The following is a 248,624-nucleotide window of genomic DNA, read 5'->3' as shown; positions in this document are numbered from 1 at the left end:
AGACTACCTGCTGTAAGGGTTTTAGACTACCTGCTGTAAGGGTTTTAGACTACCTGCTATAACAGGTTCTATACTACCTGCTGTAAGGGTTTTAGACTACCTGCTGTAAGGGTTTTAGACTACCTGCTGTAAGGGTTTTAGACTACCTGCTGTAACAGGTTCTAGACCCCCTGCTGTAAGGGTTTTAGACTACCTGCTGTAAGGGTTTTAGACTACCTGCTGTAAGGGTTTTAGACTACCTGCTGTAAGGGTTTTAGACTACCTGCTGTAAGGGTTTTAGACTACCTGCTGTAAGGGTTTTAGACTACCTGCTGTAACAGGTTCTAGACCCCTTGCTGTAAGGGTTTTATACTACCTGCTGTAACAGGTTCTAGACTACCTGCTGTAAGGGTTTTAGACTACCTGCTGTAAGGGTTTTAGACTACCTGCTGTAAGGGTTTTAGACTACCTGCTGTAAGGGTTTTAGACTACCTGCTATAACAGGTTTTAGACTACCTGCTATAACAGGTTTTAGACTACCTGCTGTAAGGGTTTTAGACTACCTGCTGTAAGGGTTTTAGACTACCTGCTATAACAGGTTTTAGACTACCTGCTGTAAGGGTTTTAGACTACCTGCTATAACAGGTTCTATACTACCTGCTGTAAGGGTTTTAGACTACCTGCTGTAACAGGTTTTAGACTACCTGCTGTAAGGGTTTTAGACTACCTGCTGTAAGGGTTTTAGACTACCTGCTGTAACAGGTTCTAGACTACCTGCTGTAAGGGTTTTAGACTACCTGCTGTAAGGGTTTTAGACTACCTGCTGTAAGGGTTTTAGACTACCTGCTGTAACAGGTTCTAGACTACCTGCTGTAAGGGTTTTAGACTACCTGCTGTAAGGGTTTTAGACTACCTGCTGTAAAGATTCTAGACTACCTGCTATAACAGGTTTTAGACTACCTGCTGTAAGGGTTTTAGACTACCTGCTGTAAGGGTTTTAGACTACCTGCTGTAAGGGTTTTAGACTACCTGCTGTAAGGGTTTTATACTACTTGCTGTAACAGGTTCTATACTACCTGCTGTAAGGGTTTTAGACTACTTGCTGTAACAGGTTCTATACAACCTGCTATAAGGGTTTTAGACTACTTGCTGTAACAGGTTCTATACTACCTGCTGTAAGGGTTTTAGACTACCTGCTGTAAGGGTTTTAGACTACTTGCTGTAACAGGTTCTATACTACCTGCTGTAAGGGTTTTAGACTACCTGCTGTAAGGGTTTTAGACTACCTGCTGTAAGGGTTTTAGACTGCCTGCTGTAAGGGTTTTAGACTACCTGCTGTAAGGGTTTTAGACTACCTGCTGTAAGGGTTTTAGACTACTTGCTGTAACAGGTTATATACTACCTGCTGTAAGGGTTTTAGACTACCTGCTGTAAGGGTTTTAGACTACCTGCTATAACAGGTTTTATACTACCTGCTATAACAGGTTTTAGACTACCTGCTGTAAGGGTTTTAGACTACCTGCTATAACAGGTTCTATACTACCTGCTGTAAGGGTTCTAGACTACCTGCTGTAAGGGTTTTAGACTACCTGCTGTAAGGGTTTTAGACTACCTGCTGTAACAGGTTCTAGACTACCTGCTGTAAGGGTTTTAGACTACCTGCTGTAAGGGTTTTAGACTACCTGCTGTAAGGGTTTTAGACTACCTGCTGTAAGGGTTTTAGACTACCTGCTGTAAGGGTTTTAGACTACCTGCTGTAACAGGTTCTATACTACCTGCTGTAAGGGTTTTAGACTACCTGCTATAACAGGTTTTAGACTACCTGCTGTAAGGGTTTTAGACTACCTGCTATAACAGGTTCTATACTACCTGCTGTAAGGGTTGTAGACTACCTGCTGTAAGGGTTTTAGACTACCTGCTGTAAGGGTTTTAGACTACCTGCTGTAAAGGTTATAGACCACCTGCTATAGCAGGTTTTAGACTACCTGCTGTAAGCGTTTTAGACTACCTGCTGTAAAGGTTTCTAGACTACCTGCTATATGGGTTCTAGAAAAGTGCCTTTTGTATTGGTTCTAGACTACCTGCTGTATGTGTTCTAGACCACCTGCTCTATGGGTTCTTGAAAACTGCCTGCTATATTGGTTTTAGATTTCCTACTGTTAAGGTTCTAGACTACCTGCAGTACAGGTTCTAGACTACCTGCAGTACAGGTTATAGACTACCTGCTGTAGGGTTCTAGACTACCTGCAGTACAGGTTCTAGACTATCTGCGGTAAAGTTTCTCGACTAACTGCTGTATGGGTTTTTCAGCAGCATGGTCTGGGAGACTAGTCAGGATTGAGGCAAAGATGAACGGAGCAAAATACAGAGAGATCCTTGATGAAAACCTGCTCCAGAGCGCTCAGGACCTCAGACTGGGACAAAGATTCACCTTCCAACAGGACAACGATCCTATGTAAACAGCCAAGTCAAAGCAGGCGTGGCTTCGGGACAAGTCTCTGAATTTCCTTGAGTGGCCCAGCCAGAGCTCGGACTTGAACCAGATCGAACATCTCTGGAGAGACCTGAAAATAGCTGTGCAAAGACGCTCCCCATCGAACCTGACAGAGCTTGAGAGGATCTGCAGAAAGGAATGGGAGAAACTCCCCAAATACAGCTGCGCCAAGCTTGTAGCGTGATAGCCAATAAGATTTGGCACTGTAATCGCTGCCAAAGGTGCTTCAACAAGGTACTGAGTAAAGGGTCTGAATACTTTTGCAAATGTGATATTTCAGTTTTTACGTTTTTATAAATAAGCAAAAACAAATACTGTTTTATCAAGATTTCATTCAGATATTTCATTCAGAGACTTGTCCCGAAGCCACGCCTGCTTTGACTTGGCTGTTTACATAGGATCGTTGTCCTGTTGGAAGGTGAATCTTTGCCCCAGTCTGAGGTCCCGAGCGCTCTGGAGCAGGTTTTCATCAAGGATCTCTCTGTATTTTGCTCCGTTCATCTTTGCCTCAATCCTGACTAGTCTCCCAGACCCTGCTGCTGAAAAACCCAAATACTGTTTTTGCTTTGTCATTATGAGGTATTGTGTGTAGATTGATGAGGGGAAAAAACAATATAATCAATTTTAGAATAAGGCTGTAACATAACAAAATGTGGAAAAAGTGAAGGGGCATGAATACTTTCCGAATGCACTGTACCATAGTGAGAATATGACTGATACAAAGTATAGTAAGTTACTACCAGAATATATTATGAGCATATCATTTGATGCAATTTATCATCATAATGACATTACTTATGAAGTCATTAACATAACACTGCACACGACAATAATAGCCTATTGTACCATGGGTTTAAAGAACAGAGTATTAATACCAACAAATGTTTTTCTTTTTTTTTTAAAGGTGAAATCTTGATATGAGCCTCAGAAAAGATCTGGTCTCAGTCATAAATTGAGTTGCTTAGCACGCTTCTCTTTCCAGAGTCCACCACGACCCCATCCTGAGAGTAGGCTACTTTGATTTGATCATATGTGACAAGAGTTCTTCTCCATTATGTTCATTAAACCCTCAGGAGGAGCAATAGATAAGTTATTAACTTACTGCAAATTGTGCCAGGAATCTAATTTACCTCCTTGCCTTTAACAGCTGTATGTATGGGATTAGAGAAAGAAACGCTCGTATCTATCTCTAAAGGATTGATTGCAAATTGAGCATGTTGTTTTCACATTCCTGGTTGGTCTCTATTTTTCTTAGACTGCCAACATATCCTCTCTATCCCCCCTTTTATTTTTTACATAGCCCATTTCTTGAACAGCTTGAAAGACAGATGGATTAGGTAACCACAGTTTATCATTCTCCAACTGTCACTCAGTGACCAGCCCAGTGGATGTGCACTCATACAGCATGTGAGATCATTGCAGAGAGTCTGACATAGGCAACAATTGGAGTTAGGGCCAACTTCTGTGCTCTCTCTGAACACGCTTTTGCCATATCTGTTACAATTATGTTCTCCAGCGTTTGGTTTTGAGAAATGCCAATGGTTGACCAAATGACCGACTACGGCTGTTCGCCATCTGTAGGCTATGCAAGATCATGACCTATCAACAGTGTCACGTGGCAGAAGGGACAGCGAGAGAGAGAGGATATGATGAGTAATTATTCTGATGTACAATAAGAATACAAGTTTTACCTTGGTTATTGTCTATAACTGGGCCTCTGAGATTTTTCAGCTCAGATCGCATGATCAGAAAAAACTCAAGGCCCTAACGATTACTGAAAACTAAAACTAGAGGTCCCCTGCCCTATGCACAGTGTTACAGCGGCTTTACACATGACCCAACGTGCTCCTCGCTCCAGGGTCCCTCGTTAGTGAAGCTCTGTCCTGTCACTGTCATCAGTCACCCTAACTCTGCTCTGCTGCACACACACACACACACACACACACACACACACACACACACACACACACACACACACACACACACACACATAGGCATGTGGGATTATGACAAAGAGAGATGACTGAAGCAAGGCCTGATATCCACAGAGACCTCTGTAGAGACAACCCATTTATTTAGGATGAATCTCAGTGGGACAGAGAGTCGAGGGTTGGAGGTGATTTGATTCATAGTTTTGTTGTGCTTTGATACTAGTCATTGTTCATTGCCATTTTTTAATTATTGCGAGTTGGGGTAGGCTGGTGTTGCAACCCATGAGTTCTTGGTTTTCAGACAAAAAGAGGTACAAAAATATGTATAAAAAACGTCAAAACCTTAGCATTTAGATGATATCCTGCATTTATAGATGAGTACATTTCCTACGTACTATTATTTATTACGTTTAAAAAGCTCTCGTCATGCTAGAAATGAGGATATTGGGCCATTTTCAGTACGAAAACATTTTGGAATGTAGCAGATAGAAATGACTAGAGCCGGCGTTATTCTTTATTCTACATGTCAGAGGCATGTTTGTTGTACATACAGTATGTAACAAAATGTCCTGCTGAATGCCCTCTGGGTTAACAATTAGATTCTAGGGCCCTCTGGGGGTGGAAAGGGAGAGCTGCATGTAAACTGACTATCCAATGATCCAGAAGTCAATGACTAGACTGTAAGGATGGTCACAGACAGGAGAGAAAAATGTACAAAATGAGTAAAAAAACGGCTAAATGTGAATATCACTATGATTACCCCATCCATCGCTCCCAACCCCTCTTCTCCATATCTTTTTCCCAGATTAGTACATCAGCTGTTAGTTTATTTTAATTGAACCTTTATTTAACTAGTTAACTACCATTCCCACGTGATAGGGGACCATTCCCACGTGATAGGGGACCATTCCCACATGATAGGGGACCATTCCCACGTGATAGGGGACCATTCCCACGTGATAGGGGACCATTCCCACGTGATAGGGGACCATTCCCACGTGATAGGAGACCATTCCCACGTGATAGGAGACCATTCCCACGTGATAGGGGACCATTCCCACGTGATAGGGGACCATTCCCACGTGATAGGGGACCATTCCCACATGATAGGGGACCATTCCCATGTGATAGGGGACCATTCCCACGTGATAGGGGACCATTCCCACGTGATAGGGGACCATTCCCACGTGATAGGAGACCATTCCCACGTGATAGGGGACCATTCCCACGTGATAGGGGACCATCCCCACGTGATAGGGGACCATCCCCACGTGATAGGGGACCATTCCCACGTGATAGGGGACCATTGCCACGTGATAGGGGACCATTCCCGTGACCCATCTAAGAGGTTTAAGCATATTTTTCCCAGGACCATCATGCTAATCAATAGACATGCTCTGGTCAATGAATAGTGCTGCAGTCGCTGATCAGTGGATAAACATGATCACTGCAAACCACAAAATACATCTCTTAACATATTTATGTATTATAGGTCCACTGGAACAGGTGGTCATCCTGTTGAGTATTTGTATTTCTTAAAGATCCCCATTAGTTCCTGCCAAGGCATAAGCTACTCTTCCTGGGGTCCTAACACATTAAGACACTTATATAACACATAAAACAAAAGATAAAACAGTATATCATATAACACTGTCACACCACCACATATCTACAATTCAAAATGTATAATACCACAATATTACAATGTACAGTACCGGTCAAAAGTTTGGACACCTACTCATTTGAGGGTTTTTCTTTATTTGTACTATTTTCTACATTGTAGAATAATAACGAAGACATCAAAACTATGAAATACACATACGGAATCATGTAGTAATATTTTATATTTGAGATTCTTCAAAGTAGCCACCCTTTGCCTTGATGACAGTTTTGCACACTCTTGGCATTCTCTCAACCAGCTTCATGAGGTAGTCACCTGGAATGCATTTCAATTAACAGATATGCCTTGTTAAAAGTTCATTTGTGGAATTTCTTTCCTTCTTAATGTGTTTGAGCCAAGCAGTTGTGTTGTGACAAGGTAGGGGTAGTATACAGAAGATAGCCCTATTTGGCAAAATACCAAGTCCATATTATGGCAAGAACAGCTCAAATAAGCAAAGAGAAACGACAGTCCGTCATTACTTTAAGACATGAAGGTCAGTCAATATGGAACATTTCAATAATTTTGAAAGTTTCTTCAAGTGCAGTCGCAAAAACCATCAAGCGCGATGATGAAACTGACTCTCATGAGGACCGCCACAGGAAAGGAAGACCCAGAGTTACCTCTGCTGCAGAAGATAAGTTCATTAGAGTTAACTGCACCTCAGAAATTCCAGCCCAAATGAATGCTTCACAGATTTCAAGTAACAGACACATCTCAACATCAACAGTTCAGAGGAGATTGTGTGAATCAGGCTTTCATGGTAAAATTGCTGCAAAGAAACCACTACTAAAGACACCAATAAGAAGAGACTTGCCAAGAAACATGAGCAATGGACATTAGATTGGTGGAAAGCATGAAGCATGGAGGAGGAGGTGTGATGGTGTGGGGATGCTTTGCTGGTGACACTGTCAGTGATTTATTTAGATTTAAAGGCACACTTAACCAGCATGGCTACCACAGCATTCTGCAGCGATATGCCATCCCATCTGGTTCGCCTTAGTGGGACTATCATTTTTTCAACAGGACAATCAATGACCCAAAACACACCTCCAGGCAGTGTAAGGGCTTTTTGACCAAGAAGTAGAGTGATGGAGTGCAGCATCAGATGACTTGGCCTCCATAATCACCCGACCTCAACCACATTGAGATGGTTTGGGATGAGTTGGACCGGAGAGTGAAGGAAAAGCAGCTAACAAGTGCTTAGCATATGTGGGAACTCCTTCAAGACTGTTGGAAAAGCATTCCAGGTGAAGCAGCTTGAGAGAATGTCAAGAGTGTGCAAAGCTCTCATCAAGGCAAAGGGTGGCTACTTTGAAGAATCTCAATATAAAATACATTTTTATTTGTTTATCACTTTTTGGTTACTACATGATTCCATATGTGTTATTTCATAGTTTTGATGTCTTCACTATTATTCTACAATGTAGAAAATAGTAAAAATAAATGAAAACCCTTAAATGAGTAGGTTTGTCCAAACTTTTGGCTGGTACTATATGCGTATGTAGAGTGCGTATGCTAGCGTTTGTGTGTGTACGCTTGTGTCTGTACCTGTGTGTATCTCTTCACTTTCCCCACTGTTCTATAAGGTGTATTTTTACCTGTTTAAAAACAAATCTGATTCTACTGCTGCATCATTTACCTGATGTGGAATAGAGTTCCATGTAGTCATGGCTCTATGTAGTAATGTGCGCCTCCCATAGTCTGTTCTGAACTTGGGGACTGTGAAGAGACCTCTGGTGGCGTGTCTTGTGGGGTATACATGGGTGTCTGAGCTGTGTGCTAGTAGCACACAACACCTCTTACAAAAACATGTAATGATGAAGTCAATCTCTCCTCCACTTTGAGCCATGAGAGATTGACATGCATATAATTAATGTTAGATCTCCATGTACATTTAAGGGCCAGCCACGCTGCCCTGCTCTAAACCAATTGCAATTTTCTCTTTGTGGCATCTGACCACACGACTGAACAGTAGTCCAGGTGCGACAAAGAACTAAAGGCTATCATTTGAATTTCCCATCTGGTAGACTCTGTCTATCATATAGAGTTCTAGATATTACTGAGGAGTGATCTGGGACACTGTGTGCTGCTAATAGTGCGATTCTTAACATGTGCACTAACATCTGAGTTTTCGTGATCTGATTAACATGATCCAATCACTATCTGATCAAGGTTTGTCACGTACACACTGTTTTAAAATGTGTCTCTTATCCATCCACTGTGTCCACATTGTAATCAGATTAGCTGGTGCCTCCCTGTATGCAAATTATTTGACATATATTATTTCAATATAATATTAATTCATTTGTTTTAACATAACTACTGATGCCATAAGTCCTTGATGCTACCTGTCAATGATTTTAGAGGCCAGTATAATGATGATTTAATGTATTGACTATCCAGATCTGTTTACACTCGATTGATATCCAGACACCCATCTGTGCTTGACTATCTACATTTTTATACACCTAAAAATGTGGGTACAATCAGAATGTGGAAAAAAATCAGGACGAAGGTGCACCAGGTATAAACAGGGCTTTAGATTTGATATTAAACCAAAATCCAGACTCTATATAGACATTGGGGCCCTTTTCCCAGAGCCAGAATCTGGACTAAACCACTCTTTCAATAGAGATTATCTATGGCCCAATTACACTAATTGCAAGAACCTGTCTTTTTTGGCCCACTTGATTTTAGCATATATTATTTTTATTTTTTTAAATGCAGATCCATGAAATCCATCCATTTGTCTAATGTCAGATTATACGTAAGTAGTAGCTTTAACAGTTGCATCACATACAGGTATGCTCTAACTACACTAAACCATGTTTTTAAAAATCCAGTAGTAGTGAGTTTTCATTCAAATAAATGAGTCGTTTTCTCTGAAAATCCACATTTTGGCCCGTCACACGTCGTGTGTTTCTGACTTCTAGGAAGATTCATAACCCACTTACCCCTCACATTTCCCAAAGTTTTCATTGTATAGCCCAGTTATTTTGTTGCTTTGTCAAAGTCATTACAGAAGATGATAATTTAATTCATTTTAAAGTCCACCCGGTTATGCGAACTGAACTCTCATTTTAATATGGTGAAACTATTCCTTTTTAAATGTAGTCATAGTGTGAGAGCAGATGAGGTGGCTCTACGCTTTTTAGCCATTTTCCGATGTTGTGGTAGAAAACTGAGAGTGTCAAGCATAACATGTCAACCCTGTTACATACATGTAGATAGATGGGATAGAAATGTTTTACCAAGTTGAAATGTTTTGTGAAGCTTGCATTCAATTTCCCCTCCCTGTTGCACACAACAAGCTTCCATTTCCCCTCTCTGTTGCACACAAAAAGCTTCCATTTCCCCTCCCTGTTGCACACAACAAGCTTCCATTTCCCCTCCCTGTTGCACACAAAAAGCTTCCATTTCCCCTCTCTGTTGCACACAAAAAGCTTCCATTTCCCCTCCCTGTTGCACACAACAAGCTTCCATTTCCCCTCCCTGTTGCACACAACAAGCTTCCATTTCCCCTCCCTGTTGCACACAAAAAGCTTCCATTTCCCCTCTCTGTTGCACACAAAAAGCTTCCATTTCCCCTCCCTGTTGCACACAACAAGCTTCCATTTCCCCTCCCTGTTGCACACAACAAGCTTCCATTTCCCCTCCCTGTTGCACACAACAAGCTTCCATTTCCCCTCCCTGTTGCACACAACAAGCTTCCATTTCCCCTCCCTGTTGCACACAACAAGCTTCCATTTCCCCTGTCACGAGGAGTTATGGCTGATTTAAGACATCGTCAACCCTGTTATGGTCAACCCTGTTACTTTAATTGGCACTTTACTTAATTTAACCTCTTGAGGAAAATTATTTTTATGAAGTGGACACATGCTCTGTATGACAGAATATAACATTTAGGTGAAATAAGTAGTTATTCATGACAGAATTACACTACTCAAGGGTTACTCTTTTCATGGTACGATCATAGATGACTCATATTTGTATCTGAACCATTATGGCGTCTGTGAGAGCACGGGCAATGCCATCTCCATTTTAAAGTAGTCACATTTCTTTTTTTATTTGAAAAATGTATGCATTTCTTATATTGGTGATTTACCGCCAGGAGTCCTGAACCAAATCCGGTGTGTCATTCATTTATTGTGGCCACTAGATGGCAATGATACAGCTTCAAGCCCTTTAAATCAGGTAACTAAATTTGAAGAAGCCAATTCTGTGATCATTGGCTGATCCCTCCAGACCCATAGGAACCCCACCCAGTTGACTAAGATTAAGATAACTTTATTGGTCAATTGCACACAAGGTCCAACCTATTATAGCCTACTAGATAGCTTTATTGGTCGATTATGGCAGCCCCCAGCACCTCTCTGATTCAAAGGGATTGGGTTAAATGCAGTAGACACTTTTCAGTTGAAGGCATTCAGTTGAACAACTAGTTGTACAACTGACTAGCTATACCTTACTATAGCGCTTCTGCTCCATCCAGTATAGGGGAGTTTACACAGCAACAACATAGCCTCAAGGATGGGGTCAGCATTTACACAGCAACAACATAGCCTCATGGATGGGGTCAGGATTTACACAGCAACAACATAGGCTCAAGGATGGGGTCAGCATTTACACAGCAGCAACATAGCCTCAAGGATGGGGTCAGCATTTACACAGCAGCAACATAGCCTCATGGATGGGGTCAGCATTTACACAGCAGCAACATAGCCTCATGGATGGGGTCAGCATTTACACAGCAGCAACATAGGCTCAAGGATGGAGTCAGCATTTACACAGCAGCAACATAGGCTCAAGGATGGAGTCAGCATTTACACAGCAGCAACATAGGCTCAAGGATGGGGTCAGCATTTACACAGCAGCAACATAGCCTCATGGATGGGGTCAGCATTTACACAGTAGCAACATAGGCTCAAGGATGGGGTCAGCATTTACACAGCAGCAACATAGGCTCAAGGATGGGGTCAGCATTTACACAGCAGCAACATAGCCTCATGGATGGGGTCAGCATTTACACAGCAGCAACATAGGCTCAAGGATGGGGTCAGCATTTACACAGCAGCAACATAGCCTCAAGGATGGGGTCAGCATTTACACAGCAGCAACATAGCCTCAAGGATGGGGTCAGCATTTACACAGCAGCAACATAGCCTCAAGGATGGGGTCAGCATTTACACAGCAGCAACATAGCCTCAAGGATGGGGTCAGCATTTACACAGCAGCAACATAGCCTCAAGGATGGGGTCAGCATTTACACAGCAACAACATAGGCTCAAGGATGGAGTCAGCATTTACATAGCAGCAACATAGCCTCATGGATGGGGTCAGCATGTACACAGCAGCAACATAGCCTCATGGATGGGGTCAGCATTTACACAGCAACAACATAGGCTCAAGGATGGAGTCAGCATTTACACAGCAGCAACACAGGCTCAAGGATGGGGTCAGCATTTACACAGCAGCAACATAGCCTCAAGGATGGAGTCAGGCTGCAGTTCCAACAGAAGTATGTAACTTTATTATTGTCATAATTAATTCTTACAACAAGCCATCATAAACCCATCAGCTCGTGACATCAGGCATTGGTCTAATGACCAATCAGTCTCAACTTTATTCCATACAACTCTTATACTATTGCTTTAAGTTACTCCCTTTGATGTATCAAGTAGGTTGTGCACATAAAACATTTTTAGATACGTGAACAATGCATGATGGGTGAATACCTAAACTGTCCCAAAATCAGGAAGTCACACCCTGGCTCCTGGTAGGACTAATTCATGCTGTGTTGCTCCCTTCATTAGACCGACCTCACATGACAAGCCTAGGCCATCTGGAGTAAAAGATCTTTAACAAAACTGGGAAAGATCAAGCAAAACCTTCCCAATACCAAGACATCATTCATGCCATTGTCTTACAAATCCATGTTGCGAGTATCTATTTTATGTTACACATGACAAGCCTACTGTGTTGAAGTTTGGGAAACATCCTCTGTAAAGCCTGTGTTTGCACTGCTTTGGCACACACAGACACACTTCCCAAAAAGCCAGAAAACAGCAACTACTGATGAGAATGCCAAACCAACTCCATCATGTATGTGAAAACTTTACTCCTATCATCTGCTGTGATGTCAACTGCTGCACCCATCCATACATTCTGCAATGTGGTCTGATAAAGTCTACCTGATCTCTGATTCCTTTCAATTAACAGTTCATTCATTGTATGTTAGTCTGTCTCTGTCATAGTTGCATCTTGAGTAATTTGGAATGATGTTAATTAACATGAGGATGATGATGCTTTTGGGAAATTAATAAAAAACTAACAGTACAGTAAGTAGATTTAACACATAACATGCCTAATAAATATAGTCACATTACTGCAGCAATTGTATGTCTATCTACAGTATACACTGAGTGTACAAAACATTAGGAACACCTTCCTAATATTGAGTTGCACCCCCTTTTGCACACAAAACAGCCTCAATTCATCGGGGCATGGACTACAAGGCATTGAAAGCGTTACACAGGGATGCTGGCCCATGTTGACTCCAATGCTTCCCACAGTTGTGTCAAGTTGGTTGGATGTCCTTTGGGTGGTGGACCATTCTTGATACACATGGGAAACTGTTGAGTGAGAAAAATCCAGCAGCATTGCAATTCTTGACATAAAATGATGCGCCTGGCACCTACTACCATACCCTGTTCAAAGGCACTTCAATCTTTTGTCTTGCTTATTCACCCTCTGAATGGCACAAATACACAATCCATGTCTCAATTGTCTCAAGGCTTCACATCTACACTGATTTAAGTGGATTTAACAGGTGACATCAATAAGGGATCATAGCTTTCACCTGATCAGTGTATATCATGAAAATAGCAGTTTGTACACTCACAGGGAAAGCATGTTTTTGACTGCACAGGACCTTTAATCTATCCTCCAGAATTATCGCTCACAATTCCACAACTTAAATTGAAACAATTTAAAACAGTATAGCATTACAAGTAATTGAATAAACACTAGTCTTTCTGACATCAGCCTCTCCAGTAAAGATAACAGTCAACCACGTCTCCAGATTACCTCCATGTCCTCTATCCAGATGACTATGGACTGCCGGATGTCGGTAAATCAGACATTTCCAATGTGTATCAAAAAATAGTGCATCATCCCAGAAATTTCCTAGCCCAGTATTTTCATACGATAGTATCGCAGAGCCATGCTGTGAAAGACTAAATACATATGTATATATGTGTATATATATATATATACAGTGCCTTGCGAAAGTATTCGGCCCCCTTGAACTTTGCGACCTTTTGACATAATTCAGGCTTCAAACATAAAGATATAAAACTGTATTTTTTTGTGAAGAATCAACAACAAGTGGGACACAATCATGAAGTGGAACGACATTTATTGGATATTTCAAACTTTTTTAACAAATCAAAAACTGAAAAATTGGGCGTGCAAAATTATTCAGCCCCTTTACTTTCAGTGCAGCAAACTCTCTCCAGAAGTTCAGTGAGGATCTCTGAATGATCCAATGTTGACCTAAATGACTAATGATGATAAATACAATCCACCTGTGTGTAATCAAGTCTCCGTATAAATGCACCTGCACTGTGATAGTCTCAGAGGTCCGTTAAAAGCGCAGAGAGCATCATGAAGAACAAGGAACACACCAGGCAGGTCCGAGATACTGTTGTGAAGAAGTTTAAAGCCGGATTTGGATACAAAAAGATTTCCCAAGCTTTAAACATCCCAAGGAGCACTGTGATAGCGATAATATTGAAATGGAAGGAGTATCAGACCACTGCAAATCTACCAAGACCTGGCCGTCCCTCTAAACTTTCAGCTCATACAAGGAGAAGACTGATCAGAGATGCAGCCAAGAGGCCCATGATCACTCTGGATGAACTGCAGAGATCTACAGCTGAGGTGGGAGACTCTGTCCATAGGACAACAATCAGTCGTATATTGCACAAATCTGGCCTTTATGGAAGAGTGGCAAGAAGAAAGCCATTTCTTAAAGATATCCATAAAAAGTGTAGTTTAAAGTTTGCCACAAGCCACCTGGGAGACACACCAAACATGTGGAAGAAGGTGCTCTGGTCAGATGAAACCAAAATTGAACTTTTTGGCAACAATGCAAAACGTCATGTTTGGCGTAAAAGCAACACAGCTGAACACACCATCCCCACTGTCAAACATGGTGGTGGCAGCATCATGGTTTGGGCCTGCTTTTCTTCAGCAGGGACAGGGAAGATGGTTAAAATTGATGGGAAGATGGATGGAGCCAAATACAGGACCATTCTGGAAGAAAACCTGATGGAGTCTGCAAAAGACCTGAGACTGGGACGGAGATTTGTCTTCAAACAAGACAATGATCCAAAACATAAAGCAAAATCTACAATGGAATGGTTCAAAAATAAACATATCCAGGTGTTAGAATGGCCAAGTCAAAGTCCAGACCTGAATCCAATCGAGAATCTGTGGAAAGAACTGAAAACTGCTGTTCACAAATGCTCTCCATCCAACCTCACTGAGCTCGAGCTGTTTTGCAAGGAGGAATGGGGAAAAAATTCAGTCTCTCGATGTGCAAAACTGATAACGTACCTCAACCGACTTACAGCTGTAATCGCAGCAAAAGGTGGCGCTACAAAGTATTAACTTAAGGGGGCTGAATAATTTTGCACGCCCAATTTTTCAGTTTTTGATTTGTTAAAAAAGTTTGAAATATCCAATAAATGTCGTTCCACTTCATGATTGTGTCCCACTTGTTGTTGATTCTTCACAAAAAAATACACTTTTATATCTTTATGTTTGAAGCCTGAAATGTGGCAAAAGGTCGCAAAGTTCAAGGGGGCCGAATACTTTCGCAAGGCACTGTATATTGCAAACCATATGAATACAATGTACTGTATACAGTGGGGCAAAAAAGTATTTAGTCAGCCACCAATTGTGCAGGTTCTCCCACTTAAAAAGATGAGAGAGGCCTGTACTTTTCATCATAGATACACTTCAACTATGACAGACAAAATGAGGGAAAAAAATCCAGAAAATCACATTGTAGGATTTGTAATTAATTTATTTGCAAATGATGATGGAAAATAAGTATTTGGTCACCTACAAACAAGCAAGATTTCTGGCTCTCACAGACCTGTAACTTCTTCTTTAAGAGGCTCCTCTGTCCTCCACTCGTTACCTGTATTAATGGCACCTGTTTGAACTTGTTATCAGTATAAAAGACACCTGTCCACAACCTCAAACAGTCACACTCCAAACTCCACTATGGCCAAGACCAAAGAGCTGTCAAAGGACACCAGAAACAAAATTGTAGACCTGCACCAGGCTGGGAAGACTGAATCTGCAATAGGTTAGCAGCTTGGTTTGAAGAAATCAACTGTGGGAGCAATTATTAGGAAATGGAAGACATACAAGACCATTGATCATCTCCCTCGATCAAGATCTCACCCCGTGGGGTCAAAATGATCACAAGAATGGTGAGCAAAAATCCCAGAACCACACGGGGGGACCTAGTGAATGACCTGCAGACAGCTGGGACCAAAGTAACAAAGCCTACCATCAGTAACACACTACGCCGCCAGGGATTCAAATCCTGCAGTGCCAGACGTGTTCCCCTGCTTAAGCCAGTAAATGTCCAGGCCCATCTGAAGTTTGCTAGAGAGCATTTGGATGATCCAGAAGAAGATTGGGATAATGTCATGTGGTCAGATGAAACCAAAATATAACTTTTTGGTAAAAACTCAACTCGTCGTGTTTGGAGGACAAAGAATGCTGAGTTGCATTCAAAGAACACCATACCTACTGTGAAGCATGGGGGTGGAAACATCATGCTTTGGGGCTGTTTTTCTGCAAAGGGACCAGGACGACTGATCCGTGTAAAGGAAAGAAAGAATGGGGCCATGTATCGTGAGATTTTGAGTGAAAACCTCCTTCCATCAGCAAGGGCATTGAAGATGAAACTTGGCTGGGTCTTTCAGCATGACAATTATCCCAAACACACCGCCCGGGCAACGAAGGAGTGGCTTCATAAGAAGCATTTCAAGGTCCCGGAGTGGCCTAGCCAGTCTCCAGATCTCAGCCCCATAGAAAATCTTTGGAGGGAGTTGAAAGTCCGTGTTGCCCAGCAACAGCCCCAAAACATCACTGCTCTAGAGGAGATCTGCATGGAGGAATGGCCCAAAATACCAGCAACAGTGTGTGAAAACCTTGTTTTCACACACTTACAGTGTGACTTACAGAAAGACTTACAGAAAACTTTTGACCTCTGTCATTGCCAACAAAGGGTATATAACAAAGTATTGAGATTAACTTTTGTTATTGACCAAATACTTATTTTCCACCATAATTTGCAAATAAATTCATTAAACATCCTACAATGTGATTTTCTGGATTTTTTTCTCTCATTTTGTCTGTCATAGTTGAAGTGTACCTATGATGAAAATTACAGGCCTCTCTCATCTTTTTAAGTGGGAGAACTTGCACAATTGGTGGCTGACTAAATACTTTTTTTTGCCCCACTGTATTTCTACTTATCAATTATTTAAAAAATATATAATTATTTACTCAACTTGACCATTCCCACTATGAAATCTCAAAGGAGAGTCTCTCAGATTATATTGTGTCTTGTATTTCATGGTCCCCAAGTAGGCTACCTATGTAACTACTTTACCTTGGTCAGGGAACTCTGTAACTATTCCAATAGAAGGAGTGAAACAGCCATTGTTCCTTTCAGATTTAAGAGTGGTACAGGGAAATAAACTTTTTTGTACTCAGCTGCCATTCTTTTTAAGAGTGGTACAGGGAAAGAAACCTTTTTGTACTCAACTGCCATTATGTTTAAGAGTGGTACAGGGAAAGAAACCTTTTTGTACTCAACTGCCATTCTTTTTAAGAGTGGTACAGGGAAAGAAACCTTGTTGTACTCAACTGCCATTATTTTAAAGAGTGGTACAGGGAAAGAAACCTTTTTGTACTCAGCTGGCATTATTTGGAATAGTCTTCCAAAGAAGTTCATGGTCGGTTTCAAGTTCTCACTGAAAGAATGACTAAACAGTAGCATGTCTCAACACTGAGCTGTAAGACTACAGTACGTGGACGAGAAGAACATGCACAGTTTAGCATATGGGCTGACTTTTGGTGCCTATTGTGTGTTATATTGTGATTGTCTTTTATATATTAGGGATTGATTGTTGTATATATATTAAGGGTACGTGAGACAAGGGTGATGTACCTTTTCAGTGTTGTTTTCTATGTAACTTTACAATTAGCTCATTTAGTGAAAACTCTCAGCATTGTATCGAATGCTGTGTAATGGCCTCTGCCCACTTCCATTAATGGCACTCCAAATGATCCCTAATGGCTTAACAGCATGTGTCAAAGCAGAAGAGAGAGAGGCACTCAAGAGGCTGGTGAAGATAACACTTATCAACTTCCAGACCGACAGACAAAGCTGGCAACCATGCCAGGCAGTTTTAACCTCTAATGCTCCTGATTTTTATAACGTTTCCTTTTGTCCTTCGTGAAGAAGATCTCAGGTTATTTGACTATAAGTGATAGTGCTTGGCTTGTTTTGGCATTGATGCTGTTCCTTTGTTCACACTAATGGAATTCTCTGTGCAGGCTTCAATGGCAAAGTCTTTTATTAAACATCCTATTCATCCTTTTGATTTTGCCCTTTTCAAATGTTCTCTTTTGAGCTCCCTGCTTTCAAACATTGTATTTCATTTCATCATCATTTCTGTTGATACTACTAATACTGTATTTTATTGTATGATAACTTAGAAATATAATTTTCTTAGATTTAATCACTTAAAATGAAAATAACATTTACAATAATGATGTGACTCTACTGTACAATGCCAAAAACAACCAACAAAAAAACAAGCACGAGGATGACCAAACACGGCACTGCTTTTTAAAATCCATTTTATTGACAGACTTTATCTTGCCCTCAGAACAATGCAACGAGATTAAGGTGCTGATGAGCACAGAGGAATAAATACACCAATAAATACAGTATTGACTGAACTAGCCTGACTGGCTCTGCTTCAGAGTTGGGTTCTATTTCAATTTAATTCAGTCCATTCAGGAAGTACACTGACTTCCAAATTCTCGTTGATGAAAATTGGAATTTAAATTTCAGCATACTTCAGGAATTGACATGGACTTGACCCCAACCCTGCCATGCTTTCAAACCTGTCTTTCAGACCCTCACCACAAGCACACTTACCATTAAGACATGTAGGACAACATGGAAGGCAGGCAAGCTTTCTTCTTCCAGCTGAAATCATATGAGAATGCAATAACAACAGAAACTGCATTTTTGAAGAGAGTAAAGATATCTCTTTGGCAGAGACGTTCTAATGTGAACATAATATTTAATGGCCTGCAAATGAGGAGAGGACTGGGGAGCAGAACATTTAACATGGTTTAGAAAAAAAGTATGTCTCTGCCATGTAAATCAAATACAAAACTACAATTACCATCAGTACTTTAATTCATGAATAGCAATTCGTTATGACCCTTTTAAACAATCCATGGAGAACAACAATGAGAAATTAACTGAGGTTGTTAACATGTTATTACACATTAGTCTTATGGTTTGATAATGATTTTGAAGGGTTAAGATATATTATTGATATAGCTGTTGATATAGAGTTCAACATCCTGATTTCATAAGTGACCATATCCTTTTTAAGTAAAAAAAAAAAATGTTTTACCAAAAAACGTGGCAAACTCAATCCCTAAAAATGCTAATACATGTTTTCACATTCACCGGGAATCTCACATACTGAGTCATTTCACACGTCGAGAGGAACGTGATATAACAGAGCTCTACAGTGCGACCATTTTACTCGCATATACGCCTAAATATTTGGCTGTGCGACCTGGAATTTTAATTGAGGAGCACCAGTGCACCTAGAAACAAATCACCCAGATGATGATTGTTGCAATGATTACTTCACTGTACCACAGGCCCTGAGTGCCATGGAGAACACACTGAGACCAGATTCATGACCATCATGCTTGCATCATTACTAAAAAGAAAACGGCTTCATATTTTTTATTGCGCTCCTAAATGTCTTTGTGTGCTCCTAAATGTCTTTGTGTGCTCCTAAATGTCTTTGTGTGCTCCTAAATGTCTTTGTGTGCTCCTAAATGTCTTTGTGTGCTCTTAAATGTATTTGTGCGCCCCTAAATTGTTTAACTGCTGCTGCTTCCCTTAGACCACAGACATTGTCAATTTGGTACTGGCACTTACCCTGTATATAGCGTCCTCTCTTATTTCTCACATTTTTTTATTTATTGTATTTTTTATTAGTTATACTATTTTGATATTAAATACTGCACTGTTGGGTAGGGCTTGCAATTTATGCATTTCACTGTACTTGTGCATGTGACAAATAAAACGTGAAACTTGACAGAGAGCAGACCAGAACACACCAGACCAGAGCACACCAGACCAGAGCAGAGCACACCAGACCAGACCAGAACACACCAGACCAGACCAGAGCACACCAGACCAGAGCAGAGCACACCAGACCAGAGCAGAGCACACCAGACCAGACCAGAGCACACTAGAGCAGAGCAGAGCACACTAGAGCAGAGCACACCAGACCAGACCAGACAGATGGTCACAGGCATATATGGAAAAGACATGGTCAAAGAAAACGTGAGTGTGATGAAATGTCACAATGATGCTAGATCCATGGATTAGAATTAAACATCCCAACAAAGAATCCAGAGTCATAATCCTTTCTGGGAAAGGAAGATAGGTCAAAGGTCATATTTGGTTTGGGTATCAGACAGTCCACCTCACAAGTACTAATCTTTTAAAGATAATTCAATCAAAAAGCACAGAGTCTGGGCAAACTTTACTAGGACACGAAAATAAAAAGTAGTAGCCTATTACTAAATGGTCCACTGTACTGTAGTTAGTAAGGGCTTGTTAGGGGCGTGCAGAGACAGAGATAGACATAGGTCCCACACAACTTTCCTCTTTCTCCAATAACTACTGAGTGTACACAAAGATAGTCTAGAGTTAAAGCAAATGCCTCTCAGTTGGAATTGGCAGCCACAGTCCCTCAGTGTTGAATGAGAGGGCTAGCTTCACTCCACCTTGCATGTCACAAAGAGGGCAAAGCACTGTTTTGACCATGTTAGGAGGACTCCTCTACTGTACTGTATATACTGTCCATCCACAGAAGGGCTTTAGTTCAACAACTACAGAACAATAGGAGTTTGATAACTCTTCCCTACAGTGCCTAGTGGGAGTTCCATACACTTCTACAGTTCCAGTCCCCTCTCTGGTTTAGATCAGACCCACTCCTGCATGGAGCGCTTGCAGTACAGTATGTGTCTCTGCGTGCTCTTCCTCCTGAACTGGAAGACGGTGTAGAGTAGGACCATCATGCACAGCGCCAGGATACAGGGGATGGCGATAGCCACGGCCTTCTCCGTGCCCCCCGTGCTGTCCAGCTTGATGATGATGTCCACGTCACCACTGCTGCTGTCGTAGTGGCGCTCCTCCACCTCCGGAGGGCTCCAGTCCCAGTCGGGGTCAGCTGGTAGGCCGTCACAGCCCATGAAGTCCCTCAGGATTGAGCGGGGGTAGCCCGGCTCCACACGCAACCGCTGGTTGTTGAACTTCCAATACTCCTTCCCCTTGTAGAAGTAGGTGAATCCTGTTCAAAGGAGGAGGAAAAAAACTCAACATTTAAACATTCATACAAGCTAATAGTTTCTCCTTAACTTTGGTTTGCTAGTTTTATAACCCAATCTTTACTTTCTGTACTGAGAAGCAAGGCATAAGTAGACTATATAAAGAGAAAATAGGCCTATTTTAGTCATTATAAAGAGATGTGATGCAGAAATGAAGGATGATATAGAGCAGGGGTATTCAGCTCTTACCCTACGAGATCCAGAGTCTGCTGGTTTTCTGTCCTACCTGATAATTAATTTCACCCACCTGGTCTCCCAGGTCTAAATTAGACCCTGATTAGAGAGGAACAATGAAAAAAATGCTATGGAACTGGCTTTGAAGTCTGGAGTTGAGTTTGAGGGGTATAGAGGGAGGAACGGATGGCCTACCGTTGGCCTTGTCCACAAACGCTCCCTGAGGAGAGTCAGGGATGCCCTTCCACACTGTGATGGGTTTGGGGTAACCAGGGTCCATGTTTCTCATGTCTTCATTGTACCTCCAATATCTAATGCCAGGTAGGAAAGAAACACTGCGGTCAATATCCAGAAAGACTACACACACAAACACACAGTCACATGCACCAACATTATAATCTCATGATCCTATACATACACACAACTGTTTAGGATCAAGATAATTGAATTATGTCAAACCCAGAGGGATGAAGTCATGTTTATATGCAACAGTTTGCTACAGAATAATGACAAAGCATTTTATCTTCTCTCACAACAGGGTTAGGACCTCATATGATTTCATCTATCATGACAGATCCACCAAATGTTTGAGTCACGTTAGTATACAGTAAATCATGTACTAATTATAGCATCTCACAGTGAGCTTTATATCAGCTAGCCTTTTTTCACAGTCAGTGGTGTACCACAGTTTAGAGAAAAATTAGAAGTTTCATTGCCGTGGAAAGAAGTGGACCACAGTACGGCGTGGTGAGCGTACATTTTCCTTTTATTTCAAATGCCGCCAACAAAACAACAAACAACCGTGAAGCTTACAGGGCTATAGTGCCACTAACAAAAGTCAACTACCCACACTGATTCCCAATCAGAGACAACGATAGACAGCTGACCTTGATTGAGAACCATACCCGGTCAAAACATAGAAATAAAGAAACCTAGAAAACAAAACATAGAATGTCCACCCCACATCACACCCTGACCTAACCAAATAGAGAAATAAAACGTCTCTCTAAGGTCAGGGCGTGACAGTACCCCCCCCCCCCCAAAGGTGCTGACTCTGGCCGCAAAACCTGAACCTATAGGGGAGGGTCCAGGTGGGCATCTAGCTGGGGTGGCGGCTCTGGTGCGGGACGTAGACCCCGTTCCACCTCTGGCTCACCCCACTTTGGTGGCGCCTCTGGTGTGGGGACCCTCGCCGCCGACCCTGGACTGTGGACTCTCTCTGCGGGCCCCGGACTGGGGACCCTCGGACTGGGCACCCTCGCCGCGGGCCCCGGACTGGGCACCCTCGCCGCGGGCCCCGGACTGGGCACCCTCGCCACGGGCCCCGGACTGGGCACCCTTGTTGCGGGCCCCGGACTGGGGGCCATCGCTGGAGGCTTCGTGCCATGAGTCCTCACTGGAGGCTTCATGCCTTGGATCATCACTGGAGGCTTCGTCCCATGGATCATCACTGGAGGTTTCGTGCCATGGATCATCACTGGAGGCTTCTTGCCATGTATCATTACTGGAGGCGTTGTGCCATGGATCATCACTGGAGGCTTCGTGCCATGGATCCTCACTGGAGGCTTCTTGCCATGGATCATCACTGGGGGCTTCGTGCCATGGATCATCACTGGACCGGAGAGACACACAGGAGGCCTGGCTCTGGGAGCAGGCACAGGACTAACCAGGCTGGGAAGACATACAGGAGGCCTTGTTCTGGGAGCGGGGACAGGATACACTGGGCCGTGAAGGCGCACTGGAGGTCTCGAGCGTAGAGCCTGCACAACCCGTCCTGGCCGGATGGTTACTTTGGCCCGGCACATGCGGGGCGCAGGCACAGGACGCACTGGGCTGTGCAGATGCACCGGAGACACAGTGCGCAGAGCCGGCGCAGGATATCCTTGGCCGTAGAGACGTACTGGCGGCCAGATGCGCTGAGCCAGCACCCTCCGACCTGGCTGGATGCCCACTCTAGCCCGGCCGATTCAGGGAGCTGGAAGGTAGAGCACCGGGCTGTGAACGCGCACTGGAGACACCGTGCGCTCCACCACATAACACGGTGCCTGACCAGTACGATGCTCGCCACGGTAAGCACAGGGAGTTGGCTCAGGTCTATAACCCAACTCCGCCAATCTCCCCGTGTGCCTCCTACCAAACATTTTTTGGGGCTGCCTCTTGTGCATGCCTTGTTGAGCCAACTCCTCGTAGCGTAGCTGTTCCGCCTTTGCTGCCTCCAGCTCCTCCTTGGGATGACAATATTCCCCAGCCTGCCTCCAGGGTCCTTTACTGTCCAGGATTTCCTCCCAAGTCCATGAGTCCCCCTTACTACGCTGCTTGGCCCTTTTGTGGTGGGTAGTTCTGTCACGGCCGTCGAAAGAAGTGGACCAAAGTTCATACATTTTCCCTTTATTTCAAATGTCGCCACCAAAACAACAAACAAAGAAACAGGGCTATAGTGCCACTAACAAAAGTCAAATACCTACACTGAAAGGAGGGAAAAAGGGCTACCTAAGTATGATTCCAAATCAGAGACAACGATAGACAGCTGTCCCTGATTGAGAACCATACCCGGCCAAAACATAGAAATAAAGAAACATAGAATACAAAACATAGAAGGCCCACCCCACATCACACCCTGACCTAACCAAATAGAGAAATAAAACAGCTCTCTAAGGTCAGGGCGTGACATTCATAGCTAATCTCATAGATAACATTTTGCCATGAGGCTGAGATTATAATTATTTTCAGATTTAAAGCTAATTTCCTGTAATTCTAAAAATGTTGCTATGCTTATGACGTGTTCCTATGCTATCTGGGGAGGGGGCACAACCTCCAGGGGGACCCCAGAGCTCGTGGGCCCCCCCACATTGCCGGGGCTGCGGGGGTGAGTGATACGCCAGTGATCATTGTCATTGACAAAACTAATACAGTATCATGTATAACCTATAATTCACAATCTAACCAATTTAATGCAACAGATAGATGGAAAATTCTAGAATCAGCTACACTTTTGGATAAAATCAATGTATCGTAATGGATAAATGAAAAGGTCAAACAGACCTGTCTCCCTTGAAGAAATATGTCTTGGCTACGTCCTCCCACCATACAGCAGTCTCTATACTCTGGGTGGGCATCCCACTCCCAAACAGAGAGATGTCCTGAGGGTAGGTGGGCTGCAAAGTAGTGTCCTTGAACACCCAGAACCGGTTTCCTAAAACAAACACAGTCACAAATGGATCAGTGATCATATTTGTCCAGTAATCACAAACAGAGCCTGGGTCCAAGCATTATGTTTTATACTTTTGCTAGGAAATAGCCCTTGCTTTTTGCAGTAACATGATGAGCATTATTGCCGTATAGCTGCTTAATTCAGTCTAATAATAAGGCCTTATTAGCATCGTTCAGACAGATGTAAAGAGCTACTATAGTGTTGTGAGTATATTAAAGCTACTATAGTGTTCTGAGTATATTAGAGCTAAGATAGCATTGTGAGTATATTAGACCTAAGATAGCATTGTGAGTATATTAGACCTAAGATAGCATTGTGAGTATATTAGAGCTAAGATAGCATTGTGAGTATATTAGAGCTAAGATAGCATTGTGATTATATTAGAGCTAAGATAGCATTGTGAGTATATTAAAGCGAAGATAGTGTTCTGAGGTTCTGCATTGGAGATGACCCGATACCAACGGTGTCTGAGCAACCCATCAAGAGCCTGGGTAGATGGTACAACGAAAGCCTCCGGGATAAAGATCAAGTGCAGCAAGTAAGGCAGGACATCGCCGACGGTCTTGAGAACATCAACAAGACCCTACTGCCTGGGAGGCTCAAGCTTTGGTGCCTACAGTTTGGACTTCTCCCCCGGGTAATGTGGCCAGTCACCGTCTATGAGGTCCCAATAACAACAGTGGAGAAGATGGAGCGAACCATTACCTCATACGTGAAGAAATGGCTGGGTGTCCCACGATGCTTGAGTAACATCGGCCTCTATGGCAAAGGGGTCCTTGAACTACCTCTTACAAGTCTAACGGAGGAGTACAAGTGCTCTAAAGTAAGACTTCAGATGACATTGAAGGACTCTAAAGACCAGACCATTAGCAAGGCTGCACCTCCCCTACAAACTGGACGGAAATGGACATCATCCAAGGCTGTGCAGCAAGCAACATCAGCCCTGAGACACCAAGACATTGTGGGGAATATCCAGCATGGAAGAGGAGGCTTTGGCCTGGCAGCAAGCAAACCAACGTTCCATAAGGCAACAACATCTGAACGCAGGAAGCTGGTGGTCGAGGAGGTGCGCAGACAGGAGGAGACTGCAAGAAGTGCAAAGGCTGTCTCTCTTGCTAAACAAGGGCAATGGACGCGGTGGGAAGGCCTGGAGAGGAGAAAGATCAACTGGAGTGAGCTTTGGCAAATGGAGGCAAGCAACATCAGCTTCATCATAAGAGCTGTTTATGATGTGTTTCCATCACCAAAAAAATCTACATCAATGGTATGGCGAGGACTCGACCTGCCCCCTCTGCCCAGCTCCAGCGACTCTCAGGCATATAATGACAGGTTGCAAGACCAGCCTCTCACAAGGCCGCTACACCTGGAGGCACAAACAGGTCCTCGAGAGCCTGGCTGCAGCACTTGAGACCAAGAGGAGTGCAACCAATTCATTACCTCCAAAAACAAGCAATCCTGTCAAAACAACAACATTCATCCGGGAGGGACAGAAAAGGCCCAAGTATCCTCCTACAAAGCCAGAAACTGGACACCTAGCCATGGCCCGGGACTGGAAGATGCTTGTCGATATTGGCCAGCAACTAATTTTTCCACCTGAGATTGCTTCTACCAACCTTAGGCCAGACATGGTACTCTGGTCCCCTTCACGAAAGGCTGTGTACATCATAGAGCTCACAGTCCCGTGGGAAAACTCTGTTGAAGAGGCCTACGAGCGTAAGAAACTGCGTTACACAGAGTTGGCAGCAGACGCAACTCAGCGTGGCTGGAATGCAAAAGTCTGGCCAGTTGAAGTGGGATGCAGAGGATTCGTGGCTTCTTCCACCATCAGGTTGCTGAAAGAACTTGGAATCCATGGACAGGCTCTGCGGCAGACCGTCAGAGCAGTTTCTCAAGCAGCTGAAAGAGGCAGCCAGTGGATCTGGATTAAACGGAAGGACCCTTGCTGGGCTATAACTTCATGACCCCCCACCCCCACCTGAGAACTCAATTCAGATCCCTCCAACTTGAGGAGGGCATATGAGGTATGCGGTCAGCTGTCGGACTGGCTCAGGGAAGAGGACGCCCCTGCCTTGCATAGTCCCGTGGGACATCTTAATTGGGCATGGGACACAAGCTAAGGCTTGATCACCCTTTAGCTGGCCACCTTTGATGAGAGTGTTTAGTGATTAAAGGCCGAAACACCCACTGATTCGAAGGCACACTACTGAGGATGTGTCCCAAAATTGACATCTTAACCCAGTCTAAGAAATAAACCTCCCATGCCACTCTGTCAACATCACGGCAAATCTCATGCGAGTGCATTCCATCTATTGGCACAATGGACAGTTTTTAACATCTCGTCCCGTGTTTTATGATTCTGTTGTGAGCATATTAGAGCTAAGATACTGTATTGTTGTGAGTATAAATAAAATAAAATAAAATAGTGTCTGTCACATGCGCTGAATACAACACTTACCATGAATGGTTTACTTACAAGCCCTTAACCAACAATGCAGTTTTAAGAATCTTAGCTAAGATACTGTTGGAGTATATTAGAGCTAAAATAGTGTTGTGAGTATATTAGAGCTAAGATAGTGTTGGAGTATATTAGATCTAAAATAGTGTTGTGAGTATATTAAAGCTAAGAGAGTGTTGTGAGTATATTACAGCTAGGGCAGTGTTGTGAGTATATTAAAGCTAAGATAGTGCTGCGAGTATATTAGAGCTAAGATAGTGTTGTGAGTATATTAAAGCTAGGATAGTGTTGTGAGTATATTAGAGCTAAGATAGTGTTGTGAGTATATTAAAGCTAAGATAGTGTTGTGAGTATATTAAAGCTACTATAGTGTTGTGAGTATATTAGAGCTAAGATAGTGTTGTGAGTATATTAGAGCTAAGATAGTGTTGTGAGTATTTTAATTGAACCTTTATTTAACTAGGCAAGCCAGTTAAGAATGAATTCTTATTTAGAATGACGGCCTACCCCGGCCAAACCTGGAAGACATTGGGCCAATTGTGCACCACCCTATTGGACTCCCAATCACAGCCAGATGTGTTGCAGCCTGGATTCAAACCAGGTACTGCAGTGACGCCTCTTACACTGAGATGCAGCGTCTTAGACCACTGCACCACTTACAACTAAGATAGTGTTGGAGTATATTACAGCTAAGATAGTGTTGGAGTATATTACAGCTAAGATAGTGTTGGAGTATATTACAGCTAAGATAGTGTTAGAGTATTTTACAGCTAAGATAGTGTTGGAGTATATTACAGCTAAGATAGTGTTGGAGTTTATTACAGCTAAGATAGTGTTGGAGTATATTACAGCTAAGATAGTGTTGGAGTATATTACAGCTAAGATAGTGTTAGAGTATTTTACAGCTAAGATAGTGTTGGAGTATATTACAGCTAAGATAGTGTTAGAGTATTTTAAAGTATTTTAAAGAGCTAATAATAGTCTTATGCGTGTATTAAAGAGCTACTCTACAGTAGTTTTATTATAGTGGATACGGAAAGGGGCAACTATAGCATTGTGAGTAAGTCCAGTCCAGCAAGTAGCTCCTCCATCAGGGAATAAATAAAGCATGAGACTCTTTGTGATCCTGCAGGAGGACAGATGTCATGTTAATCTGCCTGATGGAGGGGGGGCTGAAGGGATGGAGGAGGGGCTGAACTCTCACCCGTTATTATACAGTACAGTATCATAAATAACAAAATGGATGCTATTTAGAACATACAAGCAATATTTCTACTAATTGAAGTGGCATTCTCTTGTATACTTATTAATACAATATAAATTAAAAATAAATAAAAAAATACACACAAATCTAGTTGTTTCAATTAACTGGTTATTTTTTTTGTTTACTCAACTTTTTGGTCTAAGTTTAACCTGAATGTTAGGTTGCCCAACATGAGAAAACACACACAAAAATTCGGTCCACTTTAAATTGTGTGTTTGCTCAATTTGTCTCATATGTTCATTCAACTAGAAAAATTTATATTTTTGGCATCTTACAAAAAAAATATGTGGAACTAGTTACACAGCGCTTTTAACATACAATGTTTTCAATTTACATATTTGACACACGTTGACATACATGATTACATTTTGGATGTTCATTTATACAGTACTTGACATGACATGTTCAACAATGACATGTTGAATACGACTTACTGTATAAATGAACATGCACAATGTAATCATGTTTGTCAACGTGTGTTAAAAATTAAAAGCACTGTGTGTGTAACTAGTTCCAAAGCATTTTCTGGCATTTCTGCCAAAATAAATCATTTCTAGTTGGATGACACAAAAACTAAGTTGACTTCAATTTTGTCAACGTTATCTCATGTTGGAACTAAACATGTTAAATTCTGGTAACACTTTGACCAAAAAGCTGAGTAAACAAAACAAACATTTGTATTTCTTTTACAGTTATGACACTGTGATGACCACAAACAAAATACTTTGCTCTGTCTTTCTTTCTAAATTTCTCTCCTCTAACTAACCTTCAAACCTAATGCTACTTTCTGTTGATACAAGAGTAAAATAAGCTCCATTTCATCTCCTCCATCTCTCTTTCTCTCCCCTCTCGCTCTCATTCTCTTCTCTCACCTTTGAAGAAGACAAACTTCCCCTCGCTGTTTTCGTAGACGGCGTCGATCTTGGCGGGCAGGCCTCTCCAGAAGAAGTTGATCTCCATAGGGTAGCCAGGGACCACCGAGTTGTCCCTCACTCTCCAGAACCACTGGTCCTACACACATGTAGACAAAAACACATGATCTGTTTCATCATTTTCATCCCCTTCTCTCTACTGTAGAATTACCTAAACTCTGAAACCTGCTTCGCTGTCTAACACCAGGAGTGATGGATTCCACTGAAACCCTTCAGCGCCCATCTCTACCTCCTCATGCAAACCAACCTTTTTAACACTGTGTTCATGAGATTATATAGGTTAGACAAGGGTACATCATACAGTATCTGTACATGCCAACCTACCTTGAATACGAACAGCTCCTGTCTGAGGATGGCCAGGGTGTTGAAGCCTCCGTCACAGATGTTGGGATTGGCGTTGGGGTTGGAGGGTTTTGCGCCCTGAGGAGGGCGGTGGGGCCGGACCTGGCGGTCGTGCTTACGGGGTTCCGAGGGGGGGTGGAAGCGTGGGGGAGGGGCCGTGGGTGGGGCTCTGGTGGGCTGGGAGGACCTGTCTGGCGGACCTGGAGATGAATGGGACACATTAGCCTAGCCAGCTAACTAGCTAAGGGCATCACAAAATAACATTATCATTGTAATTATTTTGTCATTGAACATTTTAATTTAACTTTATCATTTAACATTTGTTCCTTCAATGAAAACAATGAAACTCATTTAAAAAAACATGTAGACTAGACAAATATTAACATACTACTTGGTTTAGTGTAATGAACAGATATTGAGGGCATGCTTATAATAAAATAAAATGTAGGAAATTCAGTACCATAGATAGACACAGTACCATAGATTTTCTGGATGCCCTGAAGGTCATCGTGAGGTAGTTTAAAGTTCTCTGTGTCCATGTACTGATAGAAGGGAGCCATAATGGCTGTGGGGTCATTGGAGTGCTCTAGGCCAAGGGCATGACCCAGCTCATGGACTGCCACCAGGAACAGGTCATTACCTGGGAAGGGCGATAGAGACTATGGATTAGAAACACACACGCACGCACACACCACAGGAGGCTGGTAGCACCTTACTTGGTGGAGGACAGGCACGTGGTAATGACTGGAGTGGAATAGGTGGAATGGTATCAAATACAGTGCCTTGCGAAAGTATTCGGCCCCCTTGAACTTTGCGACCTTTTGCCACATTTCAGGCTTCAAACATAAAGATATAAAACTGTATTTTTTTGTGAAGAATCAACAACAAGTGGGACACAATCATGAAGTGGAACGACATTTATTGGATATTTCAAACTTTTTTAACAAATCAAAAACTGAAAAATTGGGCGTGCAAAATTATTCAGCCCCCTTAAGTTAATACTTTGTTAAAATGCTGAGTTGCATCCAAAGAACACCATACCTACTGTGAAGCATGGGGGTGGAAACATCATGCTTTGGGGCTGTTTTTCTGCAAAGGGACCAGGACGACTGATCCGTGTAAAGGAAAGAATGTATCGTGAGATTTTGAGTGAAAACCTCCTACCATCAGCAAGGGCATTGAAGATGAAATGTGGCTGGGTCTTTCAGCATGACAATGATCCCAAACACACCGCCCGGGCAACGAAGGAGTGGCTTCGTAAGAAGCATTTCAAGGTCCTGGAGTGGCCTAGCCAGTCTCCAGATCTCAACCCCATAGAAAATCTTTGGAGGGAGTTGAAAGTCCGTGTTGCCCAGCAACAGCCCCAAAACATCACTGCTCTACAGGAGATCTGCATGGAGGAATGGGCCAAAATACCAGCAACAGTGTGTGAAAACCTTGTGAAGACTTACAGAAAACGTTTGACCTCTGTCATTGCCAACAAAGGGTATATAACAAAGTATTGAGATAAACTTTTGTTATTGACCAAATACTTATTTTCCACCATAATAATTTCGCTCATCAGATGGGAGCCCCCACCACTGAGAGGTGCAAGGTTGCCATGGTTATTTCCCTGCTGACTGGACGGGCATTGGAGTGGGCTACGGCCATCTGGGAGAGAGGAGAAGAGGAGCTGGTTTCATATGAGGGGTTCTTGGCTCTGTTCAGGGGGGTCTTCGACCATCCACTAGAGCGCAGAGATTGAGATGAGCACTTACTCCACCTACGGCAGGAAGGCCTGACAGCTGCAGAGTACGTCCTCACCTTCAGGACAGTGGCAGCATCCAACGGATGGAATGCACCCTATTCTGAAGAGGATTGCGCGAGGAGATCCAGATGGAGTTGGCGTGCCGAGATGACACCCTCTTCTTGGACGCACTTATCGTGATGTCCATCTGTCTGGATAACCTTCTGCGGGAGCGTCGGAACCACCATCACCTCTCTCCCTCCTTTGTTGACCAATCTGAGTCAGAGCCTGAACTCATGGAGATAGGGGCCAGGCGCCTCCCTGCGGCTGAGCGACACCGCCATAGACAGCTGGGGCTCTGTCCCTATTGTGGACAGGAGGGGCACCAGCTTCAGCAGTGTCCGATATGTCCCAACCCAGGGTCCACAAGAGCAGAGGGACGGAAGGTCCCATGATCATCCGTCTCCTAGGCTTGGCGCAACTATTCCACCATCCTCACTTTCCACCAAACCCTTTCTAGTGTCTATCACTAGCTGGCTGTCCCTCATATGCTGTATCTACTGCTCTAGTGGACTGCTGTGCTGCAGGGAATTTCAATGACGAATCCCTTGCCGTCTCACTGAACATCAAATCGAATCAAAAATCAAATCAAACTTTATTTTCCACATGCGCCGAATACAACAAGTGTAGACTTTACCATGAAATGTTTACTTACAAGTCCTTAACCAACAGTGCAGTTCAAGAAGAAGAAAATATTTACCAAGTAGGCTAAAATAAAAAGTAATAATAAAAAGTAACACAATAAGAATAACAATGACGAGGCTATATACAGGGGGCACCGGTACCGAGACAGTGTGCAGGGGTACAGGCTAGTTGAGGTAATCGTAGGTGGGGGTGAAGTGACTATGCATAGGTAACAAACAAACAGCGAGTAGCAGCAGTGTGCAAGAGGGGTGGGGTGGGATGGGAGGGAGGGGTCAATGTAAATTGTCCGGTGGCGGATTTTATGAATTGTTCAGCAGTCTAATGGTTTGGGGGTAGAAGCTGTTGAGGAGCCTTTTGGTCCTAGACTTGGCGTTCCGGTACCGCTTGCTGTGCGGTAGCAGAGAAAATAGTCTAAAACTTGGCTGACTGGAGTCTCTGGCAATTTTATGGGCTTTCCTCTGACACCGCCTATTATATAGGTCCTGAATGGCAGGAAGCTTGGCCCCAGTGATGTGCTGGGCCGTTCGCACTACCCTCTGTAGCGCCTTATGGTCAGATGCCGAGCAGTTGCCATACCAGGCGGAGATGCAACAGGTCAGGATGCTCTCGATGGTGCAGCTGTAGAACCTTTTGAGGATCTGGGGACCCATACCAAATCTTTTCAGTCTCTTGAGGGGAAAAGGTTTTATCGTGCCCTCTTCACGACTGTCTTGGTATGTTTGGACCATGATTGTTTGTTGATGATGTGGACACCAAGGAATTTGAAACTCTCGACCCGGTCCACTACAGCCCCATCGATGGTAATGGGCGCATGTTCGGCCCGCCTTTTCCTGTAGTCCACGATCAGCTCCTTTGTCTTGCTCACATTAAGGGAGAGGTTGTTGTCCTGGCACCACACTGCCAGTTCTCTGACCTCCTCCCTATAGGCCATCTCATCGTTGTTGGTGATCAGGCCTAACACTGTTGTGTCGTCAGCAAACGTAATGATGGTGTTGGAGTCGTGTTTGGCCACGCAGTCGTGGGTGAACAGGGAATACAGGTGGGGACTAACTGTGGGGCCCCAGTATTAAGGATCAGCGTGGCAGACGGGTTGTTGCCTACTCTTACCATCTGGGAGCGGCCTGTCAGGAAGTCCAGGATCCAGTTGCAGAGGGAGGTGTTTAGTCCCAGAGTCCTTAGCTTAGTGATGAGCTTCGTGGGCACTATGGTGTTGAACGCTGAGCTGTAGTCAATGAACAGCATTCTCACATAGGTGTTCCTTTTGTCCAGGTGAGAAAGGGCAGTGTGGAGTGCGATTGAGATTGTGTCATCTGTGGATCTGCGAATTGGGGTGCGTTTAGGGTGTCCGGGAGGATGCTGTTGATGTAAGCCATGAACAGCCTTTCAAAGCACTTCATGGCTACCGACATGAGTGCCACGTGGCGGTAATCATTTAGGCAGATTACCTTAGCTTCCTTGGGCACAGGGACTATGGTGGTCTGCTTGAAACATGTAGGTATTTCAGCCTCGGTCAGGGAGATGTTGAAAATGTTAGTGAAGACACTTTACAGTTCGCCACGCAACTTTGAGTACACGTCCTGGTAATCCGTCTGGCCCAGGGGCTTTGTGAATGTTGACCTGTTTGAAGGTTTTGTTCACATCGGCTACCAAGAGAGTTATCACACAGTCATCCAAAACAGCTGGTGCTCTCATGCATGCTTCAGTGTTGCTTGCCTCGAAGCGAACATAAAAGGCATTTAGCTCGACTGGTAGGCTCGCGTCACTGGGCAGCTCGCGTCTGGGTTTCCCTTTGTAACATTCCCTCATGCTCTCTTTCCTCTCCATTTCTGGTTCAAGCGTTGGCTGGACGACCTCTGGGATACGGGAATGTCACACATCACAGCACCACTCACTCTCACTGTGGGACATATGCATCAGGAAAGCCTTTCTTCCTCATCAACGGCTGTCACGTTTACTCCTGCTCCTCCCCTCTGGTGTTCGATGTCGCCGGTTTACTAAACACCAGTCCTGGCAACCCTTCATTATGCACACCTGCACCTCATCATCAGGCACACCTGGACCTTATCACTTCCCTGATTACTCCCCCTATATATAGCACTTAGTTGTTATTTCCCATCAGGCATTATTGTCTGTTACAAGTTCAGACGCATTCCTTGTTTTTTTATAGTTACATGTTCATTAATACTAAACTCTCAAACTGCACCTGCTTCCTGACTCCCTGCATCTACATTACAGATTGTCCCTCTTTATATACAGCAGCCTATTCTCCTATAAAGTGTGTTTATGATAGGCCTTTTAATGTGTATTTTAGTTTTGTTAAAGCCTAGTAAGGCTGAATTTAAGTAATTCAATTATTATACATTTTGTCAAACCTTTTTTATTAGAAAAAACACATAGGATATTGTAAAATATTATACACATGCTAATAATGCTGTTATTGATGTTAATCAGAGATATTCAGAATAAAGAAACTGCCACAAGATATGCGGCCCATTGCGTTTAATTTCTCATGATTATAACTAACATTGTAACATTGCATTCTTTTCCAAAATAACACAGGTAGGATTTCCTAGCATAGGTTTTCGTTTGGAATAATATAACTCTTGGAAGCCCACATTCAGCCTAGCGCTTGCACAGTTGTGTTGGAAAATGTGGCAAAGTACTCATTTATTAATTCTCCGCTATTTATAAAAAACCTTGGTGTCAAATTTTGTTTTATGGAAGGGGGGTTGCTTGCCTCACTTTTCTAGAAACAAATTCTGTTAAACAGTAAATCAACTTTGTCCATCCTAAACTGAAATTGAGCAAATAGCGTAGAATTCTAGCAACCAGGAAATTACAAAGCGATTTACACTAGTTAACTCAGCCACAAAGTCAGATCCGCTTTCCCATTTTGACAACAGATGCCACTATGGCGGGAGAAATCAGTAGATGAATATCACAGCGTATCACAACACTGGCTGCTAAGTAATACTGTGAAACACTATCATTCCACTATTAGCGTCAGATACAGGTACAGTACCAGTCAAAAGTTTGGACACACCGACTCAAGGGTTTTTCTTTTTACTATTTTCTATCAAAACTATGAAATAACACATATGGAATCATCTAGTAACCAAAAACATGTTTAACTCCCGAGTTGTGCAGCAGTCTTAGGCACTGCATCTCATTGCTAGATGCGTCACTACAGACAACCTGGTTCGAATCCAGGCTGTATCACAACCGGCCGTGATTGGGAGTCCAATAGGGCGGTGCACAATTGGCCCAGCGTCGTCAAGGTTTGGCCGGTGTAGGCTGTCATTGTATATACGAATTTCTTCATAACTGACTTGCCTAAAGGTAAAAATGTATTTGTATTTTTTAAACAAATCAAAATACACTGCTCAAAAAAATAAAGGGAACACTTAAACAACACAATGTAACTCCAAGTCAATCACACTTCTGTGAAATCAAACTGTCCGCTTAGGAAGCAACACTGATTGACAATACATTTCACATGCTGTTGTGCAAATGGAATAGACAACAGGTGGAAATTATAGGCAATTAGCAAGACACCCCCAATAAAGGAGTGGTTCTGCAGGTGGGGACCACAGACCACTTCTCAGTTCCTATGTTTCCTGGCTGATGTTCTGGTCACTTTTGAATGCTGACGGTGCTTTCACTCTAGTGGTAGCATGAGACGGAGTCTACAACCCATACAAGTGGCTCAGGTAGTGCAGCTCATCCAGGATGACACATCAATGCGAGCTGTGGCAAGAAGGTTTGCTGTGTCTTTCAGCGTAGTGTCCAGAGCATGGAGGCGCTACCAGGAGACAGGCCAGTACAGGAGACGTGGAGGAGGCCGTAGGAGGGAAACAACCCAGCAGCAGGACTGCTACCTCCGCATTTGTGCAAGGAGGAGCAGGAGGAGCACTGCCAGAGCCCTGCAAAATGACCTCCAGCAGCATGTGTCTGCTCAAACGGCCAGAAACAGACTCCATGAGGGTGGTATATGAGGGCCCGACGTCCACAGGTGGGGGTTGTGCTTACAGCCCAACACCGTGCAGGACGTTTTTCATTTGCCAGAGAACACCAAGATTGGCAAAATCGCCACTGGCACCCTGTGCTCTTCATAGATGAAAGCAGGTTCACACTGAGCACATGTGACAGACGTGACAGTCTGGAGACGCCGTGGAGAATGTTCTGCTGCCTGCAACATCCTCCAGCATGACCGGTTTGGCGGTGGGTCAGTCATGGTGTAGGGTGGCATTTTTGGGGGGGCCTCGATGTGCTTGCCAGAGGTAGCCTGACTGCCATTAGGTACCGAGATGAGATCCTCAGACCCCTTGTGAGACCATATGCTGGTGAGGTTGGCCCTGGGTTCCTCCTTTCCTCCTAATGCAAGACAATGCTAGACCTCATATGGCTGGAGTGTGTCAACAGTTCCTGCAAGAGGAAGGCATTGATGCTATGGACTGGCCCGCCCGTTCCCCAGACCTGAATCCAATTGAGCACTTCTGGGACATCATGTCTCGCTCCATCCACCAACAGACTGTCCAGGAGTTGGCGGATGCTTTAGTCCAGGTCTGGGAGGAGATCCCTCAGGAGACCACCCGCCACCTCATCAGGAGCATGCCCAGGCGTTGTAGGGAGGTCATACAGGCACGTGGAGGCCACACACACTACTGAGCCTCATTTTGAATTGTTTTAAGGACATTACATCAAAGTTGGATCAGCCTGTAGTGTGGTTTTCCACTTTAATTTTGAGTGTGACTCCAAATCCAGACCTCCATGGGTTGATACATTTGAATTCCATTGATCATATTTGTGTGATTTTGTTGTCGGCACATTCAACTATGTAAAGAAAAAAGTATTTAATAAGAATATTTCATTCATTCAGATCTAGGATGTGTTATTTTAGTGTTCCCTTTATTTTTTTGAGCAGTGTATATTTTATATTTGAGATTCTTCAAAGTAGCCACCCTTTGCCTTGATGACAGCTTTGCACATTCTTGGCATTCTCTCAACCAGCTTCATGAGGTAGTCACCTGGAAAACATTTCAATTAACAGGTGTGTCTTGTTAACAGTTCATTTGTGGAATTCCTTTCCTTCTTAATGAGCTTGAGTCAATCAGTTGTGTTGTGACAAGGTAGGGGTGGTATACAGAAGATAGCCCTATTTGTGAAAAGTGCATATTATGGCAAGAACATCTCGAATAAGCAAAGAGAAATGACAGTCCATCATTACTTTAAGACATGAAGGTCAGTCAATTCGGAACATTTCAAGAAAATGAAAGTTTCTTCAAGTGCGTTAGCAAAAACCATCAAGCACTATGATGAAACTGGCTCTCATGATGACCGCCAGAGGAAATGAAGACCCAGAGTTACCTCTGCTGCAGAGGATAAATTCATCAGAGTTACCAGCCTCAGAAATTGCAACCCAAATAAATGCTTAACAGAGTTCAAGTAACAGACACATCTCAACATCAACTGTTCAGAGGAGACTGCGTAAATCAGGCCTTCTGTCACGCCCTGATCTGTTTCACCTGTCCTTGTGCTTATGACCACCCCCTCCAGGTGTTGCTTATTATCCCCGGTGTATTTATCCCTGTGTTTCCTTTCCCTCTGTGCCAGTTCGTCTTGTTTGTCAAATCAACCAGCGTTTTTGTGTCTCAGCTCCTGCTTTTTCCAGTCTCTCTTTTCTCGCCCTCCTGGTTTTGACCCTTGCCTGTCCTGACTCTGAGCCTGCCTTCCTGACCACGAGCCTGCCTATCGTCTTGTACCTTTTGGACTTTGACCTGGTTACTGAACCCCTGCTGGCCCTGACCTCGAGCTTGCCTATCGTCTTGTACCGTTTGGACTCTAACCTGGTTTAGAAACTCTCGCTTGTACCCAACCTGCCTTTTGCCTACCCCTTTTGCTATAATAAATAACTCAGCTCAACCATCTGCCTCCTGTGTCTGCATTTGGGTCTCGCCTTGTGCCCTTATTCCTTCGTGGTCAACTTGCTGCAAAGATACCACTACTAAAGGACACCAATAATAAGAAGAGACTTGCTTGGGTAAAGAAACATGAGCAATGGACATTAGGCTGGTGCAAATCTGTCTTATGGTCTGAGTTCAAATTTGAGATTTTTAGATCCAACCACAGTGTCTTCGTGAGACGCAGAGTAGGTTAACGGATGATCTCCGCTTGTGTGGTTCCCACCGTGAAGCATGGAGGAGGTGTGATGATGTGGGGGTCCTTTGCTGGTGACACTGTCTATGATTTATTTAGACTTCAAGGCACACTTAACCAGCTTGGCTACCACAGCATTCTGCAGCGATACGCCATCCCATCTGGTTTGGGCTTACTGGGACTATCATTTGATTTTCCACAGGAAAATGACCCAACACACTTCCAGGCTGTGTAAGGTTTATTTGACCGAGATGGCGAGTGATGGAGTGCTGCAACAGATGACCTGGCCTCTACAATCACCTGACCTCAACCCAATTGAGATGGTTTGGCATGACTTGGATTGCAGAGTGATGGAAAAGCAGCTAACAAGTGCTCAGCATATGTGAGAACTCCTTCACTGTTGTAAAAGCATTCCAGGTGAAGCTGGTTTTGAGAATGCCAAGAGTGTGCAATGCTGTCATCAAGGCAAAAGGTGGCTACTTTGAATTATCTAAAATATATTTTTATTTGTTGAACACTTTTTTGGTTACTACATGATTCCATATGTGTTATTTCCTAGTCTTGATTGCTTCACTATTATTCTACAATATAGAAAATAGTAAAAATAAAGAAAAACCCTTGAATGAGTAGGTGTCCAAACTTTTGGCTGGTACTGTATATTATTGACGTTTGCTGAAATTACAATGCAAAACAATGTGTAGCACCTTTTAAGAAGACATTTCTTAACGTTTTGTGAATCTGGGCCCTTGTGCTGTGCAATACAGCATGATCAAATATGCAGACTGTGTATATTTGTTTTCTTCTATGGCATTAGTCTTTGAGATGATTCTCTCACAACCATATTCCTTTTTCCATCTGTTCCTCTGTTCCTGTTCCTCTCTCTCTCGCTCTCTCTCTCTCTCTCTCTCTCTCTCTCTAACCCCCACACCTCCATCTCTCACCGTCATGGTTGGGGTTCCCTAAGGTCCAGGGTTCGTCTGAGTCGAAGTGGGTGTCCCCTCCAATCCCAGGGCCCGGGAAGTAGGCGTGGGCTAGGAACCCCCCCTCGCCGTCGAAGGGTGAGCTGTCACCGTGGAAACCTGAGGTGAGATCAATTTATTTTAACTTCAAAGTTTACACTAGGAAAACAGAATTAGGGCAACAGACATACACTGAGTACCCAAAACATTAGGAACACCTGCTCTTTCCATGACATAGACTGATCAGGTGAATCCAGGTGAAAGCTATGTTCCCTTATTAATGTCACTTGCTAAATCCACTTCAATCAGTCTTGATGAAGGAAAGGAGACAGGTTAAATAAGGATTTTTAAGCCTTGAGACATTTGAGACATTGTGTATGTGTGCCATTCAGAGGGTGAATGGGCAAGACAAAAGGTTTAAGTGCTTTTGAACGGGGTATGGTGGTAGGTTCCAGGCGCACCAGTTTGAGTGTGTCAATAACCGCAACGCTGTTGGAATTTTAACGCTCAACAGTTTTCTGTGTGTATCAAGAATGGGAAGCATTGTAGGAAGAATTGGAATCAACATGGGCCAACATCCCTGTGGAACACTTTCGACACCTTGTAAAGTCCACATCCCGATGAATTGAGGCTGTTCGGAGGGCAAAAGGGGGTGCAACTCAATATTAGGAACGTGTTCCTAATGTTTTGTACACACAGTGTAGTTTCAGATACAGTTTCCTCTCCCCAGAACCATTCCATACAATTCTCACCTGAGGCGAAGATGATGGTGATGTCCACGTCCCGACGGCCGCTCTCCAGGGCGCTGTAAGGGACAGCCTCGAAGCGGAGCGGCGTCACCCCTTGCCACACATCAAACGCACGCCGGATGGCATCGTGGGTCTCCCTGGCGCCCACTTTGGGAGTGACGTTCTTTATGCTGAGGGAGGAAGAGGGGGTGAGTCAATTAAGAACATCTTTGTATTTACATCGACAGCATGTTTTTACAATAAAGGCCTCGGCCCCGATTCACAAAACACTTCTTATGCAACAATTAAGAAACTTCTTAAGAAAAAAAAAAAAGAAGTTCATGGGATAATTTGTAAGTGCAATTCCTCAACAATATCTTAAGATTTAATGATTTTCTTATGAACTTCTCAAATATCGACTTACCCCCCCCCCCCATATTCTGAAATTGCATTTCCCCCACAGTTTTATCATTGGACTGTGATACAAAACAAGGAAACGGTGTGCTTTAGGACCATGCGGATGCCTCCGAGTGGTCGGGTAGGCTGTTTGGAGTGTTTATCCATCTAGATAAAAAATGATGTCCCCACCACTTCTAAAAGTTGTGCCCCTGCTTCTTAAGATGTTTGTTGCTAGGCAACCAATTTAGCTAGCTATGAAGCTAGAAATGGCAATCATGTTAGCATATTTCCTACTGGGATTACTGTTCTAAAACAATCTGGGTTTAAAATAATCAATACTGAAATAGTGATACTTATCAAACAAATCCCCCCCCCCCCCCCCCCCAAAAAAAAAAATGTAAAGAATCAAATTTTTGCTTCACTTTTCGCTTTAGGGAAAACATAAGAAATAGCGCAAGAACATTTCCAATAACATTTTTGAGGAATAGCACCTGCTTAACTTGATAAGTCTAAACTTAAGGAAAAAATAGCAGTAAAGAAGAAGTGCCTTCTTAGGTTTTGTGAATCTGGGTCCTGATGTTAAGAGACAAAATATAAAAGAGTGGAAAACAGATTGTGTGATCCATCCTGGGTGGGGTGGGAGGGGGGAGGGGGATTGTAGAGTTGGATGGTACCACCAGTTAGACAAGAGCCATTGTGCACTGGTAAGACAATATAAGACATTGACAATAATTGGAAGAAAATATTTAACACCTTGCTACATTTCACATCATTAAGATGAAGCTTTAGCACAAAGCAGGCCCCAACAAAAACAGCATTTTAAATATAGAAAAACAGACAGAAGCACATATCTGCCCAAATTCAAACCACCTCTCCCACTATTGCCTGGGGAGAATATTCTCTAAAATGGATGATGAGGCACTCTAAAAGTTTCACTTTTAAACTATTCCAACAAGCCCAGCAGCTTTCACTGCACTTTTAACATAGCTGTCGTTATCAGTCGTTTGCAGACGGTGAGAGCGAGAGAAATCTTCTTCCCCTCGTTTTCTCTCCCCAACTCATTTTTACAGAGCGAGTGCAGCCAGACAGCACAGCCAAGCAGACTGACATTCCATTAGAAGAGGTGCCTCATCAATTCACATGCAAGAAGGAAGGAAGGATTTGAATACATTTACAGAGTTATCGTCTATGCCGGCTGTAAACTGTCAATTTCCCACTGCGCCGAGGAGGACCCGTTATCCTGCTCTCTCAGACCCCATTAGCAATCACGCGTGATAAGATGGGGAATTTGAATATTTTGGTAAGATTATTGGATGATTTACATAGAGAATCTTAGAGAATTGGACAAGAGAAAAGTTGTCCTCGATCATCCTTGCTATTAAAATGAAGTAGTTTGTCTGCTGGTATTCTTAAAATGCAAACAAAAGTTAACTGCAAAGGAATGCAAAGAAGAGGTTGTTCTCTGACTTGACTTCTATTTACACACAAAATGTTAATCTGTGTAAATCAATTTCTGTGTGTGCCCATATGTGCTGTATCCAAGGAAATGCAGAGAGCATATGAGACCAAGGAGAAAGAGAGTGGAAGAGAGAGTGAGAACACAAATTAATAGCTACACTGACAAACATGGAACCCTATAATAATAGTTGACTAACGTCGCTCACCTTTAGGTGATGTGTGTACGTGCATGTGCCGGCCTACGTCTCTCACCTTTAGGTGATGTGTGTGCATGCATGTGCCGGCCTACGTCTCTCACCTTTAGGTGATGTGTGTACGTGCATGTGCCGGCCTACGTCTCTCACCTTTAGGTGATGTGTGTGCATGCATGTGCCGGCCTACGTCTCTCACCTTTAGGTGATGTGTGTGCATGCATGTGCCGGCCTACGTCGCTCACCTTTAGGTGATGTGTGTACGTGCATGTGCCGGCCTACGTCTCTCACCTTTAGGTGATGTGTGTACGTGCATGTGCCGGCCTACGTCGCTCACCTTTAGGTGATGTGTGTACGTGCATGTGCCGGCCTACGCCGCTCACCTTTAGGTGATGTGTGTACGTGCATGTGCCGGCCTACGCCTCTCACCTTTAGGTGATGTGTGTACGTGCATGTGCCGGCCTACGTCGCTCACCTTTAGGTGATGTGTGTGCATGCATGTGCCGGCCTACGTCTCTCACCTTTAGGTGATGTGTGTACGTGCATGTGCCGGCCTACGCCTCTCACCTTTAGGTGATGTGTGTACGTGCATGTGCCGGCCTACGTCGCTCACCTTTAGGTGATGTGTGTACGTGCATGTGCCGGCCTATGTCTCTCACCTTTAGGTGATGTGTGTACGTGCATGTGCCGGCCTACGTCGCTCACCTTTAGGTGATGTGTGTACGTGCATGTGCCGGCCTACGTCGCTCACCTTTAGGTGATGTGTGTACGTGCATGTGCCGGCCTACGTCTCTCACCTTTAGGTGATGTGTGTACGTGCATGTGCCGGCCTACGTCTCTCACCTTTAGGTGATGTGTGTACGTGCATGTGCCGGCCTACGTCTCTCACCTTTAGGTGATGTGTGTACGTGCATGTGCCGGCCTACGTCGCTCACCTTTAGGTGATGTGTGTACGTGCATGTGCCGGCCTACGTCTCTCACCTTTAGGTGATGTGTGTACGTGCATGTGCCGGCCTACGTCTCTCACCTTTAGGTGATGTGTGTACGTGCATGTGCCGGCCTACGTCGCTCACCTTTAGGTGATGTGTGTGCATGCATGTGCCGGCCTACGTCTCTCACCTTTAGGTGATGTGTGTACGTGCATGTGCCGGCCTACGCCTCTCACCTTTAGGTGATGTGTGTACGTGCATGTGCCGGCCTACGTCGCTCACCTTTAGGTGATGTGTGTGCATGCATGTGCCGGCCTACGTCGCTCACCTTTAGGTGATGTGTGTACGTGCATGTGCCGGCCTACGTCTCTCACCTTTAGGTGATGTGTGTACGTGCATGTGCCGGCCTACGTCTCTCACCTTTAGGTGATGTGTGTACGTGCATGTGCCGGCCTACGTCGCTCACCTTTAGGTGATGTGTGTACGTGCATGTGCCGGCCTACGTCGCTCACCTTTAGGTGATGTGTGTACGTGCATGTGCCGGCCTACGTCTCTCACCTGTAAGTGATATGTGTTCGTTGCCACTTCTGCCCCGTCAGTGCATACCTCCGCTTCCGCGACCTCGAGTTGCCTTTTAGTTTGTCTGGGTTCCCACACCTTGGCCTTTTCATCCAACTAAGGAGGGAGGAAGTGGAGGTTGGAGAGAAGGAAAAAGAAGGGATGGGGACGACAAGAGTTGGTTAGATAAGTACAAGAATCTGGTGACAGATATACCTACAGGATGTTTAACTGGTTATATTTGATGCCACAACAAGCACTACTCTGAACTAGAATACCCTACATAATGCCTTACATACTGCGGTTCAGTGGACAATGGGACAAGTGGTTCCCACTGTAAAATAGAGCTGCTTCCTACTACCCCTAATAACTACATACTGTACAGTATGTACCTTTTTCAAATGTATATTTCAGAATCATCAACAAGATTCAGCCGTGGGCTGATTTCTTTTTTCTTTTTTTCTCTCTTTTTTTTGTCTGGAGAAGATGGTCAGGGGGCCGGAACATACAGTAGACTGCAAAATGCAAACTGATCGCAAGAAGCCAAAACAGATATAATATTTGTCAAAGATCACATATAAACCAAATTTTATTAGTCACATGTGCCAAATACAACAGGTGTAGTAGACCTTACAGTGAAATGCTTACTTATGAGCCCCTAACCAACAATGCAGTTTAAAACACACACACACACACACACACACACACACACACACACACACACACACACACACACACACACACACACACACACACACACACATACATATATATATATATATATATATATATATATATATATATATATGAATAAAAGTAACAAGTAATTAAAGAGCAGCAGTAAAATAACAATAGGGAGACTAAATGCAAGGGGGTACTGGTACAGAGTCAATGTGCGGGGGCACTGGTTAGTCGAAGTAATCTCTCTATGCGTGGGAATACTTTGGAACAGATTTACAAAATGTAAATGCCTTGGAGCTGGTTTTCTGGGGGTTTTATTGTCCAACAATAAGACAAATCAAAAAAATGACCTATCAAAACATTGGGGGCAAATAAAATCCCCTGTGGGCCGCTATTTGGGGAACTGGTATATATATTACATTTTTAGTGCCAAACAAAAACATATGAAGAGTTTCATTCCAAAACGCGATATATGCATTTTCAGACATATTTTGAGATAGAGATCATGTTTCATCTTACCATAACCTGGGCTAGTGAAAAGACACATGATTTTATTTGAAATATATGCAAGGTAATTTTATTTTAGAGAGACAAATAATCATGTTTTGTGGTAAACGCTATAAACCCACCCCAAACAACAGAACTCCAATATAAAAATGATCCTGATTGGGTTTTAGACAGTATTGATACATAAATAAATATTAAAATACTACATTTGTTTCAACTATACTGTGCAAATATCACATAGCCAGTTTATTGTATCCAGAGGGTGAACAGTCTATACAATGTGTGTTTTCTTTTTGGACATTTAAGCAACTTTACGCAACAATTTTATGGGGGTTTTATGGGTTTTTCGATTAGGATAAATAAAGGGAAGCTTTTTCAGTTTGCTTATATACACTTTAGGGAAGGATTTAAGGAATAATAAAGACATTGAAAGTTCATTTGCCGGTGAAAGATGGATTGATTCTTATTGTCGGAGTGACACAGCGCGCTGTTTGCAGCCTCTGTATGTTTGCAGACAGTAGCCTATTGTTCCCCATTAGTGGATCTTGGCTCTCTCCATTTGTTTAGAAAGTTTCTATGGGCCAACAGGAATAGATATCACAGGCTTCAAACTGTCAAAGGGATCCATAACAAAAAAGTCCACAACACTCAAGAGCTCAAAGCTTACGTAACGCTAGGTAGCACGGGAACAGCTGAGAGTGACAGCGGTCTATGCATCTGGCTGACTAAGCCACGGGTTAGCCTAAATGAATAAGATACGTTTCTGATTCTATTCCTAAGTGTGGCAAAAATATTTAGGGAAACCTAAACCTATGGGATCGGTGTCCCCCCCATGGGATGGTTGAGCTAACGTAGGCTAATGTGATTAGCATGAGATTGTAAGTAACAAGATCATTTCCCAAGACATAGACATATCTGATATAGGCAGAAAGCTTAAATTCTCATTAATCTAACTGCACTGTTCAATTTACAGTAGCTATTACAGTGAAAGAATACCATGCTATTGTTTGAGGAGAGTGCACAGTTATGAACTTGAAAATATATTAATAAACCAATTAGGCACATTTGGGCAGTCTTGAGACAACATTTTGAACAGAAATGCAATGGTTCATTGAACCAGTATAAAACGTTGCACGTACAATGCTGCCATCTAGTGGCCAAGATCTAAATTGCCCCTAACCTGGAATAGTACATTATGGCCTTTCTCATTGCATTTCAAAGATGATGGGGGGGGGGGGGGGGGGGGGGGGGGGGGGGGGGGACATGTTTTTTTCTTTGTATTATATTTTTTACCAGATCTAATGTGTTATATTCTCTTACATTCATTTCACATTTCCACAAACTTCAAAGTATTTCCTTTCAATTGGTATCCAGAATATGCATATCATTGCTTTAGGTCCTGAGCTAGAGGCAGTTAGATTTGGGTATGTCATTTTAGCCCTTTAGCCTTTTTTTAAGGGTCCAATCCTTAAGAGGGTAACTCAACAGACAAATACAGTATAATGGACATGATTTGCTAAATGACTGACTTTTGTGCCAGCAACAAAACCCAGGACAGTGGATACAGATAGAAGCATTTTTAAAATATTGTTCTAATTGTAGATGATCAGTTACATAGCCTTTTTTTAATATTCCCCATGTAATGTTAATGGTTTCTAACATGGCTGCCATATAATTTAGAATTATCATGTAAATGCATCATAATGCTAATTCTGTTCAAGGGAGCTAACATAGCTGCCATATAATGTTGTATGTAGTGTTATGTCAATGTATCCTACTGAAGAAACCTCAATGTCCCATCTCTCTAAACACATGGCTCTGGTATGAAACATTCAATTCAGATGAAAAAATGCAAATGTACATTTTTTTCATTTATCACGTTTTGAAAATAAACACTTTTCAAATTATAGTACGCCACAAAAGTGAATGTATTACCACCAAAATGTGACATCTAGCTGAATTAAATGGTTCTTTCCATTCTGAGAAAAAAGTGGTGAGACTGAGTGCTGGCCAGGCTAGAGCTTCAATGACTGATCTATTTCCATTCAAACCCATGCAACACATGGAATACTGTGCTCACACATAACATGTCAAATATAGAGCCTCACCTTAGTGTGATATCACTTCATCAATTAAGCAAGAAGGGGAAGAATGAAAAGAGTTCAAATCTCACTTGGCACTGGGCTGCTGGTTAGAGGTCAAATCAAAACAAATGTTATTTGTCACATACACATGGTTAGCAGATGTTAATGTAGGTGGAGTAAAATGCTTGTGCTTCTAGTTCCGACAGTGGTGTTGGAGCTAATTCGGGTTAATCAGTGCAGGCTACAGATATTTATCATTGGTGATCATTACTTTTTTTGTTTCCTATTTTCCAGTGGTGTAAAAAGTACCCAATTGTTATACTTGAGTAAAAGTAAAGATACCTTAATATAAAATGACTCAAGTAAAAGTGGAAGTCACCCAATAAAATACTTCTTAAGAAAAATATTTGGGTTTTAAAGGTAAATGTAATTAGTAAATATAGTAAAACAAGTTTACTTTTTTATTTAACAAGAAAGTTTGATACTGTAAAAGTAAAAGTATAAATCATTTAAAATTCCTTATATTAAGCAAACCGGATGGCACAATTTTCATGTTTTTATTTTATTTACGGATAGCTAGGGGCACACTCCAACATTCAGACATAATTTAAAAACAAAGCATTTGTGTTTAGTGAGTCCGCCAGATCAGAGGCAGTAGATATGACCAGGGATGTTCTCTTGATAAAAGTGTGTGAATTGCATTCAAAATGTAATGAGTACTTTTGAGTGTCAGGGAAAATGTGTTGAGTAAAAAGTACAATATTTTCTTTAGGATCAAATCATCAAATCAAAGTGTATTTGTCACGTGTGCCGAATACAACCTTACAGTAAAATGCTTACTTACAGGCTCTAACCAATAGTGCGAGAAAAAAAGGTGTGTGTGTGTGTGTGTGTGTGTGCGTGTGTGTGTGTGTGTGTGTGTGTGTGTGTGAGTAAGTAAATAAATAAAACAACAGTAAGAGGGGTTGGGGGGAGGCACACAATGCAAATAGTCTGGGTAACCATATGGTTACCTTATTCAGGAGTCTTATGGCTTGGGAGTAAAAACTGTTGAGAAGCCGTTTTGTCCTAGACTTGGCACTCCAGTACCGCTTGCCATGCGGTAGTAGAGAGAACAGTCTTTGACTGGGGTGGCTGGGGTCTTTGACAATTTTCAGGGTCTTCCTCTGACACCGGCTGGTGTGGAGGTCCTGGATGGCAGGCACCTTTGCCCCAGTGATTTACTGGGCCGTACGCACTACCCTCTGAAGTGCCTTGTGGTCGGAGGCCGAGCAATTGCCGTACCAGGCAGTGATGCCTCGATGTTGCAGCTGTAGAACCTTTTGAGGATCTCAGGACCCATGCCAAATCTTTTTAGTTTCCTGAGGGGGAATAGGCTTTGTCGTGCCCTCTTTACGACTGTATTGGTGTGTTTGGACCATTCTAGTTTGTTGTTGATGTGGACACCAAGGAATTTGAAGCTCTCAACCTGCTCCACTACAGTCCCGTCGATGAGAATGGGGACATGCTCGGTGCTCCTTTTCCTGTAGTCCACAATCATCTCCTTAGTCTTGGTTACGGTGAGGGATAGGTTGTTATTTTGGCACCACCCGGCCAGGTCTCTGACCTCCTCCCTATAGGCTGTCTCGTCGTTGTCGGTGATCAGGCATACCACTGTTTTGTCGTCAGCAAACTTAATGATGGTGTTGGAGTCGTGCCTGGCCATGCAGTCATGGGTGAATAGGGAGTACAGGAGAGGACTGAGCTGAAGTAAAAGTTGTCAAAAAGATAAATAGTAAAGTATAGTATTTTTACTGAAGTAATTTACACCACTGCTATTTTCACTGATATATTCAGTCCCATTCTGTTTTTAAGTAATGAAAAATTGTTTATTGTGATTTAGATGACTCAATGGTCCTCAATGTGAGTGTACTGTAGATGTGTTAATATGTGAATGTGTCCGTGTAACTCAGTAACCCAATGGCGCCGACAGAGATGCCTCTCTTCGCGTTCTTAGGAAATTATGCAGTATTTTTTTTATTTATTAATTATTTCTTACACTGTTAACACAGGAAATCTTAAGTCTTATTGCATACAGCCGGGAAGAACTATTGGATATAAGAGCAACGTCAACTTACCAACATTACGACCAGGAATACGACTTTCCCGAAGTGGATCCTCTGTTCGGACCAACACCCAGGACAATGGATCTGATCCCAGTAGGCGGTCCAAAACAACGGCGCCGCAGAAGGGGCAGACGGAGCGGCCTTCTGGTCAGGCTCCGTAGACGTGCACATCGCTGACCGCTCCCGAGTATACTACTCACCAATGTCCAGTCTCTTGACAACAAGGTAGACGAAATTCAAGCAAAGGGTTGCCTTCCACAGAGACATCAGAGGTTGCAACATTCTCTGTTTCACCGAAACATATGTTGTCGGAATCGGTTCAGCCACCGGGCTTCTCCATGCATCGCGCCGACAGAGATGAACACCTCTCTATGAAGAGGAAGGGCGGGTGTGTATGCTTTATGTTTAATGACTCATGGTGTAATCATAACAACATACAGGAACTCAAGTCCTTCTGCTCACCCGACCGAATTCCTTACAATCAAATGCTGGCCATTTTACCTACCAAGAGAATTCTCGTCAGTTACAGTCACAGCTGTGTACATTCCCCCTCGAATGAACACCAAGACGGCCCTCAAGGAACTTCATTGGACTCTTATGTAAACTGGAAACCATACATCCGGAGGCTGCATTTATTTTAGCTTGGGATTTTAACAAAGTAAATTTGAGAACAAGGCTACCTAAATGCTATCAACATATTGATTGCACGACTTGCAGGGATAATACTCTTAATCACTGCTACTCTAACTTCCGCAATGCATACAAAGCCCTCCCCCGCCCTCCCTTTGGCAAATCCGACCACGATGCCATCTTGCTCATTCCGTCTTATTGGCAGAACCTCAAAGGGGATGTACCAGTGGCGAGAACCATTCAATGCTGGTCTGACCAATCGAAAGCCACACTTTAAGATTGTTTTGATCACGCAGACTGGAATATGTTCTGGTCAGCCTCAGAGAACAACATTGACCTATATGCTGACTCAATAAGTGTGTTTATTAAGAAGTCCATAGGAGATGTTGTACCCACTGTGACTATTAAAACCTTCCTTAACCAGAAACCGTGTATGTATGGCGGCATTTGTGCAAAACTGAAAGCGCGATCCACCGCATTTAACCATGGAAAGAGGTCTGGAAATATGGCTGAATTTAAACAGTGTAGTTATTCCCTCCACAAGTCAATCAAACAAGCGAAATGCCAGAACAGGGACAAGGTGGAGTCGCAATTCAATGGCTCAATATCGATACGTATGTGGCATGGTCTACAGGAAATCACAGACTACAAAAACAAAAACAGCCACGTCACGGACGTCGACATCAGGCTTCCAGACAATCTAAAACACCTTCTTTTCCCGCTTTGAGGCTAATACAGTGCCACCGTCGCGACTCACTAACAAAGACTGTGTCCCCCCTCTCCTTCTCCATGGCTGACGTGAGTAAAACATTTAAACTTGTTAACCCTCCCAAGGCTGGTGGCCCAGATGGCATCCCTAGCCGCGTCCTCAGAGCATGCGCAGACCAGCTGGCTGTTATGTTTTACGGACATATTCAATCGCTCCCAATCAAATCTATCCCAGTCTGTTGTCCCCACATGCTTCAAGATGGTTACCATTGTTCCTGTACCCAAGAAGGCAAAGATAACTGAACTAAATGACTACCTACCGGTAGCACTTACTTCTGCCATCATGAAGTGCTTTGAGAGGCTAGTCAAGGATCATATCACCGCCACCTTAGACCCACTTCAGTTTGCATACCGCCCCAACAGGTCCAAAGATGATGCACTCACCATCAAACTGCAAACTGCCCTATCCCATCTGGACAAAAATAATACCTATGTAAGAATGCTGCTCATTGTCTACAGCTCAGCATTCAAACCCATAGTAACCTCCAAGCTCATCAAGCTGGAGCCCCTGGGTCTCAACCCCGCCCTGTGCAACTGGGTCATGGACTTTCTGATGGGCCGCCCCCAGGTGGTGAAGGTAGGAAACAACATCTCCACTTCACTGACCCTCAACACTGGGGCCCCACAAGAGTGTGTGCTCAGTCCTCTCCTGTACTCCCTGTTCACCCACGACTGCGTGGCCATGCACGCCTCCAACTCAATCATCAAGTTTTCAGACGACACAACAGTAGTGGGCCTGATCACCAACAACGACGAGACAGCCTATAGGGAGGAGGTGAGGGCACTTGGAGTGTGATGTCAGGAAACCAACCTCTCACTTAACGTCAACAAAACAAAGGAGATGATCGTGGACTTCAGGAAACAGCAGAGAGAGCACCCCCCGATCCACATCGAAGGGACAGCAGTGGAGAAGGTGGAAAGTTTTACGTTCCTGGGCGTACTCATCACAGACAAACTGAAAGGGTCCACTCACACAGACAGTGTGGTGAAGAAGGCAGAAGGCAACAGCGCCTCTTCAACCTCAGGAGGCTGAAGAAATTTGGCTTGTAATCCAAAACCCTGACAAACATTTACAGATGCACAATCGAGAGCATTCTGTCGAGTATCAAAGCCTGGCACGGCGAATGCAGCGCCCTCAACCGCAAGGCTCTCCAAAGGGTGGTGCTGTCTGCACAACGCATCCCTGGGAGCAAACTACCTGCCCTCCATGACACCTACAGCACCGCTGTCACAGGAAGACCAAAAATATCATTAAGGACAATAACCACCCAAGCCATTGCCTGTGCCTGTTCACACCGCTATCATCCAGAAGGCGAGATCAGTACAGGTGCATCAAAGCTGGGACCGAGAGACTGAAAAACAGCTTCTATCTCAAGGCCATCAGACTGTTACACAGCAATCACTAACTCAGAGAGGCTGCTACCTACATTGAGACCCAATCCCTGGGCACTTTAATAAATGGATCATTAGTCATTTTAAACAATGCCACTTTAAATAATGCCACTTTAATAATGTTTACATATCTTACATTACTCATATCACATGTATATACTGGGTTTTATACCATCTATTGCCTATGCCGCTCGGCCATCGCTCATCCATATATTTATATGTACATATTCTTATTCATCCCTTTACATTTGTGTGTATTAGGTAGTTGTTGGGGAATTGTTAGATTACTTCTTAGATATTACTGCACTGTCGGAACTATAAGCACAAGTATTTCCCTACACTCACATTAACATCTGCTAACCATGTGTATGTGACCAGTAAAATTTGATTTGGTGTGTGTGTGTCCGTGTGTATGTGTGTCTACTCACTCTGTGGTCCTCTCATCCAGTGTCCCTGTAACATTGAGGCCGTAGATGCGCTGCATGGCTGCGATGGCTTGTTGCATGGTCTGGGCTGAACGCAGGATAGCCATTCTGGGGTCTGTGTGGGGAAGGTAGCCATACTTCTGTAGCCATCCCTACAGGAGAAAGGGAGAGAGGAGAGAGGGAGAGATTTATGCATTACTGTCCTTATTCATATATGAAAGAAAGCTGACAAATGATGAAATTACATCGCTATTACATGAGTTATAACAAAGCTACATTTTGGTAATCGTAACCGAGAGAAATGATAGGGAGAAAGGTCTGTCCTTGTTCATAAAGTCTCTAGCATGAGTCAAACTGATCTCTGCATCAAATACATTTTTATTTGTCACATGCGCCGAATACAACAGGTGTAGACTTTACTGTGAAATGCTGAATACAACAGGTGTAGACTTTACTGTGAAATGCCGAATACAACAGGTGTAGACTTTACTGTGAAATGTCGAATACAACAGGTGTAGACTTTACTGTGAAATGCTGAATACAACAGGTGTAGACTTTACTGTGAAATGCCGAATACAACAGGTGTAGACTTTACTGTGAAATGCTGAATACAACAGGTGTAGACTTTACTGTGAAATGCTGAATACAACAGGTGTAGACTTTACTGTGAAATGCTGAATACAACAGGTGTAGACTTTACTGTGAAATGCCGAATACAACAGGTGTAGACTTTACTGTGAAATGCCGAATACAACAGGTGTAGACTTTACTGTGAAATGCCGAATACAACAGGTGTAGACTTTACTGTGAAATGCCGAATACAACAGGTGTAGACTTTACTGTGAAATGCTGAATACAACAGGTGTAGACTTTACTGTGAAATGCTTACTTACGAGTCCTTTCCCAACAATGCAGAGTTAAAAGGTTTTTAAAAAACATAATAAAAAGGAAATGGTAACACAATAAAATATTTAATAACGGAAAAGCGGTAGCGAGTCAATGTGCAGGGGTGCAAAACAGTGGAGGTAATTGAGGTAGTATGTGCATGTGTGTGTTTTGTGTGTGTGCTGGTGTCAGTGTGGTATGTGTGTGGGGGTAGAGTCTAGTGAGTGTGCATAGACCCAGTGCTAGAGAGAAGTTTTTTAACTGGGGTCAATGCAAATAGTCCGGCTGTCTATTTGATGAACTGTTCAACAGTCTTATGGCTTGGGGGTAGAAGCTGTTCAGTAGCCTATCATACAGAGAATCTCTGCATCATACAGTTCAGGTTCATAATTGATGGAGAACTCTTTGGATAGAAGTACCTCTGTTCCAACCTGAACATTGTTAGCCACATTCAACAGTATCCAGAGTTACAGTAACACTTGTTTTCTATAACCACCACACACACAGTGACACTGACAGAGAAGGGGCATAGTTCAGGTTCATATTTTCAAGGATGAACATTGTAACCCATATGGCTATGCCCAGTTACCCACATCCTTTCCAGTAACATTCACTCAGTGTTTTTGCCTATAACCAACACAGCTCAAAGCAGCCGCCCACACAGAGTGACACTGACACTCCTTCATTCAGTAGAGATTGAGTGTAGACCAGGGGTCATTGTTAGATCCTATCCCCGTTGATGGGATTCGAGAGCCACGGGGCAGCGAGGCAGGCGGCCACGCTCCACCACAGCTGTCCACACGCCAACCAGCTGCTGTTGCCTCGCTATCACCATCATTACCAATCCTATGAGATGCTCCCGCTAATCCTCCATATATCTCTCCCTCCCTCCCTCAATCCCTGTATCTCTATCTCTCCCTCTCCGCTTCTCATTGAGCCAAACGCCTTGTTGTTGTTTGTCCATCTTTCCACCATCCCTTAATCATATGTAGCCAATGGTTGGTTGGTTGGTTAGTTGTTTGTTGCTAAGTCTGTGTATAGCTAAGGCCCAGGTTCTGGTTCCCAGGACTGAATAAGGAATTTGATTGTGCCATTTGACTTGGGATGGGATGAGAGAGAATAGTCTATGGTAGGCTAGGCCTATGCAGAGAATATGACAGCAGCAATTAATATGGTACAAGATATTCAACCCTATCCCATTACGCAACTTGGATCACATCTTAATCTGCACAGCCATAAACCCACCAAATTTCCCTCGACAAAGAATAATAGTTCATAGCATAGTAGTCCCTTGCAAAAGTATTCAGACCCTTTGGATTTCTTCACATTTTATTGTGTTACATGGTGGGATTCAAATTGATTTAGTTGTCATTTTGTTCTCAACAATCTACACAAAATAACATTACAAAAATGTAATAACTAAAATGTAGTCGTTGCAAAAGTTTTGAGTCAATATGTGTTAGAAACACCTTTTGGCATCAATTACAGCTTAGAGTCTTCTTGGGTAAGTCCAGTGGTGTAGCAGAGGGTATAAGCAGGTATAAGCCATATACCCACTTTTTTGTGGGCATTGCCTATACTCACTTATTAATCCCCACAATGCGTATCAAAGTAGTATAGTGGAGATATGAGACATATCAATTAATAAGGCTGATGGAACAGATCAGAATGTTTAGCTTAAAAATGTTGATAAACTATTATTCCTTCACATTTTAAGTGCCGCAATCTGCACACGGCAGTAGGCCTGTGTGCAAATGTTCCAAAATACTATTTGTGGGGGGAAAACTTTCTAAAATGCGCAACACACATGCTAGAGGTTTCATGGACAGAGATTGAAATATCCATTAGAAAGTTAGAAAGACAGGACATCTAAAGATGTTATAAGGATCCTGGGTTGCTAATATGACTAGGAAAATGACTTTTGCTGCTAGACAATGAAAAGTTGATTTGAGTATTTACTAAATAATTGCTTCCACCTTTCTATGGTGGAATTTTGTCTATAGGCGACTTTGAAGCAAGGTAAGACATGAAGTAAAAGGAAAAATATAGCGATGCTAATGATAGGCCTAACCGTCTTCTGGTAAATGGAAAGTCTTTCCCAAAAACCTTCTCAATTAAATGTAAACTAGCTACAAAGTAGCCTATGCCTACCTGGCAGAAATATATCGTGATTATATGCATCAATCCAGTGGCCATTTTTTTTTCAAACTCCATCTCATGTGAGTTATAGAAAGAACCAAACAACAGTGCTTGGTGCCTGAACAGTTGAATTTAAAGGGAGACTCTTTAGATCTTATTTTTCCCAGACCTAAAAAGTGTTCTTCTGATGTGGTTTAATTAAGCATTGTTGTGGACTTAGAAATACAACAAAAGTGGATGTTCTATATAAAAAAATATATACTTTGAGTGTAAAAAAATCTGAAACCTGTGAATTTCTGAATCAGTTGACATCCTAATTTATCTATTTCAATAGTAGGCTGGCACGCCCTGATCTGTTTCACCTGTCTTTGTGATTGTCTCCACCCCCCTCCAGGTGTCGCCCATCTTCACCATTATCCCCTGTGTTGTTATACCTGTGTTCTCTATTTGTCTGTTGCCAATTCGTTTTGTTTGTCAAGCTTAACAGTATTTGTCCTGTCAGCTCCTTTCTTTTCCCAGCCTCTCTTTTTCTCGCCCTCCTGGTTTTTGACCCTTGCCTGTCTTGACCTTGAACCTGCCCGCCCTGACCACTCTGCCTGCCCCTGACCCTGAGCCTGCCTGCCATCCTGTACCTTCGCCTCTGTTGCTGTCATAAATATTGTTACTTCGACATGGTCTTCATCTGGGTCTTACCGTATCCTGTTAGCAAGAACTGGCCATGACTGACCAAGCAGACCCGGGCCAGCTGCGCGACGCCATCTCCTCCCAAGGAGCCTCTATCGGGAGGCACGAGGAACTACTTCGTGGCCTTATGGAGGGGGTCCAAACTTTGGTTGATCGCCATGACCGGGCATTGGACGGTTTGCCCGGAGCTATTCCGCGGGTTGTCTGGGAGGCAGCCTAGCACGGTGGTAACCCCACAGCCCCTCAGTAACCCCACTGCTAACAGTGCCGTTTCATCCGTGACTCCACCTTCTCGGTGGAGAGTCGAGCACCTGTCGGGCGTTTCTAGCTCAGTGTTCCCTCATTTTCGAGCTTCAGCCCTCCTCCTTCCCCTCGGATCGCCTATCTCATCACGCTGATGTCTGGGAGGGTTCTCACCTGGGCTACTGCTGTATGGGAACAGCAGCCGGCCATATGTGTTAGTCTGGAGGGATTCAGACTAACCGTTCTCCGGGAGAGAAGCTGCCCGGAGGCTAATCCAGCTTTGGCAAGGCTTCTACAGTGTAGTTTACTATACGTGGATTTCAGCACGTTGGCAGCGGAGAGTGTTTGGAACCAGGAAGCATGTTTGATATGTTCCTGCACGCGTCTCGGAGGAGGTCAAGGACGAGCTTGCTAATCGGGAGTTACCTATGGATCTCAATTCCCTTATCGCTTTGACCATCCGAATCGATGGGCGACTACGGGAACGATGAAGGGAGAGATTAGATTTTGATCGCACGCCCAAGGACCCCACCTTGCCTCCTAGTCAACTTGGAAGCTCCCGGTGGTCTCGTTGCCAAGAGGACCAAGGATTCCCGACCTGCCCCGAGAGCTGCCCGAAGATGGCCGACTCACTGCTTCCTGAGCCTATGCCACTAGGCAGAGCTGGGCTGTCGCCAGCGGAATGGAAATAAAGGATCAACAGGAAGAGTTGTCTGTATTGCGGGACTCTTGGTCATTTTTTGTCCTCTTGTCCTCTAAAGAAGCCAGGCTTACCGGTAGGAGCAAGGACTCTGGTGGGCCATATGTAGAACATTCCTGCTTCCCCTGCTCACACCCCTTTTCATGCCATTCTACTGTGGGGAGACCAATCCAAATCTCTCCGGGTTCTCATTGACTCTGGGGCCGACGAGAGTTTTTTGGACAGTACCCTGCCATTCCCATGGACGTTAGAGAGCTAGACGGGCACTCTATAGGCCGAGTCACCCACAACACCACTCCCATCCACCTACGGGTGTCAGGGAACCACAGTGAGGTTATCCAGTTTCCTTCTCATCAAGTCCCCTCTGATTCCCGTGGTATTGGGAATTCACCTGGCTCCAACCACACAATCCCCTCATTAACTGGTCGACTGGTGCCTTCGTGGACTGGAGCCCGTTCTGCCACACTTATTGACTGAAGTCAGCACAACCTGCCCCGGTACGTCTTCCTGGGGGCTCTGAACGTGCCTCGTGCCTCGGACCTCTCCGCCAGTCCCGCAGAGTACCAGGACCTCCAGGATGTGTTCAGCAAGGCCCGGGCGACGTTGCCTCCACCGCATCGACCCTATGACTGCGGGATTGACATTCTCCCTAGCACCACGCTTCCCCCGAGGACGTCTGTACTCTGTCGGGACCGGAGACCAAGGCTATGGATACCTACAATGGGGACTCCCTAGCTGCTGGATTTATCCAACCCTCTTCCTCTCCCTCTGGCGCAGGCTTCTTCTTCATGGAGAGAAAGGACAAGACCTTGCGCCTGTGTATTGACTACCGGAGACTCAACGACATTACGGTTAAGAACCGTTACCTGCTACCGCTCATCTCCTCGGCCTTCGAGCCGCTCCCGGGGGACACTGTGTTTTCCAAGCTGGATCTACGGAGCGCCTACCACCTGGTGCGGATATGAGAGGGGGATGAGTGGAAGACCGCTTTCAACACAGCCAGTGGCCACTACGATTATCTGGTCATGCCCTTCGGCCTCACCATGCTCCTGCTGTGTTCCAGGCTCTGGTGAATGATGTTCTCCGCGACATGTTGAACCAGTTCATCTTCGTCTACATTGATGACATCCTCGTCTTCTCCCACTCGCCTCAAGAATACGTGCGCCACGTCCGGCAGGTCCTTCAACGCCTTCTGGAGAATCAGCTGTTTGTGAAGGCAGAGAAGTGCGAGTTCCATCGCTCCACCACCCCCTTTCTGGGTTACATCATCTCTGCTGGGAGTGTCCAGATGGATCCCGGGAAGGTGAGAGCAGTGAAGGATTGGCCTCAGTCTACGACCAGGGTGCAGCTGCAACGTTTTCTGGGATTAGCCAATTTCTATCGCCGCGGTTACAGCACCCTGGCTTCCCCCCTGTCAGCACTCACCTCGCCCAAGGTTCTGTTCATGTGGTCCCCAGCTGCTGACCGGGCATTCTGGGACCTCAAACATTGCTTCACCACTGCGCTCATCCTGGTTCATCCAGACACATCTCGTCAGTTCGTGGTGGAGGCCATGCTTCGGACGGTGGAGTAGGGGCTGTCCTGTCCCAGGGTTCTGCCCTTGACCTCAAGCTACATCCCTGCGCCTTCTTCTCCCATCGCCTCAACGGCAAGGAAAGGAACTACGATACCTCCAGGTATCGACGACAAGCGGATTGCCATCGGACCCCGGCTCCCCGGTATCGTCCCAGGCAGAAGGTATGGCTCTGCCCCTCCAGGTGGAGTCTCGCAAACTGTCCCCCCGGTTTATCGGCCCTTACCCAATCTCCAAGGTCATTAGCCCCTCTGATGTTCGTCTTCTGTTGCCCCGTACCCTTCATATACACCCCACCTTTCATGTGTCCCGTATCACAAGCCTGTGTCTCACAGTCCCTTGTCTTCCATTTCCAGGCCCACCCCTCCTCCCTGTGTCACCGATGGCCATCCGGCATACACGGTGAGACACCTCCTGAGGTTTTGACCATGGGGCAGGGGTTTCCAGTACCTGGTTGACTGGGAGGGTTATGGCCCGGAGGAGAGGTGCTGAGTCCCCGCTAAAAGACATCCTGGACCCAGCCCTCATCGCCGACTACCACCTCCGGCGCCCCGGTCAACCAGGTAGGGCACCAGGTGGCACCCCTAGAGGGGGGGGGGGGGGGGTGGACTGTCACGCCCTGGTCTGTTTCACCTATCTCTGTGATTGTCTCCACCCCCCTCCAGGTGTTGCCCATCTTCCCTATTATCCCCTGTGTATTTATACCTGTGTTCTCTGTTTGTTGCCAGTTCATCTTGTTTGTCAAGCTTACCAGTATTTGTCCTGTCAGCTCCTGTCTTTTCCCAGCCTCTCTTTTTCTCTCCCTCCTGGTTTTTGACCCTTGCCTGTCTTGACCTTGAACCCACTCGCCTGACCACTCTGCCTGCCCCTGAGCCTGTCTGCCGTCCTGTACCTTTGCCCCTATCTGGATTTCTGACCTCTGCCTGACTTGACCCTGCCTGCCGTCCTGTACCTTTGCTTCTGTTGCTGTAATTAACATTGTTACTTCCACACGATCTTCATCTGGTTCTTACCTTATCCTGATATTTGGCCTATTATTAGCCTACTTGTACAGTACAGCTTGGGTTGGCCTGACTGTGAAATACCAATATAGGATTCATCAATTTAGGAGCATAGCTTATGTCACTGTTTGTCATAGAATTTTTCAAACAGGGCGCCTTTCCCGTTTGGGAAATGTTTGTCAAGAGTGTTAGAGTTGTTAGAGTATGCCCACTTCCACAATTACAGTATACCTACTTCTCCAGGCACCACTAAACCATTGGTAAGTCTATAAGAATTTTGCACACATGGATTGTACCATATTTGCCCATTATTCTTTAAAAAAAATATTCAAGCTCTGTCAAGAGGTTGGGGATCATGGCTAGACAGCAATTTTTAAGTCTTGTCATAGATTTTCAAGCAGATTTAAGTCCAAACTGTAACTTGGTCACTCTGGAACATTCACTGTCTTCTTGGTAAACAACTTCAGTGTAGATTTGGCCTTGTGTTGTAGGCTATTGTCCTACAGAAAAGTGAATTCCTTTCCCAGTCTCTGGTGTAAAGCAGACTGATGCAGGTTTTCCTCTTGGATTTTGCCTGTATTTAGCTCCATCCCATTACTTTTTATCCTTAAACTCACCAGTATTTGCAGATATTAACCATATACTCGTACCATGATGCAGCCACCACCTTGCTTGAAAATTTCAATCTGTGCTTGAAATGTAATACTTGAATGAATTACTTTACAGTTGTTGTATGAAGGGTTAGTCCACTTAACTTATGTGATTTGTTAAACCACATTTTACTCTTGAAATAATGTAGGCTTACCTAAACAAAGGGGATGAATATATAACGACTGTATTTTGGTTCAGAATGTTTTACTTATGGTAATAAAATGTATATATATCCCACTTTGACACTACAGACTATTTTGTGTAGAATGTTGACAAAATATGACAAATGAATGCATTTTAATCCCAGTATAAAATGTGAAGAAATCCATGGGGTCCGCACACGCAAGGCACTGTATTATGATAACACATATTGCAGTGACATCGAATGAGAGGATGGGCGCTGGACCATCTCGTTCATGGTCGCCCATCCTCCCTCTCACCCGCTGCCCAAAGCAATAGCATAGGATGTTGTTCTTCTGACTTGTAAAAAAATATTGAACGGATAATAATTTCGACGTTCCATGCATCTTGAAACATGAATAAAATACAATGTTGCTATGTCATCTGGTCATGTTTATGTGATAATGTAGCCAGATAAATAACAGCAACCCTCGTCCACACGCAATGTTCTGCCACTCGAGCACAAGAGAGTGCATTGTCATTTATTATGAGCCACCGCGAAGCAATAGCAGGCCATGTATCTTACTTACCTCAACGCTGAACTGACGAATCTCTTCTCCGGACGCGGCGCATAAAATCCACAGCAAGAAATGCAAGCAGAACGCTGTTGCGTAAAGGCAATCCAATGGTTTTCTTTTAGAGGGGGATACTAAGGTCATAATGACCCGTTTTTCCCAAATGGGTTATTAGGAAAAACCGCCCGTCGTCTGATTTTTATTTGTGCGTCAAATGAAGAAAACCATCGGGCGAGCTGTCAAAGCCAAATTCCGAGACGTGCATAAAAGGACGGCCGCGGTGGTTTTTTCAACCGGATAAAGTAAACCCAGATGACATGTATTATTTTCTCATGTTAGGCTGTGATAGAATTCGGCATGTTAGCTCCACCGCCCCAGTCACTATTATTTACATAGCTGATTTAGTTTATCCAGCGGCATCAATGGCCATGTACAGTAAGCATACCCCCCGAGTCTACGCCTGCGCTATGATGTCTCCAGCAGCGCAACACTCCACTTGACGGCGTAAAGATCAACGTCATGTAATGTACCCTGGTACAAAATTCTTTATGTACTGTGAGAATAGAAATAGCCCGAGACAGATGGAGCAATCATCCTTCAATATCCCCGATATCATTCAAGTATAGACTATTAAACGGTTATAACAATGTCATGTAATAACGGGCATATTAACAGTATCATGAAGATAAACATATTATATTATATGAGAAGAATGTCCCTTGCGGGTGTCGAAACATATGATATTATATGAGAAGAATGTCCCTTGCGGGTGTCGAACCCTTGTCTCCCAGCTAAAGACGTGGGTCATAACATGCCTACTTAGGCAAGGCTCATTACAGTATCCCCTCCGGTTGGGAGAGCGTGTCCCCACGTTGCACTATACCAAGTACTTCACGATTCACTATACCTAGTACCTCGCGTGTGCACTCCTCTCCGATGGCCCCCAAGGCACCATCCCACACCTGCCACCAACGTAGCGATCGTTGCGAACAGCGACAGTATAACGCCCATTGCAAGTCTCAAACACGGGTCTCCTAGCCCGTAGACCTTAAGGGTTAACCCATTTGGGGGGGATCGTAATTCGTAACAGGCCTAGCTAGTCAATGTTCGTTACAGGCCTACCCTAACCCTGCTGTTGACTAAAGAAGACTACACCACTCTAGGAAATACTCTATTTGCAGGTTCATGGTGATTGGTGAATTAATGCATGGAGACAAGAAACCTCAGCTGAGTACCAAGGTCAGGATTCTGCACGAGACAGAGACTGTACTTTAACCACAAGGTGGCAGTGTTCTATTGAGAAACAGGTTCCCAACTACTACTCAAATGGGGTCAAGACAAATACACTGAGACAAGCCAAACATATCTTAATTAAATCATTATATGGCGTACAATATCCCCACCCTACTCATTAGATATTAACGATTAAAGAGGCCTTTAATCCAATAGGAATCCCTTTCAAAAGTGGTACGTTAGTCATGTCCTGTTTCAACCCTTAAAAGGAAAATACTGCACAGTACAAGATGTCCATTAAATAGTACATACAGTTAAAGGCGTAAGTTTACATATACTTAGGTTGGAGTCATTGAAACTCGTTTTTCAACCACTCCACAAATTTCTTGTTAACAAACTATAGTTTTGGCATGTCGGTTAGGACATCTACTTTGTGCATGACACAAGTCATTTTTCCAACAATTGTTTACAGACAGATTGTTTCACTTATAATTCACTAAATCACAATTCCAGTGGGTCAGAAGTTTACATATACTAAGTTGACTGTGCCTTTAAACAGCTTGGAAAAGTCCAGAAAATGAAGTCATGGCTTTAGAAGCTTCTCAAAGGCTAATTGACATCATTTGAGTCAATTGAAGGTGTACCTGTGGATGTATCTCAAGGCCTACCTTCAAACTCAGTGCCTCTTTGCTTAATATCCTGGGAAAATCAAAAGAAACCAGCCAAGACCTCTGTCACGTTCTGACCTTAGTTCCTTTTTTATGTCTCTGTTTTAGTTTGGTCAGGGTGTGAGTTGGGGTGGGCATTCTATGTTTTGTATTCTAGGTTTTGTGTTTTTGTTCTGGTATGGTTCCCAATCAGAGGCAGCTGTCATTCGTTGTCTCTGATTGAGAACCATACTTAGGCAGCCTGTTTTCCCACTATGATTTGTGGGTAGTTGTTTTCTGTGTCTGTGTTTTCCATACAGAACTGTTTCGGTTTTCATTTATTTATCTTGTTTTTTTGTATTCTGTGTTCAGTGTAATAAATACATTATGGACACACACGCTGCGCATTGGTCCGATATTTCATACTCCTAGTCAAAGGAAGAAAAAAATCGTTGCAACCTCAGAAAAAAATTGTAGACCTCCACAAGTCTAGTTCATCCTTGGGAACAATTTCCAAATGCCTGAAGGTAGCACATTCATCTGTACAAACAATAGTACGCAGGTATAAACACCATGGGACCATGCAGCTGTCATACCGCTCAGGAAGGAGACGCGTTCTGCCTCCTAGAGATGTACATACTTTGGTGCGAAAAGTGCAAATCAATCCAATAAAAACAGCAAAGGACATTGTGAAGATGCTGGAGGAAACAGGTACAGAATCAGTACAGGTACAGGTACAGTATCTATATCCACAGTAAAACGAGTCCTATATCGACATAACCTGAAAGGCCGCTCGGCAAGGAAGAAGACACTGCTCCAAAACCGCCAATAAAAATACACTACGGTTTGCAACTGCACATGGGGACAAAGATTGTACTTTTTGGAGAAATATCCTCTGGTCTGATGAAACAAAAATATAACTATTTGGCCATAATGACCCTCAATATGTTTGGAGGAAAAGGGGAGGCTTGCAAGCCAAAGAACACCATCCCAACCGTGAAGCACGGGGGTGGCAGCATCATGTTGTGGGGGAGCCTTGCTGCAGGAGGGACTGGTGCACTTCACAAAATAGATGGCATCATGAGGCAGGAAAATTATGTGGATATATTGAAGCAACATCTCAAAACATCAGTCAGGAAGTTTAAAGCTTGGTCACAAATGGGTCTTCCAAATGGAAAATGACCCCAAGCATATTTCCAAAGTGACAAAATGGCTTAAGGACAACAAAGTCAAGGTATTGGAATGGCCATCACAAGGCTCTGACCTCAATCCTATAGAACATTTGTGGGCAGGACTGAAAAAGCGTGTGCGAACAAGGAGGCCTACAAACCTGATTCAGTTACACCAGCTCTGGCAAGAGGAATGGGACAAAATTCACCCAACTTATGTGGGAAGCTTGTGGAAGGCTACCTGAAACATTTGACCCAAGTTATACAATTTAAAGGCAATGCTACCAAATACTAATTGAGTGTATGTAAACTTCTGACCCACTGGGAATGTGATGAAATAAATAAAAGCTGAAATTAATCATTCTCTCTACTATTATTCTGACATTTCACATTCTTAAAATAAAGTGGTGATCCTGACTGACCTAGACAGGACATTTTTACTAGGATTACATGTCAGGAATTGTGAAAAACTCAGTTTAAATGTGTTTGGCTAAGGTGTATGTAAACTTCCGACTTCAACTATATTTCTCTCTCGCTGTCTCTCTCTCTGGCCTACACACAAACACTTCGTAGGTTCCGTATATATTAAAAGGTAAATGAAGCCATAGAAAAAGACAAATAAACAGACTCTGTTTAGATGCTTCCTAGTGTTTATTAAACCTTGCTGATGGTGGTCGGGTGAATGTTTCGATACTCCAATACGAGTCTATTTTAAACCAACACACTCCATGGAACATCTCCCCAAATCTTTTACACCTTTTCATGATGAAATGCGATTGATTACTCACAATACTATATGATTCTGTACTATTTTCATTTTAAGGGTTGATACAGGACATGACTAGCGTACCACTTTTGAAAGGGATTCCTATTGGATTATAGTTAGCAGGTTCATTCATTTACTCTGAAAGTTTATTGTATAACCCAATGGGCTGCTATGGAGACCACATGCTCTAACAAGAGCTGCATTGGCCAGGAGAGATCGTTGGGAAAGGGTAAAACCACCACCATACAATGGAACATGTACAGTACTGTGCAAGTCTAGTTTCACCGTGTCAGCACAAAAGTGTGCACACGCCAGAGTACCTGCATATTCTATCCCATTAACTATCCACCACAAAACAGTGTTGTTGCCATTAACAGTAGCGGAATCTACCAGTAAAATATTGCTCATCTTGTGAAATAAGTCCCCATTGCACATTCAAATATTAGCTAGTCTTAGCTGTGTGAACACAATGGAAACGCCTTGAGGAAAGCAGACGCTTTAGAGATATCAGGTGGTGCACTGTAATCTCTGCAGCTCTGCTAATTACCTCTTCATTCATTGGCATTAGGCTGTTTGTTCACTGTGCCTGGAGCCATCTTATATCACTGTATTGTTGCCATAGCCTGGTTAAACCAGACTGAATGATGCGCTCAGCATTTGTGAATGAACCATTTGAGTATTCAGTCTGGCTTCACCAGGCTACCACTGGCAACAGGATTCAGTTAACACTTTCAGCACTTCAAGTCTGCTGTGTTTGCACACTACATTTTAGTGTGATCCTACAGTTCTGAAAAGAAAAGGGCCCAAGGCTGGAACAACAAAACCTAAAGGTCGGAACAATAAAACCTAGAGGTAGGAACAAGAACTGCCATCTTCTTGTAATGCTCATACCAACCCAAATCCATAACAATACCTCTCTTAAAGTAAATGTCCAGTGTCCAGATTAACAGGGTAACCTAGTGGTTAGAGCGTTGGACTAGTAATCAGAGGATTACAAGTTCAAACCCCCGAGCTGACAAGGTACGAATCTGTCGTTCTGCCCCTGAACAGGAAGTTAACCCACTGTTCCTAGGCCGTCATTGAAAATAAGAATTTGTTCTTAACTGACTTGCCTAGTTAAATAAAGATAAAATTACAATACGAGTTAAATAGTTTTCCTTCAAAAATGTTAAGCAGCTTTTATGTGTTGGAATGCTATGGGCGTAACCCAAAGTACCTCTCCCCCTATATACTGGTCGTAAAAAATATTCACGCAGGTAGACAGCTGATTGGCCAGCTCATCCTCCTCTAGACCACTGATTTGCCTGCTCATCCTCCTCTAGACCGCTGATTGGCCAGCTCAACCTCTAGACTGCTGATTGTCCAGGTCATCATCCTCTAGACCACTGATTGGCCAGCTCATCCTCCTATTGGCCAGCTCCTCCTCTAGGCCGCTGATTGGCCAGCTCATCCTCCTCTAGACTGCTGATTGGCCAGCTCATCCTCTAGACTGCTGATTGTCCAGGTCATCATCCTCTAGACTACTGATTGGCCAGCTCATCCTCCTCTAGACTGCTGATTGGCCAGCTCATGCTCTAGACTGCTGATTGTCCAGGTCATCATCCTCTAGACTGCTGATTGGCCAGCTCATCCTCTAGACCACTGATTGGCCAGCTCATCCTCCTATTGGCCAGCTTATCCTCTAGACTGCTGATTATCCAGGTCATCATCCTCTAGACCGCTGATTGTCCAGCTCATCCTCCTCTAGACCGCTGATTGGCCAGCTCATCCTCCTCTAGACCGCTGATTGGCCAGCTCATCCTCCTCTAGACTGTTGATTGGCCAGCTCATCATCCTCTAGACTGCTGATTGGCCAGCTCATCATCCTCTAGACTGCTGATTGTCCAGGTCATCATCCTCTAGACCACTGATTGGCCAGCTCATCCTCTAGACTGCTGATTGTCCAGGTCATCATCCTCTAGACCGCTGATTGTCCAGCTCATCCTCCTCTAGACCGCTGATTGGCCAGCTCATCATCATCTAGACCGCTGATTGGCCAGCTCATCCTCTAGACTGCTGATTGTCCAGCTCATCCTCCTCTAGACTGCTGATTGGCCAGCTCATCATCCTTTAGACTGCTGATTGTCCAGCTCATCCTCCTCTAAACCGCTGATTGTCCAGCACATCCTCTAGACTGCTGATGGTCCAGCTCATCATCCTCTAGACCGCTGATTGGCCAGCTCATCATCCTCTAGACTGCTGATTGTCCAGCTCATCCTCCTCTAGACCGCTGATTGGCCAGCTCATCCTCCTCTAGACTACTGATTGTCCAGCTCATCCTCTAGACTGCTGATTGTCCAGCTCATCATCCTCTAGACTGCTGATTGGCCAGCTCATCATCCTTTAGACTGCTGATTGTCCAGCTCATCCTCCTCTAAACCGCTGATTGTCCAGCACATCCTCTAGACTGCTGATGGTCCAGCTCATCATCCTCTAGACCGCTGATTGGCCAGCTCATCCTCTAGACCGCTGATTGTCCAGCTCATCCTACTCTAGACCATTGATTGGCCAGCTCATCCTCCTTTAGACCTCTGATTGGCCAGCTCATCCTCTAGACTGCTGATTGTCCAGCTCATCATCCTCTAGACTGCTGATTGTCCAGCTCATCATCCTCTAGACCGCTGATTGTCTAGCTAATCCTCCTCTAGACCGCTGATTGTCCAGCTCACCATCCTCTAGACCGCTGATTGTCCAGCTCATCCTCTAGACTGCTGATTGTCCAGCTCATCATCCTCTAGACCGCTGATTGTCCAGCTCATCCTCTAGACTGCTGATTGTCCAGCTCATCATCCTCTAGACTGCTGATGGTCCAGCTCATCATCCTCTAGACCGCTGATTGTCTAGCTAATCCTCCTCTAGACCGCTGATTGTCCAGCTCATCATCCTCTAGACTGCTGATTGTTCAGCTCATCATCCTCTAGACCGCTGATTGTCCAGCTCATCCTCCTCTAGACCATTGATTGGCAAGCTCATCCTCCTCTAGACCTCTGATTTGCAAGCTCATCCTCTAGACTGCTGATGGCATGCATTTAGTTTTACTAGCATTTAAGAGCAGTTGGAGGCCACGGAAGAAGTGTGGTATGGCATTGAAGCTCGTTTGGAGGTCTGTCAACACAGTGTCCTAAGAAGGGCCAGAACGGTATACAGAACGGTGTCGTCTGCGTAGAGGTGGATCAGAGAATCACCAGCAGCAAGAGCGACATCATTCATATATACAGAGAAAAGAGTTGGCCCGAGAATTGAACCCTGTGGCACCCCCATAGAGACTGCCAACAGTCCCTCCGATTTGACACACTGAACTCTATCTGAGAAGTAGTTGGTGAACCAGGCGAGGCAGTAATTTGAAAAACCAAGGCTGTTGAGTCTGCCGATAAGAATATGGTGATTGACAGAGTCGAATGACTTTGCCAGGTCGATGAAGACAGCTGCACAGTACTGTCTCTTATCGATGACGGTTATGATATTGTTTAGGACCTTGAGCGTGGCTGAGGTGCACCCATGTCCAGGTCGAAAGCCAGATTGCATAAGAGACAGTACGGTGGCATTCAAAATGGTCGATGATCTGTTTATTAACTTGGCTTTCGAAGACTTTAGAAAGGCAGGGCAGGATGGATATAGGTCTGTAACATTTTGGGTCTAGAGTGTCTCCCCCTTTGAAGAGGGGGATGACCACGACAGCTTTCCAATCTTTAGGGATCTCAGATGATACGAAAGAGAGTTTGAACAGGTTAGTAATTGGGGTTGCAACAATTGCGGAGGATAATTTTAGAAAGAGGATGGTCCAGATTGTCTAGTCCTGCTGATTTGTAGGGGTCCAGATTTTGCAGCTCTTTCAGAACATCAGCTATCTGGATTGGGGGGGGGGGGGGCTTGGGCAAGTTGCTGTGGGGGGTGCAGAGCTGTTGGCCGGGGTAGGGGTAGCCAGGTGGAAAGCATGGACATCCGTAGAGAAATGCTTTTTGAAATTCTCGATTATCGTAGATTTATTGGTGGTGACAGTGTTTCCTAGCCTCAGTGCAGTGGGCAGCTTATTCTCCATGGACTTTAGTGTCCCAAAACTTGTCAATACTTCTCACAAATACAAGTAGTGATGATGTCAATCTCTCCTCTACTTTGAGTCACATGCATATAATTCATGTTAGCTCTCGGTGTACATTTAAGGGCCAGCCGTGCGGCTCTGTTATGGGCCAATTGTAAATAGCCCTCTTTGTGGCACTTGACCATATGACTGGACCAGTGGAGACTGCTGAGGCTAGGACGGCTCATAGTCGCCCCATTCCAGCCATGACACTCCTTTCCAACCATTACTATGAACCGTCCTCCCTTCAGCAGCCTCCATTGGACAGGACAGTATTCCAGGTGTGACAAAACAGGGTCTGTAGGACTTATTTTGTTGATAGCGATGCCAAGAATGCAGAGCAGCACTTCATTACGGACAGACCTCTCCCCATCTTAGCTTCCGCTGCGTCAATATATTTTGACCATGTCAGTTTACAGTCCAGGGTTACACCAAGCAGTTTAGTCTCCTCAACTTGCTCAATTTCCACATTATTCATTACAAGATTTGGTTGAGGTTTAGGGTTTAGTGAATGATTTGTCCCAAATATGTTGGAGAGGCTTCCATTAAAGAACACCTGCCGTGTTCTGTTAGACAGGTAACTCTCAATCCACAATATAACAGGGATGTAAAGTCATAACACATACGTTTCTCCAGCAGCTGATTATGATCAATGATGTCAAAAGCTGCACTGAAATCTAATAAAACAGCCCCCACAATCTTCTTATTATCAATTTCTCTCAGCCAATCATCAGTCATTTGTGTAAGTGCCATACAAATTTAATGCCCTTCCCTATAAGCATGCTGAATGTCTGTTGTTCATTTGTTTACTGTGAAATAGCATTGTATCTGGTAAAAAAAAATTCTCCAAAAGTCTACTAAGGCTTGGTAACAGGATGATTGGTCGGCTGTTTGAGCCACTAAAGGGTGCTTTGCTATTCTTGGGTAGAGGAACTACTTTTGCTTCCCTCCAGGCCAGAAAGGGCACACACTTTCCTGTAGGCTGATATTGTAGTGATGGCAAGTACTGTAGGTGTGGCAATATAGTCCGCTATCATTCTCAGTAAATTTCCATCCAAGCTGTCAGACCCAGGTTGTCATTGTTGACAGACAAAAAATAAATGTTCACCTCTTCCTCCTCTTCAAAATTACAATGCTTGTCTATCCTAATTTGGTCAGTTATGCATGGATGTGTAAGTTCAGAGTTTGTTGTTGGCATGTCATGCTAATCTTGCAAATTAAAAAAAAGTAATAAAGTTGTGGCAGTATGAGTGGGTTTTGTGATGAATGAGCCATCTGATTCAATGAATGATGGAGCCGAGTTCGCCTTTTTGCCCAAAATGTAATTTAAGGTGCTCCAAAGCTCTTTTGCTATTATTCTTTATCTTTGTTTCATAGTGTAGTTTCTTCTTATTTTTGTTCAATATAGTCACATGATTAAATTTGCCAAAAGGCTGTGCAGCCAGATTTATGTACCATTATTTTTGTCTCATCCCTCTCAGCCATACATTTTTTTCTATTCCTTATCAATCCACAGGAACTTAACAGTTTTTACAGTCATTTTCTTAATGGGTGCGTGCTTATTATATAAACCTGCTCCTTAACAACTTCTCCCTTCTTTATATGAAAACATGTTGCTCCTCCAACAGGTCTTTCCCTGAGCAACAGCTCTTGAATACCTGAGGAGTGGCTGAATTGAAAGGTGATGAATGAAAGCAAGGAGGGATGACCAGAAACTACCTTCATTCAGCCATCATACTCTCTTTCAGATAAATTACCAGAACACTAGCTGGTCATTATGTTGTGTTTGTCTGGACCTTTCACAGCAACATTTTATCAATATGGCCATACATTTCTATTTGGGGCAATATCGTCATGGACCAAAATAACCTCCGATCACATACGCACCCTTCGCTCCTCCAGGTCTGTCTCCCTTCAGCAGCCCCACAGAAGACTGAAAACTATGGGTAACAGGGCTGTCAGTTGCACAGCTCTGTGGCTGTGGAACACACCTCCATACACTATTAGGGCTGCAGAGTCTATGGTCTCCTTTAAAGGCACAGACAGTGCCGTTCAGAAAAGCTTTCATGGACCTCTGTTATTTCTGTTCTGGATTGTTTTTATTAATGTAATACATATATGTAGAAAATAGTAGAAAATAAATATTACTATTTAATAAATACTATTTTCTACATTGTAGAATAATAGTGAAGACATCAAAACTACGATATAACACTTAAGGAATCATGTAGTAAACCAAAAATGTGTTAAACAAATCAAAATATGATTTATATTTCAGATTCTTCAAAGTAGCCACCCTTACCTTGATGACAGCTTTGCACACTTTTGGCATTCTCTCAACCAGCTTCATGAGGTAGTCACCTGGAATACATTTCAATTAACATGTGTTCCCTGTTAAAGGTAATTTGTGGAATTTCTTTCTTTCTTACTGCGCTTGAGCCAATCAGTTGTGTTGTAACAAGAAAGGGGTTGGTATACAGAAGGTAGTATTTTACCAAATAGGGCTAAGTCCATATAATGGCAAGAACAGCTCAAATAAGCAAAGAGTAATGACAGTCCATCATTACTTTAAGACATGAAGATCAGTCAATCTGGAAGTTTCTTCAAGTGCAGTCGCAAAAACCCTCAAAGGATAAGTTCATTATAGTTACCAGCCTCAGATACTGCAGTCCAAATAAATGCTTCACAGAGTTCAAGTAACAGACACATTTCAACATCAACTCCTCAGAGGAGACTGTGTGAATCAGGCCTTATTGGTCGAATCGCTGTAAAAAAAACACTACTAAGGACACCAATAATAAGAAGAGTATTGCTTGGGGCAAGATTTATGAGCAATGAGCATTAGACTGGTGGAAATCTTTCCATTGGTCTGATGGTTCCAAATGTGCGATTTTTGGTTCCAACCGCCATGTCTTTGTGAGATGCAGAGCAGGTGAACAGTTGATCTCCACATGTGTGGTTCCCACCGTGAAGCATGGAGGAGGAGGTGTGATGGTGCTTTGCTGGTGACAGTGTCAGTGATTTATTTTGAATTCAAGGCACACTTGACCAGCATGGCTACCACAGCATTCTGCAGAGATACGCCATCCCATCTGGTTCATGCTTAGTGGGACTATCATTTGTTTTTCAACAGGACAATGACCCAACACACCTCCAGGCTGTGCAAATGCTATTTGACCAAGGAGGAGAGTGATGGAGTGCTGCATCAGATGACCTGGTCTCCACAATCACCCAACCTCAACCCATTTGAGATGTTTTGGGATGAGTCGGACTGCAGAGTGAAGTAAAAGCAGCCAACAAGTGCTCAGCACATGCTGAAAGACGGTTGGAAAAGCATTCTTCATGAAGCTGGTTGAGTGAATGCCAAGAGTGTGCAAAGCTGTCATCATCAAGGCAAAAGGTTGCTACTTCGAAGAATAAAAAAATATACAGTGCCTTGCGAAAGTATTCGGCCCCCTTGAACTTTGCGACCTTTTGCCACATTTCAGGCTTCAAACATGAAGATATAAAACTGTATTTTTTTGTGAAGAATCAACAACAAGTGGGACACAATCATGAAGTGGAACGACATTTATTGGATATTTCAAACTTTTTTAACAAATCAAAAACTGAAAAATTGGGCGTGCAAAATTATTCAGCCTCTTTACTTTCAGTGCAGCAAACTCTCTCCAGAAGTTCAGTGAGGATCTCTGAATGATCCAATGTTGACCTAAATGACTAATTATGATAAATACAATCCACCTGTGTGTAATCAAGTCTCCGTATAAATGCACCTGCACTGTGATAGTCTCAGAGGTCCGTTAAAAGCGCAGAGAGCATCATGGAGAACAAGGAACACACCAGGCAGGTCCGAGATACTGTTGTGAAGAAGTTTCAAGCCGGATTTGGATACAAAAAGATTTCCCAAGCTTTAAACATCCCAAGGAGCACTGTGCAAGCGATAATATTGAAATAGAAGGAGTATCAGACCACTGCAAATCTACCAAGACCTGGCCGTCCCTCTAAACTTTCAGCTCATACAAGGAGAAGACTGATCAGAGATGCAGCCAAGAGGCCCATGATCACTCTGGATGAACTGCAGAGATCTACAGCTGAGGTGGGAGACTCTGTCCATAGGACAACAATCAGTCGTATATTGCACAAATCTGGCCTTTATGGAAGAGTGGCAAGAAGAAAGCCATTTCTTAAAGATATCCATAAAAAGTGTTGTTTAAAGTTTGCCACAAGCCACCTGGGAGACACACCAAACATGTGGAAGAAGGTGCCCTGGTCAGATGAAACCAAAATTGAACTTTTTGGCAACAATGCAAAACGTTATGTTTGGCGTAAAAGCAACACAGCTGAACACACCATCCCCACTGTCAAACATGGTGGTGGCAGCATCATGGTTTGGGCCTGCTTTTCTTCAGCAGGGACAGGGAAGATGGTTAAAATTGATGGGAAGATGGATGGAGCCAAATACAGGACCATTCTGGAAGAAAACCTGATGGAGTCTGCAAAAGACCTGAGACTGGGACGGAGATTTGTCTTCCAACAAGACAATGATCCAAAACATAAAGCAAAATCTACAATGGAATGGTTCAAAAATAAACATATCCAGGTGTTAGAATGGCCAAGTCAAAGTCCAGACCTGAATCCAATCGAGAATCTGTGGAAAGAACTGAAAACTGCTGTTCACAAATGCTCTCCATCCAACCTCACTGAGCTCGAGCTGTTTTGCAAGGAGGAATGGGAAAAAATGTCAGTCTCCCGATGTGCAAAACTGATAGAGACATACCCCAAGCGACTTACAGCTGTAATCGCAGCAAAAGGTGGCGCTACAAAGTATTAACTTAAGGGGGCTGAATAATTTGGCACGCCCAATTTTTCAGTTTTTGATTTGTTAAAAAAGTTTGAAATATCCAATAAATGTTGTTCCACTTCATGATTGTGTCCCACTTGTTGTTGATTCTTCAAAAAAAAATACAGTTTTATATCTTTATGTTTGAAGCCTGAAATGTGGCAAAAGGTCGCAAAGTTCAAGGGGGCTGAATACTTTCGCAAGGCACTGTATATATTTTGATTTGTTAAACACTTTTTTGGTTACTACATGATGCTTTGAATTAAAGTGGGCAGAGTACAGAAAGATATCAAGGATCTGGAAAGATTCTCTATGGAGGAATGGTCTAATATCCTTCCCAATATGTCCTCTAATCTCATAAAACATTTGAGAAAAAGGCTCAGTGTTGTTATCCTGGCATAGGAAGGGTGTTAGAGGATTGAAAACAGGAGTGACAATCATTTTGACCCCTATCTTTTTGAGAAATGTTTTTATTACTTTCTAAACAAAAAGTATTTCTCTGAGCAATTGTATTAGTACAATATATCTCATTATTTCAATGTATTATATACAGTATTTTTCGCTCATCTTTATCAAGGGTGCCAATAATTATGGACCTGACTGTATATGCACTCCCCTAAGATAAAACAGATATGTATGAAAATGCCCTCAAATAAAAGGTGACATTCTGTCATGTCGCCTCATATAAAACATTCAATATCAAACCCAAAATGAGTTTAGAGCCAAATTAAACGTTTCATCTTCACTGTCCAAATGAATACGTAAGGGAGTGTATACTCATGTCTATATGCTCATGTGATGAGTACCCTTGCCTCAGACCTGAAGACTTGTGTTGGCTCCACTTGTGTCTTTATTCCCAGATATGTGTTCCTCCAGCCAGGGGCACAACTTTGGTTTTAGAAGTGGGGGGGGGGGTCATAAACATATGTTATTTTTTATCCAGTCGGATAAACATTCGAAACCGTCTACCCAACCGCTCAGAGGTGTCAACACGGTCCTAAAGCACTCCGTTGCCTAATTTTGTATCACATTCCAATTATAAAACTGGGGGAGGACAAAAATGCAATTCCAGTAAACGTTGCGCCCCTGCCTCCAGTGTGACGTTTCTGAAGATACACAGTGCTCCAGCTGTCTGGATGTGTTCACTGAGCCAGTCTCCATTCCATCTGGACACAGCTTCTGCAACACCTGTATTAGTGAAAGCTGGGACAGCAGTGACCATTACCAACGTCCACTTTGTCTGGAGATATCAAATCAAAATCAAATTTTATTTCTCACATTCGCCAAATACAACAGGTGTAGTAGACCTTACCGTGAAATGCTTACTTACAAGGACTTAACTCGTATTTTTCTTAACTGCATTGTTGGTTAGGAAAAATATTTACTAAATAAACTAAAGTAAAAAATAAAAGAGCAACAATAAAATAACAATAATGAGGCTATATACGGGGGGTACTGGTACCGAGTCAACGTGCGGGGGTACAGGTTAGTCGAGGTAATGTAGGAAGGGGTAAAGTAACTATGCATAGATAATAAACAGCGAGTAGCAGCAGCGTAACAAAAGGGGGGATCAATGCAAATAGTCTGGGTAGCCATTTGATTAGCTGTTCAGCAGTCTTATGGCTTGTGGGTAGAAGCTGTTAAGAAGCCTTTCTGACCTAGACTTGGAGCTCCGGTACTGCTTGCCGTGCGGCAGCAGAGAGAACAGTCTATGGCAATGTTTAGAGCCTACTTCTGACACTGCATGGTATAGAGGTCCTGGGAGGCAGGAAGCTTGGCCCCAGTGGTGTAACAGGCCTGCCACACTACCGTCTGTAGCGCCTTGCGGTCGGAGGCCGAGTAGTTGCCATACCAGGCGGTGATGCAACCAGGGTGCTCTCGATGGTGCAGCTGTATAACTTTTTGAGGATCTGTTGACCTATGCCAAATCTTTTCAGTCTCCTGAGGGGGAATAGGTGTTTCCGTGTCCTCTTCACGACTGTCTTGGTGTGTTTGGACCATGAAGACAGATTCCACAGAATTCCTGAGCTATATGTCAACATAACAATCAGAGAGGCTGTTGATAACCATATAGCCCCAGGCAAAGCCCTAGTCCCAGTCTGACCTCCAGGAACTGCCCCAGCCATAGACCCAACCCCAGCCCTTGTACCAGCCATAGCCTTAGTCCCAGCCCGAGCTCCAGGCCTTGCCCCAGACATAGACCCAACCCTATTCTCAGCCATAGCCCTAGTCCCAGCTCTAAAAGTGAGTCTTAAAGACAAAACAAACCATCTGGGAGAAAGAGGTCAGTGAGTGTAAAGACAAACCATCTGGGAGAAAGAGGTCAGTGAGTGTTAAAGACAAACCATCTGGGAGAAAGAGGTCAGTTAGTGTTAAAGACAAGACAAACCATCTGGGGGAAAGAGGTCAGTGAGTGTTAAAGACAAACCATCTGGGGGAAAGAGGTCAGTGAGTGTTAAAGACAAACCATCTGGGAGAAAGAGGTCAGTGAGTGTTAAAGACAAGACAAACCATCTGGGAGAAAGAGATCAGTGAGTGTTAAAGACAAACCATCTGGGAGAAAGAGGTCAGTGAGTGTTAAAGACAAACCATCTGGGAGAAAGAGGTCAGTGAGTGTTAAAGACAAGACAAACCATCTGATAGACTGGATATATAAGGCACAACAATATAGTGGAGGCTGCTGAGGGGAGGACGGCTCATAATAATGGCTGGAGCGGAGCATATGGAATGGCATCAAACTACCACAAACCATCAAACAACGTGTTTGATGTATTTGATATCATTCCATTGATTCCGCGCCAGCCATTACCACAAGCCCCTCCTCCCAAACTAAGGTGCCACCAATCTCCTGTGCAACAATAACTACCTTCCTTTAAAACAGGCAGTTGGAGTGTAGTCCACTTGAAAGTGTATTGATGTTCCTCTCTGTCCACAGCTGAAGAATGCGAAGGCAACATCAGATCCAGGAGAAATGTAAGGTTACGGAGGTCCAACACAGCAAGGTGAGTCCTGACCTCTCATATCAGGTTCAATTGTGTTCAGGGTAGGCTGCCATAAACTACAAACCCCATATGCCATAGATCAGCCATACTCAGACGGACTGTGGTCTGGATCTGGACCCAGAACGGGGTCAATACGGACTGTATAAAAAAAATAAAAAATTAGATTCCTTTTTCCTAAGAAACAGTTGCAACACATCCACATTCTCAAAATAGCATAAAAAATCAAACCCTACTGTACCTATTTGTCTTTAGCCAAGCACTCTGTGAGAAGAGTAGAAATGGTAGTAACTTCACCGATACACATGATATCCTCTTCCTCCTCTGTTCTGCAACCAAAGACAATTTGCAGAGCCATTCGATTCCAGCATAATGAGATAACGACCGATGTGACAAATGTTTTCTATCACTCCTGTCCCCACAGAGTCTGCTCTGTGTAGAGAAACACACACACACACAGCTCTGTGTACAGCAACACAAACATCTCTGGCTCGGCGGCCATTTAGATCACTTTGACCTGGCTGACCTTCTGTCAACAATTGTCTGCACATGCTATTAATTGGCCATGAACTTGTCGAACCCTGACGGTGTTACTCTGATCACTTGTTTGTTTTAGGTCCAAAAAATAAGTGAGGAAGACTGAGGGTGACAAGATTGCAATATAATGTTGCTATGGTTTTAGTCAGAGTAACACTTCCTATCAATATCAATGCCTCTATTTAACTGAAGGCATGTAAATTGTAGTTAACTATTTACATAGTCTATCAAATTAATTAACTTTTATTTAACTAGGCAAGTCAGTTAAGAACAAATTCTTATTTTCAAAGACAGCCTAGGAAGTGGGTTAACTGCCTGTTCAGGGGCAGAATGACAGATTTGTACCTTGGGGGTTTGAACTTGCAACCTTCCGGTTACTAGTCCAACACTCTAACCACTAGGCTACCCTGCCTTCTGTATTTTCGTTAATCATGCAAATTACATTAGAATACGTAACTTCATATAGAAAAATTGAAAAGGGACCCTTTGCAATTTCTTATCTGGTGACCTGAGAGGATGCCTGAGAATTTACACCAGTGGTCCTCCCTACTGATGACGTCAGAAATCCCTTCGGTTTCTCTCGCTTTCCTTCGAACGTCTCGTACTGTTGAGAAATACAGGAGGAGAAGGAGCTGTCAAACTTACAAGTAAAGATAAGTCCTTCAGTTGACGCCACCTCACAGTTTTAATGTAAAGTTAGTTGGATTTTATGCATAATTAGTATGGACTGACACGTTTTCATGCATTCGTATTCGAGTTTAACAAATACCATGGCTACACTGTTTCAAATCTGGATCATTTTCACCTCTTTGGTCTCCTATGCGTTGCCGGAAAAGAAAGGTAAGACAAAGAAATATCATGTGCTTATATTCGCCTATTTTAGTGAACATTTTTGGAATCCTAGTTGCATTTCTTTAGATTATCAACGAAAGTTCAGGCATTTCACTACCGCGAGCGTAAAACACTTTCAAGCTTTAGAAACTCCAGAAAACCAGCATGGGAAAGAATCCAGTAACCTTAGTGAAGAGGTCTTGCTGGTTGTTACTTGTCTGGGACTATGTAGCCCACTTGTAAAAAAAAATAGTTCACTCAAGGTATATTATGATTGCCTACATTTTATAGAAAGTTCGGTGATAGACTTTCATAGTAGGTACTGTTTGAGGTGCCAAGGAACACACACACAAACATGGACCAATAGACCACTACAGCGCAACTACAGTACACATCCCATGCGAAACGAAGAATTTATGCTGCATTCATAACCAAGTGGGAAGGTGGTATTTACCAAATACGAATTGGGGAAAATCCACTTGAAAGCCCCTCCAACTGGTAATTACTAGGTCTATCATCCCTGTGCTCCGACTTCGCCCACATGCTGACATCTGACGTCACCTATTGAGGAAATGACATCAGTAACAGCATTTTCAGCAGTTAAATGCAACAAAATGATTTATAAAAAGCGATCTATTCATATCTTTATTGAACACTAATATCTTTACAAGCATGTACTTTTAGTGTATGGTTGACGCAGCTTGTTGGCCAACAAGTTCAAAGCATGTGAATGCATCCAACTGGTCTTTACAACTTGACAACTGGTAATTACCACCTTCCAGCTTGGTTAGGAATGCAGCATTAGGCAACGCACCAGAATATTCTAGCCATTGATGATTCCCTGGAAAGGGAGGAAAGTTGTTTTGCAATGACTTCCACTGTATCACATTTTACATTGTAACATATACTACATGACCAAAAGTTATGTGGGCACCTGCTTGTCGAACATCTCATTCCAAAATCATGGGTATTAATATGTAGTTACTCTCCATTGCTGCTTATAACAGCCTCCATTCTTCTGGGAAGGCTTTCCACTAGATGTTGGAACATTGCTGTGGGGACTTGCTTACATTCAATCACAAAATGCACTGATGTTGGGTGATTAGGCCTGGCTCACAGTTGGTGTTCCAATTCCTCCCAAAGGTGTTCAATGGGGTTGAGGTCAGGGCTGTGTGCAGGCCAGTCAAGTTCTTCCATACCGATCTCAACAAACCATATCTGTATGGACCTCTCTCTGTGCACGGGGGCATTGTCATGCTGAAACTATAAAGGGCCTTCTTCAAACTGTTGCCACAAAGTTGGAAGCACAGAATCGTCTAGAATGTCATTGTATGCTGTATGTAGCATTAAGAATTCCCTTCACTTGAATTAAGAGGCCTAGCCCGAACCATGAAAAACAGTCCCAGACCATTATTCCTCCTCCACCAAACTTTACAGTTGGCACTATGCATTGGTGCAGCTAGGGTTCTCCTGGCATCTGCCAAACCCATATTCGTCCGTCAGACTGCCAGATGGTAAAGCGTGATTCATCACTCCAGAGAGTGCATTTCCACTGCTCCAGAGTCCAATGGTGGCAAGCTTAACACCACTCCAGCCAACGCTAGGCTTGTGTGTGGCTGCTCGGTCATGGAAACCCGTTTCATGAAGCTCCCTAAGAACAGTTATTATGCTGCCGTTGCTTCCAGAGGCAGTTTGGAACTCGGTGGTGAGTGTTGCAACCGGGGACAGACGATTTTTACATGCTTCAGCACCCGGCGGTCCCGTTCTGTGAGCTTGTGTGGCCTACCACTACGCGGCTGAGCCGTTGCAGCTCCTAGAGGTTTCCACTTCACAATAACAGCACTTAGAGTTGACCGGGGCAGCTCTAGCAGGGCAGACATTTGACGAACTGACTTGTTGGAAAGGTGGCATCCTATGACGGTGCCACGTTTAAAGTCACTAAGCTCTTCAGTAAGACCCTTCTACTGCCAATGTTTGTCTATGGAGATTACATGGCTGTGTGCTCGACTTTGTACACCTGCCAGCAACAGCTGTGGCTGAAATAGCCAAATCCACTAATTTGAAGGGGTGTCCACATACTTTTGTATATACAGTGTATGTTGGAGAACAATTTTTTGTACATACTTAATTGACCAGTGTTTTATTTTGTTTGAGTATGCCAGTATGCCACTCACTTTACCTGCTGGATGATTTGTGTATTAGCTTTGAGAAACTCCAGGTGGTGATTGTTCTGCTTTACTTGGTCAGTTGCCATTGTCCACTCTCCTCTCCTGTTCTTTGGGACTTCACATTTTAGACTTGACGTTATCATAGGTTTCTTATCTTGGGGTGTTTTTTGCTCTCCCTACGATGTACTTTTGACACCTCAAATGCATTTAAACCAGAGTAAACCAGGAGCCAATAAGACTAACATCCAGTGAAGTACATGTTATCCCTCAGCTGACAAGAAGGCAAATTGATTACTTTGTGGTGGCAATATTGTGGAAAAAATCTTTATTGAGATCAAAACATTTATGTTTCATTTGAGTCATGTTGGGTAGCTTGCGGATGTTCTTATTTAGAGCGATTTACAATAAGTGCACTCAAACTCGGAGGCCAAAAACATGGTTCCTGACTAGCTCCAATTGCAACAGGTTTCATCAGCTGGTTCTATTAAGTTTAAGGCTGGGAATTGTCAGGAACCTGACAATTCAGGTTATTATCACGATACTTGGGTGCCGATACAATATGTTTTGCGATTCTATTTGTATTTCGATTCGATACTGTGATTAAAAAAAAATAATAATAATTGTGATTCGATGTTTTAAGCATATTGCTCACCGTATGTCTGCCTCAGAGCGACGAGAAAACAAGTTTTGATCAGTCAGGGAAATAAGTGTAAAAACAAATTGGCTCCCTATTTTAAAAGAAGATGGAGAACAAGGTATGGAGGAAAACCACTTTTTGTGCAGGTATCCCCCCCGAAAACTCATTAAGATAAGATCCTTTCCCAGTCCTAGCCGGTGTTCACAGAATCATAACAAGGCAGGCGTGTTTGTGAGCCAAAAGACAGATTTCCTAAATATTTCAGAGCAGCTAAACAAACCGGACAGAGCACATTGGCCCCCTGTTGTGAAAGGACCCTAAATAAGGCTTTTAGAGAGCCAATAAAAAGAGAGAGAAGCAAAGAAATAGTCACTGGACTGGAGAATTTGTCTTTTTAAGTTTCAGTACATAGAAAGATGGTGTTACATAGAATTTCACAGTCCTGCCATATGGTTTAAGAGGACGAAGGCAAACGTCTTTTTGTTGTTTGGCCACGGGCTGTGACAGATGTTTCTTTTACTAGCAACTTTTTCATAACACACACTCACAGTTCGCAAAATATTCAAGCCAGAATGAACATGGTGCGAAATTACAGTATGTTATAGTCTGTTAATTTGACATAATTCTCCTCATGTTGGCTGATGTCAAAACAACAATCTGAATCGTTTCAGTATGTCTTATAAAAGTAGCTGAGAGGTTCTGATTGCTGAGTGTTTGTGGTTACACATAAAGTCATGAGTTACTCAGTGAAGAGTAGATGTCAACAATGTCACAATATGTTAATGAGGTTCAGGTTGTGCCTTGTCTTTCCCATTCAACTCATCTTTTGAAAAGTACTCTAAACTAGTGGATTTTTCTAGAATTCAAGAGACTATTCTATTTCTCTCCTGGGACTAAATGTCAGTGTTGAACTGGTGTGAGAAAAACACTAACAAACCTCCTAAATTAGTGACAACAAGAGCTGAAAGTCCTGCCTGAGTTTGCACTGGGGATCTGAATATATTTATGTGGTTATCCTGTATGCATGGGGATGACATCAAGGCAAAGCAGTGGGCTACTGGGCTCCTTATCCCCTCTTTGAGATGAGTGGGAGATTTGACAATGCATTTACCAACAATTACCCATCTCCCACAGGAAGGGGGCCATGTCAATTATTTTTATTTATTTTTTATTTTATTGAACCTTTTTTAACTAGGCAAGTCAGTTAAGAACAATGACGGCCTACCCCGGCTAAACCCTCCCCTAACCAGGACGTCGCTGTGCCGATGGTGCGCTGCCCTATGGGACTCCCGATCACGGCCGGTTGTGATATAGCCCGGGATCGAACCAGGGTCTGTAGTAATGCATCTAGCATTAGAATGCTGTGCCACTCGGGAGGCCAAAGCGTTCTGCCAGTCCTAATGTGACAGCCTGGGCCCAGCACCCCATTTAGTGCTGCTGGTGGTGGGATTTAGGTAGAACTAGTGTTAAGAGATCTTCCAATGTTTATTTCTGCAAGTTGGTACTAACCTGGTCCCAGATCTGTTTGTATTGTCTTGCCAAAGCCATTGCTGTCATTGTCATGCCAAACAGACTACGTTGGCGCAGAGTTTCCCCTAGATAGTTTTTCACTGGCGGGGTCCCTAAATCAATATCCATGGACTCTAGTCAAGGGCCTGCCTACAATATTTGGTAAAAAAAAGTTAATCTGAGAGCTCATCTGATGTTTCTTCCCGCACGCCATTGGTATCAATGATGATAAACTGTTATCTTCTGAGAAGACGCTAATATAACCCAGATAATTATCCTCATCATCCACTCAGAAGCATTCACTCCAGCAATTATACATTACTGGGCTCGAATGCATTTCAGTCAATATGTCTTCCAGTGGATCTCTATTTGGAGAAGTCGGAGATGGTTGAGATGGTTCTTGTTGCTGTCACCCCAAAATTCCTGTTTTTGATAGAGATGACACATCGAATTTGCAGATAGATGGCTGACATTTCTTTCTTATTGCAGGCAGTCCTAAAAATTCCTCCCATCTTTTCGGTGTGTCATCTCATCACATCTCTCCCCATGCCAAGCTGTCAGAGAGAGAAGAGACATGGAGTAGGAAGAGGTCCTTTATATCTGTCTCTGTGGGTCCAGAGACAATAAAAGATGACCTGTGTCAGATCAGTCTAATCATAGGGACATGTTCACAGCTAAATCCTTAATCCCCATCACAACACCAGGCTGCCTGCGAAGCAAGGCCCGGCCCACGTGGACACAACTTACCAAGCCTCCTTATATCAATATGCTGCAATATTCTGCTATTCCCAGTTAATAGATGACTGGAGCTCTTGTATGATGGTAGGTCTGGGTGACTGAGAGCATGTGAGATGTGTAGGTATGTGTCCAGTGAAAGTGGCACAGCCAAACTGCTATCTTTTAATGAAGCTGTGTGAATACTATCATATATTCAGACTCATGTATCTCCCCTATTCTTGTATAAGAGAATATTACATATTGGCACAGCAGGTGCTGGAGGTCAAAGATCATGTTCAGGTCTGACCTGATGAAGACCTAAGGGATCAAATATTGTCAATAAAGCCTAGTGTGCTTCCGATCCTTTTTTACCTTTGGCCTTCTTGCACACCTTCATTATCATACCTCAGTGCCACTGTACCATACCAGAAACCTTATCTTCCTTAACACTTCATGTTCTCTGTTGGATTCCAACCAACATCTCTCTAGACTCTCTATCCGTCATCTATTGTTTTCCATATTTTCAGAAAAACATTTTATTTTCATTAAGGCCCACTCTGTAGGATCAGATTGATATTGCCGTTGTCGGGCATTAGCGAAATGTAGGTTACAATACTTCAGTAACCCTAGAATCTCAGCTTGGCTGTTCAGTAGAATCTAGGGGGTGCTTGTCTGGTTATTGTAGCCTCTCTAACAGACCGGGGTTCAAACAGTATTGGTTTTCTTTCAAATACTTTTGAGTGTTTGATTGAGCCCTGCTTAGAGTTCCAGAAGTGAGGGGATTGCACTTTTGAGACTAACCCATTGTTTCCATTGCGCCAGGGCAAGCTCAGTCAAGGGTAGGTAAAGTGTTTGAAAGAAAACAAACACTAGTTGAACCCAAGCGTGCTCTCTGACCTTCCCAGATTTCTCATCTGCTTAAGCCATTGTTGTGGATATGGCTTCTGGAGCATGGCCATGAGAGCTAACTGTGGCCTGTTGGGGGAAAACTCACTCTGTTTCTGCTACTCTCTTTGATAAACTAATCTACCTCAGAGTGGCAGAGAAAGATTACATTTGGAGTACGGTTTCACAGAGGGACAACGGTGTTTCTGTAGATTGCAGGTATCCAGGACCACCTATAGATCTGCTGAACATTGTGATCTATGGCCAACATGAGCAAGGGCACCAAGCTGTGGTTCACAATCGACAGCCTCTATGTGAAGGAGGTTTGTGTCGTGCTGCATGAGGCAAATGGTGGTCACACCAGATACTGACTGGATTTCTGATCCACACCCCTACCTTTTTTTAAAGATATCTGTGACCAACCAATGCATTTCTGTAGTCCCAGTCATAGGACATTTATAGATTGTCCTAATGAATTTATTTAAATTGTCTGATTTACTTATATGAACTGTAACTCAGTAAAATCTTTAATATGTTGCATTTATATTTCTGTTCTGTGTACAGTATGTAGAATATTGTTGGCCTGTTGGAAACTACAATTCCCTACAGTTCTGGCTTGATCTGATCTATCTCTAGAGAAACCACGCAATGTGTGCATTGAGCTCACCATAAAAAAGGAACATTGGCTGTTTAAAAAAAACAAAAAAATAACAGGATATTCGGCTAATCGCTCAGCACTATCATACGCTGAGGCTATAGGAGCCCATTGTTATTCTTCAGTTCCGTTATGTCATTAGGACACCATTAATACCAGCTTGTTATCATTAATCCGGCTTCTGTTCATGTTTGCTGTCATAGAAATGAATCAATATGTGTCATGATAAGCAGTTCTTGTGCTGTTAGACATACCAGATGGTCAGTAGTGATGGAAAGTATTGAACAGTCCCTATCTCACACAGACAGACTTACAGTTGATTATCAATAAACACACTGTTTGTATCCCTAGGTAGACTACTGTGTCATCACCAATGCAGAATCCTGAAGATATGCATGGGAAGGGGGACTTTGTCTGCATGTAGTTACTCATTGAGCTTATTTCTTTGTTTGTGGTAACAGAGTCATGGAGTTATTTTTGAGCCTTTCCATGATCCAGTTGGTCACCTGTGGCTGTGTGAGAGGCTCCAGTGGAAAGAGACGCATGAATTTAGTCTGGAAAAACTAGCTAAAGGTCCTGCTGCTATCTTACCATCTCAACAGGTGCAGCCAATCTGGTGTACCAGGAAAAAAGCCCACTGTTCACTTGAGTTCTTCGACCCCCCCCCCCCCTTCCTTATAATTACTGCATTCAAGCCATATTTAACCAATAACAAAGTTTAGCAGATAATACAGACTGTGAATTGAATGCTTTGACTGAATATGAATGTTGTCTTCCCCATAACCAAAGTCACTCCCAATATCCATTAATACAACACACAGATAACTTACAATATTTGTATATGTTGTTGCATGATTTATAAATGTAGCATATTCGGTGACAGTAGGCCTGCATCAATATACAGCAGCAAACAGCTATTCAAATATTGAACAGTAATAATGGCACAAACATTGGCAGTTGTTCCTCCGTGTTGTAAAAGAGACGAAGACCAGAGCCATAAGTGCAAAAGGGGTTGTATGTCAATAAAACCATATTAATGACGGCTAATTGAAAAAGCCACTTCCAGTTCCCTTGCTTGGTTTTTGTCTGCTTGGTTGGCTGCAAGCACTGAAATGGTTTATGCAAACAGAAGTAGTACGTAAAGATGGAAAGTGGCAAATAAATGCATTTTCTCTAGTCTCTCTCTCTCTCTCTCTGTTCCTCTCTTCTCTCTCTATCTCTCTCCTCTCTGTCACTCTCTCTCTCCTCTCTGTCTCTCTCTCTCTCTCTCCTCTCTGTCCCTCTCTCTCTCCTCTCTGTCCCTCTCTCTCTCCTCTCTGTCCCTCTCTCTCTCTCTCTCTCTCTCTCTCTCTCTCTCTCTCTCTCTCGCTCCTCTCTGTTTCTCTCTCTCTCCTCTCTGTTTTTCTCTCTCTCCTCTCTGTCTCTCTCTCCTCTCTCTCTCTCCTCTCTGTCTCTCTCTCTCTCTCTCTCCTCTGTAGTGTGGTTTTCCACTTTAATTTTGAGTGTGACTCCAAATCCAGACCTCCATGAGTTGATAAATTTGATTTCCATTGATAATTTTTGTGTGATTTTGTTGTCAGCACATTCAACTATGTAAAGAAAAAAGTATTTAATAAGAATATTTCATTCATTCAGATCTAGGATGTGTTATTTTAGTGTTCCCTTTATTTTTTTGAGCAGTGTAGTTAATTTGTCCACTTTTATATGTAAATTCAGTCTCCTATCTGTTCTGAATCTAGATTGAGATTCGGAATGTTTGTCTTCTATTTTCCCTTCCAGTTGTAGATCTAGGTTGCTGCTTGTTTTATGATATCTTGATTATGAGGAATCCCTATTCACTCTGGCCCCTATTCTGACCTGAGTTAAGCTCGCGTAAATGGAACATAATTCCCTTTTTATATGTCTTCCTCCCATACAAACTAAACAACTTCTTTGCTCGCTTTGAGGACTATACAGTGCCATCGACACAGCCCGCTACTAAAACCTGCGGGCTCTCCTTCACCGCAGCCAACGTAAGTAAAACATTTAAATGTGTTAACCCTCGCAAGGATGACGGCCCAGATGGCATCCCAAGCCGCGTCCTCAGAGCATGCGCAGACCAGCTGGCTGGTGTGTTTACGGACATATTCAATCAATCCCTATCCCAGTCTGCTGTTCCCAAATGCTTCAAGAGGGCCACCATTGTTCCTATTCCCAAGAAAGCTAAGGTAACTGAGCTAAATGATAATCACCCTGTAGCACTTGCTTCAGTCATCTTGAAGTGCTTTGAGAGACTAGTCAAGGATCATATCACCTCCACCCTACTTGACACCCTAGACCCACTCCAATTTGCTTACCGCCCCAATGGGTTAACACCATAGTACCCTCCAAACTCATCATTAAGCTCGAGACCCTGGGTCTCAACCCCGCCCTGTGCAACTGGGTCCTGGACTTTCTGCCGGGACGCCCCCAGGTGGTGAGGGTAAGAAACAACATCTACACCCCGCTGATCCTCAACACTGGGGCTCCACAAAGGTGTGTTCTCAGCCCTCTCTTGTACTCCCTGTTCACCCATGACTGTGTGGCCAGGCACCCCTCCAACTCAATCATCAAGTTTGCAGACGACACTACAGTGGTAGGCTTGATTACCAACAACGACGAGAAGGCCTACAGGGAGGAGGTGAGGGTCCTTGGAGTGTGGTGTCAGGAAAATAACCTCCCACTCAACGTCAACAAAACAAAGGAGCTGATCGTGTACTTCAGGAAACAGCAGAGGGAGCACCCCCCTATCCACATCGAAGGGACAGTAGTGGAGAAGGTGGAAAGTTTTAAGTTCCTTGGCGTACACATCACAGACAAACTGAAATGGTCCACCCACACAGACAGCGTGGTGAAGAAGGCGCAACAGCGCCAACAGCACCAGGCTGGGAAGACTGAATCTGCAATAGGTAAACAGCTTGGTTTGAAGAAATCAACTGTGGGAGCAATTATTAGGAAATGGAAGACATACAAGACCACTGATAATCTCCCTCGATCTGGGGCTCCACGCAAGATCTCACCCTGTGGGGTCAAAATGATCACAAGAACGGTGAGCAAAAATCCCAGAACCACACGGAGGGACCTAGTGAATGACCTGCAGAGAGCTGGGACCAAAGTAACAAAGCCTACCATCAGTAACACACTACGCCGCCAGGGACTCAAATCCTGCAGTGCCAGACGTGTCCCCCTGCTTAAGCCAGTACATGTCCAGGCCCGTCTGAAGTTTGCTAGCGAGCATTTGGATGATCCAGAAGAAGATTGGGAGAATTTCATATGGTCAGATGAAACCAAAATATAAATTTTTGGTAAAAACTCAACTCGTTGTGTTTGAAAGGACAAAGAATGCTGAGTTGCATCCAAAGAACACCATACCTACTGTGAAGCATGGGGATGGAAACATCATGCTTTGGGACTGTTTTTCTGCAAAGGGACCAGGACGACTGATCCGTGTAAAGGAAAGAATGAATGGGGCCATGTATCGTGAGATTTTGAGTGAAAACCTCCTTCCATCAGCAAGGGCATTGAAGATGAAACGTGGCTGCGTCTTGTGACGGCCCTGAATTATTTTGAGCCGTCTCAGTGCTTCTCCTTCCAATAGGGTGCTTTCCCTTTAATTCCCAATTAAATAGCCAGCATCAGCTGCGCAAAAGTGGCGTTTGTGATGGAGACGTGACTGAGGATGTGTTCCCGAAGCTTCTCTATTCCGGTTGTTTTGTTGCTGTTAAACGTGTGTTTTGTAGCCTGAGAGAGTTTACCCAGGATCGGATCCACTCTTTGCGTCCGTGGACTACTCCTCTCTATTCTTCGTGGCCTTTCTCCGCTGGAGATCTGTTGGCGGATTGGATTGTCTGACTGACCGACTGACTACCACCTTTTTTGTATACGGTATTTCATTTGTTTTGATATGATGTATACGGTGATGATTTATGTAGTTAGATGTAGTTGAGGAATTAGTAAGAGCAGATACGCTTTAAAGTTCTGTGGTAAAATTGTTATATTGATTGTATGATTTAATACTGGGTTTACGCTACACGGAATGAACGGACAAACATTGCGTGACAAAAGTCACTTGAGTTCACTGAACTCCTTTACCGGGCTGGACTCTTTTTCTTTTTTTTTTTTTTTTACAGGCCTCTCTCATCTTTTTAAGTGGAGAACTTGCACAATTGGTGGCTGACTAAATACTTTTTTGCCCCACTGTATATACTGTACTCGATACCATCTACTGCATCTTGCCTATGCCGTTCGGCCATCGTTCATCCATATATTTATATTTATGTATTCTTATTCATTCCTTTAAACTGTGTGTAAAAGGTAGTTGTTGTGAAATTGTTAGATTACTTGTTAGATATTACTACATGGTCGGAACTAGAAGCACAAGCATTTCGCTACACTCGCATTAACATCTGCTAACCATGTGTATGTGACTAATAAAATTTGATTTGATTAGATTTTCTCTCTACCGTATTCTGAACTTGAATTTAAGCATTAGAATGGCATGCTATTCACCAGCTATTTGTTTGGGTAAAGATTGAACAAATGAAGGTGTGGTGGAGGTGTCTACAGATACGTCTTATTCTGACCTGGACTTCATTCCCTGATAATTCCACCACCTTTAGGAAACCATGAATAAGGTTTCCTCTCCCTCTCCAACTCCTCTCCCTCTCTCCTCCCACTCCCACTCCTCTCCTCCTCCCTCTCCTATCCCACTCCTCTCCCTCTCCCACTCTCCTCCAACTCCTCTCCCACTCTTCTCCCTCTCTCCTCCCACTCCTCTCCCACTCCTCTCCTCCTCCCTCTCCTATCCCACTCCTCTCCCTCTCCCACTCTCCTCCCACTCCTCTCCCTCTCCTCTCCATGAATATGGTCTAGCGAATCTACCGGTTCCAAGTCGGAAAAGCATTTACAGTACTTTATTTTTTCAGATAGAAATGACAACATTCTCTATGCACTCTAATTAACAACTTGATAAGAGCTAGGTAAATGAGTAGTCCGAATGGATAAGGGAATTGTAAATCTAAATTACACTTGTTTTAGATATATTTTTACCTTATCACTGGAGGCAAATGTGAAACCAGTCATTTTGTAGGAAACTGAAGCATTAAAGTTTATGAAATGCTTATGCAAGATCTGTCACGCCCTGACCTTAGAGAGCCTTTTTATTGTGATTTGGGTGGGCATTCTAGTTTCTTTGTTGGCCGTGTATGGTTCCCAATCAGAGGCAGCTGTCTATCATTGTCTCTGATTGGGAATCATACTTAGGCAGCCTTTTCCCCACCTGTGTTTGTGGGTAATTATTTATTTCCTGTGAGTGTTTGTGTGCGCCATGATTGCGTCACGTTTGGTGTCTAGCTAGCTCGAGGCTAGCTGGTGCTTGCTTCGGGACAGAAGCTTTAGCTAACAGTAGCCACTCGTTTGAAGCTAGCTAGCTGCGATGATCTGGTGTAATGATGCAGAGCGGCAGGAATCCGGTGATATGGTAGAGAGAAGCAGTCCGATATGCTCTGGGCTGATATCACGCTGTGCAGACTGGCAGGTGTTGTCCGAGCTAAGGCTGGCTGATGACCGAGGAAAAAGGTGAAGACCGCTAGCTGTGGCTAACAAATACTTGTAGCTAGTTAGCTGGCTAGCTCCTGATGGAAATTCCAGTTAAAAGGAATAAAAATAGCAGATCCCTACCACATTGGATGAGGCGGGTTGCAGGAAAGCATATTTAGTTTGTAGATAAAGTGACATTAAGATATATACAAAAAAGTCTGGCTATTTACACGGGATAAGACAAATACACACGTCTTACTGCTACTCCATTGTCTGTCACCAGTGCAAATACCTTGTATGGGCCAAGGTCATTGATGACTGCCTTCAGCTCATCTGCAATATAGAGACCAGTGTGTCTGTTGTCCCTTGTGTCTGTGCTCTTATAGAATACTGGTTGAGGGGTGGAGATGATGTAGTTAATTATTCCTTGCCCACAAACATTCGACCACCCATCAGAGATGATTTGCTTGACTTTCACTTGAACTCTGTTGAACTCTGCATCCAGCAAATTAGTAGATAAAGCATGTCTGGTTGGAGGGGTGTATGGTGGGCAAAGAACATTCAGAAATCTCTTCCAATACACATTGCCTGTGATCATCAGAGCTGAACCAGTTGCATACACAGCTTTAGCTAGGCATTCATCAGCATTTCTCTGACTTCGTTACTCCATAGGGGTAAAAAAAAAAAAACTTCGGATTCCAGGAGGACCGTGAGCTGCTGCTATCGATAAGGTGTCAGATTCATCATTTTCACCTCGAATAGAAGTAGTGACTTTTGTCAGAGGTTGTGAGAGCTGAGGGAATTTTATGCACTTGGCCAGATGATTCTGCATCTTTGTTGCATTCTTCACATATGATTTGGCACTGCATTTGCAAATGTACACAGCTTTTCCTTCTACATTTGCTGCAGTCAAATGTCTCCACACATCAGATAGTACCCGTGGCATTTTCCTGTAAAGATAATACATTTTTTTTTAAAGAATATAAATAAATACAATTCCATGTACAGATAAATAGTTAAGCAGTTAAATTAAACAACTCCTTTGTAAGATAAATGTTTTAAAATTAAACGTATGGCAACAGGTGAATTAACACTCCTCAGTTAGTAGGCTCAAGCAAGCTAAAACCCACCTGTTAGCAAAAACTAACTAGCAGAAATTAAGTTAGAAATGATTTCAACACACTTTGTTGTAGGCTACTATTTACTAGTTAACAAAAAATCATGTATGTCATATAAAATATATTCACCTCACCCAGTATTTTAATCAAAACTTACCAGAAAGCATGTGGTCCTTGGCTCAGACCATGTAGTAGTGTGGGCTCAATAGCATCTCATTAGTGTGCAAGATCTTGACAATCAGCTGTACATGTGATGGAAGAGTGCACTGCACTGTGCATGCAGAGGGTTGCAATTCCATTGAATTGGGGATAGTCTAACCAAAATATGCCACAAGACCTAGAATTGCCTTATGTGTGTCCCACAAAAAAGGTTCACTGTTATAAGCTACATTTTTGGGGGTGAATTTAAGCAAAAAACCCCAAATTCCAGGGCTTAACATCCCATTTACCGGAAAGTTTCCGACCCTTGGCAGCCCTAATTTTTTGGCTACCCCGAACTCTGTCTCCGTTTTCTACCGTGTTAAATATCAGTGTCGACCTTCAGTAGGCCTAATTACCTCACACATTCATCTTCCAATTTCCCTTCAGTAGGTATAGTCTACATTATTATTCCATTTAATTACATTGTTTCATTTACCTTCATTTGTTTACCTTACTCACTCTGATTTTAAATTTCATTCAACCACTGAAAACTGTCCCACTTGCTGGCCAACAGATTTTCTTGTGGGTGTTTTCATTTAATAGGGTTTTCAGTACTTTTATCTTAAGCCATCCTTTTAAATATGGTGTTCCTTTTTTAGTTCTAATTTTATCGACAGTTCAGAATATTAGGGATAAATTAAAGAAAGCCATCTAAATGTATGCATATTAGTCTCAGTTTCAGCACCAATTAGTAGATTTGAAAATACTCTGATCTTGTAGGTAATTTAGGTTTAGATAAGTATTTATGAATCATAAAAAAACAGGTTTGGAGAGTCTTTACACACGAAAGAAAGAAAATGGTGTTTTGATTCATTCTGAAAATGGTAATGTTGGAAGATTAGTGTACATAGAATTATAATAGGGAGAAGAGTGTACAATAGTAGGCTATACCCTCCTCTATTGCTTGCACAAACCATGGAACTCTGCCAAGTATTGTGCCATGCTTCGGGTTCAAACTTTTACGGCTTCTGCTCTCCGCTTCATGACAATTGAATTAGCCTACATGTCTTTCAAAAAATATACAGTGCATTCAGAAAGTGTTCAGACCCCCTGACTTTTTCCATATTTTGTTAGGTTACAGTCTTATTCTAAGATTATTTTTTTTTCTTCTCATCAATCTACACACAATATTCAATAACGACAAAGCAAAAACTGTTTTTTAGAAATGTTTGCAAATGTATATAAAAAAACAGAATTAGCCTTATTTACATAAGTATTCAGAACCTTTGCTATGAGACTTGAAATTGAGCTCAGGTGAATCTTGTTAACATTGGTCATCCTTGATGTTTCTACAACTTGATTGGAGTCCACCTGTGGTAAATTCAATTGATTGGACATGATTTTGAAAGGCACACGCCTGTCTCTATATAAGGTCCCACAGTTGACAGTGCCTGTCAGAGCAAAAACCAAGCCATGTGGTTAAAGGAATTGTTCGTAGAGCTCCGAGACAGGATGGTGTCGAAGCACAGATATGGGGTAAGGTAACAAAACATTTCTACAGCAATGAAGTTCCCCAAGAACACAGTGGCCTCCATCATTCTTAAATGGAAGAAGTTTGGAATCACCAACACTCCTAGAGTTGGCCATCCCCGGCCAAACTGAATAATCGGGTTAGGGAGGTGACCAAGAACACGATGGTCACTCTGACAGAGGTCTAGAGTTCCTCTGTGGAGATGGGACAACCTTCCAGAAGTACAACCATTTATGGAGCACTCCACCAATCAGACGGAAGCCACTCTTCAGTTTGCCAAAAGCACCTAAAGGACTCTGACCATGAGAAACAAGATTCTCTGGTCTAAGGAAACCAAGATTGAACTCTTTGGCCTGAATGCCAAGTGACACGTCTGGAGGAAACCTGGCACCATCCCTAAGATGAAGCATGGCGGTGGCAGGATCTTGCTGTGGGGATGTTTTTCAGCGGCAGGTACTCGGAGACTAGTCAGGATTGAGGGAAAGATGAACGGAGCAAAGTACAGAGAGATCCTTGATGAAAACCTGCTCCAGAGCGCTCAGGACCTCAGATCGGGGCGAAGGTTCACCTTCCAACAGGACAAAGACCATAAGCACACAGCCGAGACAACGCAGGAGTGTCTTCGGGACAAGTCTCTGAATGTCCTTGAGTAGCCCGGCCAGCCCGGATTTGAAGCTGATCGAAAAGCTCTGGAGAGATCTGAAAATAGCTGTGCAGCGACGCTCCCCATCCAACCTGACAGAGCTTGAGAGGATCTGCGGAGAAGATTGGGAGAAACTCCCCAAATACGAGGCTGTAATTGCTTCCAAAGGTGCTTCAACAAAGTACTGAGTAAAGGGTCTGAATTAGAGATCGACCAAGTCATTGGAATGGCCGATTAATTTGGGCCGATTAATTTGGGCCGATTTCAAGTTTTCATAACAATCGGAAATCGGTATTTTGGGGCGCCGATTTGCCAATTTTTTTATATATATTTTTTTATACCTTTATTTAACTAGACAAGTCAGTTAAGAACACATTCTTATTTTCAATGACGGCCTAGGTACGGTGGGTTAACTGCCTTGTTCAGGGGCAGAAAGACAGGTTTTCACCTTGTCAGCTCGGGGATCCAATCTTGCAACATAATAGCGTTTCAAATGTCACTCGCTCTGAGCCTTCTAGTAGTTGTTCCCCTTGCTCTGCATGGGTAACGCTGCTTCGATGGTGGATGTTGTCGTTGTGTTGCTGGTTTGAGCTCAGGGAGGAGCGAGGAGAGGGACGGAAGCTATACTGTTACACTGGCAATACTAAAGGGCCTATAAGAACATCCAATAGTCAAAGGTTAATGAAATACAAATGGTATAGAGGGAAATAGTCCTGTAATTCCTATAATAACTACAACCTAAAACTTCTTACCTGTGAATATTGAAGACTCATGTTAAAAGGAATCACCAGCTTTCATATGTTCTCATGTTCTGAGCAAGGAACTGAAACGTTAGCTTTCTTACATAGCACATATTGCACTTTTACTTTCTTCTCCAACACTTTGTTTTTGATTATTTAAACCAAATTGCACATGTTTCATTATTTATTTGAGGCTAAATTGATTTTATTGATGTATTATATTAAGTTAAAATAAGTGTTCATTCAGTGTTGTTGTAATTGTCATTATTACAAATATTTGTTTTATTTTTTATTTTTTTTTAAATCGGCCAATTAATCGCTATCAGCTTTTTTGGTCCTCCAATAATCGGTATCGGTATCTGCTTCGAAAAATCATAATCGGTCGACCTCTAGTCTGAATACTTATTTAAATGTGATATTTCAGTTTTGAATTTTGAATAGATTTGCAAACATTTCAAAAAATCTGTTTTTGATTTGTAATTATGGGGTATTGTGTGTAGATTGATGAGGGGAAATAATAAAAAATACAATAAAAATTAGAATAAGGCTGTAACGTAACAAAATGTGGGGATTTTTTTTTGAAAAAGTCAAGGCGTCTGAATACTAATATGTTAATAATGATCCACAGCAACAACCACACGACTGTCACGGCATTTAAAGAGGAACCAAATTAAGATCACTACTGGCTGTAAGCGAACGAGTGATGCGCATTTGGAGCAATACTGGCTGTATCCAAGGCTCAGCCAATCGTTTACATACAACAGAATACAGCGCAGCATGCGAGTGAAGAAAGAAGAGACAACCAATTTACTAGTTACAGCATCAGCACGCGCTCTGGAAAGGCAGCGCGTCAGTTACATACAGCAGCGCATCTCCTGAACGATAACGAGGAGGTGACGTTAGGTGAGAAGCCTGACCACGGAGACCGGGTGAGAAGGTGATGAAGCGGACTTCACGTGCTGTAACTATAATAGAGCAAAAAATAGAATGCCTGTTTGTCTCATTCTATTTCTACTTTAAGATGTTTTTTTTCCAAGTGCAATATTTATGTGTGTGGTCACAAGCATTCTATTATAAAGGCTGTCATGGCTAACTGCAATATTAGTGTATTGTTTTTTTTTTCTCAAGACTTTGTCATTTGCAGTAAAGTCTAGGCAACAAATAACATTGGATTTCTTTCTTTACATTTTTTAGCTCTGAGTTAGGTTCACATGAACCACTTTTTATTTTACACACAGAGACTGATCATGTAGATCATATTCTTTGTTGTTTAATTAGTTAAAACATGCATTTCTCCCTAGCAGGGATTTTTTTTGCATGTTTCAGTCACCTTTCTGGGCCCTCAGCAGTTCGCATCCCTGCAGTTAATAAATTGTACTGCTTCAGTTTGCTGCCATATGACAGTTTTTTTCTCTCCAATGATTATAAGGTAAAATAAATCTAAAACAAGTGTCATTTATAATTCCCTTTTCCAAACAGACTAATTTACCTAGCCCTTATCAATAGCTCTTATCAAGTTCTTAATTAGAGTGCATAGAGAATGGTGTTATTTCTATCTGAAAAAAATAAAGTACTGTAAGTATTAGTCACACTTTATTTGGATAGTCTGAATAGTCCTTATGTAGATGTTCAACAGATGGTCATACAATCAACAAGCTATCTGTTGATAAGAAACTGCCCGCTAAGGTTAGGTTTAGAAAAAGAGGTAAGGTTAGTATACTGAACAAAAATATAAACGCAACATGCAACAATTTCAAAGATTTTACTGATTTACAGTTCATATAAGGAAATCAGTCAATTTAAATACATTTGTTAGGCCCTAATCCATGGATTTCTGTCTTACTATCCAGGTCTGTGCCCAAACAATTTTGAGCTTCTACTTTTAAAAATCCACCTCTCCAGAAACAAGTTTCTTACCATTGTCACTTGCTATAGACCACCCTTTGCCCCCAGCTGTGCCCTGGACACCATATGCGAATTGATTGCCCCCCATCTATCTTCAGAGCTCGTGCTGCTAGGTGACCTAAACTGGGACATGCTTAAAACCCCGGCCATCCTACAATCTAAGCTTGATCAATCTCACACAAATTATCAATGAACCCACCAGGTACAACCCCAAATCCGTAAACACGGGGACCCTCATAGATATCATCCTAACCACCCTGCCGTCCAAATACACCTCTGCTGTCTTCAACCAGGATCTCAGCATCACTGCTCATTGCCTGAGTCCATAATGGGTCTGCTGTCAAGCGACCACTGCTCATCAATGTCAAACGCTCACTAAAACACTTCAGTGAGCAGGCCTTTCTAATCAACATGGCCTGGGTATCGTGGAAGGTTATTGACCTCATTCCGTCAGTGGAGGACACCTGGTTGTTCTTTAAAAGTGCTTTCCTCACCATCTTAAATAAGCATGCCCCATTCAAAAAATGTAGAACCAGGAACAGATATAACCCTTGGTTCACTCCAGACCTGACTGCCCTTGACCATCACAAAAACATCCTGTGGCGTACTGCATTAGCATCGAATAGCCCCCGCGATATGCAACTTTTCAGGGAAGTTAGGAACCAATATACACAGGCAGTTAGGAAAGCAAAGGCTAGCTTTTTCAAACAGAAATTTGCATCCTGTAGCACTAACTCCAAAAAGTTCTGGGACACTTAAAGTCCATGGAGAATAAGAGCACCTCCTCCCAGCTGCCTACTGCACTGAGGCTAGGAAACATTGTCACCACTGATAAATCCATGATAATTGAGAATTTCAATAAGCATTTTTCTATGGCTGGCCATGCTTTCCACCTGGCTACCCTGACCCCGGTCAACATCCCTGCACCCCTCACTGCAACTTGCCCAAGCCTCCACCATTTCTCCTTCACCCAAATCCAGATAGCTGATGTTCTGAAAGAGCTGCAAAATCTGGACCCCTACAAAACAGCTGGGCTAGACAATCTGGACCCTCTCTTCCTAAAAATTATTCACAGAAATTGTTGCAACCCCTATTACTAGCTTGTTCAACCTCTCTTTCGTATTGTCTGAGATCCCCAAAGATTGGATAGCTGCCGCGGTCATCCCCCTCTTCAAAGGAGGAGACACTCTAGACCCAAACTGCTACAGACCTATATCTATCCTACCCTGTCTTTCTAAGGTCTTCGAAAGCCAAGTTAACATTTCGAATCCTACCGTACCTTCTCCGATATGTAATCTGGTTTCCGAGCTCGTCATGGGTGCACCTCAGCCATGCTCAAGGTCCTAAACGATATCATATCCCCCATCGATAAGACACAATACTGTGCAGCTGTATTCATCACCATATTCTTATTGTCAGACTCAACAGCCTTTTTTTCTCAAATGACTGCCTCACCTGGTTCACCAACTACTTCTCAGAGTTCAGTGTGTCAAATCAGAGGGCCTGTTGTCCGGACCTCTGGCAGTCTCTATAGGGGTGTCACAGGGTTCAATTCTCGGGCCGACTCTTTTCTCTGCATACATCAATGATGTCGCTCTTGCTGCTGGTGATTCTCTGATCCACCTCTATGCAGACGACACCATTCTGTATACTTCTGACCCTTCTTTGGACACTGTGTTAACTAACCTCCAGACGTGCTTCAATGCCATACAACTCTCCTTCCATGGCCTCCAACTGCTCTTAAATGCAAGCAAAACTAAATGCATGCTCTTCAACCGATCGCTGCACGCACCAACCACCCGTCCAGCATCACTACTCTGGACGGTTCTGACTTAGAATATGTGGACAACTACAAATACCTAGGTGTCTGGTTAGACTGTAAACTCTCCTTCCAGACTCACATTAAGCATCTCCAATCCAAAATTAAATCTAGAATCGGCTTCCCATTTCGCAACAAAGCATCCTTCACTCATGCTGCCAAACATACCCTCGTAAAACTGACTATCCTACCGATCCTTGACCTCGGCAATATAATTTACAAATTTGCCTCCAACACTCTACTCAGCAAATTGGATGCAGTCTATCACAGTAACATCCGTTTTGTCACCAAAGCCCCATATACTACCCACCACTGCGACCTGTATGCTCTCGTTGACTGGCCCTCGCTTCATATTCGTCGCCAAACCCACTGGCTCCAGGTCATCTATAAGTCTTTGCTAGGTAAAGCCCAGCCTTATCTCAGCTCACTGGTCACCATAGCAGCACCCACAGCCAACGCACTCCAGCAGGTATATTTCACTGGTCACCCCCAAAGCCAAATCCTTCTTCGGCCACCTTTCCTTCCAGCTCTCTGCTGCCAATGACTGGAACGAACTGCAAAAATCACTGAAGCTGGAGACTCATATCTCGCTCACTAGCTTTAAGCACCAGCTGTCAGAGCAGCTCACAGATCACTGTACCTGTACATAGCCAATCTGTAAATAGCCCATCCAACTACCTCATCACCATATTGTTATTTATTTATTTATTCATTTTTCTCCTTTGCACCCCAGTACCGCTACTTGCACACATCTTCGGCACATCTATCACCCCAGTGTTTAATTTGCCATACTGTAATAATTTAACCACTATGGCCTATTTATTGCCTTACCTCCCTTATCCTACCTCATTTGCACACACTGTATATAGACTTTCTCTATTGTATTATTGACTGTATGTTTGTTTATTCCATGTGTAACTCTGTTGTTGTTTGTGGCACACTGCTTTGCTTTATCTTGGCCAGGTCGCAGTTGTAAATGTTCTCAACTAGCCTACCTGGTTAAATAAAGGTAATATATATATATATATATATATATATATATATATATTTATATATATATATTTTAATATTCACATAACTGGGACTACAGAAATGCATCTGTTGGTCACAGATACCTTTAAAAAAAGGTAGGAGCGTGGATCAGAAAACCAGTCAGTATTTGGTGTGACCAACCATTTGCCTCATGCAGCTCGACACAAACCTCCTTCGCATAGAGCTTGATCAGGATGGCCTGTGGAATGTTGTCCCACTCTTCAATAGCTCTGCAAAGGTACTGGATATTAGCGGGAACTGGAACACACTGTCGTACACGTCGACCCAGAGCATCCCAAACTTGCTCAATGGGTGACATGTCTGGTGAGTATGCAGGCCATGATAGAACCCTGCTTCCAGGAATTGTGTACAGATCTTTGCGACATGATGCTGAGCATTTTCATGCTGCAACATGAGGCGATGGTGGCGGATGAATGGCATGATAATGCCTCAGGATCTTGTCATGTTAAATGTGTTCATTGTCTGTAGCTTATGCCTGCCCATACCATAACCCCACAGTCACCATGGGACACTGTTCACAAAGTTGACATCAGCAAACCGCTCGCCCACACAACGCCAGCTGCAGTCTGCGATTGTGAGGCCGGTTGGACGTACTGCCAAATTCTCTAAAAGGGCCTTGATGGCGGCTTATGGTAGAGAAATTAACATTCCATTCAAATTGCACATTTTTGAGTGGCCTTTTATTGTCCCCAGCACAAGGTGCACCTGTGTAATGATCATGCTGCCACGCAGTCTCCTCGTGGAGTGCAATGTAATCGGCCATAATCGGCTTCCAAAAATGCAGATTACTGATTGTTATGAAAACTTGAAATCGTACCTAATTATTGGGCCATTCCGATAAATCAGTCAACCTCTAATAAATATAGGACAAACCCACATCACGACAATCTTAGACAACACTACAAAGAGAAACCTAAGACAACAACATAGCATGGTAGCAACACATGACAACACAGCATGGTAGCAACACAACATGGTAGCAGCACAAAACATGGTACAAACATTATTGGTCACAGACAACAGCACAAAAGGCAAGAAGGTAGAGACAACAATACATCACGCAAAGGAGCCACAACTGTCAGTAAGAGTGTCCATGATCGTTCAGGTCGCTAGCTGCAGTGAACTGAAAAGAGGAGCGACCCAGGGATGTGTGTGCTTTGGGGACCTTTATCAAAATGTGATTGGCAGAGTATGTGCAGGATGAGGGCTGCAGTAGATATCTCAGATAGGGGGGAGTGAGGCCTAAGAGGGTTTTATAAATAAGCATCAACCAGTGGGTCTTGCGACGGGTATACAGAGATGAGGAGTATAGAGTGCAGTGATATGTCCTATAAGGAGCATTGGTGGCAAATCTGATGGCCGAATGGTAAAAAACATCTAGCCGCTCGAGAGCACCCTTACCTGCCGATCTATAAATTATGTCTCCGTAATCTAGGATGGGTAGGATGGTCATCTGAATCAGGGTTAGTTTGGCAGTTGGAGTGAAAAAGGAGTGATTACGATAGAGGAAACCAAGTCCAGATTTAGCTTTAGCCTGCAGCTTGTGTGCTAAGAGAAGGACAGTGTACCGTCTAGCCATACTCCCAAGTACTTGTGTGAGGTGACCACACCTGTGGGGAGAGGGGCATTCTTCTTACCAAACCACATGACCTTTGTTTTGGATGTGTTCAGAACAAGGTTAAGGGTAGAGAAAGCTTGTTGGACACAAACGTTGTTGTAGAGCATTTAACACAAAAATCTGAAAAACATGGGCCTTTGACTACATTGTGAAGTCATGCATGCTTTAGGCCTACAGACAGAGCAATGCCGATTTGTGTGTTTGTAGGCTATGTGTGTTATCCCCCTGGCTCCTGATCAACAGCCTCTTTTGACATGACTCATTCTGTGGGCTGGATTCACTAAACACACACAAGGTACCAAGAGCTTTACTCAACAGGAGCTTTACGCTGGTCTGTCTGTAACATCTACAATCTTTACTCAATGGGCCGGCTGGTCAGTCTGTAACATCTACAATCTTTACTCAATGGGCCGGCTGGTCAGTCTGTAACATCTACAATCTTTACTCAATGGGCCGGCTGGTCAGTCTGTAACATCTACAATCTTTACTCAATGGGCCGGCTGGTCAGTCTGTAACATCTACATTCTTTACTCAATGGGCCGGCTGGTCAGTCTGTAACATCTACAATCTTTACTCAATGGGCCGGCTGGTCAGTCTGTAACATCTACAATCTTTACTCAATGGGCCGGCTGGTCTGTCTGTAACATCTACAATCTTTACTCAACGGGCCGGCTGGTCAGTCTGTAACATCTACAATCTTTACTCAATGGGCCGGCTGGTCAGTCTGTAACATCTACAATCTTTACTCAATGGGCCGGCTGGTCAGTCTGTAACATCTACAATCTTTACTCAATGGGCCGGCTGGTCTGTCTGTAACATCTACAATCTTTACTCAATGGGCCGGCTGGTCTGTCTGTAACATCTACAATCTTTACTCAATGGGCCGGCTGGTCTGTCTGTAACATCTACAATCTTTACTCAATGGGCCGGCTGGTCAGTCTGTAACATCTACAATCTTTACTCAATGGGCCGGCTGGTCAGTCTGTAACATCTACAATCTTTACTCAACGGGCCGGCTGGTCAGTCTGTAACATCTACAATCTTTACTCAATGGGCCGGCTGGTCAGTCTGTAACATCTACAATCTTTACTCAACGGGCCGGCTGGTCAGTCTGTAACATCTACAATCTTTACTCAATGGGCCGGCTGGTCAGTCTGTAACATCTACAATCTTTACTCAACGGGCCGGCTGGTCAGTCTGTAACATCTACAATCTTTACTCAATGGGCCGGCTGGTCAGTCTGTAACATCTACAATCTTTACTCAACGGGCCGGCTGGTCAGTCTGTAACATCTACAGACTACAGACATCTACAGACTATAGACATCTACAGACTACAGACATCTACAGAGTGCTGTCTTGTTTGTTTGTTACAAGTTCCAATGCACTTATTATATGCTAGAGGGAGAGGGAGCAATTTAGTGAGAGAGTGAGTGCAGAGAGTAAGAGAGCGGGAGATAGAGAGAAGTGGGAGGAAAGAGAGGGAAGCTAAATGCATCTAGCCTCGGATCCATAAACACAGACAGACCCTGAATGTATAGCTCCATCTCTGTGGGAAGCACAACCCCGTTAAAAGGTTCTTTCTCCACTGCTTTGGTGTCTGCTGTGACACTGGCTTGTATACAGTATCTTCTGGGGTGTTAATGGGCTATGTAGACATCACTTTTAGACACTGGGATTTAGCCCTATGTCAACAGGGGAGAAAGGCCAGTTCCTTAACTGATATTTATGGGCACCAGAGAATGCACTTAGATGGGTCAATGTTTCAGATAATAAGGCTGAAATATCCCGATTTTACCTGATGTACCTGTCTGATAAAACATTTCGGCATAAAGCAAGCAACATTACATAGTGTCACTAAAGCTTTGTATTAACAGCCTACACTATAACTACTATATAAATACTAACTAATGTGCACGTACATGATGTTAAAACTACAATATGAGTACAACATTTGTTGGAGGGAACTGGTAAACCCTTACTTAGGTCTACTGTATGTTATTGGGGAGGAAATTACAGACATTGCACCTGATGACATAGGGCCTAGCCCTGTATGAGTTACAGACATGATTGTAGGGTAGCAGACATGATTACAGACATGATTGTAGGGTAGGTATTATTTGTTATTTCAAACTTTGCCATGAAAAGAGCAGCAGCAATGCAGAACCATCACTAGACCGGCACATTAGACGGCACACTACAAGCACAATTAATAGGCCAGATGCGCAATTAAAGGGGAATCACCCCCAAAAAATCTAAATCTTCCAGACCAATTCAGAACGTCTAATTTCGTTGTTTCTCTATGAACAGTTGTAATTTTGAGAGTGAAAAACCCTCCAAAAACTTAAACCAGGAAAAATAAAACTGAGAACGCATAATTTTGGGAAAATATAAAACATCACTTCCATGGGGTAACCATGGTAACAGTTTGCTGTTTAGGCAACCTCCAGTTCAGCCTTTACAAGCTCACATCAATGTTGTTTCCACATCATTTCAATGAACCAACAGGGAATAGGTGTTGTATTGACGTGTGTGCCCAGTGGTTGAGGCATCTCGTCTATGGAACAATGTTTTATCTTCCACAGTTGTTTACCACAGGGAGGATCTGCTTGTTGATATTTAGTGGTTATCATCGTTCACTATCAGTAGCAGAGAGATGATCTGTTATTTGTTTGTTTACCTTGAGATACTGGTATTGCATTAACTATCAATAGCATGGTGAAGTTTATCTCTTGATGTCTCTAACTTGATGTTAGAGAATAGATACCGGTCAGTGTCAATAGATATCATCTGTAGAGTAGGGCATGATTCATTTTCTCATTCCTTGACCGTACAATGCTAGGCTACTTCCAATTAAACTTTTATTTATCCAGGTTCATTTTGTTGAGATGATCAAATCTATTTGAGAGACCTGGTTTACATTAGCATATTAGGCCATGTGTATTTCATCCCATACACTGCATGACGTTATAGCATAATGAGTCCTCTAGAGCAGAGGTATTGTTGAAATATTATTGAAAAATCTGCTACCGGTCTAGTAGAAACGATTCGTTCTAGGTTTATGGTGGTTTCAATGATAGATGGAAATACCCCAGAGTGCAAGTTGGACTGATTCCAATAGGATGAGCCCAGTAGACTTCTGTTCACTGTACCGACCGTCTCACTCTGAACTGATTATGCTTGAGAGTCTCTGAATTTTTAATATGAATGTACTTGTCACGCTGGGTATTATTAAGGTATTATCCACCGTGGGCATACACAGTAATAATCACCCACACAGAATATTGCCCCAAAGATTAGAATAAGCTTAAATTGGTTTAAGGGGTCAAAGAGCAACACAGCAAGTTAGATTGCTTTCAAATAGTCAAGCATGAGGCATGTGAAGAAAGCCAAGCAGCATTCTCATTTGGCAGCGAAGCGAGAATAATATGTTGGGTCATGGGAGTTTGTGAGTCATTTTTCCCTGTTTCGTTTTCAACTCTGAGGCAAACGCTAACGTTTGTTGTTTTGCAAGCAATGGATAGTCTTTAGATCGCAGGCATTTAGAGAAAGGATGTGATGTTCTCCCATGTCAAATTACCCCTTGTTCTGTGTTGTGAAGTTTTGGCACCAACAATACCTAGAACTGGAAAGTTAGACATCCAACATTTTTAACAAGAAACATCATTGCATCTGCTGAGAGGAGTTAGATCCAATACTCCCATCTTTCAAAAAGAATGCTGTGATGCTATTGGTTGGATGCGTTTTAGCCATTTTAGCCAAACAATTGTGACATAGAACCAAGTTCCTCATATCTTCTCCCTAGCTACCCACTCTTATAATTGGTCTGTGTGTATATCTGTAGTATAGAGCATGTCTCACCCATTCTGACTGTGAGCCAGGGCCCTAGTGCTCAGAAGTGAGTGCAGTGCACCCTGATAGGAGAAGGATTTCCTGGCCGCCAAGCCCCAGACCCTTTGACTGACGCAAGACAGCCAGTGCTCAGCACTGCGGTCCTGAGGTGCCTGCCAATAGCACTGCTTTGTATCCAGTGAGATGAGGGGTCGGCTTTGAATAAACTGTCCCCAGCTCCGCTGCCATGATCACTTCAAACAGCCAATGGCATCGTTTTGGCTTCCGTTACCATCCATGTGTGATATGTCTTTTTGTCACACAGATGATCATCACACGCCACCGGATCTAACGTTAGAAGACATACGAGCTGCCGTTTCTGTAGAGCGGCTTTTCACATTAAGGAAGTGTTACGACGTTTAATGTCAGTCAGGTTTCATGTTATATTGCCCACATCATTTCCAGAGAGGGGATTGTTTTCTAAATACTCTTAAGGATTATTAACAAGCTGAAGCCCCCCCCCCCCCCCCCCAGTAGGAGGTTATAGGAGAGGACCTCAGTCTGCCTAATGCCTTAACCAGGGGAAACTGACAGTGAGTAAGAGCTGAGCAACACAATGCTACTTAAGAACTAACACCTCAGTCTCTTTTAGAAAAGGCCTATGTCTTTTTATGGGAACCCTTGTAGGGCAACTGCCTGATGTGTGAGTCCAGATCGACATAGGGTGAGTTAATAGGGAAATGACTAAGGCAGTAGCTGGGAAGTGGTTGGAATCACACAGGAGCAGTACTGGGAGAAATATAGTGGGATCCCTGATATCGCCTCCCTCCAAGCATCCCTAGTATAGACTGTTTTCATACTACTCTGTCCCATTTAAAAGTTGAGAAAGTTTAGGTTCTACTCACTACAGATGATGTAGGATCTTCATTTGATCACCCTGTTGCAGGAGACCTTTCCTGCAATGCAGGACATTTTAAAACCTCTAGTGTATTTGAGGTTTAAAAAGGCTTCAAAAGTTTGTAATTTCAGACTTGATCTTCCCTTTCGCAAAATGTATCAACCCCTACAAAACTGTACATTTTTAATTACAATCCACATAATAATTCACATTTCCTGTTGCTGCAAGATTGTTTTCCTGCTGTAGCAAACTGGCTCAAATTAAGATCCTACACCTGTAGCACTGACTGACTACCTTGACTTAACTGTAGCTTTCAGTGTAGGTTTGATAAGTGGCAACCATTGTCTTTATCTCCTGTATCCTCAGATTATGTTGAGGAAGAGCTCCGCCTCCTTCTCTGTGCTGTGTACTGCTCCACTCTGAGCCGGGACGGCTTTGGGAAGGCTACTCAGGCCAACCTATAGGGTGTCAGAAGGGGAATCCTGAATTACTGCGCCTTTTTCCTGCTGGAATGATGTGGTAAATGTGTAGTTTTTACTGCCTGTGGTTGTCATTTTCCCCCCTCCTTTAACAGGCATGGTTCTCTAAGAGCGTTGGTAAATAAAAGGAGACCTACCTCTTTGTTATGTGTGTGTGTGTGTGTGCGTGCGTGTGTGCGTGCGTGCGTGCGTCAGTGAGTTAGCAGGCAGCCGTGTGTTTGTCTTGCCGGCCTCTCTGCCAGCCGACCCACCCACTCTCTCTCCAGTCTTCCTCTAACTGACTTCCTGTGGGATTGCTGAAGAGGAGGATAGTGTTAGCAGTGGATGGGGGAGAGTAGGGGGGTGACGGGGTAAAATGTCTTGAGTTTAAAGTGGGACAATGGGGAGAATGTCTGGAGTGAAAGAAGTAGAGGAGGAAGTGGGCAGACTGTTGAATGTTTAAGGAGGCTGGTGGGTAGATTATTGGACGTTAAAGGGGACAGAGGATAGGAGGTTGGGGAATAGGAGTTTTGAGTGTTGGGTGACTGGTGGGATGCATTGAGATATAAAAACAGTCAACAGATAGTGCCAAGTATGGTTTTGTTTATGACTGGTGTGTTTAATGATTATAAGGTTTCTATAGTGCTGTTCTACTGTATATGGGACATCTGTGTGGAGTGACACTGGTGCAGATATGTATGGAAGCAAGCCAAAAGACATTGTTTTGGTGTTAAATTGACACTTTTACTTGGTTATTTTCAGATCTATAATACCTCTTTCTGTGACCACAAAAGGGCATCACTAGGAGCAGGGAATGCACCATTGATAGTTCAAATAAATGAATAACAAGTGTCTGTTGTGTGACCAGGGATCACTGTGGCAATTCAAGGGATCACCGACTTGACTGCCATGAAAAGAGTTTCTTGTATGTTCAGTCGTTACATGATTGATACATGCTTATTCAATATCAACCTGCAGCTCTGTATAAGCCAAACCTACATGTCTATTGGCAAGCTTCCCCAGTTAAGTCATAGCCAAGAGAGGCACTGACATGACTGAAACTATCTGATGTGGCATCTTTGGCAGAATGTTTGTGGGGAGTGGTGTAGATATACAATATCAGGAGCCCCTTGGTTAGTGTTGCGACTTACGAGCAACGTTGTGTGTGCTGTGTGCCGGAGTGCAGAGTGACTGGGTCTATTCCTGTGTGTTTGTAAGGAACTTACATCCAGCATTCCACCACAAGGTCACAGAATAAACACACGACTGACCCTTTTTGCTGCAGATATCTGGAGTGTCTCAGTTATGTTAGAGAACACTCTGTTAGCACAGAAACCCTCTCCAACTGGGATAAACATGAGCCTTTTGGCCTTTATTTGGTCTCTTTTCTTTCAGCTTCTAAAGGACCAAGCCGCTAAGAAGACTCCATTTTCAAAGGCGTTTACTTTCAGCTCCAACTGTTAAGAGCTCTCCCGGTGAGAAGCCATGGAGTTGTGTTCTAACGGAGGACTCGATCAACTGTTAAGAGCTCTCCCGGTGAGAAGTCATGGAGTTGTGTTCTAACGGAGGACTCGATCAACTGTTAAGAGCTCTCCCGGTGAGAAGTCATGGAGTTGTGTTCTAACAGAGGACTCGATCAACTGTTAAGAGCTCTCCCGGTGAGAAGCCATGGAGTTGTGTTCTAACAGAGGACTCGATCAACTGTTAAGAGCTCTCCCGGTGAGAAGCCATGGAGTTGTGTTCTAACGGAGGACTCGATCAACTGTTAAGAGCTCTCCCGGTGAGAAGTCATGGAGTTGTGTTCTAACAGAGGACTCGATCAACTGTTAAGAGCTCTCCCGGTGAGAAGCCATGGAGTTGTGTTCTAACAGAGGACTCGATCTGCTCTCCAGATAGACGTACGTCATTTAAACTGAACACAGTTTGGAAGGATTATCGGTCATTCACAGCAATCACTGGTGTTTGCTTGTCTTGTGCTCCACAGCTGGGCTGGTGTTTTGTCCTCTGTGCAACCCTGAGGGATACAGGCAGATATCCCGCTCTCTCATTACAGTATGAAACACAGCTTCAGGCTCAGTGGCTCTTCAACATCTGGCTGGGTTGGTTAAATCACCTTCCTTTCTCTATAGCTCAGATCTAGAACATTCTCCTGGCCCCCTTGAGCTCACATCTCAGCATAGCTCTCTCTGACGAGGCTGACCCCATGCAAAGAAGACATTTCCTGAGACAATTCAGAGGGTCCTGCTGTGTAGTTGCAGCCATCCATTGTGTGTGTGGGGGGGGTGGGGGGGTACGCACGCACGCACGCGTGTGGGAGTGCTTGCGTGTGTATGGAGGAGGGATATCCGCCCCCCTCCACTCCCCTTGTGGGCCTTTTTCTTCTGAGAGAAGTTGTTTTCTCAAAGGAATTGATGCTGCATGCATTTCTCACGTAGAGGAAAATGGCGTGTACCTCTGGCCTCACAGTAAAAAGAACAGGAGGTTAGGAGGAGGTTTTCTCCAACTGTCTTTACTCATGCACAGTAGGCCTGCGTAGGGTACTTCTCAGAATGAATGTTTTAAATGATCCCACAACTGCATTGGTAACTGGCAAACAAAATTATTATCTTTTAGAATCATATCGGGACTTATCTCTCACCCCCTCGTCAACATCAGCCAATCAGAAAGGAGGAGAGGAGGAAGTGTGTGCTCAATGCACAGGAAGTATGGAGGAAGTGCTTTATTTTTTTCCTCCCTCTCTGATAGGGGGCCTTTGTGATTATGCTTCCATTGAATCTGGGGATCTGGATGGAAACCTGAGGCAGTGCACTGCACCCGCAAGGAGCTGATACTGCACCCGCAAGGAGCTGATACTGCACCCGCAAGGAGCTGATACTGCACCCGCAAGGAGCTGATACTAAGGACATTAGTTTGGCAGTGATTTGTAATGAAGAGAGGAAGACAATGGTGGTTGGGTTATACAAAATGCTTTGCTGGGATTCTTTCTTCATGGAGGAATATAAACAAGAGTATCAATTAACATTGCCACTCCCCTTTAATGATGAGTAAAACTTAACTAATATAATTATCAGACTCTGGCTGCAGTGTAATTGAATTGCAGGTAGTAAATGAGGGGAAGGGAACAAGGTTATTGTCCCCAGTAGAATGGGCTTTCAATCATCATGACCTTTAATGAAGATAGGTTATAGATACATTAGTACAAATCAGTTGGCATAATATGAATATTGTTTACAGTTTGCTTTGGTAAAATGAGAGCAATTATTGATACAAAATTAAACGTGGACAAATCCCTCACCCTGACAGGCATACAGAGGTTCCCTGCAAACACACTAGTAACGTATTTGAATGACAATGTGATATATATGCTAACTTTTGGAGATGAAGTAGGAACCTCATTCAATTTCCTGCAGCTTAAAGATCTGATGCCTTCAGAAACAGAAACCTGTTCTCACACCCTTGAGTTCTAACACTTGTCCAGTGAGCAAACATCAAAAGCCAGATTTCTGACTGCACATTGCAAGAAGCTCAGATGACTAATGACCATTGCAATACAGGGCGCTCCAGGGAATGTTCTGTACACCTGGGTCTATGAAACAGGGTGTTACCTACCTCATTGCATCTCTCTCACACACACACACACACACACACACACACACACACACACACACACACACACGCAAACAAAAAGGTAGAGGTTGTGGAGACTTGCCAGAGCCGCCACACCCTGTATGCTTCTCCTTGGCGTCTGTACATACTTAGTGACACCACCACAGCTGGGAGAGAGGAAGTGAAGCAATCACTGAAGCGTTTTAACAATCTCACAAACTCTCCTCACACGTCCCATTGACTTACTCATCAACCACTCCCTGTGCACCTTATGTAGAGTGACAGTACTGTCTTTCTTGGTGACAGCAGGTGTGACTGAAGACATGGACTATCATGTTTGACTTGTAGTTTCCGTTGACATTTCCCTTCAGGTTTCTTGTAGATTCTTGATAAGCTATTTCGTCAATCAGTTCTCATGAAGGATTGTAATGGAATAATATCTAACTAGGGCTGTGTCCAAGGAATTTTAATGCTTCTCAGATGCGTGTACAAAAAGCACTTGCACAAAACCCATTTTTCAATGAAGGATCTGTTATTCATTATAAATGGTTGGATCGCTGTTAAATATGAGTGTGTGCGTGCCGGTTCGGTCTTGCTGTTATTCTAACCTCAGCAGCCAGGCCACTAAAAGGACTAAGGCTACGTCTGAAAGGGCATTATATTTCCGATTTCCTATTTTTGACAAGAACCCTGTAGACCCTGGTCAAAGGAAGTGCTCTATATAGGGGATAGGGTGCCATTTCAGATGCGCCTTAGTTTTTGTTTCTCCTTGTCGTGGCACAGTGTCATATCAGGTCTTTTAGAGCACCGCTGAGCCCTGGGTCTGACTGCCATAAAACTGTTGATTTAAATTAAACACAGTGTAATGTTTACAATGGCTTGTACACACACACACAAACACACACACACACATATACACATGCATACATATATAGATTACAGCCTCATTCTACAATTGTTTCAATAGCTTTTTTACCTCAATCTAAACACAATACCCCATCATGACAAGGCAAAAACATTTACATAAGTATTCAGACCCTTTACTCAGTACTTTGTTGAAGTACCTTTGACAGCAATTACAGCCTCGAGTCTTCTTGGGTATGACGCTACAAGCTTGGCACACCTGTATTTGGGGAGTTTCTCCCATTCTTCTCTGCAGATCCTCTCAAGCTCTGTCAGGTTGGATGGGGAGCGTCACCACACAGCTATTTTCAGGTCTATCCAGAGATGTTTGATCGGGATCTCTCTGTACTTTGCTCCACTAATATTTTCCTCGATCCTGACAAGTCTCCCAGTCCCTGCCACTGAAAAACATCCCCACAGCATGATGCTGCCACCACCATGCTTCACTGGATGGTGCCAGGTTTCCTCCAGATGTGACGCTTGGCATTCAGGCCGAAGAGTTCTATCTTAGTTTCATCAGACCAGAGAATCATGTTTCTTTGCCTTTTGGCAAACTCTAAGCGCCTTTTACTGGTTTCCGTCTGGACACTTCACCATAAAGGCCCGATTGGTGGAGTGCTGCAGAGATGGTTGTCCTTCTGGAAGGTTCTCCCATCTCCACAGGGGAACTCTGGAGCTCTGTCAGAGTGACCATTGGGTTCATGGTCACCTCCCTGACCAAGGCCCTTCTCCCCCGATTGCTCAGTTTGGCTGAGCAGCCAGCTCTAGGAAGAGTCTTGGTAGTTCCAAAATTCTGCAATTTAAGAATGATTGAGGCCACTGTGTTCTTGGGGACTTTCAATGGTGCATAAATGTTTTGTTACCCTTCCCCAGAGCTGTGCTTCGACACAATCCTGTCTCGGAGCTCTACGGACAATTCCTTCAACCTCATGGCTTGGTTTTTGCTCTGACATGCTCTGTCAACTGTGGGACCTTTTTATATATAGACATGTGTGGGCCTTTCCAAATCATGTCCAATCAATTGAATTTACCACAGGTGGACTCCAATCAAGTTGTAGAAACATCAAGGATGATCAATGGAAACAGGATGCACCTGAGCTCAATTTCAAGTCTCATAGCAAAGGGTCTGAATACTTATGTAAATAAGGTATCTGTTATTTATTTTTAATATGTTTGCTGGATTTTTATTTTTTTATCAATTTTAGAATAAGGCTGTAACATAACAAAATGTGGAAAAAGTCAAGGGGTCTGAATACTTTTCCGAAGGCACTGTGCAATATTATACACACACACAACACACGCACAAGCAGATACAGTACAATGTTTAACATGGCTTATTGTGCAACTGCCTTGTGTAGTGTTTTCTTCAGACTGAATGTGCCACTTTACAGCCAACCAGGCCTCAGGTGTTTTTATTGTAAACAATAACTTTTGACCTTTGCTCATATTTCATTTGAATTCTTCAATAGATCATCTCTCACTGAAAGAAAGGTTACATTGATAAGACACGGGGTCAAGTTTTAGGCCTGATTGTAGCTGAATGCTTAGTCTGATATTGTAAATATTGTAAATACTGCTTATGGTCACCTCCCTGACCAATATGTTATGTCTCCTTATGACGATATATGATGTCAAGATAATATGTTTATACAATTTCCTCTTACTGTGTATAGACAGGTTGTGATGTCATCTTTTGTTTATTCCTTTTCAGCCTTTAAGTCAGTCTTAATTGAGTTAATTAAATTAATTAAATCTCACATTATGCCTCTCCTAATTATAAAAGAAGAGCTTGCTGCAGTAGCATTGTAAGTCGGCCTCTGTTGCTAGGCGTTAGGGTGTTTAGGTTCTGCCTCTGTTGCCACGGTGTCAGTGTGTTAATTAGTGTGCGTACCAAATTACAACCTATACCCTTTATTTAGTGCACTACTTTTGACCAGATTAGTGCACTATAAAGGGAATAGGGTGCATTTTGGGTGGCATCCTTAGCCAGGCCAGTGGCGTGGATGGTAAGGGTACATTTCAGGGTGTCCCTTCAGGGACGTGTTAATGAGAACTAGAACTTAATGTCTTCACAGAAGAACACAGCTGTTCATGTCCTATACACTTTCTCTGATTGGGCCCATCTCTAGCCCAGATCTGTTTGTGCTGTCTTGCCAGCGCTTATGTTTTTGGTGAGACAATGACCAGATTAATTGGCAGGACAGCATAAACAGATCTGGTTCCAGGCTAGCCCATCTCAACTGATCACGACAGGGAGCAATAACAAACAAGTGAGGTGTACCATAAATAAGCAGACTTTGATTGTACTTTGACATTTGTGTTTCCAGTTTCATTATCAAGTTCAATGGCATCATACCCAGAATATTGTCAGTCTTTACAGCTACAACAGTATAGAATCTACTTTCACTTATTTGTTTCGTTTATTTCATCACTTATTTTGTTTTATTGTTAAATTAAAAAAACAAAGACTACCCAAAAAATGACATAAAAAATAAAATTGGAAAGAGGACAGGCGTTAAGAAAATAATCCTGATGATATGTTTATTTCTTCCATTCTTGTAAATGAAAATGTCAGTGTACGACAGCAAACTGTTGTGCTAGTAAGATGTGTTTTATGCTGAGGCTACTGCTTGAGTTGTGGAGCTGTTCTGGCTTTGCTGTCTAGACCAGGCATGTTTAGGAATGTACTGTATTCCTAGGAAAATTACAACAACAAGACTGACTGAAATAGGAGGAAAATAAATCCCCTCTTTGTCCCAAAGCTCATATTCTGACACCAGGGACAAAATCACCAGAATTTAAAGTGAGTCAGTGTCACTGTTGCTCAATAAAGACCATAGTTTTGGCAGAGAGATTTGTTAGGTATTTTATTAGGATCTCCATTAGCTGTTGCAAAAGCAGCAGCTACTCTTCCTGGGGTCCACACAAAACATGAAACATAATACAGAATGACATAATACAGAACATCAATAGACAAGAGCAGCTCAAGGACAGAACTACATACATTTAAAAAAATAGGCACACATAGCCTACATATCAATGCATACACACAAACTATCTATGTCAAATAGGAGAGAGGCGTTGTGCCGCGAGGTGTTGCTTTATCTGTTTTTTGAAACCAGGTTTGCTGTTTATTTGAGCAATATGAGATGGAAGGAAGTTCCATGCAATAAGGAATCTATATAATATTGTACGTTTTCTTGAATTTGTTCTGGATTTGGGGACTATGAAAAGACCCCTGGTGGCATAAGTGTGTGTGTCAACTATGCAAACAATTTGGGATTTTCAACACATTCATGTTTTTTATAAAAAGAAGTGATGCAGTCAGTTTCTCCTCAACTCTTAGCCAAGAGAGACTGGCATGTATAGTATTTATATCAGCCCTCTTAAGTCCCACTAAGCGCAAACCAGATGGGATGGCGTATCGCTGCAGAATGCTGTGGTAGCCATGCTGGTCAAGTGTGCCTTGAATTCTAAATAAATCATTGACAGTGTCACCAGCAAAGCACCCTCACACCATCATACCTCCTCCTCCATGCTTCACAGTGGAAACCACACATGCGGAGATCATCCGTTCACCATATTCTGCGTCTCACAAAGACACGGTGGTTGGAAGCAAAAATCTCAAATTTGGACTCATCAGACCTAAGGACAGATTTCCACCAGTCTAATGTCCATTGCTCGTGTTTCTTGGCCCAATCAAGTCTCTTTTTCTTATTGCTTTCCTTTAGCAGTGGTTTCTTTGCAGCAATTCAACCATGAAGGCCTGATTAATGCAGTCTCCTCTGAACAGTTGATGTTGAGATGTGTCTACAATTTCTGAGGCTGGTAACTCTAATGAATTCTGGGTCTTCCTTTCCTGTGGGGTTCTCATGAGAGCCAGATTCATCATAGCGCTTAATGGGTTTTGCCAGTGGTGTAAAGTACTTAAATAAAAATACTTTAAAGTACTACTTTAGTAGTTTTTTGGGGGGTCTGTACTATTTATATTTTGACTACTTTTACTTCACTACATTCCTAAAGAAAACCTTTTACTCCATACATTTTACCTGACACCCAAAAGTACTTGTTACATTTCAAATGCTTAGCAGGACAGAAAATGGTCCAATTGCCACACTTACAGTATCAAGAGAACATCCCTGGTCATCCCTACTGCCTCTGATCTGGCGGACTCACTAAACACAAATGCTTTGTTTTTAAATTATGTCTGAGTGTTGGAGTGTGACCCTGGCTATTCATTAATAAGGATTTTTTTTAAATTCTTACTTTTACTTTTTATACTTAGTTGAAGTCGTAAGTTTACATTCACCTTAGCCAAATACATTTGAACTCAGTTTTTCACAATTCCTGACTTTTAATCCTAGTTAAAATTCCCTGTCTTAGGTCAGTTAGGATCACCACTTTATTTTAAGAATGTGAAATGTCAGAATAATGGTTGAGAGAATGATTTATTTCAGCTTTTTATTTATTTTTATCACATTCCCAATGGGTCAGAAGTTTACTATACACTCAATTCGTATTTGGTAGCATTGCCTTTAAAATTGTTTAACTTGGGTCAAACGTTTCAGGTTGCCTTCCACAAGTTTCCCACAATAAGTTGGGTGAATTTTGGCCCATTCCTCCTGACAGAGCTGGGGTAACTGTCAGGTTTGTAGGCCTCCTTGCTTGCATATGCTTTTTCAGAAGCCATTTTCTACAACTATGGAAGTATGCTTGGGGTCATTGTCCATTTGGAAGACCCATTTGCGACCAAGCTTGAACTTCCTGACTGATGTCTTGAGATGTTGCTTCAAACAGTGCCATCCGTTTTGTCACCAAAGCCCCATACACTACCCACCATTGCGACCTGTACGCTCTCGTTGGTTGGCCCTCGCTTCATACACGTCGCCAAACCCACTGGCTACAGGTTATCTACAAGTCTCTGCTAGGTAAAGCCCCCACTTATTTCAGCTCACTGGTTTTTACATTTTTAACTTAACCTTTATTTAACTGGGCAAGTCAGTTAAGAACAAATTCTTATTTACAAAGCATGTGACAAATAAAATGTCATGTTCAGGGGCAGAATGACATTTTTTACCTTGTCAGCTCGGGGATTCGATCCAGAAACCTTTCGGTTACTGTCCCGACACTCTAACCACTAGGCTACCTGCCGCCCCTGTTACCTAGTGACTTTACATAACTACCTCAGCACATCGACTCGGTATTGTTACTCCCTGTACATAGCCATGTTATTTTTACTCTTTGTTGTTATTTGTTTTTCACTGTGTATTTATTCCTCATGTCACTATTTCTATTTGAAAAACATCTTCTAAATCTTTAATTCTGCATTGTTGGAAAAGGACCTCTAAGTAAGCATTTCACTGTTAGTCCACACCTGTTGTTTACAAAGCATGTGACAAATAAAATGTGATGTTCCCCTGGTTCACATTGTCAGTCACAACAACCTGTCAGACCAGCTCAAGGGACAGACAGACTGAACCTGTTTCCTCCAGATCGCCTCAGTCAGCTTCTACTACTCTGTAAAGGATCCTCTCGTCTTCCTCTGTATCTTCAATAGTGTCTCACTGCATTGGCTTAGTCAAACCCGTTTTTGTAATTGTAGATTAGAGCAGCGGTTTTCAAACTTTTCTTGCCCAGTGACCCCTGCTCAGGAAAACCTGGGACTCCCATCATATGTTAGAAAAAAATTATATTTATCACATCTCGTCTTATCAGGTGAATGATAATGGCAAGTATAAGTAGTCAACATTTGAAAATTAATAGATTTTGTAGATAGATTTGAATTATTTTGAACTGCCAACAGTTCATTGGAAGAGGAAGTGTAAACTCTAACATACCTTTTAGCTTATAGGCTATCTTGGCAGTGTAGAGAAAATGTTGCTGTTGTAAAGCTTATTAAAAAATATATATTGTTCAATATCCTTTCTGCATGCTCTCTATCTGGTTTTGGTCATTTAAGTTGACACTTAAAAACAGTTTTTCCATCCCGCCTGTACAGAAAACAAACCCTGTAATTAGCTCCAATGACTGTAATTTCTTCCATATTAAAGGTATAGTTCGATATTTTGGCCATGAAGCCATTTATCTACTTCCCCAGAGTCAGATGAACCGGAACAGCTAGCATGCTAACTGTTCCTGTAAACTTCCAGTCATTGCACTGACGCTAGTTAGTTTGGGCTTTTGAAACTACCTCTAACTTCCTTCTTACTGGATGCAGAGACATGAAAATGGTACCCACAGTGCTATTCTGTTGCAGCTAGTGATATTCCTAAAATAAATGTTGTTCACATAAAAAGTCAATTTTTTAAAATTAAAATAAATAATAATAATTTGCAGACCAACTGCAGTACCCCAGTTTGAAAACCCCTGGATTTGTCGTAGGCGTTTGTTGGAGTAGCTCGCTGAAAGGCTTAATAGCTGTTGTTGCATACACACATGCATCAACAACACTTGGAGGATCCTGAGAAGTTTGTTGATTCGTGCCAAGAATGGGAGTTATCATGCAAAATGGCTCCGGCTTTCATTTCCAGGAATTCCTTAAATAATCCCTGTTATCTAACTGGAAAACCTGTCTAAACTTCAGAAGATGCAGTATTTATGGATCGATTAACATTAATGCTGCCACTATTCTTCCTAGTGACAGGGAGATGAGTGGAATAGATAATAGACCCCATGAATAACGTGTGTGTGTGTGTGTGTGTGAATATTAACTCCAACATTTCTGCAGAGATGACATGGCGCAGAGTCGCTAGGCTTTGTTGAACTAGCCTGAATAGCAGTGGAAAGAGTCTGAGCCAAGATAAATACAGCCAGCCAGCTCAGAGCTCACTGCGACTCATGAGTAAGCACTAGCATTGTAGGGATCGAGTTCCCATTGTAGATTGAATCCAGATCAGCTATTTAATGCATCTGAATGAGCCAAATGATGACTGTGCACACTTACAAACAAATATACTAAACATGTGTGATACCTAAGAGAAGCCAAAGAGAAACAGAGTGGGAGTCCTTCGTTGTGTTGGGTATGCCAATATGAATTTGAGCAGAGACTGCATGATGATTAGCACTAGCCATGTATGTGGGCTTGGTAGCTTAGATTTTTCCTGTATACACTGAGTGTACAAAACATTAGGAATACCTTCCTAATATTGGATTGCACCCCTTTCGCCCTCAGAACAGCCTCAGTTTGCCGGGGCATGGACTCTACAAGGTGTCAAACGTTCCACAGGGATGCTGGCCCATGTTGACTCTAATGCTTCCCACAGTTATCAAGTTGGTTGGATATCCTTTGGGTGGTAGACCATTCTTGAAACACACGGAAAACTGTTGAGCGTGAAAAACCCAGCAGCGTTTCAATTCTTGACACACTCAAACTGGTACACCTGGCACCTACTACCATACCCTGTTCAAAGGCACTTAAATATTTTGTCTTTCCCATTTAGCCTCTGAATGGCACACATACACAATCCATGTCTCAATTGTCTCAAGGCTTAAAAATCCTTCTTTAACCCGTCTTCTTCCCATCACTGATTTTAAGTGGATTTAACAAGCGACATCAATAAGGGATCATAGCTTTCACCTGGATTCACCTGGTCAGTCTGTCATGGAATTCCTAATGTTTTGGACACTCAGTGTAGATCAAGGCAGCAATATTTTGACAACGGGCATATTTGTTCTGGCCACCTCACCAACTTTTTTTTATATGAGTGGGCCTACTAACTCTAAATGTTCCTTGTGAAATTCAAGTTGACGCTCTGATGTTCTCGTCTACTTTCCTGGATCATCATCTCCTCACTCTTCATCCACAGTGTGCCAGGGTGTCACTAACCGGTTCAGCCTGCTTGGGTCAAAAGAGGACCACTACCTGAACATGGTCAAGACCTACAGCAACTGCACCGTGGTCCTGGAGAACCTGGAGGTCACATACATGGAGGACGACCATGATCTGTCTTTCCTCAGGGTAAGATGAAGGAATGCTAGCCTGGTACCAGATCTGTTTGTGCGGTCTTATCAAGTCCTATGGACAATGACCATAAGAGATACCAGGCTACAGGTCAGGAACACATTTGTCTGGAGAAAGCAATACTGGATGATAAAAACATGTACATAACAGCTGCTTAAAACACCTTACAAGCTTGCTTTAACCTACAGACATTAGTGATGCACCGATATTTCATTTTTGGCTGATACCGTTATCCTATTTTCCTTGCCAATAAATAAATAAAACGAAACTGATAACCGATATTAAACATTTTTGCGGCCTTTTAAGCATTCTAGTACAGTTAAATAGTTAATACACACACACATGGACACAGCGGTCTAAGGCACTGCATCTCAGTGTAAGAGGCGTCACTGCAGTCCCTGGTTCGAATCCAGGCTGTATCACATTGGCCGTGATTGGGAGTCCCATAGGGCGGTGCACACTTTGCCCAGCGTCGTCCGGGTTTGGCTGGAGTAGGTCGTCATTATAAATAACGGACTTGCCTAGTTAAAGGTTACACAAACACACGCACGCACACTGACCAAAAAGTTATTTTGTTGCCATTTACGTATGTCCCCATTACCAGTAAAACATCATCAAAACCTAATTTTTTCACTTACTTGCTGTGCTGTTTTGTTGTTAATTTGTTCGTTTCATTCGCAACCAGGATTTCATCATACATGTGAAGTTTCAGCTCTGTCTGTCCATGGCTCCTTTCCCCGGTGCGCACTGTCACTGTTTCCCTCTGGTCCAGCTGTGTATGTAACATTTCACGTTAACCCTGTTTCTTGTTTGCATCGAAGTAGCGGTCCTTGTACATAGCATCGAGCATGGTGGTGACACAGGAGAGAGGCTCAGATAGAGTGCCACCGAATCATTCGCTTGTTCACAAGCCTCAAGTACTTTTGTAAGTTTTAACCTCACGGTCTGTGTCTGCAGTTTTGTTGACAGGCATTTCAATGCCATGACAGAGGGTATCACGTCTGCTGCAGGTGCAGTTGATGAGCTTATTTCTCCAGTCAGTTGTTTGAATGGAGCTAGCTAGCTAGTGTGTTCATGTTTCAAACATGTTGTCAAATGTCATTGAAATGGCAGCAGCTGTATGACAACCAGCACATTCATGAGCATGCAATACAGCTTTCCTCAGTAGGAAGTCCTCGTGGACCCACTGTGCTGTCAGACTCAGCATGCTCATGGGGCTGACATCGCTGGTCCAAATGTTAGTCGTGAAGCTAATAGCAGTGACAGTATTACTGTGTAACTCCGGTAGGGCAACATCTGAAAAATAGCACACTTGGTAGTGTGTACCGGTGCTCAACTAGTCGGCGAAAGCCAACATCACCGACGACAGAGAACGGTTGATTGTCAATGGTAATGAATTCTATTATCTTGGCCTTAATGGACTTCGCCTTTAAGTTGTCTTGCTGAAATGTTGTTACTCTTTCAAATGACTGCTCGATCCACACAGCAGACATTGTGGGCTAATTTAGGAATGCTGTGTAGCGCAAAATTTTATGTGGCGTCATTATGTTATTACGTTATTTAGGTATGCAGGATATATCTAGCTATGAGGATATAGACAGGCTGATGTGAAAACCAGCAGGACTGAAGCTGGACCCTGTAGGTGTGGAGTTGTTCACCACTGGCATAGCGTGTGAAGTCCAGTTAAACCTTTCCTTGTTTGCCTCCAGTCCATCCAGGAGGTGGGTGGCTACGTTCTGATCGCCCTCAACACAGCCAACAGGATTCCCCTGGACAACCTGCGCATCATCCGAGGCCACACTCTCTATGACAGTGGCTTTGCCCTGGCTGTGGTGCTGAACTATAACAAGTCCATGCGAGCAGGCACCACTGAGCTGCCTCTGACCAGCCTCACAGGTCAGTCTATAGGCCTGTCCCTGCTCTGTCCAGGCAGGTCAATACCCAGCCTCATAATGACTAGTCACTGTGGGAATTCTCACATACTAGGGCCAAACCAGGGAAACTCTAAGCCCTAGTTATAAGCTATAAAATAGGGTTAGGGTTGAGGATTAGGGTTAACCCGGGATGTGGACACAAAGCTATGGTTAGGGTTGAACCAGGATATGGATATGAAGCTGGGGTTAGGGTTGAACCAGGATATGGATATGAAGCTGGGGTTAGGGTTGAACCAGGATATGGATATGAAGCTGGGGTTAGGGTTGAACCAGGATATGGACATGAAGCTAGGGTTAGGGTTGAACCAGGATATGGACATGACTCTAGGGTTAGGGTTGAACCAGGATATGGACATGAAGCTAGGGTTAGGGTTGAACCAGGATATGGACATGAAGCTAGGGTTAGGGTTGAACCAGGATGTGGACATGAAGCTAGGTTTAGGGTTGAACCAGGATGTGGTCACGAAGTTGAGGTTCGGGTTGAAGCTAGGGTTAGGGTTGAACCAGGATGTGGACATGAGGGTTGAACCAGGATGTGGACATGAAGCTGAGGTTAGGCTTGAGGTTAGAGTTGAAGTTAGGCTTGCATCAGAATCTGAAGATTCAGTCGTTTGTTGTATTTCATCTACACAGCTTTATTACAATGATTAATTCACACCAATATTTAGCTTCCACCTGAAAATAAACAAGTCTCTCTCCAATTTCCAGAGATCCTGAAAGGAGGAGTGAAGTTCTCAGACAACCAGCTGTGTAACGTGGAGACCATCCAGTGGTTGGACATTGTAAACAGTAACAGCAAACCCAACATGCAGTTACCTGAACCCAGCAACAATCGGCTCTGTAAGGAGCTCCTGTTAGAACACAAACATTGCGTCACATAAATGTACCTACCATAATCCCATTCAAGGTTTTGTGTTTTTATACACCCTTGAGGCTAGACTGGTTCATGTTGTAAGATATTAACAGGAAGCTGCTTCAACAAGTTTGGCCAACAGTTTCGTAATGTTTCACTTTCAACTGTCAAATATTCCAACTTTATTTGATTAAACATTAAAGTAATGGTTTGGAAGTTAAGCTTTTGCTAAACTTTTATTTGTGTCTATGTTTTTGTAGGTAAAAGATGTGATCCTGGATGCTTCAATGGTTCCTGTTGGGCGCCTGGCCCAGAACACTGCCAGACGTGTAAGTCTTTCAAGTTTAAACCATACACAACTGCAAGGTGCTACAGAGGGTAGTGCATACGGTCCATTACATCACTGGGGCTGAGCTCCCTGCCATCCAGGACCTCTATACCAGGCGGTGTCAGAGGAAGGCCAGAAAAATGTTCAAAGATTCCAGCCACTCAAGTCATAGACTGTTCTCTCAGCTACCGCACGGCTAGCAGTACCGATGCACGAACTAAGGAACCAACAGCTTCTAACCCCAAAATAGTTTAGTTAAATAATTAACTAAATATCTACCCAGACTATTTTACATTTGAGTTGTTTAGCAGGCGCTCTTATCCAGAGTGACTTACAGGAGCAATTAGGGTTAAATCCCTTGCTCAAGGGCACATTGACAGACTTTTTACCTAGTTGGCTCGGGGATTCAAACCAGAAATCTTTTGACCAATAACAAATGCTTCTGCTACTGTTTATTATCTATCCTGTTGCCTAGTTACTTAATTCCTAGTTACTGTATATGTACATATTTATCTCAATTACCTCTTACTCCGGCACAAGGACTCGGGACTGGTACCTCGTGTTTATAGCAAAGTTATAATTTCTCATTGTGTATTTATTATTATTTTTACAGAATTATTATGTGTTTTACTTTTCTATTATTTTTCTATTTTCTTTCTCTTTGCATTGTTTGGAAGGGCAGTAACTCAGCATTTCACTGTTAGTCTACACCTGTTGTTTACCAAGCATGTGACAAATAAAATATGATTTGGCATTTCTAATCCCTTTATAGTGACAAAGCTGAACTGTGCCCAGCAGTGCTCTAAGAGGTGTAAGGGTCCGTCCCCCATCGACTGCTGCAACGAACACTGTGCTGCAGGCTGCACTGGACCCAGACCTACAGACTGTCTGGTGAGAGACCTTAACCATAACCCACCTTCACACTGTACTGGACCCAGACTGTCTGGTGAGAGACCCTAACCATAACCCACCTTCACACTGTACTGGACCCAGACTGTCTGGTGAGAGACCCTAACCATAACCCACCTTTACACTGTACTGGACCCAGACTGTCTGGTGAGAGACCCTAACCATAACCCACCTTCACACTGTACTGGACCCAGACTGTCTGGTGAGAGACCCTAACCATAACCCACCTTCACACTGTACTGGACCCAGACTGTCTGGTGAGAGACTGACAGAAACACCAACTTCACACACGGTACTGGACCCAGACTGTCTGGTGAGAGACCCTAACCATAACCCACCTTCACACTGTACTGGACCCAGACTGTCTGGTGAGAGACCCTAACCATAACCCACCTTTACACTCTACTGGACCCAGACTGTCTGGTGAGAGACCCTAACCGTAACCCACCTTCACACTGTACTGGACCCAGACTGTCTGTTGAGAGACTGACAGAAACACCAACTTCACACTCTACTGGACCCAGACTATCTGTTGAGAGACTGACAGAAACACCAACTTCACACACTCCACTGGACCCAGACTGTCTGGTGAGAGACTGACAGAAACACCAACTTCACACACTGTACTGGACCAGGACTGTCTGGTGAGAGACTGACAGAAACACCAACTTCACACACTGTACTGGGGTCAGGATTATTACCTCACCATGTCATGTGATTTTACCAGGAAGAGAGAGACTGAAGCCACCTTCACATATTACTGGGGTCAGAGGTTATAGGGAGAGAGGCCATGAGTGGCTCCATAAGGGAGGACACTTGCATCTCTCACAAGCTATTATGTATTATTTCAAGTTATTTCTTAACCCAATAACAGTGTCGTCACTCAAGAGTCAAGGGTTTGAGGAAACAGACCCACATTGCATTTCACACATAATTATTTCTCTCTTATGAGGCTCCCTTGTGACTTACTGGCTCACGACCAACCATACACCGACCCGTAACAGTGTTTTCTATCCACTTTATGATTGAAACCAAATTGTGTTGCTCTTGCATCCAGTGACCACTGGCTAAACGCTGCTTTTTGACAGTGCCTTGAGAAGCTAAGCCAGTCACCTATTCCTCTCTGGCTAACCTAAGGCATGAAATAGAAATGCAGTGTTATCATCTGAGTATATATGGCTCTGTTATATGGTCCTAGTGCTTTCTGGGTTGGCTGGGTTGAATTGATGATTAGGCAGTACTTGACTTGGGTAGGAGCTCACAGGAGCTGAGTACCGGCACCTCAAATGTTCTACTGTTTGAGCTCCTGTTCCTCTTCGTAGAATATTAGCTCAAAAGTATTGCGGAGCTCCTGCACCTAAATATAAACAGTACCGGCACCCAAAATGAGTACCCAAACCTATTGTCCAAGTCAAGCACTGTGATTAGGCCATTTAAAACATTTTGCAATGGAAAGTGAAAACAAGCATTTCCTATTGGACAAGTTCAGGTTGTCCCTCCCGGTGTCAGTCTGTTTTCTTCCGTTTGGTGCCTAATAAACACAACCCTCTCTGATGTCGTAGGCCTGCCGTGACTTTCAGGATGATGGGATGTGTAAAGACTCGTGTCCCCGCCTCCTGCTCTACGACCGCAACCTTCACCAATTGGTCAACAACCCAGACGGGAAGTACAACTTTGGGGCCACCTGCGTCAAGACTTGTCCTCGTAAGAAAACCCCCATAGCCCTCCGTGTCCCCCCATTACCTCCTCTATGAGGCTGCAGTATAGGATAAATTATATAAGGATTGTTTAGAACATGGCTGCCCCATCCTGGTACTGGAGGGCCGAAACACTTCTGGTTTTCATCCTCTCCTAATCACGGACTAATTCAGACCTGGGACCAGGGGAGAACGACTCCCCCGTCTCATTGAAGCCACAGAAGTTCAAAGCTGACTGTGGTACAGCAGGCATTGTTAGCAGAAAACAGGATCCCCATTATAGTGAATGGAAAATTGGCAATCTTCGTGTAAATAAATAAAATATTAGAAGACAATCATGGTACCAATAACTGCTTCTAATACACCAGATGTGTCTCCTTGAGCTTTACAATTACACACAAAATAAGTTATACAGATCATCATTTAGTTACTAATGGCAGCCTGCAGTACCCCGGTATGTCTTCAACTTGAGTTACTCAATTAGTGCAATTAACTACCAGGTAGAAACAAAAACCAGACGTGTTTTGGCCCTCCAGGACCAGGACTGGGAAGCCCTGGTTTATAAACTGTACACAGAGGGGGCTTCAACCAGGTCTACAGACAACACATACAGTACCAGTCAAAAGTTTGGACACAAGGGTTATTCTTTCTTTTTTACTATTTTCTACATTATAGAATAATAGTGATGACATCAAAACTATGAAATAACACATTTGGAATCATGTAGTAACCAAAACAGTGTTAAACAAATCAAAATATATAATTTATATTTGCGATTCTTCAAAGTATCTACCCTTTGCCTTGATGACAGCTTTGCACACTCTTGGCATTCTCTCAATCAGCTTCATGAATCCATTTCAATGAACAGGTGTGCCTTATTTAAACGTTTGTGGAATCTCTTTCCTTCTTAATGCATTTGAGCCAATCAGTTGTGGTGTGACAAGGTATGGGTGGAATACAGAAGATAGCCCTATTTGGTACAAGTCCTTATTATGACAAGAACAGCTCAAGTAAGCAAAGAAAAATGACAGTCCATCATTACTTTAAGAAATGAAGGTCAGTCAATCTGGAAAATTTCTAGAACTTTGAACGTTTCTTCAAGTGCAGTTGCAAAAAAACAGTGGTGGAAAAAGTACTCAAATCTCATACGTGAGTACATGTAAAGATATCTGCATAGAAAATGACTCAAGTGAAAGTCACCCAGTAAAATACTACTTGAGTAAAAGTCTAAAAGTATTTGGTTTTAAATATACTTAAGTATCAAAAGTAAAAGTAATTGCTAAAATATACTTATTTTACTTGGGTAGTTTACATACACTTAGGTTGGAGTCATTAAAACTTGTTTTTCAACCACTCCACAAATTTCTTGTTAACAAACTATAGTTTTGGCAAGTTGGTTAGGACATCTACTTTGTGCATGACACAAGTCATTTTTCCAACAATTGTTTACAGACAGATTATTTCATGTATCATTCACTGTATCACAATTCCAGTGGGTCCGAAGTTTACATACACTAAGCTGACTGCCTTTAAACAGCTTGGAAAATTACAGAAAATTATGTCATGGCTTTAGCAGCTTCTGATAGGCTAATTGACATCATTTGAATCAATTGGAGGTGTACCTGTGGATGTATTTCATCATGGGAACATCAAAAGAAATCAGCAAAAACATCAGGAAAAAAAGTTGTAGACCTCCACAAGTCTGGTTCATCATTGGGAGCAATTTCCAAATGCCTGACGGTACCACGTTCATCTGTACAAACAATAGTACGTAAGTATAAACACCATGGGACCACGCAGCCATCATACCGCTCAGGAAGGAGACGCGTTCTGTCTCCTAGAGATGAACATACTTTGGTGCGAAAAGTGCAAATCAATCCCAGAACAACAGCAAAGGACCTTGTGAAGATGCTGGAGGAAACAGGTACAAAATTATCTATATCCACAGTAAAACGAGTCCTATATCGACATAACCTGAAAGGACGCTAAGCAAGGAAGAAGCCACTGCTCCAAAACCGCCATAAAAAGGCCAGACTACAGTTTGCAACTGCAAATGGGGACAAAGATCGTACTTTTGGTCTGATGAAACAAAAATAGAACTGTTTGGCATCATGAGGAAGGAAAATTATGTGGATATATTGAAGCAACATCTCAAGACATCAGTCAGGAAGTTAAAGCTTGGTCACAAATGGGTCTTCCAAATGGACAATGACCCCAAGCATACTTCCAAAGTTGTAGAAAAATGGCTTCTGAAAAAGTGTGTGCGAGCAAGGAGGCCTACAAACCTGACAGTTACCCCAGCTCTGTCAGGAGGAATGGGCCAAAATTCACCCAACTTATTGTGGGAAACTTGTGGAAGGCAACCTGAAACGTTTGACCTAAGTTAAACAATTTTAAAGGCAATGCTACCAAATGCTAATTGAGTGTATGGTAAACTTCTGACCCACTGGGAATGTGATAAAATAAATAAAAGCTGAAATAAATCATTCTCTCAACCATTATTCTGACATTTCACATTCTTAAAATAAAGTGGTGATCCTAACTGACCTAAGACAGGGAATTCTTACTAGGATTAAATGTCAGGAATTGTGAAAAACTGAGTTCAAATGTATTTGGCTAAGGTGAATGTAAACTTACGACTTCAACTAAGTATAAAAAGTAAAAGTAAGAATTTAAAAAAATCCTTGAATGAATGAATAGCCAGGGTCACACTCCAACACTCAGACATAATTTAAAAACAAAGCATTTGTGTTTAGTGAGTCCGCCAGATCAGAGGCAGTAGGGATGACCAGGGATGTTCTCTTGATAAGTGTGGCAATTGGACCATTTTCTGTCCTGCTAAGCATTCGAAATGTAACAAGTAATTTTGGGTGTCAGGGAAAATGTATGGAGTAAAAAGTACATAATTTTCTTTAGGAATGTAGTGAAGTAAAAGTAGTCAAAATATAAATAGTACAGACCCCCCAAAAAACTACTAAAGTAGTACTTTAAAGTATTTTTATTGAAGTACTTTACACCACTGGCAAAACCCATTAAGCGCTATGATGAAACTGGCTCTCATGAGAACCCCACAGGAAAGGAAGACCCAGAATTCATTAGAGTTACCAGCCTCAGAAATTGCAGGCCAAATAAATGTTTCACAAAGTTCAAGTAACAGACATCTCAACATCAACTGTTCAGAGGAGACTGCGTTAATCAGGCCTTCATGGTCAAATTGCTGCAAAGAAACCACTACTAAAGGACAGCAATAAGAAAAAGAGACTTGCTTGGGCCAAGAAACACGAGCAATGGACATTAGACTGGTGGAAATCTGTCCTTTGGTCTGATGAGTCCAAATTAGAGATTTTTGTTTCCAACCGCCGTGTCTTTGTGAGACGCAGAGTAGGTGAACGGATGATTTCCGCATGTGTGGTTCCATGTGTGAGGCATGGAGTAGGAGGTGTGATGGTGTGGGGGTGCTTTGCTGGTGACACTGTCAGGAAAAGCAGCCAACATGTGCTCAGCATATGTGGGAACTCCTTCAAGACTGTTGGAAAAGCAGTCCAAATGAAGCTGGCTGAGAGAATGCCAAGAGTGTGCAAAGCTGTCATCAAGGCAATGGGTGGCTACTTTTAAGAATCTAAAAACTAAAATATATTTTCATTTGTTTAACACTAACTTCATAGTTTTGAATTGTTCACTTTTATTCTACAATGTAGAAAATAGTAAAAATAAAGAAAACCCTTGAATGAGTAGGTGTGTCTAAACTTTTGACTGGTACTGTATTAGTCTCAGTGATGTGAAATGTTCAGATCTGGTATTTTGAACAAGGGGCCACATGGTCCCTCTAGCCTGGTGTTCGTGTCAGTCAGTCTGTGTCAGACTGAGTTTAATCATAAACTGCATAAGCGAGGAAAGAAAATGTTGTAGTTTTAGGGTGTGCTAATGCAGCAGCCTCCACTTTCTGTTAGAATCAGCACTCAACCTCTGGCATGCCTAAAATACTGTCCTGCAGTATTGCATTATATAGGTTTATTATATATTTTCATAGTTTTATTCCTTTGAATAATTTTTTATTTATTTTTTCCTCCTCAGATAACTATGTGGTGACGGACCATGGAGCGTGCGTTCGGACATGCAGTGGTGACACATACGAGGTGGACGAGGGAGGGGTCAGGAAGTGCAAGAAGTGTGATGGACTGTGCCCCAAAGGTGGTTAATACTGCTACAGCTCCTACTATATATTCTGATGGCAGGGATTATGGCATTCACGATGATACTGCATGAATGTGCCTCTCTATAACATGTCAAGTTCACCCCAGTGTTATTCCCCAAAGATGCACTGCAGGGTTGTGTTCAATACCATTTTATTTCCAATATAGGATTTTCTGATTTTTGAATTTTACTTATTGAATAAAAATATATTTTAACCTGATGTACTGCACTAGTCTTCTGTTTTTGGGGGCTTTTGATTTCTCAAACTAACTTTTCTGTGTGGCAAGAAATTAGTAGCCACGTTTGTTTTTATTAATATGTTACTAATTTTCACAGTTTGCAATGGACTTGGAATGGGAACACTTTCCAATATTCTGTCAATTAATGCCACCAACATTGACACATTTAAAAACTGTACCAAAATCAATGGGAACATTGCTATTATCTACACATCTATCCATGGGTAAGTAGTGAGCGCATTAAGGTCTTTTGAAATTGTAGAAACATCATAGATCATTTCTAACCTTTGTATTGTGAAATTCACAAATATGACAGATGCATATCACAGTTGTTATTGCTATTCACAGGGACACGTTCACCAAAGCACCTAAGATGGATCCGGCCAAGCTAGAAGTTTTCAAGACAGTTAGAGAAATTACCGGTAAGAATAGAGCCATGGCAGTTCAAATCAGACAAAAATGCACTTTTCACGATTATTACAAAAACATCTATTCATCTTCCAGGGTACTTGCTGATTCAGAACTGGCCTGAGAACATGACGTCCCTCAGTCCATTTGAGAACCTGGAGATCATCCGTGGACGGACCAAGCGGTAAGATCACTGTTCCTGGTCTCTCTCTAAACCTCAGCCTCTACTACAGGGTGCCACTGACTGTGAATGAGTTGATGTGACTCATTCAATATCCCTTTAACTCCTCTCTCTCTCCCTCTCTCTGTTCTCAGTGTTCTGTTGAGCTTGGCCATAACCCAGTTAACCATCACCCACCTGGGGCTGCGTAACCTGAAGGAGATCAGTGACGGAGACGTGGTCATTGCAAAAAACCCCAACCTCTGCTACACCAAGAATCACCACTGGAAGCAGTTGTTCAAGTCCAACACTCAGACCGCCCGGCTGGAGAACAACGCCGACGCAGCCGACTGCGGTAAATCATTCAGTCATTTTTTTATGATTAACATTTTAATAGATTTTTGTGGTCACATAACAGAAAAAAAGGGAACACTAACAAACAGGAGATACACAACAAACACCAGGAGTCAACACCATAATATCAGCTCAAGCCCATGACAAATTAGCGATAACATGTTCGGGTCTTACTAAACTAATGGTTACACTGGGATATGAGTGGCTCCGAGATAATATTTACCCTCTATTGTTGTGGTAATAAAACTGTGATAGATACAGAATGCAATGATGATGGAGTGTTATTGTGGGAGAAAGGAAATTAACGCTAGCCTGTTGCTTGTGCAGGGTTGTGTGAAAAGAGAAAAGGGTTCAAACTTATTTTGTATTGATATCAAATGTTATTTGTCAAATGCTCCGAATACAACAGGTGAAATGCTTACTTATACAAGCCCTTCACCAACAATGCAGTTCAAGAAATAGAGTTAAGAAAATATTTACTAAATCAAATAAAGTAATAAAAAAAATAAAAGTAGCACAATAAAATAACAATACCGAGGCTATATACAGGGGGTACCGGTACCGAGTCAATGTGCTGGGGTAAAGGTTAGTCGAGGTAGGTAGAGGTAAAGTGACTATGCATACCGTAGATAATAAACAGCGAGTAGCAGCAGTGTAAAATCAAAGGAGCGAGTGGAGGGGTCAATGTAAATAGTCCAGGTGGCCATTTAATTAATTGTTCAGCAGTTTTATGGCTTGGGGGTAGAAGCTGTTAAGGAGCCTTTTGGACCTTGACGTGCGGTAGAAGAGAACAGTTAAGGCTTGGGTGACTGGAGTCTTTCACAATGTTTTGGGCCTATCTATAGTATGCGTCTGTATGTGTGTTTGCAGGGATGCAGAACAGCACGTGTGACAGGATGTGTACCAGAGATGGCTGCTGGGGTCCTGGACCCACCATGTGTTTCGCCTGTCAGGACTACAGCCGAGCAGGAAGCTGTGTCGACTCCTGCAACCTACTGGAGGGGTGAGAGGAGCCCCTATCTGTTCCCCATTGTAACCTACTGGAGTGGTGAGATAAGGAGCCATTGTAACCTACTGGAGGGGTGAGATAAGGAGCCATTGTAACCTACTGGAGGGGTGAGATAAGGAGCCATTGTAACCTACTGGAGGGGTGAGATAAGGAGCCATTGTAACCTACTGGAGGGGTGAGATAAGGAGCCATTGTAACCTACTGGAGGGGTGAGAGAGGAGCCATTGCAACCTACTGGAGGGGTGAGAGAGGAACCATTGTAACCTACTGGAGGGGTGAGATAAGGAACCATTGTAACCTACTGGAGGGGTGAGATAAGGAGCCATTGTAACCTACTGGAGGGGTGAGATAAGGAGCCATTGTAACCTACTGGAGGGGTGAGAGAGGAGCCATTGTAACCTACTGGAGGGGTGAGAGAGGAGCCATTGTAACCTACTGGAGGGGTGAGAGAGGAGCCATTGTAACCTACTGGAGGGGTGAGAGAGGAGCCATTGTAACCTACTGGAGGGGTGAGAGAGGAGCCATTGTAACCTACTGGAGGGGTGAGAGAGGAGCCATTGTAACCTACTGGAGGGGTGAGAGAGGAGCCATTGTAACCTACTGGAGGGGTGAGAGAGGAGCCATTGTAACCTACTGGAGGGGTGAGATAAGGAGCCATTGTAACCTACTGGAGGGGTGAGAGAGGAGCCATTGTAACCTACTGGAGGGGTGAGAGAGGAGCCATTGTAACCTACTGGAGGGGTGAGAGAGGAGCCATTGTAACATACTGGAGGGGTGAGATAAGGAGCCATTGTAACCTACTGGAGGGGTGAGAGAGGAGCCATTGTAACCTACTGGAGGGGTGAGAGAGGAGACATTGTAACCTGATTCTGTAGCTGAAGCAGGGAGGAAGAGTGAAAGTAACTTGTTGTATACTTGGCAAAGAAAAACGTGTATTTTGCAAGAAACGATGTTGCATGAAACGATATTACATGGAATTTAACAGTAAAAACAGATGGAGTATATCTAAGGAAGGTAGTAAGACAGTACTTACAGTAGAATTGTTCACTTTTGGTAATGAACTAAATTCACGTGAAGAAAGTTCTCTCAGCTGGAATGGAATCACTTAACTCATAGCTGTTTAACTTTGGGAGTCCTCTCCTCTGTCAAACATTGAGCATCAACCTTGCATACAATTTAACTACTGCTATGAGGAACGGGATCAAGTATTTCACTGCAAATGCAACTATCTGAAATTAAATGTTCAACCAATAGAAATATAGCCTGGTCCCTATCTTACCAACTCCTATGGGACAATGACTAGAGGAGTTGGCAAGATGGCACAAACCGATATGGGACCAGACTAGTGGAAATATGCTTCATGCTAACATGTGTCCTAATTGTTGCAGGGAGCCACGGGAGACTGAAGTGAATAAGACGTGTGTGGAGTGTCACCTTGAGTGTCAGCTCCTCAACGGAACCCAGACCTGCTCTGGACCAGTATGTGTGTCTCTTATATATGCTACGTCAGTGCAGTCTCTGTAATATAATATACACTACCGTTCAAAGGTTTGGGGTCACAAAGAAATGTCCTTGTTTTTGAAAGAAAAGCACATTTTTTGTCCATTAAAATAACATCAAACTGATCAGAAATACAGTGTAGACATTGTTAATGTTGTAAATGACTATTGTAGCTGGAAACTGAAGATTTTTTATGGAATATCTACATAGGCGTACAGAGGCCCATTATCAGCAACCATCACTCCTGTGATCCAATGGCATGTTGTGTTAGCTAATCCAAGTTTATCATTTTAAAAGGCTAATTGTTCATTAGAAAACCCTTTTGTAATTATGTTAGCACAGCTGAAAACGGTTGTGCTAATTAAAGAAGCAATAAAACTGGCCTTCTTTAGACTAGTTGAGTGTCTGGAGCATCAGCATTTGTGGGTTTGATTACAGGCTCAAAATAGCCAGAAACGAAGTACTTTTGTCTGAAACTCGTCAGTCTATTCTCGTTCTGAGAAATGAAGGCTATTTCATGCGAGAAATTGCCAAGAAACTGAAGATCTCATACAGCGCTGTGTACTACTCCCTTCACAGAACAGCGCAAACTGTCTCTAACCAGAATAAAAAGAGGAGTGGGAGGCCCTGGTGCACAACTGAGCAAGAGGACAAGTACATTAGAGTGTCTAGTTTGAGAAACAGACAACTCACAAGTCCTTAACTGGCAGCTTCATTAAATAGTACCCGCAAAACACCAGTGTCAACGTCAACTGGGAAGAGGCGAGTCCGGAAGACTGGACTTCTAGGCAGAGTTGCAAAGAAAAAGCCATATCTCAGACTAATAAAAAGAACATATTAAGATTGGCAAAATAATACACACTGGACAGAGGAACTCTGCCTAGAAGGCCAGCATCCTGGAGTCACTGTTGACGTTGAGACTGGTGTTTTGTGGGTACTATTTAATGAAGCTGCCAGTTGAGGCCATTTCTAAGTGAGCCCAAACTTCTGAACTGTAGTGTACTATGTAGTAGTATGTGTCACTATAATATACTATGAAGAAGTATCCCACTGGGCACAGATGTATTTTCAACATCTAGTTTTGATTTACATTTGGTTGAGTTGTTAACTAACAGGAATTCAACATGAACAAAAAATGTCAACATGTCATTGGAATTCGTTTTTTTTATTCCCTTGCGTTGATGACTTTTTGCAAATCCAATCAGTTTTCCACGTTGATTCAACATCATCACACAACATTTTGTTGTTGAACTGAGGTGGAAACAATGTTGATTCAACCAGTTTTTGTCCAGTGGGATGTCTCTCCCCCTATAATATAATATGTAGCAGTATGTGTCTCTCTCCATGCTATGTCCCAGAACAATAGGCACAATGTATTTCTCTGGCATTCTATTGCATAGTCATTTGCTTAGCCTTTAGACTGACAGCCTTTCAGACCAGGATCAGTACATCTGTAAACATATTAGCATGTGAGCACCCCGGGACACAGTTGTCGCCATCTTTGAAGTTGGTACACTGGGTACACTGCTTGTGTCTGTTAATGATTCTACATCTCAGCACAGTAGGACTGTTTCCTTAGAATGTTTCTTTAGATGTGTATGTAATACATTGTCTTGCTATCCTCCTCTCTTTCAGGGTCATGAGCAGTGTACCCGGTGTGCCAACTTCAAAGATGGAGAGAACTGTGTCCCGTGGTGCCCTAGAGGGGTGGCTGGGGGCAAGAACACCTTCATCTGGAAATACGCAGATAAGATGAAGGTGTGCCAGCTGTGCCACCAGAACTGTACCGAGGGGTAAGTAAGGGCATCTGTCACAACCGCATAAATACATGAATAATTCACAAATACACAAATGGCGCCGGAGAAGAAGGCAGACGTTTTACGTGCCCCCAGCCGATTGTTTTTTTATTTGCGTTGTTTGTAACTAATTTGTTTACTTATTTTGTATATAATGTTGCCGCTACCGTCTCTTATGACCAAAAATAACTTCTAGACATCAGGACTGCGATTACTCACCACGAACTAGCAGAATTATTTTTTTCCTTTCAATACTCTGATGAGCTCGACATGAAGGATATAATGCTTCCTCGGGAAAAGGCCCCGATCCCCGTGATCTGCGTGAAGAGGAGGCAGAGAAAGAGGGGCCAAAGGGCAGGCTGCCTTCTGAAAATTCATAGGCGATCGAATAAACCCCCACTTCCCTCCATTCTGCTAGCAAATGTGCAATCCTTGGAGAATAAAATCAACGAGATACGCAGAAGATTAAACTACTGTAACATCAAGCTGCTGTAACATCTAATGCTTCACGGAGTCATGGCTGAACAGCGACAATATCAACATTCAGCTGGCTGGTTATACGCTGTATCGGCAGAATAGAACAGCAGCGTCTGGTAAGACAAGGGGCGGCGGACTATGTATTTATGTAAATAACAGTTGGTGCACGATATCTAAGGAGGTCTCGAGCTATTGCTCGCCTTTGGTAGAGTATCTCATGATAAGCTGTAGACCACACTACCTACTGAGAGAGTTTATCTGTATTCTTCGTAGCTATTTACATACCACCACAGACTGAGGCTGGCACTAAGACAGAATTGAATTAGCTGTATTCCGCCATAAGCAAACAAGAAAACACTCACCCAGAGGTGGCGCTCCTAGTAGCAGGGGACTTTAATGCAGGGAAACATAATTACTGTTCACCAAATTTCTATCAGCATGTTAAATGTGCAACCAGAGGGAAAAAACCCCTGGACCACCTTTACTCCACACACAGAGACGCATAAAAAGCTCTGCTTCGCCCTCCATTTGGCAAATATGACCATAATTATATCCTCATGATTCCTGCTTAAAAGCAAAAATTAAAGCAGAAAGCACCAGTGACTAGATCAATAAAAAAGTGGTCAGATGAAAAAAAGATGGAGATGGAGCAGATGCTAAGCTACAGGACTGTTTTGCTGGCACAGACTGGAATATGTTCCGGGATTCCTCCAATGGCATTGTGGAGTACACCACATCAGTCATTGGCTTCATCAATAAGTGCATGACCTCGTCCCCACAGTGACCTGTACGTACATACCCCAACCAAAATTAATGGATAACAGGCAGCATCTGCACTGACCTAAAGGCTAGAGCTGCCGCTTTCAAGGAGCGGGACTCTAACCCGGAAGCTTATAACAAATCCCGCTATGCCCTCCGACGAACCATCAAACAGGCAGCGTGTCAATACAGGACCAAGATTCAAATCGTACTACACCGGCTCTGACGCTCGTCAGATATGGCAGGGCTGGCAAACCATTAAAGACTACAAAGGGAAGCACAGCCGAGATCTGCCCAGTGACACAAACCTACCAGATGAGCTAAACTACTTCTATGCTCTCTTCGAGGCAAGTAACACTGAAACATGCATAAGAGCACCAGCTGTTCTGGAAGACAGTGTGATCACGCTCTTTGCAAGCCCTTTAAAGACCTTTAAACAGGTCAACATTCACAAGGCCGCAGGGCCAGACGGATTACCAGGACGTGTACTGCGAGCATGCGCAGGCCAACTGGAAAGTGTCTTCACTGACATTTTCAACATCTCCCTGTCCGAGTCTGTAATACCAACATGTTTTAAGCAGACCACCATAGTGCCTGTGCCCAAGAACACTAAGGTAACCTGCCTAAATGACTACCGACCCATAGCACTCACGTCTGTATCCATGAAGTGCTTTGAAAGGCTGGTCATGGCTCACAACACCATCATCCCATAAACCCTAGACCCACTCCAATTTGCCCCAATGATGCAATCTCTATTGCACTCCACACTGCACACTCCCACCTGGACAAAAAGAACACCTATGTGAGAATGCTATTCATTGACTACAGCTCAGCGTTCAACATCATAGTGCTCTCTAAGCTCATCACTAAGCTAAGGACCCTGGCAACAACAAGTTTGCAGATGACAGCAGTGGTAAGCCTGATCACCGACAACGACAAGACAGCCTATAGGGAGGAGGTCAGAGATCTGGCCGTGTGGTGCCAGGACAACAATCTCTCCGTCAACATGATCAAGACAAAGGAGATGATTGTGGACTACAGGAAAAAGAGGACTGAGCACGCCGCCAATCTCATCGACGGGGCTGCAGGGGAGCAGGTTGAGAGCTTAAAGTTCCTTGGAGTCCACATCACCAACAAACTAACATGGGCCAAGCACACCAAGACAGTCATGAAGAGGGCACAACAAAACCTATTCCCCCTCAGGAGACTGAAAAGATTTGGCATAGGTTCTCAGATCCTCAAAAGGTTTTACAGCTGCACCACCGAGAGCATCCTGACTGGTTGCATCACTGCCTGGTATGGCAACTGTTTGGCCTCCGACCGCAAGGCACTACAGAGGATAGTGCGAATGGCCCAGTACATCACTGGGGCCAAGCTTCCTGCCGTCTAGGACCTCTATACCAGGCGGTGTCAGCGAAAGGCCCTAAAAATGGTCAATGCGGTACCGGCGCCAAGTCTAGGTCCAAGAGGCTTCTAAACAGATTCTACCCCCAAGCCATAAGACTCTTGAACATCTAGTCAAATGGCTACCCAGACTATTTGCATTGCCCCCCCCCCCTCCACACCACTGTTACTCTGTTGTCATCTATGCATAGTCACTTTAATAACTTTACCTACATGTACATACTGCCTCAACTAACTGGTGCCCCCTCACATTGACTCTGTACCGGTTCCTGCCTGTATATAGTCTCGCTATTGTTATTTTACTGCTGCTCTTTAATGACTTGTTACTTTTATTTCTTATTCTTATCTGTATTTTCTTTAAACTGCATTGTTGGTTAGGGGTTCGTAAGTAAGCATTTCACTGTTGTATTCGGCGCATGTGACTAATAAAATTTGATTTGATTTGAATAGAAAAAACAATAAAAGATTAAATATATGTGCTAATATGTTTACAGATGTACTGGTCCTGGTCTGAAAGGCTGTCAGTCTAAAGGGTAAGCAAGTGACTCCAATCATGAATAGTAACATACTGTTCAAATTCAACATAAACTTAAACACTAAGCTAATGAACATTTGATTATTTGTGTAAGTATTTTCCCCACATTGATTGGTTACCATCTGTTCCCCTTTCAGTAACTCTGGCCTGTCAGTGATTGCAGCTGGTGTGGTGGGCGGGATGCTGGCCTTTCTCATCATGGGCCTGTCCGTCTTCGTGTTGCTACGACGACGCCACATCAAGAAGAAGAGGACCCTGCGAAGACTCCTCCAGGAGAGAGAGGTGAGAGGCAGAAACTGAACTGCTGAGCCTCAAGGGCTTTCTAGGGCTGGAATTCAATCACCTTAGTGCATCAATGTGAACAAAGTAAACCATCCTTATATGCATCTACAGTTAGTTGAACCGCTGACCCCCAGTGGGGAGGCGCCCAACCAGGCTCTGCTCCGTATCCTGAAGGAGACCGAGTTTAAGAAGATCAAAGTTTTGGGATCAGGGGCCTTTGGCACTGTCTACAAGGTAAATACAAATGCTCACAGTATCTAGATTTAATTCTGGAAACTCCAGTTTCATGGTACTGTGGTACTGTATGTAAGGAGTTTATGGGAATGTATGTTCAGACTGAATATAAACCAACACTTTTACATACATCTACATCTGTTTTTACAACAACAGCCAGATATTTAATGCACCACATCATGCATCAATCCACACTCACCCTCCTGTCTCCCTATTAGTTATTTTACCATTCCCACATTCTACTAATGACAAAAGATTGAAAGAAATGATCAGAGTACACACACTGACACAGATGTATCCTGTTATCATGTTAAATAACCCTACGGTCTGCCCTATCCAGGGTCTGTGGGTCCCTGAAGGAGAGGATGTGAAGATCTCTGTGGCCATCAAGGTTTTAAGAGAGGCCACATCACCTAAAGCCAACAAGGAGATCTTGGACGTGAGTCATATCACTCTGTCACTTTCCTCAAAGATGTTTGTTCATGGTTCATGGGAGTTAGAATCTGTTATCCTCCAAATATAAAGAGTTTATATCTAATTCGCAGTAGAATCTGTATGGTATTATACAGTCTAAGTTAGTGCTGTTAGGCACACTCTGGTATCAGTCAGTCATTGATGGTCATCCATACCATGCACTTTCAAAAAAATATGTTTTGACATTAGTATTTTGACCTAATTTAGCTGCATAATACACTCAGTATTATTGCATGTTACTGGCCAATTTAGGTGTCACGTTTCCTCTAATAGTCTAATTCCAAGCACATGCTCTTCCATTTAGGTAGAAGCTGAAATAATGACAACATTTAGCTTGAAAATGGAGTCAGGTTTCTAGTCCGGGACCTCGATGGGGGCGTAGGAAATGGGATTAACTCATTGAGAAGCTTTGGTCCAGGGTTGGGCGTGGGAGGAGGATACTAATTCAAGGTTAAGGTGTTCTGGAAATGAATTTAGAATCTCTTCCAGTAACCGCAGTTAAAAAACACAGTCCAGACCTGGGTTGAAATAGTATTGGAAATCTTTCAAATACTTTAGCTGGGCTTGATTTAGATTTCCTGGCATTGTTGAACCAATAGAATAGTCCCAAAAGCACAAACTCCAACCACCTGGCACTCCAGGCAGGCTCAAGTATTTGAGAGATTTAAAATGCTATTTGAACCCCGGTCTGACAGTCATGAAAATTCAGTCCGACTTCATGGAGTGATGGACAGCTGAGGTTTCACAGTGATGTTGCTCTTGTCCTCTTGTAATGAGGTCAAGAGCTCTCTTAAAAGTATTCACTAAGTTGACGTATTTTTCTGACCAGTGTCGTTGTCTTCAAGCTGTCAGTTGTTATGAAATGTTAATGTTGTGTGGGTTTTATGAACTCACAGTAGAATGATGCCACCATCCCTAGCCCTAAATGCTGTATACTGCACTGTTTGTGTGTTTTTGTATAACGCCTACAATGTGATGACTAGTGTGGAGCAGAGTAGTGATGCCCTCCTTCTTGGCCAGTAGTAAATATTGGTACTGTATCTATCTGACTCTAGGAGGCCTATGTGATGGCCGGTGTGGACCACCCCCATGTTTGTCGTCTGCTGGGCATCTGCCTGACCTCTACAGTCCAGCTGGTCACCCAGCTCATGCCCTATGGCTGTCTGCTGGACTATATCAAGGAGAACAAGGACAACATCGGGTCCCAGTACCTTCTCAACTGGTGTGTACAGATAGCCAAGGTAAGACTAAGCTGCATTTAAACAGTCATCGACCGGATAGTGTTTTTTTAAATTGCAGTGATTTTCCAATACTTCCTCATCCTCCTTTTCAAACTGCTCCAACACCAATGGAACTTGACAGCTCCCACTACTAAGGACACATCCAACTTACTGATGAATGGCACCCAGACTATGATGAGGCCCTGAGTTTTCCTGACCCTAATTTCTGACTACCCATGAGTCACAGTGTATGGTATTTAATCAAACAGGAGTCAGTGGAACGTCTGGTGTAACCATGTATGGCAATGTATAGGCTCCTAATAGACCCCTACAGTTCAACCCTCATTTGACGTCTTGTTGACCTCTTTAAAACCTAATCAAACAATGAGTCATGAAAAATGTGAATACTGTTAGAATGCTTCCTTAATTTTCAGTAGTAATCGAACAGGCCCCATGTATAGCTGTCGACGTATACAAGATAATTTGACCTTTCACCTGTGGTTGATCCCAGGGAATGAGCTACCTGGAGGAGCATCACCTGGTGCATCGTGACCTGGCAGCGAGGAACGTCCTGGTGAAGACCCCTCAGCATGTCAAGATCACTGATTTCGGCCTGGCCAAACTCCTCAACTCTGACGAGAAGGAGTACCACGCAGACGGAGGAAAGGTCTGCTCAATCTCCTCATGTCATTTGATTTTAATTGAATTACTGTGTAGTAATGTAACAGAACCCATTTTTTGGAGTGTAAATATAATATTATGATCCCCTTTACTTTGATTGTATGATAGTGATAATGTATGTTGTTACTATGTCCATCCCTTACCCAACCTATTATATATAGTCTATCGATAACACAATACTTTACCTACATACTTAATGTTGTATTAGCTACCTCAGGTTGGTCTTGCACAGTGAGCCCTATGTCATGAGAACCCTTTCTCTGCAGGTACCAATCAAATGGATGGCACTGGAGTCCATCCTCTACCGGACATATACACATCAAAGTGACGTGTGGAGCTATGGTAAGTCAGGAGAACATGCATCCTGTGGAGGTATGGTAAGTCAGGAGAACATGCAGCCTGTGGAGCTATGGTAAGTCAGGAGAACATGCATCCTGTGGAGGTATGGTAAGTCAGGAGAACATGCATCCTGTGGAGGTATGGTAAGTCAGGAGAACATGCATCCTGTGGAGGTATGGTAAGTCAGGAGAACATGCATCCTGTGGAGGTATGGTAAGTCAGGAGAACATGCATCCTGTGGAGGTATGGTAAGTCAGGAGAACATGCATCCTGTGGAGGTATGGTAAGTCAGGAGAACATGCATCCTGTGGAGGTATGGTAAGTCAGGAGAACATGCAGCCTGTGGAGCTATGGTAAGTCAGGAGAACATGCATCCTGTGGAGGTATGGTAAGTCAGGAGAACATGCATCCTGTGGAGGTATGGTAAGTCAGGAGAACATGCATCCTGTGGAGGTATGGTAAGTCAGGAGAACATGCAGCCTGTGGAGCTATGGTAAGTCAGGAGAACATGCATCCTGTGGAGGTATGGTAAGTCAGGAGAACATGCATCCTGTGGAGGTATGGTAAGTCAGGAGAACATGCATCCTGTGGAGGTATGGTAAGTCAGGAGAACATGCAGCCTGTGGAGCTATGGTAAGTCAGGAGAACATGCCTCCTGTGGAGGTATGGTAAGTCAGGAGAACATGCATCCTGTGGAGGTATGGTAAGTCAGGAGAACATGCATCCTGTGGAGTTATGGTAAGTCAGGAGAACATGCATCCTGTGGAGGTATGGTAAGTCAGGAGAACATGCATCCTGTGGAGGTATGGTAAGTCAGGAGAACATGCATCCTGTGGAGGTATGGTAAGTCAGGAGAACATGCAGCCTGTGGAGCTATGGTAAGTCAGGAGAACATGCCTCCTGTGGAGGTATGGTAAGTCAGGAGAACATGCATCCTGTGGAGGTATGGTAAGTCAGGAGAACATGCATCCTGTGGAGCTATGGTAAGTCAGGAGAACATGCATCCTGTGGAGGTATGGTAAGTCAGGAGAACATGCATCCTGTGGAGGTATGGTAAGTCAGGAGAACTTACATCCTGTGGAGGTATGGTAAGTCAGGAGAACATGCATCCTGTGGAGGTATGGTAAGTCAAGAGAACATGCATCCTGTGGAGCTATGGTAAGTCAGAAGAACATGCATCCTGTGGAGGTATGGTAAGTCAGGAGAACATGCATCCTGTGGAGGTATGGTAAGTCAGGAGAACATGCATCCTGTGGAGGTATGGTAAGTCAGGAGAACATGCATCCTGTGGAGGTATGGTAAGTCAGGAGAACATGCATCCTGTGGAGGTATGGTAAGTCAGGAGAACATGCATCCTGTGGAGTTATGGTAAGTCAGGAGAACTTTCATCCTGTGGAGGTATGGTAAGTCAGGAGAACATGCATCCTGTGGAGGTATGGTAAGTCAGGAGAACATGCATCCTGTGGAGGTATGGTAAGTCAGGAGAACATGCATCCTGTGGAGGTATGGTAAGTCAGGAGAACATGCATCCTGTGGAGGTATGGTAAGCCAGGAGAACATGCATCCTGTGGAGGTATGGTAAGCCAGGAGAACATGCATCCTGTGGAGGTATGGTAAGTCAGGAGAACATGCATCCTGTGGAGGTATGGTAAGTCAGGAGAACATGCATCCTGTGGAGGTATGGTAAGTCAGGAGAACTTGAATCCTGTGGAGGTATGGTAAGTCAGGAGAACTTACATCCTGTGGAGGTATGGTAAGTCAGGAGAACTTGCATCCTGTGGAGGTATGGTAGTCAGGAGAACTTGCATCCTGTGGAGTTATGGTAAGTCAGGAGAACTTGCATTCTGTGGAGGTATGGTAAGTCAGGAGAACTTACATCCTGTGGAGGTATGGTAAGTCAGGAGAACTTGCATCCTGTGGAGGTATGGTAAGTCAGAAGAACATGCATCCTGTGGAGCTATGGTAAGTCAGGAGAACTTACATCCTGTGGAGGTATGGTAAGTCAGGAGAACATGCATCCTGTGGAGGTATGGTAAGTCAGGAGAACATGCATCCTGTGGAGGTATGGTAAGTCAGGAGAACATGCATCCTGTGGAGGTATGGTAAGTCAGGAGAACATGCATCCTGTGGAGGTATGGTAAGTCAGGAGAACATGCATCCTGTGGAGGTATGGTAAGTCAGGAGAACATGCATCCTGTGGAGGTATGGTAAGTCAGGAGAACTTACATATACACTATTTAATAGGATTAATGCACTGATACCTTTACATTCTGCCAAAACACTAACATGCCAATGCTGCATCATTTCAGAATTAACTACATTGCTTGTGTAACTCCAGATACATAAATATTGATTCTGGATAATACACTTACGCAAATCTGTTAGAGTCAGATCCAAATGGGGATGTTGGTTTGCTAGAGTCTGGGAGATGAGAGAAACAGGTAACGAGTATCGGTGATATGCACCGCAAGTCCCAGAGGCCCAATGTCTTGTCAAAAAAAATGTTGAAACCTCAACTTTCTCAAGTCAACAACACACACACCACCCCCGGTTTGGACACGCGCAAGCATGCACACACACACACACACACGCACACAGACACACATGCTCAGCAGGCCAGTCTCCAGATCCTGTCCTCTGAGGTTGGATTGTGTCTTCCGCTCTACAAGGCAAAGACATCAGTAGCAGCAGCCAGCCCTCCTCCTCCCTTCTTTCCATCCTCTTCTCCTTTTCCTCATCCTCCTTTTCCCTTTCAAACTGCTCCAACACCAACGGAACATGACAACTCCCACTCCTAAGGACACATCCAACTTACTGATGTTTACTGTGGAATGTTCTGAAAACTAACTTAGGCAGATATCAACACAATGCTATCTGCTTTTCTGGAATGAAAACAGTCATCTTTCCTAGTGACTGAACTTTATCTGAGATTGTGCCACTATCATTAAGTGTGACAGTAATGAAAGTTTTTAACTGAGATTATGTCATTGATTGTGACTCTGTTTCACTGTACCTCTGTTTAGGTGTGACCGCGTGGGAGCTGATGACGTTTGGGACCAAGCCCTATGACGGCATCCCAGCCAGTGAGGTAGCAGGGGTGCTGGAGAAAGGCGAGCGGCTCCCCCAGCCTCCCATCTGTACCATAGACGTCTACATGATCATGGTCAAATGTTGGATGATCGACGCAGACAGCAGACCTCGTTTCCGGGAGCTGATAGCTGAGTTTTCCAAGATGGCGCGGGATCCCCCACGTTACCTTGTCATCCAGGTAAGCGTTTTAACTCCTTGCCAGGAATAACTGTAGAGTCACACAACACAAATCTATTAGACTCCCTCAGCCACTGTAAAGCTAGTGAACAACCACCTAGCTACTCTATTATTCTTTCTGCCTGTTTTTTTGGTACTGATGGTGAGTTGTGTGTGTCTCTTCCAGGGTGACGACCGGATGCACCTCCCCAGCCCCACTGACACCAAGTACTACCACAGTCTGATCAGTGGAGAGGACATGGAAGATGCTGTGGACGCAGACGAGTACCTAGTTCCTCAGCACGGCTTCTTCAGTAGCTCCAGTACCTCCCGCACCCAGCTCCTACACTCTACGGTACAATAATAGTAATATATACCTCAGCACCTTCAGCACCCAGCTCCTACATGATATGGTACAATAATAGTAATATATACCTCAGCACCTTCAGCACCCAGCTCCTACATGATATGGTACAATAATAGTAATATATACCTCAGCACCCAGCTCCTACATGATATGGTACAATAATAGTAATATATACCTCAGCACCTTCAGCACCCAGCTCCTACATGATATGGTACAATAATAGTAATATATACCTCAGCACCTTCAGCACCCAGCTCCTACATGATATGGTACAATAATAGTAATATATACCTCAGCACCCAGCTCCTACATGATATGGTACAATAATAGTAATATATACCTCAGCACCTTCAGCACCCAGCTCCTACATGATATGGTACAATAATAGTAATATATACCTCAGCACCCAGCTCCTACATGATATGGTACAATAATAGTAATATATACCTCAGCACCTTCAGCACCCAGCTCCTACATGATATGGTACAATAATAGTAATATATACCTCAGCACCTTCAGCACCCAGCTCCTACACTCTACGGTACAATAATAGTAATATATACCTCAGCACACAGCTCCTACACTCTACGGTACAATAATAGTAATATATACCTCCAGTACCTTCAGCACCCAGCTCCTACACTCTACGGTACAACAATAGTAATATATACCTCAGCACCCAGCTCCTACACTTTACGGTACAATAATAGTAATATATACCTCAGTACCTTCAGCACCCAGCTCCTACATGATATGGTACAATAATAGTAATATATGCCTCAGCACACAGCTCCTACACTCTACAGTACAATAATAGTAATATATACCTCAGCACCTTCAGCACCCAGCTCCTACACTCTACGGTACAATAATAGTAATATATACCTCAGCACCCAGCTCCTACACTCTACGGTACAATAATAGTAATATATACCTCAGCACACAGCTCCTACACTCTACGGTACAATAATAGTAATATATACCTCAGCACCCAGCTCCTACACTCTACGGTACAATAATAGTAATATATACCTCAGCATCCAGCTCCTACACTCTACGGTACAATAATAGTAATATATACCTCGGCACCCAGCTCCTACACTCTACGGTACAATAATAGTAATATATACCTCAGCATCCAGCTCCTACACACTACGGTACAATAATAGTAATATATACCTCCAGTACCTTCAGCACCCAGCTCCTACATGATATGGTACAATAATAGTAATATATACCTCAGCACCTTCAGCACACAGCTCCTACACTCTACAGTACAATAATAGTAATATATACCTCAGCACCTTCAGCACCCAGCTCCTACACTCTACGGTACAATAATAGTAATATATACCTCAGCACCCAGCTCCTACACTCTACGGTACAATAATAGTAATATATACCTCAGTACCTTCAGCACACAGCTCCTACACTCTACGGTACAATAATAGTAATATATACCTCAGCACCTTCAGCACCCAGCTCCTACACTCTACGGTACAATAATAGTAATATATACCTCAGCACCCAGCTCCTACACTCTACGGTACAATAATAGTAATATATACCTCAGCAACCAGCTCCTACACTCTACGGTACAATAATAGTAATATATACCTCAGCACCCAGCTCCTACACTCTACGGTACAATAATAGTAATATATACCTCAGCATCCAGCTCCTACACTCTACGGTACAATAATAGTAATATATACCTCGGCACCCAGCTCCTACACTCTACGGTACAATAATAGTAATATATACCTCAGCATCCAGCTCCTACACTCTACGGTACAATAATAGTAATATATACCTCCAGTACCTTCAGCACCCAGCTCCTACATGATATGGTACAATAATAGTAATATATACCTCAGCACCTTCAGCACACAGCTCCTACATGATATGGTACAATAATAGTAATATATACCTCAGCACCCAGCTCCTACACTCTACGGTACAATAATAGTAATAAATACCTCAGCACCCAGCTCCTACACTCTACGGTACAATAATAGTAATATATACCTCCAGTACCTTCAGCACCCAGCTCCTACACTCTACGGTACAATAATAGTAATATATACCTCAGCACCCAGCTCCTACACTCTACGGTACAATAATAGTAATATATACCTCAGCACCTTCAGCACCCAGCTCCTACACTCTACGGTACAATAATAGTAATATATACCTCAGCACCTTCAGCACACAGCTCCTACATGATATGGTACAATAATAGTAATATATACCTCAGCACCTTCAGCACCCAGCTCCTACACTCTACGGTACAATAATAGTAATATATACCTCAGCACCTTCAGCACACAGCTCCTACATGATATGGTACAATAATAGTAATATATACCTCAGCACCTTCAGCACCCAGCTCCTACACTCTACGGTACAATAATAGTAATATATACCTCAGCACCTTCAGCACCCAGCTCCTACATGATATGGTACAATAATAGTAATATATACCTCAGCACCTTCAGCACCCAGCTCCTACACTCTACGGTACAATAATAGTAATATATACCTCAGCACACAGCTCCTACACTCTACGGTACAATAATAGTAATATATACCTCAGCACCTTCAGCACCCAGCTCCTACATGATATGGTACAATAATAGTAATATATACCTCAGCACCTTCAGCACCCAGCTCCTACACTCTACGGTACAATAATAGTAATATATACCTCAGCACCTTCAGCACACAGCTCCTACATGATATGGTACAATAATAGTAATATATACCTCAGCACACAGCTCCTACACTCTACGGTACAATAATAGTAATATATACCTCAGCACCTTCAGCACACAGCTCCTACACTCTACGGTACAATAATAGTAATATATACCTCAGCACCTTCAGCACCCAGCTCCTACACTCTACGGTACAATAATAGTAATATATACCTCAGCACACAGCTCCTACACTCTACGGTACAATAATAGTAATATATACCTCAGCACCTTCAGCACACAGCTCCTACACTCTACGGTACAATAATAGTAATATATACCTCAGCACCTTCAGCACCCAGCTCCTACATGATATGGTACAATAATAGTAATATATACCTCAGTACCTTCAGCACCCAGCTCCTACATGATATGGTACAATAATAGTAATATATACCTCAGCACCTTCAGCACACAGCTCCTACATGATATGGTACAATAATAGTAATATATACCTCAGCACCCAGCTCCTACACTCTACGGTATAATAATAGTAATATATACCTCCAGTACCTTCAGCACCCAGCTCCTACATGATATGGTACAATAATAGTAATATATACCTCAGCACCTTCAGCACACAGCTCCTACATGATATGGTACAATAATAGTAATATATACCTCAGCACCCAGCTCCTACACTCTACGGTACAATAATAGTAATAAATACCTCAGCACCCAGCTCCTACACTCTACGGTACAATAATAGTAATATATACCTCCAGTACCTTCAGCACCCAGCTCCTACACTCTACGGTACAATAATAGTAATATATACCTCAGCACCCAGCTCCTACACTCTACGGTACAATAATAGTAATATATACCTCAGCACCTTCAGCACACAGCTCCTACACTCTACGGTACAATAATAGTAATATATACCTCAGCACCTTCAGCACACAGCTCCTACATGATATGGTACAATAATAGTAATATATACCTCAGCACACAGCTCCTACACTCTACGGTACAATAATAGTAATATATACCTCAGCACCTTCAGCACCCAGCTCCTACACTCTACGGTACAATAATAGTAATATATACCTCAGCACCTTCAGCACCCAGCTCCTACACTCTACGGTACAATAATAGTAATATATACCTCAGCACACAGCTCCTACACTCTACGGTACAATAATAGTAATATATACCTCAGCACCTTCAGCACCCAGCTCCTACATGATATGGTACAATAATAGTAATATATACCTCAGTACCTTCAGCACCCAGCTCCTACATGATATGGTACAATAATAGTAATATATACCTCAGCACCTTCAGCACACAGCTCCTACATGATATGGTACAATAATAGTAATATATACCTCAGCACCCAGCTCCTACACTCTACGGTATAATAATAGTAATATATACCTCCAGTACCTTCAGCACCCAGCTCCTACACTCTACGGTACAATAATAGTAATATATACCTCAGCACACAGCTCCTACACTCTACGGTACAATAATAGTAATATATACCTCAGCACCTTCAGCACCCAGCTCCTACATGATATGGTACAATAATAGTAATATATACCTCAGTACCTTCAGCACCCAGCTCCTACATGATATGGTACAATAATAGTAATATATACCTCAGCACCTTCAGCACACAGCTCCTACATGATATGGTACAATAATAGTAATATATACCTCAGCACCCAGCTCCTACACTCTACGGTATAATAATAGTAATATATACCTCCAGTACCTTCAGCACCCAGCTCCTACATGATATGGTACAATAATAGTAATATATACCTCAGCACCTTCAGCACCCAGCTCCTACACTCTACGGTACAATAATAGTAATATATACCTCAGCACCTTCAGCACCCAGCTCCTACATGATATGGTACAATAATAGTAATATATACCTCAGCACCTTCAGCACACAGCTCCTACATGATATGGTACAATAATAGTAATATATACCTCAGCACCCAGCTCCTACACTCTACGGTATAATAATAGTAATATATACCTCCAGTACCTTCAGCACCCAGCTCCTACATGATATGGTACAATAATAGTAATATATACCTCCAGTACCTTCAGCACCCAGCTCCTACATGATATGGTACAATAATAGTAATATATACCTCAGCACCTTCAGCACCCAGCTCCTACATGATATGGTACAATAATAGTAATATATACCTCAGCACCTTCAGCACCCAGCTCCTACATGATATGGTACAATAATAGTAATATATACCTCAGCACCTTCAGCACACAGCTCCTACATGATATGGTACAATAATAGTAATATATACCTCAGCACCTTCAGCACCCAGCTCCTACATGATATGGTACAATAATAGTAATATATACCTCAGTACCTTCAGCACCCAGCTCCTACATGATATGGTACAATAATAGTAATATATACCTCAGCACCTTCAGCACACAGCTCCTACATGATATGGTACAATAATAGTAATATATACCTCAGCACCCAGCTCCTACACTCTACGGTATAATAATAGTAATATATACCTCAGCACCTTCAGCACACAGCTCCTACATGATATGGTACAATAATAGTAATATATACCTCCAGTACCTTCAGCACCCAGCTCCTACACTCTACGGTACAATAATAGTAATATATACCTCAGTACCTTCAGCACCCAGCTCCTACACTCTACGGTATAATAATAGTAATATATACCTCAGTACCTTCAGCACCCAGCTCCTACATGATATGGTACAATAATAGTAATATATACCTCCAGTACCTTCAGCACCCAGCTCCTACATGATATGGTACAATAATAGTAATATATACCTCAGCACCCAGCTCCTACACTCTACGGTACAATAATAGTAATATATACCTCAGCACCCAGCTCCTACACTCTACAGTACAATAATAGTAATATATACCTCAGCACACAGCTCCTACACTCTACGGTACAATAATAGTAATATATACCTCAGCACCTTCAGCACCCAGCTCCTACATGATATGGTACAATAATAGTAATATATACCTCAGTACCTTCAGCACCCAGCTCCTACATGATATGGTACAATAATAGTAATATATACCTCAGCACCTTCAGCACACAGCTCCTACATGATATGGTACAATAATAGTAATATATACCTCAGCACCCAGCTCCTACACTCTACGGTATAATAATAGTAATATATACCTCCAGTACCTTCAGCACCCAGCTCCTACATGATATGGTACAATAATAGTAATATATACCTCAGCACCTTCAGCACACAGCTCCTACACTCTACGGTACAATAATAGTAATATATACCTCAGTACCTTCAGCACACAGCTCCTACACTCTACGGTACAATAATAGTAATATATACCTCAGCACCTTCAGCACCCAGCTCCTACACTCTACGGTACAATAATAGTAATATATACCTCAGCACCTTCAGCACCCAGCTCCTACACTCTACGGTACAATAATAGTAATATATACCTCAGCACCCAGCTCCTACATGATATGGTACAATAATAGTAATATATACCTCAGCACCTTCAGCACACAGCTCCTACATGATATGGTACAATAATAGTAATATATACCTCAGTACCTTCAGCACCCAGCTCCTACATGATATGGTACAATAATAGTAATATATACCTCAGCACCTTCAGCACACAGCTCCTACATGATATGGTACAATAATAGTAATATATACCTCCAGTACCTTCAGCACCCAGCTCCTACACTCTACGGTACAATAATAGTAATATATACCTCAGTACCTTCAGCACCCAGCTCCTACACTCTACGGTATAATAATAGTAATATATACCTCAGTACCTTCAGCACCCAGCTCCTACATGATATGGTACAATAATAGTAATATATACCTCCAGTACCTTCAGCACCCAGCTCCTACATGATATGGTACAATAATAGTAATATATACCTCAGCACCCAGCTCCTACACTCTACGGTACAATAATAGTAATATATACCTCAGCACCCAGCTCCTACACTCTACGGTACAATAATAGTAATATATACCTCAGCACACAGCTCCTACACTCTACGGTACAATAATAGTAATATATACCTCAGCACCTTCAGCACCCAGCTCCTACACTCTACGGTACAATAATAGTAATATATACCTCCAGTACCTTCAGCACCCAGCTCCTACACTCTACGGTACAATAATAGTAATATATACCTCATCACCTTCAGCACCCAGCTCCTACACTCTACGGTACAATAATAGTAATATATACCTCCAGTACCTTCAGCACCCAGCTCCTACATGATATGGTACAATAATAGTAATATATACCTCAGCACCTTCAGCACCCAGCTCCTACACTCTACGGTACAATAATAGTAATATATACCTCCAGTACCTTCAGCACCCAGCTCCTACATGATATGGTACAATAATAGTAATATATACCTCAGCACCTTCAGCACCCAGCTCCTACACTCTACGGTACAATAATAGTAATATATACCTCCAGTACCTTCAGCACCCAGCTCCTACATGATATGGTACAATAATAGTAATATATACCTCAGCACCCAGCTCCTACACTCTACGGTACAATAATAGTAATATATACCTCCAGTACCTTCAGCACCTACACTCTACGGTACAATAATAGTAATATATACCTCAGCACCTTCAGCACCCAGCTCCTACATGATATGGTACAATAATAGTAATATATACCTCAGCACCTTCAGCACACAGCTCCTACATGATATGGTACAATAATAGTAATATATACCTCAGCACACAGCTCCTACACTCTACGGTACAATAATAGTAATATATACCTCAGCACCTTCAGCACCCAGCTCCTACACTCTACGGTACAATAATAGTAATATATACCTCAGCACCCAGCTCCTACATGATATGGTACAATAATAGTAATATATACCTCAGCACCCAGCTCCTACACTCTACGGTACAATAATAGTAATATATACCTCAGCACCTTCAGCACACAGCTCCTACACTCTACGGTACAATAATAGTAATATATACCTCAGCACCTTCAGCACGCAGCTCCTACATGATATGGTACAATAATAGTAATATATACCTCAGCACCTTCAGCACACAGCTCCTACATGATATGGTACAATAATAGTAATATATACCTCAGCACCTTCAGCACACAGCTCCTACATGATATGGTACAATAATAGTAATAAATACCTCAGCACCTTCAGCACACAGCTCCTACATGATATGGTACAATAATAGTAATATATACCTCAGCACCTTCAGCACACAGCTCCTACATGATATGGTACAATAATAGTAATAAATACCTCAGCACCCAGCTCCTACACTCTACGGTACAATAATAGTAATATATACCTCCAGTACCTTCAGCATCCAGCTCCTACACTCTACAGTACAATAATAGTAATATATACCTCAGCACCCAGCTCCTACACTCTACGGTACAATAATAGTAATATATACCTCAGTACCTTCAGCACACAGCTCCTACATGATATGGTACAATAATAGTAATATATACCTCAGCACACAGCTCCTACACTCTACGGTACAATAGTAATATATACCTCAGCACCTTCAGCACACAGCTCCTACACTCTACGGTACAATAATAGTAATATATACCTCAGCACCTTCAGCACCCAGCTCCTACACTCTACGGTACAATAATAGTAATATATACCTCAGTACACAGCTCCTACACTCTACGGTACAATAATAGTAATATATACCTCCAGTACCTTCAGCACCCAGCTCCTTCTGTAACGGTTTTCTTGGTGAGAAGGAGAGTCGGACCAAAATGCGGCGTGTCTATTGCAATCCATGTTTAATGAATTAACACACTAAACACAAACACTACCAAAACAATAAACTTAACAAAACCCGAAACAGCCTATACTTGTGTATCCTAACACAGAACAATGACATCAGGACACTAAGGACAATCACCCACGACAAACTCAAAGAATATGGCTGCCTAAATATGGTTCCCAATCAGACAACGATAAACACCTGCCTCTGATTGAGAACCACTTCAGACAGCCATAGACTTAGCTAGAACACCCCACTAGCTACAATCCCCACACATACACACCACATACAAAAACCCATGCCACACCCTGGCCTGACCAAATAAATAAAGATAAACACAAAATACTTTGACCAGGGTGTGACAGAACCCCCCCCCTAAGGTGCGGACTCCCGAACGCACCTCAAAACAATAGGGAGGGTCCGGGTGGGCGTCTGTCCATGGTGGCGGCTCCGGCGCGGGACGTGGACCCCACTCAATCAATGTCTTAGTCCCTTCTCCTCGCGTCCCTGGATAGTCCACCCTCGCCGCCGACCATGGCCTAGTAGTCCTCACCCAGAACCCCACTGGACTGAGGAGCAGATCGGGACTGAGGGGCAGCTCGGGACTGAGGCAGCTCGGGACTGAGGGGAAGCTCAGGAGTGAGAGGAAGCTCAGGAGTGAGAGGAAGCTCAGGCAGGTTGATGAATCTACCTGGCTGGCTGGTGGTTTCGGCAGATCCTGGCTGACTGGCAGATCCTGGCTGACTGGCAGATCTGGAAGAGTCTGGTCGACTGGCAGATCTTGAAGAGTCTGGTCGACTGGCAGATCTGGAAGAGTCTGGTCGACTGGCAGATCTGGAAGAGTCTGGTCGACTGGCAGATCTGGAAGAGTCTGGTCGACTGGCAGATCTGGAAGAGTCTGGTCGACTGGCAGATCTGGAAGAGTCTGGTCGACTGGCAGATCTGGAAGAGTCTGGTCGACTGGCAGATCTGGAAGAGTCTGGTCGACTGGCAGATCTGGAAGAGTCTGGTCGACTGGCAGATCTGGAAGAGTCTGGTCGACTGGCAGATCTGGAAGAGTCTGGTCGACTGGCAGATCTGGAAGAGTCTGGTCGACTGGCAGATCTGGAAGAGTCTGGTCGACTGGCGGATCTGGAAGAGTCTGGTCGACTGGCGGATCTGGAAGAGTCTGGTCGACTGGCGGATCTGGAAGAGTCTGGTCGACTGGCAGATCTGGAAGAGTCTGGTCGACTGGCAGATCTGGAAGAGTCTGGTCGACTGGCAGATCTGGAAGAGTCTGGTCGACTGGCAGATCTGGGAGAGTCTGGTCGACTGGCAGATCTGGGAGAGTCTGGTCGACTGGCAGATCTGGGAGAGTCTGGTCGACTGGCAGGTCTGGGAGAGTCTGGTCGACTGGCAGATCTGGAAGAGTCTGGTCGACTGGCAGATCTGGAAGAGTCTGGTCGACTGGCAGATCTGGAAGAGTCTGGTCGACTGGCAGCTCTGGCTGCTCCATGCTGACTGGCTGCTCCATGATGACTGGCAGCTCTGGCTGCTCCATGCTGACTGGCAGCTCCATGCTGACTGGCAGCTCTGGCTGCTCCATGCTGACTGGCTGCTCTGGCTGCTCCATGCTGACTGGCTGCTCTGGCTGCTCCATGCTGACTGGCTGCTCCATGCTGACTGGCTGCCCCATGCTGACTGGCGGCCCTGGCTGCTCCATGCTGACTGGCGGCCCTGGCTGCTCCATGCTGACTGGCGGCCCTGGCTGCTCCATGCTGACTGGCGGCCCTGGCTGCTCCATGCTAACTGGCAGCTCTGGCGGCTCCATGCAGACTGGCAGCTCTGGCGGCTCCTTGCAGACTGGCAGCTTTGGCGGCATCCTGCAGACAGGCAGCTCTGGCGGCTCCTTGCAGACTGGCAGCTCCTTGCAGACTGGCAGCTCTATGCAGACTGGCAGCTCCTTGCAGACTGGCAGCTCCTTGCAGACTGGCAGCTCCTTGCTAACTGGCAGCTCTATGCTAACTGGCAGCTCTATGCTAACTGGCAGCTCTATGCTAACTGGCAGCTCTATGCTAACTGGCAGTTCTGAACAGGCGGGAGACTCCGGCAGCGCTGTAGAGAAGGAAGGCTCTAACAGCGCTAAACAGGCGGGAGACTCCGACAGCGCTGGAGAGGAGGAGGGCTCCGACAGCGCTGGACAGGCGAGGCACACTATAGGCCTGATGCGTGGTGCTGGCACTGGTGGTACTGGGCCGAGGACACGCACAGGAAGCCTTGTGCGGGGAGCTGCTACCGGAGGGCTGGGGTGTGGAGGTGGCACAGGATGGGTTAGACCGTGAAGGCGTACTGGAGATCTTGAGAGCGGTGCTGGCACAGGACGTGCAAGGCTAGGGAGGTGCACAGGAGGCCTGGTACGTGAGACTGGCACCATCTTAACCAGCCGACTAACACGCACCTCAGGACGAGTATGGAGCGCTGACCCAGGTGCCATCAAATCCCCGACACGCTCCGTCGGGCGAATTCCATGTTTAAAACACCAACACAGCAACTCCCTCATTTCTCTCTCCTCCAATTTCCCCATTAACTCCTTCACAGTCTCTGTTTCGCTCACCTCCAACACCGGCTCTGGTCTCCTCCTTGGCTCCTCACGATAAACAGGGAGAGTTGGCTCAGGTCTGGCTCCTGACTCTGCCACACTCTCCCTGAGCCCCCCCCCAAGAAATTTTTGGGGCTGACTATGGGGCCACCGTCCGCGCCGCCTTGCTTGCTTCGCAAACTCCATTCTCCTATATCCTTCCGCGCACTGCTCCATCGAATCCCAGGCGGGCTCCGGCACTCTCCCTGGGTCGACCGCCCACCTGTCTATCTCCTCCCAAGAAGTATAGTCCATACTGTACTCCACTTTGGGCTGTTCTTGCCTGTTGACACGCTGCTTGGTCCCTTTGTGGTGGGTGATTCTGTAACGGTTTTCTTGGTGAGAAGGAGAGTCGGACCAAAATGCGGCGTGTCTATTGCAATCCATGTTTAATGAATTAACACACTAAACACAAACACTACCAAAACAATAAACTTAACAAAACCCGAAACAGCCTATACTTGTGTATCCTAACACAGAACAATGACATCAGGACACTAAGGACAATCACCCACGACAAACTCAAAGAATATGGCTGCCTAAATATGGTTCCCAATCAGAGACAACGATAAACACCTGCCTCTGATTGAGAACCACTTCAGACAGCCATAGACTTAGCTAGAACACCCCACTAGCTACAATCCCCACACATACACACCACATACAAAAACCCATGCCACACCCTGGCCTGACCAAATAAATAAAGATAAACACAAAATACTTTGACCAGGGTGTGACACCTACATGATATGGTACAATAATAGTAATATATACCTCAGCACCTTCAGCACCCAGCTCCTACATGATATGGTACAATAATAGTAATATATACCTCAGCACCTTCAGCACCCAGCTCCTACATGATATGGTACAATAATAGTAATATATACCTCAGCACCTTCAGCACACAGCTCCTACATGATATGGTACAATAATAGTAATATATACCTCAGCACCTTCAGCACCCAGCTCCTACATGATATGGTACAATAATAGTAATATATACCTCAGTACCTTCAGCACCCAGCTCCTACATGATATGGTACAATAATAGTAATATATACCTCAGCACCTTCAGCACACAGCTCCTACATGATATGGTACAATAATAGTAATATATACCTCAGCACCCAGCTCCTACAATCTACGGTATAATAATAGTAATATATACCTCAGCACCTTCAGCACACAGCTCCTACATGATATGGTACAATAATAGTAATATATACCTCCAGTACCTTCAGCACCCAGCTCCTACACTCTACGGTACAATAATAGTAATATATACCTCAGTACCTTTAGCACCCAGCTCCTACACTCTACGGTATAATAATAGTAATATATACCTCCAGTACCTTCAGCACCCAGCTCCTACATGATATGGTACAATAATAGTAATATATACCTCCAGTACCTTCAGCACCCAGCTCCTACATGATATGGTACAATAATAGTAATATATACCTCAGCACCCAGCTCCTACACTCTACGGTACAATAATAGTAATATATACCTCAGCACCCAGCTCCTACACTCTACGGTACAATAATAGTAATATATACCTCAGCACCCAGCTCCTACACTCTACGGTACAATAATAGTAATATATACCTCAGCACCTTCAGCACCCAGCTCCTACACTCTACGGTACAATAATAGTAATATATACCTCCAGTACCTTCAGCACCCAGCTCCTACACTCTACGGTACAATAATAGTAATATATACCTCAGCACCTTCAGCACACAGCTCCTACACTCTACGGTACAATAATAGTAATATATACCTCCAGTACCTTCAGCACCCAGCTCCTACATGATATGGTACAATAATAGTAATATATACCTCAGCACCTTCAGCACCCAGCTCCTACACTCTACGGTACAATAATAGTAATATATACCTCCAGTACCTTCAGCACCCAGCTCCTACATGATATGGTACAATAATAGTAATATATACCTCAGCACCTTCAGCACCCAGCTCCTACACTCTACGGTACAATAATAGTAATATATACCTCCAGTACCTTCAGCACCCAGCTCCTACATGATATGGTACAATAATAGTAATATATACCTCAGCACCCAGCTCCTACACTCTACGGTACAATAATAGTAATATATACCTCCAGTACCTTCAGCACCCAGCTCCTACACTCTACGGTACAATAATAGTAATATATACCTCAGCACCTTCAGCACCCAGCTCCTACACTCTACGGTACAATAATAGTAATATATACCTCAGCACACAGCTCCTACACTCTACGGTACAATAATAGTAATATATACCTCAGCACCTTCAGCACCCAGCTCCTACATGATATGGTACAATAATAGTAATATATACCTCAGCACCTTCAGCACACAGCTCCTACATGATATGGTACAATAATAGTAATATATACCTCAGCACCTTCAGCACCCAGCTCCTACACTCTACGGTACAATAATAGTAATATATACCTCAGCACACAGCTCCTACACTCTACGGTACAATAATAGTAATATATACCTCAGCACCTTCAGCACCCAGCTCCTACACTCTACGGTACAATAATAGTAATATATACCTCAGCACCTTCAGCACCCAGCTCCTACACTCTACGGTACAATAATAGTAATATATACCTCAGCACCCAGCTCCTACATGATATGGTACAATAATAGTAATATATACCTCAGCACCCAGCTCCTACACTCTACGGTACAATAATAGTAATATATACCTCAGCACCTTCAGCACACAGCTCCTACACTCTACGGTACAATAATAGTAATATATACCTCAGTACCTTCAGCACACAGCTCCTACATGATATGGTACAATAATAGTAATATATACCTCAGCACACAGCTCCTACACTCTACGGTACAATAATAGTAATATATACCTCAGCACCTTCAGCACACAGCTCCTACACTCTACGGTACAATAATAGTAATATATACCTCAGCACCTTCAGCACCCAGCTCCTACACTCTACGGTACAATAATAGTAATATATACCTCAGCATCTTCAGCACCCAGCTCCTACACTCTACGGTACAATAATAGTAATATATACCTCAGCACACAGCTCCTACACTCTACGGTACAATAATAGTAATATATACCTCAGTACCTTCAGCACCCAGCTCCTACATGATATGGTACAATAATAGTAATATATACCTCAGCACCTTCAGCACCCAGCTCCTACATGATATGGTACAATAATAGTAATATATACCTCAGCACCCAGCTCCTACACTCTACGGTATAATAATAGTAATATATACCTCCAGTACCTTCAGCACCCAGCTCCTACATGATATGGTACAATAATAGTAATATATACCTCAGCACCTTCAGCACCCAGCTCCTACATGATATGGTACAATAATAGTAATATATACCTCAGCACCTTCAGCACCCAGCTCCTACATGATATGGTACAATAATAGTAATATATACCTCAGCACCTTCAGCACACAGCTCCTACATGATATGGTACAATAATAGTAATATATACCTCAGCACCTTCAGCACCCAGCTCCTACATGATATGGTACAATAATAGTAATATATACCTCAGTACCTTCAGCACCCAGCTCCTACATGATATGGTACAATAATAGTAATATATACCTCAGCACCTTCAGCACACAGCTCCTACATGATATGGTACAATAATAGTAATATATACCTCAGCACCCAGCTCCTACAATCTACGGTATAATAATAGTAATATATACCTCAGCACCTTCAGCACACAGCTCCTACATGATATGGTACAATAATAGTAATATATACCTCCAGTACCTTCAGCACCCAGCTCCTACACTCTACGGTACAATAATAGTAATATATACCTCAGTACCTTTAGCACCCAGCTCCTACACTCTACGGTATAATAATAGTAATATATACCTCCAGTACCTTCAGCACCCAGCTCCTACATGATATGGTACAATAATAGTAATATATACCTCCAGTACCTTCAGCACCCAGCTCCTACATGATATGGTACAATAATAGTAATATATACCTCAGCACCCAGCTCCTACACTCTACGGTACAATAATAGTAATATATACCTCAGCACCCAGCTCCTACACTCTACGGTACAATAATAGTAATATATACCTCAGCACCCAGCTCCTACACTCTACGGTACAATAATAGTAATATATACCTCAGCACCTTCAGCACCCAGCTCCTACACTCTACGGTACAATAATAGTAATATATACCTCCAGTACCTTCAGCACCCAGCTCCTACACTCTACGGTACAATAATAGTAATATATACCTCAGCACCTTCAGCACACAGCTCCTACACTCTACGGTACAATAATAGTAATATATACCTCCAGTACCTTCAGCACCCAGCTCCTACATGATATGGTACAATAATAGTAATATATACCTCAGCACCTTCAGCACCCAGCTCCTACACTCTACGGTACAATAATAGTAATATATACCTCCAGTACCTTCAGCACCCAGCTCCTACATGATATGGTACAATAATAGTAATATATACCTCAGCACCTTCAGCACCCAGCTCCTACACTCTACGGTACAATAATAGTAATATATACCTCCAGTACCTTCAGCACCCAGCTCCTACATGATATGGTACAATAATAGTAATATATACCTCAGCACCCAGCTCCTACACTCTACGGTACAATAATAGTAATATATACCTCCAGTACCTTCAGCACCCAGCTCCTACACTCTACGGTACAATAATAGTAATATATACCTCAGCACCTTCAGCACCCAGCTCCTACACTCTACGGTACAATAATAGTAATATATACCTCAGCACACAGCTCCTACACTCTACGGTACAATAATAGTAATATATACCTCAGCACCTTCAGCACCCAGCTCCTACATGATATGGTACAATAATAGTAATATATACCTCAGCACCTTCAGCACACAGCTCCTACATGATATGGTACAATAATAGTAATATATACCTCAGCACCTTCAGCACCCAGCTCCTACACTCTACGGTACAATAATAGTAATATATACCTCAGCACACAGCTCCTACACTCTACGGTACAATAATAGTAATATATACCTCAGCACCTTCAGCACCCAGCTCCTACACTCTACGGTACAATAATAGTAATATATACCTCAGCACCTTCAGCACCCAGCTCCTACACTCTACGGTACAATAATAGTAATATATACCTCAGCACCCAGCTCCTACATGATATGGTACAATAATAGTAATATATACCTCAGCACCCAGCTCCTACACTCTACGGTACAATAATAGTAATATATACCTCAGCACCTTCAGCACACAGCTCCTACACTCTACGGTACAATAATAGTAATATATACCTCAGCACCTTCAGCACACAGCTCCTACATGATATGGTACAATAATAGTAATATATACCTCAGCACCTTCAGCACACAGCTCCTACATGATATGGTACAATAATAGTAATATATACCTCAGCACCTTCAGCACACAGCTCCTACACTCTACGGTACAATAATAGTAATATATACCTCAGCACACAGCTCCTACACTCTACGGTACAATAATAGTAATATATACCTCAGCACCTTCAGCACCCAGCTCCTACACTCTACGGTACAATAATAGTAATATATACCTCAGCACACAGCTCCTACACTCTACGGTACAATAATAGTAATATATACCTCAGCACCTTCAGCACACAGCTCCTACATGATATGGTACAATAATAGTAATATATACCTCAGCACCTTCAGCACACAGCTCCTACATGATATGGTACAATAATAGTAATATATACCTCAGCACCCAGCTCCTACACTCTACGGTACAATAATAGTAATATATACCTCAGTACCTTCAGCACCCAGCTCCTACACTCTACGGTACAATAATAGTAATATATACCTCAGCACCTTCAGCACACAGCTCCTACATGATATGGTACAATAATAGTAATATATACCTCAGCACCCAGCTCCTACATGATATGGTACAATAATAGTAATATATACCTCAGCACCTTCAGCACCCAGCTCCTACACTCTACGGTACAATAATAGTAATATATACCTCAGCACACAGCTCCTACACTCTACGGTACAATAATAGTAATATATACCTCAGCATCTTCAGCACACAGCTCCTACACTCTACGGTACAATAATAGTAATATATACCTCAGCACCTTCAGCACACAGCTCCTACATGATATGGTACAATAATAGTAATATATACCTCAGCACCTTCAGCACACAGCTCCTACATGATATGGTACAATAATAGTAATATATACCTCAGCACCTTCAGCACACAGCTCCTACATGATATGGTACAATAATAGTAATATATACCTCAGCACCTTCAGCACCCAGCTCCTACATGATATGGTACAATAATAGTAATATATACCTCAGCACCTTCAGCACACAGCTCCTACATGATATGGTACAATAATAGTAATATATACCTCAGCACCTTCAGCACACAGCTCCTACATGATATGGTACAATAATAGTAATATATACCTCAGCACCCAGCTCCTACACTCTACGGTACAATAATAGTAATATATACCTCAGTACCTTCAGCACCCAGCTCCTACACTCTACGGTACAATAATAGTAATATATACCTCAGCACCTTCAGCACACAGCTCCTACATGATATGGTACAATAATAGTAATATATACCTCAGCACCCAGCTCCTACATGATATGGTACAATAATAGTAATATATACCTCAGCACCTTCAGCACCCAGCTCCTACACTCTACGGTACAATAATAGTAATATATACCTCAGCACACAGCTCCTACACTCTACGGTACAATAATAGTAATATATACCTCAGCATCTTCAGCACACAGCTCCTACACTCTACGGTACAATAATAGTAATATATACCTCAGCACCTTCAGCACACAGCTCCTACATGGTATGGTACAATAATAGTAATATATACCTCAGCACCTTCAGCACACAGCTCCTACATGATATGGTACAATAATAGTAATATATACCTCAGCACCTTCAGCACACAGCTCCTACATGATATGGTACAATAATAGTAATATATACCTCAGCACCTTCAGCACCCAGCTCCTACATGATATGGTACAATAATAGTAATATATACCTCAGTACCTTCAGCACCCAGCTCCTACATGATATGGTACAATAATAGTAATATATACCTCAGTACCTTCAGCACCCAGCTCCTACATGATATGGTACAATAATAGTAATATATACCTCAGTACCTTCAGCACACAGCTCCTACATGATATGGTACAATAATAGTAATATATACCTCAGTACCTTCAGCACCCAGCTCCTACACTCTACGGTACAATAATAGTAATATATACCTCAGCACCTTCAGCACACAGCTCCTACACTCTACGGTACAATAATAGTAATATATACCTCAGCACACAGCTCCTACACTCTACGGTACAATAATAGTAATATATACCTCAGCACCTTCAGCACACAGCTCCTACATGATATGGTACAATAATAGTAATATATACCTCAGCACACAGCTCCTACACTCTACAGTACAATAATAGTAATATATACCTCAGCACCTTCAGCACCCAGCTCCTACATGATATGGTACAATAATAGTAATATATACCTCAGCACCTTCAGCACACAGCTCCTACACTCTACGGTACAATAATAGTAATATATACCTCAGTACCTTCAGCACCCAGCTCCTACATGATATGGTACAATAACACATCAACATGGCTAGCCATCATCTACTACTATGTGGCAGTCACTTATAACCTAGAGAGGCGATTTCCCGGACTCTAAAATGCATGTTCAATGGGGATGTCCAGGAGTTCATCTGAATCTGCTAAACCTGTCAAAAGAAAAGGTTTCCACCAGCCCCTGGCTCTGTCTCTGCTCTAATTTCTAACACAGAGAATAGTGTTTTTAGTGTATTACAGGGACTGGATAATGTGACATCCTTGCACTGACTCAAATAAAAGTGATTCCATTATGTCTCACTTCATGCTCACAGCTCTTCTGTTGTTTTATAAAGAAGGGTCTGCAGAATGTTGTTATCCACTTCCAAAATGGACATAATTTGGCAATTTAGACTACTGGAGGCAATTTAGACTACTGGAGGCAATTTAGGTTTCCCTACTACACCCAGGATTAGAACCAACAAACTTGTGGTTAATTGTTTCTGCAATGGCTAGAACATTCACTTTATTTATTTATTTAACTAGATGAAACCAGGTCAGGTCATGTTGATACTGATAGTGAGTCTCTCAGTTCAAGTTCATAGTTAGCCCCTTTTGACATTGTGGTGAAATTGAATCATGGTGTTTATAGGTTGGGGATGAAACAGAGTAAATTACATTTACGTGGGTATTCATACCGGGTCATACCTGGCTTGAACCAGACTGCACTCAATCACCCAATCGTTCCTGTTAAATTGTCATCAGGGGTATTCTTCTTCCCCCATACTATTTTTGTTCTCACCCCTACTCCCCCCTCAACCCTGCTTCCTCCCAGGTGCACCTTGATTGATGGTATTTAAGATGAGAAGACATCTCTCTCTCTCTCTCTCCTTCTCTGTCTGTCTTAAGACTCATCTCCAAGTGCAGTGTTGGCCGTATATCTAAGCTGTATGCCTGCTAGTGAAAGCCGGCTGGTTACTCCATAAGCTTTCAACTTTGATTACCTTTGCAGGCAGCACTACTTGTTAAATATTTTTCTGGCAGAATACAAGTGCAGGAACCTGATTTATATAATTGCAGCATTTGGTTCACTATACAGCAATTTTGACAGATGTCGCCTGTTTAACTTATTCCTATTTCCTCTTATTCAGTCTGTCGAAAATATTTACATTTGTCTGAGCTGTTTTGTCACTTATTTATTCCTTGTTTTCTTTTATTTGAACATCTTCTTCATACACATTAATGAAATGAAAAGGTTTGACCTTTCGAAACATTACTGTGAAGAACTACCAAGAGCTTATAAGAAGTAAGCCTACAGTAATGAGTGTTTTTGTGGTATTTTACCATGTGTGTTGAGATGTAAAAGGAAGTGTTAACCTGAGTGTGAATCTGTGTTTCAGAGCCAGAACAGCACGTTGAACAGCAGCATTGGAATGTGCCACAGCAGAAATGGGGTCAGTAACCATCACAAATGCACATTGAGGTGTATTGAAAAGGAAACTTTGCAGTATTGACTTGAGTCTTTCACCATACAAAACAACTTATCTCTAATTCATCGGATACTTGCAGTTAAGGTTTGGGTTTGAGCCAACAACATTTGTATTCAAACTAGAACGGGTTCCCAGTCAGAGAAGGAAGCATGGTTCTCCGGTACATTGCCGACCCCACAGATAGGTTCTTGGACCACGCCTTCCAGCCATCTCCAGGAAAGTATCCTCATTGACCTCCCAAAGGGTCTTAACCCCAGAACATGGCTAATTCATTACATATTGTGATACATCTTCCTTTCAAAATAAAACAGTCATGTATCATTTTGAAAGGAAGAGTGACCTCTGCTGGGCAATAGCTGTAGTTCATATGCCAAGTAGAGCACCTGTCAAATCACCTGTCATTGCTTACAAAACTACAATTGAACGTTTCATTCACTGTATGTCCACTTAGTACACAGAGGGCTTGTTTTCCTGCTGTAGTAAGTAACTCCTGTCATTTTGCCCCACAGACTACATTAACCAGAACGGCGTTTCGGACATGATGAACCCTGTATACCAGCACCCTGGTCCCCCTCGCACCCTCCTCCCCACCATATCCTCAGACGACACAGAGGCAGAGTACCTGAACTGCTATAAGAACGGGGCAGTGGGGCCTGAGTACCTCAACACCCTCCAGCCTTCCCTCCTCTCCCCCACCACCTCCAATGGCATCTCCAATGGCCTCAACCACACTGCTAACGGCCATTCCCCCATATCCAATGGTCTCCTCTCCCCCACCTCCAATGGCCTCTCCCCAATTTCCAATGGTGGTCTCCACCACGTCCAGAAAAACCAGCCCCAAAACAGTATAGATAACCCAGACTACCAGCAGGACTTCACCCCCTCCATCAAGACCCACATCCCAGCCGCAGAGAACGCAGAGTACGTGGGCCCAAACTGAGTTCTGTTACCCCCCTACTCCCACTGTGGAGGGAACAAGACACCAGGGAATAAGGCTCTCTATCCTACTGAGAGAAGACATGAGGTCTTTGTTGAGGAGGGGTAGCGGTATCATGGATTGTATTGTACTTTGCATTGTATTTATCCCTGCCTAAAGAAGCCAGAAGTGAGATAAGTGCAGCTTTCCATTTTGTTTCACCAGTTGTAGTATTGTATAGTACTATGAAACTCCTCATTCCAAAACCTCTTCCATTTCAAACTGTGTCTGAACAGATAGAGATGTGATAGGAATTAGGCTCTGGGTCTGGGTGTATTCCACTCCATTGTGTTCAAAAGACCAAGAGAAAACCTTAGGCCTATAAGATACTGTAGCCCCTATCAGAAACCCATAAGAGATGTCATGTTGCACAATGAAAAGTTGTGATCAGAATGTATAAGTGGAGAAACACTATTACTAGACTAGAGTGTAACCTTCAAACCTTGATGTCAGATGCTCCAGAAATACTATTATATGTGGCAGCTCACCCTTTTCTTGCCAACACAAACAGTACTTAAAGATGTCACTCATACTGGATTGGTGTATTGAGTATATAGTATTATTGGGTATTTACCTTCCACTGCTTAAGGGCTTGAAACTGTTAGAACAACAGTTAGATGTCTCGGCTCTTCTGTGTGTGGAACCTGCAGTTTGAGACCCACTGGAGTCAAATGTTGCCGAACGTTGTTGGTGTCAGAAGTGGGAAGGAGGAGGCTCTCATCACTGATGGTGGCTGGACCATGGAGTTCATTGATAAACTTCTGAATCATGATGGCACTCTTTCTGAAGGAGGGTTTCATGAGGACACAACAATGTCAAATGTTGCTGTTGATGACTGCTGAAGGCTCTATAGCAGGGGTATTCAAATCGTACACTATGAGGTCAGGAACCTGCTAGTTTTCTGTTCTACCTGATAATTCATTGCATCCACCTGGTGTCCCTGGTCTAAATCAGTCTCTGATTAGAGGGGAATAATGAAAAATTGCAGTGAAACTGGCTTTGAGGTCCAGCTTTTAATTTGAGGGCTCTATAGCCTTTATTATATGGCCAGAAGGGAGACACACTGACCCCTGTTGGTGCCCCAGTGTAAAAGTATCAATATTAGTATATCTCTGTTGTTGCTTATTGTCTTGAACAGTTGGGTCTTTAGTTCTGACACTACATCTGTAAATCTTCTAACCGTTTTGAAGGAATATATGAATTAGTTACTTGACATTTGAGAGCCTGCTGTTTGACAGAGGTACATATACAGATCATTTGTATTTTACTAGGACAAATACTTATTTACAATGACAGCCTACCCCGGCCAAACCCTAACAGCACTGGGCCAATTGTGCGCCGCCCTATGGGACTCCCGATCACAGCCGGTTGTGATATAGCCTGGAACTGAATCAGGTCTGTAGTGACGCCTCTAACATACCTTAGACCGCTGTGCCAATCCGGAGCCCCAAGATAAGTGTGAGATTATACGGTGTACAATATACTCAATATGGTCACCTATAAATTATCCTATCAACGTTCCTCATCTAAATGGTCTTGTCCCTTTATATATAAATATACACTTATTAATGAACTAATTATTTCATTTCAAAGTGAAAATGAATAAACCGTTCTTTTCTTTAAAGACATTTACACTGTTCAACAGCAAATCTGAGTGTGTTTTTCAACTTGTTTTATTAAGATGAACATAAGATTAAAGGATCTCTTGTTAAAAAACAATGTTTTCTGGGTCAAAAGTTTTTTTTTTTTTACATTTCACAATGTTGCTAGTGCTCGTACTTTCCAATCCGGTAGGTTGCAGCAGTGTGCCAAAGGGTTGTTCTCCAGTCACCAATGTCGTAATGAAGAAGACTTGAGCAATAACAGGAAACGCCGAAGTTTTGGGGGGTTCATATAGCTAGTTATAACATCAGTCGTTACTGTAGTTGGAATGCCAGTGAAGTATTTGTGACAGTAAGAGGGATGGGGCTCTTATCAGAAAGAAGCTGTTTATTTTTCCTCTTCATAATTTTGACAGAGGGACATTATACATGGGTAAGTCCACCTACCTATTAAATAGCTTTCTATAGACTTATTTTGCTAGCTAGTTAATATCTTGTTGCGTATAGTTAGCAAGCTGCCGGTTGCTTGCGGTACCGTTCGCTAACTTGTTTTGTTGATTCAATCATCAGATACGCTATCGCTATTACGACACACCCCTACTAACTTGCTAAAGTGTGTCAAACGAGCTAAATCGGTGTCAAAAAGCTAGTTTGCTTAGCCAAATCAAGTTCTGTTCATGCTTACAAGGCGGTGTGTTCGTTTAACGTTAAGTATCTTGCTAAAGTAACTAGATAGCGTTAGCTGGCATCAATAATCTAGAATCAGCTGCCAGCTACAAATTGTACTAGTAGCTAGTTTTGACCATCATCAACTAGATTCAGCCGCTGGACGATTTCTTATTGAGCGGATGGTCAGGGGACCGGAACATGACTACAAATAATTTGTAGACTTCAAGACCAAACAGACTTGACAAAAACATAATTTCAAACCGTGCTTATATTTGTATACGATCACATATCTATTGTTTTGCAATATTTTGGAACTGATTTCCAAAATGTAAAGTCACTTGGAGCTTATTTGCTGGTGTTTTTACAGTCTAATGTCCAGCAATTTTTTTTTAAATAACAAAACCAAATTCGTCCGGCTTCGGACCGCCAGTTGGGGAAGCCTGGTTTAGGAGATTGATTGATAGCTAAAATAAATATGGCTCTACGAGCGGCCCAGACATGACGAAATATTTTGCGTCACTGTCACGCGAGTGTCTTGTAGCTCAAAAATCATCCATCAAATGTAGCTAACGTTAGCTATTCAGCAAGGTAAAGTAAATACACATTTGTTTATCTCAAATCAAATATTTGCGTGACATGGGCTTACATGCAAATTACTGTACTCTGATTCAAGTGAGAGCGAGACCTCTTCAAAGCTACTGATGTGCGTCCTCCTGCTCCAATATAAAACACATTTTGCTAAAAATACATGAATCCAACAAACGACCCAAAGCAACTCATGTTTTGATCAGATTTTCTCTCGTGGAATGGAATTCAATAGCCCATTGTTAAAACTGACAAGTGCTATCTTTGTACTCGCGCAGTCATTTGCATTCCTAAAATAAGTTGATCAATCCTCTTCATTCCTACAGTCAAATCATTTCCAATACACTTCACAACAACACGCAGCAAAAGGGCAATGTAGTAACAATACACAAATGTTGGATACTGAAAACGAGGGAGAGACCTGTATCATCAAGGAAGTAACTAACTGGAGTTGCTCTTCGGGATTCCCCTGCTTGAACCAGACATTTATTTATATTTTTGGGATTTGTGTATGGCTAGGTATTACGAACTGTTGGAGCTAGAAACACAAGTATTTCGCTGCACCTGTGATAACATCTGCAAATGTGTACACTACCAATAAAATAGATTTTACATTACTTGGCCTGTTAGGTGTGCCATCCTCCTCCTAGGCAGCTGAGTCAATGGGTTGGTGGGTTGATGGCGAGTGCCTTTTGAACTTGCCCCACATAGAAACACTATCTCTATCAGACCCCGAACAGACAGAGGCTTAATCCTTGTTCACATTGGCAGTTTGAAGTGACTCAAATAAAAATCTAAATCCTATCTGATTAGAATCTGTTATTTTTCCTGCAGTCTGGACAGCCAACCAAAAAGCACAATGGAATCAGATATTTCAAGCCACATTTCAAATCACTTTCATAGGGGTTTGAAATCAGATATAATTCTGGTTCTTGGCCATGTGACTTGTCTCAAATCAAATGTTATTGGTCACATACACATGGTTAGCAGATGTTAATGCGAGTGTAGTGAAATTCTTGTGCTTCTAGTTCTAACAGTGCAGTAATATCTGACAATTTCCCAACAACTACCTGATACACACATCTAAAGGGTTGAATGAGAATATGTACATATAAATATATGGATGAGCGATGGCTGAGCGGCATAGACAAGGTGCAATAATGGCATAAAATACTTTTGAAGTCGGAATTTTACATACACTTTAGCCAAATACATGTAAACTCAGTTTTTCACAATTCCTAACATTTAATCCTAGTAAAAATTATCTGTCTTAGGTCAGTTAGGATCACCACTTTATTTTAAAAATGTGAAATGTCAGAATAATAGTAGAGGGATTTATTTCAGCTTTTATTTCTTTCATCACATTCCCAGTGGGTCAGAAGTTTACATACACTCAATTAGTATTTAGTAGCATTGCCTTTAAATTGTCAAATGTTTCGGGTAGCCTTTCACAAGCTTCCCACAATAAGTTGGGTGAATTTTGGCCCATTCCTCCTGACAGAGCTGGTGTAACTGAGTCAGGTTTGTAAGCCTCCTTGCTCGCACACGCTTTTTCAGTTCTGCCCACAAATGTTCTATAAGATTGAGGTCAGGGCTTTGTGATGGCCACTCCAGTACCTTGACTTTGTTGTCCTTAAAGAATTTTGCCACAACTTTGGAAGTATGCTTGGGGTCATTGTCCATTTGCGACCAAGCTTTAACTTCCTGACCGATGTCTTGAGATGTTGCTTCAATATATCCACATAATTTTCCCGCCTCATGATACCATCTATTTTGTGAAGTGCTCCAGTCCCGCCGCCCCCGTGCTTCACGGTTGGGATGGTGTTCTTCGGCTTGCAAGCATCCCCCTTGTTCCTCCAAACATATTGATGGTCATTATGGCCAAACAGTTCTATTTTTGTTTCATCAGACCAGAGGACATTTCTCCAAAAAGTTAAAATCTTTGTCCCCATGTGCAGTTGCAAACCGAAGACTGGCTTTTTTATGGTAGTTTTGGAGCAGTGGCTTCTTCCTTGCTGAGCGGCCTTTCAGGTTATGTCGATATAGATACTTTTGTACCTGTTTCCTCCAGCATCTTCACAAGGTCCTTTGCTGCTGTTCTGGGATTAATTTTCACTTTTCCCACCAAAGTACGTATATCTCTAGGAGACAGAACGTGACTCCTTCCCGAGCGGAATGATGGCTGCATTGTCCCATGGTGTTTATACTTGCGTACTATTGTTTGTACAGATGAATGTTGTACCTTCATGTGTTTGGAAATTGCTTCCAAGGATGAGCCAGACTTATGGAGGTCTACAATTATTCTTCTGAAGTCTTGGCTGATTTATTTTGATTTTCCCATGATGTCAAGTAAAGAGGCACTGAGTTTGAAGGTAGGCCTTGAAATACATCCACAGGTACACTTCCAATTGACTCAAATTATGTCAATTAGCTTGTCAGAAGCTTCTAAAGCCATGACATAATTTTCTGGAATTTTCCAAGCTGTTTAAAGGCACAGTCAACTTAGTCTATGTAAACTTTTGACCCACTGGATTTGTGATACAGTGAATTATAAGTGAAATAATCTGTCTGTAAACAATTGTTGGAAAAATGACTTGTGTCATGCACAAAGTAGATGTCCTAACTATCTTGCCAAAACTATAGTTTGTTAACAAGAAATTTGTGGAGTGGTTGAAAAACCACCCTAAGTGTACTTCCCAATTAGATCGAGATGAACTTTTCACGCTGGCCAGCCAGCTAACTAGCTAAAAAGCTAATCTCGATCTAAGCTGGAGGTCTTAGATATGTTGTTACTGCTTCCAGTCTTTGCCTGCCCATGAACGGTTGAGGTATTTAGAAAAGTTGGTTGTTGTTGGCTTGCCTAAATGTCCTTTCAACTTGCTGGAGACCAGCTGGGGAGACAACCCTGCCCAATGGCCCAAAGTACTCTTATGGTGACATATACACCTACTTGGTTTTCATATAAACCTACTTGGTTTGCATAAATATCCACATAAAGAAGAATACTATAGCTGTTATTTGGATAGATACAGCTCACTAGTCCATCTTTACTACAAGGTAACTAGCAAGCATTATGCAATACACATAGCTCGTTAGATACATAAGTGTTGGCGACTTACTGGTGATACAGTGCTTTGAACACAAATACAGTGCATTTGGAAAATATCTAGACCCCTTGACTTTTTCCACATTTTGTTACGTTACAGCCTTATTCTAAAATTGATTAAATTAATGTGTTTTAATAAACACACAATACCCTATAATGACAATGCGAAAACAGATACCTTATTTACATAAGTATTCAGACCCTTTGTTATGAGACTCGAAATTGAGCTCAGGCGCATCCCGTTTCCATTGATCATCCTTGAGATGTTTCTACAACTTGATTGGAGACCACCTGTGGTAAATTCAAATGATTGGACATTATTTGGAAAGGCACACACCTGTCTATATAAGGTCCCACAGTTGACAGTGCATGTCAGAGCAAAAACCAAGCCATGAGGTCGGAGGAATGTAGAGCTCTGAGACAGGATTTTGTCGGCACAGATCTGGGGAAGGGTACCAAAACATTTCTGCAGCATTGAAGGTCCCCAAGAACACCGTGGCCTTCATCATTCTTAAATGGAAGAAGTTTGGAACCATCAACACTCTTCATAGAGATGGCCGCCCGGCCAAACTGAGCAATCAAGGAGGTGACCAAGAACCCGATGGTTACTCTGACAGAGCTCCAGAGTTCCTCTGTGAAGATGGTTGTTTTTCTGGAAGGTTCTCCCATCTCTGCAGCACTCCACCAATCAGGCCTTTATGGTAGCGTGGCCAGATAGAAGCCACTCCTCAGTAAAAGGTGCATGACAGCCCGCTTGGAGTTTGCAAAAGGCATCCACAGACTCTCAGATCATGAGAAACAAGATTCTTTGGTCCGATTGAACTCTTTGGCCTGAATGCCAAGCGTCACGTCTGGAGGAAACATGGCACCATCCATACGGTGAAGCATGGTGGTGGCAGCATCATGCTGGGGGGAGGTTTTCCAGTGGCAAGGACTGGGAGACTAGTCAGGATCGAGGGAAAGATAAACAGAACAAAGTACAGAGATCCTTGATGAAAACCTGCTCCAGAGCGCTCAGCTCAGACTGGGGCAACAGTTCACCATCCAGCAGGACAACGACCCTAAGCACACAGCCAAGACAACGCAGGAGTGGCTTCAGGACAAGTCTTTGGATGTCCTTGAGTGGCCCGGACTTGAACCTGATCGAACATCTCTGGAGGGACTTCAATATAGTTGCGCAACCTGACAGAACTTGAGAGGGTCTGCAGAGTAGAATGGGAGAAACTCCCCAAATACAGGTCTCCCAAGCGTGTAGCGTCATACCCAATTAGGCTTGCGGCTACCAAGCTACCAAGTAAATGCTACCAAAGGTGCTTCAACAAAGTACTGAGTACAGGGTCTGAATACTTTATGTAAATTGTATTTTTTTTTAAATGTATACAATTGCTAAAAATACATTTAATACATGTTAGAATAAAGTTGTAAAGTAACAAAGTGGAAAAAGTCGAGGGGTCTGAATACTTTCTGAATGCATTGTAGCTAAATGTATTGAGTAACTGGAGGCCACCGCTTTCCATCACTGCGGTGTAATAGCCTGAACCCATGAGGTTCGTCTAACCTGGTCCTTGGGCAATTGATGAAACTATTATTCAAACAAAAATGGTATGCAATGGGCGTATTTATTACACCGATTCTGTTGCAAAGCGTTTCTTAAACTAAAGCAAATGGAACGAAACGGGGAAGGACCTACCTGAATTTGCAATAGCAACTTTTGTTTTGCTGTGTTTGCTTCTATTTAGTTCTGAAATGGTAAACGGTTACCATAATGAATACACCCCGGCTTTTCGGCTCTTTGGCTGATAATTGTTATGTACTCTCCATGCGACAGTACCTGAGCATCCAGTTTGGGATTAAGACGACATGGAAGAATGTTAAAAATGACCAACCAAGCATATGTACATTTTGTAATAGTAATAATAATAATTTAAAAAAGAGTACAGCCAGTTATGAGTAAAGTAGGCAATTTTAACATGGGTGTAATGGGAATACCCTACGGCTGTATCCTACTCGGAGGCGTGTTCACATTAAGACATGACTCGCTGTATCTATCTATGGCTACATTAGTTGTCATATTAACAACGGGTGTGTATGCAGTGGAGTAGGCTCAGCAGTGTGAACAAGGCTTTAGACTAGGCGGAGCACAGCCAAGGTCTGGTCACAGAAAAGGCACAAAATAAGTGCATTAAAGTCTTCAAACACACCCTTCCTTTAAATGCCAGTGGAATAACTCATAAGAGACATGTTGGAAATAATTTAACAGTACCAACACATTAGTGAGTTCAGTCTAGTCGTAGAGTGCATCTTACTGTGATTTACTTGAAACCCCTGACCTTGACAATAAGGGAACTAACCAAGTCTGTCGAGTGACCTATGCAAAAAGAACAGGGCACAGTGTGAACTGTACATTATCAGTCTGAAAGAAACTTGTTCGGAAGTCAGCCATCGAAAGAGTAGATTAAAAGGGGAACGCGGAAGACCACAGCACATGTGATTTGTGGAAGTGAAGGTTTTATTTTAGAATCTGAAACACAGGGCCTTTCGATGTGGATAGTAGGCTAATATTACACTCAGACGTGGTATAGAGAAAATAACCCCAAGGTGCACAAGACGTCAGCTCACTTCTGCTTTAATTTAGCAAGAATCTAATTTGGGTAAATCATTTGAATTCTATCACTTTTTGACAGCAATATTTTGGATTTGAACGAAACCTTCCATACATATTTGTCCATAGTAGAAGTGCTCAGAATGTGACTTTTTGGACCTGAATGCCAAAACATTCAAGAGATAAAAGGTGCTCAAAGGTGACTCCTTTTGCATACCCCACCATACCATGAGACATCCATGTCTTCACCACTGGAGAAGATAAACGGTTGAAATCAATATCATTTAAAAGCTTACAAACAGGATTGTCAAACTATTTCCTTTCTAGATATTTTTTTTTAATGTAAGACACATTATTTCATTTTTTAACCTTTTTAATGTCAATTATCAAAACATGTGTAAACTCAGATTATTTTCATATTCATATGTTGTAGTTTAGACCCTATTTTATATCTGAGGTTTTTGTGTTGTGACCGCCATTGGTTGAGACAACATGCTCTTGAATACAGGGTGTCACGTTTTGGCTGATAAATGTACTAAAATGGGAATATATTTTTAATTTCAACTTTCAAATGGTACCACACAGATGGTTGGAGCTCCAGACATCAGAGAATGTTGACTTGAATGTGAATATCTGTTTTAAATTATACTGTCAATCTTCCATAGGAAAACCTATGTAATTTGACGGTGTGTGGACTGGCAACCATCTTTGAATCCATGAATTCTAGTTGTATGATTTGAAATGACACTCACCCTGTATTCAAGAGCATGTTATGTCTCAACAGATGGCGGGCACAACACAAACTCAAATGCCGTAAAACAGGATATATGCACAAAAAATGCTAAAATGAATTTTAGGTATACAGTGACTTCGGGAAAGTATTCAGACGCCTTCCCCTTTTCGATATTTTGTTACGTAACAGCCTTATTCTAAAATTGATTAAATAAGAAGAAAAATGTCCTCGTCAATCTACACACGATACCGCGTAATGACAAAGCAAAAACAGTTTTTTTTTTAAATGTGGCGATGGGAAAACCTTCCAGAAGGACAACCGTCTCTGCAGCACTCCACCAATCAGGCCGTTATGGTAGAGTGGCCAGACTTAGGACCTCAGACTGGCGCAAAGGTTCACCTTCCAGCAGGACAATTGCGCTAAGCACAGAGCCAAGACAACGCAGGAGTGGCTTCGGGACAAGTCACTGAATGTCCTTGAGGTGCCCAGCCAGAGCCCAGACTTGAACCCGCTCGAACATCTCTGGAGAGACCTGAAAATAGCTGTGCAGCAATGCTCCCCATCCAACCTGACAGAGCTTGAGAGGATCTGCAGAGAATAATGGGAGAAACTCTCCAAACACAGGTGTACCAAGCTTGTAGCGTCATACGCAAGAAGACTCGAGGCTTTAATCACTGCCAGAGGTGCTTCAACAAAGTACTGAGTAAAGAGTCTGACTGCTTATGTAAATTATATTTCAGTTTTATGTTTGATACATTTGCAAAAAATAAACTGTTTTTACTTTGTCATTAAGGTGTATTATGTGTAGATTGAGTATTGAATACTATTGAAAAATATTTTTTATCCATTTTAGAGTAAGTCTAACGTAACAAAATGCAGAAAAAGTCAAGGGGTCTGAATACTTTCTGACTGCACTGTACATGTTTTTAGAATTTACGTTAAAGGTAAAAAAGGGCATCCATTTTTTTAAATAATTTTTATTCAATAAAGTATAAAATAGTTTGACAATCCTGTTTGTAAGCTTTTAAATGATATTGATTTCAACCGTTTATCTTCTCCAGTGATGAAGACATGGATGTCTCATGGTATGGTGGGGTATGCAAAAGGAGTCACCTTTGAGCACCTTTTATCTCTTGAATGTTTTGGCATTCAGGTCCAAAAAGTCACATTCTGAGCACTTCTACTATGGACAAATATGTATGGAAGGTTTTGTTCGAATCCAAAATATTGCTGTCAAAAAGTGATAGAATTCAAATGATTTACCCAAATTAGATTATTGCTAAATTAAAGCAGAAGTGAGCTGACATCTTGTGCACCTTGGGGTTATTTTCTCTATACCATGTCTGAGTGTAATATTAGCCTACTAGCCACATCGAAAGGCCCTGTCTTTTGGCTTCCAGGTCCAGAAAGTAACTTTCTGACTCCTTCCATTGACCAACATGTATGGGAAGTTTTGTTTAAATTAAATCCTGTCAAAAAGGGATTGAATTCAAATGGATTTACCCATTTGTTGTCTTTAGCGTTCAAACACAGTGGCTACGTGCCTTTTTTAACTTTTACACAGTAGCAACTGATCTTTCTTGAGGGCCTTCAATGACCGCAACAAAAGCATTGTAAAATGTGCATCCATGGTGCAGCATATGTAGCCTACAGAACAGCAAATTTTAAGTTCTGACAAGTAGCCTACCTATCTTCTCTCAGGTTCAAGCCCAGCACTGTGTGTGGTACGGTGAGTGTGGTAAGTCTGACAAGGTCCCGGGGAAGAAGTACAACTGCAACTATACAGGACCACCCATCCCACTTCCAGCAGAGGGCCATGAGCTGCTCACGGTAAGGTTGACCATGGACGCTTTCTTTGAACGGGTTCTTAAGATGCCTTCTGAAATGACAGTTGACTTACATTGAAATGTGTTCTGTCTCACATGCTTTACTTTCGCAAAACCAGGTTAGATCATGGAAATTATACCGTGTGTCTGTTTGTGTGTAGGAGCTGTGTCCAGGCTATGACTATGGGAACCAGAGTCTGTGCTGTGATGTCCAGCAGCTCCACACTCTGAAAGGGAGCCTTCAGTTGCCCCTACAGTTCCTCTCTCGGTACGTACCATGGTGGCTTTGCAAAAGGGACTTTGACGTTACGTGTGCCGTACTTGGACAGACCCCTGTTATAGCTATAGTCTAGCAAGATGCCTTGGCAGTAAGGTAGCTTTGTTGGCATCTTATCATTGTCACCTGTTTCCTTCTAAAGGTCTCTTTTATATGTTGTTGATGATGATAATAATAGTAAGCTTCTTTATCCTGACTCTCTGTGTTCTCCATCTCCAGATGCCCAGCCTGTTTCTTCAACCTGATGAACCTGTTCTGTGAGCTAACCTGCAGCCCCCTCCAGAGTCTCTTTATGAATGGAACCCAGTTCACTAATGGCACAGCTGCCAACAAGACCAATGTGGTGGAAGTCCAGTACTACATTGGACAAACATTTGCCAATGGTGAGGGGGCACATTTCCTGGTCCCAGCTCTGTTTGTGCTGTCAGGGCCAACTCCTATGGTCATTATCCAGCTAGTGGGCACAGTCTCTATATCACAGTTTTAGACACACTATATATAGAAAAGTATATGTGGACACCCCTTCAAATGAGTGGATTTGGCTTTTTTTTAACCACTCCCGTTGCTTACATGTGTATAAAATCGAGCACACAGCCATGTAATTTCCATAGAGGAACATTGGCAGAAGAATGGTCTTACTGAAGAGCTTAGTGACTTTCAATGTGGCACCGTCATAGGATGCCACCTTTCCAACAAGTCAGTTCGTCAAATGTATGCCCTGGTAGAGCTGCCCCGGTCAACTGTAAATGGTGTTATTGTGAAGTGGAAACCTCTAGGAGCTGCAAGGGCTCAGCCGTGAAGTGGTAGGCCACACAAGCTCAAAGAACGGGACCGCCTTGTGCATAAAAATCATCTGTCCTCAGTTGCAACTCTCACCATCGAGTTCCAAACTGCCTCTGGTAGCAACGTCCACACTAACTGTGTCGGGAGATTCATGAAATGGGTTTCAATGGCAGAGCAGCCGCACACAAGCCTAAGATCAAGAAATTTGCTACACCTTCAATAACATACACATATTTAGCATATGTGACCAATTACATTTTATTTAAGATCACCATGCGCAATGCCATGCGTCAGCTGGAGTGGTGTAAAGCTCGCCTCCATTGGACTCTGGAGCAGTGGAAACGCGTTCTCTGGAGTGATGAATCACGCTTCACCATCTGGCAGTCTGACGGATTAATCTGGGTTTGGTGTATGCCAGGAGAACGCTACCTGCCCCAATGCATAGTGCCAACTGTAAAGTTTGGTGGAGGAGGAATAATGGTCTGGGGCTGTTTTTCATGGTTTGGGCTGGGCCCCTTAGTTTCAGTGATGGGAAATCTTAATGCTACAGCATACAATGACATTCTAGACGATTCTGTGCTTCCAACTTTGTGGCAACAGTTTGGGAAAGGCCCTTTTCTGTTTCTGCATGACAATGCCCTACTGCACAAATCAAGGTCCACACAGAAATGGTTTATTGAGATCGGTGTGGAAGAACTTGACTGGCTTGCACAGAGCCCTGACCTCAACCCCATCAAACACCTTTTGGATGAATTGGAAGGCCGACTGCGAGCCAGGCCTAATCGGCCAACATCAGTGCCCAACCTCACTAATGCGCTTGTGGCTGAATGGAAGCAAGTTCCCGCAGTAATGTTCCAACATCTAGTGGAAAGCCAGAAGAGTGGAGGCTATTATAGAAGCAAATGGGGAACCAACTCCATATTTTAATGGCCATTATTTTGGAATGAGGTGCTCGACGAGCAGGTGTCTACATACTTTTGGGCTTGTAGTATATGCTGACCGAGTAGCAGTGCCAGTGAACATCTTGATAAGTAGATTTCTACAAACGAATTACTTTCCTTGTATTATGCAATTAGTTGGGTAACTAAGGGTCAGATTAACACCCCTGTGTTGTGGTTCATTTGGCAAAATGCAGTTGAAGGTCACAGCTTGAAGAGTGGAAAAACGCAATCACTTCCCTTGGCTAGCATAACTATTGTTGACCTAATGCTATAGAATGTTGGTCTGTGCCAAGGTGCTTAATATAATTCTGATTATCTTTCTTGGCAGCCATGTACAATGCTTGTCAGGATGTCCAGGCTCCCTCCAGTAATGTGAAGGCCTTGTCACTGCTCTGTGGGAAAGATGCCAGTGACTGCAATGCCACCAACTGGATCGAGTACATGTTCGACATCAACAACGGACAGAGTCCCTTCACCATCATCCCTATATTCTCAGGTGAAATTAAGTTAAATGGACAAACACAGAATATTTGCACTTTGTACATGCAAGGTATGGATGTCCCAACAAGGGTAATCAGATATGTAATTTCACTGTTTGAAAATGTCACTGGTCTCTGTGAAACTACACTGAACAAAAATATAAATGCAACATGCAACAATTTCATTGGTTTTTACTGAGTTACAGTTCATATGAGGAAAGCAGTCAATTGAAATAAATGAATTAGGCCCTAATTTATGGATTTCACATGCTTGGGAATACAGATACCTTAAAAAAAAGGGCCTCACAATGGGCCTCAACTGCACATTTTTGTGGCCTTTTATTGTCCCCAGCACAAGGTGCACCTGCTTCTTGATAGGCCACACCTGTCAGGTGGAGGGATTGTCTTGGCAAAGAGAAATATTCACTAACAGGGATGTAAACAAATTTGTTCACATTTGAGAGAAATAAGCTTTTTGTGCATATGGACTATTTCAGAGATCTTTTATTTCAGCTCATGAAACATGGGGCCAACACTTTACATGTTGCGTTTTATATTTTTGTTCAGTGTATGTAATACGTACATTAACACAATATTGAGTACTTATGCCTAATGCTTTCTTCTTTCGTTTTTAATGATCACAACAAATAACTCAACATCCTCGTACCACCCCCACCTCTCCAGATGTGTCAGTATCCGGTATGAGCCCCATGAACAACAAGACATACGACTGTACGGAGGGTCTGGAGGATGGCTCTGGTCCCTGCTCCTGCCAGGACTGTAGCCCGGCCTGTGGCCCCCAGCCTGTCCCCCCTCCCCTGCCCCCACCATGGACCATCCTGGGCATCGGCGCTATGGTCCTCATCATGTGGATCTCCTACATGGCCTTCCTCCTTGTCTTCATGGGAACCGTGATCGGCACCTGGTGCTACAGGTGATAACTGAGGGGCACTGATTTTGGAGCAGAATGTAATGCTTGTCTATTCAGTGTCATTTTGGAGCCGTATGTAATGCTTGCCTATTCAGTGCCATTTTGGAGCAGTATGTAATGCTTGTCTCTTTCTCTTATTTCTTATTCAGAAAAAGGAGAATTGAGTCTGAGTATGGCCCAATATTGGACAGCAATAACCCTCACTCTCTGAACAAGGACAGCATTGATCAAGGTACTCTTTTATTTGGCATGAGATCTGACTCTGTCTCATTTTGGAAAATAACCAAGTACAATATTCAGTAAGATACAGCTACAAACCTGTTCTTGCAACGATCTGACATGTAACCTGTCTTCCCTCTCTCTCTCTCTCAGTGGATGCGTCGTGCGGCGAGACGTTGGGCGAGCACTTCGAGAACGCCCTGCGTTACCTCTTTACCCGCTGGGGCTCGTTTTGCGTACGGCAGCCCCTCATGGTCATCCTGGGCAGCCTGATCATAGTGGCTGCCTGCTCAGGGGGCCTGGTCTACATGAAGATCACCACAGACCCTGTGGAGCTGTGGTCCTCGCCCAGCAGCCAGGCTAGGCAGGAGAAGGACTACTTTGACAGCCACTTTGGACCCTTCTTCAGGGCAGAGCAGCTCATCATCACCACCACATTGCAGTCAGAATCCTCCTACTCCCCGTACCCCGCGGGGGCTCCCGTGCCCTTCGGAGCCCCCCTGGACAAGGATGTCCTCCACCAGGTGGGTTAGGTAGAGGAACTGGGCTGGGTGGTGATTGATTGATACTTTCAGATGGAATTGTTGTAACATTTTCAATGGGATTATTGGTTGTGGACAATATATTCGCTCTCTTGTAGACCAATTCAGGAAGGCATCTTTGGGCCTTGCCTTAGTTCTGATGTGACATTTTATAGCTTTAGTTTGTTTAGTTTGTTTTTCTCTCTCAATTTTCCACAATCGCTCATCTCTCAGGTGTTGGATCTCCAGACGGACATAGAGAACATAGTGGCCTCATACGGGGACCAGAAGGTGACCCTAAAGGATATCTGCTTGGCCCCACTGGCCCCATACAACGACAACTGTACCATCCTCAGTGTTCTCAACTACTTCCAGAACAGTCACAAACAGCTGGACCATAGCATAGGAGATGACTTCTACGTCTACGCAGACTACCACACACACTTCCTCTACTGTGTCAGGTGAGTGGCCCTCGGAACACATTCTCTTGTGACATCTGCATCTGGGGAATGCTGCTGAATTCATGAGGTTATACTAGTTGGAGTTCCTCTCCAACTCTCAACTCAACTCCTTTCTTGCTCCTCATTTCCCTTCAGCAAGTATATACTCATAGCTGTAAATGGTGAATAGTAGTCATAGATTTGTGTGTATATACTCATAGCTGTAAATGGTGAATAGTAGTCAGATTTGTGTGTATATACTCATAGCTGTAAATGGTGAATAGTAGTCATAGATTTGTGTATATACTCATAGCTGTAAATGGTGAATAGTAGTCATAGATTTGTGTATATTACCTCAGAGTTCTTAAAGCATTCGCTCTGTCTCTCCTGTGTCAGTGCCCCAGCGTCCCTCAATGACACCAGTCTGCTCCACGATCCCTGCCTGGGCACCTACGGAGGCCCCATCTTCCCCTGGCTGGTCCTGGGAGGCTATGATGGTGAGGATACATGTACATCATCACACAAAGAAATAGAATGTACTAGTCAGTGGGCAATATACCTTTCTATTTTGTGCTGCTTTTTCTGTGGGTATGTTTAATTGTATGTTTGAATTGGGAAAAGCATTTTTAGCACTGACAAGTTAACTTTATTACATAACTCCTTTTATATAGTCAGTTTAAGCACAAATGTTTTGTAGTTTTATTTTATAGTTTTTATTATGCAGAGAGACCACATTTTTTGTGGTAATTGGCCTGTGTAGAATTGGGTGTAATTAGCTGTCTCGGACTGTTTGAAGCTTTGAATCTCTTGGATATGCTATCCTTCAGTATCTTCTGTATTGATTTACTATAGTTTGTCTACTGTCAACACAAATACCATGACATATTTGCATCTTTCTTCCCCACTGTAGCAACCAACTACAACAACGCCACAGCTCTAGTGATCACGTTCCCTGTCAACAACTACCATAACGACACTGTCAAGCTGGGGAAAGCTCTGGCCTGGGAAAAAGAGTGAGCAATAAGCTCATACTTTTTAGCTATCAACCTTCAGATGCTAGTGTATAGACTAAATTAATTTCATAAGTCAAAAATGGTTTGGTTTTGTGCCATGAGTTGCCATTGCACTAACACAAACCTCCATGTCTCTGTTTCCAGATTCATCAGATTCCTGAAGAACTATACAAACCCCAACCTGACCATCTCCTTCAACTCTGAGAGGAGCATTGAGGACGAGATCAACCGTGAGAGCGAAAGTGACCTCAGCACTGTCGTGGTCAGCTATGCTATAATGTTCGTCTACATCTCCCTGGCGCTAGGACACATCCACAGCTTCAGGAGAGTATTGGTTAGTAGTAACTAACTTCATAATAATATAGTTTATTTAATTTAGTAAGATGTTCGTCTACATCTCCCTGGCTCTGGGGCATATCCACAGCTTCAGACGAATACAGGTGAGACGACTAACTCACTTTACAATAGTGTATTGTCCAGCTGTTCACCTTGTCACCATTTCCTTTAGTAACATGATATCTGTTTCATTTGCAAAGATCATATCGTTCGTGGTGTGAGTTTGTAAAATTAATTTCGAAAGCATTGAGAAGGAATGAACTATGCATCCAGTAACTCAAACGTCAGAAAAATTATGAGTGTCTGCTAAATGACACATTTTAAATGTGAGCAACTCATTTTCTTTGTCCCTTCCCAGGTGGACTCTAAGATCTCCCTGGGCATAGCGGGCATTGTGATCGTGCTGAGCTCAGTGGCCTGTTCTCTGGGCATCTTCAGCTACGCTGGCATCCCTCTCACACTCATCGTCATCGAGGTCATCCCCTTCCTGGTGTTGGCCGTGGGCGTCGACAACATCTTCATCATTGTACAGACATACCAGGTAGGCATTATGCTTGCCTGATGCTTGTCTGACAGCACTAACCATGATTTATTGGACATAGTTTTGAATACCAGTGTTGACTCTTTTTTTACACACACACACACACACACTGTATTTACCTCCTGTGTGTGTTGTGTTGTGCTGTGCAGAGGGATGAGCGGATGCCTCATGAAGAGCTGCACCAGCAGATAGGCCGTATCCTAGGAGACGTGGCTCCAAGCATGTTCCTCTCCTCCTTCTCTGAGACCGTGGCTTTCTTCCTGGGTATGAGAATGACCTGTAACTAGGGCTGTTACGGTGACCACTGGTGTGGCGGTAATGAGTCATGTCAAATTCCACTTAACTTTGATATTTTAGGCTTCTTCAAGTTCTGCTGCTGATGGTCATTAGTAGCCTACCAAACTTGCTAACTGCCTGGTACTCAGCACTCTATTGTCCCTCTAATCACTCTGACATCAATGCAATGGGGCAGCAGGGTAGCCTAGTGGTTAGAGCATTGGACTAGTAACCGAAAGGTTGCAAGTTCATATCCCCTGACAAGGTTCTGCCCCTGAACTGTTCCTAGGCCGTCATTTAAAATAATCTGTTCTTAACTGACTTGCCTGGTTAAATAAAGGTAAAAATAAAATGTAATCAAAAATCGAATCAAACACTTCAAAGAAGCCCTTGAGCTCATGTTGCGCAAAATGTTCAATTGAGTGGAGGCTTCTACTAAAAATAGGTGGATCCCATCAGCTTTATATAGGCTAGGCCTTGCTGGCATGAAAATTAACCATGGGAAAGCGTCCTCCATTTGCTATTTGGGTGCAGAGATTGTTCAAAATAGCCACCTTGATGACAACACTCTTGGCATTCTCTCAACCAGCTTCACCTGGGATGCTTTTCCAACAGTCTTGATTGAGTTCCCACATGCTGTGCACTTCACTCATCCCAAACCATCTCATTGGTTTGAAGTCGTGTCTTTGTTGAGACCGGGTCATAATTCATCACTCTCCTTCTTGGTCAAATAACACTTACACAGCCTGGAGGTAGCTCATTGTCCTGTTGAAAAACAAATGATTGTCCCACTAAGCGCAAACCAGGTGGGGTGGCGTATTTCTGCAGAATGCTGTGGTACCAATGCTGGTTTAGTGTGCCCTGAATTCTAAATAAATCAGACCGTGTCACCATTAAAGCACTATCACACCACTTCTATGCTTCACGGTGGGAACCACACATGCAGAGATCATCCGTTCACCTACTCTGCGTCTCACAAAGACACGGCGGTTGGAAGCAAAAATCTAAAATTTGGTAAACTTTTGTGCTATGAGGGATAGTAGATTGACATAGGCTAGTACTTTTTCTGTTTGTTAGGCATACTCATCTTGTTGGCTGACGAAAGGTAAATGTGGCAGTTCTTCCAATGTCTTCAATATGCGCCTCAGAATTGGATAAGAACGCAAGTGTCTGCATGTGTCTGTCTTCACTTGTAGCCTGTGAGAAAGACCCGATCACGTGACGGAATGCAATGTGAGTGAGATGTGCTTCGGAGCACGCAGGGAGAAGGGAATTAGTTATTACGTTCAGCCCAGGGACACAACGGCCACTGTCCGCAAAAGGCCTAGACTTTTTGTCTAGGTGATTCCGCCGAGAAATTTGAGGCATTTATCAAGTGCTTGTCAAATTGTGAATGAGAGACTGATTAAGTGTGTACAGCCTGCACTTAAAACGAAGCAGCGTTCATGCAACTTTTTTCAAATCATCATTAGTCGCATCATGCATCCTTAGACTGTATTAAAAATCAAAACATGTAACCCAACGTTTGTCACAACTGAAGTTCCATAAATAACTCTAAATTAAGCATATAGGAGGACCTGTTTCTTTGTTAATCGCTCAACACAGAATACCTACATGTCGTTTGGAGTAAATGTCCTTTCTATTTTATTTGTCTTTGTTCAATTGTGTTCTTACTATAAAATAATGCCACTGTATTTTGTGACTGCTACAGCCCTACCTGTAACCTTCAATCACTTAACGCCTCCAGTGTTGACACACACTACTTGGCATACTAAGGACGGCAGGTAGCCTAGCATTAGTGTGTTGGGCCAGTAACCGAAAGTTCGAATCCCCGAGCTGACAAGGTGCAAAATCTTTTGATGTGCCATTGAGCAAGGCACTTAAACCCTAATTGCTCCATGGTCGCCGTTGATAATGGCAGATCCTGGCTCTGACGCCACTCTCTGAGGGTTTCTCAGGGAGAGTTGGGATATAAAAAAATTTACAAAAAATATTTCCAATTTGCATGTGTATTAATTCACGTGTACATGTCTAAAATAGGACAAATATAAGCAACCATCCAATTACAATTATCATACATTATACAACAATCAAACATATTGTATAATGTAGCCAAGTAGTATGTCTCAACACACTAGATGTAGATAATTGAAGATGTCAGCTAGGTCCTTTCTATGGATTTCAGTATTGACTGCAAATGTTTTGTAACCACAATCTTTAGTCTGGAGCTCTGTCAATGAGTTAACTACTATTTTCTTCTCCAGGGGCCCTGTCCACTATGCCAGCGGTGCGGACCTTCTCCCTGTTTGCTGGGTTAGCTGTGTTCATTGACTTTCTGCTACAGATCAGCTGCTTCGTCAGCCTGCTGGGCCTGGATGCCAAGAGGCAGGAGGTGAGGCGCATGGACATTACAACCAGTAAATAGTGATAGTGCTGACGTGACTATGGAAAACTCCCAATGGCGTATGAAGTATTGAATTTGAAGCGTGCCATGTTGCTGAATAGGTCTAAATGGCACAAAAAAATCACAAAGGGGCATGGTGAAAGTGGCTGTAACTAGCAAAGGATCATAGTCATTTTCATCCTGCCTGAGAGAGTCAACCTAGTTTTAATGTATATGAACCTGATGCTAGCCTACTGTTAAACCTTTGCGTCCGAAGATTAATTTGAAAGTTGACCGTTACCTAAAACTTAGCCAGGTTAACATTGGAAAACAAAACGGACAGCAAATACTATGATAATCAGAATTACGGTTGATTTATTGGAAAAAAAGGAAAATGAAGACTCTTTCCATTGACGATTAGTACAGTTAAATACAGAACATGCCGGCATGGTGACTCTCATTGTAAAATCAAACTCAAATTTGCGCAAAGTTAATAAGTACCCTATCTAGTCTAGGTATCATGTGGCCATGGGCCTTCCACCAGGAAATGAAAAGTGAATGGGCTACCATCACAACAACCCATCCCAACTCGGTAAGGCTAGATTGGATTGCCCCATGAGAAAAGAGTGGACTACACATACATTATCTTGATTCTGTATTTTTATATGATTGTAGACTTTATCATTTGTGCAACTGCATCATTATGTCATCATAAAGAATGACCTCAGACATACGATGTACACTGAGTGGACAAAACATTAAGGACACCTTCCTAATATTGAGTTGCACCCCCCCCTTTTTGCCCTCAGAACAGCCCAAATCATTTAGGGGCATGAACTCTCCAAGGTCTCGAAAGCATTCGACGGGGATAAAGGCCCATGTTGACTCCAATACTTCCCATAGTTGTGTCAAGTTGGCTGGATATCTTTTGGGTGGTGGACCATTCTTGATACACACAGGAAACTGTTGAGCTTGAAAAAGTCAACAGCGTTGCAGTTCTTGACACACTCACTGGTGCGCCTGGCCCCTACTACCATACCCTGTTCAAAGGCACGTAAACCCTGTCATACGGTCATCCTCTGCTCTCCACTCTGTCATCCTCTGTCAGCCCCATAGACTTTGGTCAGCACCTCCATCTCCACATGACAGGCTTGTTGACTTTGCTCTCTAGATAATAATATATTTGATTTTAAGAGCTTTTCATGACATCCAAAGTCACTTTACATACACAAGAAAATCAGCAGGATAAAAAGCAATAAAATCACACATTATAACAGGTATATACAACTACACTAACCATGATGAGACTACCCATGATGACAGACTAAACGTGATAACGTTTGAACAGACAGAGGATAAAAGCACAGCACAAAACACACCCTTAGGTGCACATGCATGAGGGCGGGAGCCTCCTCGTAGCCTGCCGGCCCGTGATTGGTCTGTGTCAGCACGTGATCCTCTGAACTTTAAAATAGTTCACTAAGGGGATCAAACATGATCGTAATAAATACATTTTAGAGTCCAAAATATACATCTACAAGTTTTGTTTAGCCGTTCTGGCGATCTTAATTTACATAGGCTTTCTAGGGCAGACCAGGGCTTTTAGCCTTGCTAAAAGCTTGTGACTTCACGCTCTAGACCTGGACACGGAGGGCCTGGTGAGGAGGGTTTGGGGTCACTCAGAAGCAGAAGGTGTGCTAAGAGGTGAGTTTGGCTGGGGATAAAAAAACAGAAATGCTTCCACACTATTTGCTGTTCCTCTGAGAGGACTGGTGAGGACTGGTGATGACTCACAGGACTAGGGTAGGGTTGGCTTGCTAGAGTATCTGTCAGTTTCTCTGTCACTATTAACTCCCAAGTTCATTATTAGCATGTCATGCCCAGCTAAGCATGAACATCACAGTCTACTTCAAATGAGCAGTGCACTGATGTCACTTTAATTTGTCATTTAATTTGATTTCACCTTTATTTAACCAGGTAGGCCAGTTGAGAACAAGTTCTCATTTACAACTGCGACCTGGCCAAGATAAAGCAAAACAGTGTGACAAAAGCAACAACAAAGTTACACATGGGATAAATAAACATAGTCAATAACACAATAGAAAAATCTATATACAGTGTGTGCAAATGAAGTAAGGCAATAAATAGGCCAATAGTTGTGAAGTAATTACAATTTAGTAATTTAAAGTGATATACAGTGGTGAGAACAAGTATTTGATACACTGCTGATTTTGCAGGTTTTCCTACTTACAAAGCATGTAGAGGTCTGTAATTTTTATCATAGGTACACTTCAACTGTGAGAGACGGAATCTAAAACAAATATCCAGAAAATCACATTGTATGATTTTTAAGTAATTAATTTGCATTTTTGCAGACGCTTTCCAATCTTTATCTGAGACGATACGAGAGAGGTTGAACAGACTAGTAATAAGGGTTGCGACAATGGTGGAGGATCATTTTAGGAAGAGAGGGTCGATTGTCTAGCCCAGCTGATTTGTAGGATCCAGATTTTTCAGATCAAGACACTGGAGTCTAATATGGAAGTAAATTCTCAATACCTGTTTTACTAATTGGGTCCTTGGGGCCTTCTCCTGCATTCGTAACCACGTGGGAGGTTGGAATTTACCAGTTGTGAAGTTATAAATACCAGTTGGATGCATTCACATGCTTTCAAATGGTTGAGAAACTCATGGATGTCATTTGTAAGTTTCTGTGTGCAGTTTGAAGGAAGTTGAAGGTAATTTTTGGAGCCATTGTTGACTAGCGTTAACGCAATAACTTGTATCATTCTGTTGTGCTTCAAGAATGAACATGTTGTGTTATGTTGCCAGGAGAATCGTCTGGACATTATGTGCTGTGTGAAGCTGCCAGAGGGGAAGGAGGGGAAGACTGATGGCTTCCTCTTCCGCTTCTTCAAGAATATCTACGCCCCCTTCATCCTCAAGGAGTGGGTCAGACCCATAGTGGTGAGTAGATCTACGCCCTCTTCATCCACAACGAGTGCTGGTACTCAGATTTGAATGTAAATGTACAAAAGAGCCAGCATTTAAGCCAACAATTGATGTAAACACAGTGTGTCTTTAATGTCTCCTCTTCTTGGACAGGTGGCTGTGTTTGTGGGGCTGCTGTCCTTCAGTATTGCTGTCACCAATAAGGTAGAGATTGGACTGGACCAGAAGCTCTCCATGCCTGATGTAAGTATGTCTAACCCCACCAGCCCCACAACATTTGGTGTTGTGCTCTTAGTTTTGATACATTGGCTCATGCTGGACATCTCTCTATTGAATCTCCCATCCCATCCTATAGGACTCGTACGTGCTGGACTACTTTAAGAACCTGAGTACGTACCTCCACACGGGTCCTCCGGTCTACTTCGTGGTGGAGGATGGCCATGACTACCTGAGTCTGGAGGGCCAGAACTCTGTGTGTGGAGGGGTGGGCTGCAACAATAACTCTCTGATCCAACAGGTCTACACAGCATCTCTCATTAGCAACTAGTGAGTGACACACACACACACTCACACACCGCCTCCCTTACAGCAACTAGTGAGTGACACACACACTCACACACCGCCTCCCTTACAGCAACTAGTGAGTGAAGCAACAGCAACCCCCCCCCCCCCCCCCCCCCCTCCACTCTTTTTACCTTTGGACTCCATGTTGACATCAGTATTATACTGTGAAGTCAGTCTAGCTCAAACAGGGTGACTAGAACTCTGGGTTTAGCTGCTGTTGTTATAGCAGTGAACTCATTGACAAATACCTTCTTGTTTGAAGGAATTATGAGACTTTCTTGAATATCTTCCAATAGAAAAGGATCAAATACTCTCCATGTTATTGTCCCCCAGCACCACTATAGGATTCAACCCGTCGTCGTGGCTGGATGACTACTTTGACTGGGTCAAGCCTCAGTCCACCTGTTGTAGATATTACAACTCTTCTGGGGCCTTCTGCAATGCCTCAGGTAACACACACACACACACACACGCACACACACTGAAGATATTACAACTCTTCTGGGGCCTTCTGCAATGCCTCAGGTAACACACACACACACACACACACACGCACACACACTGAAGATATTACAACTCTTCTGGGGCCTTCTGCAATGCCTCAGGTAACACACACACACACACACACACATGCACACACACTGAAGATATTACAACTCTTCTGGGGCCTTCTGCAATGCCTCAGGTAACACACACACTGAAGATATTACAACTCTTCTGGGGCCTTCTGCAATGCCTCAGGTAACACACACACTGAAGATATTACAACTCTTCTGGGGCATTCTGCAATTTTCTTTAATTTGATGTTAGAAAAATATTGTATTGAAGTAGCTATTTGTCTACTCTCATCAGTGGTGGACACGTTGTGTGTGCATTGCCGCCCCATGACCCCCAGTGGGAAGCTGAGGCCTACGGAACAGGACTTCATGAACTTCCTCCCCATGTTCCTGTCAGACAACCCTAACGCCAAGTGTGGGAAAGGGTAATTATTGTGTCTCTCTGGCAATCCAGGTATGGCTCATAAAGGATTGTGTATTGGATGTGGGGTGTGAGTTGATGGTAAACCACTCGTCTGAATCTTTACTTTTCACCACAGCTCTGATAGAATTGTCTATGAACGCTTACATTTGCAAGTGAATCATTCAGTTTAAGGGAATTGAAATTCCTTTTAACTGAATTACTCTTTCTGTCTCTAACTTGGTCTTTGTGGTCCTGTAGTGGTCATGCGGCCTACAGTTCAGCGGTGGTTCTAAAGGGGAACGCCACGTCTGTGGGGGCCACCTACTTCATGACCTACCACACCATCCTCAAGGACTCACCTGACTTTATAGACGCCATGAAGATGGCCCGTGTGCTGGCTGACAACATCACAACCGCCATGGGACACAAAGTCTTCCCCTACAGGTAAACTAGGCTAACTCCTATGTTAGTTAAGGATTCCTGTTATCTCACTCAAATAGGAGTTATCTGCTCCAGTGTTGTTTCCATATCACCCTCACTTAAAAGGGTGAGGCTTTTCCTGCAAAGGGTCAGTATCACTGGCTTACCTGTTGCTATAAAAGTCACTGATAAAATCTTGCAGGTTGACAATAATTGTCGTTTATTGTCATGAGTCTTGTCCTGGAGGCAGAACTGGGTGATTTCTCCTTAGATAAACCAGCTGTGAAGTCAAAGTTGGCTATATTGTAACAATTCATAAAAACAAAAATGGGTATTTTGGTCTTAATTTAAGGTTAGGGTTAGCATAGCTCTCAAACTCTAGATGGCATTCTGCCTTCTCCCTACAGTTTCAGCCCTCCGCTTCACCCACGATTGGCTCATGTGAACTACAATCTCGTCCCTGTGTTATGTTTAGAAACGTCAGTAATCATCGCTTGCGATACTGCTTTCGAAACATATGGCCCTTTAATCAGCGAGAAAAAATTTAATAAAAAGAAAGTTACAGATCCGTACAGCTATGGAGCCTCCAAGCTACATTTCTTTCCCAGTTATGCTTCCACACAGTTGTTCGGAGCACACTAAATAGATAATTAGCGCAGGTGGTCGCCTCTGTCTTCCATTTGTCTTCCGTAAACAAATGCTGTAACATGGAGATATGGCCAGGTGGGAACCCTACAATGGTGTATTAATTAACCTTTTTTAAATTATTATTATTTCTCGCTGCTATGAATGTCCCTGTAGGTCCCTGTACCGCAAGCGGTCCGTGTTAATGTTTAGACCTAACATAACTCCACCGTACAGAAAACGCCTTCTTCCAGTTAGTTTTATGTGTAATGTAATAGAACTGAGAGTCAAGGGTCAGCAGTTTGGTTAAGTTTAAAATCAGATTGAACGACTTTGTGGCTGTGCTAGCTAGTGATCACTCTGCAGAGCTGTCACCAGAACAAGATTCATGATGAAAAACTCTAACCTGCTAAAATGTTCTCGCATGAGGAGAAACTATTGTCACTAGTGGGATAGATGCTCACTGTTTCTGAGTTCTTGATTTATCTTGCTAAATGAACCGGCTCTGAAAGCTGTTACATTTTGTGGTCTCTTAGGACTCAAAGTCCAGGGTCTTTGTTCCTTAAAATAACCATAAAAGGTGAAGTTAGTCAGACTTAGATAACTCATAACATGTTGTTATGGCTGCCATTGTAACACAGTTTTTCTCCTGTTTGACCTTGACATCTAAGTTTTATGGCCACTCCTGTTTATATTTACTACACTTCCTGTTTTAAGGGTTAGAGAGGGGTTGTATAGTGCATTTATTTTTAGCGCGCACTGCGCCCGGCCCGCCACAGGAGTCGCTGGTGCGCGATGAGACAAGGATATCCCTACCGGCCAAACCCTCCCTAACCTGGACGACGCTAGGCCAATTGTGCGTCGCCCCACGGACCTCCCAGTCGTGGCCGGCTGCGACAGAGCCTGGGCGAGAACCCAGAGTCTCTGGTTGCACAGCTAGCGCTGCTATGCAGTGCCCTAGACCACTGCGCCACCCGTATAGTGCATTTAAACACAGCATCGACCTAGAGTTTTCATCTGTATTCTTCGTAGCTGGTTACCTTCCACGACAGACTGAGGCTGGCACTAAGACATTATTGAATGAGCTGTTTTCCGCCATAAACAAAAAAGAAAATGCTGACCCAGAGGTGGGACACTCCTAGTAACCGGGGACTTTAATGCAGGGAAACTTAAATCTGTTTTACCAAATTTCTATCAGCATGTTAAATGTACAACCAGAGGGGAAAAAAACTCTAGACCACCTTTACTCCACACACAGAGAAGCTCTCCTTCGCCCTCCATTTGGCAAATCTGACCATAATTCCATCCTCCTGATACCTGCTTACAAGCAAAAAGGCAGGAAGCACCAGTGACTACATCAATAAAAAAGTGGTCAGATGAAGCAGATGCTGGCACAGACTGGAATATGTTCCGGGATTCCTCCGATGGCATTGTGGAGTACACCACTTCAGTCATTGGCTTCATCAATAAGTGCATGACATCGTCCCCACAGTGACCTGTACGTACATACCCCAACCAGAAGCCATGGATTATAGGCAGCATCCGCACTGAGCTAAAGGCTAGAGCTGCGGCTTTCAAGGAGCGGGACTCTAACCCGGAAGCTTATAAGAAATCCCGCTATGCCTTCCGACGAACCATCAAACAGGCAAAGCGTCAAGACAGGACTAAGATCGAATCCTAATACACCAGCTCTGATGTTCATCGGATGTGGCAGGGCTTGCAAACCATTACAGACTACAAAGTGAAGCACAGCCGAGAACTGCCCAGTGACACGAGCATACCAGACAAGCTAAACTACTTCTATGCTCGCTTCGAGGCAAATAACACTGAAACATGCATGAGAGCACCAGCTGTTCTGGAAGACTGTGTGATCACGCTCTTCGCAGCCGATGTGAGTAAGACCTTCAAACAGGTCAACATTCACAAGGCCGCAGGGCCAGACGGATTACCAGGACGTGTACTGTGAGCATGCGCTGACCAACTGGCAAGTATCTTTACTGACATTTTCAACCTCTCCCTGTCCGAGTCTGTAATACCAACATGTTTTAAGCAGACACCATAGTGCCTGTGCCCAAGAACACTAAGGTAACCTGCCTAAATAACTACTGACCCGTAGCACCCACGTCTGTAGCCATGAAGTGCTTTGAAAGGCTGGTCATGGCTCATGTCAACACCATTATCCCAGAATCCCTTGACCCACTCCAATTTGCATACCGCCCCAACAGATCCACAGATGGATGCAATCTCTATTGCATTCCACACTGTCCTTTCCCACCTGGACAAAAGGAACACCTATGTGAGAATGCCATTCATTGACTACAGCTCAGCGTTCAACACCATAGTGCCCTCTAAGCTCATTAATGAGCTAAGGACCCTGGGACTAAACACCTCCCTCTGCAACTGGATCCTGGACTTCCTGACGGGCCGCCCCCAGGTGGTAAGGGTCGGTAACAACACATCTGCCACGCAGCCACCCTCAACACAGGGGCCCCTCAGGGGTGTGTGCTCAGTCCCCTCCTGTACTCCCTGTTCACTCATGACTTCATGGCTAGGCATGACTCGAACACCATTAAGTTTGCCGATGACACAACAGTGATAGGCCTGCTCACTGACAAAGATGAGATGACCTATAGGGAGGAGGTCAGAGACCTGGCCGTGTGGTGCCAGGACAACAACCTCTCCCTCAACGTGATCAAGACAAAGGAGGTGATTGGGGACAGGAAAAGGAGGACCGAGCAAGCCCCCATTCTCATCGACGGGGCTACAGTGGAGCAGGTTGAGAGCTTCAAGTTCCTTGGTGTCCACATCATCAACAAACTAACATGGTCCAAGCACACTAAGACCGTCATGAAGAGGGCACGACAAAACCTATTTCCCCTCAGGAGACTGAAAAGATTTGACATGGGTCCTCCGATTTCTCAAAAGGTTCTACAGCTTCAACATCGAGAGCATCCTGACTGGTTGCATCACTGCCTGGTATGGCAACTGTTCGGCCTCCGACCGCAAGGCACTACAGAGGGTAGTGCGAACGGCCCAGTACATCACTGGGGCCAAGCTTCCTGCCATCCATAACCTCTATACCAGGTGGTGTCAGAGGAAGGCCCTAAAAATTGTCGGACTCCATCCACCCAGGGTCATAGACGGTTCTCTCTGCTACCGCATGGCAAGCGGTACCGAAGTGCCAAGTCTAGGTCCAGGAGGCTTCTAAACAGCGTCTACCCCCGAGCCATAAGACTCCAGAACAGCTAATGAAGTGGCTACCCAGACTATTTGCATTGCTCCCCCCCCTCTTTTACACCGCTGCTAGTCTCTGTTATCATCTATGCATAGTCACTTTAACTCTACCTACATGTACATATTACCTCAACTAACCGGTGCTCCCGCACATTGACTCTGTACCGGTTCCCCTCTGTATATAGTCTCGCTATTGTTATTTTACTACTGCTCTTTAATTACTTGTTACTTTTATTTGTTATTCTTATCCCAATTTTTTTTTTGAACTGCACTGTTGATTAGGGGCTCATAAGTAAGCATTTCACTGTAAGGTCTACCTACACCTGTTGTATTCGGCGCATGTGACTAATATAATTTGATTTGATTTGAAAGGCCAGTCTGAAAGGTGAAATCTATGTATTCTGGCCAGTCAAATGCCCTGTTTTTTTGTTTTTTGATGCTTCTTTGTCAAATCTTTTTTTAGTGTCGTGAGTGGCCACAACTAGGGCAATGAATGTTGTTCCTTTTTAAATACGCACTTCACAACATGTAGCTTTCTACATCCTGTAATACAGTCATGTTGAATTTGTTTAGTCTTCAATTGTAACCGTTGTTTTCCCTCCAGTGTGTTCTACGTGTTCTATGAGCAGTACCTGACCATAGCCTACGACACGGTCTTCCAGCTGGGCGTGTCGCTGGTGGCCATTTTTGTGGTTACCACGGTGCTGCTGGGCTTTGAACTGTGGTCAGGAGTGCTGGTCAGCATCACCATCGCCATGATCCTGGTCAACATGTTCGGGGTCATGTGGCTCTGGGACATCAGCCTCAATGCTGTGTCCCTCGTCAACCTTGTCATGGTGAGTGAAGAAACAGGCTGATAGCAGCTGGTTTTAACATCATGTCTTCCTGTAACTTGGCATATTTCAGTTGTTTTGGTAGTAATTTTTTATTGCCACATTTTGACACCAAGAGGATGCAGAGAACTATTTTGTTGTGGACACAGCCCAGTATTCCCAGTCTATTCATTGTTTGTGTGTGTTGCAGAGCTGTGGTATCTCTGTGGAGTTCTGCAGTCACATAGTGAGGGCCTTCTCCATCAGTGTGAAGAGTACCAGGGTGGAGAGGGCTGAGGAGGCTCTGGCCCACATGGGCAGCTCAGTAAGTACAGGGGTTTATTCATTAGTTGGATTCCATTGCAAAATGTTTTGTCTGTAAAACGGTTTGCAACTTAAACGATTGTTTTGATAGGACAAATTCCGGTAGGTCCCTCCATGTTGTGTTCTGTTTGCTTCCGTGTGGTATCTGGAGTAAACGGTAAAGTGTTTAGGTTGCAAGACAGTTTGCACCAGACAAAATGTTTTGCAACGGAATAGGACTAATGAATAGACCTCAGCTCTACTTTTGTAGTTCACCACAGACTGGAACGCTGTATTCTGTCCATAGAAATGTCACACTGTCTGAATATTTTTTTTAAGAAAAGCATTTAGTTCATCCTTTGCCCAATAATTCTGAAATAGCAGTATATCTGACATGCAAAAATAGTATTGCAAACTGAACTGTGGAGTAAAATTGAATTCTTGGCATGAATGGAATATCTAGAAAAGTAGAAATGACTTCCTTGTTTTACTCAGGTTTTTAGACACTGGTTATTTTACTCATTATTGACTGGAGGGAATGCTGACCAGCAGAATATAACTAAACCATGGCTCCTCTTCTCCCAGGTGTTCAGTGGCATCACTTTGACTAAGTTTGGAGGCATCCTGATCCTGGCTCTGTCCAAGTCCCAGATCTTCCAGATCTTCTACTTCCGCATGTACCTGGCCATGGTGCTGCTGGGGGCCACGCACGGACTCATCTTCCTCCCTGTGCTGCTCAGCTATGCAGGTACGCATGGTGTGGTTTGTGTGGCCTTTCACCTCGCATATAATTCCCCTTCCTAACAGCACACTATAGCACTTCTCTAAGCTCACTAGCACCCTCTATCAACAAAAGGAAGTGTGCCTTGAAATTAAGGTTTGCTTAACACCGGAGTATGTTGTGCCTCAACACAGTAAGGGGGGGGGGGGGGTTCCTCCCAAAAGTCCTTAACGATTATGCCTTTGAAAAAATGACACCATCTGTCTCTCGCCTCAGGTCCTTCGGTGAACAAGGCCAAGGTGTTTGCAGCCAACAAACGCTACGCCGGCACAGAAAGGGAACGCCTCCTCAACTTCTAGAGACAGGACAATGGTATGAACCAACTAACCAGTCTGTCTGGTCTGGGAGAGACTGTGTGGGGTGACTCAGTGTGACAGGAGCAGCTGTTTCTATGATTATTGACACACTCATCAACCATTCACTACGCAGCATATCGCAGGGATGCAACTCAGGAATAACAGTGTGGGGTGTCTGTCAGAGGCCTTCTCAAATGCTTCTTTTCACCAATTTAATTCTCAAGGGCAATTCTGGGTGTTATGCAATAGTGCACACAGTGGCAAATGTTTTGCAACTGAAGTCCAGGGCCTGTATTCACAAAGCATCTCAGAGTAGCAGTACTGATTTAGGATCAGTTTAGCCTTTTAGATCACAATGAATAGGATTACGTTGACAGGTGGGAGCTGGTCCTAGATCAAAATCATCAAATGTTATTAGTCACATGCTCCGAATACAACAGGTGTAGTAGACCTTACCATGAAACACTTACTTACAAGCCCTTCACCAACAATGCAGTGTTAAGAAAATATTTACTAAATAAATTAAAGTAAAAACACACTAAAATAACAATACTGAGGGGGTACCGCTACCGAGTCAATGTACAGGTTAGTCGAGGTAATTTGTACATGTAGGAGGGTTAAAGTGACTGCATAGATAATAAACAGCGAGTAGCAGCAGTGTCAAAATATTCACTATTCCTACTCTGAAGACGCTTTGTGGACCAGGTAGTCCCTCCCTGTTTTTGTCCCTTTTTTCTGTTTGGTGCCAAATGAACACAACTCATTTCAGTAACCTAGAATACCCCCCTAAATCAACAGCAATACGATGATGTATACTGTTTTCTCTCTCAACGCAGTGTGACATTAGGAGAAACTTCAACTCCCACAACCTTCTAGTTTGGATAATAAAACCGATGCTACCCTTTAGTTTCTTTTGGGGATCAATAGTTGTGAAACCAGCCAGTGTTTTTTTGTATTGGGATTAGCTAAGTACTATGTGTAAAGAGAGTGATATATGCAAAGGTTGACTTCTCTGAGGATAGCTATTTGATATGATGAATCATTGATGTATACTGTACCGATTTACACTGTAATGTAACTAATAATGAAAAAATATTTAAAGAAAAAATGTACCTTGGATGTGTTGGTAATCCACACTAACTATAATTCTGTAATTATATTTCTATGGTTCCACAGTTACTGAACACTTTACCAGTTGGATTGAGGTCATTTTATTCATGTTATAATAACAATATTGTGTGACACTGTATTCCTATAGCCAGGGGTCCGTATTCACAAAGCGACTCAGAGTAAGAGTGCTGATCTCGGATCAGGGTCCCCTTGTCTATTTAATTATGATCGAAAAAGCAGAACTGATTCTAGATCAGTGAATACGGGCCCAGAGGTCAGTCTAAGTACTGAGGTTTTCTAGGCCAAGGAGTACAGTAGTTATTCTTTGTTTTTTGACATTGTAGTGAGCTTGGGTTGACTCCCTGTTTTGAAGTGATGTTTTTGCTTACAGTTAAGGTTAGTGTCCAGTTGTCTGTAGTACTTCAGAATGTAAGGCTGAGCCTAGATATTAATGTAATGGTTATTATAGGGCAACTAGTGTCTCTAAATGTTTGTGACAGACATGCTTTTTGACAATGTTGTGCATTGGTGCTGGAAAGGAGATGCACAATGTTGTAATATCCAGTCTTGAATGAAAATCTTAATTTTTAACTATTTTATTGTGTGGGCTGCATTGCAACTCGGTCTTGACAGATGAAATGTAATGTGCAGTAGAACCTCCTAGTGGTGTTGTGGAAAAGATGCACCACTATAGATTTCTCTGATTTTGGGGGGGGGGGGGGGGAATAAATCACTTACTAATATCTCATGTGTGCCTTATTTGAGTAACCTCACACAATAGAATAGATGTTCCCAAGAAACAGCCTGGTTGATGGTTGTTATGTACAAAGTGACCACATTGTGGAGCCAGATATCATAGTAGCTGTCTGCTGTGTCTGTGTCTCTCCCGACTAATGGTGTTGACCTATTTTTCATCAGTCTGTAAGGCTACAGTGGTTGTTATGCAGTATTTCCTCACTTCAGGTGGATGTGGTCTAACATGGTAGTTTCAATGCTTTACATTTACTGCCAATTTGAGGGCTCACGTTTATATTTTTTCTGTCTTGTGGTTGTGAGACATGAGTATTTTAAAGATGATTCATATTTGTCCGGTATTTTGAAACCCAACAACCATTTCTAATAATATGAACTTCGAACTTCACCCAGAGTGTGTCTACTTCCATGTCCCACATTGAACATAATATCCTAACTGGAATCGGCTGCCAAACCGAGGACTGATGGTTTGCAACAGTGTCAACTCCCTTTCTGTCCTGACTTGGCAAGTGCCTTAACAGCCTTGTCATACAGACTGCCACTTCATCATTTATTCATCCATTTTCTCTCTCATCGTTTGGGCTGTTCATTGAATCTGGTGGAGATTAAAATATTAATTTCCCCCTGGCTGGGGCTGTGGGGGGCAGGAGAGGGTCGGAGGGGGACACAGACTAATAATATATGTAGGAGAGTGGAACAGAGGGGGGGGGGGGGGGGGGGTATATAGGCCCTGTGTGGCTCACCTCTCCCTGGACCCCTCACCTGACCCAGACACTGCTCTTTTATGAATAAGAATATGGCTGTCATCTACAGATGATTTGCCATTGCTGACATTTCAGCAGCTGGTTTTCTCCAGGTTGCCAATTACATGCCAGAGATTAGGTTTTGCATTATTTTATGTAAACTGTTTATTTGAATAGAGACAGCTACACTGAATTATTGAATGCCAGATACTGTACATTACACCATGCTTTTACTTATTTATAGCATCAGTCCCTCAATCAGCTTAAGAAATTAGAATATCGGAGGAGGACGCATGACTTTCAACCTTCATCGCTCCCGAGCCCGTACGGGAGTTGTAGCGATGAGACAAGATAGTAGCTACTACAACAATTGGATACCACGAAAAAGGGTTAAAATAAAAAATACCTTTTTTTGAATATGAATATAGCCGTGAAACATCAAGGTAATATTTATGAACGGCAACCATACTATACTGTAGTTTACTATCTGTCAGGTGCATACTATACTGTAGTTTACTATCTGTCAGGTGCATACTATACTGTAGTTTACTATCTGTCAGGTGCATACTATACTGTAGTTTACTATCTGTCAGGTGCATACTATACTGTAGTTTACTATCTGTCAGGTGCATACTATACTGTAGTTTACTATCTGTCAGGTGCATACTATACTGTAGTTTACTATCTATCAGGTGCATACTATACTGTAGTTTACTATCTGTCAGGTGCATACTATACTGTAGTTTACTATCTGTCAGGTGCATACTATACTGTAGTTTACTATCTGTCAGGTGCATACTATACTGTAGTTTACTATCTGTCAGGTGCATACTATACTGTAGTTTACTATCTGTCAGGTGCATACTATACTGTAGTTTACTATCTGTCAGGTGCATACTATACTGTAGTTTACTATCTGTCAGGTGCATACTATACTGTAGTTTACTATCTGTCAGGTGCATACTATACTGTAGTTTACTATCTGTCAGGTGCATACTATACTGTAGTTTACTATCTGTCAGGTGCATACTATACTGTAGTTTACTATCTGTCAGGTGCATACTATACTGTAGTTTACTATCTGTCAGGTGCATACTATACTGTAGTTTACTATCTATCAGGTGCATACTATACTGTAGTTTACTATCTGTCAGGTGCATACTATACTGTAGTTTACTATCTATCAGGTGCATACTATACTGTAGTTTACTATCTGTCAGGTGCATACTATACTGTAGTTTACTATCTATCAGGTGCATACTATACTGTAGTTTACTATCTGTCAGGTGCATACTATACTGTAGTTTACTATCTGTCAGGTGCATACTATACTGTAGTTTACTATTTATCAGGTGCATACTATACTGTAGTTTACTATCTATCAGGTGCATACTATACTGTAGTTTACTATCTGTCAGGTGCATACTATACTGTAGTTTACTATCTGTCAGGTGCATACTATACTGTAGTTTACTATCTGTCAGGTGCATACTATACTGTAGTTTACTATCTGTCAGGTGCATACTATACTGTAGTTTACTATCTGTCAGGTGCATACTATACTGTAGTTTACTATTTATCAGGTGCATACTATACTGTAGTTTACTATCTGTCAGGTGCATACTATACTGTAGTTTACTATTTATCAGGTGCATACTATACTGTAGTTTACTATCTGTCAGGTGCATACTATACTGTAGTTTACTATTTATCAGGTGCATACTATACTGTAGTTTACTATCTGTCAGGTGCATACTATACTGTAGTTTACTATTTATCAGGTGCATACTATACTGTAGTTTACTATTTATCAGGTGCATACTATACTGTAGTTTACTATCTGTCAGGTGCATACTATACTGTAGTTTACTATCGTCAGGTGCATACTATACTGTAGTTTACTATCTATCAGGTGCATACTATACTGTAGTTTACTATCGTCAGGTGCATACAATACTGTAGTTTACTATCTATCAGGTGCATACTATTCTGTAGTTTACTATCTGTCAGGTGCAAGGTTGCTGTATTTTGCAGATATTCAAGTACAGCATTTTTGATCCATTCAGTTTGTACTGGGGAGCCAGGCAGGCTGAGTTCTGGCTGTGGCCTCTGTCTGTCTGGTCTGGATAACTGTGACCATGGATTATCAATCCCTGGAAAAACTATCCATTCCCCCTCTGAGGCCTCATATCATATCGTCATTGAACGAAACATAAAATAATCAATATGGTTTTATGAGTGAATGAGCTCATTAATTGGTCACCAGCGCTAGATAGATGATAAAATATGATTTGCTGACCTCAATGTGCATTATGCACTTTGGAATAAGAGTCATTATTCTAAGGAAAGAGAGTCAACCCATATTACACCACTTTGTTTTTAACAGCACAAAATGGTTAATAAAAGGCAGGGTAGAAATGTGGGCTAAAATGGCAGCAGCCCACTAAACTAAAGCATGTGATGTAAACATTCTACTGGCAGAAAAAGTAAGAAGGCTAACTGTACAGTACCAGTTACCATACTGGCATGGTACATTATTATATTCCTCAAGTTGAATAGGTTATTATTAAGAAAAACACCAGTCATTTTGCATTTCTTGCCGCAGTGGAAATATTTAATGTGAAATAATGTAGAGATTGTAGTGGCGACTTTAAGAGAAGGCATACTGTAAATTGACACGTTATCAGGCAGCTCCTGCCGCCATGTGAGGTCACTTTGCTTTACATGCGTTGCCATGACGCCTTACTGTCACAACGACAAATGCTTTCTAAAATACTTAGTCAAGCAACACACACCACATGATTACAGAAGACGATTTCTTGCTAGTCGCCTACCAGGAATCCAAAGCAAATTCTGCAACACCTCCACACCTCTCAAAGCTGGTTCATGAAAATACACATACTTCTTGTCAACACCTTGGCTTTCTCCAAAGTACCCCTAATAAGTCATTGAGTGCCCTTAATTGCTGCCAACACTTTCCTTGGGGTTCAATTTCCGGCCATGTTTTCCACTTGACTGAATCACTTGGGCTGAATCACTTTAAAGGGTACATTAATAAGTAAGGTGAGAGAGACATTTCATACCCTGTTGTTTTGCGTCACTGGTTTTCTGTTACAGCCGGGGCTCAGTTGACGCCAAACTAGACTGAGTGGAACAGCGGGACTAGAGAGTCATCTCAAATCAAATGTTATTGGTCACATACGTGTTTAGCAGATGTTATTGCAGGTATAGTGAAATGCCTGTGGAGATCAGATTCACACACAGGTCCACCTGCAGTGGGGTCTGTAACGTTCACATTGATATGATTCCCTATATCTATTTCTATCTGCAACATTTCACATCGCTGAATACCCCCCCCACCCCCCCACTGACCAGACAAGCAGCCAACTAGGGAGTCCCTCTCCCACTGACGGCCACAACACTCACCATTCACTTCCTTGTTTACAAACGTCCAGGCCATAATGGTGGTGGGCCCAGCAGCGGCCGGGGTCTGACCTGGGGTGAATAGCCCTGAGTCACTGCAACACTCACAGCATCAGAAGGGGGAGGAAAGGCCTGGGGGGGCAAACTGCCGTTTCAGCCAAATGTTATTTTAATAGCGGGAAGGGCAATAGACTAGGCCAGGGGGCTTGCCCCTAAAACGATGGAACACATATTTGGTACAATGGCGATGGCTGATGTGTGAGCCAACCCCAGGAAGGGCAGTCAATTGTCCTTTTATGAGGCTCTGAGAGGGGTATTAGGGATCTCAATGAAGAGGGCTAAGCCGTATAGGCCATGTGGCCGTGGCCAGGCCTGGAACTGTTTGTTTTGATGGTAGCACAAGACTGGGACTGGCGTGACTGCCCGCCCGCCTTGTTTACCTTGGATGTGTGTCAGACGGTACTGGGAGAGCCCATTTGTTCCTTCACATTTGCTATATTTTCCTTCCTCCCTCTCCCTGAGAAACTGTCCTCTCAGATTGCATCAGAGCCATAGCCGGGCACAACATGTTCCCTGAGCTCCATATAGGAGAGCCACAACTCACTAGCACTGGCTGGCCTTCTCAACTTGCACTGACTTGGAGTTGTTTCTGATGCTCTTATGCAAAGGGATATGTGAGACATACTTTAATATTCATGGTAAATTACAACCGGTTGGGTGACAGACTCAACATCACAGTGCTGATGTGTCACAGGCTAAACCTCACGTTCAAGGGTTTAGGATTTGTATAATGAGAAACATGCACTGCTTCATGCATGGTTGAATTGTAAAAAATGCTGGTTTTGGTTTTCTGCAAACAAATATTAAGAGTGAAACCAGATATCTCATGCTATGGCAGTAAATCAATTCAGCAACATCAGGAGAGAGTAACACAAAATTAAGCGAAGCCACTCACATTTCAGGAATCTTGTTTTTATTGAACAAGCAAAGCAGTATATTTACAAACATACGCACGTGTATTTGGATGTTGTTGACCATCAGCTTTCTGGCAAAGCCTAAAAGTGGGTATCCTATGGCAAAACCTATTGGGCTTACAAATAGAATCAGAACTTCTCCCAAATGTATTTCACCCCAATTTCAGCACTATCCATCTTATCTGATTACTCAATCACAGCAATCAGATTAAAGTCAAATAAAACTTGTTTTATCCAACCCTTCTGTGTTGAATACAATAGGCCTGATTCAAAACACATGGCAATTCACACATTGTCTATTTTTACTTGAACAATGTATCCATGTTTCTCTGTGACATAGTTCAGTATCAACCTACGTTGTTGTATCAAAGTTTCTATAGTCAATTTCAGATTGAGAGAATATATACCCAACATTACAGGTCAATATTACAGCTACACACATTTGAAAAGGGCAATTTAATAAGCATTGCACTTAGGGCGTGGCTGAGGTGTATGACAAAAGGATTTTCACCATCCTAAACTTTCTGATCAGACATGGATATGTGCATGTAGCATAAAGCTCGTTTCTGTAAGGCCTGTTTGATTTGTCCATTCAAACCAAAGAAAAAGATAAGTGTTCAAAAGACTAGTTGGATCTAATAAAATAAGAGAAACTCTTGGTAACACTGCTATGATGTCACAACAATGCCATTAGCATACCATTCCGAAGGTGACTTTCGAGCTTGAACCACTCGTCATAAAAGATTGGTGGCACAACAATATTGCGATCATGACAGATACCATGCCATTTAAACACTTGGTTCGGTCATGACAGATACCATGCCATTTAAACACTTGGTCCGGTCATGACAGATACCATGCCATTTAAACACTTGGTCCGGTCATGACAGATACCATGCCATTTAAACACTTGGTCCGGTCATGACAGATACCATGCCATTTAAACACTTGGTCCGGTCATGACAGATACCATGCCATTTAAACACTTGGTCCGGTCATGACAGATACCATGCCATTTAAACACTTGGTCCGGTCATGACAGATACCATGCCATTTAAACACTTGGTCCGGTCATGACAGATATTGTGATTAAGAAGTTCAGCTTCAATACCAGATCTGTATCATTGGTCATTGGCATCATCATGACTTGCTTCCAATACCTTTCCTCCCACTCCAGTATAGCACGAGAAACGCACTGATAACTCACTCTAACATAGAGCACAGGAGACTACACACTGATAAGAGTAGGTCAGTCACCGAATGTCCAAAGCAAGCACTCCACAGGTAGAAAACAAGAAGAGTACTTAAATGTACTGAATACTATACAGTATAAAATCCCATTAAATCTGTGTATTTTACTTTTTTTCTAATAAATTGTCATGCTGATAGTGGGATTGATGGCTAGAAAATAGAAAAGGGAAAATGGATGAGAAAATAAATGGAACCATTTACATCAACTTGCCCTTTTGTGGTTTGAGTCAACTGAACTTGATCAGAATCCGTTTGTTTCATCACAAGTCATTCTCAAATCACATCCATCCATATCTGCATTATTCAAAAGTATACTTCTAGTGAGGAGACTGGAAAATGCACATTCACTTTGATAACAGTCCTGTCAAAAGCTGAAGTGCAATTCATTCTTATGATGATCATAAGGCAACCAAAACAAGCCAAAATTCCACATAGGAACGAGGGACCAATGAAATCAATCATCTCTCTCTCAAAAAAATAAAGATGGGATCTAAAAATAAAAATGTGATTAGTGCAAATGTAACAATCACAAAGCAATAATTTGCTTTGACAAAAAAATGACATGAAACCTCAAAGAAAAAAGCAGAGGATGTAAAAAGTGTTGATATTTTTTTGTTTGTTTTTCAAAGTGGAGGAAGATATGAAAGGGAGAATCCTACGCTACCGTTAAAGTTTGGGGTCACTTAGAAATGTCCTTGTTTTCCATGAAAAATGAATAGAAAATGTTGACAAGGTTAGAAATAATAATTCTGTCCTTCAAACTTTGCGTTCGTCAAAGAATCCTCCATTTGCAGCAATTACAGCCTTGCAGACCTTTGCATTCTAGTTGTCAATTTGTTGAGGTAAACTGAAGAGATTTCACCCCATGCTTCCTGAAGCACCTCCCACAAATTGGATTGGCTTGATGGGCACTTCTTACATATCATACAGTCAAGCTGCTCCCACAACTGCTCAATAGGGTTGAGATCCGGTGACTGTGTTGGCCACTCCACTATAGACAGAATACCAGCTGACTGCTTCTTCCCTAAATAGTTATTGCATAGTTTGGAGCTGTGCTTGGGTCATTGTCCTGTTGTAGGAGGAAATTGGCTCCAATTAAGCTCCATTCACAGGGTATGGCATGGCGTTGCAAAATGGAGTGATAGCCTTCCTTCTTCCAAGATTCCTTTTACCCTGTACAAATCTCCCACTTTACTACCAACAAAGCACCCCCAGACTATCACATTGCCTCCACCATGCTTGACAGATGGCGTCAAGCACTCCTCCAGCATCTTTTCATTTTGTCTGCGTCTCACGAATGTTCTTCTTTGTGATCCGAACACCTCAAACTTAGATTTGTCTGTCCATAACACTTTTTTCCAATCTTCCTCTGTCCAGTATCTGTGTTCTTTTGCCCATCTATTATTTTTATTGGCCAGTCTGAGATATGGCTTTTTCTTTGCAACTCTGCCTAGAAGGCCAGCATCCCGGAGTCACCTCTTCACTGTTGACGTTGAGACTTGTGTTATGCGGGTACTATTTAATGAAGCTGCCAGTTGAGGACTTGTGAGGCGTCTGTTTATCAAACTAGACACTCTAATGTACTTGTCCTCTTACTCAGTGGTGCACATTCCTCTTTCTATTCTGGTTAGAGCCAGTTTGCGCTGTTCTGTGAAGGGAGTAGTACACAGCGTTGTATGAGATCTTCAGTTTCTTGGCAATTTCTCACATGGAATAGCCTTCATTTCTCAGAATAAGAATAGACTGACGAGTTTCAGAAGAAAGTTATTTGTTTCTGGCCATTTTGAGCCTGTAATCAAACCCACAAATGCTGATGCTCCAGATACTCAACTAGTCTAAAGGAGGCCAGTTTTATTGCTTCTTTAATCAGAACAACAGTTTTCAGCTGTGCTAACATAATTGCAAAAGGGTTTTCTAATGATCAATTAGCCTTTTAACACAATGTGCCATTGGAACACAGGAGTGGTGGTTGCTGATAATGGGCCTTTTGTACACCTATGTAAATATTCAATTTTTAAAAATCTGTCATTTCCAGCTACAATAGTCATTTACAACATTATCAATGTCGACACTGTATTTCTGATCAATTTGATGTTATTTTAAATGGACCAAAAAATTTGCTTTTCTTTCAGAAACAGGGACATTTCTTAGTGACCCCAAACGTTTGAATGATAGTGTAAGTCTTTTGAAGATGTAAGTAGTCTCGAATGTAGGAGTAAAAGTCTGAGAAAAATGTTGAAGTAAGAATATATGTATGGAAATACGTGTCACTTTGGCTGCTTTCAAGTCTTGATCTGAAAATGAAGATATGAATGTGGCCTGCAGTAGAGTGTAGTGGAGCTCCCACATCATGGTCCATAATGGATCCCCAGGCTGCAGAGAGGAGACAAGGTCGTGGCACCCAGTGGTGGGGTGGGGAGGAGGGTGTGGTGTAGATTCTGGTCCTGGATCAGAAGGGCATGGTCTAGGTGCTCCTCCTGACGGGTCACTAATGCTAGGAGGTCTGGACGAGGCGTCTGTAGTGGGGCATGACCTCGTGCTCAGGCAGGTACAGGTTGAACTCCAGGGCTACAAGCACAGGGAACTCAAAGGCTATCAGCTCCCTCCTGTTCACACGAAACCTCTCCTCCAGTTTCTACAAATTAGGGAAAAAAAGGGAGAGGAGAGGTGATGTAGTAACTAAACCACTGTACTACTTAATATATTAGGTGAATAATATGTAGTGACAAATACTTTTGTCTACGATCCGTGAGCTAGCCACGTTGCTATCTGTCATGTGGTGCTTTCCTGTCACGCAGATATTTATAATGCTTGACAAATAACCACATCAATATTATATTACCATCCTATCATATTTTTATTACATTTTTACAAAAGTTTAACATTAAAGCTGGGATCCACAAAAGGTGAAACAGCCGCCACTGGTCGCTCCAGACGCATTTGTCATTGTTTTTGTGGATGGGGGGGGGGGGGGAAAGTGTTCGTTGTTTGAAGTAATATCTTTGTTGTTGTAATATCGCAAACGGATATCGCAGTTTCACCACTAAGGATTCCAGCTTTACAGGAAACACTTGTAATGAATTCATACGATATAACAATCCTATAATCCGTGCCGGATCGCGGTTTGTCTGCGTGACAGGAAAGCACTGATGGTTTCCACCAAGCTGCTCAGAGCCGAAGCCCAGTGCACGATGACACAAGTACGACACTTACGTCTATGAGCTGCTTGACCTCGTGCTTCTTGAGGTCTCCGCCAATCTTGGCAGCGAGCAGGACGCAGGCACCGGCACAGAGTTTGCGGTTCTGCTTGTTGAGTTTCCCCTGGAGGACCAGCTTCTCGAAGTAGACGAAGGCCATGGCTACGGTGGGTTCCTCATAGCCACACTCTTCCTGGGCCAATTTACGGATCTCTCTCTTCAGACTGGGGTTGGAGGGGGGGGTTGAAGGTGGTGAAGGCGGGGAGATAAGACAAACGCTAAAAGGTCAAAGCTAAAAAGAAGAACCCAGTAAGTATCATAGTGTGGCCATGGTCAGTAAACCAATTTTGATACGATTAACCACAAGGGATTAAATACTGCTGCACCAAACTGATCATTTCCACATCATACTCTAATATATGTTTGGACTAGACGTCCCCACCTCCTGATTTTGCTGAGGGTCAGCCGTATGTGGGGGAACTTCTCCTTGAACGTCTCATTCATGTCCTTCTTGAGGTCAGAAGGCTTGACGTACTCTATGACTGTAGTCTGAAAGGAAGATGAATGTATTGGTGTCAGACAGACAGCACTGGTGTTAGGCTCTGTTATTGAATTTGTGCAAGTGTTATGGGTTTTGCAAGTGTTATGGGTTTTGAACTTGAGTCATTTCTCTCCGCTCTCAATTTCCATTTAAGGTGCTTTATTGGCATGGGAATCATATGTCGACATTGCCAAGGTGCAATAAAAAAAAATACAGTAAACATTACACTTACAAATGTTCCAAAAGAATAAAGACATTTCAAATGTCTATAGTTAAAGTACAAAAGGGAAAATAAATAAACATATGGGTTGTATTTACAATGGTGGTTCTTCACTGGTTGCCCTTTTCTTGTGGCAACAGGTCACAAATCTTGTTGCTGTGATTGCAGTGGTATTTCACCCAATAGATATGGGAGTTTATCAAAATTAGATTTGTTTTTACATTCTTTGTGGGTTTGTGTAATCTGAGGGAAATATGTGTCTCTAATAGGGTTATACATTTGGCAGGAGGTTAGGAAGTGCTGCTCAGTTTCCACCTCATTCTGTGGGCAGTGTGCACATATCCCCTCTTCTCTTGAGAGCTAGGTCTGCCTTCGGGGGCCAGGTATTCTGCCACTGTGTACTCTCTGTTTGGGACCAAATAGCTTTCTAGTTTGCTCTTTTTTTTTTTGTCAATTCTTTCCAATGTGTCAAGTAACTATCTTTTTGATCTCTCTCTCCATGCGGCTAGCCCCGCCCCCTGTCAGACCTAGCCCCGCCCCCTGTCACTTAAGGAACGCATTTTTCCTCGACCTCGATACACTTGCATGTGCTGCCTTGACAATGCGGTCTGAATGCAACAATGTTGATGACAACTATGCTGTTTTCACTTTTCCTCTTAATAGAAATCCACTAGCGTTATATAATTACATGATTCGTTTGTGTTTCTTACATCTGCAAACAGCTAGTTTGTATTTTCTTAGCAAGTTAGTACTAAATCGTGTTAGCCGCTAATGTTAATTACTAGTTAGCTGATTATTAGCTAGCTAGCTAATACATGTACGGAGTCAGAGCAAACGTTATCAGCTATACAGCCTGATAATACCAGTGATGGTGTAGACCTAAAATCAGCATGTTTGTGCAACAGTATCTTCTCAAACAAAGAGGAATACGCAAAGCATGAATATGTTAAGAAAATAAAAACATGTATCTAAAGCTTGTAGGGTCCCTTAGGAAACACAACACTTGTTCCTCCCACAATAACTCCTCCCTGGCATTTTCATTTGTTGTCCTGTCAAACAAGACAATTTAAAAGTGCCCACTATTATATTCTAACCATATAATTAGAATACTCATTATATTTCCATGATTCCAATAGTTCACCCAAGTGTTTTGCTAAAAAATCACAACATTTACAAAAAAGACCTAGATTGTTTGCCCATATTGTGCTGCCCTAAGTGGCAGTGTGGAAATGATCTCAAGTTAGCGATGAAAATGCTGAAAATAATTTCTGGTTGAAGTTGAATTGACCAGTATAAAACAAATGAGAATGGAGAAAGACCCATTGAAATCACATATAATGTATGTGTTGCCACCCTAGGGTCACACACTACTCAAAGAAAATTTGGAACTTTTATTATTCCAAAAATAATAATACCGCCATATCGCTCAGCCCTAGTTCCATTGGGTGGTTGAGTGTCGGAGCACGAGACATTGGAGTTGGGTGGCACACCATACACGGGCCACGGAAAGACAGAATATATTATAGAATGTTTGATGCTTTACATTTCCAAGCTTGTCTGTTCACACTGCTATGCCTTATCTTGGCCAGGTCGCAGTTGCAAATGAGAACTTGTTCTCAACTAGCCTACCTGGTTAAATAAAGGTGAAATAAAAAATGTTTTAAAACATTTCCAAGCTCAGTATATTCTGTTGATGTAGGGGAGAGTGGGGTAAGTTGAATCGCCCATGTTTCTAGGAAACTATACACAAAATGTATAATTGTACCAAATATTTAGGAAGAGGTCATCATTTCATGGAGTCTAATGGAAGAAACCACATGGAAAAAGTGGTAAGCAAGTTAAGTCCAAAAAACAGATATTTACCAGTCAAATTAATTAGTGTGTAAAAGGTTTCATGATGCTTGTATCTAAACCAATGTATATTTTAAGATTTGTTCTATACATCAGTTGGGCTCTCTATAAGCTTCAATATGAGATACTAAACCTAGTATTAAAGTGCATCCTTGAAGCTGTGTGGGCTAATAGTCAAAATGTTTGCCTTGGGGTAAGTTGAGCCAACGGAAAGTTGAAGTGTTTTCTTCCCAGGTGTTTGGCAAGGCATTAGCTCTGGGATATGAGGTAACAAGGCCTATCCTTGTTCATAGGTCATAGGTCATAGGACCTGTCCTATGTTGAAAATAAAACACTTAAGTATAAAGTGTTTGTTAGGTGTTAAACCTGTTAAAATATGCTTAAAATAATTAAGAGACAAGTGACAAGCTGTACTGTTTACATGAATACTGGTTATTTCCAGGGATATACAACATCCTGAAATATATGTAGATATGTTTGTTAGAAAGAATACTATTTCCCTTGACGGAATGAAAAAAAAAAATGGCTCAACTTACCCGACTCTCCCCTACTGTAATTTAGCCATTGAACTTTATTTCAGGTCAGAGGCTCAACTGTTATCTAGGAAGATAGAAGGAGCCCTGCAGTTGACCCACACTCAATCTGGGTATGTGATAAGAGAGAGAGATAACAATGATGAATTTACAGCATATTGCCCAAGTTAGCTCATGCCAAGTAATTTGCTTTGCTCTAGCTTGCAGTAATACAACTTATCAAACTAGTATTTTTAACTTGATATTTTTGGTCATGGATAGTATTCCTCCATGCAGCTCCCCATCAGAGTTCAAAATATACCATCAGCTATTTGTAACTATACTTCAACTACTGCAGCAAACTTGTGGCTACTTTTCTAACTAAAAGGAATGTAATTTATAGATATTTACCTGATCACAAAGGAAACTAAACATACTAAAATGATTTGTATATCATGACACAGTTAGTAGTAGAACCTGAAAAATCAGTTAAAGAAAATAGTAGGGCTGTCAAAGTTAACATGTTTCTCGGCCCAAAAAAATTATAACGTTAATCGAGTCTATTTCTTCACCGCACGGAACTTTTTAAGCGCACATGCTTCCGTACGGACTTTTTTATGAGCAGAACACAACACGGAACACAGCTATAATCAATGCTTGCTGAAGACCGTGTGGCTAGCTAGCAGATTACTTGACCACTGACTAGACTATGCACAAATGTGGATGGCACAGGTTAGAACTGAAAAGGAATAGGCTACTCAAATACATTTTTGAAAAGGTAGGCTGCAAGATTGGGTGGTGAAGCGGATGTGTGAGAGCGGGAGTAAGTGCATAAGAAACTCCCTGTGAGAGCGAGAGGATGTGGGAGGGTGGGAAAGTGTGACGGCCTATGTGTGTAATGTTATCTGAACAGTACAGATGGTTAGTGTTTTCATAACATTGTTGGACAAGATCTTTGTATCCAGAGCCAGTTCTATTTTTCTTTTGTCACACTCATTTAGAATGCCTGAAGCTTTAACATAACTTAAAGCTGTGTGTGTGTGTGTGTGTTATGCTTAAGTGTTAAATTTCAATAACATAGATAAGAGGGAGTAGGCCTACCTAAACATTGGGAGCATTAATAGCTGTAGTAAATTGTTGTTTAATGAATGCTGATTGGCTGACAGCTGTGGTATATCAAGGGTATGACAAAACATGTCTTTTTACTGCTCTAATTTGTAACCTGTTTATAATAGCAATAAGACACGGGGGTTTGTGGTATATGGCCTCCGCGTTGTTTTGTGCGTAAGAACAGCTCTTAGCCGTGGTATATTGGCTATATACCACACCCCCTCGTGCATTATTGCTTAATTAAAACATTCGGATGTAGATTATTTGAGTTTCAAAGCAGTATAACTCAATGCACTGCTTTGGCCCAATTTAAGTAAATAAAGAAATTGTGATTAACTAATGCCATTAACTAATTTAAATATTTGGGCCCTGGTCAAAAGTTTTGCACTATAGAGGGAATAGGGTGCCATTTTGGAAGCAACCTAGCTGTTATGATGGCTGTTCAAAGATCTACAGGGTAGAGAGACGGGAGTGTATTCACACACCACAGACTCTAGTAGGAGTGGGAGCTGAGCCAGGGATTGAGCCAATGACCTTGCTGATTAGAATGGTCAGTCAAATAGACTCCTGTGGCTTACAGTGAGTTGATACAGTACATGATTTATACAGTGGGGCAAAAAAGTATTTAGTCAGCCACCAATTGTGCAATTTCTCCCACTTAAAAAGATGAGAGGCCTGTAATTTTCATCATAGGTACACTCCAACTATGACAGACAAAATGAGGGGAAAATCCAGAAAATCACATTGTAGGATTTTTTATGAATTTATTTGCAAATTATGGTGGAAAATAAGTAATAAATAAAAACATCCCTGGGTTGTGAAGAGAGCAACATGCAGGGCCATAGTAAACAGCAGACCTGTGTTCAAATAAAGTATTTGAACAGATAAAGTATCTGTGCTAGATTGAGTTGTCTGGGGCAATGGAACCAATGGACTTGTCTCAAGAACAAACCCTGTCCCTGTGGCATAAAGGCAGGCTCAATAAAGAATGAAGTACTTGAAAGGAAACAAATACTGTTTGAAACCATTTCTGGTAAGCAGAGTAGTCTCTTACCATGTAGGAGGGGAAGATGAGGACTCTCTTGTGCTTCCCACATGGCCACTGGGGATCGTCCAACAGATTGGGGTCATACTCCCGGATCAAGTCCCCCAGATCATTCCCTGCAGAGGACAAAAGGACAGTCCCGGGACCACCTGTACGTAAAATCTATACACAAATTACTAAAAGCGTCTGCTAAAGGGCATATTACTATATATTAGTCACACAATGAGCCAGGGATAAACAAACACTGGGGCCGAGAAATACAAATTGTTTTTCCACTTCTAATACAAAGTCAAGCCCTCAATGTTGAACAAGTAATTGATAAACTAAAACATCACACTGTGGATGGGGAAAAGTGATGTGTATCATCCTCACTCTGACATACACCTATTCAGGGGCTCTCTCCAGGACGGAGGATCCACACACTGGCCTGTATGAATGCCACAACTACTCCAGAGAATCCACTCACTCACATGACTGACCTGTGTCGATGCTGCTCTGATTGCTGTTGGCCCGGCCCAAGCTGAGGCTGCGGTGGCTGGCGTTACGAAACTGAGAGATGGATGAAGTGGAGTCGATGGTGTTCCTGCGTCCGCTGCCCAGGGCGTTGGTGGGGTACAGGAACTGAGTGTATGATACAGTCTGTGGAGAGAGACATACTCACATTTTAACAGCATGTTATTGGACCACTGTCTGCGCTGTTTGGACCACTGTTACATACTCCAAAAATCATTCCCTATTCTCTTCCTTGAGGTGATAACTGATCTGTAACAAAGTAGGGAGGAAAGGATAGGTCTCCCATCCTCTCTCACCTTTCCATAGGCCCCCAGCTCCACTCCCTCCAGCCCGATCACTATCTCCTTGGCACTGACCCCGCCCGAGGGGTGACGCTGCCGCCCGCTTTCCAGTTTCACATCCCTGCCGGGGCACAAAACCTTTAGACACCCCTTCCCCTAAAACCCACACACCCTGCCAGTCTTCTGTCTAGGGTCTAGACTCCACCTCAGCATCTCTCTCACCATCTATCACAGAAAATAAATGGAAGCTCTAAAAAAGGAATGTGGAATTAGACCAGGTAGAGAACCTAAGAGAAGCTATCATTCCATGTTCCCAGAATTCCACAGTGCCATAATGCCCCAGAGAGGACTGAGCTAATTAAGGCAATTGAATCACCCAGTTCTTATAAACACTGGGGTAAATCAACAAAAACACTAATTGGGGCAAGAAAGGAAAACATTTCAGGAAAAAGTCCTAAAAGACAGAAGCGTGGGCTTGTGGACATCATTTAGATAATTATTATTTTAGGCCTATATGGTACTGAGTATAAGACAGGGTATGGGATTTTAGCTTGGTCAGTTCTCTACATAGTCAAAGTGCATTTTGCTGCAATGACACTCAGCCAAGCAATCTCAACTGCCAATTAGCAGCATTGGGTAGTCAGGAATGAGGCTATTGAATTCATTAGGGGCTTCATTAGCTCTTTAACCCTTCGTTGTATGGCTAGGCTTAGGAAGATTAGGCTGCATAAATTATCCTGTTCTGCTCCTCACTAAGCCCACTAAATGGTGCTTTCTTTCTCTCTGTCCATTGTATTCTCTGTGTTAATCAGTTATTTTTCTTTCTCACTTCCTCCAAAACAAGCTATTTCATTGGGGGACACCAGGACCCAGGTCAAACCAACACTGCCTCTTTCCCCGGGCAGGCAGGCCAGGTGGAAAGCTATATAACAGACCGGAAAGAGTTCAAGACTACCGTGGGTCCCCATAACACGAAGGAGTCTGAACTTCGTGTTGCAATAAGAAAAAACAACAGTCTGACTACTGGTAAGCCAGGCTTTCTCTTCCAAGGGCCAAGAAATATAATCTCTAACCGCACAGGGAGAACAATATGAACAACAACAAACTGAGATGTCATGTGTAAACTCCAAACAGAAACTACATAATGCTCTGTTATGGTTATGGATGGATCATTTGGGACCCCCCCGAAATGTAAGTGTGTGTTATGCAATCGCAGCAAAGCGCATGCAAAGTTAAAGTGCTGAGATAAAAACATGCTACGGAATCTTTGAGGGCAGCAACAAATTGAGGAAAAGTGCAACCTAAATGATAACAGCAAAGCCAGAGACGGTTGCAATGGGCAAAACGAAGTCGTATTAGAATGAATCTAAACAACCTCATGATACAGCAAACTACAGGCCTACATGGAAACATAGTGACATGGATACAATCCTTAAATGGGTGCGATTCATTACTTGTAAGTTCATTCATTCAGTAGATTACTTGTTCACCTCTCTTGCAAACATTTCTTTTGTTGTAGCAAAAAAGCATCCACCAAAACCAACCCGTCTAGAACACTGTTCATTGTAATGATGTTATCCCCGTCCCAATGTAATAAAGTACTAGTTATATATCGGCAGAAACAAAAAGGGATGTGAGAACAGGGGAAAGCAGGGAACGAAGGATGGAAAAATGGAGGTTGGCATGCTGTAGGATACATACCCTGCTTGGCTACAATCTCGATAGGGCAGGACAGAAAATACACTATACAAGGATCTTCTGCCACTGATTAGGACTATCCTATAAAAACAAAATGAACTAGGTGAAAAAGACACTCAGATTTACAGGTTAAGATGGAGGAAAAAGTGAGCAGTAAAACAATCAAGATTTAGAAAACTAAATGAAATACTGTTTTTTTTATGTGTTCTGTGAGTGTATTGTGGAGTATGTAATATGTAGTCAGAGGTTTGGGAACAAAATAATGCAGATCTTTTCAAATGATGTTACTAGCCACGTCTTGCTTTGGAGACTAAACAAGACCAAACTTGTTTATCATACAATTTCAGAATAGCAGCTGCACGCGAGGTAAAAACCTATAGGACAGTAGAATTGAACCACTCCTCAAAGTGGTTTGCATAACTGCTGCTACAATTCATTGAGAAATTGCTTCATAAAACTTTTGTCACTGATTTATACTTTTTGAGTTATGACATAAAATAACAGGCCTACTCACTGATCAATATCAACGTCACAGGCAGAATGGGACGTATGGCAATTCATTACTGCTGTATATGGCACACTGATTAGCTAGATAAGAGTAAATAAAAACAGCAGCAAATGCATAGAGATTGAATGTAAAGCACAACAGTTGCTGTCCCAATTCAACCACCTAAAATCCAGAAATAAGCTTTATTAAAAGCTACTATGAAGACAGAATGTATCAGCACACTCCTTTTTCTTCCTGGGCCAAAAGAAAGGCTTTGCACCCATTCAAATACCTGTCAAGACAGATATATAACAATTCATCAAAATAAATAGGTCCGGTACACACCCAAGTGTAAAAGAAGCTTGAGGCTTGTAAGTTCAAAACATCCAGAATAAAACATTTTAAAAAGATAGTTGAATAATCTGTGTAATACAAAATTAAGTGCTGTGGAAATAGTTTAACTGTCCAATTTCTTTTAGATTCCAGGAAATATCCATAAAAGCCTATAGTATTTATTACTGAGAGAAGCTGCTGTACACTAGCTACATACAGTATCTCTGTGTTATATATCAAATAAGTCATTAACATCTGTGTGACCAAATTTCTTCAGTGCTCTGGAATATCTAAGAAAGTGCATGTATCATTGCTTATAAAAGTGAGATAGTGTGATGCGTTTCATGATTCAAGGGTGTGGTCCTCAATGTATAGCTTTGACAATATGAAATATGAACTCAGTTTGAGAGAATTTCTGTGAAGTTCAATGAACTGCTGATCAGTCTGATAAGTTATCCTATTGAATTATAAATGTATCAATCAATAGTAAATTGATTGATAGTACTAAGCAATAAGGAATAGCTTAGAATAAGTGACCTAGATCTCTAGTAGATTTCATTAACCTGAGGGGTATTCAAACTACTGTGCGTTCATTGGGGGGATTTTCTATTGAAGGTTTGTGTTGAATTAGGGATGGGGTTGTTTTCATTCATACCTTCCATTGCGCATATCATGTTGCCTCATGTTCTTGATGAAGTGGACCTTTTTGAAGCTCTTTGGTCGGGGTGAACCTGAGAGGGTTCTGCATCTAAAAACACATTTTATTCAAGACAGATCAAAACCAATGTGATTCATTGAGATCCATTTGGAGCAGTAAAAGACCACAACATGCCTTTAACAACCGTAAACAGAGAGACTGAGCCAGACCAAGAACATTACAGTGTTGCCTGATGTTCCCACCACCACCACCCCAAAGGACATAAAATGTCTCCATATAGCAAACTGAAGTGAAACTACAGCTCCTCCAGTGTCATCATCTATCAAAATACTTCCCAGGCCAAAGCTGTTATTGACTTCTCGAGTACCGCTCTAAAACGAGAGGAAAATATGAGCAAACCAAATCTGTTTCTGGGTGGTGTGCTGAGTTGTGTGATCTGTGACAGTTGTTGCTATACAATACCTGCGTAGAGGGGCGTTCTCCTCAATGTCTTCCAGTGTCTCCAAGGAGGATCGCTGAGAGATGAGCCTCCGTCTGTGGAGAAAAGGGAAATAAGGAGCTGGTATTGAGTTTACAAGCAACTTGTGTTGCGCCTAACCAGCTCTACCTCGCCCTGGAAGAGGAAAGACTGGACACTATGTATAAGGCCCATTTAGAATCATTCATTCTGAATTGCAAGATATTTGCTAAATGATGGTCATTACTTGGTAATGATTATGCAGGTTAAAACCCTTGGCTTACCATAACAGAGAAAGAAATGTGTTGATGTAATAAAATGGTCAAATCACTCTTAATCATGGGCTTTCGCAAAGAGGCCTAAATGTCAATAGAGTGAGGTTCCTTGTTCATGATAAACCCTGAACACATTTCTTTAGAATTAATGGTATTAACCACATCATTCCTTATCTAACAGTAAGCAAGGTAGTTCTACCCAAATCCACTGGTTGACCTCCATCAAATCAAATTTTACTTGTCACATACACATGGTTAGCAGATGTTAATGTGAGTGTAGAGAAATGCTTGTGCTTCTAGTTCCGACAATGCAGTAATAACCAACGAGTAATCTAACCTAACAATTCCACAACTACTGTCTTATACACACACAAGTGTAAAGGGATACAGAATATGTACATAAAGATGTATGAATGAGTGATGGTACAGAACAGCATAGGCAAGATGCAGTAGATGGTATAGAGTACCCTATATACATATGAGATGAGTAATGTAGGGTATATAAACATAAAGTGGCATAGTTTAAAGTGGCTAGTGATACATGTATTAAATAAAGATGGCAAGATGCAATAGATGATATAGAGGACAGTATATACATATACATATGAGATGAGTAATGTAGGGTATGTAAACATTATTAAGTAGCATTGTTTAAAGTGGCTAGTGATACATTTTTACATCAATTTCCATTATTAAAGTGGCTGGAGTTGAGTCAGTATGTTGGCAGCAGCCACTCAATGTTAGTGGTGGCTGTTTAACAGTCTGATGGCCTTGAGATAGAAGCTGTTTTTCAGTCTCTCGGTCCCAGCTTTGATGCACCTGTACTGACCTCGCCTTCTGGATGATAGAGGTGTGAACAGGCAGTAGATCGGGTGGTGGTTGTCCTTGATGATCTTTATGGCCTTCCTGTGACATCGGGTGGTGTAGGGGTCCTGGGGGGCAGGTAGTTTGCCCCCGGTGATGCGTTGTGCAGACCTCACTACCCTCGGGAGAGCCTTACGGTTGTGGGCGGAGCAGTTGCCGTACCAGGCGGTGATACAGCCCGACAGGATGCTCTCGATTGTGCATCTGTAGAAGTTTGTGAGTGCTTTTGGTGACAAGCCGAATTTCTTCAGCCTCCTGAGGTTGAAGAGGCGCTGTTGCGCCTTCTTCACAACGCTGTCTGTGTGGGTGGACCAATTCAGTTTGTTCGTGATGTGTACGCCGAGGAACTTAAAACTTACTACCCTCTCCACTACTGTCCCGTTATATCAGTATTGGGAAATCTTAGAAAAATGTTCAACATTGTACTGTTTTGAACCCAAATCTTAAATCATTGACGATCTAAAATCAACAAGTGATAATCCATAACAATCATTTTCATATTTCTTTAACGGTCTGGAGAATGAATGAGTAGCCTAAACTAACTGGACCTCTTAGTCTGGCCCATGTACATTACCTTCACGTTTGATGTGAAGTATAGCTAAAGTTTCTATGACTTTGTACTGTGCCGTCTTGTCAGGCACAGTGGCTTATTTACAAAGCAAAGCTGTAATCATTGACACCAGCACTGTGTGACTGACTGGCTGGCTGCTGTGGTCAATGATCACTGTTGTGTTCTACATTCTGACTAGTAGCCTCTGTGTGAGATCATGTAGAATGGTTAGAACATTCTAATCTAGAGTAAGGAACTGGTTTAGTTGGTAATTAATGCTACTTTTCTACTAACATCAGTGTATACATGTTATACTAAGGAAATTGTTTCCATAGCTAGCAGAATCAACAACCTCTGCATAATCAAAACAGTTGCTTAAAGTTCACAGTTAGCCATTGTTATGCAAATGCTGGCTGAAAAGTACCAGTGGCCCATTTAGACACGGATACCGGCCCACGTCGATGGAAACAGAAAAGTCTGAGCCTTTTGGGTAAAAGACTGAGGTAAATCCTGTATGGAAATATGCCATAAGAGGATAAAGACAATGGCTGGTTCATTTTGTTGTAACACTGTTTCGTCACACACAGGCCTTTCTTTCACACTTGGGTTGCATGACTTAGCCAGCGCAAAATCTATTAGCCCATTACTATAAAAAAATATAAAAAACATATTGCACAACTCCTGCCAGCCTGCTTGTCAGTTGTCACCAAGCTTTCAGGCTCCACTAAACATGTGGTACTTATTTAAATATACTCAATGACACTCAACTTGACTTGTCACCTCTTCAATTACCAATTCAGCGAGAGTGAAAGAATGAGCTGATGATAAGAGTATGCTCTCCGGCTGGTTAATCAACTACAGAACAGCAGAACAAATTAACAAAAAATGACTGTCCTTGACAAACTCCCAGCAGTAAGCAAGCCTAAACCAACAGAGGATGATTCAACAGTCTTTATACCACATAGGTGAGACTACATCATGTTTACAGGGGAATGTGGTTAGAAACAGCAATTGGAAAGGAAACCATTTCTAAAATGTCTAGCACTGAGGTGTGCCAGAAATTGTAAACATGGTCAACTACATGGCATACATCCACTCTGCACTGAGATGGAATTGATTTTATTACATCTTCATATTTAACAAGGATAATCTCTTGAAGTTGAGAACCTGGCAAGAAAGTAATGAAGGAAAGCATGTAGCCTACATGTTATGAATTCTCATCACATCCCCTCTGTGAAGGTCAAAGAGATGGATCATTGACATTTACTCCAGAGGTGTTGAACTGCTGCACCCTCTAACCACTGTGGTTATTATGTGACCCTGCTGTTCATCTTGATAAATGATCTGGCCTCAATGGCCATGTACTCTTATCTCCACAGCAAGAAGAGTATCTGTGTAGCACTTTGTGACAACTGCTGATGTAAAAAGGGCTTTATAAAATACATTGGATTGATTGATTGATTATGGATCGTCAAGGTATTTGTGGCCGACAGGCCCGGCAACATCCTCCAGTGAGAATGCTGAGTGATGGATAGGGTGGCTACCATCATGCTAGCCTAAAGGCTTACATTCCTAGCCTGCTAGCTGCACTAACATGCTATGGTTTACATTCCTGATGAGGTGACACATTCATTGGTTGCACAGAGCAGAGCAACTGCAATGAAACCTGTCTTAGCTACAGTGCATTCGGAGAATATTCAGAGCCCTTCCTTTTTTCCACATTTTGTTACGTTACAGCCATATTCTAAAATGTATTATCATTTCCCCCCCCTCAATCTACACACAATACCCCATAATGACAAAGCGAAGACCAGGTTTTGAGAAATTAAGCTCAGGTTCATCCTGTTTCTATTGACCATCCTTGAGATGTTTCCGCAATTTGATTGGAGTCCACCTGTGTTAAATTCAATCGGACATGATTTGGAAAGGCACACACCTGTCTATATAAGGTCCCACAGTTGACAGTGCATGTCAGAGCAAAAACCAAGCCATGAGGTCGAAGTAATTGTCCATAGAGCTCAAATACAGGGTTGAGTCGAGGCACAGATCTGGGAAAGGGTACCAAAAAACTTCTGCAGCATTGAAGGCCCAAGAACATAGTGGCTTCCATAATTCTTAAATGGAAGAAGTTTGGAACCACCAAGACTCTTCCCAGAGCTGGCCCCCGGCCAAACCGAGCAATCGGGGCGGTCTAAAAATTGACACCCTTAATAAAGATATTTAAAACACCCAGCTATATTGTAAGTGAGGAAGGTGACCAAGAACCCAATGGTTCTAACAGAGCTCCAGAGGTCCTCTGTGGAGGTGAGAGAACCTTCCAGAAGGACAACCATCACTGCAGCACTCCACCAATCAGGCCAGACGGAAGCCACTCTTGAGTAAAAGGCACATGACAGCTGGCTTGGAGTTTGCCAAAAGGCCCCTAAAGACTCTCAGACCATGAGAAACAAGATTCTCATTCTCAAAGTACAGAGATCCTTGATGAAAACCTGCTCCAGAGCACTCAGGACCTCAGACTGGGGTGAAGGTTCACCTTCCAACAGGACAATGACCCTAAGTCCACAGCCAATACAACACAGGAGTGTTTTCGGGACAAGTCGCTGAATGTCCTTTGAGTGGCTCAACCAGACCCCGGACTTGAACCCGATCTAACCTATCAGGAGAGACCTGAAAATATCTGTGCAGCAATGCTCCCCATCCAACTTGACAGAGTTTGAGAGGATCTGCAGTGAAGAATTGAAGAAACTCCCAAAACACAGGTGTGCCAGGCTTGTAGTGTCATACCCAAGAAGACATGAGGCTGTTATCTCTGCCAAAGGTGCTTTAATAAAGTACTGAGAGAATGGTCTGAATACTTATGTAAATGTTACTTTTTTAAAATATATTTTTTTAAATAAATTAGCAAAAAATTCTGAACCTGTTTTTGCTTTGTCATGATGGGGTATTTTGTTTGTAGATTGAGGGGGGGAAACAATTTAATCCATTTTAGAATAAGGCTGTGACGTAACAATGTGGAAAAAGTCAAGGATTCTGAATACACCATGTCTCTCCACCTTCACCCTGGAGAACATGTTAACCAGAATAGCTAGGCTGTAGCAGTCAGCAGAGCAAATACAGCCCTCGCTGTCTGTTAGAAACATAACAGTGACCATGACCTCATCCCAGGTACTCTAATCTATCTATTGCCATGACAAATTATTAGGTTCACTCGATTACAGATGGCTTACTGTGCCAGATGTCATTGGGTCAAAATCTTATCACTGCTGCAAATTTCATTTTTGGACAGAATATTTTATTTTTATTTTGACTACTAGGTTTTTATTTCACAGTTTGTACAGTACACCTGATGAACTGAACCCATAAACTAGTTTCCACTGTTACGCGGGACGCTCAGACTGATCCAGCTACTGTAGATGAACAACAGCAGGCCAGCCAGGAGGTGGACGTGCAAAGGATGTTTTCCACACCCGTGCAAACAATAACACGTGGACCAGACTACTCATTCACTTCAACAAGACTGATACAGCAGGCTATTGATGTTTAACTGCAGGTCAAATCAAATGTTATTGTAGGTGCCACGTTCTGACCTTAGTTCTTTTGTTATGTCTTTGTTTTAGTATGGTCAGGGTGTGAGTTGGGTGGGTTGTCTATGTTAGTTTTTCTATGATTTGCTATTTCTGTGTTTGGCCTGGTATGGTTCTCAATCAGAGGCTGTCTATTGTTGTTCCTGATTGAGAACCATAATTAGGTAGCCGGTTTTCTATTGTGTTTCGTGGGTGATTATTTTCCGTGTTAGTACCACACGGACTGTTTCGTTGGTTTCACTTTGTTATTTTGTATGTTGTAGTGTTCAGTTTGACTTATTAAAATGGACAATTACCACGCTGAAAATTGGTCCGATCTATCTTACTCCTCATCAGAGGAGGAGGACGAAAACCCTTACAGGTGCAGCGAAATGCTTCTGTTTCTAGCTCCCACAGTGCAGTAATAATACCTAGAAATACACGCATAATCCAACAAGAAAGAAAGACATTTAAAAAAATAGCAGAATGAGCAATGTAAGAGTGCGGAATATACATGACCAAAAGTATGCTCCTCAACAAACATCTGCTTCCAAAATCATGGGCATTTAATATGGAGTTGGTCCCCCCTTTGCTGGCTATAACAGCCTCAAGTCTTCTGGGAAGGCTTTCCACTAGAAGTTGGAACATTTCTGCAGGAACTTGCTTCCATTCAGCCACAAGAGCATTAGTGAGGTCAGGCAGGGATGTTGGGCGATTAGGCCTGGCTCACAGTCAGCGTTCCAAATCAATTCAAAGGTGTTCGATTGAGTTGAGGTCAGGGCTCTGTGCAGGCCAGTCAAGGGTAAACCATTTCTGTGTGGACCTGGCTTTGTGCAGTGGGGCATTGTCATGCTGAAACAGGAAAAGGCCTTCTCCAAACTGTTGCCACAAAGTTGGAAGCACAGAATCGTCTAGAATGTCATTGTATTCTGTATGTAGCGTTAAGAATTTTCTTCAATGGTATTAAGGGGCCTAGTCCAAACCATGAAACAGCCCCAGACCATTATTCCTCCACCACCAAACTTTACAGTTGGCACTATGCATTGGGGCAGCTAGGGTTCTCCTGGTATCTGCCAAACCCAGATTCGTCTGTCGGACTGCCAGATGGTGAAGCGTGAATCATCACGCCAGAGAACGCGTTTCCACTGCTCCAGAGTCCAATGGCAGGGACATTTACACCACTCCAGCCGACGCTTGGCATTGCACATGGTGATCTTAGGCTTGTGTGCAGCTGCTCGGACATGGAAACCCATTTCATGAGGCTCCCGACAAACAGTTATTGTGCCGACGTTGCTTCCAGAGGCAGTTTGGAACTCAGTAGTGAGTGTTGCAACCGAGGACAAACAATTTTTACGTGCTTCAGCACTCCCGGTCCCATTCTGTGAGCTTGTGTGGCCTACCACTTTGTGGCTTAGCCATTGTTGCTCCTAGATGTTTCCACTTCAAAATAACAGCACTTACAGTTGCCCGGGGCAGCTGTAACAGGGCAGACATTTGACGAACTGACTGGTTGGAAAGGTGGCATCCTATGACGGTGCCACATTGAAAGTCACTGAGCTCTTCAGTAAGGCCATTCTACTGCCAATGTTTGTCTATGGATGTGCATGGCTGTGTGCTCGATGTTATACACCTGTCAGTAACGAGCAATAGCCGAATCAACTAATTTTTATATATATGTGTGTGTGTGTGTGTGTGTGTGTGTGTGTGTGTGTGTGTGTGTGTGTGTGTGTGTGTGTGTGTGTAGACAGTATATTAATAGTAAAGGTGTGTACAGCAGTGACCAGCTTTCAATGACTCTGTACATAGGGCAAAGCAGTCTCTAAGCTGCAGGGTAGAGTACCGGGTGGTAGCCGGCTATTAACAGTGACTAAGGTTCAGGGCAGGGTACTGGGCGGAGGCCAGCTAGTGGTGACTGTTTAACAGTCTGATGGCCTGGAGATAGAAGCAGTTTATCAGTCTCTCAGTCCCAGCTTGATGCACCTGTACTGTCGCCTCCTTCTAGATGGTAACGGGGTGAACAGTCCGTAGTTCGTGTGGCTGAGGTCCTTGATAAATCAACTCCAATCCAACAGTAGCATTCTGACTTTAACAAGGACTGGTCGAACTCCGAAGCTCTAAGGCAGAGCCCAGGCTACTTTCAATTATCGCCTCCTTCAATATTGACAGAACAACAATGGGCATCTAAGTAGAGCTGCCCATGAAAGACACAATCTGTCTGTGTTTTTGTTTAATTTATGGAGTTTTTTTTCTTCTTCTTAAAACTACATGGTTGGTTAAGAACTTTCAGTAAGCATGTCACTAAGGTCTACAGCTGTTGTATTCCGCGCATGTGACATAACACTTGAATTGATTTGATATTCAAGCACTGTTCACATTCAATGAATTTCAAGCATGGTCTATTTAATCAATCTTAGGACATTCAAAAACAATTGGTATGTAACCTGACAGCTATGCTTGTCGCTTTTTAGGATAAGGAGCTGTAGTGCTCAACATAAAAGATTAAATTGTTTCACACGCACACCCATTGGCAGCCTGCCATGGACATTGTCTTCCCGTTCCGCTGTCGGGTGACAGAGTGGAAGTCAATCTAATGTTCTAGCCTTCTTACAATTACAGGCCAAAGAAAATGGAATCATTTGGGGGGAAAATCCAATCAACAAAGGCTATTCTCAGCCCCTTCGGTCTTTCTTCTCAAACACATTTACAACAACGCTGCAACAACAGTGAATTCCTTCCTGCTACTGTAGCAGTGGGGGAGCTCTAAAAGCGCGCCTCGGCAGAAATATGTCCCAACGCTGCTAAATTCTTGCCACTGCTGTAAAACACTATATATAAATATAGGGGAAACACTGCTGCAGACATGGATAAAGGACAAGAACACATACCTATATTGTTGAAAACACACAGCACCTTGTGGTTAGTTGCTCTGGTTGCTTGACATACAGTAAAACCACTGAATCCATCCTTCCCCCTTCCCTTTAAATAGCATGTGGTTTAGGATGAACAACAGTGCTACTAGCATGGTGGAACTTGAACTAGTAAACTTGTACTGCAAGTTCCATTTTGGAAATAGAGTAACCCATCATGTCTATATTTCTTATCTCAAGACTCATTACCAGTAATGCTTTAATTATGGTGGCCGTTTTAACCATAAAGGCCTATCCTGCAGCTGCTTTGGAGATTTCGCTTACAGTTCAAGCCACAAGTGTTTCAGAGGCAAACTAGCCTAAGATTGCTGCTTACATAATCATGTAATTATGCCAACCATTCCTTCACCAAACAACAACCTCAACCTCTTAACCAAAAGGATATGACTCAATTGCACAAAACTGCAAAGGACCATTGTAATGGTTTATACTGCATGTGGTTTCTCTGCTATGGTTTCCCTTGGCTTCATAGTCTCCCTGTAGTAAGCTTTCGATCACAATGAGGACTTGTGAAAAATGATTTAAAACATGGGGACATTGGAGTGCGAATATAATTTACTGCATTAACTGTCAATCCATACAATTATGGGAATTTGATTTTGTGGCAACATTCACTAAGCTAAATGTGTTTTTTCATGTTAAAGCGGTTTAAAACAGATCCACACCTCGGGCTGACACCTTTACAGTAGCAGCAAGACAGAGTGGGCGCCTTAAATTATGCTAGAATGTAAAAGGCCATTGTCTATGAGTCTAGCTTGAGCAGTAGAATACTGCAGCCTATGTAAACTCAACCATAATGTGCATGCATTAGAATCAATGCACACCGAATAAGATGGTTTTAAGCAGCTCTGAGCGCTGATCTCAGAGTATCTTTTGGCAGCTGATCTGAGGGTTGGGGATTCCTGGCTGGGAGCAGGACTGGAGGCCATGAGAGAGGGAAGGGAGGAAGATGGAAAGAGAGAAATAAAGAGTATCTAGTATGGTGCCCTTGGGAGAGGAAGTGGAGTGAAGGACAGAAGATGGAGATAAACAGATAAAGGAGAGTCTGGCCGGGCAGCGTCTCTGAAAGCCTGGGCGTCCTGCCTTTCCCTTCCCAGCCAAGGTTCTCTCTCTGGATCTGGCCACTTTTCCACCAAGCTGCTGCCCTGGGAAAACAGACCAGGCACTGTGTGAGAGATGCCCATCTATGATGTGTCTGTGGAATATGGCCGGGGTCCCTCAACAGGTCGCCTTAGTTATTACTCAACAGCTTATAATTCAGTTTACAGTGGCAGCCTCCTTTGACCGACCGCATTCCATAACCTGGGGGGGGGGTTTAACTACTGAATCATTGTAATGTACAGTGCCTTCAGACAGTATTCAAATCAAAGTTTATTTGTCATGTGTGCTGAATACAGTGAAATGCTTACTTACAGGCTCTAACCAATAGTGCAAAAAATGTATTAGGGGAACAATAGGTAAGTAAAGAAATAAAAACAACAGTAAAAAGACAGGCTATATACAATAGCGAGGCTATATACAGACACCAGTTAGTCAGGCTGATTGAGGTAGTATGTACATGTAGATATGGTTAAAGTGACTATGCATATATGATGAACAGAGTGTATCAAATCAAATTTTATTTGTCACATACACATGGTTAGCAGATGTTAATGCGAGTGTAGCGAAATGCTACATGCTAACATTAACAGAGAGTAGCAGTAGCGTAAAAGAGGGGTTGACGGTGGTGGGACACAATGCAGATAGCCCAGTTAGCCAATGTGCGGGAGCACTGGTTGGTCGGCCCAATTGAGGTAGTATGTACATGAATGTATAGTTCACACCCCTTCACTTTTGTTACAATGTGGGATTCAAATGGATTTAATTGTATTTTTTTGTCAACAATATACACAAAATACTATGTTAAAAATACTGTAATGTTAATGGATAAAAATATATATATATATATATATATTTACAGTATATCACAAAAGTGAGTACACTCCTCACATTTTTGTAAATATTTGAGTATATCTTTTCATGTGACAACACTGAAGAAATGACACTTTGCTACAATGTAAAGTAGTGAGTGTACAGCTTGTATAACAGTGTACATTTGCTGTCCCCTCAAAATAACTCAACACACAGCCATTAATGTCTAAACCACTGGCAACAAAAGTGAGTACACCCCTAAGTGAAAATGTCCAAATTGGGCCCAATTAGCCATTTTCCCTCCCCGGTGTCATGTGACTCGTTAGTGTTACAAGGTCTCAGGTGTGAATGGGGAGCAGGTGTGTTAAATTTGGTGTCATCGCTCTCACACTCCCTCATACTGACTGGTCACTGGACGTTCAACATGGCACTTCATGGCAAAGATGGCCTGGGCTATAAGACGATTGCCAAGACCCTGAAACTGAGCTGCAGCACGGTGGCCAAGACCATACAGCGGTTTAACTGGACAGGTTCCACTCAGAACAGGCCTCGCCATGGTCGACCAAAAAAGTTGAGTGCACGTGCTTAGCGTCATATCCAGAGGTTGTCTTTGGGAAATAGATGTATAAGTGCTGCCAGCATTGCTGCAGAGGTTGAAGGGGTGGGGGGTCAGCCTGTCAGTGCTCAGACCATACGCCGTACACTGTATCAAATTGGTCTGCATGGCTGTCGTCCCAGAAGGAAGCCTCTTCTAAAGATGATGCACAAGAAAGCCCACCAGCAATTTGCTGAAGACAAGCAGACTAAGGACATGGATTACTGGAACCATGTCCTGTGGTCTGATGAGCAAGAAACTTGCTGATGAGCAAGAAACTTATTTGGTTCAGATGGTGTCAAGCGTGTGTGGCGGCAACCAGGTGAGGAGTACAAAGACAAGTGTGTCTTGCCTACAGTCAAGCATGGTGGTGGGAGTGTCATGGTCTGGGGCTGCATGAGTGTTGCTGGCACTGGGGAGCTACAGTTCATTGAGGGAACCATGAATGCCAACATGTACTGTGACATACTGAAGCAGAGCATGATCCCCTCCCTTCGGAGACTGGGCCTCAGGGCAGTATTCCAACATGATAACGACCCCAAACACACCTCCAAGACGACCACTGCCTTGCTAAAGAAGCTGAGGGTAAAGGTGATGGACTGGCCAAGCATGTCTCCAGACCTAAAAACCTATTGAGCATCTGTGGGACATCCTCAAACGGAAGGTGGAGGAGTGCAAGGTCTCTAACATCCACCAGCTCTGTGATGTCGTCATGGAGGAGTGGAAGAGGACTCCAGTGGCAACCTGTGAAGCTCTGGTGACTCCATGCCCAAGAGGGTTAAGGCAGTGCTGGAAAAGTATGGTGGCCACACAATATTGACACTTTGGGCCCAATTTTGACATTTTCACTTAGGGGTGTACTCACTTTTGTTGCCAGCGGTTTAGACATTAATGGCTGTGTGTTGAGTTATTTTGAGGGGACAGCAAATGTACACTGTTATACAAGCAGTACACTCACTACTTTACATTGCAGCAAAGTGTCATTTCTTCAGTGTTGTCACATGAAAATATATACTCAAATATTTACAAAAATGTGAGGGGTGTACTCACTTTTGTGATATACTGTATATAGATTAGATAAGTATTCGACCCCCTGAGTTGCTTACATGTTAGAATCACCTTTGGCAGCAATTACAGCTGTGAGGCTTTTTGGGTAAGTCTCTAGGAGCTTTCCACACCTGGATTGTGCAACATTTGCCCATCATTATTTTAACAAATGCTTCAAGCTGTCAAATTGATTGTTGATCATTGCTAGGTCTTGCCATATATTTAGATGCCCTTCTTTGCAAGGCATTGGAAAACTTCCCTGGTCTTTGTGGTTGAATCTGTGTTTGAAATTCATTGCTCGACTGAGGGACCTTACAGATAAGTGTGTGTGATGTTCCCTCAGATGTTCCCTGTGCTCTGGTCCACTCTACAGAGTAAACAAAGGTATTAAAGGTGTCCATGGTCCGATGTGTTGAGGAGTACTGGGTTACAGGTTGTTTATATTGCATAGGAGAGGGCAAGGCAGCAGGTGCAGGGCAGCAGGTGCAGGGCAGCTTTGTAAAGTCCTCCCAACCGGTTATGGGGACAAATCTGCATGGGTGACCGTATCTGCACAGGGGGGAAAAGTCCACCTTCCTGCTGGACATGCCTTTCAGTGCTACCATGAATATAACATGTTTTACAAATTCTGTTATTTGAGAGCACATGCATCATACTGGTTAATAGGCAGGCTAATCAAAATGATTCCACAATGGTTGACCTTTTCAATCTAATCCCGCTGATTCCACCTAAATCAATGGGCCACTGCATGTGCACAGTTGTTAGCAGCATACTAAATTTCACATATAGAGAAAGCCAAGGCTCTTGCTCTTTGCTGTAATCTGTCTCTTTGTATAAACTTGTCTTTAGCAGTACACTGACTAAAACTGAGGATGCCGTTTGAGCAGCCCTAGTACAAAATATGACCGGAGAAACCTGTGCTATTGTTGAGATGATAACTGAAGATACACATTAGTATAGCCCAGGTCTGTGTGGATCCTGTTTGGTGGCTTCACTCAACAAAGACCTTCCTGAAAACTCTTACCTTACTTTCAGTGACTATTGCAATATGAGTGTTGCAATACTGTAGCCAAACTGTATTGTTGACACTTGGGTTGCAATACTGTAGCCTATGACATGCATAATTTGTGAGAGTGCAGTGTAAACATTGACTGTGGGCTTCTGTGTCACTATTCCCATTCCCAATATGGGCAACCAGTAAACTCCTTCACACATGTCATGAATGTAAACACTACATGATGGAGATATCTACAATTGCCCTACCTTGATCTCTGCAGCTCCAGGACAGAGTTGGCTATCTGTCCTCCCTCCAAACAGAAGCCTTGGGAAGCCTGCCTGGAGTAGGCAGCAGGCACAACTCCCTGAGTGTAGGTTTGAAGCCTGCCTCTAATCGCGGCTGGTACTGCAGAGAAAGGCGAACTGAAAATCGAAGGGCCGAAAGCATCCCCTTCCGGATCTGTACACGCTTGAGCTGCAGCGGCGGGACCAATCCCAAAACTATAACTATCTCGTGCGTTAGCAATCAGAGCCTGGTTTGCAATAGCGAGCGCCTGGGTGGCCGTGGGGGTCGCTACCCCTGTGCCACTGCCAGCCGCGTACAGCGGACGCTCTGCTGCAGAAACCAGGCTCTGTCTAGTCCTCGACTCAATTGAATTATCCTCTTCGATCTGATTGTCGGCATCATCTTGCACCGGTCGACCATCCAAAGAAATGTTACTGAGAAAAGAGAGTGCGGCTTGTCTCCTCCGAGGGTCTATGCGTTTCCGCGTATGCTCGATACTGGAATGCTTTATCTGGAGCGTGGTTGTGGATGTATTGCTGCTCGTGGCAGCCGCCATGGTCCACTTCCAGCGATTCGAATCGGCGAGCAGAGGTTTTGTCAATATGACATTAAAAGTGTGCTTATGTAGATAGCAAATGTTAAAGCCTTGTATTGTAAGTGCAAGCTTAAACTGACTAAAACAGGATGGTTATGTGTCTGCAGTATTGTGGCAGCAGGGAAAAAATTGGACCAATAGGCTTTCAGGGACACACGAAAGGGTTATTTTTTTTTTATTTATTTTTTTTTCATTTTCCTCCGGTGCCCTCCCTCTTCAGACTTCTGGACTGGTTATCCAAAATTACATAAAAATGTCATCAGGTATAGCAGATTTTGGCCACATTCAGAAATAACTAATGGATTACCATGTGTTATATTTGCATGTTAAAGCAGTTAAATTGATTGGAAATATGCATTTTTGGAAATTGTGCTTTGGGGTTCATATTACGGAAGTAATGGGTAACCCTAATAGCCCTAGGCTATTTACCAAGGACTCAAAGCATAAACTCTTTCATCTTCACTGTATGTCTCTAAAATAACTAGGGAATCTTTAGCAGAACATCCCATGATATTGAAAACAAAAGTGGGCTGTGTAGCTTTTGAGGAATGGAACATGCTCTATTTCCAAAATTGGGCTGTGTACCATTTGAGGAATGGAACATGCTGTATTTCCAAAATATATAATTCTGCAGTTCTGCAACATTTGCGCCATCTGTCTGTTTTACATGGTTTAGTCTGGTTTAGTTGTCAGGTTTGGACATGTTTTGACTAAATATGCCATCTAGTGGTGTTAGATAAATATCACAACACTGCAGATATACACCAATGCAAAATAGTACTATTTGGTGGTGAGCGCCTGTAGTAATCCACCTGGGTGGCATTTTCACTAGTTTTCGCTTTAATTTATATAGTCCACTTCTAAGAAAAAAGAGGACATCTAGGAAGCTATGTTAATCATACCGTTTAGGACGGCAACAAGACATCTGCTCACCACTGGATGTCCCTGTGTTTCTTCAAAATCCTTCCAGGCTTCCATGGTGGATTCTATCAGAAAGCATCCTACAACGCCTGCAGTTTAGGAGTAAGTGAGGAGGGTTGTTCTTTAGGTCAAGTTGAATATTCTTTAGAGAAGACAAGCTGCAAAAAGCATTGTGGTGAATGACTACTCAGATCTCTGGCGAATCAACCACACTGTCCTACAAATACATATTCCAATGGAGGTTTAGACAGACTATTGAATAATAGATTCAGAGGGAAATTAGGGTATGCTTTAGATCCCTCCAACTCAACTCTGGACCTCGAAGACAGTTTCACTGCATTTTTTCATTGTTCCCCTCTATTCAGGGACTAATTTAGACCTGCGACATCAGGTGGGTGAAATGTATTATCAGGTAGAACAGAAAACCAGCAGGCTCCGGACCTCGTAGGGTCAGAGTTGAATACCACTGCTTTCGATTAATCCCTATAATTGGAGCCAGGAGTTTTTCCAATCCTGGTCAGGTCATATGCTAATGTATAACTCTGGCCTTAGCTATAGTAACTTCTCAGTTGTGTTGGTTTTGAGTAACTCTTGACACAGATCCAGCGCCATGCCCATTTGTTTTTATTACTTCCTATTAAAAAAAGTTTACCTTAATTTCACCCCAGTAGCAGATCACTACTGTGCAGTGCCATGCATTACAATGAAGCCAGTGTGCACTGCAGACCTTGGACTCCGGTTAGGTTGTTTCTGGACTGCAACAATGAGGTGTATGAGCTGCAGGTTTACCACCCACCGTTAATCTGAACTTCCCATCAGAGGAGAAAGAGAGAGACGCAGGCCATAGCTCTGACTCCTACTCCCCTCGCCGTTGCCTTGAAACACTGGACTTCCTGTGTTTGTGTAAAGCTTCCCAGACATAAAGGGATTTGGCACCTCATTGTGAGCCACAATGCACATCACTCTGCTATTACTTTAGAGTTGATTAAGGAAAAACATGCCAAGTGTTAGAGCACCATAAACGATTACCAGCAGGATAATGATGTGTAGACAATGGTTTCCATCAACAAGATGGAGTGGAGGTAGTGTATATTGTTGTATGATGGTAATAATAAGGGTCATTAAAAAGAGAAGGCTGGGAAGAAGGAAAGAGGAGACTGAAAAGGGTGACCATGAGGGTGAGATAGTCTTGCTATCTTCAGTGGCAAGTATCTTATATTCTTTGTTGTGACTTGTGATCTTTTTTATCCATTACCTTAACTTGGTATTTTAGCTTGCCTTAGTTGGGCTTGCTGAGAGAGGGACACACTTTGCATGCCTAGAACACACACACCTCCAAAACACTGCTCCTAGGTCAGCAGCCACAGGGAAACACCCCTACAAGACCTTCATCTTTAAGTCTTCCCCATGAGCATTGGAAAACAACCTATCGAGACTTCAGAAACAATTGTAAACCCTAACAGAGTAAATCCCTAACAGCCATAGCAATTATTCCATTAAGTTTATATTTACTATTCTTATTATCTCACATTGTACTATGCATTTCATTGTACTATGCATATGACAAATAAACTTGACTGGACTAAACACATTTGTAACATGAGAAATATGATAAGTCGTTTTTGTCTTTGATGTGTTATTCCTTATTATGCCCTGAGGAGACTAAAACAATCTATCAAAATTAGCCTCTATGTTCAGATTAGAGTCTGTGTTGATGAAGGATAAGAGTGTGAGGAGGGAGAGCAGCACTTCCACTGTGTGAGCTCCTGCAGTAATGTAATGGGGTGAAGAAGGGCTCTTATCAGCAGCTAACATCTAAAGAGCTCCCAGTGGTTTACATCAGTTCACATACACTTCTGGATGACACATATATACACATAGACTCTTGTGATGTACTCATTAGAATGGATAGCTCTCTCATGGTAATCTCAGGAAAATCCATCTGAACTGCATTGGATGGCACTTCTAGGTTGCCTTTTACCCCTGTAGAAGCTCTGAAAAAAACAACAATGTAAAATTTTACCCACTTTTAGTAAAGATGAGAAAATAGAGAGAGAGAAACACAGAGAGAGAGAGAGAGAGAAATAGAGAGAGATTACCATCCTGGCCCTGTATGGTGTTTGTGCTCTGTGGTCAAGAAGACAGCAGGAATGGTGTTGTTGTGGTGTGTGTGTGTGTGTGTGTGTGGGTGGTTTGAGGAGGAGGGGGAGGTGGGGTCTGTGGTCATGGCCCAGGATTGATTACTCTGTTCTGGATCGTGAGGAAGCCCCCTACCCTACCCCACCCCATCTCGTCTTCTCTCTCCAGGCCCACACGTGCCATGCACCACAGCCCAACAGCCCAACTTCAAACATGCTGTGTTATGGTGATCTATGGAGATAGTCAGACAGCACTTTCAACTGAATCGGGCTAGGTCCATCAATGGATTTATCTCCTCACAAGATTAAAGGGGGCCAAGGCGTCTGCCAAACAAAGGCTAAGGCTGAGGGTCAACCCAGGCCTCTGAGTGAGAGATTTATACAAAGACAGCTTTCACATAGTAGACATTGTAGCCTACTCATCCCCTTGTGACGTACCCTCACTTAAACCTGTATACTAACCAGACCGGCTCCAATATGTTGAGAATTCACATCGGTATGTCTGCAAATTGTTACCCAAATAGGATAATTGTCTGAATATATTTTCAAAAATTATGGGGAAAACATAAAGTTAGAGCCGATCAGCTATAATTGTTTAATTGAGAGACTTGAGAAGGATTTGGCAAAATGTAGATGTAGTATACACTACCGTTAAAAAGTTTGGGGTCACTTAGAAATGTCCTTGTTTAAAATAAAATAACATCAAATTGGTCTGAAATACAGAGTAGACATTGTAAATGACTATTGTAGCTGGACACAGATAATTTTTTATGGAATATCTACATAGGGGTACAGAGACCCATTATCAGCAACCATCACTCCTGTGATCCAATGGCATGTTGTGTTAGCTAATCTAAGTTTATAATTTTAAAAGGCTAAATGATCATTAGAAAACCCTTTTGCAATTATGTTAGCACAGCTGAAAACGGTTGTGCTAATTAAAGAAGCAATAAAACTGTCCTTCTTTAGACTAGTTGAGTATCTGGAGCATCAGCATTTGTGGGTTCGAATACAGGCTCAAAATGGCCAGAAACAAATAACTTTCTTCTGAAACTCGTCAGTCTATTCTTGTTCTGAGAAATGAAGGCTATTCCATGCGAGAAATTTCCAAGAAACTGAAGATCTCATACAACACTGTGTACTACTCCCTTCACAGAACAGTGCAAACTGTCTCTAAACAGAATAGAAAGAGGAGTGAGAGGCCCCGGTGCACAACTAAGCAAGAGGACAAGTACATTAGAGTGTCTAGTTTGAGAAACAGACGCCTCAAAAGTCCTCAAATGGCAGCTTCATTAAATAGTACCATCAATTCCAGTCTCAACATCAACAGTGAAGAGGTGACTCCGGGATGCTGGACTTCTAGGCAGAGTTCTTCTGTCCAGTCTCAACATCAACAGTGAAGAGGTGACTCCGGGATGCTGGACTTCTAGGCAGAGTTCCTCTGTCCAGTCTCAACGTCAACAGTGAAGAGGTGACTCCGGGATGCTGGACTTCTAGGCAGAGTTCCTCTGTCCAGTCTCAACGTCAACAGTGAAGAGGTGACTCCGGGATGCTGGACTTCTAGGCAGAGTTCCTCTGTCCAGTCTCAACGTCAACAGTGAAGAGGTGACTCCGGGATGCTGGACTTCTAGGCAGAGTTCCTCTGTCCAGTCTCAACGTCAACAGTGAAGAGGTGACTCCGGGATGCTGGACTTCTAGGCAGAGTTCCTCTGTCCAGTCTCAACGTCAACAGTGAAGAGGCAACTCCGGGATGCTGGACTTCTAGGCAGAGTTCCTCTGTCCAGTCTCAACGTCAACAGTGAAGAGGTGACTCCGGGATGCTGGACTTCTAGGCAGAGTTCCTCTGTCCAGTGTCTGTGTTCTTTTGCCCATCTTAATCTTAATATTTTATTTTTATTGGCCAGTCTGAGATATGGCTTTTTCTTTGCAACACTGCCTAGAAGGCCAGCATCCCGGAGTCGCCTCTTCACTGTTGACGTTGAGACTGGTGTTTTTGAAATGTGATTTTCTTTCAAAAACAAGGACATTTCCAAGTGACCCCAAACTTTTGAACGGTAGTGTATATTGTCCTTTGCGTACATAGATACATATACTAAGTTGTGAGGTTAAAGCACATTTTCAGCAACGTTGACTATAAACACATTAGCAAATACTTGGAGTCAGACTCAGAGGCATGGTGTAAGTTATTCAGCCTCCTCTGTATTTCTGACATGTTCCTGGCATCTCTCAGAATTCCACAGTCGTGAGGAAATTGCTTTTTGGGAGTATTAATACTGGTTGGGGGGGGACACATTCACCCCTTAAACAGTATATTAATAGCTATGCTGTCTATCTATAGTCCTTTTGGCTGACGGAGTAGCTCACCTGATCCCATCTTAAATATGTAGCACTCCTCTATAACCTACTAGATTATCAAAATACAATGCATTTTCTGTTCTTCAGTTTTGTTGTAGACCATGCCCTCTCAATGACTCCTGACTGAGACACGTCACAAATCTATCAAATCTACTGGCTCACTGAATCAATCAAGTTCTCCCTGTCAGTCCTCAGCTCCAGTCATTAAGGGACATTAGAAGCAATTTGATCACAATACGATTATATCTTCAAAAGTTCCACCGCATCATGTTTATTTTTCTTGTGGATGAGATTGGTTAATTTTAAGAGTAGGAGCTCAGGCTTGTGATAACATACTTTGCTGTCTAGCTCAGAATGAAAACACTCATTTGTATTAATTTGCAGGCAGCTGGGTGTGAGTAAGACAGAGAGGGAGGGAGTTGGTGGCTAGATAGGACCAGGCACCACTTTGACTGGAGGGGGACAACATGGGTTCACTCAGACCATCTGCAACACCAGTGGACTTCTCATTAAGAGGGAGCAGAGACCGTTTAACCAGAATACATTTTCCATAATGAATTGTTATCTTTCAGAGCCGGCCTTATTGATGAAACATACCAGTGAATTCCGTAGTAAAGAACATTGGAACATGTAGAGGAAGGAAGTGAGGGAGGGAAGTAGCACATTTCCCCCAGAATTCCAATAATATGGTTAGTGAATGGACAATCTTCAACTGTCTCAAAGTCCGAGGTTTGACCTGAGATGACCTTGACCACCTCCTCCTTTACCTCATGTGGATCATGACACTCTAGTCTAGTTCTGCTGTGATGATGAACTACGAGGCAATACGTTTGTCTTCCTTCTAATCCACCTTCTCCATAACCTTGGTGTGTGTGAGTATCAGTGTGACTGTGCATTCATTTGTGTGCTTTTTAGAGTGCTTGCCTTTGTGTGTGTGTGTGTGTGTGTGTGTGTGTGTGTGTGTGTGTGTGTGTGTGTGTGTGTGTGTGTGTGTGTGTGTGTACGTGCAGCCTCGCCCAGAGTAGTAGGAGGAGTATTCATCACCAGGCACTCAGACTGTACAGGGTCAACACTGGGCTGGAGGAGACGCTCACTGTGCCTGGCACCAGCAGGCACCACACACACACACACACACACACACACACACACACCCTAGTCAAGCAGCCTTGAGAAATGCAGCCAAGACAGAATGTACATTACATAAAACAGGAGGGAGGCCCTTCTGTCTCTCCTCCCCTCTCGTTCTCACTTTCTCTCTCTACGTCTCCTCTCTTTCTTCTCACAGTTTCATCGCAGTCGTAGTGTGAAGTAGAGTTCTTCAGTCCCTCACTCCCCTCCTCCACACACACAACGACATAGCCCTTGTGCGAGTTGGAGACAAATCACGGTCTCCCTCATAATCCTCTCCCCTCTTGTTATATTTACAGTGGTGACAATGGGAGCAGAGTGGATAATGTGACCCTTGGAAATGGGATAATGTAGCACAGCACTCGGCTCAGAGCATGACAAAACCTCTCTACTCTAGCCCTGCCAGTGGACCTGCTATAGTCCCATTAATGTTTCTTACTGAGTAGAGAGAGCAAGTCCATCTTTTTCCGTGTCTTACCATTTAAATAAGACACTGCTTAAATGAAACTATAATTCATGACATAACTATAACATTGCTGTCTTTTCTCTCCAGGACAGCCATATCACACAACAGAGTGCTTTAACGCTCTCGCTCTCGCGCCGTTTCTCTCTCTCTCTTTTATTATTTTATTTTAGTGTTAGAGGTCATGAGATGTAAACACTCAGAGCTAGGGTTTACCTCCGTAGCTGCATTGCTGAAGGTCTGACTGGAACAGGGCTCCCAACAAGGAGCAGATGAGGAAATCTGTGCTCTAGAGGTTTATGGCTGTGTCAGTGTCAGCTAGACTGTCAGAGAGGGTTTAGGAGAATCTACAGCAGGTTCTAAAGACTGCTGTATTACTATAGGATATACCAGTATCATCAACCCCCTGTTTTTCAGCCCCTAAAATGTGAAACTGAGACATACCTTTGCCTGAAAGACTAAAATACAGTCTAAAGAACCTCTACTGAAGGAGAAATAAAATAATTTTAGGAATCATATTTACTGCAGAGGTAAACAAGTCAGTTGAACAAGTCAGTTGTACGGTACCAGTCAAAAGTTTAGACACATCCTACTCATTCAAGGGTTGTTATTTATTCAGACTATTTCTATATTGTAGAATAATAGTGAAGACATCAACACTATGAAATAACACATATGGAATCATGTAGTAACCAAAAAAGTGTTAAACAAATCAAAATATATTTTATACTTGAGATTCTTCAAAGTAGCCACCCTTTGCCTTGATGACAGCTTTGCACACTCTTGACATTCTCTCAATCAGCTTCATGAGGAATGCTTTTCCAAAAGTCTTGAAGGAGTTCCCACATATGCTGAGCACTTGTTGGCTGCTTTTCCTTCACTCTGCGGTCCAACTCATCCCAAACCATCTCAATTGGGTTGAGGTCGGGTGATTGTGGATGCAGGTCATCTGATGCAGCACTTCATTGCTCTCCTTCTTGGTCAAATAACCATTACCCAGCCTGGAGGTGTGTTGGGTCATTGTCCTGTTGAAAAACAAATGATAGTCACACTATGTGCAAACCAGATGGGATGGCGTATAGCTGCAGAATGCTGTTGTAGAAAGGCTGGTTAAGTATGCCTTTTACTCTAAGTAAATCACTGACAGTGTCACCAGCAAAGCACCCCCACACCATCACACATCCCCCTCCATGCTTCACATTGGGAACCACGTTGTGTCTCACGACGACACGGCGGTTGGAACCAAAAATCTCAAATTTGGACTCATCAGACCAAAGGACAGATTTCCAACTGTCTAATTTCCATTGCTTGTGTTTCTTGGCCCAAGCAATTCTCTTCTTATTATTGGTGGCCTTTAGTATTGGTTTCTTTGCAGCAATTCGACCATGAAGGCCTGTCTCCTCTGAACAGTTGACATTGAGATGTGTCTGTTACTTAAACTCTGTGAAACATTTATTTTGGCTGCAATCTGAGGTGCAGTTAACTGTAATGAACTTATCCTCCGCAGCAGAGGTAACTCTGGGTCTTCCTTTCCTGTGGCGGTCCTCATGAAAGCCAGTTTCATCATAGCGCTTGATGGTTTTTGCGACTGCACTTGAAGAAACTTTAAAAGTTCTTGAAATTTTCCGGATTGACTGACCTTCATGTCTTAAAGTAATGATGGGCTGTCGTTTCTCTTTGCTTATTTGAGCTTTTACCAAATAGGGCTATCTTCTGTAACTTTTAACAAGGCACACCTGTTAATTGAAATGCATTCCAGGTGACTACCTCATGAAGCTGGTTGAGAGAATGCCAAGAGTGTGCAACGCTGTCATCAAGGCAAAGGGTGGCTACTTTAAAGAATCTCAAATATAAAATATATTTATATTTGTTTAACACTTTTTTGGTTACAACATTATTCGATATGTGTTATTTCATAGTTTTGATTTCTTCACTATTGTTATTCAATGTGGAAAATAGTAAAAATAAAGAAAACCCCTTGAGTGAGTAGGTGTGTCCAAACTTTTGACTGGTACTGTAAGTATATGATGTCCTTGGGACATACAGTATAACATGCCTCTAACAGTCATTTTCATGATGATGCCCCTATTTCTAATTAATCACTTCTCAATGATCTGAGGTACTTGACCTTGGCAGTTCTTACCAGCAGACAGACAAACACTGCTCTCCATCATAATATTCCCCATTATTTATCTCCATTTCATCACTCTGTCAGAACATTCAAATATAACTGCCATTTTTCAGTCAGAAGAACGATTCAAATATAACTGCCATTTTTCCCCATGTAGTAGAACCTGTCATGGCTCTCTAGTTCTGTTTACGATGTAGTGGAGGGGAGAACAGAGAAAGCAAAATGAGCAGCTTTCAGGCATTCTGCAATGCATTAGGTCATGAGAATTGGAGCGCATGCTGTTTGAATGATGAAATGACTGGCCAATGGGACCTGAATCGAGCGCCACAGATTGGTCACCGCAAGGTCATCTCAATCCACAGAGAGAAGGAATGATAAATACACGGGGCTCCGCTATAATTATTACATTTGGTCCTCTTTTTTCCTCTCCCTCCTTTTCTTAACTCTAGAAGAAATGAGCTGTTCTCGCAGTAGGCTCAGGTCCGAACATGAGCTTGTTACACGTGTGGGAATTTCAAGTGAGAGACAGAAAGACTGAGGAGGGCTAGCGGGGCAGAGAGGGTCCGTAGCCAGCCAGTCATCAGAGTTATTTTTGTTTGTCTGAAATTCAGAAGTGCATACTCCTGTTAACCGGGAGGGGGATAGTGTTTTCCATGAAGCTCAGCTCAGTGACTTGGCAGGGCCCTGCAAACTCAGTTTCCCATTGAGCCCCCTCTCCTCCTTCCCACTCTCTCTCTTTCCTCCCCTCTCCCTTCTCTCCCCTCCCCAGAGCAGGAAAAGGCTCGCAGGCCGCCATGGAGACAGGCTGACTGCACAGGCGGCCCGGCAGATGCACTGCAGATAAGTTTGTGTGTGTGTCTGTGTGTAGGCTTTGGCCTGCGACCCTCGGCGGCAGGACATTGACCAGATCCTGTCAGAGAGAGGGCAAGAGTCGGCCCAGCCCCTCCTCTCTTTCCCTCCTTCTCTCTCTTTCTGTCCCTCGCACCCTCCATTTATCTCCAGCCTCACCCTCGTCCTGCCTGCCTGTCTCACCACTAGCCCAGAGGGGAGCCATGGGGTTGGACAGGACAGGTCCCCTGGAGCCAGGGCTTTCCTCTGGAGCCTCTCTCTCTCTCTCTCTCTCTCTCTCTCTCTCTCTCTCTCACACACAAATTTTTTTTATAAAAAAAAAACATGTAAACAAGGTCCCTGGATCACTTCCTCTACCCAACAGAAGCTAATGTACAGTTGAGGCAGGGTGACAGGACAGCCTTTGTGACAAAAGCGACGCCGGACCACTTATGAAAACAGCCTCCATCAAGCATAATCAGCACTTTTCCCTTTCTTTTGTCTGTAGTTGCGGGGTGAAGGAAATGCATGGGGTGGAAATATGCATAGTTTGTCATGTGAAAGGATGGCAGATGGCTCTAGCAGTTTCAGTCTGTGTTGTGGTGAGAATACTACACAGCTGGCTTCATGCATTCCTTTATGAATCAACTCAAGGCCTCATTTAACCTGTGAGGTAACCTTGCTCACAGAGGTTTATTGACCTCTTCAGCATTCTCTTTCAGAGGATGAAGCACTGGAAAAAACATTTCTATGTGTAGAAGACTATTCCAAGCCAAAGAATATATGCTGTTGTGATTAACATCTAGACTAGCCAATAGAACCATCTCTCTCCTTGTTCCTAGTATCCCAGAATGCCAAGCAATACCACCCACTGGGCAAAAAGTGGTTGACTCAATGTTGTTTTCATGTCATTTCAACAAAATAATTAAATGTGATAATGTTGAATCAATGTGGAAAACTTTCAACCTAAATCTAGTGTCATGGTCAATTTTGGGGAGGATTTTCGGCCCCCTTGAACTTTGCGACCTTTTGCCACATTTCAGGCTTCAAACATAAAGATATAAAACTGTATTTTTTTTATTTTTTTTTTAGAATCAACAACAAGTGGGACACAATCATGTGTGCAACGACATTTATTGGATATTTCAAACTTTTTTAACAAATCAAAAACTGAAAAATTGGGCTTGCAAAATTATTCAGCCCCCTTAAGTTAATACTTTGTAGCGCCACCTTTTGCTGCGATTACAGCTGTAAGTCGTTTGGGGTATGTCTCTATCAGTTTTGCACATCGAGAGACTGAAATTTTTTCCCATTCCTCCTTGCAAAACAGCTCGAGCTCAGTGAAGTTGGATGGAGAGCATTTGTGAACAGCAGTTTTCAGTTCTTTCCACAGATTCTCGATTGGATTCAGGTCTGGACTTTGACTTGGCCATTCTAACACCTGGATATGTTTATTATTGAACCATTCCATTGTAGATTTTGCTTTATGTTTTGGATCATTGTCTTGTTGGAAGACAAATCTCCGTCACAGTCTCAGGTCTTTTGCAGACTCCATCAGGTTTTCTTCCAGAATGGTCCTGTATTTGGCTCCATCCATCTTCCCATCAATTTTAACCATCTTCCCTGTCCCTGCTGAAGAAAAGCAGGCCCAAACCATGATGCTGCCACCACCATGTTTGACAGTGGGGATGGTGTGTTCAGGGTGATGAGCTGTGTTGCTTTTACGCTAAACATAACGTTTTCCATTGTTGCCAAAAAGTTCAATTTTGGTTTCATCTGACCAGAGCACCTTCTTCCACATGTTTGGTGTGTCTCCCAGGTGGCTTGTGGCAAACTTTAAACGACACTTTTTATGGATATCTTTAAGAAATGGCTTTCTTCTTGCCACTCTTCCATAAAGGCCAGATTTGTGCAATATACTATTATATTATATATACAATATATATTGTTGTCCTATGGACAGAGTCTCCCACCTCAGCTGTAGATCTCTGCAGTTCATCCAGAGTGATCATGGGCCTCTTGGCTGCATCTCTGATCAGTCTTCTACTTGTATGAGCTGAAAGTTTAGAGGGACGGCCAGGTCTTGGTAGATTTGCAGTGGTCTGATACTCCTTCAATTTCAATATTATCGCTTGCACAGTGCTCCTTGGGATGTTTAAAGCTTGGGAAATATGTTTGTATCCAAATCCGGCTTTAAACTTCTTCACAACAGTATCTCGGACCTGCCTGGTGTGTTCCTTGTTCTTCATGATGCTCTCTGCGCTTTTAACGGACCTCTGAGACTATCACAGTGCAGGTGCATTTATACGGAGACTTGATTACACACAGGTGGATTGTGTTTATCATCATTGGTCATTTAGGTCAACATTGGATCATTCAGAGATCCTCACTGAACTTCTGGAGAGAGTTTGCTGCACTGAAAGTAAATGGGCTGAATAATTTTGCACGCCCAATTTTTCAGTTTTTGATTTGTTAAAAACGTTTGAAATATCCAATAAATGTCGTTCCACTTCATCATTGTGTCCCACTTGTTGTTGATTCTTCACAAAAACATACAGTTTTATATCTTTATGTTTGAAGCCTGAAATGTGGCAAAAGGTCGCAAAGTTCAAGCGGGCCGAATACTTTCGCAAGGCACTGTAGTTCACGTTTGTTGACAACTGAATCAAATGTAAATCAAAACAAGGCATTTAAATGACGTCTCTGCCCAGTGGGCAATGTGGCAGACCCTGGAGGGCAGAGATGAATGAACTGACACAAGTTGAAATGCCAGCAGGGAAGTATTGAAAACGCTGCTGCAGCTTTGAAGTCCAGCTAAATGAGCTGTCAGCTTTCACTGGTTTTATCTCTTCTAGAGAGGGGAGAGTATATTTAGAGCATAATCTAAAGAAGACTGAATGGCTATGGAGAGATATTGAACTGGTGTGACTGACTGGGTTTGAACTCGGGTCTCCTTCACGCCACAAAACTGTGTTGACCTGCTGAGCTAAAGCCTATAGGCATCAGTTCGGGGAGCCGATGAAAGTCTTCAGGTTTCAAGTAAGATTAGTCATCTTGTGAGCAAGGTTCCTTACAATAGGCATATTTTGTTAAGAATTATTTTGCATTATAATTTAATTCCCGTCTCACGGTTTCTGAACCCTTTGTCATCCAAGTAAGTAGTGAGAGGCATTATACACCGCACCTCTCCTCACATGATGTAAGGTGTTCACATGAGTCATCATCTCACAGTCCTGGACTTTCATACCTCCTTTTCCCTGCTATGTGGTGGAGCAGCACATCCAGCTCCTCACTGCTGGGAGGTTAAACTTACAGGTTACTTCCAAAATAAGGGAAGCACCAAAGTGTCTTAATAGGGCATTTAGTAGGGCATTTGATCACCGTGAGCCAGAACAGTTTGGCAAAGATTCTTCAAGTGTCTGGAACTCTATTGGAGGGACACCATAGAGTACCACAGTATGAGTCATAACACCCATAAAACTTAGCGGTTTTTCCACCATTCATTTTTTCCATGGGGGATTTTAGAAACATTTAAAATAAGGGCTGTGTTTCCTGACATTTTGATAACCGTGTACATCTCTCTAGGACAAGGTGACTTTTATCAATAGATTTCCCTATATTTACCCCCCAAAAATGAAACACTAATTAGCTGCTAATGTGGCTATCATAAAGAACTACAAATGCATGCAATGATGATCTGGACAAGACTGCCGAATCAAGGCAAAGGTAAGAATTTATGGATTAACAACCTAATGTTAGCTAAATGTAGTAATGAATAAATGGGCAAAATGTCTTTAAATTGACAATTCTGTGAACTGTCTTATGCAAGTTTTAAATTGACACCTGTTAATAAAGGTGTCAACTAAAGCTGACGTGCAGGAGCTTGCAGGGAATTGTAGTCTTGCATGATGTCTACTTTGATGCTAATTATCATTTTAGAATCTGAGAGTAAATAGAGCTGAATATATTGATAAAATACCCTTGCCAGAGAGAGATTTACATGGTTACTAAAACATCACAGCCAGGGTAAGCCTACACTAAACACAGCCCTTATTTTGAAGTGTTTCTAAAATCCCTATGGGAAAAATAAATGATGGGATAATGATTGGAAACATTTTGTTGTTTGACTTCTAGGTGTTAAGGGTATTATGATATCTCCACTGTGGGGCTCTATTCTTCCACGCAAAATCCCATACTTTGGTGTTTTGTTGATGGTGGTGGAAAACGCCGTCTCAAGCACCACTCCAGAATCTCCCATAAGTGTTCAATTGGGTTGAGATCTGGTGACTGAGGTGACCACGGCATATGGTTTACAGTACATCGTTTTTATGCTCCTTAAACCATTCAGTGACCACTCGTGCACGGTGGATAGGGTCATTGTCATCCCATGCTAGCAAAATAATATCCTGTCCAGCATTTTTATACATGACCCGAAAAATTATGGGATGTTCATTGCTTAATTAACTCAGGAAACACACCTGTGTGGAAGCACCTGCTTTCAATATACTTTGTATTCCTCAGTTATTTAAGTGTTTCCTTTATTTTGGTAGTTACCTTTAGTTTGTCATCAGATTTCAGTGGGAGTGAGGAATGAAAAGGTTGTGCAAAGAGCAACCAGTCTTGGTCATAAGCAGTGGATGACGCCTGACTCCTCCACATCTACTGTTTCAAGGGTTTCTCATTGCTACTCTTTCAAACTGGAATCTTGTCTATCTGTGCCCAGTTGCAGTGTTTGGGGCGGTTGGTATTCTGTTATTGAAACAACCCATGGAAAACCATCTTTATTCACCTTTCATTGTCAGAGGTATTCCTCTTCTTCAATTTGTTCACATTTGGCCAAATTCCTCAATGTCTGCTGCCACTTTGATGTCAAGCTAGTTGAGTATATTTAGAGCATAGTCTAGACTGACTGGGTTCAAACTCGGTTCTCCTTCACACCAAAAAACTGTGATAGGTTAGCTTGGGGATCCGATTAAAGTCTTCAGGTCTCAAACAGGTAGTTCGAATACCTGAGTCAAAAAGGTGAAAAATCTGTCTGTGACCGTGAGAAAGGCATTTAACCCAAATTTTCTCCAGGGGCGCCGTACTACTATGGCTGACCCTGTAAAACAACACATTTCACTACACCTATCTGGCGTACATGACCATAAAACCTATTTCATCTTGTGAGCAGGTTTCCTTACAATAGGCATATTTTGTTAAGAATTCTTTTGCATTATAATTGAATTCCCGCCTCACTGTTTCTGAACCCTTTGTCATCCAAGTAAGTAGTGAGAGGCATTATACACCGCACCTCTCCTCACATGATGTAAGGTGTTCACATGAGTCATCATCTCACAGTCCTGGACTTTCATACCTCCTTTTCCCCATTTGCCCTGAATCATAACCTAGAGTCTACTAAAGAACAGTACACTACCAATCATTCTCTCAGTGAAGAATACAACTCCCACACCCAGGAGTGTTATGAAGTGGTGGAGACGCACATCTCCAAACTGTTGTGAGGTTAAACCTAGTTTGTCATCAGATTCCAGTGGGAGTGAGGAGGTTGTGCAAAGAGCAACCAGTCTTGATCACAAGCAGGGGATGACTCCTCACTCCTCCACATCTACTATTTCCACAGTTTCTCAGGGCTCCTCTTTGAAACTGGAATCTTGTCTTTCAGTGTTTTTGGAGATGTTGGGATTCTGTTATTGTAGCCACCGATGCAGAACCATATTTCTTCACCTTTCATTTGTCCCAATTCCTCAGTGTTCTTGTAGCATTATTGAGGTACAGTACTTATCAGTCGCGGTCAGTGCCGTTCAAGATGAGGGAGGGCGATTTGTATTTTTTCACGAGCAATGCCGTATTTCTATTACAGCACATTGGTTGACTGTCAATGTAACATCGATAGGTTTAGGCTAATATATGAAACTAGAATTTTCCCTATACCCATCATGAGGTTGCTACAACCTAGCCTATAAATGAAAGTTCACAACATAGGTGCACAGGCTGAGAGAAATTAGAGTAATCAAGGTGACTGACAGTGACACATTCAATACACAATCTTGCCTGCATCTAGCTGATCTAGGCTGTAATCATTAGTCCAACGGTTGCAAATGAAAGTTTCTATTGGACAAATTTAGGTATGTTTTTTTTTTTTGTTACAATTTTTTTTTTTGCCTGTTTTCTCCCCAATTTTGTGGTATCCGATTAGTAGTTAGTCTTGTCTCAACGCTGCAACTCCCCTACGGATTCGGGAAAAGTGAAGGTCGAGAGCCGTGCGTCCTCCGAAACACAACCCAACCAAGCCACACTGCTTCTTGACACAATGCCCACTTAACCCGGAAGCCAAACACACCAATGTGTCGGAGGAAACACTGTGCACCTGGCGACCATGTCAGTGTGCACTGCGCCCGGGCCAGCCACAGTCGCTATTGCACGATGAGATGAGGACATCCCTGCCGGCCAAACCCTCCCTAACCCGGATGACGCTGGGCCAATTGTGTGCCGCCCCATGGGTCTTACGGTCGCAGGCGGCTGCAACAGAGCCTGAACTCGAACCCACAATCTCTAGTGGCACAGCCAACACTGCGATGCAGTGCCTTAGACACTACGCCACTCGGGAGGCCCTAAATTCAGGTATGTTTATCCCCCTTTTGTTATGTTTGCTTCCGTTTAAGAATTAATACACCCCTGATCACATGCCAACAGAGCTGCATATAAACCGCATGATCACTTTGCTCGTTGTTTATATAATTCCTTCTCGCATCTTTTCTCTCCTCCTCTCACTTTTCCCCTTCGATTGTGGACTTCAGTGCACAATACAACATTGTTGTCACAATATTAAGTCATAGTCAACATAGCTACTAGAATTAACTCATTAGTAAACCCGCTACAATCATGCAGTACAGTGTACAGTCAGCAAACAGTTTAGCAGTTACACTGGCGGGCCCCGGTGGCTATGAATTAATATAACCAAAAGCTTACCTTGACTTGGAAGAGTTCCAGTGTTGGATAGCCATAGCCAGCTAGCTAACATAGCATCCCTCTCTGTTTGAACCGGTTGTTTGAGTAAGCTAAACTTTCTAGCTAAGTAAGTGAAAGTGAAAAATATATATATACACTATAAAATATAGCTAGCTCTTTCTCTCTCTTGCTTATCCTTAATTTTGAAATAAAGTAATTCATTTATTTTCTCTCTTTGTTTCAACTACTCACCACATGTTATGCACATCAGCGCTAGCTAGTTGTAGCTTATGCTTTCAGTACTAGATGAATTCTCTGATCCTTTGATTGGGTGGACAACATGTCAGTTCATGCTACAAAAGGTATGATAGGTTGGAAGACGTCCTCCGGAAGTTGACATAATTACTGTGTAAGTCTATGGAAGGGGGTGAGAACCATGAGTCTCCAAGGTTTTGTATTGAAGTCAATGTACCCAGAGGAGGACAGAAGCTATCTGTCCTTCAGCTACACCATCCTACAGAGTACTGCTGAGGCTACGGTAGACCTTCATTACAAAACAGTGTGTTTTGGCCAATTATTTGGTGACATTTGAATATATTTAGTATATTTTTATCTAGAAAGGATAACTTTTTTAATGTTTCACTATTTTTATTTTTATGACATTCAATGAGGAGGAAGGTCCTTCCTCTTCTGAGTTACTGGAACTTTATAACCCTAGCCACTATCCAGTGCTAAATCCAGTATGTCTGACCTGACGTGACCCAACATGGGTGTCTGGACAGGAGTAATCCTAAACATCCCCACCTAATGTCTCTGTGAACCAGAGATGCCTTGGCAACGTTCCACCAACCTCTGATAAATGAGATACAGTGGAGAAGTGTTTAACAAGTCATAAACTACCCTTGTTGAACATAATAAACACATCCATTTATCCTTGCTTACCATATGAAAATAAAGGGTGGAAATGTAGCCACCATTTCAGGCCAGTGATATATTGGTCTTGTATTTTGTAGACAGTGAAGAGACTTAGTAGAGACGGTAATGTAAAGTAAAACAGCCCTCTCAGGATCTTTCGCAACTCTGTCCTACAAATGATGTTATACACCAATAGCTCATGTTGCATATTCCCTTATGTGATGTTAAAGCTGTGTCATTTTGCTTTGACTAGAAACTATTTGATACAGTGTATGGCACTATCATTTTTATTTCCTCACATTCTCCTGCTGCCCTTTGCAAAAGCTTTGGGACTCAATATGACTATTATTATAAATGTATCATAATGATTTTGCCACACTTTAGAGGCTATAGCATTACACCTTGCTTATAAATGG

At 42.9% G+C, this 248,624-nt stretch overlaps 4 protein-coding genes across 12 annotated transcripts; 2 read left to right on the top strand and 2 right to left on the bottom strand.

Annotated features, from left to right (window-relative positions):
- Positions 1–19,607: 19,607 nt before the first annotated feature.
- Positions 19,608–60,898, bottom strand: mmp16b (matrix metallopeptidase 16b (membrane-inserted)). 4 transcript variants are annotated; one of them, XM_036986164.1, is made up of 12 exons: positions 60,184–60,890; positions 51,601–51,749; positions 46,302–46,316; positions 43,006–43,122; positions 39,495–39,661; positions 38,725–38,862; positions 29,657–29,836; positions 29,179–29,396; positions 28,795–28,933; positions 24,035–24,185; positions 21,188–21,303; positions 19,608–20,781 (listed from the first exon to the last, which is right to left on the bottom strand). In XM_036986164.1, the coding sequence occupies exons 1-12, from the start codon at positions 60,310–60,312 to the stop codon at positions 20,414–20,416; spliced, it is 1,887 nt and encodes a 628-aa protein (XP_036842059.1). In that variant the 5' UTR covers positions 60,313–60,890; the 3' UTR covers positions 19,608–20,413. The 4 variants fall into 4 exon arrangements, with proteins under 4 accessions (XP_036842059.1, XP_036842061.1, XP_036842062.1 ...); XM_036986166.1 differs by having other exon boundaries at positions 20,414–20,781; positions 29,675–29,836; positions 60,184–60,895; XM_036986167.1 differs by lacking the exon at positions 46,302–46,316 and having other exon boundaries at positions 20,414–20,781; positions 29,675–29,836; positions 60,184–60,898.
- Positions 60,899–77,032: 16,134 nt separating this feature from the next.
- On the top strand, positions 77,033–166,126 carry LOC110530977 (epidermal growth factor receptor). Its single transcript, XM_036986163.1, has 27 exons — positions 77,033–77,316; positions 117,503–117,654; positions 119,367–119,553; positions 120,300–120,431; positions 120,705–120,773; positions 121,545–121,663; positions 123,244–123,385; positions 127,453–127,569; positions 127,909–128,035; positions 128,160–128,233; positions 128,316–128,403; positions 128,535–128,734; positions 129,604–129,736; positions 131,131–131,221; positions 132,878–133,035; positions 136,173–136,211; positions 136,351–136,495; positions 136,607–136,729; positions 137,070–137,168; positions 138,259–138,444; positions 138,935–139,090; positions 139,371–139,446; positions 142,467–142,711; positions 142,877–143,044; positions 163,342–163,395; positions 163,554–163,647; positions 163,941–166,126. The coding sequence occupies exons 1-27, from the start codon at positions 77,217–77,219 to the stop codon at positions 164,369–164,371; spliced, it is 3,705 nt and encodes a 1,234-aa protein (XP_036842058.1). The 5' UTR covers positions 77,033–77,216; the 3' UTR covers positions 164,372–166,126.
- A 129-nt stretch (positions 166,127–166,255) lies between these two features.
- On the top strand, positions 166,256–196,880 carry npc1 (Niemann-Pick disease, type C1). Its single transcript, XM_021613656.2, has 25 exons — positions 166,256–166,441; positions 175,405–175,533; positions 175,691–175,797; positions 176,026–176,189; positions 177,859–178,026; positions 178,694–178,943; positions 179,090–179,172; positions 179,313–179,683; positions 179,915–180,141; positions 180,517–180,617; positions 181,031–181,133; positions 181,278–181,467; positions 181,828–182,010; positions 182,160–182,274; positions 184,551–184,678; positions 187,502–187,636; positions 187,775–187,864; positions 187,977–188,167; positions 188,519–188,634; positions 189,038–189,167; positions 189,404–189,589; positions 194,028–194,259; positions 194,447–194,560; positions 195,124–195,286; positions 195,536–196,880. Exons 1-25 carry the CDS (start codon positions 166,370–166,372, stop codon positions 195,616–195,618), a joined length of 3,831 nt encoding a protein of 1,276 aa, XP_021469331.1. The 5' UTR covers positions 166,256–166,369; the 3' UTR covers positions 195,619–196,880.
- An 8,855-nt stretch (positions 196,881–205,735) lies between these two features.
- Positions 205,736–230,525, bottom strand: LOC110530509 (CDK5 and ABL1 enzyme substrate 1). Of its 6 annotated transcripts, none has more exons than XM_036986160.1 (11): positions 229,768–230,214; positions 225,776–226,096; positions 216,778–216,849; positions 216,313–216,405; positions 214,841–214,918; positions 213,155–213,260; positions 212,825–212,984; positions 212,355–212,461; positions 207,509–207,615; positions 207,083–207,290; positions 205,736–206,504 (listed from the first exon to the last, which is right to left on the bottom strand). In XM_036986160.1, exons 4-11 carry the CDS (start codon positions 216,339–216,341, stop codon positions 206,364–206,366), a joined length of 936 nt encoding a protein of 311 aa, XP_036842055.1. In that variant the 5' UTR covers positions 216,342–216,405; positions 216,778–216,849; positions 225,776–226,096; positions 229,768–230,214; the 3' UTR covers positions 205,736–206,363. The 6 variants fall into 6 exon arrangements, 5 of the variants coding, with proteins under 5 accessions (XP_036842055.1, XP_036842056.1, XP_036842053.1 ...); XM_036986161.1 differs by having other exon boundaries at positions 225,776–226,088; positions 229,768–229,880; XR_005052946.1 differs by lacking the exon at positions 225,776–226,096 and having other exon boundaries at positions 207,083–207,358; positions 229,768–230,525.
- Between the last annotated feature and the right edge of the window lie 18,099 nt (positions 230,526–248,624).

Source organism: Oncorhynchus mykiss, chromosome 8 (assembly GCF_013265735.2).
Source record: "Oncorhynchus mykiss isolate Arlee chromosome 8, USDA_OmykA_1.1, whole genome shotgun sequence".
Classification (NCBI taxonomy): Eukaryota; Metazoa; Chordata; class Actinopteri; order Salmoniformes; family Salmonidae; genus Oncorhynchus; species Oncorhynchus mykiss.
This window is presented reverse-complemented; position numbering and strand designations above follow the sequence as displayed.

What these genes read in the sequence shown, in the direction of transcription:
- mmp16b (XM_036986164.1), bottom strand. Translation starts at nt 60,312, where the DNA reads ATGACCTTAGTATCCCCCTCTAAAAGAAAACCATTGGATTGCCTTTAC. An exon ending in TGGTACTGTGTCTATCTATG is followed by an intron (nt 29,397 to 29,656) that starts GTACTGAATTTC and finishes ATTCATCTCCAG; the next exon opens with GTCCGCCAGACAGGTCCTCC. An exon ending in TATTTCTTCAAGGGAGACAG is followed by an intron (nt 21,304 to 24,034) that starts GTCTGTTTGACC and finishes ACCTGGCATTAG; the next exon opens with ATATTGGAGGTACAATGAAG.
- LOC110530977 (XM_036986163.1), top strand. Translation starts at nt 77,217, where the DNA reads ATGCATTCGTATTCGAGTTTAACAAATACCATGGCTACACTGTTTCAA. An exon ending in CACCAGAACTGTACCGAGGG is followed by an intron (nt 133,036 to 136,172) that starts GTAAGTAAGGGC and finishes ATATGTTTACAG; the next exon opens with ATGTACTGGTCCTGGTCTGA. An exon ending in AAAGGCTGTCAGTCTAAAGG is followed by an intron (nt 136,212 to 136,350) that starts GTAAGCAAGTGA and finishes TTCCCCTTTCAG; the next exon opens with TAACTCTGGCCTGTCAGTGA.
- npc1 (XM_021613656.2), top strand. Translation starts at nt 166,370, where the DNA reads ATGGGGCTCTTATCAGAAAGAAGCTGTTTATTTTTCCTCTTCATAATT. An exon ending in ATCGGCACCTGGTGCTACAG is followed by an intron (nt 178,944 to 179,089) that starts GTGATAACTGAG and finishes TTTCTTATTCAG; the next exon opens with AAAAAGGAGAATTGAGTCTG. An exon ending in AGTGGGTCAGACCCATAGTG is followed by an intron (nt 187,637 to 187,774) that starts GTGAGTAGATCT and finishes CTTCTTGGACAG; the next exon opens with GTGGCTGTGTTTGTGGGGCT.
- LOC110530509 (XM_036986158.1), bottom strand. Translation starts at nt 230,342, where the DNA reads ATGGCGGCTGCCACGAGCAGCAATACATCCACAACCACGCTCCAGATA. An exon ending in AGCTGGGGGCCTATGGAAAG is followed by an intron (nt 212,985 to 213,154) that starts GTGAGAGAGGAT and finishes CTCTCTCCACAG; the next exon opens with ACTGTATCATACACTCAGTT. An exon ending in TCATCTTCCCCTCCTACATG is followed by an intron (nt 207,616 to 212,354) that starts GTAAGAGACTAC and finishes TCTTCCTTTCAG; the next exon opens with ACTACAGTCATAGAGTACGT.